The sequence below is a fragment of the Rhinichthys klamathensis genome, unplaced genomic scaffold, assembly GCF_029890125.1.
Source record: "Rhinichthys klamathensis goyatoka isolate OS25496 unplaced genomic scaffold, OSU_Roscu_1.1 h1tg000042l_1, whole genome shotgun sequence".
Classification (NCBI taxonomy): Eukaryota; Metazoa; Chordata; class Actinopteri; order Cypriniformes; family Leuciscidae; genus Rhinichthys; species Rhinichthys klamathensis.
The window spans coordinates 4482854-4723154 of NW_026606589.1; the positions used below are offsets into that span (position 1 = coordinate 4482854).

Consider the following 240301-nt stretch of genomic DNA (forward strand, 5'->3'; position numbering starts at 1 on the left):
CAATCTTGCCATTTATAGTTCAGATTCTTAAATATGCTCGACCACATGCGTACTTTTAGTCCCTGGACAGAGCCTGTAGCATCAATATTTCCATGGAATATTTCGGGGGCATAAACCCTTTCAAGCCTCTAAATGGGTTAATCTCACAAAATCTGTCAAGAACATATTCTGGCATAAAGAAAATGAAGCATAATTTAAGACCATTGCTGTTGTTGTTTTGGCATTACATTCATGGGGATTGATTAATTGCAACACCAAAGTGTCTGGTGCATTGCCTGGTCAATGCTTTTCATTTAAAACAACAACAAAAAAACTAATTTGCTTATGGTAACGGGAATTGGCGAAAAGGAAAAAAGAGAGAAAAATATAAAAAGGCGCAGGGTAATAAAAAAAAAAAAAAAATACCAACAAAAAAATTATTAGTAATGAGAATTGAGGGTAAAAGCAAAGAATAAAACAAATGGGACAAATGCAAAAAAAAAAAATATTTATATATTTATGCAAATTCTAATTTTGACCTGGATATGTTCTTGACCGTTTTCAAGAGGTGCACCCAAAATGTTCTTATCGAAAGATGCAAGAATAACTTGTTAAAGTCCTTTGCGAGGCTAAAATCAGCATCTCTCTAAATGAATGTGTGTCAACAATCACTGTCATCACTAACAGAGAGAAGGCAGTGGTTGAGGCACACAGGGAATGCTAAGATGACAGACTGGTTAAATGAGAGGAAGAAAGAGATTAAATGTTTAAAAAGGGAGAAAAGCAGTTGCAGTGCCACTTCCTTCAAATTTGTTGATGGACAGCATATGTACATCATTTTATAAAAGTGTGGCTTCCTCTCTGCCACCACGAGCTGCTGTCAAACTCACTGCCCTCCACGCGAAAGCGCTAGTCTTTGTAAAGGCAAATTGGTCTGGGCTGTTCAAGTTCCTTCATGACTGTTTGTTTTTCCTTTCTTGAAAAAGAACCGAGGACTGATGTAATCACTTAAGGTTGCGCGGTGACAGTCTCAGACGTGGCCGACGGGGATTCTGAGAAATCACAGCAGGGTTGACTAGCAGGCGAAGTTTAACCGCTGAGAGGATCTTCACGATAGTGGATAGCATAGCGCAACTTCTCCAGCATGACGTCAAGGGAAGAGTACTGGGGCAGCTTGACCATGAACATGCAGGTCTCCACACGAATGTAACGCAAATCCGGTGAGCCTACGACAGATTGAAAAGCAAACAGTTAAAAAACTTCATTACATGACTTTTCATACATAGGGAAATACTGTGATGTTAATCAGTGTGAGGACCACTGGCTTGAGCAAACACTTCCTTTGCTAACACTGCACATCCTTCAAAAACAGTTGCTCAAAAGTAAGTTTTGTGTAGGGTTTGAAGCATTTCATATTCCTGTGACCATTTCTTTATTTAAATAGTCGAGACCATTAGCGTTTTAAGGGAAGATGTTGTTTTAGAGCAGCTTCTTTATTGCCAGTTTGTCATTTCAAAGCCGGTTTCAAAAAGTATACTTTTTGCAATGGTCGATACACTTTTTAGTTATACAAATAGTCAACCATCTACATAACTTTTTTTTTTTTTAAATCTTAACCCCTTCGCTGTCACCCCCCTTTTTGAGAATGAGGGTTAAAATGCACTATTCAAACTTAAATGGTTGTAATTCAAGAATGCTTTGGAATATAGACCAAAGTTTGGTCTTGTTTTAAAGGAAACACTCAGCAGATTATTGCTGAAGTGAAAACACTTAAAAAAATGAAAGTATGAAAAAGTTATGGAAGTTTAAATTGACATTTTTCGTCAAATATACTGTACTATATATTTTTTATTTTATAAAACATATATAGTACAAAATATTTTTTACTATAAAATTACTATAAAATCAAAGCTATATATCTAACCAAGTAGTGTTCCAAATTTGAAGTTGATATCACAAAAATTGAAGTTCCCATGAGATTTTGTTTTGGCGTAGTACCAAAAATAGCCACCGGGTGACTTACATTCCATTGAATTTAGTTGTATACATTCTGCCTTAACAAATTAAAACATTTTTGTCCAAATATCAATTCTGTCCAAAAATTTGGAACCTTGAGACTTAGACCTTTCTGACAATATGTGTTTTGTCAAGATTAGAAAAGGTTTTGATCATAAATTACGAAATATAATAAAGCCAAAAAGGGGAGGAGCCTTATAAAATAATTTAGAGTACCGTTTCTATGGTAACGCAACGTTCAATTTCAAAATGTTTTTTACAGGATGAAGTCTGAGTTTGTAAGCTTTCAAATGGTACCCAATTTATGAAAACTACTAAAATATGTGATGTAATAAAAAAGGCGATAAAAAAGATATTATTATATTTTAGAGGATAATATATATATTATACTTTTTAGAGGATAATATTATAATTTGTTATAATATTATAATATTTTATAATATTATAATATTATAATATGTTTTATTATGAACTTTTAGCATGAAAACCAAAGTTTCAATTATTAAAGGTGTGTGCGTCAACTTTTTGTGACAAAGGTCAGAACTCCTGTTATGACGCAGATTTTTTTGAGGTGCACTCTTGTCACAAAATCATCGGTTACTCTTCCTACATAATTTGTAGCAAAAAACAGCAGTCAAATATCTATTTAGGAGTCTTAGACCTTTCCAAACATATATAGTTTGTCATAATTAGATTAGGATTTAATGGTAATATGGCGAAGTAAAGTTAGGCGTCCCGTATGTTAAAACAGTTAAAACAGTAAACAATGTTTTGTTTTAAGTGAACCTCTTTTACACTTTAAATGAAAATACTAACTATTATGCTATTGTGGTGGCAATTTTAATGATATTCATTGATCTTTAGTTAAATATAGATGATTCAAAGAATGTCACATGTGTGTCTCTCACTTGTAGTGAGAGAGGATTCTGTTCATGTACCTGGGGAGGCAGAAGAGGGAGACACTCCAGAGAACAGACGAACAAGGACCTCTGACCTAGATGTCAGAAGGCCACTTAGTGCAGGGGAGCTTAGTGGGCCAACTAGTGACGTCTATGGAAAACTACTGGGAGGAAGGCTCTGGGGGGAAGAAGGCCTTGAAACTAAGATAAAAGCTAGTTCAGTCTGTCTGGGGGGGGGGGGTGTCACTCTTCTGCACAGGGTAACAACTGTGTATTAGACTGCTCCTATTCTTGCAAGAATAAATACTTCTATTTTATATAATTTGACTCTGAGTGTCTCTTACGCAGTGATGTTTGTTTGAGATGAATTTTTGCCACAACAGTTTTGGTGTCAGAAGTGATATTTCTTGGACGTGCCTCCTGGACCTGAGATCGGACGGTGTTTGGCCACCTGGACTAAGTAAGTTCCAGCTCTACCTCGTAAACTTGAGAGAGAGGGGCCGACCGATATCAGGGCCGGGAGAATCGACCACTGGAATCTAAAGAACCCGGTGGCAACAGAAGCATCTCTGGTAAGAGACAGTTCAATTTATTTTCTTTTGGGTAAGTTAATTAAATTCAGTTTAATTGGGGAGAAGAGTGAAATTGAACCATATTGGCTGAAGGCTGTTTCTGTGGTACGTAATCTGAGATTAATTGAGATCTATATAGATCAAGAAATTTCAAACAGATACGAGGGAAAAATCTGAGATTAATTGAGGTCTGTAACAGAACAAGAAATTTCAAGCAGATAAATAATCTGGGATTAAGTGAGAACTGTAACAGATCAAGAGATTTCAAACAGATAGGTACCCTGAAAATTAGCTGTTCCACGACGGAGCAAATTGTTTTTAGGTACTAAGGCTAATTAGGGGGAACCAGAATTTTTTGGTAAACCATAATTAGGAGGGCACTAATAGTGCAACCCGACCGATTTGGGTTAAAAGAAAAGAGTCGGATTTGTTAGGGACGCCTAAACAGATTAAAGAAAACGCGCGTTGAAGAGAAATCCACAGGGAACAGAAAACAGCCAGTATGGGAAAATCTCAGAGTAAGCATGCCAAATTTGATACACCGGTTTTCTGTAGAACTAGGAAAGTATGGGGGAAAATGTATGTTTTAGATATTGAAAAAACTGAGAAAATACCATGATTTCCCCAGGGAGGGAACACTGAGCACAAATAGACTAAGAGTGTGCGAGAATCAGTGGAACAGGGCAGCGGGACAAAAGGTTGTTGTGGCTGCGTTCAACATGTGTGTAAAAAATGTGAACAGATAATGGATTGTTCAGTTGAAGATAAAATGTCGAACTGCCAGGAGAAATAATGTTTTTTACTTCTTCATCCAGTAAATGGATGCATGACATTAGATGTCTATAGAACTTAAATTTATATGACAAGGATTAAAGTAGCAAGAAGCAATAAGGCTGTCTGTGTGAAATAGAGGGAACTGTAAGTGAGACTTGGTGGAAGAGGGAAGTGAAAAAACAAAAAGGTTGGTGTGTGAGATATGTGTGTGTGGGGATTGTTCAAACAATCATGTACTGGTTAGATAATGAAGGAACTGGCATGTTTGAGAAAAGAAAGGAGAGGATAATGAAGGAACTGGCATGTAGAGAAAAGAAAGGAGAAATATAGTAGAAAACTATATGTGATGAAAATAGACATGGTCTGACAGAATTTATGGAAGTCAAATTAACTGTTTAAATGATATGAAAAGTTTTAGAATAAAATAAGGCATTGTATGATTGACAGGGATTAACATGATATGAAGAATGTTTTAAGCAGAATGGGGAACAATTCTAGATTCTGATAAAATAATGATTGAAATGATGATATATCTGCTTTATTTTATTAATGTTAAGAAAATAAGGGTATTGAAGCAAGTAGCTATAATGGTTGTCTGTGTAATTTACGGACTGAGTAATATAATCTGTTTTGGAGAAACAGTAGAGATAAGACTGAGACAATAATGATTTTTATTAAGTTGAATCTGCAGACTAACCATGTGATGGAAGAAAAAGGCTTCAAACCAGTTGTAATGAAAATAATGATGTTTAAATTGTTACACTTTATGAAGAGTAACGGAACAGTCCGGGAAAATAAATAAATAGTGAGACAGAAGAGAGCAAATGCTGTAAACAGCTCTGCTCTGAAGATCTCACTTTGAAGAGATTTGCAGATGATGTTTTGTAAAAGATAAGCTGGGATAACAGCAACAGTACTTGTAATTAGTGTTGTTGATGATAATACCAAATTAGTAAGGTAAAGACAGAAAACAAATTCGAATATTTTGAGCATTTTCTGTGCTGCTCATGAAATTATGTTCTGCCAATAATAATGATGAAGAGTATGATTTGGCTATTGTGATTGAATCCGCCATTGGTGGATGGTCAAAGGAATACAGAGAACTGCTTATCAGTGGGTCTGTTTACATTCCTGAAAGAGACACACACTGCTTCAAGGGTGTGAAGTTAGTTGAAGCCCTTTGGAAGCTCACAGTGATCAAACTGCAAGGTGTCTGATGCTGTAGTTGAGGCTGACACACGAACCAACCAGATGACAGAGATTGTCTTGACTGTGGTCAGTAGGACCATTTAACACGTGACACATTTCTGATAATAATGTGAGTTGCAAAATATGTAAAGGTAATATAGAGAGACTAATCTCACAGATGATTTACCATAACTGCAAAAGTATCACAAGCAGAGAGTGCTTGCCTCGTCAAAGTTAGTGTGAATCCTGATTGGAGACTGATAAACTCCTAGAAGAGAAAACTTTGAGGTCAGATATTAAAGGAGCTGTATGTAAGATTGTGGCCAAAACTGGTACTGCAATCACTTTCAAATTACTGTAGAGCGGGTTATCCCCTCCCCCTCCCCCCTGACTCGAGGTTGCCAGATAGGCTGCAGGATCCAGCAGGAACATAGGCTGCTACAAGGAGCTTTCAACTAGAGCAGAGCTGGCAACCCGGATGCCGAAACACTACTGACTTCGTGATTGGTAGATAGGTGGAGGGTGGGGTTTCTGGCCAAAACACAAGATGACAACATCAACATCAGTTGAGGGCTGCAACTTTACTTTTTAAATGACAATATCGTGGCCGTACTACTGTTGTCAGTGATATAAGTATTTGAAATGAACATGATTTCTTAATGTCTAGAGACACATCAGGGCCATTTTATGATTAATTGAAATACATTTCTTACATACAGCTCCTTTAAGTTATGGTAATTGAGAACTTGACAACTAAAATTGAGATTGAGAAATGTGAAACGTTATTGAGAACTAGAATAATTACCATTATGTAAGAACAAATAAGCAGAAGCAGTAGGCTACTGAATTAACAGTTGCTAAATGTAAAATGTGTTGAAAGGCATCTGATTAAACAAACAGCTTGAAAAGTTGACCATGAAAGAACTAGAAGCTGATGTTTTGCTTTCAAAAGATAAGTTTGTTATGGGCTGTATTGAAACAGTTCGCTTATCTAAAATCTGATGTGTGCTGTGCCTGAAACAGCCAGTGCGACAGAGACTCAATCTGAGTGGAAATTTGTAATGTCTAAATTCCCTGAGATGGGCAAAAGACAAATATAAATAATATGTTTATTTGAAACCGTATGTAATTTCTGGCAAAGATGCCTTAAGCTGGGATAGAGTTAAAAGATGATAGATAAATGTATATGAGAGAGCAGTGTACCATCCAATAGAGTCTCAGAGTCTCTCTCATTCAATGAGTCAGCTAAAAGCTGGTATCTGTGATAATAAGTAAAGCACAGTGTTTCAGTTGAAGATCATAGACACAGAGATGTTTTAAAAATAAAACTGAATGACTTTAAAGAAGTATTTAAAATAATAATACAGATAGAGATGACATTTTGATTAGCTTATTTTAGGACCAGTAACTTCTTTGTCTCATTTAGTCTCCACCATTCAGGACCGATGGGTCCGGCTACAGATGAAGTACACTGAATGTACGGTTGTGATCTAAAGTCACTGAGTATAATCCAAGTAGCTAGGTTGCTGCTTTTAAGATAGTTAATGGATTTAAGTGATTAAATACTGTTGTTATTGACCTGTCTCCCTGTGTGAACACTATTAGGCAATCCAAATGGCCCTGGTGACTCTTGAACGTGCCTTTCCTAAGCTCCAGAAAACAGCTGAGTTCTGTTGAAGAGAACTGATTGTGTGATTGGAAAGAGCGGTCACCAGTGGGCACGAGTGACCATCTCGATGATGGGTAAGACCTTCTTTGGCCAGACAGGGGGCAACCCAAGCCAGAGTGGATCACGTAAAGTCACTGGCATCTCAAGATGGAGGTGTTTATGTGAGAAAGGTATGAGAGTGGAGCGGATGACTGTGAGGCCAGCAGCATCCTTTATCGTTAGGGCGGATGAGCTGTGAGGAGTTACAGGCAGTCTGACCCAGAAACGTGAGTGTTCCTCTATACCAATCACAAGAAACCGCATTAGTTGTATGGCTTGTTTTTTTTTATTGTGACAAGCGTCTGCAAATATGCCAGGGGAAAACACCCTGATGGAGATTATAGATAAAGGGCTAACAGGAGTGGGCTTTCAAGAGCCAGCTGAGGCCATGAAGTGATTCCCATTAGTTGTTGTGGAGACAGTAGCAAAACTTTTTATGTACTGGTTGCCTTATGGGCAAGGAAAATCATAGTGTTGATTTTGAACTAATATGTTATAACATAGTTTTAACTCTTGAAGGTCGTTAGACATGGTGGTGGCTAAAGATGAAGACAGCTTTTGATTTAAGGAAAGTCTGGATGACAAAGGTGAATGGTCAAAGGTTATTGTAATGAATACAAATTTTGTCTAAGTTACAGCCTTAGGAGGCTGGTGGGAAAATTATTTGTTTATAGTGAGAGAGACTGCCTGAGTTGGAGGAAGGGATGGTAACTGTGTCTGTCTTTCTGTTATCGGCCTGCCTGAGCAAGCTGAAGAAAAATAATGATAGGGAACCAAAACAACCCAGCTGAACTTGTCTAAAAATCAAATGAATAATGAACAAGACGTGCTTTGAAAGTGGTTAAGATACCATGTAAAATTAGGTAGAAGCTACAGGAAAATGGAAAGGTTAAAATCTTATTTAAAATTTAAATCTTTAAGCAATAATATAAAGAAAAGTGAACATTGAGAATGAGCAGTTAACATATGTGTGTCTAGTATGAGTGTGTGTGATGGTGACAGCATTTTATGTCTTGTATGTATTAGTTTGGGGCACTAATATTCCGCCTGAATGGTGTGTATATTGCGCCATTAACCTCTGGAATGAGTTTATCATTACAGATGGGTTAAGGCAAATGACAAATTTTAAAGAAGCTGATAATTCTGATGAAAAGACAATACAGAACATGGGACAAGCTTTAAGTTGATTGGCCATCAAGCTCTGTCTGGTAGTAATAATTTTGTCATACATAATGTAGATTTGAAGATCAGTTTAAGTAAATTGGAATTGTGTAGTTGTAGATCACCATCTGGCATGGGCTGAGATAAATGAAAATGTTGCAGATTTGAGGGAAACAACAAAGTGACATATTGGCTAAGTCAACATGAAATGATCAAGAGAGCCTCTCACATTTATGATTATTGTGAACAAAGGGGGAGAAATGATTGACTGACATTGACCAAGTCTGTACAGCACGACCTGACCTGATAGGGAAAATTGATGACTTTGGAAATGTTTGTAGATGACTGACTTGAGAGACCAAACAACAGGCCTGAAAAGCAAGATACGCTGTGAGACTGAGGGCCGTTGCCTTTCAAATACTGCGAGAAGAAGATGAGATTGTGGCTTTAAGTGAAGAATGTAATATTTTTGTTTCAGAGGCAGAGGAATTTGTCTGAAGGACAACGTTTGGGTTAGTGTTGATGGAAAACTTTATAAAAAACACTATGTTAAATGTTATGTTAAATTGATGCTCGAGGTGTGTCGTGCATCAAGAGGGAGATGGTATAACAATTGCCAAATATGGTTTATTAAGGGGTTCACATTTGCTGAATAAATGTTGGGAGAACACTAGGGGTAATTTGATAAAAGCCCTGAAAGAAGCCATTTTTTCTGCCTAACAAAATTGATGTCTGTGAGTGTGCACACACCAATAACAAAGATTGTTTCAACAGGAAACGCCAGGGCATCGAAGGCCACGGGAGAACAGTAGACAAAAGAAACTACGTACTTTACTATCTGACAATAACCTCGAAATTTGTTTCTCTTTACAGAGAGCATGCAGGATTGGGAGACAGGGCAAAATGTGCCAATAAAATAATGGTTATGGATGAATTTGGCTAACTATCCTGGCCTGGGTTATTATTGTGGCAGAAAGGTGCTACACCTGCGCAGCGCATAACTTAAAATTTTCCTTTTACAGAATGTCAGGATGGATTGGATCAAACAGAACTAATTCTGTTCCAAATGTATAAATATTGTGTGGACATGAGCAAAGTGGGTTGAGTGTTTTTCAGGGTAAAAGGACCCCGAGTGCTATCAAGTGATAATATGTTTCAGGTTATTGATTCCACAGGTCACACCAAAGGGGACGAGCTGCTAGACAAGCGGTCACTAACAAAATACTTAAGGTCTCCATTCACAGGTGACAGTTCACTCCAGTGGGGGGTGCGGTCGTGATATAAGGGAAAACCTTATAAGGATCAGAAAATGGTTGGAGAGTGTGACACCTGGGTCCAAGCCTCTCACCTACACCAACAGGCCACAACCATCCCATAGTCCATGGGGCGAACGAGATGATCAACACGCCTGGAGGAGGATGTGAACCAACTAATGGTTTAAGAATGTGGTTTTGTGATTATTTTGAGGATTTTATTTGATTAAATCAAAATAGGGCTTAGTATTGATATACAGTAGATCAAAAGATTTGATTGGTTACTTATTCATTAGGAAATATTTAAGGAAAATGTTTTTGGGAAGAGAAGATCTATTAATTAATGTAAATTATAGGGATAATTGTTGAAGCTTATTAAGTAGAACCACAGCATGTTTGAATTAAAAGTTAAAGGTAAAAGAACACGGAACGTCCGTGGGGCGAACGAGATGATCAACACAACTGATGGTTTAAGTTTAACAGAAGAATCTGTTTTTGTGATGATTTTGTTTGATTGAATCAAACTAGGTATTGATTTGATTGTAAATGTAGAAAATATATTGATTGTGTCTGTAATGGAAATATTAGAGTTAATATTGAACAACTGCATTGGTTAGAAGAATGGATAAAATTATAAGACTTCTCTGGTTAGATTTTGTTAAATATGGCATTAAATAGAGCTTACTAAATTGAATTAGAAGTGAACACAATATGGTTAGGAAAACCGAGGTGAAATATGGAGATGGGCGTAGATTAATGGAAAAGGCTTAATGATAGGAGTTAGGATTGTTATTCTAATAATTTTGTTATTCATGGGTGAATATGATTACAGTGACAGGTGAAACATGCTGTCTGTTCAATTGGTGAAAATGACAGTCTATCCCAAGGATGAACAAAATTATGTGACGATACAGGTAGCGGGAGCTACAGTGAGATATGTGTTAAATGTATGTTCTGTTTGTTTTTCTTCTATTTGTTTATTTTCTGAGAAAGATTAAGGGCAAAAGATTTAAAGAGGGTTAAAAGCAGCAGTCATCCGTGTTACGAGATGGCGTACAAGGACAGGGGTTGAAACTGAGGGATTTTTTATTATACTTTTATCTGTTTGTTTCCTTACTATGTTATAACTACCTTTTTCCTTACTGGTGTGACTGAGGGTCTGTTTACAGGAGCGCAGGAACAGGGATTTCTCGCTTAGCCCGGCACCGTAAACATGTTTACTTGCTTGCTAAAATATTACGGGGCCTTTCCCCCACAAAAACAGCCTTATGCTTCTTCATTCTAAACTTTTCTTCACAGGTTCAAGGAGAGTGATCATTTATGCAAAAATCAGAGATGAAGAGAATAAGTGTGATGATATGACTTAAAATTTGTTTTATTGTTTATTATTGTGATTATGGGTAATCAGAATGATAAAAAGTGAGGAGTTGTGGTGGCAATTTTAATGATATTCATTGATCTTTAGTTAAATATAGATGATTCAAAGAATGTCACATGTGTGTCTCTCACTTGTAGTGAGAGAGGATTCTGTTTATGTACCTGGGGAGGCAGAAGAGGGAGACACTCCAGAGAACAGACGAACAAGGACCTCTGACCTAGATGTCAGAAGGCCACTTAGTGCAGGGGAGCTTAGTGGGCCAACTAGTGACGTCTATGGAAAACCAGTCCTTCCAGAGAAACGCGGAGTTTTTTTGTGATTGTTGCGGGCAAAAATCCTTGATTACGCGGCCCGTTTTCTTTAAAAATGCGATGGAATATGCGGGATATTTATGCAATTTTTTGCGATGAAATTGCGGGAACTTGCAAAAATTGCGGGAACTTGCAAAAATTGCGGGAACTTGCAAAAACTGAGGTTTGATGAAAAAGAGAAAAAAAAAAGTGATTCCCCCAACACCCTGTTCTCACTAGGCTACTACCTTAATGTAAAGAGTCCTTTCTTATTACTTCCTATGATAAGCAAGCATACTACATCACAGAAAGTGCTGGAAATATTTAATTTCTCATCTTGTTTTATTTCAGACTGTAACGAGTGGAAATAAGGTGTGGCCCCTTTAAGAGCTGCGCGCTCCCTGTCTAACTGTCTGCAGTATTATATTGTGTGTGCCATGCGCCTCGAACACCCATTGCGTGCGGGTAATTTCTGTTTGATGCTACTTTTATCTTATTTTGTTTATTAAGTAACGATGTGGACGGTAGAACGTGTGACAGACAGTTACGAGTTCGATTTGGGAATAAAGTGCGAGTTGTGAGATGCCAATCGCCTCCGTGAGTCTGTCTGGCCTCTGCAATAACTTCAGCTGTGAGCTATCCCTATTTTTCTTCCCGACACAACGCGTTACAAGACCTTAATAAACACATCAAACTTACAAAACATTGCTGAGTCAAACAAGTTCTGTAGCTTTACTAGAGGAATATGCTACAACTTCAGTAAAAATGAATAAATGAAATATTTTAAAATAAAGTGTGCTCCTGTTTAACAGCTTTTCAATGATGTTCACGTCGCGTAATTACGTCACTTCATAACGTTCCCATGGCAACAGGGGGAAGTGGCTGCTCTTGTGTGAAGCAAACGCAACATTTTCCAACTTTCTGCTAAGATATATGTGACTTTTTTGCGACGAAAATGGGGGGATTATGAAATCATGCAAGCCCCGCATATTTTGCGCGGAAATCAGCAATTTATGCGGCGAAATTGCGGAGTATTTGAAAAAATGCGACCCCCGCAAAAATATGCGGACTTTGGCTGATTTTGCATTGAATTCAGCGATCGCATAATCGCGTTTTTCTGGAGGGACTGGAAAACTACTGGGAGGAAGGCTCTGGGGGGAAGAAGGCCTTGAAACTAAGATAAAAGCTAGTTCAGTCTGTCTGGGGGGGTGTCACTCTTCTGCACAGGGTAACAACTGTGTATTAGACTGCTCCTATTCTTGCAAGAATAAATACTTCTATTTTATATAATTTGACTCTGAGTGTCTCTTACGCAGTGATGTTTGTTTGAGATGAATTTTTGCCACAACACTATTTTAATGGTTCCTAATTAGTTTTGGATGTCTCCTACAATAAGTTTACGAGCATCCAAGGTCAAAAACACTTTAATTTTCCCACAATATACATTGAACATCACCTCATTTCTCGGAGTCTGAAAACAGTTAATTCGAAGATTCAGTCTCTCTAAACCCATCCTATTGATAGATTGGTGAATTCAGGGTGATTGGGACACTTTTTTGCCATTGAGATAATTTGGAAAAAGTGCCCGAATTAACCTGAATTCACCCTAATGCTACAATCTTTTCATTCATTTTCACATTTCAATTTAATCCCAACAGTCATCGTTTTCGTTTAATTATGTTTTTAACCATTTTGTTTAATCTCGTTTATTTTTTTGCACCCGTATCTTGAATTTGGGGGGCATTTTGAAGGCAAGCCTTTTTCCCAAAGCCCGTTCATTTCTGACCCTGATCTGATACATGTCTCTGAACAATTAAACTCAGGGATTAAAGTTGTACGAGTCATTTCTTGCCCCCGTATCTTGGATTTTGGAGGAAACTTTTGTTCATTGTGATACCATTTGTGCCCCAAGCCTTTGTTAATTTCTCACACATGACCTCTCTGCAATCCAATTGATGGACATCCGTCACAGCGATGGAAAACTTGAATCCATTTTTAGGACACTTACCCACGGCCCCATCTGGAGGGGCGATCTTCATGGGATAGGGGGGCACGTGAGCGGTGTCCGGACCGCCATCTTTACAGGGGCAGGTGAAGGGTATACGCTCCTGGTTGCAAGCAAACTTGATGAACTTGCTGAGCTCCTCCTGCGTGAACATCTCGAGTGCGGACCAGAAGAACTCAATGTGCTGGTCAGTCTCCATCAGTCCTACCTGGTACATAGTGTGAGCCTAGATGAACGTGATGAGGAGAATGGGTTTGGTGAGTAAGGTAGTCACAGGTGTTTGTATAAATTACACACAGTTGTTTGTAGTATACAAACTGGAATTCTGCAGTCAAATATTTCTGTGTAATGAGTGTAAGTGACCATCCCAAATGATTTTCTATATAGCTGGGTTAGTTTGGTCTCTGCACTCTCTCTCTCTTCAAACACCATTTATGCCCAAATCAATATTTCATGTCTAATGTTTATTTGGTGAGCCACCGTGTAATTTGTGGGATAATGTAATGTCAATTGGTCACAAAATAAACCCCTTCAGGGTGACACAGGACTAGGTTAATTTCATGGTAACTACCACTGAATTGTCAAAAAAGGAAACTGATCATAGTAAAAATGCTGTAAAGGCTTTTTACGTTTTTTATTTTAAGTGCGACTGTCATTTGATCGAATGTTGAACTAGTTGGCAATGTGAAAACGGTTTAAAAGATATGTTAAGGGTGTGAGATGAATGTCTCCACATAAGCTACTCCTTCTGAAAGAAAAATACACTTTAGCATACTAGCGAAATAGTACTTATTACGGAAATAATATACGTAAAAAGAAAATAATTAAGTGTAAATTGAATGTAATGTTTTCGGACACTTAAATGAAAATGTGTTATAGTTTAAATTTGTATTAAATGCAATTAGCTGAACTTTAGAGTGCTTTTTGACGCACTTATCTAAAACTTAAGTACATCTTAAAATGTAATTTCATAATTACTTTTATTGTCTTTGAAATATAGTTAAAATATACTGCCGAATGTAAAGACAATAATTTATGGTAAACTAAAATAAAGCAATAAGCCCCACGAAGCCGTGATTTACAGTGAATTTAGAACAGCTAAGGGGCGTTGTTAGGCACGACGCGGAGCGGAGAATGCTTTTTCTAGCTTTTTTTTAGAAGAGCTACACTGTTCTAAATTCACTGTGCTTATAGCAACAAAAAAATATAACTTTATAACACATTTATTCCTCCGCCAAGCAATGTAGTTCCAAAGAGGTTGCCAAGCAACACATGCAGCAATAAAGAATCACAAACGGCTAATGTAATACTAATGTAATGCGGTCAGGTGTGTGTTTGTTGAGTATTTTACAACGGCTTTGAACGTGGCTCAACCAATCAGAATCAAGGACCGGAACTATCTGTTTTATAATATACTCTTTTCCATTTTCTATTGACATTTCAATATAAATGCCATTTCTATTAAAACTTGTTTCAAGTATTTAAATATATTAGTGCTGTCAAACGATTAAAATATTTAATCGCGATTAATCGCATTAACGTCATAGTTAACTTGCAATTAATCGCACATTTTTATCTATTCTAAATGTCTCTTGATTTCTTTTTGTCCCATTTTTTCTCATTTTAATGCTCATCAACATGGAAAAGTGGATCGGCTTGCTTTCTGCAAATGTTTTTTTTTATTGAAAACAACATTGGCATATACAGTGTTCAATTTCACACTAACATTCTCACTTGGAGCAAATAATCTCCCAATGTAACACTGTCCATCAATAAAAGGGTGAAATAAATACTGACGAGGTACTGATATTGACCAGGGGGCGGAGAATTCGCATCAGCTGTGTGTGTGTGTGCTTGGCCATCATCAAGTGGTATTTCAGACTGGACGTGCTGCGATGATGATAGCTCAGTTCACAAAGACAAAACACACAGATCACTTTGGTCTTGTCAATGGAACCATTTGGCAAATTTTTAAAAGTAAACTTTCCATTCAGAATCTTATTGGCATCCATTTCGGCATCTCGCGCTCGTCATCCACTCAAAACTTAACGTTAACCAACTATTTGGCCGGCTCGCAAGCCCAAACAAGTGTGTGCGGCGTGCCTGTTGCTTTGTTTCCAGTCTAGCTAGATCCGCTTGCGCTTTGGTCGACGAAGCAACAAAACATGCTCGCGCCATTTAAATGAATGGGTTTCATAGCGCAGCGCCGCGCATGCCGCGTCCGGTTGCAAAAGCATGTGAAAAAAACTACAACGTTTGCTAGGCCAAAAAGACCGGTAATCTCGCGATAAAAAAATGAACGTTGTTAAAATGGGTTTGCGTTAACGCCGTTAATAACGCGTTGAACTGACAGCCCTACAATATATATCTGTAATGACATATTTGTAATGAAGTTGGAATTTAGTAAATTTACAAAAATATTAAATAATAATAAATGTAATTTCTAATAACACACTACAGTTAAAACTAGAATCAAGTCCTCAAGTCCCTGTTTTTGGTTTGATTTCATGGAAAGGTTTTCATGTCTTATTTTTGAAATTTGTTCATGTCATGCGTTTCCCTGTTCCCCTCATGTGATCTTGTCTTTTGGTTCCTTAGTATACTGTATGTGTCATGTTCTAAATGGTTTATTTTCTTATCAGTTTTCTTTTCATTGGTTCATGTTCTTTACATCCAACTTGCCATTGGTTGTTGTTGTCACATTTATATTCATGTTTATTTTATATTCAAAGTCCTCTTTAGTTCAAGTCATCGTCTTGTTTTGTTCACTTTGGATTATGCAAATAAACTGCATTCATCTCAACTCGCCTACAGTGGACTAATGTTACACTTTACATGTGCTTTGGAGTGTTAGTCAACACATCAAATTAAGTGTACTTAAAGCATCCCAAAAGATTATTACAACAATGGTTTAAATCTACTTTTACTTTAAACATTTAATTTGACAATATGCACGTTTTAAAAGTCTATTCAAGAGTCAAGAAAGTGTAATCTCCTTAAGTGGCCTTTTAATTCGTTAATATTATATTATCGGTGAGAACAGCTTTCTAAAAATGAAATTGTAGTGAATGTGCACTTGTAGTGTACATCAAATCTTAATTACCGTAAGCACCGTATCGTATTCTCAAGTCTAAGATAAAGGCAAGAGGGTTAAATAAAAGACAGAAGCAGAGGAGATTGTTCTGATTCACCTTGAGGAACTCCAGGTTGATGTCGGGCAGGCCGCAGGTGCGCAGCTCCACCTCTGCAGGGCTCAGTAAGGTCAGCAGCTGCAGGGGTATGATGGAGCCCAGACCAGCGCGCACAGCCGACATGCACTCCACATTCTGCAGCTCTCGCAGGCGTAACTCCCGCACCGCTCGCACGTACACCTCTTTATTCTCCCAGCTGAACAAACACACATATCGTATATGAATCACATATTTTGCTCAATCTTTCCATCACATTCAAGAAGCATTTAACGTTTCTTGATTAGGCAACCCCTACAATAAAACATCCAGTTGTTGGGTCTAATACAATATAAATTTAAGCTTCATGAACAGTATTATATAAATCGGTCAACGGCTCCTACCTGACAGCGATGTCACGACCACCATGGCACAGCTCTACCTCCTCTCCAGTCATAGTGATGTAGGTGAATGTGCAGCAGGGGCGGCTTGGTGAATCAGGACTCTCACCCAAGTGGCTCTGCGACGATACATCAGCACATAGCGCTTCCAGCTCCGCTTCATCGGCCAACTGTGAGGACGAGAGAACAAGGAGAGGGTTCAGCGTTAAAGCGGAAGATGAAAAAGAAGTACTCATTACAGAAATAATCTTTGAAAGAATAAAGTACGGTAAAAACGAAATGTAACGTTTTCAGACAATTAACTGCATGTTAAGTGCAATTAAATGAAAATGTATTATATTATAATTGTTTCTCATAGGGACATAAGGTACTTTCAACATTTATAGGGGCTAGTCTGTGGTTTTTATTGCCGTCCGAATTCAGAATGTCAGTGTTTTTCTCCCACCAACCGCGTAAAAATCCCCCGGCTGAATTTCCTACTGTTTTTTGACAAACGCCTAGGTCGTGTGGGAAATTAATAGACGCCCAAATCCACATCTCTGAGTTTACAAGCGGAGATCAATTCAAATTCAAAACAGTACAATAAGTGTTGCGCTTTACTGTATTTTGCATGCATTCTAAATATATACACTTTTATTACTGAAAAGTATTTACAAGAACAATATTTCATCACCGCTCCACCTCAGCGAAAGAACAGGGGGAAAAAAGCAAGTAAACATTTGAAATGGGCCAATACAGCAATACAATTTTAAAATGTATTACATAGTTTGTATTTTTTTTAATGTATATAATTCTAAGCAGCTTTATCTTTACCTCGTGTAAATAAGAGGCTGCATTAACTTATTTCCGCTTATTTCCATATTGTTAAAAATGAAAAATTACATCCATCATTTTGAGATAAAATGCAAGATAGAAAACCATCTCATCTATAGCACATCTATCTTCCTGTATTTAAACAGGCGATTTAAATAATAAATAGGATACTATCTTGCTATTATTAAATCAAATATGAATCTATTCTTATTATTATTATGATGATATAACATTTTATTTACAGCAGACATTCATGCGACCACGTGAACAGCGCATTCCCGGGTTCGTAGGATACACGCTCCTCCACCGTGAATAAATCGCCATCTGAATGCAAGAGTTTTGCCATGCAAATTTATTTTTACAGACAACCACGTAGGAAAACAATTATCGTCTAAATAGGGCTATAGTTTACATTTATATTTAATGCAAACAGTTGAACTTTAGAGCGGGGTGTTAATTGTATTTAAATTTAAACTAATTTTAGTCTAAATGCATATTAAATGCAATTAGCGGAAAATGAAGTGTACTTTTATTTAATTAAAATATTATCTGCATGTAGTTTTTTTAAACATACTTTTAATATTTGAAGTGCACTAAAAGGAACATTCAATACAATTAAGCTCACTTATTTTTTGAAAGGGTATAGCTATGGATAAATGCAGAAACCATGATATTGGAATAGTAAAACCAATTACATAATTGTGGTCAATATCCATGTCACATCACACTCGCTCCAGAGATGAAAAAATTAAGAAATTAAAGGCTATTCATTGTATAATATGAATTATAATTTACATTCTCAAACTTCTTAATGTGGCTGTATGTGAGCAGGTCCGCTTCTCGAAAGTCAGATTCTGGGTCCAGTGGCTCACCGACCAGACCCTTCCAGAAGGAGCCGAGCAGATCCAAAGGCAGAGGAACATCTGCCCGGATAGCAATACCAAGCAGTTGGCCAAAGAAGTTCAGTAGCTGCTCTTCAGCATAAGTGATGGGGCACGGTGTCAGAATGTACTTCCCCTGAAACACACCCACAACAAAAGTCAAGCTGTGTTCACATGTACCACAGGATGTAGCACAAAAGAACAACAAATCAAACATGCATGCAAACCTTATTGCGATTTACTGCAGCACTAGGGCAAGGGAGGAGCAGTGAGAGCGCTGAACTTTGCAGCTCCTTACAGACTTGCCACAAGAAATGCCTGAATGATCCACCTGAGCAAATATGACATGCAAGAAGCATATAAACTTTTGTTTTCGTAAATGGAAATAAAGCTGAAATAGAATAAAATATAAATATTAGATGAAAAACTGAAACGAATTAAGCTTGAGTTGAAGTTATCAAATTACTAAAATTAAACTGAAATGAAATAAAATATAAATATTAGATAAAAAGCAAACAAAAAAATTGAAAAGTTGCCTTTGCAACTAACTGATTTGAAATAAGTTAAAGTACTAAAATGATGATTATAAACTAAAACAATAATTGAAATAAAGCTGAAATAAAATGATATTAGATCAAACTTAAACTTGAATGAAAATTTTAAAAATTTACCTTTTGCAACTAACTGAAATAAAATAAGTTAAATTACTAAAACTACAACTGAATTAAAATAAAGACAGAAATATTTAAAAAATAAAAGCAATAAATGACAAATCACAATCTTATGAAAATAAAAAGGTAATTTAAGATATTAACAAATACTATAATAGTATATAAATAATACTGAAATAAAATAAGTTTAAGTACTAAAATTATGATTGTAAACTAAAAACAATAATGGAAATAAAGCTGAAAAAAATGATCAACTTAAATGAAAATTTTTAAAGTTGCCTTTTCAACTAACTGAAATAAAATAAAAAACTTCATAATAAATTAATAAACACTATAACAGTATATACACAATAAAATAAGACTCTCCGACACTAGTTATGCCCATGTAAGAAAAAAACAAAACAAAAAAACAGCAAAACTGTACAACACACAAGGAACGTTTGTTATTGTTGGGACAGTGATTCGGATGTAGTGTTTAGTGCATGAAAGCAGTCTGTAACACTGACTGGTGCCATGGACCTCCTCCCCGGTGAAGCGGATGTTGAAAGCATAGGTGGGGTCTCCCCCACTGGCTATCCGGACACACAGCTGAGACGACGGGACACATGACAGCTGGCGTGCAGCCTGGCAGAAGTATGTGTTCTCTGCTGCACGCATCTCTCCTGTAATACACAGGTGTAAGTGTGAAGAACTGATAGCACAAACCAGCTTCAGTGTGAGTGATGCTTCGTTCAGTTTACCTCCCACTATCTCCAGTGGATCGAGTGTGATCTCAGGGGCAGCGTGGTCCGCAGTCCGCTGTACTGTTGCATTCAGCACCCGGTTCATAACAGTCACTTTGGTGTCGTATAAAATCAGGCCTACAAATGAAATAGTGGAAAAAAAGAAGCCTTGTGAAAAAGAAGTGCACTCAATCGTCTTCAAATCTTAAAAGTAAGCAAGTCTAGTTCCAGCGGAAGAGTGACCTCTGCCAGTGATTATAGTTTATTATAAAGTTATAATTATGGATATTTTTCTAAGGAATATGTATCGATTTGCTTCAGAAGGCCTTTATTAACCCTCTGGAGTCGTATGTGTTAAGTTTAAGACATGTTAAGTTTAAGACATTAAAAAAAAATTTGTTCATGCACATTATACCTCTGTGCTGAATATTGTTTAATATTTCACATGACGCTTTACCGGGAATAAAAATGGGACTCATATTATGAAGTTCCCGGAAGTGCGGTTGTTGTGGTTGTTCGAGCACGAACGGTGTGGTGTAACGTTTTGGTGTTGACGAATAAACGGATGATCGATTCTGAAGTGTATCTTTTTGTATAACATTGGTAGCAGAGGATGGTTAGCAACTACAGAGTACCACCAACATTTGATGAAGGAAAACCATATGAAAGTTGGAAGAATGAAGTCGCAATTTGGACCAGGGTTACGGAGCTCGAAAAAAAGAAACAGGCACTTGCTGTGGCTTTGGCGCTGTCGGGAAGAGCGAGAGAAACGGCAATGGAAATACCGGTAGATGATTTGAATAAGGACACTGGCATGGACACTTTACTTGTGAAACTCGATGATTTGTTTCTCAAAGAAGAAAAGGACCAAGTTTATGAGGCGTACTCGAGTTTTGACCGGATTATGAAAGATAGCGCTGTTTCCATGACAGACTATATAATTGATTTTGAACAGCGGTACTCGCGGATGCGTAAATATAAGATGGAGCTTCCCGATGCAGTGTTAGCATTCAAACTGCTCGACACCGCGTGCTTAGAAGTGAAAGACCGACAGTTAGCTCTGACAGCATGTACAGATTTGAATTTTGCTTCAATGAAGTCAGCACTGAAGAGGATTTTCGGAGGAAAGTCTGCTTCTACAGTGGGGATTAATCAGGAAACAGCATATGTAACGGAACAAAGACGACAAAGGAGCAAGCCATGGTCGCAAAATGTTCAGCAAAAGACACCACTGCCTGGTACTAACCCTCTGGACAGGTATGGACGCAGATCAAAATGTGCTGTTTGTCAAAGCACGTTCCACTGGGCCAAAGACTGTCCACACAGAGGTGAGCAAGTCAAACTGACTGAAGATTGTAAAACAGATGATATAGAGGAGTGCAACATTACTCTGTATACAAAAGAGTCGCCCACTGAAGCAGAAATATTTATGACAGAGTGTTTCGGCTCAGCAATAATAGACACTGCATGCACACGGACTGTGTGTGGACAGGAATGGATAAATAGCTACATCGCTGAACTAAGCCAAAACGAGATAAAAGACCTGAGGAAGACAGAAACACACAGTCACAGACCCTTTAAGTTTGGTGATGGAAAAGTGGTCTATTCCAACAGAAAGTTGAAAATTCCTGCAAAGATTTGACAAACTAAGTGTCATATTGAAACTGAAGTTGTGCCAGCGAAGATTCCACTACTCTTGAGCAAGGCATCCATGAAAAGAGCAGGGACAGTGCTGGATATGGAGAATGACAGTGCGGTGATGTTCAGTCAACCTGTAAAACTTGACTTTACAAGCTCTGGTCATTACTGCGTAAACATTATGGACAATGAAAAGAGAAACATTCAAGGTGATGACTGTGTCTTGGTAGCTGTTGAAGATGTCTCGCTAACGGAACAAAAGAATGAGGATGTACAAAGTCAGTGTGATGAGGAAATACTGACAATCTCAGAAAAAATTAGCTCAGCAGAAAAACACAAAATCCTGATGAAGCTTCACAGACAATTTGGTCATGCTTCTGCTGATAGACTGCAGAGACTTCTTACCAGCTCAGGCAATAAAGATGCAGAATGTAGTGTCATTCTGGAAAAAATTGTGAGTGAATGTGAAACGTGTCAAAGATACAGTAAGACCAAACCAAAGCCTGCTGTTGGCCTACCACTGGCAACTCAGTACAATGAAACTGTTGCAGTAGATCTGCATGAACTTGAACCAGGTGTGTGGTATCTCCACATCATTGACCAGTTCACAAGGTTTAGTGCAGGCAGCATACTGACCACGAAAAGGTCTTCTGAAATAGTGAAACACTTTGTCCATGTCTGGATAAGTGTACATGGTCCACCTCAGAAACTGTTTAGTGACAATGGGGGAGAATTTAACAATGATGAGGTTAGAGACATGGCAGAAAACTTCAACATAGAAATAAAGACAACAGCAGCATACAGCCCGTGGAGCAATGGACTTATAGAGCGACACAACCAAACACTTACAGAGATCATAATGAAAGTGAAGACGAGTAACGGCTGTGACTGGGACACTGCATTGGACTGGGCTCTTATGGCAAAGAACACCATGCAAAATGTCCATGGCTACAGTTCTCATCAGTTGGTGTTTGGACAGAATCCCAACCTGCCCTCTGTTTTAACCGACAAGCCCCCAGCTTTAGAGGGCACCACGAAAAGTGAGTGGGTGGCAAAACACATCTCTGCTTTACATGCATCAAGAAAGGCGTTCACTGAAGCAGAATGCTCAGAAAGAATACGGAGAGCACTGCGTAAACAACTACGTAACACAGATGAAAAATATAAAATGGGTGACAAAGTGTACTACAAGAGAGTTGATTGTCCAAAGTGGAAAGGACCAGGAGTTGTCATTGGCCAGGATGGTGCAGTGGTGTTTGTCAGACATGGAGGAACCTGCATTAGGGTACACTACCTCAGACTAAGAAAAGTAAACACAGACAGCAGAGATCAACATGTCGATAAGGATGATGCTGAAATTGACACAAACAATGTGCATAGACAGGAGATGACAGGAGATGCTGTCAACAACACAGAGGGAACAGAAACTGTAAGCGAAATGCAGCAGAGTTCGGTGCAAATTGAGCACACAGGGGCATCCACTATGGAGCAGAATGTAGCAGCACAACACACAAGTGACGACATGGGGACACAAAGTGATACAGAGCAGGGAACTGATGTCCGTCTAAAAACAGGGCAAGTTCTAAAATACAGAGACAGAGACAGTGGGTCTTTGCACACAGCAAAAGTATTAGGACGTGCAGGCAAAGCTACTGGCAAATATAAAAACTGGTACAATCTTCTGCTCATAGAACCCACAAATGTTGCAGGCAGTAAAGATTCAGTTGACATATCATGTTTAGAGTGTCTTCAAATAGAACCTGCTGTTACTGATGTTAGTGTCACTAATGTTAGTGAGGACGTATTGGTAACAAAAGATCTATCCTTTGACCAAGCCAAACAAGATGAGATGAAGAGTTGGAGAGATAACAGTGTGTTTGAGGAAGTTCAGGATGAGGGACAAAAGTGCATCTCAACCAGATGGGTGTGCACTCTCAAGGAAACACTAACTGGACTAGTACCGAAAGCACGATTGGTGGCCAGAGGTTTTGAGGAGTTAAATGTGTTAGAGCTACAAAAGGATTCACCCACATGTGCTTCAGAGTCTCTTCGACTGCTGGTGGCAGTTATTTGTCAAAGACAGTGGACACTTCATTCCATGGATATAAAATCTGCATTTCTGCAGGGAATAGAACTGTCACGTGACATCTACATCAGGCCTCCCCCTGAGGCTAACTGTGAGGGAGCATTATGGAAGCTCAAAAAGTGTGTATATGGTTTGGCAGATGCTTCATTGTACTGGTACAATAGAGTGAAAGACATAGTACTGAAAGCAGGAGGAAAAATGTCCAAGGTTGATCCAGCTGTTTTTTATTGGCTAGATCAGGACTGCACTGTAACTGGGGTGCTTGCCTGTCATGTGGATGACTTCATATGGGGGGGCACGCAAAGTTTCTCCACAACTGTGATACCACACCTTCGATCTGTTTTTCAAGTTGGACGTGAGGAACATGATCACTTCTGTTATGTGGGAATAGATTTTGTGACTGTTGACGGAAAAGTACAAATTCACCAGGAAAACTACATTCAACACATGCAGCCCATACATTTGGATCCTTCACGAGCTGTGGAACAAGACTCATCTCTCTGTGAGGAGGAAAAGGATCAGCTCAGGTCCAAAATAGGCCAAATTCTCTGGGTGGCAAGGCAGAGCAGGCCAGATGTCATATTTGATGCTAGCAATTTGACATCAAACATAAAAAATGCAACTGTGCAGACAATCCATGAAGCAAACCGGATAGTGTGCAAACTTAAGTCCAAGAAGGTCATTCTAAACTTCCAACACTTGGGGGGAGACAGTGCTCTTAAGATAATTGTGTTCAGTGATGCTTCGTTTGGAAATCTTTCAGATGGAGGTACCCAAGGAGGGCACCTGATTCTTCTAATGGGAGAAAATGGAAAATTCTCACCTCTTTCATGGCAATCAAAGAGAGTCAAAAGGATTGTGCGGAGCACACTTGCTGGTGAAACATTGGCGATGTCTGATGGAATTGACAATTCTATCTTTCTGTCCACACTGTTCTCAGAACTAACTACTGGTGATGCTGAACATGCTCCACCAATAATCTGTGTCACAGACAATCATTCGCTTGCTGATGCACTTAAGTCCACAAAGTCAGTCTCTGAGAAAAGACTCCGCCTGGAGATAAGTAGTATCAAAGAACTTGTCCAAACACAGAGAGTTGAGCGAGTACTGTGGTACAACACAAAAGAACAACTTGCGGACTGCCTTACCAAGAAGGGGGCATCAGCTTGTCAGTTACTCAAAGCACTGAGTGAAGGACAATGGAAACTGAATTAAAACAGTCTGTCTTTGAGTTGTACTCGAGAGCTTGTTAAAATATACTAGGTTGTATTTTTGTTCAAGGAGGTTGTTGTTCAGTAGGCCTATGTCCTGTTAGTATACTGAATTGAAAGATTATTATTATTAAATTTTTTTTTTTTTTGAAGAGTGGGAGTTTGTTAAGTTTAAGACATGTTAAGTTTAAGACATTAAAAAAAAATGTGTTCATGCACATTATACCTCTGTGCTGAATATTGTTTAATATTTCACATGACGCTTTACCGGGAATAAAAATGGGACTCATATTATGAAGTTCCCGGAAGTGCGGTTGTTGTGGTTGTTCGAGCACGAACGGTGTGGTGTAACGTTTTGGTGTTGACGAATAAACGGATGATCGATTCTGAAGTGTATCTTTTTGTATAACAGTATGGATTACTTTTATGATGGATGGATGCAGATTATGTCTTTTTCAAGCTTCAAAATCAGGCTCTATTCACTCCCATTATAAAGCTTGAAAGAGCCAGGATATTTTTTTTTAAATATAACTCTGATTAAAGGCAGACGAACGAATGAGACGAATAAAGGCAATATCATCATCATTGTGTTTGGTTGAAAGAAGAAAGTCACACACACCTAAGGATGGCTTGAGGGTGAGTAAATTATGGGACAACTTTTGACTTTATTTTTGGGTGAACCAACCCTTTAAGTGAAAACCTTACATTGATTTCACACTTAAGTATATTATTTCTGCAATAAGTACTCTTTTTTTTTAAAAGCGTGCAATTTCAGTACTGTGTTGGTAACATAGCACAGCGATAATCATATGGTAATACCATGTATGACTGCACGATATATCGTTTTGGCATTGACATTGCGAAGTGCGCATCTACGATAGCCACATCGCAGGATGTGCTTAACCATCATAGAGTAAAAGTTCAAAGAGTGAGAGATTAAATCATTCAAGCGCAAGACATTGCTTAAAAGAACTCAATTCAGATCTTGCGCGCTGTTTTGCACAGTGCAGACAGCATGCAAACACCGAATTCAATTCTCTTTCTCATCTTTTTGTGCTTGAAGACGTACACGCAAAATGATGTCAAAAGGCAATAGGCCTCATAAACAAACACAGTCACTTGTGTCTTAAGTAGGTAGGAAAGAAAGAAAGAAAGAAAGAAAGAAAGAAAGAAAGAAAGAAAGAAAGAAAGAAAGAAAGAAAGAAAGAAAGAAAGAAAGAAAGAAAGAAAGAAAGAAAGAAAGAAAGAAAAAGGAATCATAATGGTATCGTTATATTGGATCTGCGCATTGTCTTAAAGTGACAGTAGCCTAATAAATCTAATGGCGTCTATGTCATTATGTTAATCAAACAACAAGAGACAAAAAAAAAGAAAAACAAATTCACATTTGTAGCTTTAACAAAGATTAATGCAGTGTTAATTCACATTTGATTATTTAACTTCAGTCCCTGAATACTGTTAGTCTTAAAAACAAAGCACAGTTTATTTCCTTTCTATCTTTGTTCTATAGTATTTATCGATGCATCTTGTAATTTGTTTATTTTTTATGCAGATTCACACCCCTTCAAAGTCACCCCAATCATTCTAGAATGATTAATTCGTTCCAAATAGAGCTATTCAAGTCATCTGGTGAATTTTCATATATATTTTTTCATATTACAATATATCGTAATGTTAGTTTTTTCAATATCGTGTTGCCCTAATAACATGGTAATTTGATAATATACTATGGTACTTAACACTTGACATTTATAAACATGGTTCTCCAAAGGACAAAGAATACTATGGTACTAGAGCATGAAAAATGCCACACAAGGATTTCGAATGAATATTTTTGAATGATGAAAACAAATTGGTGAACCGATTTATTGAGATTTATAGAAATGAATGGAACACTTTTGCTACTGAGGTGTAAGAAAACACACGAGTTATAAGCGGGCATGAGGCTTCTCTACTGAAGTAGTCTTTGGGAAACTTAAAGGCCAAATGAAAAGCACATGAAAATCATTACATGTATATTCACAACGGTGCTTCATTTCATACTGCCAAGAAAATAATATTCATCATAAATATCCAAAATATTGAAAATAATCAATATAGTGTATCCCTCAGCCTGTTCAAAAACACATTACTTTTTGGTAGTTTTCTATTTAAAGAAACAATCCTGTACAAAAAGGCCTGTGTGGATGTTTATGTGATGACTGACCTTTGGCCTCACACAGAAGGGTTGCTATGCTGTTTTGATAGGTTTGCGTCAGCCTTAACTCCACTAATGGCAGGAAGAAGCTCTCCAATGTGCTGTTGAGTGACTGCAGTAAAGCAAACCGCAATCGCAAACTCTCGACTGGAACACCTGTGTGATCAGAATTACATTCAATGTATATCCGGGCTAAAAACTTGGGGACTGTATAATCTGCAATTGCATGAAAACATCTCATAATCCAAACCTAACAGCATAACATAAATGGAGATGGACTTGCCTAACAAGCATGCGACTTGGGGATCAACGACATCCTTGGCGTCGATGTAAACTTCATGTGGATGTAGCCGGGCAGGTGTGATGGCCAGATGTCGGCAGAGACGGTTCACAAACTGGACCAATGCAAAGTCCATCTCGAAGGTCCATTTTCTACTGGCTTTTTGAGCATGACGGGAGTCGATGCATGTGCATCTAAAACAAGACGTTTTTTTTACTTTATAATGACACCACTAAGAACTTCAGAGAGTTACATTCATTGTTCTAGTCATTTTAAAAGACTATTCCAAAACTCCATCCGTTTATTCAGAAACTAGAACAAGTGAGACCTGCAGAAACATGTATGTATGTATGTAGTAGTATGGAAGCAGTTTTGAGGCGGGATTCCCAAAACAAAAATTTAGCTGTTTGTGAATGTAAAAGATCTGCAAACTTTCTAATATCAAAGTCCAAGACGAATGTCCTTGTCTCCCAAAAGAAAGAACCGATTCTGAACTGCTTGAAAGAGTCGTCAGTAGTTATAGTCTTACTTCCAGCATGAACCTACTTAGGTTTGTAACAAATTTGGACAATGCCAGCCTATGGTCTACATTGGCTGCCCGTGAACAAGGTCTACTTTGATTCACAGACAGCATTGTTACTGTTCGTATCACTGTCTATACAATAGACAGTGCTGAGGAAGCTCCAGAGCTGAAATTCAGATATGGTAATGGGCTTATCTTAAGAAATGACTTAACTTCTTTCTTAAGAAGATTATTGTGAATCTGGCCCATTTTCTATAAAAGAGAAGGTACAAACCTTTCAAAGTGCAGGTCATAACCGCATGCCAGGATTGCACGCCAAACACTGCGAATATCCTGCTTGGCTCTGTCTAGAGTAAACTTGTGGAAACCTTCCAGGGTCAAAAACTTCTCTTCTGGCACTACTGGGATAGAGGAAAGGGGAAATTTTAAGATACAAGAGAGATAATCATAGAGCTTATATTAAAGTTTACATTTATATTAAATGAAAATAGCTGATTTTTTTTTACCAACTTAAGTAGGACTTAAGTACATCTTTATATGATATTTTATAATTACCTCTGTTGTCTTTGAAATATGGTTAAAGTGAACTGCTGAATGTACTGGCAAACATTTATGGTAAATTAAAAAATACTTTAATGTTATTTCTATTGAAACTTGTATTACATATATATTTTTAATTACCAATGGTATAATGATGAAGTCGTAATTTAGCATATTTAAAATATATTAAGTTAAATAATATTGAATAACACGCAAAAGGAAAATTAAAATCAAGTACAGTACATGTGCTTTACATGTTCGTGATTATGTTAGTCAACACTTCAAAATAAGTGTACTTCTTTAAAGCATGACAAAAAATGATTAAAACAATGATTTAAAAGTGCACTTAAGTGTCTCTCTTTAAATACACTTAAGTGGCCTTTGATTTCATTAATATTATATTATCTACAAGTACAGTTTATTAAAAATATACTTTTAAGATTTGAAGCACACTACAAGTGCACAATCAATACAATTAAGTTCAGTTCGTTTTCCTAAGGTAACATGCATTTACTAGATGTATGTTCATTTGTACAGAAACAACCAAGAATGTTATAGTAGTAACCTTCAAGCTTTTTGGCAGGAGACTTTTCAGGGTCTTTTTCATCAGGCTTGGTCTTCTCTGGAGATTTTGGCTTGAGGACTGTTTTTTTCTCACTTAGCACAGTTCTGGAGAAACAACATTTACCATGTTGTGAGAACCATTAAGAAGTTTAATCATAACTTTATTATGCATTTTATGGTAAGGGATGCTTGCATTAGACAAAACATTTAACATTTTAAACAGTTTAAATAACTCCCCAATACTGTTTAGCTTTTAGTGGTTTACCAAGTTAGCCGAAACTGACTGGATGAGCCTAATGTTAGTACTCACCTAACACTGTTAAGCATGGACTTCTCTTTGGTCGGGGGTTTGGTGATGGGTCTTTTTGTGCTGACCACTTTGCCTTGGTGCTGCTCTTTGCCTGCCTTGCTGTGCTTGTTCTTGTTGGGCTTTACTGTGCCATATTTACGGAGAATCTGCAGACACAATTACCAAGGTTTTAATCATTTCTACTGTGGCCCAAGTCAAGAATTTGTCTGTTCAACTGTTTCCTAAAACGAATGTAATAGTATAACACAAAGGTGTGGATTACAAGTGCATGTAACATACTTTTTAATTATCAATAAATATGTTGTATGTGTTCATGCATCTTAAAATTAAAATTAAGAAAGTTAACAGTACCTATTTATGTAATACTATATGTGTAGATTAGATCTAGGTAAGTCAATTGGCTTTATGCACAGCTGCACTACTTCCTGAACTTCAGCCAGCTCCTTTGTTTCCTGTCTGCCATTATTGGACAAACTGATTAATCCAGGTGCCTGGCCTCAGTAACAATAATCAGGCACACCTGGATTAATCAGTTTGTCCAATAATGGCAGACAGGAAACAAAGGAGCAGGCTGAAGTTCAGGAAGTAGTGAAGCTGTGCATAAAGCCTATTTTCAGAAATCGTAATGACATTAATCAATTATTCAAATTGAGCAAAATGCATGTGGAAAGACTAACCATATGCATTTAGCGGACTTTATAATTATAATAAAAAATACTAAATATGTTCATGATAAATTAATAATTTAATATTATTAAATGAATGACTATTCTGAGGACATCACCTGTGTGAGCTGGTCATCAAGCACCTTCTTGGGAGGCCGTACGTGTGTAAAAAACACATGTAGCAGGTTGCCTGGTGTCTGAGAGTTGATCTGCTCTTTGCTGAGATAAATGTCCGATACTTTCACAGGTTTTGTTGGAATGGGGCTCAGAACCTGCTCTGCATATACGCAGCTCTTAAAGATGTCTGTTAGCACATCACGTGCCCCAGGAACCAGTTTATCTCCTACAAGCACAAAAACTAATAAAACATCTAACAAACTTGATACAGTTAAAGTAAAACCATTGCTTCATTGCAAAAAGAATCACAGAATGAGTCTAAAATAACACACAATTCTAAGATTAAGAAAGCAACCAACCTCTGATAGATTTATCAAGGAAGTACTCTTCAAGGGCAGAACTCCCTTGAGTGTCAAATAAACTCTGATTTACACTTGAGGCAGTGAGGATCTCCTCATTGGTCAGCTCCATTAGCTCCTCCTCCCTTTCAAGATTGGAAAGGCCAATGAGATCACTGCTGTTGAAAAGACTGGCCCGAATCTTCTCCACCTGGGCCCGTGCCCTTACCTGTATAGCAAAAACAGTAACATTATTGGATATCTAATTTCTTTTTAGAAAGGCTATAAGCAAGATTTAGCATAACATGGGAAATGAAGCATATCTCTGTCTTAAAAGTGGCCTCAGAATAGTAAGTGCACTAGAGTTGTCAAAAGTACCGACTTTGGAACTGAAATGTAAAAAATGTGACGATACCAACATTTGCCTCTAGCATTTTAAGCGCTGTTAAACGGATTCTCAAACACCTCTGATTGGCCATTGTGTTGACGCGCTCAACATATCATTGGCCATTGTGTTGACGCGCTCAACATATCATTGGCCATTGTGTTGACGCGCTCAACATATATGTCTCTGATTGGCCATTGTGTTGACGCGCTCAACATATATGTCTCTGATTGGCCATTGTGTTGACGCGCTCAACATATATGTCTCTGATTGGCCATTGTGTTGATTTTTAAATGTCAGTACCGACTTGGTACCGAAGTCACAGCCTTGGTACCGAAGTCGGTACTTTTTGACAACTCTAAAGTCACACAGTACACTGTGCAAATGGAACAGCCCATGAAATGAATTTGAAACATGAACTAATTTAACCCTAACTATGAACAATAGTAATAATGATGCTTGCAAGCAACACCCATGTTATCGTTGCTGGTGTTTTATAAGATCAAATGTCCCACCCACCTCTATGACAGCATAGCCTTTGATCCGTCGTGTCACACTGGCATGGATGTCTGGCGAGGCAACAGTGTACATGGAGCTCCCATCTGAGACTGACGTTGCACCACTATCCAGCTGCTCCCCAAGGCTGCCGAGACTACCTTGACTCCCTGTGCTACAAAGAGACACATCCAGACTCTCCTGACTGGACACCGTGTGGGGATCCAGGGGTGCTTGTGGCAGGGAAGGTGCTGTTTGAGAGGTCACCAACTCTTGGTTTACCAGCAGCTCCCCAGCAGCCCTGGAGGCTCCCTGTAAAGACGCCTGGCTCGCTGAAGCTGAGGCACTCAATGCTGGCGTTGTACTGTTGCTATTTGGGCTTCCTGCAGTGAAATCTCTCTTTGCATCTTGGGGAATACATGCTAGAGTTTCAGCTTTGGCTTTTTTAGGGTCTTCCTCCTGAACTGGAATAAAGATCTCGTCCTTGAAGAGACCACCGTGCGCATTGCAAGCCCTTCGGATTGCATTGCGAACCACGGATTCCTCCAAGTGAGTTGGGATTCCTGAGAGCACGAGCAATCGGCTGTGAGCAGTGGAGCCGACCAAGGCTTGGCAAGCATCTGCAACGGCATCTCCAGTGACGCCCAGACCTTGTGGGTCTTTGTTAGCAAGGTGGCGTAAAATCAAGAGTAATGTCAACCCACGGTGAAACCACAACATGTCTTCTGGCTTCCCTCCGGCCATGTTTAGTAAAGCATTATCACATTCTGACGGTCTTGCACCACTTCCGGAACCATGTTTCCCTGAGATGGCAGTTGCTGAAGCAACAGTGACTGCTGCCCGTTCTCGCTTTAGCTTCACTTTTTTGCGCTTCGAAAGCAAACTCGGACTTTGTGGCGTCTGGCCTGGGGAGGATGACGAAGAGGACGAGGAATCACTACAGTTGGCGGTGTTCGTAGACAAAGGGGCGCCTACTACCGACGTCCCTGCACCCGTACTGAGTGGCAGAGTCACTTCAGCGACTGCCAGGCACACCTCCATCAGAGCATGGAAGTACGTCGAGAAGCGGCTCCGCTCGGCAGAGAGCGCGATTGCTCCACCACTACCCGTTGCGGAAGTGCAGGAACCGCCGCTAACTAAACCCCAACTTTGGGTCTCATGGTCGTAAAGCTTTCGTAGTTCCGTTTGAAGAACCATAAGAACTGTTAGACAGGGGTTGAGAAGCAGTGTAATGTGGCTGGACAGGCCCGAAGGGGTCTTGCGCCGCTCAAAGGCATGGATCTTGCGGAGAAGCTCTGCAAGCAGGTGGAAGATCAGCTCCTTGATGCACGGAGCAAGATCAGTGGTCCACAAAAGGCCACCTAAACAAAGATAAAGCAAGTGTGACAAGGAATTGCATCAGCAGTTTTTTTTTTTTTTTTACATAAATAAACTGTATAGCTAGGACCCATTTCTCAATACTTAAGTCACTTTTTCAAAACTCTTCACACAGTTCTCCTAACCAGCTTTCAGGTTGGCACAGCAGTACATTTTACATTCAAAGTGTCTGTAATAGTATGTTTTCTGGGATCCTCGGAGCAAAATGAACATTTCTCACCCAGCAACTCCACAACCTGCATAAGCACAGAAGTGGGCACAGTGTCTAGCTCATCCTCAGAGCGGTCAATCGTTTCTCCTACGGTGTAGGTTAGCAGCTGTTCAGCAAAGGCCATAGCCAAGGGAAACTCAAGAGGCAACGAGTGCAATACCAGCACTGCACCAGGAGGGGGAGATACACCTGCTGACAGGACCAAAATATAAATTAAAGTCTGCATTAAAATGAAAATTCCCCCCTATTTTCTAAAAGTGTTTCTGATTGATCTCATCCCACGGTCACAATAGACGTCGATAGATTAGACTTCTACTTCACACTCTGAGGAGTGTAGAATAATAACTAGTGTGAAGAATGACTTTTTAAAAAATATTGAATATTTTGAAATTTTGAACATACTGTATTAAATCTATACCACTTTACTGCAACCCTGCAGATTTAAAGTTTGCGTTCTTTTAATTTAGCTAAGAGGTCACGCAAGTCAGAGTTCACCAAACTTGAACTTTGGAATGCAGCGAAATTTGCATGAGCTTGGATTTGCATGCATAATGACGTCAAAGGAATTTAAAGTGTAGTGTAACCGCTCCTTTATTGTGAACAATTAATTTGTGTATGTTTCAGTTAAAAAAAAAAAATGTTGAGCTAGTAAAATATCAAAATGTCATAACTCTTCAGTGAAACGTACAAACTTCTCTCTGGTGATGCAAACCAATTGCAAAGATCATATAAATACAGAATATATAATTGATTATAATGTGTTTTCCAGGTATGTGGTATATAGCATCCCTTGTGAAAAATGAAATACTTTGCATGCTTTTCAAAAAGAGTACTTATTACGGAAATTATATACTTCAAAAGAATATACTTAAGTGTGCACTGAATGTTTTTTTTTTTTTTTTTGACAGTTAACTGCAGGTTAACTGCAATAAAATGAAAATGTATTTTAGTTCAAATTTATATTCAACTATAGACTGAATTTTGACCCACTTAAGTAGGACTAAAGTACTTCTTTATATGTCATTTCAGAATTACTTCTATTGTCTTTGAAATATGGTTAAAATATACTGCTAAATTTACTTTAAAGTATATTTTAGTTTACCATAAAATCTTAATGCCATTTCTATTGAAACTTTTATGATATGCATTTAAATATATTTGTAATTACCCATTTGTAATGATGAAGTTGCAATTTACTAAAAATATATTCATGTTAAATGTAATATTGAACGATAATACAGTTAAAATTATAATAAAGTACTTTACATGTGCTTTAGTATGTTAGTCAACACATCAAAATAAGTGTACTTCTTTAAAGGATGATTTAAAATTGACTTTAATGTTAAACTTTTAAAATGAAATGCCCTTTATAAAAGTGTACTTAGGTTAAGAGTTAAGATACACTACAAGTGCACTTTAATACACTTAAGTATACATTTTTTTCACAAGGAATACCCTAGATGCTGATTTAAGTGGCCTCTTTGCTTACTTTTGTACATTAGCAAAGACATTTTTATGTTTATTGAACGTACTGAGTACAACCTTATGAGTAGCTGAAATCTGAAAATGTACAGTATGTAGAATGTAACACGTTTATGACATGCCTAGTTTGACATGCACTTTGTCAGTGGGGATGATGATGTTGGGATACTGGTTGGCTGTGGGTGGAGGGGTGAGTCCTGTGTTAGACGGGGAGGCGTCTAGCGGGTAGCACACTGCTTCCATCAGATTCAGCTGGCCGTTTCGTCGCACCTTGTGACCAAGTCCGTACACCATTACACGAGTCCAAGGGGCTTTGTATAGAGAGGAACTAAGACACAAATACACACATGAGCATATAGAATATTTAACAGAAAACTGAGATTTTACTTGATCTTTTGAAAATAAGTAGTTTTAGACTTTTACTATGCAAAGCTCCCTGCTTAGTGCAACAAGACTAATGGAAGTAACTTAGAGTTTAGTAGGTAATTCAGAAATAATATTATAACTAGCTAATATTATGAATCAATATGAACTCACTCTTTGCGGCAGCTGACTTGGCTCTCTTTGCAAGAGACGAGCACAAAGGCAGCACCGGGGAAGTTCACATCCATGCTGACCTTGGACTCAGTGATGGGAAACTCTTCCAGTGTAAACTGTTCAGGTGCACTCTGAATTTTCAGCAAACATTAAAGAATGTTACTAAAATTGTAACAACCAATAATAATTTAACATGTTTGACTACACTTTATTTTACAGAATGTGTACTTAGAGTGTACTTACCCAAGAAAGTACTGGGTAATATAAGGTAACTACATGGATTATAGATAGTTTGGTAACGCTTCCTTTTACAGTACAGTACTTACGTGTACTTAAAGTGTACTTACCTAGAAAGTACTGGCTAATATAAGGTAAGTACATGGGTTAGGAGTAGGTTTAGGGGTAGGTTCAGGGTTAGTACCTAGTTATTACCCAGTTATTGCAATTAATATAATAAGTAGTACATAGTATGTACATGGGGAATAGGAATGTATAATAAAGTGCAATGTTTCTTAACACACATAAGTACACTTCTAAGTCCACTTTGTAATAATGTCAAATTAAAAGGTTAACACTTTATTTTAAGGTGTCCTTGTTACAGTGTTAGGGTTAGTTGCATGTAATTATGCTTAATTTACTGTTATTTCTACAGTAAGTACATATGTAAAATAAGGACACTGTAAAATAAAGTGTTACCATTAAAAGTTTAACGTAAAAAGTACATTTATTCCTATAGCGCTTTATCGTTTCAAAGTAGATTCACAGTAATAAAAAGGAAAATAACCAAATGTTGTAAAATTCATAAATTATGAAAATTTTAATTGTATTATTTTTGTCTATACATTTTTTTGTATTTTTTATTTCAGTTTTGGTGTGAGTTATTTTAGTGCATTAAGGTAAACTAAATGTTATTTTGGTTCAGATAACGTTTTTTTTTTTCACGTAACAAAAATGTATTTAATGATTTTAGTTTTAACTGTAATAACCCTGGTTCAAAAACGGTGTCGATGTTGAAAAGTTAGTGTCATTATCTTATATATATATATATATTTTTTTTTTTATTGAAAACAATCAACCCACATATTCACATAACAGAGCCAACAACACGACAGCACAACATGTATACAGACATACATTTTCTTTTCTTTATACGATGAAAAAGCACAAAGTAAAAAAAAAATATATATATATATAAATGATAAAGAGAAGGAATAACATCAGTAGATCATAGGCAAAACCTGACGACAGCATCAATTCGTCCAGTTACAGTTATAATTGTTTTTGGAGATATGTTATAAAAGGACACCACATGACAGTGACCTTAGGATTATCTTATATATTTAAGTACATTTTAAATCATTATATTTTAAAAATGGTCAATAACTAATATTAATTTGAATATTGGATACATTTAAATATCACAGATCATAATGGTGGATGTGCAGTGAATAATGTAATTAGCTGCCTGATTCAAAATGCATTCAGTAATGTTCTAAATATCTAAATTATAGATGTCTTTCTGATCACAAAAAAGAAAATAGTATTAAGAGTAAAATATAGTCATTTTCCCTTTAGAAAAGTAAAAGTTCTATTTTTGTTGCAGAATGTTGTTGTTCTCTTATTTATCTCTACTTTCTGCCTATCACTTTTATCGTATACAAATCATGGTTTTCAGAATACTACACTGCTATACTGATATAATGGGCACAAATAAGTTGAGGCACTAATACCTGAAGGAAACAGCAGATCTGTTTAGTGAGTTCGAGAAGGCTGTCTTCGCCCTGGTGCAGAGCTCTGCTGATGGCCACCGTCAGCCATTCACTGATGGTCTGTGCGTTTCCCTGATAGAAGAGCTCAGTCGGAGAACAGCTCTTGCCCTGGAGCTCGTGGAGAACAGACTGAGCCAGCAGAATAGAGTTAGAACTGATTCTGCCATCTACAGAAGCCAAAGGGAAATGAACAAATACACAAGAGTTTAATGAAAAATGTTTTCCTATATATTAGGTAACACTTTACAATAAGGTTGCATTAGTTAACATGAGCTAACAATGAAAAATACTTCTAAAGCATTTATTAATCTTAGTCATGTTAATTATAAATAATGGTAATTTCAATATTTACGAATACATTATTAAAATCAAAACTTGTATTTATTAATATTATTTAATAGACCTGAGGTGACATGAACTAGCAATGAACAGTTGTATTTTTATTCACTTTTGTTTAAAAAGATTATTATATACAGACCAAATGTATTGTTCATTGTTAGTTAAATATACGGGACATTATTGTAAAGTGTTCCCATGTATTAAAATATAAAATTGGAATTTGGACTAAACAAGTAACATAAGTTGTCAAGTGTTAGGGAAAGTTACTTTTAAAAGTAATGTGTTACAATATTGCCTAGAAAAGATAAATATATTACTTAGTTACTTTTTATGAAAAGTAATGCGTTACGTTACTTTTGCATTACTTTTTCCTCACCTGGCTGAGACTTGATCTCTTCCAGGCCTTGCAGGTGTTTTTTTTTTTTTTTTTTTACTGAGAATTTATTTTTTGCAAGTGTTTAACGCAATAATACATTCAACAACATAGCCTATATAACATACACCTTCATTTTCTTTTAAAAACAAATTTACATTATTATTATGTATATTCTGAGCACTTAGAATATTTCCTGACCCCAAGAGCTATGAATGCCATACAAAAGATTGCTTAGCCGATAACCGCAATATTGTAGTACTGACAAATCAACCGCAGAGGAATGCAAAGAAAACGCAGCAACCGCGATATTCACGTGTTTTCTTTTTTCATAAGGCTATACCCTTCTTGTTTTGAACTTCGTGCAAGTGTGTTGAATGTTAAATGAGTTAATAATGATAAACAGACTGTTTATCATGGTGATTTGTACAGAGGCTTCGTGGATTTTGACCTTAAGCTTAAACAGACAGTGAATGAGAGAGATCGACTGAGCGTGTGCGATTACCTGCGTCTGTCTTTGAGGTCAAGTCATATATTCGTGAAAAGGTTGCCGTGTCCAAGGAAAGCGAAATATTTGTCGTATCATCCTTTTAATGTTTAAGGGTATTTACCATGAATGGCGTCAGCGGCAGCGCTGGTCAATGTATTGAATCAATGCCATTGGTCTATATTAAGTGAAGCATCAGCTTCAGCATTACCAAAGTCCTTTTAGGCAAGTCATGCCACTCGGCTGCCATCTTGGCAACGCCTCCGGGCAGCTATTTCGGACTAACAAGACCAGGCTCCTATCTAAATGAATGGGCAGAGAGTCAGAACTGCAGTTTCACTGGTCACCGGGACATAAAAACTGCATGTATAGAAACAGCAGTAAATTATGATAAAAATCGCTGAAAAAGTTTGATGACTTTGCCCCAAAATAAGGTTTAAAAGGCCTTTTTCCCCACAGGTTATACTTTTACTACGCATGCGCAAGGGTTCTCTCCCTCGGTCGTGCGCGCGCTACACAGTTTGAAGCACAGTAACTGTTATGTGCGAGCTCTTGCTCGCTCGCTCTAGATTCCGGGAGATTTGAACTAACTTGCGGGCATCAGGGAGCCGCTATCAATCTGCGGGAGACTTCTGATGTCTGATATTACACAAGTAACACATACACTGCATATCAAATCTGCCGCCTTTTCAAACAGTAACGTATTTTGCGCTGTCGCAAACCTCAACTGTGCGCATGCGTCAGTGGAACCAGACGATAGGCTTAAATGTTTCCCGGCTTGACTGTTAAAAGCAGACGATTGGCTTTCCAGCGGGAGGGCGGGACATGTGCATACAACCGCCATCTTTGGCGTTACGGGTTTTCCCTATATAGTTGTATTAAGGATTGATGAAGTGGCATGTCTCTATATAAATAGTCTCTGGCGTTACCCATGCGACGCATTGCTGGTCAGCTGAGCCTTGAAAAGTGGAGCTCAAAGTTAAAAATAATTAACACCTTGTTTCATTACATCTATCTTTTAATGACTCAGCGTTTTTGAACGTGTTCGTTGAATGAACGGTTTAATGACTCACTCAAAGACAGTCCATTGCCGTAACAATGTAACTGCGCGGTGAGTGACAGCCTTTCAATGCTCAGACATTGGTTACATTTTTGTGCATGCTGACCACATCGTAACACTTATTTATATAGCAACAAATAAATATAAAAAAAATCCAAATAAATAAATGGCGCTAATACAGCATATTATCGCGGGTATTGAGCCACTCTTAATTACCGCAAGGGAAATTCCTTCACCGCGCCAGCCCTATTACCTACTGTACAACAGTTTTTATTGAAAGCTGAAAGTAATGTTTTTAAGTAATCCGTGCTTTTTTACTTTTTGTCTGTTCTCGCAACTACGTTATGGAGAAGAGAGTGAATTGTAATTCAGTAGTGTATAAAAACTGAAAAGTAATGTGCTTTTTTTTATAGATATAACTTAAAGGGATAGTTTACCCAAAAATTCTGTCAGTAATTACTCACCCTCATGTCGTTCCAAACCCGTAAGACTTTCGAATAACACGAATTAAGATATTTTAGATGAAATCTGAGAGCTGTCTCACTCCTTCATAGGCTACTAGGTAATTGCATCTGCCAGCCCAGAAAAGTTAGTAAAGACAAAACTATCCCTTTAAAATAATGCATTACTGTACTCATTAAATAAAAAAGTAATCTGATTACATAAGGCACATTACTTGTAATGCGTTACCCCTGACACTGTAAGTAGTTACTTATGCAAGTTCAAATCTAAACCTGTGTTCCTCAAAATATTTGTATGACATCACCTGGCAGAGGTGGAGCCAGCAGCTGATTGGACAAGAGCTGCAGGTGCTCAAGTGTGATGTCTCGTACAGCGGGAATGTGGAAGAGACGTGTGAACGTGTGAGGGCTCTTGGGAGCAAAGATGTTGAGCAATGCCATGCGGCAGTACAGACGCGCGAGAGCACTTTCACAACGCAGCAGCTCCCTGAAACACACAAGCACAGAGTACTGAACAGTAAGCTTTAGCGTTGCCTTTAAAAGGTGAACTCTTTTAGTAAAACTCCGACATTTTTTAATCTACAATAGGAAAACTGTCTTGAAAAAATGCATTACCGATGAATTTGGATGTTGCTGCTGTCCAGAGACACCAAGCCATTTGCTGCAGCCCTGCGGGACCCTGCTGGCGGCCTCTCTAGCATCTCAATTGGGTACCAGTACCGGACTAACACACCCTCGCTACGGAGATATGTCTCCACCTGGACCAGTTCATTGGCCTGAAAACACACAAACGAAAACATTTCAGCGAAGTTTGAGATTTGTTGCATTTTGAAACAAGTGCATTTAGAATGAATATCAAAATCCTGTCAAAGCCTGTCAAAAATGGGCTATTTTAATTTTACGAACAAAATAATGCAATGCGGGACAAATATTTACATTTATATGTTTAAAATGTGAAGTATTTCACATTATTATCCCTCAATCATGAGAGTATTATGCTGCTTTATGCTGATTTCATTAGGGAATTATTTTTTTCTTGGATCCGGATGATTCTCCTTACGTCATAAAATTTATCAAAGTCAAAATGGGCAAAGTAATAAATATAAATAAAATATGTAAAAAATTAAGTAGAATACATCAAGGTGCATAGAGTCAATTGTCATGAACATGCAACAATTATTTAAATAAGGCTTAATTTTCTTTATGCAAAAAAAAAAAAAAAAAAAAAATTCCACATGAAATGTGGCTTTTTTTGTGCTTTTTTGCTGATTTTGATCCCTTTAAACAGTGATTTCAAACTGAAATTTGACTAACGTGGATACTCACAGAGTCTACATCGAGCACGACACCATGCAAGCCAAAAGTCTTCAACATGCCCCGGATGGCAAACTTTGGTAAGGCTGTTCCACCTGTGCTGCTACAGGTGTTGTTTCCCTCTGGGCAGCGGATGCCCACTGTTAAACCTGTGGGGAAAATGGTTACATGTTTAACCTGTTATTGTAATAATAAAATAGTACTCATCGGTGCAGTCTCATAAATGCAATTCTGACTGGTGCAATTATAAAATTCAGTATATATGCATGTGTATATAGAACCAATGTGTGATCTCCACAATAGACCAAACAAAAGTAAGTGCATGGATCCTAGGACAAATATTCATGTTAACGTGCGCTTTCACACAGACCTTTGCGGACTTTGTCAATGGTGAACTTATTAGCTTCATCTTTGATGTCCTCGATGGTTGGAAGGTAGAGGTCACGAGGAATACCTCCATTCTCTTCATACAGGAACTCAACAGTCTGACGTGCAATGTCCACCATTCCTGCCAGGAATAACCGCATTATTTATACTAAACTCATGGAGAAAAACTGGTGAAAAAGAAGTGCACATAATTGTATTGAATATGCAATTGCAGTGTACTTTAAATTTTAAAAGCATAAATAAATATCTAGTTCAGTCATAAAGAGGGCGCAGGCTGATAGGTCCTTTACATGCACCTCCAAGCAATCACATCATCACCGCATGGCACAAGCTGATTGGTCTCTGTTGATCCTGCAGCCAATGAGATTGCTTGCTCAAGGTTGCAAGCAATCTCATTGGCTGCTACAGTGATTAAACTTCTGAGGTGACGAGTTTTTTGCACACAAAAATAAGACTTTATTCAACAACTTATTCAACTTTATTCTCTTCCGTGTCAGTCTCTGACGCTGTTGTCATTTTTATTTTATTTTATAATTTTTTTGCACACAAAAAGTATTCACGTCGCTTCATAACATTAAGGCTGAACCACTGTAGGCACATGGACTATTTTAACGATGCCTTTACTACCTTTCTGGGCCTTGAAAGTGGTAATAATGTTGCAGTCTATAGGGGGGTCAAAAAGCTCTCAGATTTCAACAAAAATATCTTAATTTGTATTTCGAAGATGAAGGAAGTTATTAAAGGTTTGAAATGACATGAGGGTGAGTAATTAATTACAGGATTTTCATTTTTGGGTAAACTAACCCTTTAAACTATAAAACATCTTCATTCAATTGCAATTAATATGCTATTAGTGTCCAAAAACATAAAATTTCTGTAATAAGTACTATTTTTAAAAAGTATGCTAAAGTTACTTCTTTTTCACGAGGAAATGTCTACCCAGCTGGAGGCTGAGAGGGACTCATTGTAAATAGCCATTGTAAATAAATAAAAGAGACATTCACCGAGCTGAAGTGCTCCTTTGATCTGATCCAGACCAGACTTCCTCTCTGCTTCATTCCTGAAACGACGCCGAATGGTTGGAAAAACTTTGGTTTCCCACGCTTTCACTAGCAAGGCGTAGTGATCCTCCTTTACAAAGAGACGGCGAGAGAAAAACATACAAGATTTCTTTGAAAAGGCACTTTGCTTACACTATATTAGGGGTGTAACTTTCAAATTGCTTTAGAGAAAATGAAGGGCCTAGTTATGAGCTCTCCATACCCTAGGAATGTCTTCATCATCTTCATCATCACTCTCATCATCAGCAATTAGTGGCGGGTGGGCGTTTGGCCCTGAGACGACCAGATTCTCATAGCTCAGTTCTACCTTGTAGTGACAAGAGGCATCACTATTGTATTCTGTAAATAAAATCAGACCACAAGAACCAAAGTTTAACCCACATGAAGCTGATATTCGTTACTGATTCAGTCAGATAGCAAGTTTTACTTAGAAGAGGGAGAGACAACATTCAAAAGCAATCTAACCTCATGTACAGTACATACAACTTTTCGAGCTGAAAGTATTAATATTAGTTAATGTTTAAGTCGACACTCACGTTGCTGTGCTGTGACGACCGCAGCAATGCGACACGGAGGACCATGAGAACCAGAATCAGACGCCACACTAGTGCCGGCATCATTGTCGCTGTCAGAGGCCATGGCAAAAGGCAGAGCCTCAAAGTTGGCACTGATCTCCTCTGAGAGGTCCATGCAAAGGTCAGCAGCGTTTCGGTGAGCCTGTCCCTCTGCGTACGCAAACAACCGGCAGCCAAAGTTTGCGTGGATCTTTGTATTCTGAAATTACACAATGAGGAATCATCATTAAAAAATGAAATTATTTATAAAACAGGGCTAAAGGACAAATAAGGAAACCAGTTTAGAATAAAAAGACATTTATAACTAACAACTACATAAGCAAGATAAGTCTCCTCAAAGAAGTTTTCGGATGCTTAAACCATACGTAAATATGTATTTCACTGAATATAACAAAACCAAGGAAAATAATTATGATTCATGACAATTATAATCACTTTTAGCTTAACGAATGTTTATGAATGTTTGTAACGAATGTTTATGTTATGCTGTCGTCCCCTCCTTGAACTATCACCTTATCGTGGTGGAGGGGTTTGAGTACCCGAATGATCCTAGGAGCAATGTTGTCCGGGGGCTATATGCCCCTGGTAGGGTCTCCCAAGGCAAACGGGTCCCAGGTGACGGGTCAGACTAAGAGAGGTTCAGAACCCCATTATGAAAAAAAATCAAGGACCGAAACGTCATCCGGCATGGCGCAGCTGGGGCCCCACCCTGGAGCCAGGCCCGGGGTTGGGGCTTGCATGCGAACGGCTGGTGGCCGGGCCTCCCCCCATGGGGCCCGGCTGGGCTCAGCCCGAACAAGTGACGTGGGGCCGCCCTCCCGTGGGCTCACCACCTAAAGGAGGGATCGTAAGGCCCCGGTGCATAGTGGATCGGGCGGCAGTCGAAGGCGAGGGCCCTGACCTCTGGACATGGAAACTGGCTTTAGGGATGTGGATAGTAGGGCTGGGCGATATATCGATATAAAAAATATATCGATATATTTTTAAATTTGATATGGAAATAGACCATATCGTATATATCGATATAGTTCAAATATGCGCTGTGATCCTTGCTCCAAGCAAGCTGCTGACCCTGAGCTCTCTGCACTGCTCCCCGCGCGTGAAAGCCATCGACAACCCGAAACGGTGTTTCCGCTACATTCATTCTGCCGTGGTGGTCCGCCACACCAAAAATCATCCCGCCACGGCTGCAGCTTCTCAGTGAAGTCCGATATTGTGCACACTATTGTGTTATTGTTAAGCCCCACTAAAGGCATAAAAAATATTGTAAAGCACCATAAAGTTTTCGTGCACTATATTCCAAGACTTCTAAAGTCATTTGATTGCATAATGTGAGGTAAAAATGAATATTTAAGTCGTTAAGTTAAAGTTAATGGAAACTCATCTCTCCTCAGTTATTCTCCATTCAGCATTCAAACAGCGCGTCGCGTTCGTAACACGACGACACTCTCTTCAAGATAAATGTTCCCACTATTAAACTTTATTTGTAGATAAAGGTCTATAGTTTGCATAAAATGACTATCTTGCTGGAGTTTACAGCGCTTTCTAAATCATATTCGGTAACGCTTCCTTTTACAGTACTTACGTGTACTTACAGTGTACTTACCTAGAAAGTACTGGCTAATATAAGGTAAGTACGTGGGTTAGGGGTAGGTTTAGGGGTAGGTTCAGGGTTAGTGCCTAGTTATTACCCAGTAACAACAACGTATTGAGTTTAAGGCGCTGTTGTTTGTTTATAAGGGATTGCATGGACTAGGTCCTTCATACATCTCGGATCTCCTTTCAACTCATCATAATGCTGTTAGAAATCTCAGGTCATCCAGTAGTCTACAGTTGACTGTTCCGAGGACTCGTTTAAAATTAAAAGGAGATCGGGCCTTTTCAGTGGCCGCCCCACAGCTTTGGAACAATCTGCCATTACACATAAAGTCTGCACCTACATACACTGATTTTAAATCATTGCTTAAAACTCATTTATTTATTGCTGCTTACGGTCATAAGCGGCTGTAGTGGTATTGCATTGTTTTGTGCTTTGTGTATTGTTTATTTGTTGTTCTATGTCTTATGGATACCTGTTTATACATTGTACAGCACTTTGGCCAACAGCTGTTGTTTTTAAATGTGCTTTATAAATAAACATGACTGACTGACTGAGTAATTGTAATTACTATAATAAGTACATAGTATGTACATGGGTAACAGGACTGTAAAAGGAAGCGTTACCTCATATTCCTTTCTCCGGGGTGTCTGTTAGATTTAGCACTGGAGTAGAGAGCACTATTAATAGTTCTTCATGCGCACTGTAACTGAAATTTAAAACTGTTAAAAGAAAAGGCTCAATAAACTGTTGATTAGATATAATACACTAAGCATCAAATATCTCTTCGCTTTGTGCTTAAACTTTTAAATGTGACGCGCTGCACGCTGTGACTTCACGTTGCTTCAAGTGCATCATTTTGCGCACGGGATACGCATAATCGCTTTGCCGCTCTAAATTGGAGGCTTTCATATTATAATACTTAGGCAAGGTTTAAACACCTGGGGCAAGGGGGCGTGGCCCATGGGAATATCACTGCCACCACAGCTGGAAAAAATCCTAGAGGAAACACTGCGAAAAAGCTCCAGCCCCGAAACAAAGCTCACTGCAAACTTCATTTTCCCGCAGCCACCTTATGGAGCTTTGATTTTTAAAAAAAGCTACTCCTGTTGTTATACAGTATTTACGTTTACATTTTATTGTTATTTGAACAGCTGAGCATTTAATTATGAACCAGGTGAAGAAACCTGTTTCTTATTTATTCATTTGATTTTGCACCTGTTCATTGAAATAGCCAGTTTCAATAAAACTAGGCTACTTGTAACGTCATATTTGGCTTTGACTGAACATTTGCTCTCACTTTGCGGAAAAAATATCGAGATATATATCGTATATCGATATTCAGCCTAAATATATCGGGATATGACTTTTGGTCAGTGGCGGTTCTAGCCCATTTCAACTGGGGGGGCCAAGCTGGGGCCAGTTGTACTGTTAGAGGGGCCAGTTACATTTAGACCTTATTGTTGTCATATCATTTTCTGCACTGCTGCAGGCATTAACAGGCAAAATACCGTAATCATTCAACAATGTATTTGCATTTCCATTATATTTTTACATTTGCATTACATATTCCGTATTAGTCACAGTAACTGTAATAGACATGATGTCCTTCTTTCTCTTCATTTTGAGAACTATAGAGCAAAAGCAATGGGGACCAAGAAGCTTATTAATTCATTTACTGAAAATAACTGACTTGATATGTCTAACCGTTTACAGGGTTCCTGCACACTTTTTAAAGTCAAATGTAAGGCTTTTTAAGACCTAAAGAAATCAAAATTAATACCGTACATTAGGGGTGTGCAATATTGACAAAAATATATTTCAATATTTTCAACATTTTGTTAATAATTAGATAATATTTTACTGATTGTGTTTTTGTGCTGGTGCCATGGCTGGTTTAGGTCTGTTGTTGACAGCTGACTCACGAAGATATTAATATTTTTCATATTCTATGCAGTGGTCAGTTCACAGCAGTGACAGAAATACATTTTTTTAATTAAGGGGCAATATTTGCCACCTTAAATTGATTTCCAGGGGCATTTTCACCTATATATGGACATTTTTTCTAAACTTATTTAGAGTTATGCATCACCTTTTATGTCAAATACTAACATTCAAATTATACAGTAATTATACTTATTTATACAATAATACTTAATTATGCAATAATTATACAGTACCACTGTTACCAGTCAAATTAATTAATTCAATCAAAATCCATCTTTGCAGTGCAGAGGTGACACAGAAGTGGCATTAATATATATTTACACTCCATTTACAATTGCATAAATAAAGCTATGAGATTTTTTTTAAATCAATATTTAAATATGAAATTATTTCTAATTTTAACGTTTTAATTAAAGGATACTTTAAATATGAAACTAAAACCGCCAGTAGGCGGCGGCAAGTCCCTGTAAGAGGGATTCATTCATTCAAACGATTTGTTCAAACAGCTGATTCATTCGGGAAAGAACAAGTGATTCGTTCAAAACGCGGATTTCAGTCAATAAATCATCGCTGTGTTGCATTGAGACTCTGCTACGGTTTCATTATGAAATTCTAGTCGGCGAAATAAAGGGAAAACAAACAATATTGACAATATTGTGTCTGAAAAGTAACTCCCAATGTTAACTTATTGTTAATTTAACTGTTGTATAACATAAATATTACAGTTGCAATTGTGCACGGGAAAACGGCACTCTTGCTGATGTGATATTCTAATATAAGAACATAATATGATATAAATATAAGACAAAAACTAATTTGGGGACATAGCCTATATGACCTGCACACAGCAGTGAAAGGACGATAGACAAATGCTATGTCAGCTCACAGTGCCTCGTAGGCTACATAGTTAAAACAATGATTACAATATCAATACACATCGCACACCCCATACGCACATAAAGAATGAACTTACAACTGAACTGACATTTACCAGCTTTCTCCTTCTCTCCTCTCTCGCGTGCAGGAGACAGGCGTTATTCTGCCGCGATTCCCGCGAATGTGATGCGAATTGTCACGTGAAAATGCAAATCCACAAAGATAGAAAAATAAAAAATAATACGCATACAACGATAGCAAAAAACAGTTTTGTAAAAATTATTTCAAACTCCACATTTAGGGGGGCCACAAGGGGGGCCAAGCTTTTTGTCACAGGGGCACGGGCCCCCCTGGCCCCCCCTCTAGAACCGCCACTGCTTTTGGTCCATATCGCCCAGCCCTAGTGGATAGTCACCTCGCTGGCGGGGAAGGAGCCTAAGCTTGTGCGGGAGTTTGAGAGGTAACGACTAGAGAAAGTCGGGCTCACCTCCACGCACAGCTTGGGCTCTGGAACCACACTCCTTGAGAGAGGCTGGACTCTCTACCACTCTGGATTTGCCCATGGTTTGCTTATAGCCCCCCAGCTCAGCCGCCATGTGTTGGAGTTCACCCCGTTAAACGAGAGGGTCGCTTCCTTGCGCCTTCGGGTCGGGGATAGGTCTCTCACTGTCGTGTGTGCCTACGGGCCGAACAGCAGTCCAGAGTACCCGACCCTCTTGGAGTCTCTGGGAGGGGTGCTGGAAAGTGCTCCGTGGTCGGCGACAGGAGGGGCGTGATTGGGAGGAACGCCCCCCGATCTGAACCCGAGTGGTGTTCTGTTATTGGCCACAACGAACACAATGTTCAAGCATAAGGGTGTCCATCAGTGCACGTGGCACCAGGACACCCTAGACCGGAGATCGGTGATCGACTTTGTGGTCGTTTCATCTGACCTCCGGCTGTATGTCTTGGACACGCGGGTGAAGAGAGGGGCGGAGCTGTCAACTGATCACCACCTGGTGGTGAGTTGGATCCGATGGCGGGGGAGGAAGCTGGACAGACTCGGCAGGCCCAAACGTGCTGTGAGGGTCTGTTGGGAACGTTTGGCCGAGTCCCTTGTCAGAGATCTTCAACTCCCACCTCTGGCGGAGCTCACTGCATGAAAAGTGGGATTTTCATCAGTAAGCGTCACTTTAGATTGTCGTGGAAGTTCAGGTTTACGACAGTACACGGCAATTTACAGGCAACACTGAAAACTGCCGTGAATTGTCGGAAATTGACGTGGGCCTTGCTTGGCAGTTGTCCCCCCATGACCCCCCTCCTCCTAATTCTAGGGGAGGCTTTAACATGTAAATGAAAAAGCTGTGAGCTATACAAATGCAAATGAGGGTAGCAAGGGGAGTTTTACACCAGGTGACATTTTTCTAAAATGTACGGTATTAACTTCATTCTAAGAAAATCTCTGGTGTAAATAGATCAGGCTCAGTATAGCCTAATTATAGACACTTAAATTTTAGCTTGAAATTGATATATTTAATGAAAGTATTAGGGCTGTAATCGACCAAATAATATCTTGGTCGACTGGTAGACTAAAAATGAATTTAGGAAAAAACAAAACGTTAAGTGAATTAGCTGCGCACCTTGTTGTCCGCCTAAATGAATTATAAATAAACACACGAGTCTGACGGCTCGGACAGCGTTGCATCACGTGCACCTGCGCAATATCATAGCCTATGATTTCCGAAAATAGTACTGTTGTCAACTAGTGATATCATCACAAGAACTGTTGAGGAATATGGAACATAATAGACAATTTTTTTGTCATATGTGTATTATAATAACTGACAGATATTATCAGTGCAAGCCGCTCTGTGCAGCTGAACACAGGAGCTCAGCTTCGCGGCTGAGACACGAATAGACTATTAACTTTTTTTAAATGCTGCCACACTGCCGATTTCTTTGTTGACATGGTAGAAGAGGACTGGCTATGAATTAAACGCTCTACAATTAAATAAATAATAATCAGCAAACCTTCTAGTAGCCTACTTTCTTCAGTTTGTCTCGGGCTAATCCAAAAGAAGGGAAAACAAGAGGGTGTTCTGAAGACAGACTGTTACCTGTGAAACAGGGGTGCTCTGAAAACACCCCCATTTCAATTAGTCCTTTCCACCTGATGACATGGACGCAGCTGAAACTGTTTAATGCTATCAGTGGACTGTCTCGTCAGCTTAACATACTCAGTTTGCTGACGATGTAAATGAGCAGTTTACTTTAGTAAATTGTAGGTTGCTTTGGAATCGAAAAACTCAGTGGAAGAAAGACTCTAGGAAGAGAAGACGGGTGCACAATCCTAAGATTGCGGTAAGACTGCTATCTAAACTAAGATTTTTTAAGTAGCACAAGCTAAAAGTAGGCTTGCAAAAGAACAAGTGTAAGTTGCTTTATAAAAGTGTATTTTTTGGTCTTGTAATTTACAGGAAACAGTAACGTTACGCCGTCTTCACAATTCTGAGAAAAATTGTAGGCGCTACGAACCGGAGCAATGGTAAGATTAAAAATACTTTAATTCTCCTGTATAAGGAAATAGATCCTTTAATAGATATGTTACCGATCTTAACCGTACATTTTGTTTTCTCAGACTAACCTCACCTCATAACGAGGCCGTGACCTCATTTGCTCGGAGCTATGTCTGCAAGTCCAGATACATGCTGATAATGACGACATTGTGTGTAAGTAACTTTTACTATTTTCTCCTTTATTGTGTAATTTTACAGTGACTTATGTTGTTTATTCATATCACTCTCATTTAATTGTTTTCCAGCTGCCTGTAAAACATATTACGAGACAGTGCGCAGGAGCTTCAGGTACAAGCAGCCAGATCTTGCATCGCAGGCGGAAGCTGTGAAGAGTTCAGCTCGGAGTCGAGCGAGAATTAAGAGGGAAGAGGGTAAGATTTATTTGATACGATCTGTTTTTGGACAATTTGACTATTTTTCAGGTGAATTAATAGATGTGTTGTGGTCATACGCAGTGCTGTACTGATTGTCTTTGGTTGTGTTTACAGCTGTTAGAAGCGAGACAGTGTGCTAGCTGAGGATGAGGTGAGCCTTTGGAAGCGCGCTACCACATGATGTCTGATGAGGAAGAGGGCATCGTTGGCGGGGTGTGGATTGTGTGACCTCCGTCCTTTCTCAGCCAGGAGCTCACAGAGCTCTGTGCCACGCTGAAGTCGAGATTAGAGGCGATTCCAAAGTACAAGGATACGCACCACAGACGTCTGCTAAATGGACCAAATTTTGCAGCCACGTAGCTTCCAATTTGTTGTGTGGGTGGATCTCCTACGCTATGTACATATAGTTGTTTGTTTGTGTTAATAAAGCTCTTTCTTTGAATGAACAGCATGTCTCTGGCAAAATAATTTTTTCTTGATGGTAATAATAGATGATAATTGTATATGAATATAATACAACATAATAGATATGAATATATATATATATATGAATACATAATTTAATAGCATATCATATGAATATATATATATATATATATATATATTTGAATATATACATAATTTAGTATGTAAATGTATTATTATTACAATTTTGGGGTTTACATTTATAATGAGGCAGGGTGACCAATAGCAACAGATCTGCCAACCAATCACGAGTGATTTTTCTTGTTTAAATGTAGTGGTTTCAACCAATACTGAGTGAGGTAATTCAAGCCATTCTCTGGCAAGGCGCGCGCGGGCGCTGCTATTCATATGCTAATTAGACCCATTAGCACCTCCGCTAGCTCTCCACATACGTCATATGGTACGTTTCCGTCAGTATGTGGCACAGGCGAACGCGACGTTCGCAGGCTGTAAATTGTCATTAACTGACGAAAATTAGGGAGATTTCCGACCGTTTACGGGGACGAAAATCCCACTTTTCATGCAGTGGCTTCGACCGGATCCCGAGGGAGTCTGGAGATATTGAGTCTGAGTGGACCATGTTCTCCACCTCCATTGTCGACGCGGCCGCTCGGAGCTGAGGCCGTAAGGTCTCCGGTGCCTGTCGAGGCAGCAATCCCCGAACCCGGTGGTGGACACCGGAAGTAAGGGATGCCGTCAAGCTGAAGGAGGAGTCCTATCAGGCCTGGCTGACTCCTGAGGCAGCTGACGGGTACCGGCAGGCCAAGCGGACTGCAGCCCGGGTAGTTGTGGAGGCAAAAAAATCGGGCCTGGGAGGAGTTCGGTGAGGCCATGGAGAAGGACTATCGGTTGGCCTCGAAGAGATTCTGGCAAACCATCCGGCGCCTCAGGAGAGGGAAGACTATAGTATTAATAAAAATAATCAAAATTAATAAAATAATAAATTATTTTAAATTAATTATGAATAAAATAACACCATTTCCTTTTTCATTAGCATATTATTAGTATGCTTTCTGCAAAACATCTTTGCTTCCCCTCACAAATGTATCCAGTAAACCTATAAATGGGCTTAAAGGGTCACTCCACCCATTTCAACATTAATCTTTATTGAAAGTGGGTCATATATGTAGTCGAAATGTAAAAGAAATTTTTAATTTGGTGCCCTCTTGACCGAGAAAAGACAGAAAATAACTTTAGGGCGCATTTGTATGCAAGACAACAACTCCCACAATGCACCACATTGCACAGCTCCGCAAGCCACTCCCACTAATCCAGAACAGCGCAAACATCAGAGAAATCACTCTTCCGTCTACAAGGCTAGCTGCCAAAAGAGTTTGAAATTCATTTCACACAAAGTGTCTAGTTAGTTGGCTGTGGCGAGCAGGACGAGGGCGAGGGACGTGAGAGGACGACGTGAGTGATAATGAATGACACTTGTGAGACGCAGCGGTCTCATATCTCTCACGGAGGAGCGGAAGCACAAAAGGGACAGGCCTGGTTTTATGTTTTGTTTCTGTTGTGTGTGGCCAGCTGGCTTATACTTTTGTTTTGTATTTGTTTATTTTACTATTAAAATGTTTACATGTTCGCCGGTTCCCGCCTCCTTCTTCCCACAACAACGAACCCCGTTACATTGGCAAACTCATTAGCGAATTACTCCTCGTTTGTATTTCTTTCTATATGGTGAATTATTGCATTATTGCACGTAGCGCACAGCGAGAGCACAGGCACCAGCAGTCCGCCCAGCTCGAGCCAGCCCGGGCTCCTTGTCCGCGACAGGCAGCCGCCTCCTGTTCCTCCATCAGCCTCAGCTGCTCTTCACTATATTGCGGCTCGTAAAGATAGCCACGAACATCGGATTCGAGCAGCAGAATTTCAAAATCCTCTTCTTCCATATCATGTTTAGTTTCTTCCGTCATTGTCGTAACTTCCTATCTCCACAGCGCTTGTTAGCTTATAAACAAGATGGCTGATATTGATTTCAGTATCTGCAAGTGAAGTCCCACCCACTGATCTGTGATAGCTCTGTTAGCGCATTAGGTCCAACCCCCTATGGGCGGGTTTGAAAGGGTGGGAACTAGTGCTTGTAGTCTTTACAGAAATCCCCCCTCTTACACTTCCTCCTACAATGACTTAAAATGACGATTTTTGCGTCATTGTAGGAGGAAGTGAAAAAGGTAAATAGCGGATTTCTCTCGTCTCAGGGGAAAATGAGAGAGTGTTGCACGACCATTCAATAGTATGACTGGGTTTCTAACAATGGAAAGCTTAATGCAAATGGGTGTCCCTTTAAAGCATTATGAATCATGTTGAACTTTATGTGCACCATTGGTATGCTTTTTATTTATCATTTGTTTGCAAACCTTCTTCTGAATGTGGACTACGGGCCACATCCCTCCAGCCACGTCCTCCAGATAAGGGGCGAGACGTTGACCACAGTAAGTGAAGTAAACCCTCCCTTTTGGAGGCTGACCTGGTGGAGGTGGAGTGCCTTCCAAACGCTCCCAACCTATACCTGCAACATCACCTGTATCAAAACATACAAGACAAATCATCACTGGGGAGGCTTGAGAAATTTTCATCGAACCAAAAAAATGTCATTAAACTTTGTGAGTGATGACAAATGGTGGCATTTATAATGTTTTAAAATGGTTGCCTACCAGCGTTGGGGAGTAACTAAACATAGCAACCCTACTAACTTTACATACACTACAGAAAAACAGAGAACCAGCATAGCTTTTTCAGTAACAAGGTAATTTTACAAACAAGCATTGGTCTGTTAACAAAACACTACATTGTTGGTTTTTACAGTACAATTGATTTTTATCTTACTCAGTATTTTTCCTAATTTAAGCATAAAACCATGAAAACAATGTTATTGAGTATGTGATATTTTATTGTGCACACAACTTTACAGATGAGGAGTCAATAATCAGCCGATAATAATCATTATGCTCCTACATTAACACTCAATTTCAGATCTGTATGGAAGTAAAATAATGGCAAATGTTTTTAAAACAAAAAAGGCTGTTGAATTGCACTACTTGAAAAAAAAATGCATTGCATTAACCATGCTTGCATTTTAATACATTGTATTTTTAGGGCTTGCATTTTTATGGGCTGAAATTCAGCATGGTTGAATATTTCAATTCAAAACATTTTAAACACATTTTCATTATTAAAAATGCAATAATCCATATTCACCTTTCATATTTCACTTCCAAAATATTCAAACTGTTTAAAACTACAACCTATAATATTCAACAGGCAATTTTCGGTCCATTTTATTTCGCTTTGCAAATTCGCTCCCACAAATTCAGTGGTTCAAATTCGACAGTAAATTCAACGTTGACATCCTGGAACTGCAGGAAAAGCAGTAGATTACCGAGCATAATCTCAGTCTGCTGTTAGTCGACCTCACCAGCAGGGGGTGCAAGCGTGTGTTATTGAAGACCAGAGCAACAGTTAGAGCAAGCCATTCATTCATAAAAACGCTAGTTACGCATGTAACTGTGGTTCTGTGAATTCTGGATGACCGCCAGAGGCAGTGTAAACACTATGGATTATCGCAGCGCCAGCTAGATAGGTCGAGAGAATATACCAACAAAGTCACGTGGCGTGACGTATGCTGAGCCCTGGAGGGTAAAGCTACAGTAGCTCAGCACTCTACCTCGGTACGCCTTTCTCGCGCATTCCGAGTGACAGAGAACTCTGGCGGTCATCCAGAATTCACAGAACCACAGTTACATGCGTAACTAGCGTTCTGTTTCATTCTTACTGACCGCCAGAGGCAGTGTAAACACTATGGATGACACATACCAACATAGTCATGAGGAATGCCACCCACCTGATGAAATTAAGGCTGTTCCAGAAGAACCGCAGAACTAACGGCATGATGAGCAGCAACGTTGACCTTATAAAACCGGGCAAACGTGCATGGAGAAGCCCAGGTAGCAGCAGTGCAGATATCCACCAGGGAAACTCCTCTAAAAACAGCCCATGAAGATGAAATGGCCCTAGTGGAATGGCAAGTTAGTCTCCAGGGCAGTGGTCTCCCTGCCGCCTTGTAAGCCAGCGTAATGGTCTCCACTATCCAGTTCGACAACCTCTGTTTCGACACTGGAGCACCTTTCTTCACACCACCATGGCAGACAAATAACTGGTCTGACCGTCTAAATTGAACAGTAGAGTTCACATAACACTTCAAGGCCCGAACAGGACACAAGAGTTGGGCACTTGAATCGGACCCTGAAGAAGTCTGAAAGGAGGCCAGTTCAATATGCTGATTTATGAACTGAGGAAGAAGGACCTTCGGAAGAAAAGAAGGATTGGGTCGTAGAACCACCCCGGAGCCATCCGGTAACCAACGCAAGCACAGTTCACTAACAGACAACGCGTGCAACTCACTGACTCGTTTCGCAGTAGCAATAGCTAACAAAAAAGAAGTCTTCAAGGACAACCATTTAATGTCAACATTTTGCAAGGGCTCAAACTGGGGTGAGCACAGGAATGCAAGTACGAGTGACAAATCCCACACAGGAAAATGAGGATTCCGAGCAGGGTTCAGACGGCGTGCGCCCTTCAGAAAACTGCAGACAAGACGGTGAGAGCCAAGAGAAGAGCCACCAACTGGAACATGATATGCAGAAATTGCAGCAACGTACACTTTCAACGTGGAAGCTGCTTTTCCTTCCTCCAGTAAACGTTGAAGAAAACTTAAGACACGCGGAATGTCGCATGTTGCAGGATCGAGCCCCCGTTCCTTACACCATGCAGAAAAAAGCTTCCAACGGGAAGCATAAATCTGTCGTGTGGAAGAAGCCCTAGCATTAGAGATTGTGTGAATAACAGCAGGGTCACAATGCTCCAGGGAAGGATTTAACCCAATGGCCAGACCCAAAGCTGCAGACGAGCCGGGTCCGGGTGCCAGACACTGGCCTCCAACTGGGAGAGGAGGTCCTTCCTGGGGGGAAGCTTCCATGGATTGCCTGTCAGAAGTCTCAGCAACAAAGGAAACCACGGTCTGGCTGGCCATCGTGGTGCCACGAGTAACACTCTGTGCTTGCACAGGGAGATCCTGTGCAACGTCTCCCATAACAGAGGGGTAGGTGGAAACGCATAAAGCAGGCAGTTCGGCCATTCGTGAGACAGCGCATCCTGGCCCAGGGGGCTCGACACTTCTGTCCTTGCGAACCATAAGCGACAGTGGGTGGTCATCTCTGAAGCAAAAAGATCCACCTCTGCTCTTCCAAATCGTAGCCAGATCTCCTGCACTACATCTGGATGAAGCCTCCATTCTCCTGGATGTACTTGATCCCTGGAAAGAGCATCTGCTGTCTGGTTGCACACTCCTGGAATATGAGCTGCCCTCAGTGAAGCGAGTCGTGGCTGACACCATGTCAGGATCTCGTGAGTCAACCATAGAGACCTGCGGGATCTCGTGCCGCCCTGGTGGTTCAGATGGAACACTGTTGAGGTATTGTCTGACCGAACAAGAACATGGCGGCCTGCCAGAACCGGCATGAAGTACTTTAGAGCCAAGAACACTGCCCTGAGTTCTAGCAGGTTGATATGTTCCGCGGCCTGGATCGGAGTCCAGCGCCCGGAAATACCCCTCCGATTCCACGTTGCCCCCCATCCTGTGAGGGAAGCGTCTGTCGTGACCAACTCCCGACGAGAGGGAACAACACCCAGGGGCACTCCTGCCTTCAGAAACTCTAACTGTCTCCACCGCCTCAACGCACATATGCAACGGTGAGAAATTATAACCAGTTGATGACGATGTCTGGTGGGATCTAGCCGCAAACTGTTGTTCCATAACTGGAGTGGTCTGAGATGGAGTAAACCCAGGGGGATCACAACTGTAGCCGCTGTTAACATCCCTATCAGTCGTAGGACCACCTCGTACTGCAAAGACACACCCGGACGAAAGCGAGCCAAAAGTTGTAGAATGTTTGTCACACGTTCCTGAGATAGGGAGGCAGACATTAGGCAGGAATTCAGGGTCATTCCTATGAACGTAGTGGTCTGTGATGGAATCAAACGGCTCTTTTTCTTGTTCACAGAAAACCCCAGCTTCTGCACATGTCTCAAGAGCAGTCTGGAGTCTTGTACGGCCTGCTGCTCTGTGGGGGCACAGAGAAGCCAGTCGTCCAAATAAGGAAGAATACGGATACCTCTCATCCAAAGAGGAGACAGAGCTGCGCTCACACACCTTGTGAAGACGCGAGGAGCAAGGGAAAGGCCGAAGGGTAGCACTTTGAACTGGTATGCTTGATTCAGGAAACTGAAACGTAGAAACTTTCTGTGATGTACAGCAATTGGGACGTGAAAGTATGCATCTTTCAGATCGACACTTACAAACCAATCGTCTGCTGTCACAGACCGGAGAACATCGGCTGTGCGCAGCATTCGGAAGGGAAGGACCTTCAGGAACAAATTCAGAAGCCTTAAATCGAGAATTGGGCGGAAACCACCGTCCTTCTTTGGAACAAGAAAATAAGTTGAATAGAACCCGTCTCTCTGAACGAGGGGATGGACCTTTTCTATGGCTCCCTTCTCTAACAGTGAACAGATTTCCAGAGAGAGAGCCACTGCGCGAACCGCGTCTCTGACAATCGTAGGAACAATTCTTGAAAATCTGGGAGGCCGGCGCCGAAACTGTAGAGTATATCCCCTGCTCAGAGTCGCCAACACCCAGGGGTCTGCTGTGTTGGATCTCCAGTACTCCAGTTGCTCTACAGAAAAATGATCGACCGCCGGCCTGACTGTCTCAGGCTTTACGTGTGCGATTTTTAGTGGTCGCGGGGGGACGCTGACGGGGCCCTCCCGGAAACTGTCGATGAGGTGGGCGAAAAACTCTCGCATCTTCAGGAACACGAGGTCTTTGAGGGGGCTGTGACTGAGGTGTAGCGTGCCGGCGGAAACGCTGCTCCGATGCGGCATAGTGATGTCGGGTCTGAACCGCTGGCATCCTAAAGGTAGGGTTGCGCTGCACCTGTGTCAGCTGACGAGTGGCTTCAGACAGCTTTACCCGCTTTTCCAACAGTTCCGGAACATTTGGACCAAAGATATGCCCGGGAACAAAAGGAAGATCTCTCAAGGTTTTCTTACAGTCCTCCGGCAGTCGTGCTTGGGCAAGCCACACTTGGCGGCGGGCTGCCAGAAGCGTGGCTGTAAGACTACCCAGCTCGCGGGTCACATGGCCTGTCGCCAACAGAGCAGTTTGCAGAAATTGTGAAATAGAGGGATCTGCATTTGCAGGTTCCAGCGTACTGGTGGCAGCAAGAAGTAACTGGCAGATCGTGTTTTCTGCTCGAGTAATGTAGGCAACAGACTCGTATGCCTTTTTTAGCAAGGAATCCGTACGACCGCATTGAGCACTGGGGCATCGCACATTCCCTCGTAGAGCCTCATCAGGAGAGACCACCAAAGCTGCCACAGGCTGCTCTATTTCCGGAGCACGACCCACCCCGATAGAATCTGCTTCAGCCATAGATGCTAGCGTTCGAGCAATCTTTGAGCGCCGCTTAGGTGGACCAGAACCAGTGAGAGCATTTGAGAATTCAGCCACAAAATCCTTACATGGTGGCATGGCAAAAGAAGTTGCAGCTGTGGTCTGTCTGAAAAACACATTAGTTTGTGCAGATTGGACAGGTGACTCATCAAGTCCTAGACGAGCAGCTGCCATTCGAAGCACAGCCAAAGTGTCATCGGAGGAGGACTGGGCTTGTCCAGACGACTGAACTGACCCCCCACTAGAGCCCTCTGCTGCTGGGTAACCAGTGAAAACAGCCTGAGGTGATGGTTGTGTAGCAACATCCATAGGATCCCCATGATCGTGAAAAAAGGAATCTGAAGCACTTGTAGAAAGCACATCAAACTCTGAACGATGAGAAAAACAAGGGGAATCAAGAGACTCTTCCCCAGCTCCCTGGTTTTGAACATTCTCATCCTCCTGTGTCATCCTCACAGGTGTAGCAGATGTGACCGGCTGAAGTGAGTGAAGCAGGCGTTTCAGCTCTGCCATCTCTGAAGAAAGCACCGACACCGTCATAGAAAGTGAACCTTTCTCAACATGTGAATGTTCATCATCTCGCGATTTGGCCTTCTTAGCTGGGAGGGGAGCACCAGCTGCCGCCGACGCCCTGCGCTTCCGAGTGCGCGAAGGGGCTACATCTAACTGCCCTAGTTTCACTGTAGAATTAGGGTCTAACTCGGCAAGACGGAGCCGTCGTTCCGACATAGGCAAAAGGCTGCAGTGCATGCACGGGTCCGTGAGAGCCTCTCGCAGATGTTGAACACCCAAACACGACGGGCAGATGTCATGACCGTCGTCAGGGAGAAGATTATTAGGGCACAGCTTACAAGTCAGTGGAAAACCAGTGGCTATCGAGCTGTGAGCCATAGTTACTCGCTAATAACACCCTCGGATAGTACCGTAAGGTTAAGTTAAGCGGGATGAAAAAATAATAAAAATAAAATAAAACGATTACCTCGGGTGAACCGACAGGTAATACCAACAAAAATTTTATGAAAAAAGATAAGTGTCTAAAATGGCCGGCGGATTGAACCGAGGGACAAAAAGTGTTACATGGATACGAGGAAAAAACACTCTAAGTAACGTTAGATAACTTATGTCAACGGGAGACCGTTAACTCATAGCGCGGCAAACACAAGCCACCGGATTGCACCGAGAGGCACAGAGTGTTACCGACGAAGCAATATGAAAAAACAAAACTCACCAAGTGCCGTTAATTTAAATCCAAATCCTTGAAAAAATCCAAATCCTTGAAAGAGCGTAGACACGCGCTGTCACAGCTTGTGAGGACGAATCTCGCTGCTCTTGTAAGCTGCACTTGACAGCGCGTCACTCAACCAATACAACCTATCTCAACTAGGCGAGAAAGCGAAAGAGGTAGAGTGCTGAGCTACTGTAGCTTTACCCTCCAGGGCTCAGCATACGTCACGCCACGTGACTTTGTTGGTATATTCTCTCGACCTATCTAGCTGGCGCTGCGATAATCCATAGTGTTTACACTGCCTCTGGCGGTCAGTAAGAATGAAACAGAACTCATTTACAGCAATGTAAGTGTATTTGTGATTATTATGAAGGCTGTTTTATGTTAAATTCAGTGTCTTCACAGTTACTTTTCCTGTGTAGCCTACATGCATGTTTCTCTATCGTGAACGAAATTATAATGTTATTCCCCAATGCGGATATACAGATCCAATGTTACATTTGAGGTTGACATATATTTCTCTTGGTTGTTTAGTTGCCTTAACTTTATATTGCGGAGATGTGCTGCACGCAGTAGGCTACTAGGGTTTCCCTCAATACTTCAGGATTCCCCTGCTGGACATATAAAACGCTTAACCTAGCTTAACCCCCTGGGGTCGGCTATCGCGCCGGCGCGATAGGCAGACTTTTTTTCTTATCAGTGCAAAAGAGACTCAAAATACTCTGTTGATTTTAATCTTACATGTAAGTGTTATACATCAGTCGATCCTGTTTAGTGTATATTATTTTTCTGTATACTCACAATAAAAACAAAGTGTTGTGCTTTTTGTCAAATGAAGAAAAATAAACATGATGCGAGTTTTGCCTTCTCTCTGTCAGTGCAGTCCATTCTGAAACGCGTCCGAAAAATTAACTCTAACTCTGCAAATACTTGTCACACAGGCACGAGAGATTTTTCTTTATGAAGCTTGAATTCTCTTCTTTTCAATGAAGTAATTTATATAAAAAACAAATATTCTCAGTTTATGTAATCTGTATGAAAAGAGAGTGCTGTCAGAATTTTTTTCCCCAGCTCATTACACTTCATTACGCGTTAATCTGACACGCCCACGGAGGACGCGCGCTATTCAAACGCAAATGTAGAGGAAAGCCATGACAACGCCCACATCAGCCGTTCCACCGCGGCGGTAAAATGTGGGGTGTATTTGCTACCTTTTACCGCTAAGAGGCGCTACAATCATAGACTCTGAAAAGTGTTCGTTTATTCTCTCTAATGCGTAATCTGCTGCTCATTCAGAGCGATTGAAAGCTGGTAGCAGATGAATTCAACAAGTGAAACGTAGTTAAAATAATTCATTACCACAATACTGAAATTAGGCTGAAATACTGAAATGAAATTGAATAAATAATGAAAACATAAAACATTGCAATAAAAACATTTAGGCTACATCAATGAAGCTTTACAAAAGCATAAGACTTTAACTCTAACAGCGTACAAACGGTGGCTCAGTGATCAACGCATCAACACGAGCTTCAGGGAGCTTCAATCGACCCGAGATCGAATCTCAATGTGGCATACATGTTGTTAACCGATGTTGGCCAACAGCGTTTATATTTTACCTTCTTGATGCTTAAATAGCTAACTGTTTATAACTGTTTACTTATTTAAAGTCAAGAGTTTTGTTTAATTATCATTACAACATAAATTTGCTACATTCCAGTAGAACCGCAGCCGCTGCACAAAGGACACAAACTGATGAAGGAAGATTGTCAGCCGATTGCATCAGAAAATGAAAATGAAGAAGCTCGTCTTTAGTCTGCTAAATTATTGTGTAATGTAAAAGAACACTAAAATTACTTAAGTTTGAAACCAAGTTCGAACATTTCAAGGTTTAAATAAAGTGTTTTTTTTTATTTAAAACAGGGTTGCATCGGGTTTAGAGTTTATTTCTTTTGCGATGCAAAATAAGAAACACTAGGCTAATATTATTCTTGCGACATTTTAAATTTGTATTGCCAAATAAATGACATTAAACAATTAAAACAGTAGGCCTACAAAACGAAAATTGTCCAAAGCAACATAATTAAATTAAAACATGCGTTTTTCTTTGCCTCTCTCGCGCTGAATCTCTTTTTAACAAGTTTATTTAGTCTCCCTCGCTCTCCATATGAAAGAGGAACATTAACACCTAGGCCTATTGTCCTGCGCGCACAGCACTGAACTGTCCCCCAACCCCCCACAGGCTATCGGAGTCTGAGGCTGATTTAACACAAAGAGAAGTCGTAATTCACACTTAAATCGCTATTCTAGACAGTGTTGATAATGAAGGAATTAAATGATTTAAGTTACATGTAGCCTAGTGAATTTTCTGTCATAAAAGTTTATTACTAAATATTTCATTATTTCAATAATTGATGAAATAAAACTGGTTTGGGCCAGCTTTTTCCAAGCAAAACTAAATATAATCTGAAAAAACGCATGTTCATTTGTTGTCATGAACAAAATGTTCAACTTAATATTAAATTCTACAGGGATCTTTGGATCCTTTCAACCAGGCATGCAATTTGTGAATTAAGTTTTTATTATTTTTTTTATTATTCAAATAAATATCGAACCACGGTGCTTCGTGGTAATGCTGCTAAATTAAATAACATGTAGGCCTATAGAATAATTATGAACTTAAATGAAACAATATCGCAACATTTCGACAAATACATTATTTGATCTGTTTTTACATTTTAATTCAGGGCGATTTAGCCTGCTACATTTCATTAGAGCGAGATTTTCACCCTTGTCATTTTCTCATTGGGAAGCGCTTACATAGGCTACATGTTTGAGTAGATCCTCTGTACCTCTCGTTTTCATATGGATTACATAATCAGATAACATTTATTAGCCTGAATATTTAGACATTTAAAGGCATTAGACAGAGCCGATTTCTTATAGTGACTGAGCTGAAGTGGCTTTCGGTTCATTTTTGTGACGCGCAGTTCCCGGAGACAGAGACGACAGATAAACTTTTGTCGTTAGCAAAAGTTCGAATAAAACCCGATTTTAGAAAAATGCATAGGGCCACTCGGCGTGGTCTGCCAAAACACTTAATTATAAACTTCAATATTTCATTCAAAATAATCTCAAAACGCTTTGTGAAATTTTGAAAAGCCGTGCATGCATTAAGGCCACTTGAACTATGGACAACTGAAACGCTGGTTTTGATTTTATTGTTTATCGTTGTTTAAACGTGCTTGTTCTGTTGCATATCTCTATTTTATATTTGATATGGTCTATTGGTGAAGTAGCCTATAGCATTGATTACTGTGGAGGGAGGGGTGTGGGGATTCAAATAATTCAGCAGAAGCAGGGATGTTTAGACCAGAAGGAAATCCCCGTCCCCCTGGCAAATCACACTTTACTTAAAACCATGTTTTTAAAAACTCTAGGTTGTAGGGAATCAAAAAAATAATAATAATAGGCCTAATAAAATATATATATATATATATTGGCTATATATATAAAATTACTTTTTTTACAGAACTGCTTTTGAAATTACTAATACAGAGTGATATAAAAGACCAAACTCGCAGGCAAGCAGTTGGACTCAGAATATGAATTTAACGTGCAAAGTTCATGCTGAGCGTTTCACAGTGATATACTGGCATAAAGTCGGCTTGACATTAGACAGTCGCACATTTAGGGACCGTCTCTGAAATTACATACGACATTGGTACACACACGCGTTTCTAACTTCAATATCATTTGAAGAGAACAACTTAGTCATAAAACCAACTGTGAAGTGTTCGTGAAATGCACACCTTTTAGATTTTTGATAGTTATTCAAATAAATTGAAGTTTGCTATTGAAGTTAGAAACATGTATACCAATGTGCGAATGTCCCATAAATGTGCGAATGTCCAATGTCAAGCCAATTTTACATTTACATTTAGCAGATGCTTTTATCCAAAGCGACTTACAGTTAAACTAACAATAGGACAACAATATGCAAGTGCTATGACCTTTCCCAGTTTAATCTAATTCAGTACATGTAGGCATACTTACATAAATATATAGAATAGAAGAGAAAGTGTTAGTATTAATTGATCAAGTGTTGATTTTATGCCAGTATATCACTGGGAAACGCTCAGCATGAAACTTTGCGCGTTACGTTCATATTCTGAGTCTGCTTGCCTGTAGCTACAGCCTACATCCCCAATAAGGTGCGAGTTTGGTCTTTAAAATGTATATCACTGTATTAGTCCATTAAGTGTTTTGTCCCGATGGAAGGGGAATCTATTCGAGTATGATGAGGTATTGAGGGGAAACTGATTATAATCCTGTTCATGGTAGAGAAAGCTGAATATGTAGGCTACACAGGGAAAGTAACAATGAAGTTATTGAATGAAACAAACACAGCTTTTGTGTCTTTATCATCTTTTCCGCATATAAACTGACACAGATAATCATCACAAAAACTTAATGGATGCTCATTTGCTGTAAATGAGTTTTTATGAATGAATGGCTTGCTCTAACTGTTGCTCTGGTCTTCAACAACACACGTTTGCACCTCCTGCTGGTGAGGTCGACTAACAGCAGATGAAGGGGATGCTCTGTAATCGACTGCTTTTCCTGCAGTTCCTGGATGTCAACGTTGAATTTACTGTCGAATTTGAACCACTGAATTTGTGGAAGCGAATTTGCAAAGAGAAAAAAAAGGACCGAAAATTGCCTGTTGAATATTATAGGTTGCAATTTAAAACAGTTTGAATATTTTGGAAGTGAAATATGAAAGTTGAATATGGATTATTGCATTTTTAATAATGAAAAGTGTTTGAAATGTTTTGAATTGAAATATTCACTGCTTAAATTATTCAATCATGTTGAATTTCAGCCCAAAAAAATACAATGCATTAAAATGGAAGCAGGGTTAAAGCAATGCCTATTTTTTTCCAAGTAATTCAACAGGCTTTTTGGTTTCAAAAACATTTGGCATTATTTTACTTCCATAGATCTTTAAACACAAACTGTAGTTTGAAGTTCGACTGGGGTCAATAATAATCACCCAAGTTCAGAAAAACAAAATGGTAATGGGAAAATACAATTGAAATAAAGAGTAATTAGGGAGCGCAATAGGAGCAAAAAGAAAGCATTAGTTATAGAAGTTAGGGAATAGCATGGCCAACTCACATTCGTGGGAAAAAAACTGATTGTGAAATGTCATATATTATAATTAAATTGACAAATACATTCTTGTTTTACATTTTAAACCATTGTGTTTTAATGATCTTTTGTTGTGCTTTAAATAAGTGCACTTATTATGACATGTTAACTAACATACTATAGCACATGTGAAGTACTTGATTATACAGTAATTTTATGTAACGTGTCATTTGCATATAACATATTACATTAATATATTTTACTTCATATATTTTAAAATGTACTAAAATCGCAACTTCATCATTCCAGATGAATACATGACAATCAATTCCTACAAGTTTCAACAGAGTATAAACGGAGTTAAAGTATATTTTAAAGGTGCAGTGTGTAAATTTTAGCGGCATCTAGAGGTGAGGTTGTGAATTGCAACCAATAGAAGTTACGGTGGCCGACGGGCTCATTTTTGAGTTCAATAATTAACTGAGGTTGTAGCAGTTTCCAAAGTAGCTTCCCCAACACTGTTGCCCATAAAGGCAGTCGGCTTGAACAACATAATGTGCTTGTGGTTAATGTCTGAATGCTCAAATTAATAAAGGCCGCTTGGAACAAGGTCCTGTCTCACCAGGAAGTAGAGCCACGTCTAGTCTCACACTCTTCCACTGCAGCAAACTGGAGCCATTATAGTGTACTGCCCTCCCATTACTGAGCGGGAGAGAAACAACAACAAGGACGACATGTAAAAAGAAAGGGGTTAGAATGGAAAGCAGAGAGGAACCGAAAGAACAGGTTGATAGTCAGTTCAAGTGAAAGATTATTGAATGAAAGGATAAAAAGACTGGGACAGTACTTGTGGAATAGACAGGTGCCGACAGGATTCGTCCATGCACCGTCTCTCTTCTCGGCCTCCGGGGAAAAACCAAACGACACTATAGGACCGCTATCATCCTCCGAATCTCCAAAAGAAACAATCTCTATCTCCCAGTAAAAAGATGGAGCCTGGAACCCAAAAAAAGAGAGAGAAAATAAGAAAGATACAGAAAGAAAGAAGAAAGTCATTTTTTGAAAGAAGTCATTTATGCTCACCAACACTGCATTTAAAAAAAAAATCAAAAATACAGTAAAAACAGTAAAATAATAGTATAATTTAATTAAAATATCTCCATATTTCTCTATTGTAATACATGTTAAAATGTAATTTATTCCTGTGATGCAAAGCTGCATTTTCAGCATCATTACTCCAGTCTTCAGTGTCACATGATCTTTCAGAAATCATTCTAATATGCCGATTTGCTGCTCAAGAAACATTTCTTACTATAACAATGTTGAAAACAGTTAATATTTTTGTGGAAACAGTGTCATTTTTCCCCCCAGGATGAATAGAAAGTTAAAAAAACAGCATTTATTAGAAATAGAAATATTTTGTAACAGTATCAATGCCTTTACTGTCACTTTTGATCAATTTAATGTGTCTTTGTGGAATCAAAGTATATATATTAGGGCTGTCAAAAATAGCGCGTTAATGGCGTTAATTAGTTGTTCGTTGTTAATTACGTAAAAAATTAACGCATTTCACGCATGCGCAGTGTGATAAATTATTCAGGTCAGGAAAGTGGTTGGGAGCTAGCGGCGAGATGGAGCAAGGTGAGCAAAGTGGGCCTATTGACGGATTCAAATATAAAAAGAATGATGATGGTACAGTTAACAAGTACAAGGTTATTTGCAAGATTTGTAACAAGGAGTTTCAATTTCACCGGAGCTGTTCAAGCTTGAGGTACCATGTCAACGCCAAACATGCGTTTGCTGGGCCGTCAGGTTCAGCAAGTGGCTTGCGCCAGACCACGCTGAATGTTCGCAGGCCATTAACAAAATCATCCTCAGATAATTTGACCAACACAATAGCAAAATGGATTGCAAAGGATTGTAGACCCATTAGCATTGTAGAAGACAAAGGTTTCCTTGATGTTTTGCAAGTGGCGTCTCAAGACTCATTCTATAAGCCACCGTCAAGAGCCACAGTTATGACGAAAATCCACGAGCTCTATGAAAAAGAAAAAGAAAAAAGGAAAGAGGTCTTGGCTCAAGTGAATCATATCGCCCTGACAGGAGACCATTGGACATCAGTGAGTAACAACAATTACCTCGGAGTAACTGCACATTTCATCAGTGACACGTGGGAACTGAAGTCTTTTGCGCTGACTATATTAAAAACTGAGGAGCGTCATTTTGCGGAGGCTTGTAAAGAACAGTTCCTGTCTGTTGCACGTAAGTGGGACATCGAGGGCAAGACTACAACCATTGGGACTGACAGTGCACGCAACATGGTTGCCGCAATTCGACTTACACGCTATGAACACATGAACTGTGTCCACATGGTGCAGAGAAGTGTCACAGTGAGTCTTGCTGACAGCGGCTTTGTAAATGCTTTGGCCAAGGCTCGCAAAGTTGTCGGTCATTTTAAGCACAGCCCAGCAAATGCTGCTGAGATTCAAGCACAACAAGTCAGTCTGGGGAAGAAGGAAGAGCCATTGATCCAGGATGTTCCGACACGTTGGAATTCGACGCTGGAAATGGTCAAGCGCGTGAGCAGAAATAAAGAGGCTGTCATCGCAGCCCTGGACAATCAGGAGCACAAACTCGTTTTGCCGATCGCAGCAGAGTGGGATAAACTGCAGAGGCTGGAGACACTTCTAGAGCCATGCAGGTAAATCAGTCTGTAACTTATCAAATAACATTGCTTTGATTATTTTCTGGAATGAATTAAACCAAGTCAAATATCAATAACATGTATGTAAAAAATAATAACGATGATAATAATAATAACAATAATTATAATAATAATAATAATATATTGATAACCACTGTTCTAATAATACACTGTCTCTGTGTGCATGTGTGTGTTTGTGTGCGTAGGTATGTAACTGAGCTCCTGGGTGGAGAGGCCTATGTCTCCTGTTCTGTGGTACTACCTTCTCTCTGCCACTTGCGTCTCAAGATGGAAGCCTGTGATGAGGACCCTGCATATGTGGTGAGATTCAAGACCAAGTTCAAGGAGGACCTAGCATCCCGTCAAGAACAGCTCAACAATGCATGGCTCCAGATTGCTACAGTTTTGGATCCTTGTTTCAAAGACTTGAAATGCCTGCCCAAGACAGACAGGGAAGAGGTGTGGACCACACTTGAAGGAAAAAGTCACCCAGAAAGTCTTCACAGACACATGATGATGGGCCACCCAGGAAGAAAATCAGCCTTCTGCAAATGGGCTCAGATTCAGAATCAGAAGATGAAGAGGTCCAACCTGCCATACAGAGGTACAGAGCAGAGCCCACCATTAAATTGGAGGACTGCCCCTTGACGTGGTGGGCATCTCATTCAGGAGCCCATGAGAAGCTGGCCTCACTAGCTCACAAATATCTAGCCACTCCTGCAACCACTGTTCCCTGTGAACGACTTTTCTCAGTTGCAGGTCACATTGTGAACAAGAAAAGGTCAGCTTTACTTTCAGAAAATGTGAACAAGTTAGTTGATGAAAAATGATGAAGCTCAGTAGATTTGAAAGGTGATGTTCAAACAAAAAGACCAGTTTCAGTGCAACATGTTATAGTAGTTAGCAACTGGATTTTTGAGCAACTGGATTAAAGAATGGAGGAAAAGGTAAAAGATTGTTCTTTGGTTTGATTTAAAAGTTTTATTGAAAATGTTTTTTTCCACATAAAAACGCAACAGATGACTCAAATTGTGCAAAAATGTGGTAGGCCACTGTTATGATTTGACTACATTTATTGCTTTCTGTTCAATTGAATACTGTAAATTGTACATCCTGGTTAAGAGGAATGCCAAAGAGGAAGCGATTGGACATTACAAAGACAAATATTATGGTGTGTAGTATGTTTCAGTTTGATTTAAACCACCATTAATTAATAAACAGACATAATATCAAAATTATGTATCTGTGTCCTGTTATTTATCTTTTGGTATGCATTTCAGAAAAAAAATGGTTAGGATTCAGGTGTAATTGCAGGTGTAAAATAGTGATTAAATAAAAATATAATAGTAAAATAGTGAAAATAGTGATACAGGTGTAAAATAGTGATTAATCATGATTAATCCACTGAAAATTCGGATTAATTTGATTAAAAATTTTAATCATTTGACAGCCCTAATATATATGTATTTTTTTTTTAGTGCATGTGCCAGTAACAGACTGTAGTTACCTGAACAGGCACAGGTGAAGTGGCATAGATGAAAGTTCCTCTGGGAAGGCCTCCACCCGCGCTTGGATCTGCCAGAAAGGTCACAGAGGTCAAGTGTGAAGAAAACATGCAGGCCCGAACCGGAGGGAAGACGCGTGACGGACACCATGTGATTTCTTTAGGCTGTGGAGAGAGAGAGAAAGTGTTGTGTTTGCTAAGCAAGTTATTCACAAATCATCAAAAACGGTCATATTATCGGTTCATCCAATCAGAAGGCTTTGCGGAGCTTTATGTCTGCCAATCGTTTAGTGTTTACAGGGCAGCCCATATATGCAAGCAGGAAGCTGAGAGAATGGTAGTAGATAAATGATAATATCACACTTTAATCAATCAATTTTTAAAAGAAAAAACCCAAAGGCTTCTCTTGATCATGTTAAAATGAGGCTCAACTCACCTGTCTTTGATCAGTTTGTACTGGAGGTGGTGGAGGACGAGCACAGTCTCGATAAAGCATCCTAACCCTCTCACACTGCACCTCTACCATCACTAAACGCTCTCCTACAAACACACACAGAATTACATTTCATAACTGAATACTGTCACCTTCGACTTGTTCATTAGGGTGTTAGAAAGGTTGTTTATTTTTTGAAGGCAGCTGTCTGACTCTGAGATGCCAAATGGGAACATGGTTTGTGTAACATTAGCAACACATTATAAGCTGTTTGATAACATAGTCAAGCAAAAGGCTAATCATATTAATTACCGTTATGTGTCCGATGTTGTAAAGAGCGATACCATTGTGCAGCGTTTTTACTACAGTAACTTGAGTCAAGTTGATAGAGTGGATCTCTGAGCTGGTGTGAGTGAGTGGAGGCGGGGCTAATTTACATATTCATGTATCCGCATGTAAAATGAAGCAAGGGTGTATAATTAAATTCAAGCTATTTTAAAGGGACTATACGTAACTTTTTAGGTAATTTATAATCTAAAATCAATATTTTTATTCATAAATATGTCCCCAATGGTGTACAAATACCTCTGCCAATTATCGGATTTATCCTCGTAAACGAAGAATTTATTATATTTATATACATGGGATGGGTAAGTCCACGGAGGCTTCCATGGAGTTCCGCCATCTTGAAAAACTATAATAGCAGAGAGGGACAAAAAGTACCCCAACGCGTTTCCACAACGCGTTTTCGTTCAGAGCCAGCGTGACGTAACTGAAAGCAGCAGAAACGGAGGAGCAGAATGCTATTAGAAGACATCCTGTCATAGCTTTTTGGTACATAACGGCTACCGTAGATGCAACACGCATTTGAAAACGCGAGGCGCTGGAGAGCACAATTCGTTTGAATGCAAAATACAAAATTTCACCGCTAGATGGGAGTAATTCTTACTTAATGTCCCTTTAAGGCATGAAGAATTTTTTTTCACGGGAAAAAAAAAACATTTAAATATGTCATTTTGGTGATGAAAGGTGAGTTTTAAGGGATTCAATCATTGGCAACAGGGGGAGTTTAAAAATCGCAATAATGTATCATGCCTAAGCGATCATGAAAATATCATATCATATTCCCACCCCTACTGAACAGTGTTATTTTATTATCATTTATATACTATTATAGTATTTATTAATAATTTAAATACATTTTTATATTTTTATCTTTAATTTAATTTTTGAATAATTTTAGTTTAAATATACACACAAACATACACGTTCTTTGGTTCAAGCTTTTAAGTATTTATATATATACATACATATATATATATATACACTCACCTAAAGGATTATTAGGAATACTGTGTTTGACCCCCTTTCGCCTTCAGAACTGCCTTAATTCTACGTGGCATTGATTCAACAAGGTGCTGAAAGCATTCTTTAGAAATGTTGGCCCATATTGATAGGATAGCATCTTGCAGTTGATGGAGATTTGTGGGATGCACATCCAGGGCACGAAGCTCCCGTTCCACCACATCCCAAAGATGCTCTATTGGGTTGAGATCTGGTGACTGTGGGGGCCATTTTAGTACAGTGAACTCATTGTCATGTTCAAGAAACCAATTTGAAATGATTCGAGCTTTGTGACGTGCATTATCCTGCTGGAAGTAGCCATCAGAGGATGGGTACATGGTGGCCATAAAGGGATGGACATGGTCAGAAACAATGCTCAGGAAGGCCGTGGCATTTAAACGATGCCCAATTGGCACTAAGGGGCCTAAAGTGTGCCAAGAAAACATCCCCCACACCATTACACCACCACCACCACCAGCCTGCACAGTGGTAACCAGGCATCATGGATCCATGTTCTCATTCTGTTTACGCCAAATTCTGACTCTATCATCTGAATATCTCAACAGAAATCGAGACTCATCAGACCAGGCAACATTTTTCCATTCTTCAACTGTCCAATTTTGGTGAGCTCTTGCAAATTGTACCCTCTTTTTCCTATTTTTAGTGGAGATGAGTGGTACCCAGTGGGCTCTTCTGCTGTTGTAGCCCATCCGCCTCAAGGTTGTGTGTGTTGTGGCTTCACAAATGCTTTGCTGCATACCTCGGTTGTAACGAGTGGTTATTTCAGTCAAAGTTGCTCTTCTATCAGCTTGAATCAGTCGGCCCATTCTCCTCTGACCTCGAGCATCAACAAGGCATTTTCGCCCACAGGACTGCCGCATACTGGATGTTTTTTCCTTTTCACACCATTCTTTGTAAACCCTAGAAATGGTTGTGCGTGAAAATCCCAGTAACTGAGCAGATTGTGAAATACTCAGACCGGCCCGTCTGGCACCAACAACCATGCCACGCTCAAAAAGGTGCTTAAATCACCTTTCTTTCCCATTCTGACATTCAGTTTGGAGTTCAGGAGATTGTCTTGACCAGGACCACACCCCTAAATGCATTGAAGCAACTGCCATGTGATTGGTTGATTAGATAATTGCATTAATGAGAAATTGAACAGGTGTTTCTAATAATCCTTTAGGTGAGTGTATATATATATATATATATATATATATATATATATAGGGGCTGTCACTGTTTCCCGGCTGAATAAAGCAAACCAGCGCCTCGCTAGAAAAGTTTTGATGGACGAGGATTGCCATCAAGGTACAGTAAAGCATGCATGAGTCCACTACTGTATATTGCGTAAACAAACTGTGGGTGCGCGCTCTCGTGCACTGATCGCACAATGCATTTATGCACAGACACATTTCATTAAATGTATGTTTCCACAAACATTCAGGATAATGTTTTGATTTGTCATGTGTATGTTGCTGTATTTAGTAATTCTGAATGGATCCGTGTTCTGTAGGAGGTATTTACAGTCAGGTCAAGGCAGATGGTTTATTTTTTATTTTTTTTGTGGTATCTCCATGTGGTCCTGGTTGGTATTGCAACTTGACTTGTCTAAACGGTAACAAGCTTTTTGCTGTTGCACTGTACACATACTTTGAATTCGGAAAAAATAAATCTGTAATGTTTTTTTTTCATGGGTTCTTTGGTGTGCATACATTTATGAATTATAAAGACTCCTTATATAATTTGGTTATTTGGTGTCCTTTTGGAGTCTCCAAGTGTCCTTTTTTAAAAAGACACCTACATTTTCCTTGAAAAAAACTTGCAAAAAATACAGTTTTGTGAGAATCATCCTTCAATCCGATGGTTTACTTTTCTGGATATAGCCAATGATGAGAAAATGTAAATGTTAAACAAGATTGCTTAATTTCATGATAAGTGTGGGATTAATCACTATTAATCACACAAAAAGGGTGCGATTAATCACGACAAAAAATGTTCAGCTTGCATAATAAAATATATAGAAATATATATTTTATTTACACTTTTTGGGTGTAGAGGAAGTGTAGCTCTATTGTTGCCAGCACTCACCAGGACTGCACTCCTGAGCTATCAGGTTAAGCACCTCCACTGCTGCCGGACACTGCTGAATAAACTCTTCACAAAATGAGCTGTCCTCAAGCAGCTGCGCCATCACCAAACACGCTCTGACAGAGTCAAAGACACGCACAATAAATATCCCATATGGGTTCATAGCACTACTGTACAATGACACATTCGTCCACATTCTTGTTTTGACTGTGCTATGTCACAATATAAGATGCATTGAGGTTCTGACCTAGTTCTGATCTCGGCCAGAAGACGCACCACAGCCATCACAGGACTGGCTCCGTCTCCAGACGCAGGGAGGGACGTGTGGATGGACAGACTGCCCTCCTGTGGCAGTAACATGGACTGCACTGCTTGAACAACCTTCTCTGTGATGGACAGCTTATGCAGCGGCAGAGCCTTACAACAAACACGAAGAGCTCCAAGATTAAGACATGACATCAGAAATGAGCAAGCTTAATAAGTCCTGAGGCAAAGCCAAGACATGGCAAGGCATATTTAATCATATCTCAACATGGTATTTCAAAGCATCTGTTTTTCTGGCTTTACAGTTGTCAGCTGCTTGGTAAGTAAACATTGAGTTGTTACTCTATATATACAAACTGGGGGATATTTTTTAACTACGGTAGATGCTTAAAATCACTGTGGAAAAGTTCTAAGATGATGATAAGTTCCACATCAACATCATTAAATACAGTGACTATTAAAAATGTTTTTGTTAACTGACATAAAATTAAACATAAATAAATATAACATGAAGAACTTAAAAAAATTCAAGTACTAAAATGAAAAAATAAATAAATAGCAACCTAAAAAAAACTAATAAAAAAGATATTACAAAAGTACTAAAACAAACTCAAATTTAAATGAAAATATAAAAATTAATAAATGCTACAGTAGTATATAAAAAAATTATACTAAAGCACTGGTCTAAACAAAATGTTTCTCACAGCAGCAATGACACAGTGATCGATCACTGTGTTAAAAGTTAAGTGATCAGAGACAGAAGACAACCAGTCCCAATTAAGATAACCCACAACATTTACACTTAATTGTAATTAACATGCAATGTCCAAAAACATTACATTCAGTTCACAATTACGTATATTATTTTCAAGTATATTATTTATGATATTATGAGAAGAAATCTTTTGAAAGTCTGCTAAATGTTTAAAAGGAAATAACAATGAGTAAAAAAAAAAGGCCATCTATGTCATTCAGTTGAACAGAATGGTAGATAATAGTAATGGGCTGTGAATGATACTGTAAGCTGAAAAAATGTCATTGTTCAACGCAAAAAATAAGAGCATAGCTAACTATATGACATCAAAATTACAATTGTGCAGTTTCACAGTTATTTGAGAGGTGCTTACCTCAGAGCGGGGGGTGCAGAGGCGGGATATGGGCACAGTGAGGATATCAGACGCCTTGCTTGTGCGGCGGTAATCGCAGGAAGGAAACTTGACAGTGGCGATGCCCTCTTGTTCATTAATGGATATAACCACACCAACACTATCCGATACACCTTTACCCACCACCTGACACAGAGAACAGACATGGACAGAGGCAAATACTTCAGCTTGCAACGTAAGCCATTGAAATTATTCATCTGCTAAATTGTGTGTGTACCTGTTCGAGGTAGCATGACACTTGGCACGCTTTTTTAATGTCTCCCCTCAAAGCTTACGCCACTCCTACATCTGACGTCACACATCGTCAAATGTTACTCTTTTGGCGCAAGTCGACTTGCGTACGGCCGTCTGCCAGAAGCTAATCATTTTAGTCGATAAAGTTTTAAATATGGATATTTTTCTTACACGAACGCATCGCTTCACTTCAGAAGGCCTTTATTAACCCACGTAGAGCTGTTTCGAGCACTTTTATCACGGATGGATGCGATTTGATGGGCTTCAGTATGAGTAAATCATGGGCTAATTTTCATTTTTGACTGAACTATCCCTTTAAAGATGTCTATCTTTAAATATCTACGCATAGCATTGAAATTGGACATGTATATTGTGTTCACTTTGATACATTTGCTTCTATTTTAGAACACTTGATTATCTTATCAAAATAACATGTATTACAGTGAAAAGAAAAAAGAACAGAAATCGGATCCATTTCTGATTTGTTTGTTTCTGTCGGCTGCATGACGATACAGTTTGCTTTCTCGTGTTTAAATATGCAACTTTGTTGCAAAACGATATAATTTGATATAAACTAATTCAAATAGATGGTAAAAATCCCGACATTAAATATTTGGGTCGGACTTGCGTGTGTGTTTGTCGCATTGCTTTAACCGCTACTAATGTTAGCGTCCTCTCAGCCTCGGCAGCAAACATACTGCTGTTCTCCACCAACGCTAGCCTGGTTAAAACCAGACCATTCTCAGTCAGTTGTAACTGAGTTGGTCTGGCAAAGCGTCATAGACAAATCATTTCCAGAGGGGCGTCACCAACGGACGTCGCGGATAGACCTAAAACCAATCAGAGCGATGAAGGAGATGACGTATGCAGAGCGGCGGAGAATCTCCGAGTGTTGTTCTTTGCTCGGTTTTTAACAAAAAGGAAACGTTCAAAACGCTTAAAACAGACGCGATAGCTGATTCGAATGAGTGATGTTCGACGGCGGCATCCATCTTTGTAATGTAGGCTACAAAATCTGCTTCAAAATCCCAGCGCTGTCGTCATCATGTAAAGGCCGCCCCAATGTTTCTGATTGGTGCCGCAATTTCGGCGGATTGGAAATGGACTTGAATGAGCTCTTTGCCAGACTAACTTTCAGAGCAAATCTAAATTTGCCGGAAGTTGTCTGGGTTTTCCCAGGCTACACCAACGCAGAATCTAGTCAACAAATTCATTACTTTATAATGATATGTAAACATGTATGTTAGTTCAAACAATCGGTTATCGGTGCCGATTACAGCAAAACCGATCAATCGGTCGACCTCTTCTTGGTATGATATAAAACATGTTGAGTTATATAGTGGAGTTAATTTGCTTTACAGTAAACTTTAATAACATTTTAACGTAAAATGCTTTCACTTCAGCAATAATCTGAAAGCATTCATGAATTACAACTATTTAAATTTGGATAATGCATTTTCAGGTCTGTGTTCAAAATAGGGGGAGGGGGGGGGGGGGGGGGGGTGACAGTTAACAGGTTAGATTAATAGGTCACCTGGACTTCAGAACCAATCTTGATGGTCTCCTTGAATCCGCCTAGAGCACAGAGAGCCGCCACAGCCTGTCGGCCAATCGCCTGCAGCTTGGCTAACTTCCTGCCACTGCTGTTACCGCTTTCCAGAATACTCTCAGCATATTTGCCTAACTGAGGGATGTACATCAAGGCCCTGGACAACACCTGAGGAGAGGATGGAAGATTTCAACACTGTAGTGTGTTTCATTGAGCACTGAAACTCAAGTATAATTTGAATAGGCCAGTGGTGATTGTACCCTTGTTAGAGCAGGTTAGGGCAAGAATCAAGAAGGGCAGCTCACCTTTTCTGCTGTGCTGGTCCATATTTGAGCAGTGTTGGATTCAGGTGCAGTCAGAAGACTGTGGAGCAGAGCGATGACCTCAGCAGCCATGCTGTTAGCCACGTGACCGCTGATGAAGGGCCGCACTGGATCTGATCTGTGTTTCGGAAAATTCTGATATTAGAAAAGAACTACAGCGATGGTCAAAAAAAAATGTTTGGAATAATTAAGCTGTTTTATTGTATTTGAAAGAAGTATCTTCTGCTCACCAAAAGACTCAAAAATAATGCAAAATAATTGTTTTCTATTGTAAAATATAATTTATTTTGAATATGTCTTTGCTGGATAAAAGCAATCATTTATTTATTTAAATCTTACTAACCCCAAAATTTTGGATGGTAGTGTATTACACAGCAAAATCAACACTGATAATAATAAAACATTTTTATTAGCAAATCCACAGTAGCAAATCCACATATTAGAATGATTTCTGAAGGATCATGTGACACTGAAGACTGGAGTAATGATGCTGAAAATTCAGCTTGGCAACACAGGAATTTGAAACTTTTAAAAAAGAGATTCAAATAGAAAACAGTTCTTTTAAATTGTAATAATTTCACAATATTACTGTCTGAACTATTTTTGAACAAATAAGTGCAGCTGTTTCTCAAAATGTTTTTAAAAACAACAACATAATTTCACACTTTTGAATGGTAGTGTTGTTTAGGTAGCAACGTTTTATTAAACAACATCAAATGTCTATTAATGTTCAGTAAAATGACTGTAACCCCTGAACACAAAGCTGCCCTTATAAACACTCAGGGCTCCAGACTAACTTTTCCACTGGTTGCACTGGTGCTACCAACTTTCTCAGTTGGTCGCACCAGCATATGATTTGGTCGCACCTTTTTTTTTTCTTTTTTTTTTGCTACATGCCATGGGATTAATCAATGCATGCTGATGAATAGTGGTTTTAATGGACCAAGGCTAGCAAAGCCTTTCTGGGTTGCAGCAGAAATACCTGTAATATATTAATTATCATTGCCAAATTTCAGGATTTTGCACAGTAATTTTAATCTGTAATTTTAAGCATTTTACATTTGAATTATATACAATCTATCTATTTACATTTGAATCATATTCTATCTATCTATCTGTCTATTATCATCTTTTTATCTTTTAAAAATCATTAAACATTCAAATGTATGCATTACATTTTAAAAGATTAGAGTATTATAATAAACTGATACAGATTTTTCGTTATCAAAGTTTATAGTTGTAACAAAAAGCAGAAATCTCACACTCCTTACCTTCTGCATTTTATAATAATTTCCTTTTCCTCTGTCGAGCGATCATGAGAGTAATCGCTCAACAGAGAAAAATATAACCGCTGAAAAGACGTAGGAGGAGGGGGCTCTGTGTTTCGTGAGACCATTTTTTATCATTTTTATATGCCTTAATTCGTGAATTCGTAATTGGCGCGTTTCACCATCAGTGTGCAATGCGCGTGACGTCTACGTTCGTCAATAAATAAACTGCACGTGTCTTGCGGAAGAACATTGTAGACGGAACTTCTCTCCGTTAATGTCTATGGCGAGTCACGCAGGCACTGGGCTACTCCGCAGCCGAGACGACCCCGGGATAAAATAGTCCGAATATAAACACTTATTATTGGCGTACCGTAGGGATTCAGAATAAGTCAAAAACACGGTTTGGAAAATGGATTCATGATGTAGCCTACTCGTTCATTTTGAACATAAGTTACGGACTGCAGCTGCTGATACAACGGCGTTCTGTTGCTCAAGCGTCCACTCGCACAAATGCGACCACATAACATTTGAACTCGCACATTCTCAAAAAATGGTCGCATATGCGACCAATTTGGTCGCAGTCTGGAACCCTGTAAACACTACTTTATTTTGGCATCCTACTCAGGAAGGATGAATAGAAAATTCCTTCAAAACTTTCCTGAAGACACTCAGTTCCCTTTCAGATATACATTCAAAAGGTAGCGAAGTATATTTTTCTTACCGAGCCAATTCAGCGTTCCTCTCTCGGCAGACAGTAGACTGGGCAGTTTTCTTCTTGTCACCTGTATTGGATACCCCAGAGTTCTCCTGGCCAGTGTTCTCTATTGGTGGCCCCACACTAACAATAAGCCCAGACTGAGCCCACTTATTGGCTTTCCGCAAAGCAGAGGATGCCTCTTCAGTGATCACCTCACAGCAGCCACTCTGCAAAAAGGTGAACAGATTTTACACATTCAGCACGAATGATTTTTGCTCTCCAAAAGAGTGAACGGTCACTAAACCAGAGCTGACCTTTGTCATATCTCGATCCATCTTCACCACCTTCTCCATGTTCGCTCCAGTGCCGAGACGGAAAGGACGACCCTCTGAGCTGCTGCAAGGTGCAAATACTGACATCAATCATAACTTTTATAAAAAGGGTTTCTTTTCTTTCTTTTTTTTTTCAGAATCAAAGAATACAATGAGGATGATGTGTTTTGTAGTGCGGCCGCCCAGTGTTATTACCTGAGTAAAGGCTGAAGCACCTCATGTGATGACTGGTCTTCTCTCTTATGGATGAAAATGGACAGCTTGCCATCCACTGCTTCCCCCTCCTCACTAGCGTCTTTATCAGTCTTAGCACTGCTCTTGGGACAGGCCCGTGTCAGACTAGTGTCAGGCTCAGAAGCGCTTGGGGAGAGCAAAGTCTGGCAACCTAAGCGAGGAGATCAAATAAAATTAAACTTGCTGATAAAGCAGGAAAGAAAGAAACGGATTAGAAAAATGATCATTTTATAATTACTTATTATATTATAATGAAATCTGAAGGATCATGTGACACCGAAGACTGGAGTAATGATGCTGAAAATGCAGCTTTGCATCGCACTAAATGACATTTTAAAATGCATTCAAATAGAAAACAAGTTGTTTTAAATCGTAATTATATTTTACAATATATCTCTCGCTCTAAATATATATATATATATATATATATATGTTGTAAATTAATTTAAAAAAAAATAGATTAATCACATTTTTTCCGTGATTAATGGCGATTAATCTCAATTAAAAACACTTACGTTTTTTATACATTTTATAATGTAATAATTTCACCGTTAATCTCCAAATTAATGTAGAGACAACATAAAGACTGTATATTTTAAATACTTGTTTAATGGCATCTTTTTATGAATGAAGGCCAGTATCACTGATACTAATACAGTTTTTATTACAGTTTTTATTTCTGTTTTAATTATTATTTGTTTTGATTGTTTTAATTATTATTTGTTTTGATTATTTTAATTTCTTCTATGTAAAGCACTTTGAATTACCATTGTGTATGAAATGTGCTATATAAATAAACTTGCCTTGCCTTGCAGCCGTCAAGAAAATGTCCCCCCTCTCTGATTTTAAACAATAATTATAGCCATTCAACATTAAAATGTAATTGAAAGTTTTATATATATATATATATTTTTTTTTTTTACATTTATTACGCTTCAAAAAACATAACTTTTAATGTAAGTAAACTTCAAACAATCTGCATAAATGCACTGCATAAATTATAAATTAAATAGACTAATCCTTATTAAAGCTACAAAAAGTTGTTTTGTCATGAGCAGTGCGTACTTTTCTCTGTTCCCTTTGTTCTTTGATGAACTTTACTGACAGGCAGCATTATTATTGGCTGCTGTCACTTTAAGACCTGCAGCTGCTGACAGAGACGCGGATCTCACACACACCTCATTCTCTCACAACTCTGCACGTTCATTTAAGACTAACTAATTTAAGACTGCTCTTATGAGGATACTCGACAAAATGGACATTTTGGCATAATTGGGTGTTACTGTTCATTCAAGCGCGAAACAGACCCCGATTCTGGCACGCTGTCTGTGCGCACGATACTGGAGCGCTTCTTTCTGTGTGCCCTGTTTGTGTGTCTGTGTTAGGACATTCACAGGCAGCGCGTTCTCTTTTGTCTTGTCACGCTTGAATGGTTTAAAAGCATTTGCATGAAGAAGAGCGTGATCATATAATGTAACGCTAGCCAAATGATGACAGAAAAAACGGATGCTGCATTAATTGTGTTAAATATTAACATGTGTTAATACATTAACATTGACAGTCCGAATATATATATATATATATATATATATATATATATATATATATATATATTAGTGCTGTCAAACGATTAAAATATTTAAATCGCGATTAATCGCATTAGTTTATCTGTTCTAAATGTCTCTTGATTTCTTTTTGTCCCATTATTTTTTCTAATTTTCACTTGGAGCAAATAATCTCTCACACAATGAAACACTGTCCATCAATAAAAGGGTGAAAGAAATCCTGACGAGGTACTGATATTGACGAGGGGGCGGAGAATTCGCATCAGCTGTGTGTGTGTGTGTGTGTGTGTGTGTGTGTGTGTGTGCTTGGCCATCAAGTGGTATTTCAGACTGGACGTGCTGCGATGATGATAGCTCAGTTCACAACGACAAAACACATCACTTTGGTCTTGTCAATGGAACCATTTGGCAACTTTTTAAAAGTAAACTTTCAATTCAGAATCTTATTGGCATCCATTTCGGCGTCTCGCGCTCGTCATCCACTCAAAACGTAACGTTAACCAACTATTTGGCCGGCTCGCAACAAGTGTTTCCGGTCTAGCTAGATCCGGTGCTTTCAGACAGGACGCGGAATGCGTGGCGCTACGCCAGTTTTCTAAACTTTTTGGATGCCAAAACGTTTCTATTGGCCGCGCTGGTAATCGTCACAGCGGCAAAAGTTGAACTATTTTGAATTTTGACCGCGGTGTGCACGCCGTTAATCTCGCGATAAAAAAATTAATCGCGCTAAAATGGATTTGCGTTAACGCCGTTAATAACGCGTTTAACTGACAGCCCTATATATATATATATTTTTTATGTATGCCAAAAAAACATTCTCTCATACCTGGCACCACATAGTCTGCCAGCTTGGCCAGCAGCAGTGATGCGATGCGGAAGGCAGGATCATTGGCGTCTTGCTGCTCTGCATCCAGTGCATTTGTTGAGTAGCTCCAGGAAGGAAGTGCTACATTCCCACAGTCCTCCACGCTCATAAGTGGAAGCGCAGCACGGCATAACTGAAGGATAATCAGCACCAGTTTGGGCGAGGGCCGCTGGTCCAGGAGCAGTGACAGAAGCTTGGACACACAGGCAGGCTGGCTCAGGATGGTCTTGCCTATGTGGCTCCTTGGAAGAGGAGAAAGGGCCATACAACAGTTAAAATTAGTTCAAATCAACTAAATCCATTTACACTTTTACATATCCACCATAATGTGTAACTAGTTGAAAGTAAGGCACGGTTTAAATGAAGGACTTGAAATACTAAAAATGTTTCTTTCTTTTTTTTTTGTTCATTAGCTTTACACAAAATGAAACGCGTTTTGTCTCGTGTAGTATGAATCATGAATGAGCAGACTCGATCATTTAAAAATATTTACAAACTGAATTGACATCTGACTCGTCTAAGCTTTTATTTATGTCACACTCAAACTGAACAGATACCAGTTACCATGTTCATGTGTACTTAACCCTCTATGGACCACAATTTAGAAAATTAAACTTAAATCACAATTAGTGACTGGTAGGGATGCTCCAAAGTTTCTGTTACTGAAAATTTTCGGTTAAAACAGCAATTGTCATATTAAAGCACACGTATTATAATAACTAGTGTATTATGCAATATTACACTTAAAGGTAATATACAAATAAGTGAAGTTAAATGAGAGAAAACCGGGAATTACCTGGACAGATCGTTGAGCAAACTGAGCACATCCTGCAGGGCATCATTCCCTGCCGCTTGGTTACCGCAGCAGTCTGTCGCCCGAGCCAGGTGATTGGTTAATAAGCTAGACACCTGTCGTGCCAGTCCAGAATGCACTGCGTCTGTGGAGCCTCCTATTAGACAACAGTGTTAGCATCTGTTTAATCAAACAGGTTTGTAGTGGTACTTTTTGAACGTTCCTCACCTTCGACTTTTTCCCACTCAATGCAGCGGTTGGCCAGCACCTGAAAAGCAGCCCAGGCCATCGTGGCTACTTTCTGTTTTTTGGTTTGTTTCTCATTCGAGCTGCAGTCCCTCTGACTGCTCAGGCTACACAGCCTGTCCATAAGCTGAACCAAACCACTGCGAACGAGGCACTGCTCCTCACTCCTGTGGACACCATCAGACGGCACTTTAGATGAAAGTTTCTTATTTTAGATAACACTTTCACTGAATTTAACTCTGGACTCAGAGGTGCCAATTCATGTGTGAAAATGATTCTTCATGCTCCCTCCCAACCAGTCTTTCACAATTTGAGCCTGATGAATCTTGACATTGTAATCCTGGAATATGACCATGATGTGTCTTCCTACATGGTTGTTTAAGAAATGAAAAGCTACACACTCCATCAGATAGGGTTAGAAGAACTATTACCAAACATATAACATGCTGGAAACATAATAATCAATGCAATAATGATCCAGTCATAGACTCTTAAGTATTTGCCTATTTAAATCCAAAAAGCAACTTTTTTTTTGGTTGGGCAGTGTATATTAGTTAACATGAACTTACAATGAAAGATACTTCTTAATTTCCACATTTATTAATACATTATTAAAATAAAATAAAAATTGTATCAGTTAATATTATGTAATGGATATTAACTAACATGAATTAACAAGGAACTTGTATTTTTATTAACTAATGTTAACAAAGATTAATAAATACTGTAACACATGTATTGCTCATTGTTATTTAATGCATTAACTAACATTAACTAATGGAACCTTATTGTAAAGTGTTACTAAGTTATTTTATGTCTTGTGTTGACATATTTCCTACTGTACAGTGTTAAAAATAATTGTGGTTGATTGGAATAAAGCTGAAATAAAATAAAACACAAATAAATATTAGATGGAAAAATTTGAAATGTAGCCTTGCCAACAAACTGAAATAAAATAAGTTTCAGCTGAAGTACTAAAATTATTCAAACAAAAACGGAAATAAATAAATAAATAAATAATAAAATAACAATAAATAAATTAGCTAGATAGAAATACTGGAAAGAAAAACTAATAAAAATGACAAAAGGAATAAAACTGAAAACTGAAAATATAAAAATAAAAGTTAATTCAAAATATGAATATTGTAAATACTATATAAATAATACTAAAATAACACTGCTACTGTAACAGTAGTTTTTTAAATTTAACAAATCAAAATTTGCACCATTTTACTTTTTTAATACACTTTCTTACCGTCGCTGTGCATGACTAATTGGTGCACATAATTGTTTAAAGTTGATGTAATTTACTGTTGTTTGGTATGCAGTCAGTTTAATAGGAACTTGTACTACTGGGAGTTTAGGGTGAGGGCAAAAGATTTCCACACGCAGATTTTGTATCAGGTTCAAGCTGGTCAAACCACTACACTACTGACAATAGACCTTTTATGCCCTCAAAATTTCACTACCGTGACTAAGAAAAAAAATATACCTCTGAAACAACCTTTCCTTTGCGGTCACCTAGGTGAAATTACATGGTCTGCAAGCCACAAAAAACATTTGATGTCACGAGGCTGAAGATGCTTGCCTGGTGTAAGGGATGGTGCACAGCAGGCCGATACTGTTGGCACAGGCTATGGGGTAACGGGCACAGAGAGACACCACTGATGTCATGGTCTCTCCAAAGGCCTCCTGGACCTGCTCCATCATGCCTCCGCAGGTCAGTTCCTCGACTCTACACACACGCACATTCATATGGACAACTTAAGCTTCATGGTAGAGATGCAATCCATCTAGCAATATTAAATCCAAGGCTGCATTTATTTGATCATTAATACAGTAAAACAGTAATATTGAGACATATTATTGCCATTTAAAATAACTTTTATTTTTTTAAATGCAATTCTGTGATGCAAAGCTGAATTTTCAGCATCGTTACTCCAGTTTTCAGTGTCACAAGATCCTTCAGAAACCATTCCAACATGGTGATTTGCTGCTCAGTTGCAATACATTTTTATTGTGCTCAATTATTAATAATGGTTCTTCTTATCATCAATGATAGAAATCTGTGATTCATAAAAAGTTCAAAACATATTTTTTTAAAACTGAAAAATATAAATGTCTTTACTGTTAGTCGTGATTAATAAACATTCTTACCCCAATTTGTTTAATGGCAGTGTATCTCAGTTTCCACAAAAATATGAAAATATGAATGTTTTCAACATTGATAATAATAAGAAATGTTTCTTGAGCAGCAAATCAGCATATTAGAATGATTTCTGAAGGATCATGTGACACTGAAGACTGCAGTAATGATGCTGAAAATGCAGCTTTGCATCACAGGAATACATTACATTTTAAAATATATTACAATAGAAAAAGTTCTTTTAAATTGTATTTTTTCACAAAAAATTGTTTTTGCAATATTTTTGTGGAAACTGTGATGCAATTATTTCAGGATGTTCTTTTTGTTTTTTTTGGATGTTCAAAATAACAGCATTTATTTAACTAAAAATCTTTTAAAACAGTATTTACAATTGAATGCATCCTTGCTGAATTAAAGTACTTATTTCTTAGAAAATTCTTACTGACCCCAAAGTTTGAACAGTAGTTTGGCTGCAACCTGAGGTTAAACCAGTTTAAAATGTACCTTGGTCCACCCTGCAGCACCATGGTAACTGGGCCGACCAGATGTGTGACCCCTCCCACCCGAACAGCAGCGGTGAGCAGCTCTCTCATGTGAACCAGAGCCTGCTTCCTCGTGCGACCTCTCCTCCAGCGGGTCTGAGCTGCTGACAGGAAGCTGGTGCTGGACACCTGCAGGCATGAGACTCCATTTAGAAACATTGCAAGTGAGAGTACTGAATGGCTACAGCTGATGTTTGACAAGTGTCCTGCTGCATGTGTCTGATCTTACAGTTTGATCAGGTGTTGTTCCTATGAAGGCAAACAGCTGTCCCAGGAGCACGCTGTACGTGGGCTTGTCCTTGCTGTCTTCAATGACCAATGACTGTAGTAGAGTAAAAGAGCTGCTCCGGTGATTGGATGGGTTGATGCGCCTCCTAGACAGACAATTAGTTACTACAATTTGTAAAACTTTTACCATAAAATAAACTTTAACTATATATATATATATATATATATATATATATATATATATATATATATACACACACACACACACATATACATATATTAGGGGTGTAACGGTTTTCTGCAAAAAAAGTCGAATAGTATCGTTCTCCACCCACAGTTCATCTCAAATTTGATGAACAAAATGTGAAGAAAACGCTCATTCTTTGTAAACTTTTTATTAAATGCAGGTGTTGATAGCGCACAAGCGCAAGCAAGACCTGAACAGCACATGTTGCTGACTATGTTTAAACTAAACTCATTTAAGCCTTGCCAATTTAAACATTCAAGAGCAAGACACAAAAGTGAACTCTCACGTGCTGTGAGAAGATGTTTGTGTGTGCACTCATCCAAAGCGCGCACACGTCTCAGACAGCGCACAAATATTGAGTCGTCTTTCAAGTCTAGCGCTTCAATGGTGAAATTCACAAAAAAATTGTGTCAACATGCCCGTCTTAATGAGTATCCTAGCAGACATAGTCTGTCATGACTTAAATGAACTTGTACAGTTGAGAAAGATGTAACCGTATCAGTATTTTGGATCTGTGCATTATGTCTTAAAGTGACAGCAGCCTAATATTCCTGCTGCTGTCTGTGTTTTTAATGTTCAAACAACAAAAGACATGGAAATCACTCACTATTCTTGATCAAATAGCTTTTGTAACTTTAATAAGGATTAATCTTTAATTTATACAGTCAAATATGCAATGTTATTTTACAATGTATTACTTTATTCAATTCCTGTACCTGAAAACTAATGATAGACCTACTTAAAAAAAACTGAAAAGCACTGTTTATTTTATTTGTATCTTTGCTCTCTTGTATTTATTTGTGCGGTTGCTGGTAGTTAGATAATTTGTTCCTTTTTTCTTTATTTTTATTTGACAGTTGTCCTTTTTTCCCTGAACATAGCACATACCAAACCGTAAAGAAACCGTGAACCTAAAACCGTGATACAAACCGAGCAATTTGAACCATTACACCCCTAATATATATATACACATTTTTTTTTTTTTTACCAAGAAAACATCACCCAATTATTGATTTGATGAACACACCTTCATCTGAACAAAAGAGCCATGCTTTAAAAAATTGAGAATTCAAATTTTGAATGACTTTTAAAGGACAAATTAAGCTGGCATAGGAGAAAGTATTTTAACTAGGGATGCACCAAATCCAGGATTCGGATTCGGCCGAATATTGGGCTTTTTAACGGGGTTCGGTTTCTGCCGAACCTCAGAATTGTTTTCCACCAAACCGAACCCTAGGCTTGCACTACGCGCGCTATGTCGAAGTCACCGATCAGTGAATGACATCAAAGTACCGCGTGAACGAATAGAGAGCAGACGGCTCCTTATGCTTTTGAATTGCTCTCGCGGTACTTTGATGTCATAAACTGATCTGTCTGTGCAGCGCCGGTTCAAGTCGAACAAGCCTGTAGTGTAACGCGTTGAGTCAGGAAGAAAAATAGGGATAGCTCACAGCTAAAGTTATCGCAGAGGCCAGACAGACTCACGGAGGCGATTGGCATCTCACAACTAGCACTTTATTCCACAATCGAACTTGTGTAACTGTCTGTCACACGTTCTACCGTCCACAGGACCACAGCGTTACTTAACAAAATAAGATAAAAATGAGCATCAAACAGAAAAAACCCCGCATACATGGGCATGTGTTCGAGGCGCACGGCACATACAATACGGACTGCAGACAGTTCAGCAGGGAGCGCGGAGTTCTTAAAGGGGCCACACCTTATTTCCACTCGTTACAGTAGGTGGACCGTTCGAATGCATTAGGCTGTGAGAAAGTGAAAATAGAACTCGTGAGCAGAAAAAGTGTTGTTTGGCAGTACTTTCAGTCAAAAGAAGGCAATTCAAGTGGAGCTACATGTTCAATTTGCAATGCCGATTTGTCTAATGGTGGCAAGGAGTCAAGGACTCTAAACAATAGGCTACACAATATCGCCGCTGTTCAAATGCATAATGTTGCTTATTCTTTTTTTTTTTTTTTTTTTACAGTTATAAAAGTAAAGTAGTGTTTATTATTTACAGTAATAAAATAAAATGAAAAATCCACTTTGTTTACTTCATTAATGTGTTTACTGTGTTAATGGACTGAGGATGAGAGTAGGATTCGGTATTCGGTTTCGGATTCGGCAGAATCTTAACCAGTGGATTCGGTATTCGGCCGAACCCCACAAATCTGGATTCGGTGCATCCCTAATTTTAAAATAAAAAATGAATGCATGAATAAATATTTGGAAATAAATGAATAAATAAACAATTGCATGCAGATAAAAAAATAAAATAAAGGCATTAATAAATAAATGACCTTAGCTTTAATAATAAACAACTGTAATGTAGTTTTTTATTCTGAATGTAGGCTGTCTGTGGTTGCCAAATATTCAAACATTTATATAAAAATTCAACTAATATGTGCTTACAGGAGTGCACATATTGGCAATTTTACAAATCAGAGTTCTGTTTTATAACTGTTATTTGATGCTTCTGCTGTCACATAGGTACCTTTGTGCTCCATGTGTAAACTCCACATCACTGTTGGCAATCATTTCCAAATCTGAGGGAGCGGACATACTGCGCAGGAACACAGGCTGCTTCACTATAGGAACCATCGATTTAGCGTCCGATACCGACTTACAGGCTGTAAGAAGGACAAGTTAAAAGGGCTGTTTAGCGCATTTGTAAGCTTATGCGAGTGTGTGCATGTGTAAATGTGTGCACAAATAACCTGGTGAGCATGTTGGTGTTGTAGACAGACTCTTGCATTGTGGTGCTATTGTAACATGTAGCAGCAGTTCAGAGCGGTTTATCAAGCTCTTCACAAGCGCTTTGGTTTTAGCCAGTGGAACGGAGCTTCTTTGCTGCTGCACGGCATTAACCTCATGGAAAAACTTCTCTCTGTCCAAAACAAAACACAGGCAATAGTTTCATAAATACACTATTGTTCAAAAGTTTGGGGTTGGCAAGTTGGTTTAATTTGTTATTTACAAATGCATTTTTTCGATTTTAAAATGTAATTTAATCCTGTGATTTTCACCATCGTTAATCTACTCTTTAGTGTCACATGATCCTTCAGAAATCACTCTAATTTGCTGCTCAAGAAACATTTCTTATTATTATCAATGTTAAAAACAGTTGTGCTGCTTCATATTTTTGTGGGAACAGGATTCTATGATGAATGGGTGTAACCGACAGCTTTGAGAACAATTTAGATTCACTACAGGGAGTCAGACTTAGTTTCAGGTCATACCTCAAAGCCATCACTGCATTTTCTGGATCTGTGCAGTCCAGAGGAACCTCCTTGAGTGAACACAGAAGTTCCAGCTCCTTCATTTTGTTCTGTGAGCCACAAGACACACCAAATTAATTAATTTTCGACTTAATCCTGGCTACAATATAAGCGCAAACAAACCACTGCATAGTTTGTCAATGCCTACACTTCCTGCAGCTGTTCCAGTACAAGTGTTTCTTTAAAGAAACTAGCGATTCAGGAAGATTACACTTAATAATCATTGGTGATGATCAGATAAAATAAAAACAAAATGCAGTGGAACAAAGAACTTTAAGGACACACTACAACCAGAAGCTTTCTTATTTGTCATGCAAAGAATACCTTTTATTTCAGAAATGTTCTTCTTCTATCAAGGTTGCCCTTGTAATGGTGAATTTTGAGCTAATTATGCCAATTTAACATTTGTCGAAATATCATGGTATTATCTGAAGTACCCTGGTGTACCAAGTAAATACAGCAGTGGGTAAAAGAGATGTCCAACCTAGGAAAATTTGCTTCTCCTCACTTTATATTAAATATTTATTACATATTTTGTATGCATGTTGTGATGTTGTGCCTGGAGTGCAAAACTAACGTAAGAGGAAAAGAAAATGACATTGAAAGTTCAGTTCCCTTCAGAGATACATTTATATAAACCCCCACCCACAATGCAATATTTATATTTTTCTTCTAATATTTCGTGCATCGCGAAGAGTGAGGTTTCTGCGCCTGGTACAGTATTTTCTCTGCTGGTGCATCTCTGTTCTCTTCTTTGTGTGCCAGAGCTACTTGTCCTGTCTCTGTCTGGCCTGTTTTAACATTCTGTTCACAGACTTGACATTTTGGGGAAATATTGCAATGCAGTTTGCGTGCAAGTCTGGAATAGAGGTTGGACGAAATAAAACAAAAAATGGTTGCCGATCGTGTGTTTGGAGCAAAAACCGCCCTGTTCCGATTTATAGACCCCTTTTCAGTTAGTAAACATGGTGACGTTTTTTGTGGGCGGAGCTTAGGTGGAGGCAGAACGATCCCTCTGGCCGCTTCCCTAACGCTAGTTAGCAAGTTTTGTTAGCTTGTTTTTTAACAACAACTGGAGAAAATCAGATTTTATCTTAATGTGTAAGGTCACTCACTGTCCAGGACCGCGATTGTTATTTGCAAAAGTTCATTTTAACGGACGGAACCAGATTGGCTGACCCGTACTGTACACGCTCACTCAATGGATGGATGATCTGACAGGATTAACGTAAACGCTACCTCCTGTTGAGTGGCCTGACTTCTACACCTAACGTTACCTGATAGAGAAACCGAGCGTTAAAAGAAACTGAGGGCATATAAATCTTTAGATGCCTATAACTATGTGCTGAATGGTCACATACAAGACTTGTGTGTACGATCCGCAGTTCTGGCTAGCCAGCGCCAAGAAGACGACAATGTAAAGAGTGACTTTACGGTGCAATTTTAATGATGTGAATATTTTCTAGAAATAAAAATTCCAGATACAGCATATTCATTTTTCATCGATTCTTGCACCCAACAACACAACAAGATGACATTTAATAATAATAATAATAATAATAATAATAATAATTTAAGCTCCTTATTATGTAGCCGAATCTGTGCTGGTTTGTATTGGCCGCCTCAAGGTTTCCCTTTGTTTTGCCTCCAGCTAGCGCCGTGACGTAGGCTCGAAATTGGTCTATGGCCGGACGACCGGTGCATCTCTAGACCACACTTTCACTTTTATGTAAGGTAAGGTACAAATTGTGCTCATAACATAACAATCATATTTATCATGCACAACTAGGGGTCGACCGATATGTGATTTTCAGGGCCGATGCCGATACCGATTATTACAGGTCAAATAGACGGATAACCGATATTTTGAACTGATATATATATATATATATATATATATATATATATATATTATAACTATGTCTGGTGTAAAACTGTAAATTAATGTCAAAATTAAGAATAACAAAGGGTTTTGACAAATACTTTCTTTAAATTATTTTAAACATATCTTTGAATCTGAGAACTGTTATTAATAATAATAATAATAATAATAATAACAACTTGTAAAAAGTGCAGGGAGCACCCAGCAGCATTCTGTAAACATTTTGTAAAACTTAAAGACTCTATTTTAAATTTTTAAATAAAATTTTAGTAATCAAAAAGCATTTCTAATGAATTAAAATCAAACTTATTCAATTTATTTACAGTTTAACAAAAATTCAATTTTTAGGGCCTTGTGAAAAACCGAACTTTTATTTTGACGGGTTGCCGTGGAGATCTTTGAGTTTCTGTGTGTTTATGATATGTCGATAACTTTTCTCAGTTGAAGCATTAAAAAGCTCATGAAGTGACTAAGCGGCTCTGGAGATAATGTTTATGCAATCATGTCCTCATATAATGATGCGGCTGAGGCTGAAAACAGCACAAGCGTCACGTGTGCTCCAGTGTGTGTGTGTGGTAACTGAAATCACGCGTCTGTGCCATTCATTTAACGTTAGAGACACGTAGGATTCATATTTAAATAGTCTTTTTGCGGTTTGATTTGTACTGACCTGCTTTTTATAAATTCATCAAAAAGTTGACAAACTCCGTGATATTCCGCTTTATACAGTAAATTCCGTTTTTATGACTGGATTCCGCGACTCTGTCTGTTCTGCATTTCGGAAATCACAGGGACCTATATTATATTGAGGTATTTTGCAACTTCAGTGTAGTAATCTAGCTATTGCTTCTTTAGCAAAGTTTGCTGCTGCTTTAACTTTGAGAGACAACTGAAGCGTGATCAGTGAAGCAGCTCTAGTCAGCGAGTGCTCTCTCGGTGTGAGAGTGCAACACTTTCAGTGCCTCAGCTTTCCGCGCTGATTGGCCGGACTCGTGACTCCCAACAAATCAGATGTGCGGGGACATTAGTCTAGTCTACAGAGTGGTGAGTTCCGACAAAGGTGGCTGCGTCAGAGCCAAATATAGCGCATTTCAAAATAAAATTATTTTATCGGCAAATCGGTTTTGAAAATGGCCGATACCCATAAAAATGCTTAATATTGGCGCCGATAATCGGTCGACCCCTATGCACAACCCTATTTCAGACAAATAGAGAAATTATTAAATTACATATAAAATAAGTACTAAAGAAGTGCAAGTGATTAAAAAAAAAACAAAAAAACATTGTAAAGTAAAACATTTAGTTCACACTACATCTCACATTACTTGCCTCAAAGAAGTGATAGTCGTGGAAGAAGGGCGAGTTGTTCTCAAGTTTTCCCTGTTGAGCTTCGTCTACTTCATTCTGCCACTTCTGCTCCAATTCAGCTACACTCTGAAACAAACACAGACACAAAATATAGTGTTACTCTTCAACAGCATCACACAATATGTTTATGAAAAGCCCTACATCTGTGGCTACTTGTCACACATACTTGTAACTGTCTCTCCATTGCATTGATCTTCTTGAATGTCTCGGCCATGATTTTGCAGAGCAGATTGTGTTCCTCTCTGTGCACTTCTCTGTACTGGAAGTTCACCAGCGACTGCAGCGCATCTACCAGGCCCAAGTGCTTTATTACACACGACACGATCACTTCCTCCATCACATCAGGACGGATCACCTCTCTGAGAACAGAATAAACAGAAGATTAATTAACTATTATTCTATATTTCTGATGCAAGAAGTCATAATGTTGTGGTTTGCTGCCAAAAAGGTCAAACCTTTATGGAAGTGTGAATAAAAAAAAATATCAAACTAAAATAAAATACTACTTATTTGAAACCAAAAATGCAAATAAATCATGACACAAATAGGTTTATAAGGTTCGATTTGTTAACTAACTAACTATATTAGTTTAGGTTAATTAATATAGTTAGTTAGAGTTAACAAATCGAACCTTATAAACCTATTTGTCATGATTTATTTGCATTTTTATTTGCAGTGTTTAACTAATGTTATGAGATGTAACTTTAAAAAAAAAAAAAAATAGTAAGTGTTGAAAATAACATTACTTAGAATTAAGAAGTGCTGAACAATAATTGTACAGCACTTCTTAATTCTAAGTAATGTTATTTTCAACACTTACTATTTTTTTTTATTAAAAGTTACATCTCATAACATTAGTTAAACACTGTGAATTAACATGCACAAACAATGAACGATTGTATTTTTTAGCTAACATTAATCAATGCTGTAAAAAAATATATTGGTCCCTGTTAGTTCATTTTAGCTTAAAGCATTAACTAATCTTAGCAAATGGAACAAATGTACCAACGTATTTAAAGTGATTGAATATATATATATATATATATATATATATACATACACATACTTTGTAGTTGATCATATGGAAGCAACAAATTAAGTATATATTTTTTCATTGTATAAGTACATGTTTAAACAAAATAAATTAAACCTTTAAATATGTCCATGTATTAGTGAATTTGTAAAGTGTTTTGTTTATATTTTTATGCATTTCTGATTAAGGTTAAATGTTCTTCTAGCGTAATTGCATTCCACTGATAGGTAGACTCCCTATCATGTGCTTACTTGATGCTGGGGCGAAACTGAGGCCGGGCTCTTCCAGACAGCTCCCTCAGGCGGCCCATAATGCCCTGAGGTAAGTGGATGCGGGGCAGCTCACAGCAAGCCCCAGGCGGGGCGAGGACGTCTGAAGGATAGGTGAACTCTCTCTCTTCATCAATGGTTAAAGGCAGGGGAGACGGAGACGGCGTGAGAGCAGGAGATATCGCACCATTAGCCTCCACTTGCCACTGACACCTTAAAAATATAAGAACCAAATACACTATGATCAATAAGTTATGACAACATGTTTTACATTGCTTTAACTTATCAAAATATTTTTTTTGTGTGTGTTTCTTAGTTTTTTTTTGCAATCCTATTCTTTTCTTTTTTTTTATTCTTTTTTTGTTAAACATTGGGAACAATACAATAGCCAGGTTTACATTACCTCATGGTCCAAAATAACTTTTTTTATATAAGTTATACAAGATTCAACTCATTTAAAAAAAAAAAAATCAGTTGAATGTAATTTAAGTTGAAATGACTTAACCATCCAAATTGATTGTACTTAAAATAAGGCAGCAACTTTTTTTGTGTATAAGAAGGCCTTTTAAAAAAGAAATTAATACTTTTATTCAGCAATGACAGATTCATTTGATCAAAAGTGACAGTAAAGACATTGATAATTAATGTTACAGAAGATTAATGTTTCAAATAAATGCTGTTCTTTTGAACTTTCTATTCATCAAAGAATCCTGAAAAAAAAATTGACATTTTTTTAAATGCATTCAAATAGGAAAATTTGTTATTTTACACTGTGCTTTTTGTTTAATTTCCTATGTAAATAAAGATTGCTGAAGTGCATCTCTGCGTTTGGGTCCTCACTTCCTGGACCAAACCTGACATAATCAGCACACCTCTGCAGTAGTTTGGAGCAGAGAAGGTCATGGCAGGCCTCCTCCTCTCGTGTGATATCAGGGCCATTATAGAGGATGCGTAGCATAGCGCAGGCCAGCACTGATAAACCCAGAGCTAGATCAGCCAGGAAGGGCAGCCCACCGGACACATCCTCTGACGACTCCTGAAATTAACATAATTAGAAGTACAGCCAAGAAAGCTAATTAAAGTTTTGCCATTTCAGTGTCTTTATTTTAAAACTTCCTTTAGACTTCAGGTTAGTATTAGGCAAGGCAAGGCAAGTTTATTTTTTATAGCACATTTCATACACAATGGTAACTCAAAGTGCTTTACAAAGGAGAAAATAAAATAATCAAAACAAATAAGAATAATTAAAACAGTTTAGAATAAAAAAATAAAATAAAGTACAGTAAAAACAGTCGGACAAACAGTGGCACAGTGCTCATTCAGTAAATGCATAGCTAAACAGATGTGTTTTAAATCTGGATTTGAATGTAACTACTGTAGGAGCACATCTGATCTCCTCTGGAAGCTGGTTCCAGCTGCGGCTGGCATAATAGCTAAAGGCAGACTCTCCTTGCTTAGAGTGAACCCTTGGTATTTCTAGCTGATGTGATCCTAATGATCTGAGTGATCTGTTTGGTTTATATTCAGTGAGCATATCTGCAATATATTGAGGTCCTAGGCCATTGAATGATTTATATACCAGTAATAATACTTTAAAATCAATCCTAAATGTAACTGGGAGCCAGTGTAAAGACCTGAGGACTGGTGTGATATGTTCATATTTTCTGGTCCTACTCAGAATCCTGGCAGCAGCGTTCTGTATGAGCTGCAACTGTCTTATGGTCTTTTTAGGAAGGCCAGTGAGGAGACCATTACAATAATCCACCCTGCTGGTGATGAAAGCATGAACAAGTTTCTCTAAGTCTTGACTGGAAACAAAGCATCTAATTCTTGCAATATTTTTCAAATGATAGTATGCTGATTTAGTTATTGCTTTGACATGACTACTGAAACTAAGGTCTGACTCTAGAGACACACCAAGATTCCTGACTTGATTTTTAGTTGTTAGACCCCTAGCGTCAAGGTATGCATTCACCTTGAGAACTTCATCTTTGTTTCCAAACGCAATGACTTCAGTTTTGTCTGTTTAACTGAAGAAAGTTTTGGCACATCCAACCGTTTACTTCATCAATGCATTGGCACAGGGAGTCAATGGGGCTGTAGTCGTTAGGCAATAGGGCTAAGTAGAGCTGTGTGTCGTCTGCATAGCTGTGGTAAGAGATTCGGTTCTTTCTCATTATTTGGCTCATTGGGAGCATATACAGGTTGAATAGGAGTGGCGCAAGAATTGAGCCTTGAGGGACTCCGCATGTCATGGACGTCCACTCAGACCTATGGTCTCCTAGACTCACATAATAACCTCTCCCTTCTAAGTATGACCTGAACCATTTTAGGACTATCCCAGAAAGCCCCATCCAGTTTTCCAGCCTGTCAAGAAGTATGTTGTGATCGACAGTGTCAAATGCAGCACTGAGGTCTAGTAGTACCAGTACTGATAATTTGCCTGTATCAGTATTTAAGCGAATATCATTTATTATCTTTATGAGAGCTGTCTCTGTGCTGTGATGTGATCGGAAACCAGATTGAAAATTGTCAAAGTATCCATTCAAGCTTAAGAATTTGTTCAGCTGATTGAAGACAACTTTTTCAATGATCTTGCCTATGAAAGGAAGATTTGAGATCGGTCTATAGTTGCTCAAGATGGTCTTATCCAGATTGCTCTTTTTCAGGAGGGGCTTGACAACTGCAGTTTTCAGGGAGTTTGGAAAACTCTGGAAAAAAGTTGGAAAAAAGTGAGGCATTTACCACTTCTATGAGATCTGCTTCTAAGCTGTTTAACACACTTTTGAAAAAAGAAGTGGGAAGTGCGTCAAGGGCGCAGGTTGATGTTTTAAGGTGCTGTACGGTTTCTTCCAAAATTTTGCCATCAATTTCTTCGAAAACAGACATAGTAACTACTTTCTCAGGTAGTGGTCCGATCTGTTTGACCCCAGTGCAACTCAAGGATGAGCTGATCACCTTTCTGATTTTATTGATTTTCTCAGAGAAGAAAGAAGCAAACTCACTGCACTTGCTGTCTGAGAGCATTTCATTGGGAATCTGGCTTGGGGGGTTTGTCAGTCTCTCTACAGTAGCAAAAAGAGTGCGTGTCTTGTTTAAGTTGCTGTTTATAATATTCGAGAAGAAAGTCTGTCTAGCTTTGCCTAGTTCCATATTAAAAGCATGGATGCTGTCTTTGTAGATATTAGTTGGTGTCTGCAATGCTTTTGCTCAACAGTGTGTCTTTAATGTCGTATGTCTTTATTGTCCACCAAGGTGGAAAATTGTCTTTGGCTCGACAACAGGACATAAATTAACTATACAGGCAATGGTACAAAAACAAAACAAAAACAGACAGATTCACATTACATAGATATAAAAATACAGTTCATGCCACTGTCATTTGGTTTACTTTTGTTGAGTATTTAATTTCAGTTAGTTTTTCTTACACATTTCAACACAGTCCTTTCGGTTTTTATTTTGTAAATTTTGTAAACGGAACAAAATATTTAGAGCAATGTCAATTATACTTTTAAATTATACGTTTGCTGCTTTTTAAATACATGTTTGTGCATTTTTTTTATTGATATTGACCCGTGTCTGAAATAATGTATAAAGTAAATAGTTTTAATCTACGTTTTAGTACACAACTATAACCCTGCAACCAAGACATTTGTAGAAAAACACGTTTGATAAGCAAAGTCAATGAACGTCTAATGAGTATTAAAAATTTTCTCTGTGAATTTTATGATTGGGATCTATTTAAAGGCTTATGTAAAGTCTTAAGTTAGTACCTGTGCTCGGACAGTGCATGAGAAACCCCACATGGCTTTATCTGGGGTATTGTGCTCACGTCCACTTCTCATCTCAAAAGAGAATGTCACAGTATCTCCTTCCACCTGAAAAAACATACGGTTAAAAGTGTATTAAAGGCGTATACAGATATTTAATATCTGTAGATTGTTTGCGAATGTTGAATGTGTACTCTGGCGTCTTATATTTTAAGCACACCATTTTATCTGTCTATTGGACCTTTAGAAAAAATTTGTTAAAAAATGTTTTATGTATGTACCACATTTGATACGTCGTGCTTTTATAGTCATATAAATAAATTGTTTTTCTGAAAAAGAAAAAAACCCTTTTCATTGCATTTACCATTGTTGAAGCATTTCTATTGATTCAAATCTTAAAAATGTTAAAAAATCTTAAATAAAAGTGTGGTTTTTTTTGTTCTTTAAATATAAAAGCAATGCTCACCGTTACTTTATCAAAATCGGCTAAGATATTTTAGCAAACAGATCTGTGTATAGAGAGGCTTGAATTTTAAATTGACAACATTGAAATTCTATTTTCTTCATCAAGAGCACAGATGAATTAGATTATATACCAGTTTTACCATGTATCAAGGACATTTAAAAATATATATATGTTATTACAAGTTAACACATTATTTTATGTTATTATCTTTATTCGTGAACATTGTAAGTGTGCCATCTGATGTTATGGAGAGTGCTTTTCCTCACCTTGACAAGATCTTTGGGCCATCCAGTTCCCAAGACACTACGGCTCCCATAACCCATGGTGTTGCCTCCATACTCACTCACTTTTCGACTATTTGTGTTGGGCCCGGCATAAATCACCAGCTGAATAACGAGAGTTAATGAGCATGCATAGTCACTTTCATTTCACTATTGAATGAGAACAGAAGTTTCACAGAATCGAAAGTTCAAACCTTGTCATAGTCATATTGGGAGGAGCAGCGAGGGTCAAAACGGAGGTAGAGACAGCGCGCACCAGGGATGTGCACTGTATCTTTAAATTTGTAGTTGTCCCGCACTGGATGAACAGTTTCCACTGTTTTCCCAGCGGCCCATGGGGCAGGGATCTTCAGGCCGGTCAAAAAACCTGGCTCCTCTCTCTCTTCCAGAATCTGGAAACTGAATTAAATACAACAGAATTTTGTGTTTGAGTAATCTAAAGGTTTTTGTCCAATAGTTTCAAGGATAGATAGAAAAAAACGCATTTTTACCCATCACTTAATGAGGGTGGATTGGGGCCTTGATTTAGCGAGGAATCCTCCGAAAATAATGGTGAATGTGTCTTCAGCAGCAAAGCAGTCTGTTGGATAGACAGATTCAGAGCAGTCGATGTTAACAATACCAACGGTTTATGATTTATTATTTTGATCTACAAATGTACTTAACACACACGTTAATGGAAAATCTGCCATTTTTCATTTTTATTTTAATTTAAAAAAAATCTCAATGTACACTACCGTTTGGGGTCAGTACGGTTTTTTATGTGAAAGAAATTAATACTTTTATTCAAAAAGGATGCATTTAATTGATCAAGAGTGAGTCAAGACATTAATAATGTTACAACAATTTCAAACAATGCTGTTTTTTTTACTTTCTATTCATCAAATAATCCTGAATATTTCCACAAAAATATGAAGCAGCTGTTTTCAACATTGATAATAATAAGAAATGTTTCTTGAGCAGCAAATCAGCATATTAGAATGATTTCTGAAAAATCATGTGAAAGTAAAGACTGGAGTAATGATGCTGAAAATTAATCTTTGCAGCACATGAACAAATTACATTTTAATATATATATATATATATATATATATATATATATATATAAGAAATAGAAAACGATTTCACAATACTGTATTTTGCTCAATAAATGCAGCCTTGGTGGTAGAGTAAAACATTGACATTTGTGTGCATCGATTAGAGCTGGTTAATATATTTAATTATTTAATTTTGATTATTAGCTTTTTATTTGACCATAACATTTCTTAAAGCCTGTATGAGAATGCTAAAATATTTTGTCCGATACTAGCAATAGAGAGTTTAGATTTCTATGCTATTTGAGAGCAAATACATAAATATTGAGATGCTATGTATATCAAATATTGTCCAAATGATGAAAAATGATTGCGATACATGTTTTTAGCTAAATCACCTTGCTCTTCCATCCAACAATCACATATACACACCTGACTAGTATAGAGGACCAGTTGGACTAGCTGTGGCATGAGAGCATCAGCTAGTGTGAGGGTTTGTAGGTTCGGGTGCATCAGTGAGGTCAACAGAACCGGCAGCAAGTGACCCAACATTGTGGCCTTCGTTACCTGTTCCAGTCCTCTCAGTCTTCACATTAAAAAAATTAGAAAAGAAAGTGTTTAATTACATGTACAACATACAAATAAAGTTATAAAATAAAAAACAAAAATATATAATATTGTAATGCACCTGGTCTCTCGATCACTGATGTTGCTGTTGATAAGGGAGCTGGTGACTTGCTGAAGGGTCTCCAGAACCTCATCACACCCAACCAGGATCTTCGAAGCAAGTGATAAGATGCTCGTCTGCAACTCCTGAGGGGAACACGCACATTCAACACACACATTTCTTTGAGAACATCTAAAGCTGGTACAGAGCCCTTGTGAAAAAGAAGTACACTTTAGCATACTTTTACGTATTACAGAAATAATATACTTAAAAAGAATATACGTTCACATAGAACACGGTTTTCCATTCCAATGCGCTATGTTTCCATTGTTTTTCTATGTAATCACGCGCTAGACGGACTTGCATCTTTTGCAGCATCTTGAGCATGACACGACGTTCTAAAAATGCGTTGTCAAGTTAAAATCAGTTCAACTTTTAAAAAACGCGTCAACATTTTTTCCCCATTCGACTGCCCACATCTTGCATTTTTCAAAGCAAAAACGCGTTCTGTGTGAACATGCCCTTAGGTGTTAACTGAATGTAATTAAAATGCATTCATACAATTTAATTATTCCTCTTTCGCCACAAATCGCTGCATATGGCCGTCTACCGGACGGCTCTAAAAGTTTTAAATATGGATATTTTTCTTACAAAAACCCATCGCTTCTCTCCAGAAGGCCTTTATTAACACCCTGGAGCCATATGGATTATTTTTTATGATGAATTCTTTTGGGCTTCAAAATCTCGTCCCCCATTCACTACCATTATAAAGCTTGGAAGAGCTAGGGTATATTTAAAAATAACTCCAATTGTGTTCGTCTGAATGCAGATAGTTATATACACCTTGGATGGCTTGAGGGTGAGTAAATCATGGTATAATTTACATTTTTGGGTAAACCGCCCCTTTAAGAAACTTAGGGCCAGATTTAATAAACACGGCAAATTAGCGCGAGCGCAATTCCATGAAAGCACTGATGGAAGTGGAAAGTTCAGCGCGTTATCTACTGACGACGTGGAAAATAAAAATGTTTAAGAAATTAAAAGCTACACACACCATCAATTAGGGTTAGAAAAACTGTTGCCAAACATATAACATACTAGAAACATAATAATCACTGCAATAATGATGTTTCTAGCATAGCATGTTATATGTTTGGCAACAGTTCTTCTTATATATACATATATATACACTTCAAGCTACAGAACAGAGCACAGTATATTTAACTGTTTTAATTCCTGTTTGTTTCATCTTTCATGAATGCAGGAGCTGTCGTCATCAGTCCACACAAACCATAGGGTTTTTAAAGGGGATGTTTACCTGTACCTTCATTGTTTCCCCTTGTAGGGAGCTGTCACTATCATCAATGTCATCAGGGTGGAGCAGGATGGTGTTGCTGAGCAAATGGTTCTGCACAGCCATTAAGTAACGCAAGCTTGGTGACACTACCTGTTGATGTGGAAGTGCTGTGGGTTAATTAGTGATTCAATAAATTGTATGAAATTATCCAGACAACTATTTCACATTATGATTGAATGTATACATTTAGATGCACCATTTAAACAGGGTCCAAAATATCACTCAGCAAACCAAACATGTAAAATTGGCTTTGCAAGAAAATGATCCTGTTACAGGCAAGATGGCTTTTTTAAGAACTTCAATGTAAACACACAACATAATAGTAAGAACAACATTGTTGGTGCAGTGTGATATGGCCTTAAAACATCACGTTCTTGTAAAAACCACCAATGCGAACAATCACCAGATTACATTACGTCACTTCTCAGACATTCCATGACCTGACAAATTCTGATTCAACATGTTCAATCGGCAAAAACAAGTGCCGACCAATGCCAACAGAGACTGACAGAGGGAATACACTGATCCAACAAAACACAACAGTGTCTGTTGCCATTGGTCGGCGTCTGTCAGTTCAGTGTGAATTGGACAGAAGGAAAAATGTTAAATCATGTGTTTGTTATGGTAAAATGCTTTGAAATTGGTCATGTTTCATAGCAAGAAAAACAAAACTATCATTCTAAAGTTATCCCAAGAAAATTAATGAAAACAATTGATCTCATCTATTTCATTAATTCATTTAGTTTGATTTCCCTTGTAAAAAAGAAGTGCAAGTTCAAGTACTTTCATGACTGTTTCTTAACACACTTAAAGGCACACTATGCAGGAATTCCGTTTTTGTCAAACAGCGACCCCTAGAGTCGCTGTGGAGTACTTGTATTTAACGTTACTGTCGTAAATACCACTCACGCAGAGCGTCTCTGCCATAGACTGGTCTGTGCACTCACGGCCTGATACCCCTTTGAAGCTGTTATATTAAGGTACAAATCTTGCATAGTGTGCATTTTTGCATTAAATAAGATCTAGCACTAAAATGTGTTTTTGAACTCAAGCTGAGCGTTCGTGTCCGCTGCTATCAGTGTCATGGATACATAGTGTCTCTTGTGGCAGCGCACGGGCAGTCTTCACTCGGACGCGCTCTTCAATCTATCGCCGTTGCGGAGACTCTCTATTCATTCCGGTGAAATCACAAAATAAAATGCACAAAAACGTGTCCCTGCTTGATATAGACTGTAACCACTGATGAACATATTCAGTTTTGATGAGAGAGAAAAAACTTAGAACCTGTAACTCTGACACGCTTGGCAAAAGATCTACCACTAGACCATTAAAGAACTCAAACAAAACTTGCGGATCGATGCATTTATTTACGGGTTGAGAGGCTCATTCTCTTTTCCTTTTCATAGTCTCTTTCGACCGCGTTTTCTTTGCTTTTTCCATCGTCGAGTATCACGTCTGAAATGCACGCAAGTGTCTTCGTGCTTCATGTTGTGGTTGATGTGTGTGACGTCGTTGCCGTAAAGCATGTCGCGATTCTTGCGAGATTTGTCGGGGGCGCTCCTCTCAAACTTGCATTGCTGGTTTTCCCAGCAGCGTCCCCCCCCCCCCCAAGCTTTACTACCAGGATGATTCGCCCTACTATGAGTTTGTTTACCACCGAAATGACTTTGAAGCTGTTATATTAAGGTACAATTCTTGCATAGTGTGGCTTTAAATAGACTTTTAAAATGTGCACTTTGTAATAATGACAAATTAAAAGTTTTACTGTAAAGTACATTTTAAATCATTATGTTTTATAACTTGTAATGCTTTAAAAAAAAAGTCAAATTATTTTGATGTGTTGACTTACATACTAAAGCACATAGTACTTGATAATAATTTAAATACTAGTAAAAAACAATACTAGTAATTAAGAAATTACTTACAAAGATAAATAAAATAAAAATCACTCTAAAATTCAGCTAATTGCATTTACTACAATTGCAATTAAATGTATGAAAACATTACATTCAGTTTGCACTTAATTATAAAGTATATTTCTCTAATAATTGTTTTTTTTAAAGTATGCTAAAGTGTACTTCTTTTTCACAAGGGATATGAAAACAAATGGCTTGTAGAGCTAAGATTAATTCAGTTAAAAACTACATTCAGACCAACCAGTCACAACGAAGTGTTTCTTTACAAAGAACTTTTTTAAATGCATTTATGTGGAAGTCACATACAGGTACAGTGGAGAGAAGCTTCTGAAGGTCTTCCTTGGAAACGGTTTGACATTTGGTGATGAGGAGACATGACTCTTGCACTACAGTCTTCAAGATACACTGCAACAGTTCATCTTTCAGTCTGCAGGGGAAGAGGAGAGAAAGTGTAAATGACAGATATAAACAGATATAAACCAAAAATCATCTACAGATATTTACAATATCTATCATCAAGGTAAATAACATTGCTTTATAGGAACATATACATTTAATAATAATAATAATTGTAATACATTTTTGTTGAGATAAGGGAGAAACTTGAATGTTGCGATCACAAAAGAATTATGTTGATTTTTAGTGTTATGCATGACTAGTAGAGTATACAGTATTGAACAGATCTAAAGAGCCGTGAAACTTGTTACCTGTAGTGGTCATCCTCCTCACTACCAAAGCGGTTCTTCTGTAACTGGTTAGCAAGGTTGTTTAATATAACATCACGTAATTGAGACAAACCACTGTTCTTCTCCCCTGCAGAGAGAAAAAAAAAAAGTGTTATTACTGGCACTGTTGCTTATCAATATGAAATTGTGCAATTACAGTGAACCAGTAATAACTCAGCTTATAGTTAAACTTGATTTCTGCACGATGTGTATTTATTTGTAATTCTTACCCTCAGTGAAAACAAATTTTAGCAGGTTGTTCAACTCAGATTCGCTCTGGTACAAGGTGTTTAAACCTGAGCTAATAAGAATAAAGAAAGAATAGAAAAATAGTTTGTAGTTATTGCAGATATCGAGGCCAGTTGCATAAATTCAACAACATTTTTTTCAGACTAAGATTTTTTTTTTACTAAATCCCTTAAGAAATTTGTTCAACTTCAGAAGAGAAAGGAAGATTTTTTTTAAAGAATATTAAAAAAATATTAAAGTCCCTTAGTTAAAAAATTATTATCCCTTAAATCCCATTTTTGATCATCAAAATGACATATTTAAATGTTCTTTCACCGTGAAAGTAATTTCTTAATGCCTTAAAATAGCTTGAATGTACACCTTTGCTTCATTTAGTATATCTGGATGCATGAATACGCAAATTATTCCCTGTCTCCATATTATAAACACCACATTTAAATTTTTTTTTTTTTTTTTTTAGATTCACCTGATGGCAAGACACACTTCTCTTTGTATTTCCGGTTCTATCTGATCAGGAGGAGCCATAAGTAACTGCCACAGCAACAGTCCAGAACGCTTAACACAGTCCCGGTTCTGCTCAGAATTTGGATTAAAAAACTGGAACACCACCTGGAAAACACAAAAGAGAATATTCCTCCTTCAAGTGGGTGTCAACCTATTCACTGCTGATGAGCACTTAGTTAAGTCACATGTATTACATACAATTTTGGTATGACACTTTTCACAATACACATTATTTCAAAGCAGCTTTGCAGGAAGTTATACTGTAACAAAGTCATACTGTAGTGTTTATAATGTATGTAATTCAAATGTAAATCTTAAACCCCACCAATTATATACACATTACACACCTGAAAGACGACCAGAATGCATCGGATGATGCACGTGTCTCCGTTGACCATGGCCTTCTCCATGACGTCACATATAGAACTAAAGTGGCAAGCCTCCATGGGCTGTTTTCCTATGAAGGTTCCTAGGTGTAAACTACTGCTGGCTGCTAGCAGGTTGAGCTGGTGGATGCACATAGCGCCAACATGATGGAGCAGCTGGTTTATCACTTTGCCGGTGTCTATCATTTCTTCTGTAATAAAGAGTCAAAAACATGATGGGGAAAACGATACAGATCATTTCTGTATATGAGCACATCTAAAAATTTTTTTTTTTTTTTACATTTGCATACTAAGTGTCCTATACACCATGTCCTTGCAAAAATATCTGCACAGGTATAGCAATGAAAAGTGACCCCTTGTAAAAAAAAAGAAGAAAAAAAAAAAGAAGTGTGCTTTATTGTAATAAATGTGTTCTTCAAATCATAAAAGTATAGTTTTTAAAATTGTGCTTGCCTTGCAGATAATATGATAACAAAATAAAGGCCACTCTCCAAAAAAAGAACACATTCATGACTATTTTGTAATAATGTCAAATTCAAAGTTTTACTATAAATCATTGTTTTAATATTTTTTTGTTGTGCTTTAAAGAAGTAAACTTATTTTGATGTATTGACTAACATACTAAAGAGCATGTAAAGTGCTTGATTATAAGTTTAACTGTAGAGTTAATTAATAATGCATTTAAAATTAATATATTTTGTATTTGATTATTTAATGTATTAAATTGCAACGTTATCAGTAAAACTGTGCAATTATAAATATATTTAAGTACACAACATACAAGTTTCAATAGAAATGACAAAAAAGTATATTTTAGTTTACCATAAATGCTTGTCAGTACATTCAGCAGTTCACTTTAACCATATTTCAAAGACAATAGAAGTAATTACAAAATTATATATAAAGATGTACTTAAGTCTAACTTAAGGGGGTCCAAAAGCACTCTAAAGTTCAGCTAATTGCATTTAATATCAATTTAAACCACATTTAATTGCAAATAACATGAAAATGTTGTACTCAGTTGACAAGTATATTCTTTAAAAAGTATATTATTTCTTAAGTACTCTTTTTAAAGGTATGCTAAAGTGCACTTCTTTTACACAAGGGAAACTTTAGCAAAATCAGCTATTGTCACTATAATAGCTAAAGACTGTGCCTGGTTGGGTCATGGTCTAATGAATGCAAGCCTCTAAAATGTTTTGCTGTGCAATATCAAAACCATCCAAAAAATCAACTCGAGTAAACTTTTTGTTGCATATGTTAGAGCTCCAGTTTCAATACCTTTAGGCTGACTGATGACGTGACTGACGCCAAGTCGTTGGCACACATGATGGAAGGCCTGGTTTCCAGGGTTACACCATTGGTCCATGTAGTCACTGGAGCACGTCCAGATTAAGTTGTTAAGTGCATCATAGCAGGCCCCTAGAACAGTCATTATACAATCATATGTGACACAGTGTTTTTTCTTAATAGTTTGAATTAGCTTTTATTTTTATATTTTAGCTTTTATATATATTTTCACATTAAACGTAGTTTCAATTTTAATAGTTGTGTTATGTGTTTTATGTAATTTTTACTAAGTTCTTTTATATTTAGATTCATTTTAATTTTAGTTTTAGTACTTCAACTTTTAGTATTCTGCCAAGGCAACATTTCAAATTTTTTGTTTAAATTTAAGGTATTCATTTAATATTATTTTATTTCAGCTTTATTTCAATTAACAAAAAATATTTGTAATAGTTTTAGTTAAAAATAACAACATTGATATGATGTGCTCCATCAGAATTAGTCACAAAAAACACATGCTCAAAACTTAGACTTTTCTGTTGATTTTGATAAAAGAAATTCTACTTTCAAATGATGTCAATGTTGCAGTGAATATATATATATATTTTTAAATATTGTTTTGTTTGTCAGTGTTGTTTTTTTCTCTTAAATGTGGTGTAAAATTGAAACAAAACAACAACAACAACAACAACACATGACTGAACATCAGAAGGTATGTTGAAAGATACAGTACAACCTATTGAAATGCACCTCTCTCATGTAATCACCCAACCAGTGTTTCAACCGCAGAAATAGGTCAAAATAACAGCTTGTGACCATGACGTTACATTTATCTCAGGAAAGTCATTTAATGCCCACAGCCTGTTAGTTAGCTACAAAAAAGAACTTTAGAGAAGAGCATATCACTAAAATTGTAAATATATTGTTAAATATCTTTTTATTTTATTTAACCTGTTATTGGTGTCTTAATTATTTAATGCATGTTTGAACAAATCTGTTAATTCTGTTTTAAATAAGCTGAAAATTGTATAGAAGTTTTTAAACATCTACTATTTAAAGAGGTACTTTATCGCTGGCAAAATGGGCTTTCAATAAAACTTGGCTGGCTATGAAGTAGAAAGGTAAAAATAAATAGGTTCTACCTTACTAGAGAAAACAGAGCAAAAAAGGCTGTTGACTTCCCTTTTGCCAAATAGGTAGGAAAACTTCAACACCCATAATTCACTGGGCATGTTGCCATCCAAGGCCACTCCCACCATTCTGCTATGGATACGCTTGACCAGAGTCAAATCCACCTTGCTTTAGTAGGAAACACTTCTTAGCAGACTTTTAGTCATAATGGTGTGGACTTGTATTGTTCTCAGGTGCAGGAAAGTTTAAGTAAAAGTTTAAAGAGTAAACGTTTAGCAGGAGTGGGTTACTTTCAGTTTCCAGTGAAGGAACTAGCCTGTGGCTAAAGGCTGCTAAGAATCATAAATACAGAGAAAAAGCTGTTCTGCATCATCCGGCGGACTTTTGCTCACAAATAAACTTACATTTCTCAGTCCAGGTTACATGGAGAACGAGTAAACATTGGTAATTTACATGTACTACATTGTAACAATACAAAGCGGGTTGAAAATCTGTGAAGTAGAACAATGGGAGCGCTCCATTGGTCCATTTTCCAAAAGGGAAAGACTGAACATTTTAAATGTGCGTATGTGCTAGGTTTAATTTTATTTAAGGAGTAAGAACATAGTCAACAACAATGTATTGCAATTCCTTAAGCCCAATGCATATTCTGTCTGAGATTTGTTTTGATCTATGCATTGAGTTTAGTGTGAAAGGGCCTTGATGTGTGGAAATGTCTGATTCTTACCCAGTCCTGCAACCTGAGCCCCACGACCCAGAGAACTTCCTGGAGCATCTACGAGGTCTGCACGATTGCTAAACTGACCATCAGCCAGGTTAAACACCAAACTAGATGCCAAGACTAGGAAAAAACACAATGGATTGGCAAAAAAAAAAAAGTTACGACTTTGAGAATGTCAAATAAAAGTACTTTTTCGCTGACACTCTTGGTTGCTTTTTAACAAGAGTTTACTAAATGATTTTCATATTTGTTCCACAGAAGTAAGTAAAGTCATATGGGTTTGGAACAAAATGAGGGTGAAATAGATGATAAAAGATTTTTCATTTTAGGGTGAACTATCCCTTTAATTGTTATATGTTTGATTTACATATGTTAGGTAACAGTGGCATAAATGAGGCGGCAAAAATAGATAACGTTAAATGATAAATCACTATTCGGACACTATCCATGATAGTGATTATGTTAAAATGTTTGATTAGGGTATAAAGATCTTTCCCCTCAGAATAAGAGATGATGACTTACTCTTAAGGGAAGAAAGGCCACTGGCGCCACCAAACAGTGAGCGGGTGGCAGAGCTCCCAGCTACACCTGGAGTGGGTGCCAGCATCACTAGGTACGTTCCACACACGTACATCGGTGTCTTCCTCAGTGTTTTTATAGACAAGCCACAACTTGTGTTGACTACTGGGACAAGAAAAAACAAACAAAACAAGAGACCAAGATCAACACTGCGAGTTATACGATATTGAAGAAATACGAAAGGTATTATCAATTAGTTTATCCAATATATATTTTTCTAGCATTAGTTCTGCTTTTGCGGGGTCCGCTTTCATCAGAATTATCCACACACAGATTAGATTTGGCACAGGTTTTACGCCGGATACCCTTCCGACTCATACACACACTCCGACAGCCAATATGTCAATATGTCCAATCCATCTAATCTAAACCAAAGCACCCAGAGGACACCCATGCTGCTGACACGAGGAGAACATGCAAACTCCACACAGAAAGGACTCCTGGCTCATCCGGGGCTGGAACCGGGCACCTTCTTGCTGTGAGGCGACATTTGTTTATCCCAAATTATCAATTAAAGGTACAATATGCAGGATTTTTCGCCACCAGGGGATGCTAACCTTTTACAATAACAAAGGCGTATATTAATGACATATATTCAGCATTAAGCAGAATTATGGATCTTGTCGTCAAGCTGATGGATCTTTTATGGATGAGTGAATACATTGATGTTTTTAACATGAAGCAGGGCGCGACTGCTAGACGTATACCAGCGCCACACGCAATGCGGATATAAACGACATTTCATTCTACCGAACTACACGCAAGTGCTGAATTAATACTCACACAGGTCAGTTTATCAGACGAATTAAACTTGAGGTAACGCAGCGCTGTTTCACTTGCTCTAACAGTTACACTATCACACTAAACGGCATTTGTGGGTGGAATGTTGTTAGTTAGGTTGTTTGTTGGCTGTATGAGACTAAGCTAGATTAACATTAGAGAATAACATACAGATCATATTCTAACTTTTTATCATGTTGCACTACATAACATTGATTAGTTTTATGTACATTTACTCACCTGTCTAATAAAGTAACATGCAACACTCGCGTCTCTAAAATCGCAATTTTCTCACGATTTACAAATAGTTGGAAACATTAGTAATCAACTAAACAAAATATATAACATTGGCCTAGTGGTTTTTGGATATTTTACTGCAAAAATCCTGCATATTGTACCTTTAAACATATATTCTATTATACAGCTATTTGTGAAACAAATTTCAATGACTTTCTGGATTATTTATTTTTTCAAAACTTTTCCAACCCTTTTTAAATTCCATGACTTTTCAAGGTTTTTCATGGCCGTACTAACCATGCCTTTAATACAGCACCAGGTATGCTTTCCAAACATCTTGAAGTTGTCACGACTTATGTATGGATTTCTATTGAAAATTGTATGTCATACATTTAAATATATTTGCAATTAATTATGAAGTTGCAATTTAGTACATATGTAATATATCAACTTTCAATGTAATATTGAACAACACACTAGAATTAAAATTATAATCAAGTACTTTACTGTGCTTTAGTATGTTAGTCAACACATCAAAATTAGTGTACTTCTTTACACTTTTAATCAGTGTTCTTAAGCGTGTTAAAGGGTTACGGTAGTTCACCTAAAAATGAAACTTCTATCATCATTTACTCACCCTCATGTCGCTCCAAACCCGTAAGAGTTTCGTTCATCTTCGGAACATAAATGAAGACATTTTTAATGAAATTTGAGAGATTTCTGTCCCTCCATTGACAATCTACACAACTACCACTTTGACGCTTAAACATTTTCCGCTGATCAATGTTTATACCGTAATTCCTCAAATAAAGGCCGGGGCCTTTATTTACCTGAACTGCAGATGGTAGCCGGCTTTTATTTGAAGCAGGCTTTTATTAGAGGCAGGCCTTTATTTCTAATTTGCGATCCCCGCCCGCCCGCCAGCCAAGTTTCCATGGTGACGCGTCATGCTTGGCACGTGTTCACCACAGCCAAAATAGCGCTGTATGACAGATGTAGCGCTTTTATTTCTAAATATTAACAAACTTGCTTACCATGTCATCAACTATCTTCTATTCTGACTCTCAAATCCGTGTAAGTGAGTTTGTTTTGTCGTTTAAAACCCTTTATAAATGATCTTGATCTGTAACGTGAGATGGGCACCGCAGTTCGGAGATTCCTGTTGTATTTGTTAAGTTACAGCGCGTGAATTCTTCAGTTTCTCCCGAAATACATGAAAGTAAGTGGCCGGTGAACTGGGAGAAGAATAGAGTAAACTTTATAGTTACTTACACACTGTGTATCTGATATGAATAAAACACGTCGCCAAATATATTTGAATGGATTGTTATTGCTGCTTCCATAGACACCATTGTGTATTTTACAAACTATACATTTATTGTTTTGCTATAAATCATATCTATTTAAATGTCTGAAACCTAAAATAAACATGTGGTTAAAAACACTGAATAGTTGTGATATATGACAAGCGCTGAGCGCGTCCGTCTTTGAGTGTACACTCATTTAAAGTGTACCTATTCACACTATTTTTTCCCCGGCCTTAATTTGAGACCGGCCTTTATTTGTCCGCGTTGACCACGCCCCCGGCCACTATCAGAGGCCCGGCGTTTATTTGAATACCGGTCTTTATTTGAGGAATTACGGTATGTGAATAGAAGCCTAAATTCAATCTGCTCATCATATAAAGCGATCAAGTCTCTTCAGAAAATTTGGACTAAAGCGCTCAATTCATATGAATTAGATTTAAGATCTCTTTATGAATGCTTTGAAGCGTCAAAGCGGTAGTTGTGTGGACTGTCAATGGAGGGACAGAAATCTGTCAGATTTCATTAAAAAAAAAATCTTAATTTGTGTTCCGAAGATGAACGAAAGTCTTACGGGTTTGGAACAACATGAGGGTGAGTAAATGGTGACAGAATTTTCACTTTTGGGTGAACTATCCCTTTAAGAAAGAGCCATAAGAGGGTACTCTCGTTTATTGAATTAATATTATATTATCTGCAAGTACAGTTTTGTAATACTATACTTTTAAGACTTGAAATACACTACAAGTGCACACTTAATACAATGAAGTGCACTTCATTGTATCCAAGCCAAAAAAGTTGTCGCTTGGGAACAGCCGAGGCACAAACAACATACAGCAGTATTACCCGACTGCTCCTCTTTGACGGGGTTGGTGATGGCAGAGCCGGTGAGGGCAGCCAGTGTGGAGGAGTGGGAAGCACGGAAGCGAGACATGCGGCTCAGGAGCAGCTCATTCAAACACTTAGATGACTCGCCTTCCTTTCGCGACAGGATTACCCGATCTTGTATAGGGCTGGCCACACACAGACCAGACTCAGTCTGCAAAAAAACAGATAATGGGAGCTCGTGAAGTGAGGGTTCAGGGAAGACTTCTTAGTTGCTTCATTTATAATAATTCCCATGTGAAAAAGAAGTGTACTTAATTGTATTGAAGTAATATAATTATAGTATATAATTAAAATAACTAAGCTTGCAGAAAATAAATATTAAAAACATTAAAGGCCACTTAAGTGTACTTTACACTTTCATGACTATTTTTTAACACACTTAAGTACACTTAAAAGTGCACTTTGTAATAATGTCAAATTAAAAGTTTTACATTAAAGTACATTTTAAATCATTACGCTTTTACAAGCTTTTCACAAGTACTTGATTATAATTTTAACTAATGCATTTTTCTATATTACATTTAAAAGTTCATATATTTGATATGTACTGAAATGCAACTTCTTTACATATATATAATTACAACTATTTTTCATGCATGCAATTTTTAAATACATGACATACAAGTCCTACTTATTTGGGTAAAAAAAAACACTGTAAAGTTTGACTAATTGATTTAAATGTTAATTGCAATTACATGAAAATTAATTATGTACTTAAGTGTCCAAAAACATTAAAAATATATATACTTAAGTGTGAACTGAATGTAAAGTAGGCCTACATTTTTTCCATAAGTGATATTTAAAAGTCTGCTGAGATGTACTTCTTTTTCACAAGGGTTACCAGTCAATGCATGCAATAAAAAAAACTTTTGTAAATGCAACTACAAAACTCCACTGAGAACATAATGAAATAACAAGTCTGATATTACAAAAATCTTCACATAGACAGAGGGTTTTTCCTGCATTAAAAATATTTTGATGGCCACCAAAATTAATCTTTGTCTTGCCATTCATTTAACGTTACCTGCAGTTTTACAGTACTGATACCCACTGACAGCTAGCTGCTTTAAAACGCTCCTGTGTTTGTGTAAGCTCTATGAAGAGAGTCAAAGGTTTCTATTTACAATGTGTTTTTGCAGCATTGAACTTTGTAGCCAATCACAGACATATCTGTTGAGCGTGTGAATGCAACGGCCAATCAGATGTGTTTAAGTTAGTCAGAATCTGCTCAACACCGCTCAAAATGGCAGAGTTTTTCTTCAGCGTGAGCTCTGCATGCTCACGAATCCTTTCATTATAACCAACAAAGTATAAACGCAATGTTAATAAGAGATTCATTGCACAGCTTCATTGATTATAAGGGGAGTTCTCACAAGAGTGCAGCTTTGTGTGCGTGTACCTCGGGCTGTAATTGACAGCTTCATAATGGCAGCGATCTTTGCTTGCTTTCTGTATATAATATATATTTTTCAAGTTTCTGGATTGACAACCATAATTAAATGCATGATTGATTCCGATTGACAGTGATAACCATGCGGGAGATCAGCAGAAAAAAAACAAAAAAAACAGCCGTTACGTTACTACGACGTTCAAGTGCGTGAATAGCGGTTAGCACTCTGCCTTTATAAAGCGGCAACAAACGGCAATTACACTGAATCGTTCTTCTTCAGACCGTTGGAACAAGCCCAACATAAAAGTTGCTCCCCATAGAAAAGCACCTCTTCAGCGGACTGAACCACAAGCTGCTATTGTGAAAGCGCCACTCCGCTGCTGTGCACGTTCCGGTGGTGAGAAGACCAACAAGAAGCTGAGCTTGTGAGGAGCTGTCAAAAGCTGTATGTATTGGCGCTTTTATATAGTGTTCATCCAAAATATCACTTAACTATTTAAATGTTTTTGTTTATTTAAATTAAAAGTCTATTATATATTAGTCTATTATTCTCTCTTACTATTATATAATGCAATGACATGAAGTGAAACTATTCCTGTTTTTCACTGCACGTTTTCAATGTAAAAAATCTGATAACGCTTGCTTTTACAGTACAGTACTTACGTGTACTTACCTTATATTAGCCAGTACTTTTTAGGCAAGTACACTGTAAGTACATGGGTTAGGAGTAGGTTTAGGGGTAGGTTCAGGGTTAGTACCTAGTTATTACCCAGTAATTGTAATTACTATAATAAGTACATAGTATGTACATGGGGTAACAGGACTGTAAAAGGAAGCGTTACCAAAAATCTTTCCATTTATATATATATATATATATATATATATATATATATATATATATATATATATATATATATATATATATAGCCAGATTTTCTTTTTAAAGGTTTAAAGGGGGGCGTGACCAAAACATTAAGGGATGTAGAATATGGTCATGCAGAATAAGGCATTAATAAGTGCGTTATAAGAACCAATAAACAGCCAATCTCCTAGTAATATGCATGCTAATAAGCAACTAGTTAATAGTGAGAATTGGACCCTAAACTAAAGTGTTACCAACTTTTCAAATAAGTCACTTACTGAATTTTAAATATAAAATAGTTCTAAGCACTTTGTTTTATGATCCATCCTGACAGTGATTATTTTTATTTCATTAATAAATAGGATATGTTAATATTATAAAATGTTTCTTTGCATTGGTTTTGGATTTATTGACAGTACTTGGCTCGCAGTTCACATTGTACTGTGTGTGAATGACCGCGTTTGCCCGCCACCAACGAAGACCATTTTTGACACAGGAAAAATCTTGACACATTCTCAAGTTAATACCGTTAGCTGGAAGACATCCATGAAGACAGAGTGGCCTTTTTGTGTTTTCTCATTGATGCTGACAGGTGACCAAACCCAGTAGAGGTAGGTACCATCAGAACACAGACGCAGGGTGGTCAGGCAGCTGCCCACTGGGAAATGATGATGGGGCATTGCTACTACTTGAGAAACCTTCAATAGAGAAAGGAGAATTAGAAGCATCCACAAATAAAGCATTTGAAAGGGTGAAGTTAATAGACCTTATTCGCAAACACCGGAAGTAGCTAACCGCGGCCATATTGTTGACATGACATCGGTCCTGCTGCCCCTAGCCGCGCGCAGATTTGAGTTGAGGGGAGCAGTAGCCTGGCTTCATCTCGTCGGTATCAAGAGAAGATAATGCTATTATTTGATGTGGGTCCACACCAATCAAGCTTAAGTAAAGATCCGTCCTTATTGCCACTTTGCCAGCCGTAACTTATCCGGATATTTATAACGATCTCGTTCATACAGTATCCGTATACAAACAATGTACCTCAACAAGGCAACATAATGAAAGACACTCGTTTCATTCGTGGAGGTGGAAAAACAAGTTCTTTGTGACATGCAAGATTTGTTGTATTAAAATGTAAATGCAAAAGAAAAGGCATGAGAGTCGGTTGTTTTTGTCAATTTTAAGTTTTCATTTAAAATGTTTGCGATTTTAATATAAGTACATGGTTACATATTTGACCACTTGCTTGAGCAACTTAATATATAGAAGTAATGCATGGAATAATCGGCTTACGTTGTTGAAATAGTGAGTAGCAGCTATGTGTTAAAATAAAAATAGTGAGTACCGGTGTTTGTGGTACAGCCGCGGATCAGTTCCGCACTGCAAACGCAGCATATAAAGCACTATAGCGCGTCCTGCTTCTGTACCGTATACTGCACACGCATTGCACACGGATTATGTGTGAAACCTGTGGTAAAATGATGGGAACAGACTTTTCTGTGGGGAGTTGGCTGAACGTTTAGCCTATTTATCCTAGCTAGCCTCTCCTGCGCTGGCTCAACTCGGTCTCCTTCCCTTCACGTTTTCTGACAGTCGGTAACTTATCGCAATCATAAAAACTAACTCCGGGGTTCTTATTGCTGTTGTTAGAACAGCAGTGTATTACACAACACACCATCACGCTGTTTTAAAAAAAATACAGTGATAATACCATGGATAATTCCAACGCTGCCTCGCTTGTCAATTGACAGACTGACAGTTGCCGTGGTTTCTATGTCAACAATATGGCCGCCACAAACATTGATGACGCAGATCGAATAACATCTATATACAAGAACTTATCATAGATTTATTGAAAATATTACACATTTGATATGATTCAATTAGGGAACCAAAACATGTCATATATAAATATAATTATAGATTTTTTAAAAGATAATAATATTGACATGCATTGACATTTTTTGGGAATAATTGACAACTAAATGTTACAAAACGTGGTACACATAGGGGATGTGAGCCGAATTTCCACCATTTGGAACTCCAAAACTGCCTGTCTAAGTCATAACAAGCCTCCAAACAAAAGGCAAAATAATTAGTCAAAATGTTTTGTTGATATATACACCAATGAAATTGTCAGGCATTAGCTATAATAACGAATTGACGTATGTTGTGAAAGTCTAACTTACAGTTGACATTCAGCATTTTCTTTTGCAATAAATGATGAAAAATCAAGAGGAGTCATATTCCAAAATTCATATTGCATCAGTAATATGACAATAATGTCCACAGCTGATACAACTTTCATTTTACAACATACATAGAAATTAGACGCCTACTAACAATTCTGATTAGAAATATCAGAATACATACTCAAAGCACTCATACTTGTAATACTTGTAACCAGGGCCTAAAATGAACACTTGCCAAGTGCCAAATGCGAGTAAAAATCGGTGTTGGCGAGTCTATGAAACGGTGTCAGTCGCCAGTAACAATTTGTTTAATTCTAACAATGCAATGTTGTGACAACATGAACGTGAACAAATGTTAACAACGCTCTGTACAGTTGACGGGTCAGTGCTTGATCACGAAAGTTTCAGCTTTTCCAAAAAATATTCAAGCGCTGGAACACGCGAAAGGGAATTTGTTTGAAAGTGAACAACAAAGGACAAAGAAAAAAACATCACTGCTCTTGAACTTTAAAAAAAGGACATGCAGACTATAATTCATCACATTTATATAGCGCTTTTCTGGACACTCAAAGCGCTTCACATAGAAGGGGGGATCTCCTCAACCACCACCAATGTGCAGCATCCACCTGGATGATGCGACGGCAGCCATATTGCGCCAGAACGCACACCACACAACAGCTTACTGGTGGAGAGGAGACCGAGTGATGAAGCCAATTGGTATATATACAGGTCCTTCTCAAAAAATTAGCATATTGTGATAAAGTTAATTATTTTCCATAATGTAATGATAAAAATTAAACTTTCATATATTTTAGATTCATTGCACACCAACTGAAATATTTCAGGTCTTTTATTGTTTTAATACTGATGTTTTGGCATACAGCTCATGAAAACCCAAAATTCCTGTCTCAAAAAATTAGCATATCATGAAAAGGGTCTCTAAACGAGCTATTAACCTAATCATCTGAATCAACTAATTAACTAATTACTCAAAACCGCAATCATGAGTAAGACTGCCGCCCTGACTGCTGTCCAGAAGGCCATCATTGACACCCTTAAGCAAGAGGGTAAGACAGAAAGAAATTTCTGAACAAATAGGCTGTTCCCAGAGTGCTGTATCAAGGCACCTCAGTGGGAAGTCTGTGGGAAGGAAAAAGTGTGGCAAAAAACGCTGCACAACGAGAAGAGGTGACCGGACCCTGAGGAAGATTGTGGAGAAGGGCCGATTCCAGACCTTGGGGGACCTGCGGAAGCAGTGGACTGAGTCTGGAGTAGAAACATCCAGAGCCACCGTGCACAGGCGTGTGCAGGAAATGGGCTACAGGTGCCGCATTCCCCAGGTCAAGCCACTTTTGAACCAGAAACAGTGGCAGAAGCGCCTGACCTGGGCTACAGAGAAGCAGCACTGGACTGTTGCTCAGTTTTGCATGTCATTCGGAAATCAAGGTGCCAGAGTCTGGAGGAAGACTGGGGAGAAGGAAATGCCAAAATGCCTGAAGTCCAGTGTCAAGTACCCACAGTCAGTGATGGTCTGGGGTGCCATGTCAGCTGCTGGTGTTGGTGCACTGTGTTTTATCAAGGGCAGGGTCAATGCAGCTAGCTATCAGGAGATTTTGGAGCACTTCATGCTTCCATCTGCTGAAAAGCTTTATGGAGATGAAGATTTCATTTTTCAGCACGACCTGGCACCTGCTCACAGTGCCAAAACCACTGGTAAATGGTTTACTGACCATGGTATTACTGTGCTCAATTGGCCTGCCAACTCTCCTGACCTGAACCCCATAGAGAATCTGTGGGATATTGTGAAGAGAAAGTTGAGAGACGCAAGACCCAACACTCTGGATGAGCTTAAGGCCGCTATCGAAGCATCCTGGGCCTCCATAACACCTCAGCAGTGCCACAGGCCGATTGCCTCCATGCCACGCCGCATTGAAGCAGTCATTTCTGCAAAAGGATTCCCGACCAAGTATTGACTATTGAGTGCATAACTGAACAATTATTTGAAGGTTGACTTTTTTTTTTGTATTAAAAACACTTCTTTTATTGGTCGGATGAAATATGCTAATTTTTTGAGACAGGAATTTTGGGTTTTCATGAGCTGTATGCCAAAATCATCAGTATTAAAGGAGTAGTTCACTTTTGAAAAAACTTTTGCTGATAATTTACTCACCCCCATGTCATCCAAGACGCCTATGTCTTTCTTTCCTCAGTCGAAAAGAAATTACGGTTTTTGATGAAAACATTCCAGGATTTTTCTCCATATAATGGACTTAAATGGGAACCGTACGGTCCAAGGTCCAAAATACAGTTAATAACAGTTTCAGATGCAGCTTAAAATGTCTTTAAACGACACCAGACGATGAATAAGGGTCTTATCATGCGAAACGATCGCTCATTTTAAAAATAAATAACAACGTTTAAGTTTTATAAGCTCACATGCTCGCCTTTCTCTGTTCTGTGTGACTCTCCTGTTCGAACTCGTTCATCAAAATGAACAAATCTTTTTTCGAGTCATTTGATTCATTTAACGACCGAAATGAACGAATTGACTCGGAAAAAGATTTGTTCATTTTGATGAACGAGTTCGAACAGGAGAGTTACACAGAACAGAGAAAGGAGAGCATGTGAGTGGGATTTTTTGTGACCACAGAGAGTCAGGACCTCGGTTTAATGTCTCATCCGAAGGACGGTGCTCAATTCACAGTATAGTGTCCCCATTACTATACTGGGGCGTTAGGACCCACACAGACCACAGGGTGAGCACCCCCTGCTGGCCTCACTAACACCTCTACTTGTCTAGGCTATTCAATTTATATTAGTTAAGCTAGTAGTTTTAGCTGTGGTATCAAATCGAAATAGAGGAATGTGAATTTTCACTGGCATCTAAACTTTTGCACCATAACTACCTGCTTTTTGTGTCATGGCTGGTAAAATTATATTTTTTGGCTGGTAAATTTCAGCCATTGGCAGGTGTGACAAAACAAAAAAAAAATGTTTTAGGCCCTGCTTGTAATACTTCCGATGTAAATTTGAAAGTGCAATGTGAAGGATGATCATTTGCGATGGAGAGGTCGTACCTGCAGTGTGAAGGGGTCGATGACCTGGCACAGCTGATGAGGTTTTGTGTCAAAAGAGGCAGGACGGTGGAGCAAAAAGCCACTACTGTGCGCCACCCACCCTGCTTCCATTTCCTCATTCCGACAATAAACAAAACCCCTGTGAGGAAGGCCAAAAAAAAGTTTTAGCTTTTAAAGTCTTGAATGTAACTCTACACCCTTGTTTCAATTAGTAAACACGGAGCCATGAATATGCAAATATGCCTCCACTCAATCACACCAGCTCAGGGGTCTCATTTATAAAACTGTGCGTAAGATCCTTACTAAAAGTGTACATGCGCCTGAAAGCAAAAAATGGCGTGTAACGGCAAAAAATATTCAGACTTATAAAACCATGTGTACGCCATAACCTGTGCAAATTCCCTTCATAAATCCCAGTCAGCGTAAGATTGTGCGCACATGCGTCTCCACCCCAAAATAACCATTATGGAGCTTACAACGCCTAGTTTTACAATGCATATCCTCATCTGCATATCATTTGCATATGCATATTCATCCACATGATACCATGTTTAACGGTACAAGACATCAGGAAAATATGAGATACGGATGTGCCATCACATTAAATTGCTAAAAATCATTTAGTAGCCTATCCTTGCCTTGTTTTTGGCTAAATAAATCAAATAGTATAAAATACATTTCAGAGAAAGTTTTTCTCAATCATTAATTGCGAGAAAATATTTTCTCAGAAAATCTGCTATTATCATGCGCTAAGCAATCCTTGCTGTAGTTAAAACATTAAAACACAGCATGCCACAGGAAAAGTGTTCAAAAGCATTGCATCCACAATAAATATTTCTATTTATTAGAATATAATTTTTTTTGTAACTTCTCAGTAATGATTTCATGTAATTTAAGTGCTTAACTCCATTAATAAGAATGACATATTTAATCTAAATGTGTATATCAGATGTAAAACAGTTTAAATCATTCTTTATTTATTTAAACTGTTATTGTGGACATGCACTATATTTGTGATTAGGACTGAAACATGAATTAGGACTGAAGATTTACTGTTTTTCCTTCATCTGCCGTTATGGCGCTTTTCCACTGCAATGGTACAGCTCGGTATATATGCTACGGCAGTGCAGTCAGCTTCACTAAACGGCCCTTTAAGAGGGGATGGATGTTTGCTTCAAGTGATAGGCTAGAGTGAAATTATATTTGTATTATCTTGCTGTATGTGTAATTTTCTGTCTAAAAGTTACCAAAAAGCCATTTAACTCCAGCTCACCATCGGTGTCGCCAAACTGCTCCGTCTCCAAAACGTTCGTACGTCTGGGTCAGAGTTTGCGTGCAGGTGCACAATTTGTTTTTGAGAAATCTCAACTTATACGTCGGAAGTGGCGTACGGCTCTTTCAGGGCCTGTTATGTGCGTACGCAATGGTTATAAATGATGCGCCAGAATACCTGATCAATATTACACACCACATAGACATATCAACAACATTAAAAACTTGATTTTCACCACAGCTGAAATATATGCTTTTAAATGGACACGTACCATTCGGCGAAACCCTCACCCTGACGTGCAACTCTCCAAAAATGTAACAACGTTTCAATTCTAAGCGAACCGCAAGCGCCGTGATTGGTCTGCTAGAACCCGGGTTACGGCGTAGGTCCGACGCAGAAGTATAAATCAGCCTTAAGTCTAGCGTGACCGCGGCTTTAGACACCATTAAGCTTCTAATTACTTAACTTATACAACTTATAATATATCAAATTAAACAAGAGAATCTGTTGTTTCAGATGATACACAAGTTGCCATTCATCATGAATTAATCTGATCGCAAATCAAATTAGAATTCAGATACATTAGAATAGTTTTTATCCTCTAAAAATCCTAATAAACTATATCTTTACACAGAAACTAACAACTTCCACTGTGAGTTCAGAAGGATGGTGTTCATGTATGATAGTGATTTTAACCCTGCAAATAAAAGAAGTGGTTAAACTGGCGTTACAATTAAAAACATCCCCAGTTTCCGCCATTATGTAAAAAATTCTTTATGCAAAATGGGATTTCTTATTTTTTACATTTTGGTTGACGTGTCCAAGACGTTTCTTCATGAGACTGAGGAAGTGCAAGTAGTTGACATTTATGAGAGGAATGAAACAAAGGTCATTGACACAGCAACATTTCAAAAGTCCAACAAATGTAGTTGCTCACAGAGCAGAAATGAGAAAGACAGCAGGACAAAGCAAGAGCTGTAGAAAGAGCACAATAGTAGCCTGGAGGTTACTGGTACAAACAGAAAAGCAGGCTAGGTTGTTAAGTGCTAGTTATGTAGTTTTAGAGTTACCTCAGCGTCCCATGCTGCCCTGAGCCCAGCTTGCTTAAGCCCTTTCCAAAAGAGTTTGTTGTGTAGAGATAGAAACCATCTGTAGCCAGGCTGCGTCCCAGGTCTGTGTCTGAGAGAAAAAGATGTTTTAGGGCCTGATGAAATTCGTTTGAATTTTTCACAAATTCAATTCGATAGTTTCCTAAATTCTGTGTTTTCCATTTAAATATTTACGGATTCCATTTTAATACTTTGATCGAATTTTAATAATTACAAAGGATGTCTAATCAGTTTAATTAATAAAACTTTAACAATTTCATAATTTTCAAATGCCCTATGAAAAAAGGTGGTAATCAAATCGATATAACTTTACATTTTGATTTAAACTTAAAATTTTAATTTAAACAATTCCTTGAATTTTTGGTCAAACAAAGTGCTGCACAAATTGAGATTTACTTTTGAAAGTAAAATGTAGAAAAAAAAACATTGTGTGATATTCTTTGAAAAAAGTTATGTTTTAATAAAGTGTATTTTTATTATTATTATTGATTAGAGAAGCAAATTCTACTATATATTTTTGCCATATTTATTTTTTAAGTTAAACAACGGGTTGTAGTGAAGACTATAGAGTATCTGTGTTTATCTGACGATAGTTCTCAAATGGAATGGTAAAATGCTAAGGTGACACATGAAGATCATGTGTTCATGTCCTCATATAGTGAGACAGCAGACGCTGAAGACACCATGAGAGTCACACGTGCTTGATTTTGTGTAGTAGGCCAAACTGGGACAAGCGGACTTCAGATTTCAATAGCAGACTTTAATATTCACAGACAGTAATGTCACCATTTGATTAAGGGTGCTTTCACACTGGTAATTTAGTTTGAAATGTGGCACAGTTCGCATGAAAATTAAAAAATTTTCACAAAGCAACACGGACAACATAGCGAGTGTAATCAGGGTAGCAAATGGATGGCAATCCGTGGTCTCCTCTTTTTTACAAAGAATCCGTTTGCAAGCAGCAGAAATCCACCTTCATGCAAAACACACACAGTAAACCCAAGTGTTGTTTACTCTGCTGCGCATAATAGCACCAAATTAATAAAAAAATATATATATATTGACCTGTTTTCTATCATGCGGCATGCCCGTTCGTGATGATGTAAGATGCGCAAATTCACCTGGGTTTGAGAGAATCAGGTTGAGTGTGAAACCAGACCAGCGCTGCGGGGAGCGCTGGGAACAATCGCGCTCGGACTGCAGCAAACGTGCCCAGTGTAAAAGCACCCGAAGTATACAACTCTACTTTTGATTTATTCATCCAAACAATTCCGAGACGTTCCGCGTTATATAGTAAAATCAATTTTTGGCAATGGATTTCTGTGATTCCATTTGCATTTTCAACACCAAAGAAATCATAGGTCACTATGAAGAGGCAAAAGACAGCAACGCTGAGTTGCAAAAGAGCAGGGATTAGCGTGTTGTACTGATATACTGCATGTAGCATTTTGAAACTGAAAAGAAATCTCTTAAATGTTGTGTTTTGTGTCATTTTGTTCAAAGTGTTGAGGTTGACAGACCAATAAAAAAAATATTATATTAATTCCCAAGCAGAATTGTATGCTTTCAACTTTGCTGTTACAACAATCTTTCTTTATGCATGTAGAAACATTTGCCAGCCATCATAGACACACCTTTACTCTCTGGACCAGTGACGCTGCTCTCTGGAGTGGGCAACATGTCCTCGAAGCCCCACGACACACTGTGTTTCCCCCCTAGCAAACAGGAGGGTGAGCCTGGACCTCCCTCAAGAAGCAGCAGTCTGCAATTGAGTGAATTAAAGTTTAAAACTCTTTTAATCCTATACGGGTTACATTTGTGAAAAGTCTCAGAGAGTTATCCTAATATGCTGAATTGATGCATTAATTGGTGAATAATAATTCCCACCGCAGTTGAATATGTAATTTGAGAGTAGGGATGCACAATATATCGCCAACATAATGGTATCGGCCGATATGTGTTCATTTTTAATGTTATCGGCCTAATAAGAAAATTTGAAATTTATATTAAAGCCAATAAATAATGGATTATTTCCTTCAGCTGAGACACTTCAGATGCACGCTGTTTGCCATGAGGGTTTTGAATTGCTTGAAATATGATTGGAATCCCTTCAAAAAAGGATAATACGGTTAACATGCAACATGTGCAGTAGGGATGTCAACGATTAATCGATGATCGATTAATTGTCGATAACACGTTTAATCGATAAACCTTATCGATCATCGATTAAGCAGGTTCATGCGCGTGCGTGCTGCTCAACCGCGAAACATGTAAGCGAGCGCGCCGGAGTTATGTTTGGGACTATTTTACACCTTCATCATGACTATAAGTTTGCGTGTGCATTCGCTGCCTTTTGTTTTGTGCAAATGTAAGTTGTAATAGTTTATTTTGTGTGTGCCTATCTATATCTGATTTATCTCATATTGGATGCATTTGGTTAAGAATTGACGCAGCGTGATCTTTAGCGCGCGCAGCTCAAATGGCAATGCACGACTAATAACGACTATTGGGACTGTCATATTATATAACATTATAAAGAGAACAATATTGTAATAAAACATTGTGAATTCTTTGGGTTTAGTTGCCGTGTCGCGTTGTTCCAGGAAGAGCGCGTCCACAACATGAGTCATTCTGAATGGCACGTAACTTAGTTCAAGTTCACTTGTGCATTCACGTCATTTTGTGCAGATATAATTTGTAATATTATGTTTATTTTGTATATATCTGATTAATCTCATAGGATGCGTTTCTTTGAGTTAAATAACGTGCTAGCAAAGTGCTCAACGGTTAAGTTATTCATTCAGCGCGCGCCGCTCAAGCAGAATGCACGACTAATAACGAGGATTAAGGGACTGTCATATTACATAACATGAGAACACTATTTTATTAAATCGGTGTGAATTCATTGGGTTTAGTTGCCGTTTTAAGTGCGTTGTTCCAGGAAGAGCACGCGTCCACAAGTCACACATTCTGACAAGCGCATCTGAGGCGGCGCTGGTGACACGTTGTATTAGTCGTTATATTTGATTATTAAATATTTAATTTAATTCAGGGCCTGAATTTCGTTTTGGAAAATGGGGGGGAAATCGGGGGGGATTTTTTTTTTGAGGAGGAGAAGGGCGGGGGGCATTTTTTCCAAACAAAAATTACATTTATCTTGCCTAAATGTTTGCGCTCATTGCATTTTTACAATGGGGTAATATTGTTGTTAAGAGTTTACACAACACAAGGAAGCTTGATTTAAATTGTTTAATTAAATTGAAAAAAGTAGCACAAATAAATACAATAGAATAAAGATACAAATAAAGACAAATAAAGAGAAAAGTTTTTCAATGAGTCTAACTTCATATAGGCCTACAGAAACTGAATAAAGTAATCAAATGGAAAATAACACTGGGTAGTATTTTAGTCCTGAATAAATTAAATATATATAGGCTATTAATCCTGATTCCTTTAACTTAAAGCTATATTTTGTTGTTTTGACAACTAAATTAATGAGCTAGTGCACGGATCCTGTGTTCATTATACTGGCATGCGTTTTATGCTTATTAAAAGACAAAACCGACTATGTTTAGAGTATACTCACGAAGACCGAAATTGACACAATTTTGCGTGTTAAAGCAATATAATCCGCGAAAAATAACTTTTGTTACTGGCCAGCTGTTTTTGAGGCGGATTCTCTATGAATGTGCGCATAGAAAATAATCTCAGAGAGCGTGCGAGCACTGATTAGTTTAAAATCGCTTGAATATTTAAACTGGTAAGACTTAAAAAGACGTGCAAATGGTAAACTTCAGTCACGATGCACTGCTGGCCCGATTGTGCAAGTGAATATTCCGTCATGTCCCGACTCCTAAACGCGAGTGTGTATTATCGCCGCAGCGCTTGATGCTTGCCTTGCACAACACATTTTGAGAGAAGAGATAGAAGACGCGGCACCGCTGAACACTCACGCTGTTTGTGAAATTGCGTCTGGAAGATAGTTGTTTATGATTTGATTTTATAATCTGTGTGGATTACGATTGCGGGAATTTCCTGCATTATAAATGGGAGACCTGTGGGAATTATTAGAATTATGCGCAATACCGCGCCGAAATTCGAGCCCTGTAATTTAATTATCAATCACATCGAAACATTTTACAATCCTACTAGCCCTTTATTTAGATTAAAACCATTCTCATTAATTTGGTGAGGAACATAGCGGTTTGAGCAGCATTTGCAGACGCTGTCATGCTGTTGGCCATATGCACTGCAGCAGACGCATATTGCAGTATTAAGGCTAACGATTAATCGATTAATTGATCGTTAATTTAAACGACGATCGATCATGGGAATTTGTGAAAATTGACATCCCTAATGTGCAGTGCAAGTCTGTCATATAGGCTACATAAAATTATACTGAAAACATTATAACTGTGTGCTTGGGACATGGCTTTTAACGGTGAGATGTTTGTTTTCGTAATCAGGATCTCAAAAATCATATACAAATTTTAATTTAGATTTATCGGCCAATATTTTGGTCATCGGCTTTCAAATATAAAGAATTATCGGTAATCGGTATCGGCCAAAATGTTCATATCGGTGCGTCCCTATTTGATAGTTAACAGAAGTAGTTTAATGCTGTGTGTATCAGGGCTTGAATTTCAGCATGGGATACGGGTATTGGGCATCATTTTAATTTTGCGCTTATAATGCAGTAAATTCCCGCAAACATTTATTCACTTTAGCATGTAGGTTGTATAATAAATGAATCCACACAGATTATAAGATCAAATCAGTCATTTAATTTTTTTTTTTTTTTTTACACAATTGTCTTCAAATATTAATTGTATGACACATCTCACCTATAGAGAACATCAGCCACTGGAAGTTGACCCAAGTCTGTCTGTTTCTGCAGCAGGTGGACAGTATGAATGAACGTTTTGAGGGAGCCCCTGCAAGCAGACACAATAGAAATTGTTTTGAGTTTCTTTTGTTCATTTTTTTTTTTTTTTGACAGACAGACAGACAGAGATGTATGTACTGATGAAATCAAGAGAGACTCTACCCTAGACATATCAGATGAAAAGTGGTCGAAGGAGATGCACTAAGACACTTTAGTACGAATTGTAAAGAGCAATGTGTCTCAGCTTACAACTCGTGACTGATTCGGAGACAGGGCCAGAGAACCATACTTAGCAATTGGGGCAATTGTGCTGAGAGACAAAAAAATGTAACTAACGTAAATCACCATAATGTGCCCAGTTGATTAATCACAGTACATAAAGACAATTGTTTTTTATTACAAGTGTTCAGACATATTCAAAAGTTTCAATGTGCAAATGATGCATGTGCATATATTTCCAGAACAGAAATGAGAACACTGGATATAGTTTAATTTTGTTCACATACTAGAGTTTAAGATTTTTACAGAGGGTATTTTTGATATCTCTTTTTATCACTCCATAAATCAGAAAATATCATCAACAGCCACAAAAAAAAAAAGAGTCACCATGTCACCAACAAACCCCACTGATAAAACCTTTAGAACATAGATAGGAATAGAACTGTAATGTTTGGTGTATGATAAGTGCTGCTGAAGTGGAGATTTCTGATGCATTGCATGAGAAAAAAAAAGAAAAAGAAAATCAATCTCAGCCTTTAAAGATATGTATTGTAACTGAAATCCACAGACGCAAAAAGAAGGAGTGTAACAAACACTTAAATGTTTTATTTCCATTAGTCTGAAATAACATATGTCATGGAAGCAAAATAGCCCAAAAGGTGCATGAAAAAAACAACATTGATTGTGCCTATCTATAGTGTCTTGCCTTAGCTTTAAAAGGATAGTTCGACCAAAAATTAAAATTCTGTCATCATTTGCTCACCTCATGTCGTTCCAAACATGTATGATTTTTTTTGTTATGTGGAACATAAAAGATTTTTGTTTAATTATCATTTAAATGATAACCAAACAGTTGTGGGGCACCATTGACTTCCAATGTATTTTTTTCCCATCCTACGGAAGTCAATGTTGCCCCACAACCGTTTGGTTACCATAATTCTTCAAAATATCTTCTTTTGAGTTCGGTATTAGTAAATGATGACAGAATTTTCATATTTGGGTGAACTAACCCTTTAATCCACTCCATCTTTTGACCAGACTTCCAGCAAAGACTCTTCGTCAATTACATTTACCTTATCAAACTACTAAAAAAGGTACAGCCATTGTGCTGCGCTCACCTTGCACACGACAGAGCCACTAGTGCAGCAGCTGCGTTCTGTCTCTGCTGTTGGGTAAGTAGCAGCCTCGCCTGTGCCAGACCTTCTGGCTCATTCCTCTCCTCCAGCCAGGAGCAAAGCAACCTCTCCAGGCCATTTAGGCAGTCCGCAGGCTCCTTGCCTAGGCTCAGCGGCTGGCAGTCACGCAGACACGCGAGCAAGACTTCGGCGGTGACACCACAGAGTGCAGGGTCGTGCCGTGTTTGTGACTGCAGTAGCGGAAAGACCAACAGGAGGCCGACCCGTGAGGTAAACGGTGCCTGATCAGAGCCGGTGGGCATTTGAGGGTGGTGAGGATGGTGGTGATGTTGAGATTGCAAGAAGCCCTGTCGCTTAAGCAGGGCCAGCGCCTCCTCGTCGGCCCCTCCGCCGGTCCCCGGGATGACTCCTTCATGCTCCTGCTGCTCCTCTAGGGCCAGCTGTCGCTGTGCTCCCCACAGACCGCGCAATGCATTGAGACGGTACTCCAAAAGTCTTGCGTAAGCGTTGCTCTGGTTTCCACAGACTGCTCGCAGGCGCTCGGCCAGCTCCACTGGGTTCTTCGTCTCAAACGTCAAGATCTGCAAGGACAAAGAATTTGATAGTTGTTGAAGCTTATTTTGGCCAAAGATAAATGAAAATGAGTTACTTGCTTCACTGCTGTATAATTGGACCCCAGGTACACAATGGACCCCAAATACTGTATCTTACTTTTTTGTGCATTTTTTTGGGAAAAACTTAAAGGGTTAGTTCACCCAAAAATTCTGTCATCACTTACTCACCCTAGTTGTTCCAAACCTGTATGAATGTATTTCTTCTGCTGAGCATAAAAGAAGATATTTTGAAGAAAATGGTTTACCAAACAGTTGATGGGCCCCATTTATTATTCTTTTGTGTTCAGCAGAAGAAAGCTATTCATGCAGGTTTGGAACAAAATGAGGGTGAGTAAATGATGACAGAAATTTAGCCCATTTAAAATCTATATTCTGAAACATCTCCATAAGACAGTCTGCTCATTTTTAGGTTGTGGATAGCCTTCCATGGCATACTGAAAATCTTTCTGGCAACTATATAATTATTCAATATAAATGCGCAATTAATCCAGATATTACACTAAATCCTAAAGTAAATTTGCTCAGTGTGTTTGACAGGTATAAGTAGTAAAATGTGACGCTTAGTGGTTCCATCATTTAGTAAAGACACTAGCTTAAGTTTCAAAAACCTTTAGAACACAACATGTTCTTCATTTCAAGATGGACATCACTGAAAGTAATGAGTCAAATGCTGTTACTGGATAAACATCTGACATCTTTCAATGATGTGCACCACAAAACTGAGCTGCATAATTAATAGTGATCACGATTTATGCTTCTCCCAATTTATTAAAGGGGATGTCTAATACTATTTCATGCATTCTGACTTATTTTCACAGTTAAAGCTGCTGTAGGTAACTTTTGAAAAAAATATTTTTTACATATTTGTTAAAACTGTCATTATGTCCTGACAGTAGAATATGAGACAGATAATCTGTGAAAAAAAAATCAAGCTTTTCTGGCTCCTCCCAGTGGTCCTATTGCCATTTGCAGAAATACACGCTCCCGGTCAGAAACAACCAATCAGAGCCAGGAGGAATGTCTTAGCAGGGTCAATCACGCTCGTGTACCGCTGATCACACCCCTCTCTTGCACATCGCGAGCCGTCGTTCAAACTCAAGATTGCCGGCGTGCTGGCTGCAGCTGTGCTTATGATGGAGAAACAACCTAAACTGCCAATTCTCGAGTGACAACTGCTCATAAAACAAAGAGGTAAAAGGAAAAAGACCGATGACGATAAACAAGCGAAAAAGAAAGAATTACACAGAGCCCATTGACTCGGTGTCAAAACTCTAGCCGCATAACATGTAGATAAAATGTCACGCACTCTGCTAAGCAACAATTGACACCTGCTAATTCACTGGCTTGTCATGTTGCTGAAATAATGTACTAGCACACCTTATCTAGCATTATATATCGCTAGAATAATTACTTACATACTGTAACGTTAGTTACCGTTATATTAACGTTATCTTACTAGCTATTTATAACTTATAGAAAGAGTGCAACGTTATAAAGTTACACGTAGGCTATTGCAAAATACATAATGATTTGAGGACCAAGTTTGAAGTCAAAGTATGGGCAGGCCATAGTCAATGTAAAGCATATTGTTGACGTTTAGTCCCTATTAGTGAATGTGCTTTTTAAACTTTTTATCCGCTGTTATCGGTGGCCCTGTTTACTAGCCTGCGCGTTCATGACGGGCTCCGCTGTGGAGGACGAGCTGTGGAGGGAGGGAGGGAGGGAGGGAGGGAGGGAGGGCTGTAGCGCAGCAGAGAGCAAGGGGGTGGGACCTGTAAGTTGTGCTTGTTCAAATTTTCAGGCTAAGTCAACGTTTTCTCAAAACTCCCTACTGCAGCTTTAAAGATTTGGATTCTTATGCTCAACATGGCCAAAGTTTCAAAAAATGTGTTGGACGTATGATGGAGTATGCCAAATACACTCCTTCAGGATTAGTATAAGTTTCTGAAAGTTTTTGACGTCATAAAAGGGCAGAATTCTATGTATGGGCACTTCTCCTGGAAGAGCACGTGCACACATCAACCAGAGCGAGAGCAAGAGCAACGCCCATCAACGTGTAACAAGTTCGGGTTACGGAGGTCGTCGGCAGCCCTGTCATTTTGTCTTTAGACCATGAGATCATCAATGTCACCACAGTGTGTTTCTGGTTGTGAGGGAAAGATAACCTTGTTCAGCTTCCCAAAGAACCAACCGTTAGGGGAACAGTGGATGCAGTTTGTTTTTCTGGGGCAGCAATGGAGTTGTGCAAGTGTGTTTGTTTCTATCAGGCATTTCGGTGCCAAATGTTTTATAAACAAGCCCCAGTTCCACGCTGGATTTGCAGATCGTTTGTAACTGAAAGATGGAGCGGTCCCAGTGATAAAATATCCCGGTCATGAGTCGGAATTGCAGGCGGTAAATAACATCAAATGTCTGTGTTTTGTTGGCAATCAGCATGTAAGTGCATAATGTAAATAACACGGACGTATAGTGAATAAAAAGTTATCCAGGGATTATGCGATGATGTATTGTGCGTGCCTCTTTAGCTCCGCCCACAGCACGCCTCCAGGAGCTCGGCTGTTTTCGAAAAGAATCGGTACAGCGTATCTGTCTTTTAAAAATCTGATAAAACTAAAGACTCTTTGGAGATATAAAGGATGCAATCCTACTCTATAGGTACTCAAGATTAACATGAGATTGGCAGAAACTGTGTGTGTTATGTGCCCTTTAAAAACATTTGATACATTGTGAAGACATTTTTCAGTAACACGTTTTCTTTGTGTGTGTTCTGACATCTTGAAAAAGTTAATGCTGCATATAGGGAAATTGCACATTATATCACCCATTCTAATCTTGTAATTTGCATTGTTTTCATACATCAAACTTCAAACTCATCAATGCCCCTTTTGGCCGTATGCTGATTAGATTCGCTATAGCTACCTGTGTGTTGCCCTACCCGTAGAATTTTACTTGTAGAATCAACTAACAGACAGACATTTTGAAAATGTTTGAAATTGGCATTCAACAAGCTGGATGTGATCAAAATAAAGGCATACAACAGATTGGAAGTGCACAATGGCAATTGTATGGCAAACACTGAAACAGCAAGATGGCAACAAACAAGCAGATGGATCTAAAGGAATTCTGGAGATGTTTCTCAGATGGCCACGGCCTGTATTGGAGTGCTTTGTAGTCTTCCTATTCAGTGCCACAAAAGGCAAACAAACACAAAAAAATTAAGCTGGGTAAAAAGCAAGAAAATCCCCCTTCTAAATTACAAATGTTTATAAGTTGCCGAGTTATAATGGTGGAAGGGCATTTGGCCCATTGCAGAAACACTGATCTATATAATGTCATATAGGCCTAATATATCATCTATAAATAGTGAGCAGAAAGACACAGTTTGTTTCACATTGTGATACCATAAATAAGTTCTAAAAAAATTATATATTTTTCGTTATTTTGAATTCAGATGTGTTTATTGGTGTATATCACTTAATTAGAAGGACAACAATTAAATTACACTGTCTGTTACATGGGGACTACTGAACAGCAATCTACAAGTTTTATTATTTTAATGTGCAAAGTATTGAAAGTCAATTAAATTGTGAAAACTATCCTCTACTGTACTTTCATTTACAACAGTATAAGGTCCAGTTCACACAGAATGCTTTTTGCTGTTAAAAACGTAATGACACAGGTTAGCAGAATGAAAAAAAGCGATCGGTCTACAGGTGCGGTTTACAAAAGTGTAACGTCTTTTAACTTGAGTGCCCAATTTTTAGAGATGCTGCAAAGGATGCAAGAGACAATGGTCAAACATACCCGACAAAAAGCGTGTTTACAAAAGTAGCGCAGTGCGCAACTTGAACACTTGGGCCAAATACAACAAATACGTTATTAGTAGACAAGTTGTCAAGTGCAATGACAGCAAGTGTGGTATTGGGACGGACCCTGACAGTAGGTGCATCCCAGTTTGCGTTCTATTCTACGTTGGTGCTAGCCGCCATAAAATCAAAGACGACTGACACGGAAGAGATACATTTCATCCCTTCGTAACATTAAAGGGATAGTTCACCCCAAAATGAAAATTCTGTCAGTAATTACTCACCCTCATGTTGTTCCAACCCTGTAAGACTTTCGTTCATCTTCGGAACACAAATTAAGATATTTTTGATTAAATCTGAGAGCTGGATCACTCCTCCATAGGCTTCTTAAGGGATCGAAACTGGCCGGCCCAAAAGTTATTAAAGACATCGTTAAAATAGTCCAAGTGACTACAGTGGCTCAATCTTAAGTTTATCAAGCAACGAGAATACTTTTTGTGCGCAAAAAACAAACAAAAATAACAACTTTATTCAACTATTCATTTCCTTCTCTGTTGGCCTCGAGATTTCACGTAATGAAACTGCGCAATGCTTCAAGGTTGTACGTCACACGCATCACACACATGCCCAGCGTCGGCCAATAGTGAGCCTGCGTGTGACGTACAACCTTGAAGCATTGCGCAGTTTCATTACGTGAAATCTCGAGGCCAACAGAGAAGGAAATGAATAGTTGAATAAAGTCATTATTTTTGTTTGTTTTTTGCGCACAAAAAGTATTCTCGTTGCTTGATAAACTTTTCATTTTGGGATGAACTAACCCTTTAAGGTTGAACCACTGTAGTTACATAGACTATTTTAACTAGGAATGCACAAAATATCCATTATCGGCCACCATATCGGTATCGGACGATATAATTTAATTTTTAATGTTATCAGACCGATAAGAAAATTTGACCGATATATTAAAGCAGATAAATAATGGATTATTTCCTTCGGCTGAGACACTTCAGATGCGTGCTGTTTCCCATGATGGTTATGAATTGCTTGAAATATGATAGTAATCACTTCAAAAAAATGAAAATACAGTTTAGTGCAACATGCAAAGTCTGTCATATTGGTTACATACAATTATAATGAGAACATTATAATTGTGTGCTTCGGACATGGCTTTTAATGGTGAGACTTTTGTTTTTTGTGATCAAGCTCTCAAATTATAAAAAAACAAAATATTTAGATTTATCGGCCAATATATTGGTTATCGGCTTTCGAATATAAAGAATTATTGATATCAGCCAAAATTTACATTTTGGTGCATCCCTAATTTTAACAATGTCTTTACTACCTTTCTGTGCCTTGAAAGTGGTAATAACATTGCAGTCTATGGGGGGCCAGGAAGCTCACGGATTTCATGATCAAATATTCATTTGTGTTCCGGAAATGAACGAAGGTCTTACAGGTTTTGAACGACATGAGGGCGAGCAATTAATGACACAAATTTCATTTTTGAGTGAACGAACCCTTTAAAGACCAGTCGTTATAAATCAGAATAAAACTGCAATGACGTCAAATTCTGTAACTTATTTTTACAACCATTTTCTCCGAGTTGAGAAAATGTGTGTAAAAATGTATAAATAATACAATTAAGATAAATAAATAACAATTTCATTACAATAAAAAGGTTAATAAATGAGTAAATAAATGAATAAACAATACATCTAAAAATACAGAAAAACGTAATAATGTAACTTTCCGAATTATATTTTAAACATATTTTTATCATTTTAATTTTTCAAAGTATAAATTGGGTCTTTTTCCGGTAAACTGTATAGCTGCCTTATAAATTATTATTATGGGTTCCTTACATGAGGATGATCATATTTGGGGGTCCGAGGCATCTAAAAGATTTAAAACCCCTGCGGTACAGTGCATAGTGTGAGTATAAGTGCATAGTGTACAGTGCGTCATTTGAGACACTACTAGTGACTCAAATTACAATCGCACCTCCGATATATGATACATATATGATACACATATGATATGATACACAAAATATGATACAGACGCAGAGGTTTCCTTTAATATAATAATCTTTGCCCACACAAATCCCCAATAAGCAAACCATTCTGGCATCTTTCGTTTCAGACTACTATTTAGGACACACTAATTCTAATCTGGGATACTACTTAGGGTATGCGAATTGCAAACAACGCCCTTTAGCCGTGACTATACGACAATAATCGCATTTTAACACGGCTATTCGTATTTTTATGTTATTACTTTAATACATTACTTATGGATGAAATGACATTGGTTAGGACAACATTTGTGTTACTATAACAGTGAGCAACATTACATGTTTGGGGGAAACCCCTGTCGTAGAGCTAGATGTTACTATTATAACTATAGGTTGTATTTAACAAGTATTTTTGACGTCCTGTGTTAGAATTGTAACCGATTGTAACATGAATCCTACGGACAGGTCAATAGCTGCCTGCCACACGCCAGTGAGAGATTCAACTCCTCCTACTAGCCTGTCGAAGCTATGCTAACGCGTCAAACATCAGAGACAAGCAAGAACTGTGTAACTGTCATTATATACGGCACAGAAATGTGAAATAACAACCTCAAGGCAGGGTTAATAAGCTTCATTAACATCAACGTAAACCGTTTGGCCGCTAACATCTATGTTTAGCAATAATATATGATTCTTCACTCATAACGGGCTTGACAACAGCCCGCGCATGTTTACACGAACTAACATCAACAGAATGACACGATAAATAATTGAACACGTGTTAAAACAATTACGTGCTTCATTTACTTGAAGAAATACAACAACAACCTCTTATTATTAGCATGCTGCTACCTGACAAGCCTGTTTTGGCCGAACATTATCCAACCGAGTTAGTTAACTTTAGTGTTAAGCTAATCAAGTTCACATCTAACAATATAGAGGTTCCTCTGAAATAAACAAATATGATAAATGCACACCTCCTGCTCGGATTCCCCTTGTTCAGACACTCCGATTTCACTGGGCAGCTCTGCCAGGTCCGTGACCCGAATTAGTCCATCGTGAAGGAAAATAGTCTCTTCCTTCACTGACAGCCACTGGGAAGAATCCACAGCACCTGATCCCATCTCTTTCTCCTCCGAGGCAAAATGCAAAGTGGTCAAACATCAAATTGAACGTACGACGGGATCAGATTCAGCTTGAGCCGGCGACAGATATCCTGCATCATCACTGAGCGCGCGGCGCGACCACGGTGTACGACGCCCATGCGAGGCCTCGCTTGAACGCTGCAGATCGATTCGCCAGCTCGGCTCCAGTGTTATCGGGACTGTGGGCGTGACACAGGCACAAATTTCGCTGGGTTTCCAAACTTGAGACAATTGCGCAGTTCCTGAATTGACATTCGCGTATAACTAACTCGAGACTGAGCGCTGACTCTAAAGGAATTAACGGCGCTTCAGTCGCATTTATAAACCTTCTCCAGCTGTCAGTCAGACACCATACTAAACCAGTTCGGTTTGAGTAGCCTATAAGATACACATTGGATTTCATAAAGTGCCTTCAATTATGTATAATTGATTTAATTTTTTTTTTTTTTATAAAATCCAACGATTTGTTTGGATGGGTGCTCCCCTCTTTTAAAGTCACCATGGAATCAAAATGACCAATCTTTTTTTATGGAATATTGTGTAACAGGGAATTGTATAGGAATTAAAATTGTTTATTCTATATAGGGGCTCTTAATTTTTTTTAAGGCGACCTTTATTTCAGAACGTACGCCTATTTTAGAATTTAAGAACTATTTCCTTGGTGACGCCTCATGCAGCCACATGAGAGGTATGTATATCGTGTTTATTTTGTTTTTCCTTTTTTATTCAAAATATTCACAAACTTGTAAAAAAAAAAATATATATATATATATATATATATATATATATATATATATATATATATATATATATATATATATATATAGCCTACTATGTGTGTGCCTGATGTGGCTGCCTGATCGAAATTAGGAGTATGTGGTCTCTGACTCTGCAAAACAAAAGTGGGCGTTTTTAAATTTGTGGGTGTTTTCAAATTGGTTGGTGTTTATAAATCATTCAGTGAAAATGATGCCCTTCACCAGACCCCACCCCTAAACCCTACCCTCACTGTGAGTGGGCAAATCAGGTAAGACGGTCGAAAACGCCCCTCTGTTTATGGCCTCGCCCACTGATCTGGTAACTGCTATACTGTCCTGCAGAGGTGCATACATGGAAATGGGGGCTTTCCCTTTAAATGTTGTGATGTCACAAACCAACATAATTTCCCCTCCTCTTGAGATATATCCAGCTGCAGACCCGCAGCACCACCAGTTTCAGAACCCCAGTGCCAGAACCCCAGCGCCAGAACCGGAAGTGAGGGAGGGGCGGAATTATTTACAATGACACAAGCATGGTTGCAAGTATTTAAAAATATTTAAAATTGTCGCACCTTTTAAATAATATTTAGGGTATGTTTTTATTACACAGTGAGTCACTGCTCGTTGTATGAACTATAACTGGTATGTGAGTGACAAATAAAGAGCAAGACAGCGCTCGTGTTGTTTGAAGACGTGAGAGTGCGCGCGCGCGGCCAGGGCTCTCTCTCTCTCTCTGCTCGTTAAGCGCCCTGTCATGCGCAGCAGTCATTCTGTTCTACATCACTCACCGATCAAAATAGGCTTTGGCGGGACAAAAATTTGCTTTGGCGGCCGCCAAAAAGCGGACGATCTGACGGGTTTTAGAAGATTTAATACAACCTGAAACTAAAATACAGACCCGACCTCTATTTGAGACCGGACTTATATTTACCCAGACCTGCAGCCACACCAGGCGTGTAAAGAGACAATCGTCTATTTGGGACTCGGCTATTATTTGAAGTATGGTACATTTTTATGGTTTCTTTTAAAACAATGCCGGATTTTCTCTCTCTTTTTAGATTTTTAACATTATTTTACATAAAGAAAAAATGCATGCTGCACATGTTCTTGTGAAATAAAGTATATTTTATATAAAATGACCATAAGTTTCAAGCATTATTTTTCACCATCATGATCAGGAAGTAACTCTCATAATACAATGAAACGGATAACTATATAGAATTATATTACACAAAATCAATGTTTTAAAATGCTTATTGTACTATACCTTAATGTATCATTATAATACGCATAAAGTATGACGTTTCGTGTGTAATAATGCCGTTTCGTGTCTAAGCAAATTACGCTCCAAAACGTTAGGTGGCGTTACTCGGTTTAGAACGTAAGCTCCGCCCCTCACTTCCGGTCCTGGCGCTGGTGTTAGAACGTAAGCTCCGCCCCTTACTTCCGGTTCTGGCGCTGGGGTTCTGAAACTGGTGGTGCTGCGGGTCTGCAGCTGGATACTATTGGCTCCTCTTCCCTTTTGCATTGTAACTGAATGGGACAGGGAGGTTTCTTTTGACGTCCTGATAATCCTATTTAAAGGTGCAGTGTGTAGATTTTAGCGGCATCTAGCGGTTCGGTTGCAAGTTGCACTAATGGCTCAGCCCACTGCTCACCCCTCCCTTTCAAAGAAGCTACGGTTGCTAAAATGGGACAAACATATCGTCGTCTGAGACAGCAGAGAATAACCAGAGTAAGCCAAGTTTCTGTACCACAGTCCATTATAAACCACATGGATAAAGTTTACAAAGCCATAGTCAGGTGAGTATCAAGGGTCTTAATATATAATATAATAATAGTAATCAGCTGATTGTCTCACGAACGTAACCAGCACATTTCTCCCCACATAGCAAACCCATAATGCAGCGAGGGAGAAGAACCACATGAAACTATCCAACTACATATTTTTTCTAACAGGGTAGGAAAAGTTTAGCTGGCTAATATGAGCTGTTATGCTGTAGGGCTGTGGCTGAGCTGGTTAAAGCTTTGTTTATACTCGACGTGTCCGCATGAGCGCAAAGGTGCGCGCGGCAAAAATGACGTGATTGTAACAGCGCGCGCGCCTCCGCATCCCCTAGACAACATTTACTACACACAAATGAATAAATAATAATGAATAAAAATATTGTTTTTTTTCTCTGGTTTTGAAAACTCTTCGCGATCGACTTAAAATGTTTCCAAGATCGACTTGTCGACCGCGATTGACGGGTTGGTGACTCCTGTAACGTTACTGTTTTACGGTCAATAGTACTAATCAGCTGATTGTCAAAGCCATAACACAGCGAGAAGAACTAAGTTACATGAAACAATCCATCTACATATTTTACACCACTGACAAGGGAAAAGTCACTACTCACGGTGTCTATGGCTAGCTTCTAGCTTTCTGCGGCTTCTCTTTCAAGGTATGAACGAAACGCGCTCTGTAACGCTGTTTGTTCGCTGTCAGCTACGGTAGAAACATGACGTCACAATATGTCGACCTTCATAGAAGGGGGTGCCCGCAGTTATGTAGAGATAAATGTCTCATTCTAAGGTAATAAAAACATTACGGTTCATTGAGTAAGGTCTTTATACACCACTGAACAGGTAGTTATGGATCTTATATTGCATTTCTGTCAATAGATCCTCAGAAATATTACACATTGCACCTTTATGGGCAATTCACTCAGAGAGGCTGCTTATTTGTGTTATCAGGTATGTTTTCTGTTTTATTCTTGTTTAATGTGATTCCCATTACTTAATTTGTTTCATGCTCCTTTTTTCTCCTTTTCTGCATGGGAGAGAAAACAAGGGCGATTCACTCTAAAGAGGCTTCTTATTTGTGTTTTGTGTCAGGGAATAAAAGATCCAGCAAAACTGCCACCTGCTGTCCCGTGTCTAGTTCCACAAAGCTACACAATGCAATAAAGTGTTTTACAACTGGTGTCGCTGGCGTACATCACGCTTGGCGTCGCAAGCCACCGTTTACAATTGCAGTATTTATTATAAATTATTTATTCATGCACATAATTCTTTTTTGCATACAGTGCGCATGAAGCCCAGAGTATAGCCTCTACTACAGTACATAGATTTTTTGCATGTACTATGTGCATGAATTCCTTCTTCAAATTTTACACATACACTAGGCATGTGTAGGCTACAGTTTGCATCACGCCCAAAGTAAACTTAGTTATTTACGCGTACACTAGGATATGCGTACAGTGATCGAAGCACATTTTTATATTTTTTACATGTACAAAAGAGTATGCATAGAGTGCACATGATGCGAAGATAATACACTTTTGGTTTTTATGTGTACACTAGGGTTTGCATACAGTGCGCGCGAGTCCCAAAGTATACTTTGGGTATGCATACATGGCATACAAAGCGCAATGTATACTTGAATTTGTACGCATATACCAGGGTACCTGTACAATGCACACACAGCGCTCATGAAGCTCAAAGTATACTTTTGTGTTTACAAGTACAGTAGGGTATGCGTAGAGTGCATGAAGCCCAAAGTATACTTTTGCTTTTTATGCGTAAGCCTGCGCATACAGTTTGCGTGTGCACCAGGGTATGTGTTTGGTGCGCGAGATGAGTCCAGGGGTCGGGAAACTTTTTTGGCCGAAGAGACATTTTTTTTCATTTTTGGTTAATACAGTTTTCCAAAATAACCACAGCAAAAAAAGAATGAATTATTATAAAAAATACTTTTTTTCAATAATAGTAACTTTATTAGGTCCATAGACAACTAAAAACAAACAAATATGCAACACACGATAAATAAGTTGCAATATGGAACAGTGTTTTATTACAATCGCTTTTTCAAAACTCTTTACACAGTAATCACAACAGCAGGATATGTGGGCTAAACTGTGGATCATTTATCACTGCTTTGGCACAAAATACATTCGATGACTATATTTTCCAAATTACATGAATACATTTCTCACAAAACACTGACCGTTCCACGATGGCGTGTGCGCCCGACGTGTCTGGAGCGGTCAAATGTGCTATTCTACATATAGCCTACTGTACATCTCTATGGTTAGCATGGCCTGCTGATAGATGCTATAAATCATAGATATAAGTAGAAGACACATTCGACGGCTCCAGACATGTCGGTGCACCCGCCATCTTGGAACGGTCAGTGTGTCATCACTCACAGTAAGAATTAATAATGCCACAACATTGCGCAGATTCTGGTTGTGAAACCGCCGAGATTTCAATTCCCAAAGAAATGGTATAACCTTTCACAAGTAGGCCTTTGGTTTGTGTTTATATACTCAATATTACGTTTTAACTATGGTACTTTCTTTTAATGTTTTTACTTTTACTATGGTCAATTTTAATGTTGTGTTAGCTGATGCCTTTGTCTAGTTGTATTGTGTTAGTTTACCAAAATCACCTGCTGAAGTCTATTACAGATATAGATATTCATACATGTGTAACTACGGTTGCAGATGCTCAGTTAACTTGCTATTAAATGTTCACGGACCGGCTTTGACCATTCCAAAATGGTGTACGACTTATGTATAGCGGCCTATGGAAACGGACACTAATGAGGCGTCTATATATATATATATATGGTTGTAACTACACCATATGGCTGCAAAGTGCAGTAAGCAATTTCTGAGAAACGCTGTTGATGTTTGAAATCAGTTGACACAAACAAACACTCTCCTCCCTTCATTGCTCCACCCCCAAAATGCACGAACATGCATTGCGAGAGTGGATATCTCTTTATCATAGCTGAAGCGAAGCAAAATAATGCTTCACGGAAAATTAAGAGATGACGAACAAACAAAGAGGAAGAAAAAAATTTACATACAGTACAAGAGTATGTACACTCACCTAAAGGATTATTAGGAACACCATACTAATACTGTGTTTGACCCCCTTTCGCCTTCAGAACTGCCTTAATTCTACGTGGCATTGATTCAACAAGGTGCTGAAAGCATTCTTTAGAAATGTTGGCCCATATTGATAGGATGGCATCTTGCAGTTGATGGAGATTTGTGGGATGCACATCCAGGGCACAAAGCTCCCGTTCCACCACATCCCAAAGATGCTCTATTGGGTTGAGATCTGGTGACTGTGGGGGCCATTTTAGTACAGTGAACTCATTGTCATGTTCAAGAAACCAATTTGAAATGATTCGAGCTTTGTGACATGGTGCATTATCCTGCTGGAAGTAGCCATCAGAGGATGGGTACATGGTGGCCATAAAGGGATGGACATGGTCAGAAACAATGCTCAGGTAGGCCGTGGCATTTAAACGATGCCCAATTGGCACTAAGGGGCCTAAAGTGTGCCAAGAAAACATCCCCACACCATTACACCACCACCACCAGCCTGCACAGTGGTAACGAGGCATGATGGATCCATGTTCTCATTCTGTTCACGCCAAATTCTGACTCTACCATCTGAATGTCTCAACAGAAATCGAGACTCATCAGACCAGGCAACATTTTTCCAGTCTTCAACTGTCCAATTTTGGTGAGCTCTTGCAAATTGTAGCCTCTTTTTCCTATTTGTAGTGCAGATAAGTGGTACCCGGTGGGGTCTTCTGCTGTTGTAGCCCATCCGCCTCAAGGTTGTGTGTGTTGTGGCTTCACAAATGCTTTGCTGCATACCTCGGTTGTAACAAATGGTTATTTCAGTCAAAGTTGCTCTTCTATCAGCTTGAATCAGTCGGCCCATTCTCCTCTGACCTCTAGCATCAACAAGGCATTTTCGCCCACAGGACTGCCGCATACTGGATGGTTTTCCCTTTTCACACCATTCTTTGTAAACCCTAGAAATGGTTGTGCGTGAAAATCCCGTAACTGAGCAGATTGTGAAATACTCAGACCGGCCCGTCTGGCACCAACAACCATGCCACGCTCAAAATTGCTTAAATCACCTTTCTTTCCCATTCTGACATTCAGTTTGGAGTTCAGGAGATTGTCTTGACCAGGACCACACCCCTAAATGTGATTGGTTGATTAGATAATTGCATTAATGAGAAATTGAACAGGTGTTCCTAATAATCCTTTAGGTGAGTGTACAAGCAAGAGTTCATTGTTAGTCGCCAGCAGCACATCAGCTCCAGACAAACAATGACACTCAAAACTGTCCTGTTACTATAGCTAACATTACAACAACAGTATGTTGGTTCTGTGAAACACAGCAAAACCAATGTTACTCAAGTATGGAGCAGAAACAACACAACCTCAGCATCCGTTTTTAGGCCCATTAGGTCTCAAATCCCCGATTAGATTATATAAATAAAATAAAAACTGTTTACAGAATGCTCTGTCTTTGAGAGGCAGAATATTCCTCACCTATAGACCTTTTTCTAATGGAAGCGAGGCTGTGAGGGATAAACACATCTCTTCAGTGGATTGTACTGTTATTTAATGTGTTTTTGGAATGATCTGCTGACGAAACACTGCAAAAATATCTTTCCAAGAAACTTCAGTTGGCAAAAAAACTTCAGACAACATGAGCTGTGGAAAATTATAAGTGATAGGAGCTTTTTTTTTTTTTTTTTTTTACAGCGGTTGCCATTGAAAACATGGTAAGTCAATCCCTCACAGCCTCTCTTTTGTCATGGCGCTGCTCTGAATAAGGTCTAAGGCCTCTCAATAATTATTTATGCTGCTCAATCTGTTCATTATTTATTTATTTATTTATTCATGTCCTGGTACTTTAAAAACAAAACAATTCATGGATACTATATACTAATACTATATCTCACTATATAAAAAAAACATGTTTTGATGATAATACATATGTAAGGGAGTTATGTGTTGTTGCCCACCTTAAAAAAGTTTTACTGACCAATTCTACCTCTAATATCATCTTTCTCAGACAAGCTAGAGGATCTGTGCATTTAGATCGTTTTAAACTCGGTTTATTGAAAATTATCAAGATGCTGTCACTGAGACATCTTTGTCTGCAGGGGACATCTTTGTACCACTTAGCCCTAAAGGGTACATATTAGTACCTAGATGGTGCACACGAGTACCTAAATACCAAATGTTCAGTGGGTTAAATTAAAATGTCACCCCTCATTTCCAATATGGAGTAAATGTATAACATCTGTAAGGTAAAAGTTAAAATAATGTTACATACTCACATTCCTAATATTTCTTCAAAGTGACGATTCTCTTAATTCACTTGACTGCGAAACGTGTTGAGTCTGATTTGTAATCTTTACCGTTTAAATCATATTTTGGAATACCATATTTTAGAATATTTTGATGGTTTTAAAGCTATAATACATTTTGTAAGCTGCTTAATAATGCTTCATTCGGAAAAGTCTACGGAGTCAGATAAAATATTTCCAATTAAAAAATATTTACGTACAGTACGTCAGGTGAGCATATATGTTGAGTAAAGTGTAAAGATATAATAAGTGGAAGTTTGAGGCCTTATGATAATGTTCATTTGCTTATCCAATTAACTTTGAAAGTCTTTGTTCAATGATAAATGAATATTTTACTGAATAAATACTCTGTTTTGATTAGAGCTCATTTTGTAGCTCTCTGAGAAATGTTTCGGTTGTAAGAGAGACACCCTGGATTGCGATTTCAGACAAATACATTTTTGTTTTGTTTTTTAACTATACTTGACTATAATTTTATTAGTGAATTTCCACCACAATAGCAGTAAAGAAATGAAGCTTATATCACTGAATCCAATACTGTGGTGTTATCATCTGCTGTCCGTGAGAATATCCACCTGGCAAACACTTCAAATGAACAAAATGTTTAGCCTGCTCTATGAGTAATGCCAAGCATACCACAGTAAATTGCAGCAACACTTATTTCTTGACACTTCAGGCGAGGATTATGCTTATAGTATTCCAGTTTAGGCCAAGTTTCTGTCAGACAGTGTATCAAAAGTATCAAATTCTATAGCAGAAGAAAATTGCTTCACGGGTGTTAAATGATACCTTGACTGGAACTTTTTGGAGAAGTGAGTGCAAAATGAGATGTTTCCCTGTGTTAATAGTTAATACAAATTATATTTGCTTCAACCACATATACAACAAGGGTCTGTAATAATTTCATTAAAAACACAAAAGACTACTGAAAACATATTTAATGCTATTTTCAAGGAAATGTTTTTTTTTTTAACTGATTTTGAACAGATTTCCCTCATTATATACTTGACTCTTTTATGAAAATTTAAGAGTTTAGGATTTCATTTAGGAATATGTAAACAAAACCACTGCTAGAGAAAACAAGCATTTATGAAATTGGAATTCAGACAAATCCTTTTTGTTCTTTAAATATAAAATCTTTGGACTATATACACAACGCAGTTATGTAACTCCTACCTTTTAACGCACAAAAAATCCTGTAAAACTACTTTATAGAGAATTTAAGTAGAATTAATCATTAAATATAGTGATCTAACACATCAGTATGGACAGTACATGCAATTGTAATGCACATCATTTTATGTTCCACCTTAACTCTAGATTAATTACATGTATTTTGTTGGCACCTGCTGGTTGAATCCCCAAACTGCCAATGCAAATGACTTTTTATAGACTTTGTGGCAACAATGGATGTGGTTCTCAGACATGATGCACAATGAACTTTTTTTTTCTCATAACAAAATTAAAAATAAATTAAATGTAAAAAAAAAAAAAAAAATTGTTTTGTTTTATTTACAAGGACCTTCCATATCTGTTAATATACATGCACGGTCTAAATGCATCTGCCCACACATTACATGAATATATTCCCACATTTGTTTTTACAGTTTTTCTCATTATTACCACCACCTCCAAACAACCCATAGTGAGTTTTAATATGCAAAATAAAAAACATCTTCTTTCAGGAAAACTATCACATAACATTCCTCCTTCTATTCATGTTAATTGTAAGTCATTTCAATAATCTATTTTCAGTTATTTTTTCAAGTTAATTTGATTATGCTTTTAGCTACTAATTAGTATTTTCAGCTGTAAATTGCTGTGTGTTATTTATTGTTAATATCTTAAACTCTGAGAGAACATTTGCTGAGTCCCTTGTAGAATGCTTAATTTAACTGTGGTGACAGTACATCACATGCCAAGTTTGTGTATTCTTTGAATTTGCAACACAATTACAGAGCTACAGTACATTACATTCATATTTTCTATGTAATTGCACCATTTACCTAAAACTGAAAGCCTTTTATTGTAGCAACTGATAGATTATTGGAATATTGGTCATATTACTATGCCAATATATATTCTGGGCATAACTTAAACACCTAATATAAAAATATTGTATGTCAGTGACACCCAAATCTGGTCTGTGGTTCAAATCTAGCCCACCGCAATCTGGACTTCTTCTTGTTTTAGGAATGTTTAAATTATCCAGATACAATAAAACTTACATTTAACTGTAACATTATATTTAATTGGTAAAAATACAGCTGCTGTACCACAATTTATTGAGTCAGATTTATTAATCACAGAACATGCAAACAGGTGTACAGTATGTGCATATACTGAAGTTTTTGGGAATATTATATTAAAAACAAATGAAATGTTGACTATCATTGCACAGTAGTCTTTTTTTACATTGTCTAAAATTGGCCCCTGAAGTAATAAAAAAATAACTCTGCACAGTTTTCAAAAGATTTTTTCAATCTTTTCATGCCTTATTTAATTATCTTTTTTCACCTCACAATAGGGCTTTTCACACTTGAAATAGTTACGGATTCCCGGGTTCTCTTTCAAGGGAACTTTGATGCTGCATCATTGACCTTATGGCAGAGGTTCTCAAAGTGTGGGGAGCGCCCCCCGGGGGTTGTATATGGATACTGGGGGGGTCAGCAGAAAAAAAAAATTTAAAAACAGCCATTGCAACGCCGTTCAAGTGAGTAAATAAATTTGTCACCGTTTGAACAAGCCCAACACGGAATTTGCTTGCCATAGAAAATAACCTCTTCAGCGGACCGAATCACAAGCTGCTATGAACGCGCCATTCCGCTGCTGTGCACGTTCCGGTGAGAAGACGAACAAGAAGCTGAGCTCGTAGGGAGCTGTCGAAAGCGGTTATATATTGGCGCTTGCTTTTATATATTGTTCATCCAAAGCATCACCGAAAAATTATAATGTTTTTGTTTATTTAAATGTTATTTAAAAGTTAAGTTCTGGTCTATTATTCTCTCTTACAGTTATATGATTAAATGACAAAGTGAAACTATTGCAGGTGTTTTTCATTGCACGGTTTTCAATGTAAAAAATGTACATTCCGGAAAATTTCCGTTTTTATCATTTTTTGTGAAATTATTTGGTAGTCAGAGGTGTGTGAGAGTGGTTGGGGCGAGATTCGTTGAAGGGGGGAGGGGCGGACCACTGCGTCTGAGTTTGAGAACCACTGCATTATGGGAACATCTTCAGTGTGTGCCAGTGTCTGAATCACGTGTACACATGCGCCAATACCATTGGCCATGGGCAAAGTCAGGTGACGCTATGTAGTATGTGACTACGTCTATAAAATGGCACCTGAACACGGCGTCACTAGCTTCTTTGTCTTCAGAAGCCGGTTGTCTGTATTGTTTGTCAAAGATGTCTGTCTCTGTGTGTTGTAGAGCAGGAGTTTTGATTAAAAAAATAAATAAGGTCAGGAGATGTGATCCGTCATGCACCGCTATGTTTCGGGGGATGACGGGCACAAATTCTGTATTGTATGTATGGAAATGGAGCACGCAATGTCAGCTCTCAAGGGAGCGGACTATCCTCACTGCAAGAGATTTACAGTTGAGCATCTCCCGCCTTGCTCTCTTTAAGGATGAAGGGAGCTTGGCTTCTACGCACCGAGGTTTGGGTGCCGCCATGTTAGTTTGTGCCGCAGTTCAGATAATCGGATCTGTTGGATTTACAACACATGAATTCATCCACTTCTCCCGAAATAGATTAAAGTAAGTGGCCGGTGAACTGGGAAAAGAATAGAGTAAACTTTAAAGTTACTTTCACAATGTGTATCTGATATGAATAAAACGTGTCGTCTAATTATAATGGAAAGGATTATTATTGCCGCTTCCATAGACATCAGTGTGTATTTTACAAACTCTAAATTTTAGTACTTATGTGAATTTAAATGTCTGAAACCTAAAATAAACATTATGTGGTTGAAAATACTGAATAGTTCCCTTTCGAGGGAACTTCCGCTGCGTCGAAAATCGACACTATGGGGAACGCCTTCAGCGTGACGCGTCTGAAGCCTGTATGGAACTAGTCCAATCTTGACTGGTGCTGCGTGATGACGTCACTCGTGACGCCGCATGTGACGGTGAACCGGAAACTATAAAAGGGCACCGTCAGCATAACAGCGCCAGCTTTCTGATCTTCAGCAAGCGTTCTATGTGACTGTGTGTCTTATTTGGTGTTGTTTGTGATTCAAAGAAGCACTTCAGACAGTGTGCGTCCCCTTGTCCAGGCTTTTTGAGCGAGGGTGACACACACTCGCTCTGTGTTGTTTGTTTGGGAATGGAGCATGCACAGGCAGCACTCGAGGGTGCTGTCTGTGCAAACTGTGATCTCATGCCCATGAGAACGCTCCGTTCCCGCCTGTGCCTGTTTAGTGAGAAAACAGGACAGGCACGCGCTCCCCAGGGATCGGGTCCCGCGTCTGCCGAGGCAGCGCGGCGCCAGCATTCTTGGGGATCGCAAAGGGATCTGGTTGGGGATGTTGAGACGGCTGAGGCCCTTTCTCAACATTCATCAACCAGTTCCCATGGTCCCGCTCACGGTTCGGGAGCCCGTCCTGCGGCTTCTCCCGCCCGTGATGAGGACCAGATGCTCGAATTGTCTGCCTCTGAGGAGGTGGATGATTTGAGCATCGATGCAGGGGAAAGTGGGGATCTGCCACCTTACTCTCCTGCATCTGAGGAGCTGCTGGAGGTTGTGACTAGGGCTGTGGCCAAATTAAATATCAGTTGGCCACCAGAAATGCAGGAAGCGACAGTAAAAAGCAAACTCGATGAGCATTTCCTGCAAACCCAGTCACAACCTTCACGCCGGAGTCTTCCATTTTTCCACGATCTCCACACCGAGGTGTCGAGATCGTGGGATAAGCCCTTCTCCTCTCGACTTTCCAGCCCCAATATAAATATATATTCCACCATAATGGGGTCAAGAGAGATGGGCTATGGGACCATGCCTCGGGTTGAAGAGACGTTTGCCTCTCATCTCTCGCCCGAAGCTGCATCGTCCCTGAGGGCTCCGGCGCTTCCCTCCAAGCCCTGCCGTACAACATCGGCCTTGGTTGGGAAGGCATATATGGCGGCAGGTCGGGCTGGTGCATGCCTGCACACAATGGGGCTCCTGCAGGCATACCAGGCCGACCTGTTAAAAAAGGTGGACGATAGCGGGGAGGTCGCCCGCGACGACATCCAAGAGATGCGTCGTGCGGTTGACTTGTCTCTCCGTGCTACTAAGGAGACGGCCCGTGCAATCGGCTGTTCTATGGCAGCCTTGGTAGCAACGGAGAGGCATTTGTGGCTGAATTTGTCGGGCGTCGGGGACAGGGACAGGGGCTTCCTCCTCGATGCCCCGATTTTGTCTTCTGGCCTTTTCGGCGACGCAGTCGATACTGTCGTCAAGAGGTTTCAGGAGACGAAACGACAATCAGCCGCATTAAAGCAGCTAATCCCCCGCCGTCGTCCCAAGTCTCGTGGGTCTGCTGCCAGGGGGCAGTCCCACGAGGCGGCCGCCAGCTCCTCACATATGCAACAACAGAGAGAGAGTGTTGCTTCTCGTGCTCCCCCGAAGAAGGTCTGGAGCCAGAGGCAACCCTCTCAACCGAAGTCTTCCTTGCCGAAAGCGGATCTGAGGACCGTTATTCAGGCAAGGAAGGCTTCGGCGAAGAGGTCCTGACGTGTTGCGCAGGCCTCTGAGGGCGTTCCCCCCCACGATCGAGTGTCAACAATTCGCTCCTTCGCGGAGCCCTCAGGAAATCGATGTTTGCTTCCCGCCGCCAAAGGCGCTTCGGGACGCATCGGTTTCCAGCGAACGCAGATCGCCGTGTCCACCCGTAATATTGGTGGCCCGGTCGAGTTCGCTTCCTCTCAAGAGGCCTGCAGAAAAATTATTTTGGTTAAAACCTGCCAGTCATCTGCTTCAGGTCACCGAGGTTTTAAATATAACACCAGAGGTCAGTCTCGAGAGACTGATCCCCCTAGTAGAATATTTAGACTCCTGGAAGGATCTTCAAAATATATCTCAGTGGGTCCTGCACATAATAGAGAAGGGCTACAGAATCCAGTTCGAATATCGCCCGCCAAGATTCAGCGGGGTCGTGCACACACTGGTCAGCTCCGAGCAGGGTCAGGTTTTGGAACAGGAGGTCCAGTCCCTCTTAGCAAAGGGGACCTCCCTCTTGTCTCGAGTTCGCTCCTGGCCGGGTAAAGGCCATTCTCCACCCTAGACCTGGCTATGTGCCTAAAGTGCCGTCAAATGTGGCATGGTCTATAATCCTTCAGGCGTTTCATCCTCCACCGCATGTGTCGGATGAGCAAGCTAAGCAACATTTATTGTGCCCGGTCCGAGCCCTGGAGGTTTATACTCAGAGGACCTTGGGCTGGAGGAAGTCAGACCAACTTCTTGTGTGTTTTGGGTCAATTAAAAAGGGTTCTCCTGTTTCTAAACAGACTATCAGTAGATGGATAGTAGAGGCTATATCTTCAGCTTACGAGGCGCGCAGTTTGCCTTCGCCTCTTCTGGTGAAAGCCCACTCGACTAGAGGAGTGGCTTCCTCTAAGGCTCTACTGTCAGGAGTTTCTCTTCGAGAGGTCTGTGATGCCGCAGGCTGGGCCTCCCCTCACACCTTCATAAAACATTACAGTTTGGATCTGCCCTCTACACCGGGATCACAAGTTCTCTCGTCTTGAGTATGCCAGATTTCATACCAGGGCGTTTCTCTCGGAGTGGCGCAGTGGGCATTCGTTCCCCATAGTGTCGATTTTCGATGCAGCGGAAGTTCCCTCGAAAGGGAACGTCTCGGGTTACGACTGTAACCCTCACTCCTTCGCGCTCCTGAGAACGACTTGCTTCGACCAATTGAAAGCTGGCGCTGTTATGCTGACGGTGCCCTTTTATAGTTTCCGGTTCACCGTCACATGCGGCATCACGAGTGACGTCATCACGCAGCACCAATCAAGATTGGACTAGTTCCATACAGGCTTCAGACGCGTCACGCTTAAGGCGTTCCCCATAGTGTCGATTTTCGACACAGCGCTTACAGTCGTAACCCGAGACGTTATGATATATGACAAGCGCTGAGCTCGTCCGTCTCTGGCTCAGCGCCACCCAACGCGCGAAAGCACATTTGAATTTAGCAGTTGATCACGTGATGCACTGACCGTTCTAATCACACCGGTGTGATCGTACACTCCAGGGACCAGCCAAGACTGATCACACCGGTGTGATTGTATGTGCGAAAGGGTTAAATCGTGGGGTTCACAGATGGAGCTCTGGACAAGCCTGAGGCGGGATTTCTTCTGGTCTGGACAAGAACCTGCCTTCCGTGGGGTCTAGCTTTGAGGAGTTAAATGTTGAGGGAGGCTTTTAATTTGGGTACAGCTGGCGGGCAGCCCTCGTATTCTAAATCGAATGAGGAGCTGGTCAAGGTTTTTACCGGAGCAGTGGCCAAACTAAACATCGAATGACCCGGTCAGAGGAGGGAAGTGCTTCATAGTAAACTGGATGAGTGATTTCTTAAGAGTAGTCAGGCCCAGCCACCAAAACGAAACCTCGTCTTCTTTCCCAACCTCCATAATTAAGTCACAAGGTCATGGAAATCCCCGTATTCCGCCTGTGTTTACAACCCCTCAACGTCAGATTACGCGGCTATCTTGGGGTTGAGTGAGCATAGGTATAAGTCGATCCCACGGGTTAAGGAGATGCTTGTGGGCTATCTCTCTCCCGCCTTAGCATTTTCATTAAAAAAGCTGGTCTTGCCTTCTAGGCCATGTGGCATCACATCTGCTTTGGTTGGCAAGGCCTATGAAGCAGCGGATCAGGCTGGTGGTTCCCTGCACACCATGGTGGTGTTACAGGCCTAACAGGCTGACCTGCTGAAGGAGCTGGATACCAAGGGGCTTGGGCCAACAAAGTCCCACAATATCAGCCTTTCTATGACAGCAACGGTAGCTACGGAGAGGCACCTGTTGCTAAATTTGTCAGGGATCAAGGAGAGAGAGAAAACGTTTCTGGTGGATGCCCCTGTCACGCGAAGAAGCAATCTGAAGCATTCCAGCATCCCTTGTCGGGTCCAGCAGCCTACAGCCTCAACCTCCCATCCCGAGCCAAGCTCTAGGAGGAGGAACAGAAGGCCAGTGTGGTGGCTTGTGTCCCCCCTTGCAAGGACCGGGGACCCGGGTGCAGCACATAGTCCTAGCCATCTGGGACAAAAGCAAATTTCAGGACTGTCATTGCTGCACGTGTGGCTAAAAAGAAGTTCTGATGCTAGGGCCATCAAAGCGAGCCCCTTTTGAGGGAGAGGGTTTGGTGAAACAAGATCATGCCTCCTCTCTATGCATTCCTGGAACTGTTCTGCCAACCCTGCCACTCTCAATTCATATATCTCTTAGTCAGTTCAGTTGTCTCCAGCCAGCAACCTGTTTCAGGGCACAGAGTTTCAGGCTCCCCACAGCCCGAACCCCCGTCCTCCCAAGGACACATATTTTCATATAGAGATATTGCCTGGAATGCACAGGAATGCACAGGAATTTCCTGAGGTCTGCATTCGAGGGCGAAGTTTTCAAATATTTGGTTCTTCCCTTTGGCCTAGCCTTGTCTCCTTAAACCACAAGACAAGTGTGTTGTCCAGGTAGAGGACCACATGTCTCTGCATAGTTTGGGATTTGACTACGATGCGGACACAGATGTCTTCCACTTGGGTAGAGTCTATTCTCGCCATGGTGGGCAGCTTGAGGCTAGGTCAGGAGATTTCCATCTGTCAATGCCAGACACTTCTGGTGAGGGTCCGTCATGATGGGGTATGCTTGCTACTAGTAACCCCATTCTGGCCGGCCCGAGTATGGTTCGTGAACTTAGCGTCTCTCCTGGAAGTCTCTTCTGGAAGGCTCTCCTTGGGAGATTCCGACCAGGTGGGACCTTCTGTCCCAGGTTAGTGGGACAATGTTTCACCCCTGACCAGAGATTTGGATCTGGGTCCGGCCCCTGAGGGGTACCAGCTCAAAGATTCTGGTCTCTCGACTGAAGTTGTTGATACCATTCTTAACGCTAGGGCTCCCTCTATTAGGAGACTTTATTAAATGGCATCTCTTTTCATAATGGTGTGAACAACTTCATCTTAAACCAGTTTACTGCCTGGTTAGTTCAGTACTGGAGTTTCTGCAAGAGCATCTCTCAGCAGGACTGACCCCTGCTGCCCTGAAGGTGTGTGTGGCCGCTATTTCGGCTTGCCACATTCACATTAATGTGACATCTTTGGGGAAGCATGTCATGGTGTTCCAATTTCTGTGTGGTGTCAGATGGCACAGGCCTATCTGCAGACTGCGGGTTCCTTCATGGGATCCCTCTATTGTATTAGAAGGGTTGTCGGATGCTCACTTTGAACCTTTGGTCAGCCACAGAAAAACTTCTGACTCTTAGGCCGGAGACACACTGGCTGCGTGGCGTGAGCGTCTCAGCTGCGTGGCGTGTCCGTTTTTATTTCGGCTCCCATGTTAACAGGTTAGAGCTTGCACACTGCCTGCATGAGCCGCGCGGAAAACGCGTGCATTCTAGAAATAGAACCGACGCCTATTTTTCACGCGACACGCAAGCGTGTTGGAAGCGTTTGCAGGCAAAATAGTATAGGAAAAGATGTTTATATGTCATTTTGTACACGAATACATATTAATAAATTACATTTTGATGTTTGAAAATCTAGGTTTTGACATAAATTCAGATATAAATGTCTTTTTTTTTAATCCCATTATTTTTGCCTATATAATTTCATGTCATTTTATTTTTTAAACAGTCGAGTCCTGGTGTCCACTACAGAGGTCATAGCATATGAATAAAATATAGCCTATATATATTTTAATTTGTTTCTAATGATCTTAACAATGTGATTACATGAAAAAAAATAAAAAAAATTCTTTGAAAAAAACTTTCTGGGCCTCAGGAGGATATAAAGTTAGGATAGGCTACAATAACATCGTAGTGTGTCTTCTGAGTGACGGTCCAACATCAGGTAGGCTAAATATAGGCTCTTTAAAGCTACACAAAGTTTGTAAATGTTATTGAAATAAACAGACAGCCGCATGTTTCCCTATTTTTCGGATTTTGGAAGATGCGTGATAAAAGTTGAAATTGTTGTCGTAAAGGCAAGAGCAACAGTAATCCAAATGTAGACTGGTCTGTCGGCGCCCTCCCTCTATGTCACATATAGCGAATATGTATTCGTGTACGCCACGCAGCGCCGCGTCAGACACGCTTCTGGTGTGCAAAGACACAGAAAACGCGACGCAGCCGCCACGCAGCTGACACGCAACAGAAACGCCACGCTCACGCCACGCAGCCAGTGTGTCTCCGGCCTTCAGGTAACTCTGCTAATAGCTATAACTTCTCTTAAAAGGGTAGGAGATTTGCAGGCCCTGTCAGTTGCCTCCTGTCTTGATTTTGCCACTGGACTGGTCAAGGTGATATTGCACCATGGCCGTACTACGTTCCAAAGATGCCTTCATCACCATTTCATCCTGTTGTTCTTCGAGCCTTCTCCCCTCCACCGTTTGACTCTTTGGAGCAGGAGAGGTTGAATAGATTATGTCCAGTCCGGGCCCTTAGGATTTACAGTACGTCCATCGCTCATGCCAGTAGCCTAAAGCCAATCAACTCTTTGTCTGTTCAGATGCGGTTTCTCTCACCTACAAGATGGACTGTATCGCTTCGCTTCTAGGTGTCATTTTACTCAGAGTGTGGCTGCCTCAAACGTGTTGGCAAAAGACACGCCTTTGCAAGATGTTTGTGCTGAGGCAGGCTGGTCCTCTCTGCAGACATTAGATTTTTCTGTGTTGATGTGAATTCAACCCCAGGGTCTCAAGTCCTTTCGGCTTCTTCGGACGAATAAATCTGGTGACGCCGTGTTCAGGCACCATTTTATAGACGTAGTCACGTTCTATGTAGTGTCACCTGACTTTGTCCGTGGCCAATGGTAATGGCGCATGTGTACACATGATTCAGACACCGGACCTTCCCATAGCGCCAACACTATGACGCAGTGTCTCGTTCACATCTCCTGTTTACATAAAGCACTGCGCATCATCAAATTTTATGTTGGCGACTGTACTATCGAGTTTATACTAAATGGAGCCTTCAGACTATAAAGGTAAGAATGGAACTTCTCCAATTGTCGTGTTTTCTGTCACCATTTGACATTTTTCACTTCAAACAGGGAAACACAGCCTGATGTTTAGATTCCTCATTAGTGTCTGTTTCTATTATACTTAAGCCATCTGCCATATTGGAACGGTCAAATCCGGTCCATGACCACTCAAAAGCAAGTTGACTGTGCATCTACAACCTAGTTATTCACATGTATGAACATCTATATATAGTGATTTTCAAAGCATTTAATTTATCATTAATGTGATAATTCTGCATATGGATATTGCATATTGAGTTATACATAAAAACACAAACCTGCACATTCTCACCTCTGTAAGGTTATCCCATTTCATCTGGAATTTATAGCTCGGTGGTTTTACAGCCATAGGCTGCACAATGCTATGAAATTTTCATTGAAAATTCATTGATTTGTTAGTGCGAGTGATGACAGCGTCATGTTAACCTTTCCAAGATGTGTCTGGAGTGGCCAAATGTGGATCAGGGTTTCATAACTCCAGGTAAAAAGTGGTGCTAACCCCGATTCTAAATTACAAGTGTGAAACGTACCTTAACCCAGGGTTAAAAGCAGGGTTTAGAATGACAATAACCCAGGGTAAAGCGCAGTGTGAAAAGCCCTTCTCATGTCACACATAATTTAATCTAATACCTGATTAAAGATCTCTTATCTTTTGAAAAATAAGACCCTTTGCATTTCTGATGATTGAAAGTGAGCATCATTGCTTTTGGGTTTGAACTAGCTTTCTCTTCTGGCTCTTTCCGGATTTCTGGGTTTTGTTTTTACCTCTTTTTCTCTTTTTTCTCTTTTTTTGAAGTGTCCTTGCTCCTGATTTAGTTGCAGATCTTTGTTTGGACTGATTGACCATCGTCTTTTGAACCAAGAGTAATTTCCTTTCAGATGAGGTTGAAGGTGAGTGAGTGACACTTGCTTTTGATGTCCTCTGGATGCTTTGAAGAATAGTTCCCATTTTGAACTTTTGAGTTATCATTTGCTTCTCTTTAGATGCCTTCCTTTGGGGAGCGAGGGTAAATGTCAACAATGAGTTTGGCTGCACAGTTTTTCTTCCTTTTCGATGTCCAGCTGTTTGTAGATTCTTCCGTTTTTCAAATGGGTTCTCCAACTTTTGACTCAGCTGAAATGTTCCCCCTTTTGCATAGTCAACTGGAGCGCAGTTTCTTTGATCTTTTGTCAGTCTAATTCGTTTAGATTTAGAGGTTCTTTGTTTGCCACTATGTGACAATTTGATTGGCACTTCATTGCATGGAAGGTCAACGGTACCACTTTTCTCATTACTTAGATTGGTGGAATTGTATGGTGTTGAATCTTTCAATACTGCCACAGGTGCAAGCTGGACCATTGTGCACCTGCAGTGAGAGATTAAAAATCGGTTACACCAGCATAATGTTACTCTGGGCTAGAGTACAATACTAAACAAACTGCTGTCAACATTTTTGTCAAAAGTGATTCACTACAAAAAGGCTGAGGAAACAAGACCTGGATTTTCAACCAGGGTTTCAAGCTGCGCTGTCAATTAGTGCAAGCATAATAGAAAAAATAACTGCTTTCACACATTAAACTTGGTGAATTACTCTAATAAAATTGTTTAAGAGAGGTATTATTCTGATCTCAGATCAGAACATTCTCAGATCTGTATTATTTAGGGAGTTCATAACTGCTTGGGAAAAGTAACCTCTGCATGGTACTTTGAGAGTAACTTTCTTCGCAGGACTCAACATGACTTGCTTGAGGTGAGCCATAGCCTTGAGTTGTTTTATTTTGTGCACTGCAACTTGAGACTTGACTCGGCGACTTATTTTCTTATGACTTCAATGTGGGTAACTTACTCCCACCTCTGGCACAATGCTATTACAGAGAAACTCATCCTAGAATTTAAAACCATGATTATAAAGGAATGTCCAAACAAATATAAGTATATATCGGAGACAATCTAGGACAATGAGTCCAGTAAACTTTGTTAATTGTTCTCATTTAACACAGAAACTGGAATTACAGGCTGAAAATCTATTAAAGACTATGAATGAACATACTATAATGATGCCATAAAAATTATTCTATGGAAGTAATTTGGTTATGTCAATATAGACAGCTGTGTGCATTATATAATTATATATACAATTACAGTGTTTTTATCCATTCTGCATTTTTGCTTGCAAACAGAAGCATGAAGCAACATTTTTGGAATACATTATTTCATTTCTTTCACTCACATTCCAAACCAGTTGTACTGTGTGCATTGCCTCCTTTGAATCATCTCAAAGCAGCGGAGTTTTAGGACGTTGAAAAAACTGTAGCCCACCATGTTGGAGATGGTGTCATTACCATTGAGAAGGCATTGTTTAAATCTAACAGAGACAGGAAGATACAAGACAGAAATAAATATTTTTGCATGAATATTTGCATGAAATCTCTCTTTTGTGTCTCAATGTCAGCTAACCCTTCCATTAAACATATGCTCAATGTATTTACATTTAAGCATTTAGGATTTTTCTTTTATTTAAAGCAACTTTCAGAGCATACATTTTATCAGTATGTGTGTTCCCTGTGAATTGAACCAATGACTAAACCGGTAAACTAATGCACTCTAAAAAAAACATTTAAATAAATGCATGGTTCAAATTCATTAATTGAACTAAAATGTAATTTGATTGTATTGATTTAAGTTGCAAAAATAATTTAGATGAGTTATGTTGACAAATTGTTGATTACTACATCAATTTAATATTGTTTTTTTTTATTTAAACTGCAAAAAATGCAATTCAACTTAATGCAACTTAAAGGAATTGTCTGTGGATTTTAAGTTTCCAGCATGCTTTGCAAATGATAAGTAGAATAAATATTGAAATGTAGTGTTATTTTGTGTTGTGACCTGTTAGGTTAAGTTGTGCTATACTAGCAGTTAAAATAAACCACATTAAATTATTAATAGTTCCCGTACCACCACTCAATTATGTTGAAATGAATTGGAACAACTTTTATAAAACTTAAAATGTGTGTTGTAGGTGGTTGGTTTGAAGTTGTCATACCTCAAAAAGATGCCTGTGTTAATTTTCTGAGACAAAAATTTTTTTTTGAGTGTTGCACACCTTTCTACATAAATTACAGGCTGTCCCGCTGAAGATATATATTCTTTATCTATTAAAACATGCAGTGTCCTAAAAAACTCATACGAGCCATATATGGATAACATACATGAGGTGAACAAACAGAAAGGATGAGTTATGACTCTAAAGAGTCTCCCCTGAGGATCTGAAAATGCCTCTCATCTGTGGAATGTGAAAGACCCCAGAGCTTATGTGCTCACCTGTGGTCACAGTCGCAGTGGGAGACTGTGAAGAGGGTGGGATTGAAGACACCAAAGTTCACAGAGAAAGAGCGTATGATGTGCTCACAGTGATCATGTTCTCGGCAGCATCTATCCGCATGCACAAACATACCTGATAAGAGAAGAAAAATGTAGTCTAAATAATCAAATAACAAATATAGATTATTTACAATATTGTAAAATAATAGAGGGAATGTATTAACGTCACTTTCCCGCCGGAACACGACCCCCTCAGCCGGACTGAGTGGCAAAAGAGCTGCTGCGTGGCTGGAGTTAATAGGGGAAACTGCGAAAACGCGGGTAAAACAAACTATTATCAGTTTAAACTAAAAGTTGGACTCGATATAGTGTTCCTTACAACTTATCAAAGATCCAGTGATCCATGTATATTGACATGCAGCCAGGAATCGTGTTTCCTGACAGCCTGATTTCGATGCCGGGGAAATAAATTAAGAAAATTTGCCTGTAAACGTTTTATATAAATACAATATAGATAGGTCTAAATCCGAGTGATCACTTACATTAATGTTATACTGTATATCATCATATCGTCCAGCCCTAAAACTTATATAGTTTTTTGTCAGTTTTTATTTAAAAACATCCAATTATGCAGAATATAGTCTGTTCTGTAGCTTTTTGCAGTCTGTATACAGTACCTCAGATTTCTGGTCAAATCTAGTAGTACAGTCAATCGCAAAGCTCTTTCCCGTTTTAGATGTGTTTTGTGTGTTTTTCACGGCATTCACGCTGAAAACAAATGCTGCCGCTCAGTCTTTTTGCCACTTAGTGGGCGTGACCGCATTCACTCCGGTCGACGGTGACGTCATGCGCATACCCTCTAGTTTAAAACCCTCATGTGGTGTTCGGGTCAATTTGACCCGGAGAAGATTTTCTTATTCCCGAAAATACTAGTTAATGTTATCGCTTTGGACTGAAACTTAGTGACTTTGTTCCCAAACGGTATAACTAAATCTCAGTGTTTTTTTGAAAATTTTCTTATTTTTTTTGTGGGAGTATTGTTACCTTGTTACACTTGTGGTGTTCCCGGTCAAAAATGACCGGCCTAAAAAAAATAGCTTATAAGTCACTCATTATACCATATTTTCACCCAATCTTTGATTCAATCTTTTTGTCAACTTGTTCTCTTTCAATTAGGACTGGTTTTATATTTCTGTTTGCATCTGATTAATCGTGGGCCTCATTTGTCTGAGAGTAGGCATCTCATTTTTTGAGTAAAAAACAAATAATTTATGAGTAAATTTGGAAATATGAAACAAATATATGAAAAAAATGGCTACGGTTGATCACACTAGTCTACTCTAATGTTTCACCAGGAATTTTGTTTTGAAACTTTTGTTTTGTAAAAAAATATGGCACATAGTCACACTTGTGGTGTTCCCGGTCAAAAATGACCGGCCTATAAAAAATAGCTTATAAATCATTCATTATACCATATTTTCACCCAATCTTGGATTCAATCTTTTTGTCAACTTGTTCTCTTTCAATTAGGACTGGTTTTATATTTCTGTTTGCATCTGATTAATCGTGGGCCTCATTTATCTGAGAGTGGGCATCTAATTTTTTGAGTAAAAAACAAATAATTTATGAGTAAATTTGGAAATATGAAAAAAAAATATGAAAAAAATGGCTACTGTTAATCACACTTGTCTACTCTAATGTTTCACCAGGAATTTTGTTTTAAAACTTTTGTTTTGTAAAAAATATGGCACATAGTCACACTTGTGGTGTTCCCGGTCAAAAATGACCGGCCTATAAAAAATAGCTTATAAATCACTCATAATACCATATTTTCACCCAATCTTGGATTCAATCTTTTTGTCAACTTGTTCTCTTTCAATTAGGACTGGTTTTATATTTCTGTTTGCATCTGATTAATCGTGGGCCTCATTTATCTGAGAGTAGGCATGGTCAAAAATGGTCACAATGGTCGACCATTGAAAGTGAATGGGAGAGACTGAAACTAACAGAACAATTTAGTTTTCAGGAGCATGTTCATTATTTTCATGTACACATATGAGCATGTGTGCTTGCAAACATTGAGCCCTTGGACCTGTGCATGTATCGATACATTTATACACACGCTACCCAGACACACACACGTTAAAACACACAAACTTTTTTGAGTATTACACACATTCTTTTCCACAGAGAGAAATTTGATCCTACCCTAACCTGCATCTAATATACATTTATCCATCTGACATTACCACACACACACACACACACACACACACACACACACACACACACACACACACACACACACACACACACACACAAAAACTGGCCGTGACTGCAGTGACCCGGCTTCAAAAGAATCTTTCTTTCATGGTCTTGTTTCATCACAGCTTCCAGACAAAATATTATGACATTTTGTTTTGGAACTGTGAGGTTCTCACACAGAACTAAACAATATTTACAAATATACATCATGTGATAGCACAGGCATATATAAAATGCCTCACAGCACCTTGCTTGTCATTCATTTGTGGCAGCACCATAGACAGTAAAAGAAATGGACAGAGCGATCTCATTGGAACTCAGTTGAGACAGTTGAAGCCCACTTTTAGCGATTTTTGAGCACTTCCGTTCCTGACGCGCAGACTCAGACCGACTCAAACTAAGCTTGATGACGTGAGCAACCTGTCTGACAGACGTTAATCTTCTAGTAGCTGTGCGTGAAAACTGCCAACGTTAATCTTGCAGAGACGGGGAACTTGAGCAAAGAGTTATTTGGCGTGAGTGAGCAGGAGTAAGAATTCCGTTGCTTTTATGGACTCATTATCTATGGGCTTCTCCCTTGACGGGACGTCCCCCCGATTGCCTGCGAGCTTCTCCTCCTGTCTGTACGGTAACTTCTGTACAGCGCGACAGAGAGTCGAGTGGTTATGACGCAATCGTTAGCCTATTTTTACTAAATCTGTTTCTACGGAGCCATAGTGTAACATAGAAGGTAATGGAGCCCTTTATACATTGTCGTGTTTCTTTAGAAATAAATAATGGACAAATGGAGTCTTTAAACGCCTCAGATGTAAAGTTATTCGCTGTCAAAGTGACGCAAAAATGAATGGGAGTCAATGGAAATGCTAACGCAAGTGAAGTTCTGCTACAACATGGCGGCACCCGGCGGGCTTCAACTTCCGGTCGATGGATTACCCCCTTGGGCAGCACAATGGCAAAACAGCTCTGCACATGATGTTATTCATCAGATTTTTGACTCAGAAACTAGTGAGGAGGAGGACATGCAGGATGCATCTTGCAGTGAAGATGTTTCTGAAGAGGAAGGCCTTCAGAAGAAAACCTGCCTTGCCTCATAGGTGGGGATGAAGGCCAGGACAAAGTTCCATCTTTTGACCAGAATAAAACGGTAACCTCAGCTGGGCCCTCATCACTGGAAGACTGCTCCTCTGCCGATTCAGTGGTGCCTTCCTCTTCAGAAACATCTTCACTGCAAGATGCATCCTGAATTTCCTCCTCCTCACTAGTTTCTGAGTCAAAAATCTGATCACGGCCTGTGTGTGTGTGTGTGTGTGTGTGTGTGTGTGGTAATGTCAGATGGATAAATGTATATTAGATGCAGGTTAGGGTAGGATCAAATTTCTCTCTGTGGAAAAGAATGTGTGTAATATTTAAAAAAGTTTGTGTGTTTTAACATGTGTGTGTCTGGGTAGCGTGTGTATAAATGTATCGATACATGCACAGGTCCAAGGGCTCGATGTTTGCAAGCACACATGCTCATATGTGTACATGAAAATAATGAACATGCTCCTGAAAACTAAATTGTTCTGTTATTTTCAGTCTCTCCCATTCACTTTCAATGGTCGGCCATTGTGACCATTTTTGACCATGCCTACTCTCAGATGAATGAGGCCCACGATTAATCAGATGCAAACAGAAATATAAAACCAGTCCTAATTGAAAGAGAACAAGTTGCCAAAAAGATTGAATCCAAGATTGGGTGAAAATATGGTATAATTAGTGACTTATAAGCTATTTTTTATAGGCCGGTCATTTTTGACCGGGAACACCACAAGTGTGACTATGTGCCATATTTTTTACAAAACAAAAGTTTCAAAACAAAATTCCTGGTGAAACATTAGAGTAGACAAGTGTGATCAACAGTAGCCATTTTTTTCATTTTTTTTTTTTTCATATTTCCAAATTTACTCATAAATTATTTGTTTTTTACTCAAAAAATGAGATGCCTACTCTCAGACAAATGAGGCCCACGATTAATCAGATGCAAACAGAAATATAAAACCAGTCCTAATTGAAAGAGAACAAGTTGACAAAAAGATTGAATCAAAGATTGGGTGAAAATATGGTATAATTAGTGACTTATAAGCTATTTTTTATAGGCCGGTCATTTTTGACCGGGAACACCACAAGTGTGACTATGTGCCATATTTTTTACAAAACAAAAGTTTCAAAACAAAATTCCTGGTGAAAATGTTAAGTTGACTAGTGTGATCAACAATACCAATTTTCTTCAGATTTTATTTAATATTTCCAAAATTATTCAAAAATTTTAAAAAAATTACTCAAAAAATGAAATGCCTACTCTCAAATAAATGAGGCCTATGATTATTCAGATGCAAATCAAAATATAAAACCAGTCCTAATTGAAAGAGAACATGTTGACAAAAAGATTGAATCCAAGATTGGGTGAAAATATGGTATAATGAGTGATTTATAAGGTTTTTTTTATGGCCCGGTCATTTTTGACCGGGAACACCACAGGTGTTATAGGGTTTTGAACACCACATGAGGGTTAAATAAATAATGGACACAAATGAAAAACATGAATTCGTTTATTTGATGTCATTCATTTATTTATTGTTGCCAAATGGACAGATCTTTTTATAGTTTCCTCGTTAGCTAACGTTAGCCTAGCTAGCTTGCCAAGCTATTTTCATAAATAATCTGTAAGATCGTTGTACCTTCATCTGTGACTGGAGGCCACTGTCTAACATCATCAACCCAACAAGTCATTCTGCCTGGCTGTAGCTGTCATCGAGGGTGCGTTATCACGGAGGTTTGTTTACATACTGGTAACAGCTCAGTAATGGCGTCGCCACAAGATGGCAGCCTACACAGAACGCTCGTCGGATTCGTGTATACTGTCCTCATTATTATGTAGATTATCTGTAATAGAATACAACTTGTAACGCAGGGCACATTTCTGTTTTGCGTTGTGTTGCACAGTAACTCTTCCGTTCTTGACTGTCATGTATAACTCTATGACACCCTCTGTAATTATATTGATTTACTGACACACAACATAGTATTAACTGTAATAACCAGGTTATGTTTCAGGGACCTCCCATGTCTTTTCGAGGACATGCCATACATTCACAGATAGTCAGCCACAACCACCTATGACCCTGGCATGAAAACTGCACTTTGATTTATCGCTCTCAGGAAAACTGCTTAATATGTAGCAAATAACGAAAATAGAGGGGTTTTTTTCACGCCGATAACATTCATATAAAAAAAAAGAAAAAAAGAAAAGACTCGACAGCCCATCGGTTAGTCTTCAACACGTTTGTTCTTAAACATTCATTTTGGATTGATCTATTTTTACACTGAAAAAAAAAAATATGCTGCAACAGGTATGATTTAGTTTACGGCATTTCTCATTCATTTCTATAGTATCAGCAAACAGTGAATGGGTGTTTCTCAAACGGAAGCTACATCCTACGAAGGCTGCATATCTCGGCTGCCACGTCATCAAACGTCGCTGAAGGCCATCTCAATTTGAAGGATCCTTGGAAGGCAGCCTTCGTTTCACTTCCTTCATTCGGCCTGTTTTGAAGGATGCGTTGGATGTATCCTTCGTGGCCTTAAATCACCCACAATCCTTTGCACACATTTAAATGAACGAAAATAAATGGACGGGAAAACGAGTCGGTACTGAGCTTGTCTGAGTCTATTATGAAATGAAACATGAAAGGACGTGAAAGCATAGATGTTATCTTTTGTTTTACTGTAAATTATAAACTAACATTAAACTGACAATAATGTAAGCCACTGGGAGACCGCAGATGGCTGTCATGGCTGCATTAATAGAAAGCCAGTTAATATAAAGATTTGTAAATTATTTTTCCAAAATTAAGTTTTAATAGTATTTTCGTGCAGTGACCGTGGAGGCGGAAACATGTGTGACATAGCCAAGCACACTTACTAGACCGTCTCATTCTAACGTTTAATTGCTGAGGAGGAGTCTAGCCTACAAGCCTTAGAAGGACTGGACTAGGAAGGATGCGGTCTCGTTAGGATACAGCCTTCCGTTTGAGAAACACCCATAGACTGCCGCACAACTCTGAACGAAATGCAATGACGTCAAGGCTGTAATGTGATTGGTTATCAAGGCACACATGATCCAAGTTAGCCGTTGCTTTTTCTCCAATGGTAGAGCCATGGACCCTCGTATCTCCCAATAATAAGACTATTGCTGGGTCCCAGTTCGCATACTTATACTACACCTTAAAGGCAGGGGTCTCAAACTCAACTTAACTGGGGGCCGCTGGAGGTAGAGTCGGGGTTAGGCTGGGCCGCATCAAGTATTCCACAAAAAAATAGTAATCAAGTATTCCAAAAAAGGAGCACAACTGATCCAATCTTCTCAATATTTATTATTAACGTTTCTTCTGAACTGTTCCTCTGAATTTGAACATTCCTTTCTGTACATGATTGGTTCTTCATGAGCTGTCCTTCTGACAGTTGAAGTTCATTTTTACAAACTTTCTTTGTCTATAACACATATTTGTGATATTTATATTTGCTTATGCCCTTTTTATTTTCTTTATACAACACATTAATGATATTGAATGTTTTTTTGTTTTTTTTTGGAAGGCACATTTCCTTTTATTATACTTAGAAAAACAATTATTGCTTTTGAAATACAAATATTTGCAGTCATGTCTGCCCGTCTTATTGAATTCTTTCTACACATGTAGGCTATAGTGTCTCAGGCAAATGACTGACTTTGCACAAATCAAAGCAAACCGTCTTATCAACCTGTTGGACACATATTACAAGCTCAAAATGATTATTCTCACATTGTTTTAGAGCAGGGTCTCTCTCCAACACGTCGCTCGCGAGCTATCGGTAGCTCGTGGCCTGATTGGTGTTAGCTCGACAAGGGGCCGTTCACATATCGCGCTCACATATTTTGCGCGCTCAAGTTCGTTATTTCAAATGTAGGCGCGCGCAAGCGCGCTCATAATTGAAGCGACGCGCTCATTTTTTCCAGGCGCAGTATGTTTGTACTTCGCGGTTGTCATTGACAACTATTGACAACAAACCCACCGTAAGCTGTCACGAAACTATCTATGGTAGCCCATAAGGGATAAAAAAAAAATATATATATTTTTTTTTAAACGCGGCACACGCAACGACGGGCCGCACTAACATTAAACTTTAATGTCAAGTAGGGGGCCACAAAATATCACCCCGCGGGCCGCAAATGGCCCGCGGGCCGCGAGTTTGAGACCACTGCCTTAAAGGTATGTAGACTTTTAGTGAATAAAAAGTAAATACTTTTGAGCATGTAGCAGAAGAGTATGCAAGCTTTGGGACATACTACTTTGTCATATTTAACGGACAGCTCTGTCGCGTAGTTACATGCATCCTGTCACCGTTTAAACTGCCCTGTCAATCAAAACTTCTCACAGTTAAAATCCTCCACATTCAATTTAATTTAATTTCCTACCGTATCGGAGAGAAATGTAGTAGCACGTTGATCTGCCAATCGTGGGTCTTTCATGAGTAGACTCTCCTCGTGTTTTCAATTTAAATATAATGATGCATTTAAAGTTAATGGCCAAACGTATCATTACAAAAGTTTACAATGCTGTTGCAGATGAAACATAATGTGGATAACATTGAATAAATATATTTTCGTCAGGTTAGATACTGATAATTATTCACTCAAACCCCTTTATCTAAACCTCTCTCCTTTAAGGGTTAGTTCACCCAAAAATGAAAATGATGTCATTATTGACTCACCCTCATGCCGTTCCAAGCCCGTAAGACCTCCGTCCATCTTCGGAACACAGTTTAATATATTTTAGATTTAGTTCCGAAGATGAACGGAGGTCTTACGGGCTTGGAACGACATGAGGGTGAGTCATTAATGACATCATTTTCATTTTTGGGTGAACTATCCCTTTAACCGTTGGACTCTCACATCTATCATGTTTGTAGTTCCCTTTCGAAGGGAACTCAACAATACGTCATCGACGTTATGGGGAACGCCTCAGGCGTGACAGGTGTCTGAAATCACTATCAAATCACGTCAATCACATTGACCGGCGACAGCCTGTGAATCATTAGCGTGAATGATTAACGTGCGACCTGGAAGTATATAAGGGCGCCTTGCAAACATGACAAACCATCTCATCGTCTTCAGGGACTGTTTGTTTGAAACGCTATTCAGATATACGGAGGAAAAAAAAAGGTAAGAATGAAACGCACAGCTAAAACTGATTGTTTTCGTAAGTGTGCCGACCCGTGTCCGAGGTTTCTGACACCGGCCGACACACACGAGCTGTGCGTGTTTTGCTTGGGTGAAGAGCACGCACGGGAGGTTCTCGAGGGAACCCTCTGTGCGAACTGCGAGTGTTTTTCCCTTAAAACGCTCCGCTCTCGTCTGGCCCTCTTCTCGAGTGAGGGGGGTTCAGCGTCTGGACCTCATGGTGCGGGTCCCGCTCGTGCCGAGGCCGAGCGGCGACTTACATCATGGGGCTCCCAGATGGAGCTCGTCGATCGCCTCGAGAGGGCTGTAAACCTCTCAGATGATTCGACGACTGACGAGGGTGAACTGCAGGTCGATGGGGAAGACTATTCACCGACTGTACCTGCAGTTGATGCTCTTCAGGACGCGCAGGAGATGGCTGAGGAGATTTATGATCAAATAGATCCTGAACCTCCTCAGCCATCCAGCCCCGTGTATGCAGAGCTGGTGGATGTGATGGGGCGCGCTGCCGATAGGCTGCAGCTGCCTTGGCGGCGCGCTAGAGGAGAGACCGCTCGCGGCAGGCTCGACGATCGTTTTCTCCCCGGCCATACACCACCAGCTCAGGTAAGCCTTCCATTTCTTCCTGATCTCCATATGGAGATCGAGAGGGCATGGAAGAACCCGTACTCTGCCCGTATCCACCGACATCAGCGGGCTAGTTTCGCTGATGTTGAGGGGATCGGAGAGCACGGGTACGTGTCCATGCCGCCCATTGATGAGACGTTCGCGAACTATCTCGTGTCTGGGCGGGCAGCGACACTGAAAGCTCCAACCCTGCCATCCAAACCACTGAAGACAACAGCTCGTTTGAATGGCAGAGCATACACGGCAGCAGGTCAGGCCGGTGCTGCACTACATACCATGGCAGTGTTGCAGGCGTACCAGGCCGACCTGCTGGGGGATCTCGACCAGGGGGCAGGGATGTCCCCTGAGGCGGTGGCTGAGCTGCGCCGCACCACAGACTTGGCTCTCCGGGCTACCAAGCAAACCGCTGCCGCGATCGGACGGTCGATGGCGGCGATGGTGGCCACGGAGAGGCATCTGTGGTTAAATCTAGTCGACATCGGGGAGAAAGAAAAAGCCTTTCTCCTCGATTCGCCGGTTTCGCCTTCCGAACTCTTCGGCACCTCCGTGGAGGCGGTGGTGGGGAAGTTCAGGGAGGCGAAGGCGCGCTCAGCAGCGTTTAAAACCTGCATGCCGCTGAGATCCGCGTCCGTACCCCGGCAAGCGGGTGGGCCTGGCCCTTCACGGTCTAAGGACCGTATGCAGGGTCAACGAGCCAGTGTCGCCTCTCGTGCGCCCCCTCTCTCAAGGAGCAGGTCGCAGAGAAGGCGTGACTCCCGCAACAGGAGAGATCTGAGGGAGGTTATCCAGCGCAAGCGCACACAGCGTCGGTGATGGATAACCTCCCCGGAGGGTCACGACATTTCTGCCCTCTCCTGACCTCCAGGCGTTCATTACATCAGGCCTGGGGATGGGCCTATGATGAGAACTATGTTCTGACGGCCCACCTAGGTTTGGTTTTTGGAAACGCCCCTTTCAGGCTTGTGAAGTGGCGGATCCCAGGTTCTTAAAAGAACTGTCTGAAAAATTGGGTCTTACTTCGCACGCCGCAGGTGAGCTGCCGGTCTTTTGAAGAGTATTTTTTGTGATTAAAAAATAAAATGTTTCTCTCTACAGACCGCGTTCCCTGTATAGAGTTATGGGGTCATGTCAAAGTACTAAGGTAAGAGAACTTTTTTGGATTATTAGGGCCCTGAAGTCCCCTGCTAGGTGGCCAGTACGGTAACTGTGTTAGCCTTCGGGCTGCTAGGCCACCGTAGGGTAGAGTAGTTGGTCTCTCTTTTAGAAATTTTTTCTTAGAGGTTGACTGGCGCTAGTGCTTAAGTTAGATCTTATGTCCGGCCCACGGGGCCGTTTTTGACTTTTCTGAGTGTTTCGCCCCTTGAGCTCTGTTTAGGTTTTCAGTAGGCTGGCGATTTTGCAGCCCTTTGTATGGAATAATACAGATTATATTCTTTAAGTGGCTGTGGCTCCTCCTAGCCCTCAGATAGATCTATGCTTACAGGCTGGCCCTCACCAGGGCCGCCTCTGTAGCTGGCCTAGGCTATCCCTGGGATATTGAGGCGCTCTGCTTTGTTAGCATTTCTTCCTCTGACTCTTCACTTTGTGAATGTATGTTTTACATCCCTGTATACAGCCTCCTCCCATGGGAGTCGTTAGGCCATGGCCCGCCCCCTTCTCTGCATTCTGGGGCGACTAGAGTAATGCAGCTTGGTGCAGAGGTTGGTTTATAAGGTCATGGTGGGCCTCAATCAGGCCTCCGTGGTTTTTCTATCTTTTTCGAGCAGGGTTAGGTCGTCTTTCGCTTCACTGAGAAGACGGTCTGTCTGCCCGACCCTGCCGTGCAGAACTGGCATTTGGATTAGACCGCCAGTATAGGCTTATTTACCTCGCTGAGCTACTGCTCGAGTGCTGGGTTTTTAGGTGGTGGTTTTTAGGAAGCCCCCACTCCCCTAGGTTGGGCACAGATACATTTCTGTCACCCCTAGAGCCGCTGGCAGGCCCGCACCCTGGTAACCTCAGGGTGAGGTGTGAGTATTCCCCTGTGACTCAGGGTAGGTCTGAGCACTTCACTCTCAGTTCTGTATTTTTCTACCTCGCACCACTATGGCTCGGGTCGAGTACGAATTAAGCCTTCACTTCTTCCTTTGTCGAGGTTCGCTCCCCTGAAGCCAGAGCATTGCCCTGAGCTGACGCCCATGCATAGATGGTAGGCCCCTGACTTCTGGGGCCTCCGTTTAGACAGTATAGCGTATGTTGTACTCCCCTTGTTTTTTAGGGTGCTAAGCTACTCTAGCTGAGTACACTGCCGTGGGCAATGTGATTAGGCACCAGGATGCTGTAGGCGCTGTGTAAACAGCTTATCTGCCAACGAAGGCTGCGCCATCAGGTAGTAGGCCTCAGCAGGCCTCCTTGTATGGGCAGCCCCCAATAGGGCGGTGTAGGCCACTTCTCGAGAGAAATGGTTGGCTTTGGTGGTTCGGGCAGTTGACTCACCAGTTTAAGGGCAGTTTAAGGTGGGTAGTAGGCCTTAAACAGGCTTCCTCTGAGGTGAGTCCCAACATTGTGGGACATACTTTATAGCTGCTACAGGTAGCTAGCCGTACTAGGCCTCCTGTAGGTGGGCCCAATAGTTCCATTGGTGTGGTATGGTTCCCAACAGTGTTCCTTTGTAGCAGAATTGACTTGCTGTCAGCTAGTAGGCCCAACCAGGCCTCCCTGATAGGCGAGTCCCCAGCTGGCTGGCCTTAGCAGGCCACCTTGGAACTGTCACCCGGACTCAGCTACCAGTTGCTATCAGGTGGTAGGCCCCTCAGGCCTCCCTGAAGGTGAATTCCCACTTAAGATGGTTATCAGGTAGTAGGCCTCACCAGGCCTCCCTGAAGAGACAAGCCCAAGGACGGGCAACTGGACAGCTAGCCTGGCTTACTATCAGGTAGCAGAAAAAAGCTCCCAGATATTATGGCTGTCAGGTAGTAGGCCTCACTAGGCCTCCCTGAAAACGAGTTCCCACATGCTGTGATTATCAGGTAGCAGGCCTCACCAGGCCTCCCTGAGGGTGAGTTCCCCACGTACTATCGCTATCAGGTAGTAGGCCTCTCTAGGCCTCCCTGTAGGTGACCACATACTGTTGCTATCAGGTAGTAGGCCTTACCAGGCCTCCCTGAAGGTGAGTTCCCACAGACTGTAGCAATCAGGTAGTAGGCCTCACCAGGCCTCCCTGAAGGTGAGCTCCCCACATACTGTGGTTGTAAGGTAGCAGGCCTCACCGGGCCTCCCTGAAGGTGAGCTCCCCACATACTGTGGTTATCAGGTAGTAGGCCTCTCTAGGCCTCCCTGTGGGTGACCACATACTGTTGCTATCAGGTAGTAGGCCTTACCAGGCCTCCCTGAAGGTGAGTTCCCACAGACTGTAGTAATCAGGTAGTAGGCCTCACCAGGCCTCCCTGAAGGTGAGCTCCCCACATACTGTGGTTGTAAGGTAGCAGGCCTCACCAGGCCTCCCTGAAGGTGAGCTCCCCACATACTGTGGTTGTAAGGTAGCAGGCCTCACCAGGCCTCCCTGAAGGTGAGCTCCCCACATACTGTGGTTATCAGGTAGTAGGCCTCTCCGGGCCTCCCTGAAGGTGGAGCACCCCACATACTGGGGTTATCAGGTAGTAGGCCTCTCCGGGCCTCCCTGTAATATTTCTCTAATGGTGCTGGGTTTATGAAGCTAGTGGCCTCTTGCTATCAGTTTCAGCTAGCCTTAATAGGCAGCTGCTGAGGGCGAGCTTGCGCCCTGGCTCGCTAAAGTGTTTATTCTCTGCTATTTGTTCCCTCCTGGAACCTTTCCTGCCTACAGCCTGGTTTGCCTACCAGGCAGACCTTGTGCTCCCCTCACTGAGGGTCTCTATGAGCATGCGGCTTCCTGAGTCTGGTCAGACGGTCGTAGGCCTCTCGTGAGGCCTCCCGGTTAGATCAGCCATTAGGCCTTCACAGGCCTCCTCAGTGTTTGCAAACACTGGGTTGATCCATGGATCGAGTAGAGAAACTCCCCTCGCTAGCAAGGGTCATAAAGCACTATGCTGAGTCATACTCTCCGGGATATCCCGTCTCTGAGATCCGGGCCGAGTGGTTCACTGCCAGCGTCGCAGTCCCTCGGGTTGGATGCCTTACTTAAGGCATTTTTCCAGAGGCTCTGTCTTCGGACAGACAGGAAGTGGCCAGACTAAGTGTCTATGTATCTGACGCCAGGTCAGGCCGTCCTGGTGGCATATCGGGGTGAGTACGTTCCCCTGAATAGTGACTGGCTGGGGTTCCTTCGGATTCCCTAGCCACATTCCCTAGAAGGGGCCCCTTCTAATTGAAGTTGTGGTCCTAGGCCTTTGAGCAGGCCCAGGTAGGCTTTCATTTAACTATGTTTATGGAGGTTTCCTGTGAGGCTTATAGCTTAGGCTATGACTGTAGGGAATGCTGTCACTGACAGCCTAGTGTGACCTGACGATGAGTGGTTCTAGCATTTCATTTGAATTTGCTGGTTCGGACAGTTGTCACTGCCTGAGGGCATGCACTCCCCTCAGCATGGCGGAGTGGGTATTTCGTTCCCCATAACGTCGATGACGTATTGTTGAGTTCCCTTCGAAAGGGAACGTCTCAGGTTACGACTGTAACCTTTGTTCCCTGAGAACAGGGAACGAGACAATACGTCTCCCTGCCATGCCTCGGGGCTTGCCTGCCGTACAGTCCCTTCAGACGATAAGGTGATTTGTCATGTTTGCAAGGCGCCCTTATATACTTCCAGGTCGCACGTTAATCATTCACGCTAATGATTCACGGGCTGTCGCCGGTCAATGTGATTGACGTGATTTGATAGTGATTTCAGACACCTGTCACGCCTGAGGCGTTCCCCATAACGTCGATGACGTATTGTTGAGTTCCCTGTTCTCAGGGAACAAAGGTTACAGTCGTAACCTGAGACGTTTTTTTTTAACCCTTTTTATTCGTGTTTGTAGTTCTAATCGAATCCTTGTCCAACTCGCAATGGGTTGTGGGCAATATTAGCCTTTAGAGTGTGCATCGATGTGCACTTCGAATTCTAACCAGAAAAAGTAGACCATCCGGGTATCTTTGGAATACTCATTTCAACATACAATGATTTGGGATGCACTAATTCTATTTTCGAATACTATTTAGGATGGATAGTATTAGAATTGGGACACACCGTATCTCTGGTTTCTAGTAATCCTGAAGACCTTGATTAGCTGGTCCAGGTGTGTTTAATTAGGGTTGGATCTGAACTCTGAAGAACAGTAGTGTCCCTCCAGGAACTGAGTTTGACACCCCTGCTCTAAGGCCTTTGTACCATGAATACATCTTTGCATAGTGTTACAGAATATTTGATACACTCAACAGCTCCAGCAGCATTATCATAAATCATTGATCAAAGATTTTGTGATTAAAAGACTGATGGATGCTAAATTTTGTACCGGTAATATGAACAACAAAATTAGTTCATTACACGGTGACGGTGTCAATTTAACACTGTTTGACAGGTCAGAAAACAGATGTGTATTGATGGCATAAATATCATACACTCCCATCTCATTTTTGAGTTCACAGGAGAAGTGGTATGTGACTGTGAGAAACATTGTAGATTTTATGACCAAAAAAAAGAAAAAGAAAGGAAAGAAATTAACTTTGTTTTAATCAAGACATTGATACAATTATTTTCATAACCTAAAGTATCCATTTCTCTAGTTTAATTTGATGCTTTGCATTCATGCTAACTTCAAACCCACATGTTAAAACAGTTATATCACATTTTATGGCTGTTTGGGCTAGGGATAGGGCAAGTTCATGAAAAATTCCTGTTATCAATCAAATCCTCTGTTGAGGCAAAGTCACATGAGTTTTTTGTTGCGCATCAAGGAATATATGTTGTAAATGTGTTTCCGATGTAGTTTTCATTGTAGGATAAAAATGATCTGCCTCAATTTAGCTCATAGGTTTGTTGTGCACATTTTTAGAATTTATGCGCATCTTGGCGTTTCCGTCCAGGGTTTTTTTGTGTGATATTTCAGTTTACATAAAAATAGATGGATGGAAAGCTAGTTACTGAACACTTATGTGACAGGAATACAGTACACGCACACACACACAGCAATAGTTGTGCTAAATTAAATCCTAAAAGAAATTGTTCACTTTATTCAAAACTAAGTATTGTTCTTCAATAAATGTATACCATAAATTGGATAATATGGATCTTATTACCAGTTTTTGTTACATCTACCCCAGTGAATAAAGGTTATTATTGGCACACAAGTGTTACAACTCAACCCAGTAGTTTAGGTTGTAACAACAGAACTCTTTGTATTTGATATTAACTCACATAATCTGTAATTGTGCACATGTCTAAGTGAGTTTTATTTGTTGTAGACGAATGTGGCTACCGCCTATTAAAGTTTGAGAGACAAAATTTTTATAAGTGAACTGAAAAACGCTTTTATTATAGGCCTATAGCCTAACAAAAAGAGAACCCTTTTTCCCTTTTTTCTTAGTGTGACGAATATTTTAATAATTCACTATAACCTTTTGTGCAATGGAAAGGTTACATGGACGTCAAATGTTCTTTATGGAACTTTTGTGTGCCAATAATAACCTTTATTTTTAAGAGTGAAGGCATAGGAAATTATGGATGCAGACCTACCCAACTGTTCATAGTCATTGGCGCTTGTGCCTCGTCCACACCAAAGTGTTCCCGGTAAAACCCATGCGCGTTTATAGCGACTTTTTGCTCCTGAATCCATCGTCTGGCCTTGGTTGACGTCTTCTTTGAGCAAAGTGAAATTGAAATATGACGAGTTCACTTCACACAGCCTGGCATCTTCCAATAGCGCACTTATGTTGAAGCGGAATGGTAACTTTTCGGCGTTGTCATAAGCGCGCTCTTCACGGCAGAGTGATAAATAACGCGTAACCAGGGTCCCGTCGCTACTCCTGAAGCAATCTTCAACGCGTGTCTCTGATGTCCACTTGCTCCAGTAAAAGAGCGGAGGTGCTAACGCGTCCAGTGAGTGAGTGAGAAAACTAACCTGATTACTCCCGTGTTCAGATTTGACGAGGAGGCAAAATGGTGCAAGTTGCTGTGGTGTTACAGCACTGCAACAGCAAACCACTGCTAAAAACTTAACAGCAAGTAATAGACTTCCGATACGCGCATCTTGGAGATACAATGCCATTATTGCTTAGATTTAGCCTAGCTCTACTTTGTTTAGGGCTAGAAACGGTCATAAATAGCACGTAGCTAGTTTTTCAATCGGTTTAATTGACGTTGATACCAGGAAAAATATGCTAAATTAAAATCAGTAAACGCAGATAATCATCATCAGTCTGTTTCTGTCCACAATGAGGACGCCGCATGAAGAAGAATTTGCTATGTGAATGATCTGTCAAATGAAATGAATTTGCCGGTTCTTGACTGTCTGTTCACCGATGTCGAACTGAAATTTGAGTTATCTACAGGTTTAAACTTGTAACTAATGTGGAGCTGAAACGACACTAGTCACATGACTCGAAAATCAACAGAACTCCGTTTACCGAGGATTTGCTGTCCAATGACCCGAGTTCAATCCAAGCAATAGTATAGTACAATTGCAAGATTCCTTATTGAGACATTGTTACATTGCGATGCTGCAGAAATCTGATCTTTTGATACAAATCGGATTTTTGTTCTGTCACTTAAAGTCACAATAAAATCAAAATGGTCAATACAATTTGTAATGGAATACTAAATAAACTTTAACTTGAGTAAATATTTGAATAAAACTTAAACTTGTTTTATTAATCTAGTTGACTATAGGCAACATTTCTAATTTTCATTTAATTTAACGCGAGGAACTAAAATAGGCCTACCTACTAAAACTGAAATAAAAATGAGTAAAACTATAGACATAGGCTATCTAAAAATAATAATAAAAATGACAAATATAAAACAAAAATACTAAAACTTAACTAAAATTAAAACAAAAACAGAAAATATGAAAACAAACTTCTCAATGATGAGTGGGGAGGAGGCAGAGAGAGAGAATCCAGATGCAAGTTTATTAGACAAACACAAAGGCGGAATAATCCAAGAACAAGATCCACAAAGAGAAGGCAGGAGAGAATTGACAGGAGCACACATACAGGAGCCACGAACGACAATCAACATCCGAGGCCCGTTTCAGAAAGGAGATTAAGTGAAATCTCTGAGTATGTTAACCCTGAAATGAGGGAAACTCTGGGTTTTCGGTTTTAGAATGGGAGAGGTATAAAGCAGGTAGAAAGCAGGGTAAATCAAGCCGTTTTTGAAAGAGAGGCAGTGCTGGGTAGATATATTACAAATTGTAGCCAGTTACTGATTCCAAATATGACAAAAATTCTAGTTAGTAACGTAGTCCATTACATTACATTTTTGGTCCACACATTTATGGTAACATAATCAGACTACTTCTTTTAGATTACCTTTATCATTGATTTAAATAGGATATTCTTGTATCATATTGATAAATATATTCCATTCTTTGTTATCAACAACATGAAGTGCATTAAATGTTACATTACATCAGGGTTTCCCAAACCAGGGTTTGGGGTTGCTGAGGGTTCATGAAAAGCCATTATTTTCATCATAAAAATGAAAAATCTAAAAAAATTTACCTTTTAAAATCTAAAAAGATTTTAAAAGGTATTTTATTTGTTTATCTGCTTGTAGTAGAGATAATCAATGAATTATGAATAATTTACTGCCAGAATCTAAATAAATGCATTTAACTTAAAACGAGTAAAATGATCTGCCAGTGGGGTAAGAAAAATAATCTTAATTCAAAAGGAAGCAAGATGATTTTTCTTACCGCATTGGCAGATAATTTGCTAAATGAGAAAAATGCACTATAAAATGCACTAATAAAAAGTTATTATTTTTCCCCAAGAAACAAGACTAAATAATTGATGTCATATTTCTTATGTTGAAAATGCATCTTGATTTAAGAAATTAAGAATTAAGCTTTTTTTGCAGTGCAGTACATTCTTTGCACATATTTTCATCACACATATGGATGAATTATTAATTCACATGTGGATGAATTATTAATTCACGCAATTAATTATGTTTTTATACTTAATTTTTAGCTGCTGCCTTTTTCTTTTTTTCTTTTTTTGCCCGTGAGATACCATGAAAATGAATATTAGTTAAATAACTTACATTTCTCTCAGTTTTCACCTCTGATATAATAACACCGAGTACGAATTAAACTTACATATTGACTCTGAAGTATGGGGACGTCTTTTTGTCGGGTGCTGTTGCCATGGTGAATCGTAATTTCGAGCTCAATTGATCATGGTATTTCATAGTCGTGGTGCACGAGCTTAACTCAGAGTCAGTCTACTCAGAGTTCAAACTCAAACTCAATTCAGAGTTTCCCATCTCAGGGTAAGTCAACTCAGTTCAAGTTTTAACTTGGGGGCTTTTCACACTGGCAGTTTAGTTCGGAACGGCGAACGGGGCACGGTTCGCATGAAAAATCGCTAATGTGAACGCTGTCATGGGACCCGGGTGCGCACTGGGGTACCGAACCCGAGACTAACTGGAGGAGGTGGTCTGAGCTCGGTTACTCCCGAACCGTGCCGCGGTTCGCGTGAATGTGAAAGCAGCACGGACTCGGGTGTGCACTTGTTCAGGAAGTAAAGTGACCTGCGCATGCATATTAGCTTATTGTGATGTATTCAGTTAAATAAAACACTTGTAAGTAGGGATGCACCGATCCACATTTTTTCACTTCCGATCCGATCCCGATACCTGAATTTGGATATCGGCCGATACCGATACTTTTCCGATAGCAGAGCTGTGTTTGCTTTAATATTATTATTTAATATTATTATTGTTGATTTTATATGATGCTGAAATAAACTCCTCTCTACAGGCAAGTATGATATGTACGTATGTATGCATGTATGTCAATATATATATATATATATATATACACTCACCGGCCACTTTATTAGGTACACCTGTCCAACTGCTCGTTAACACTTAATTTCTAAGCAGCCAATCACATGGCGGCAACTCAGTGCATTTAGGCATGTAGACATGGTCAAGACAATCTCCTGCAGTTCAAACCAAGCATCAGTATGGGGAAGAAAGTTGATTTGAGTGACTTTGAACGTGGCATGATTGTTGGTGCCAGAAGGGCTGGTCTGAGTATTTCAGAAACTGCTAATCTACTGGGATTTTCACGCACAACCATCTCTAGGGTTTACAGAGAATGGTCCGAAAAAGAAAAAACATCCAGTGAGCGGCAGTTCTGTGGGCGGAAATGCCTTGTTGATGCCAGAGGTCAGAGGAGAATGGCCAGACTGGTTCGAGCTGATAGAAGGGCAACAGTGACTGAAATAACCACTCGTTACAACCGAGGTATGCAGCAAAGCATTTGTGAAGCCACAACACGCACAACCTTGAGGCGGATGGGCTACAACAGCAGAAGACTCCACCGGGTACCACTCATCTCCACTACAAATAGGAAAAAGAGGCTACAATTTGCAAGAGCTCACCAAAATTGAACAGTTGAAGACTGGAAAAATGTTGCCTGGTCTGATGAGTCTCGATTTCTGTTGAGACATTCAGATGTTAGAGTCAGAATTTGGCGTAAACAGAATGAGAACATGGAACCATCATGCCTTGTTACCACTGTGCAGGCTGGTGGTGGTGGTGTAATGGTGTGGGGGATGTTTTCCTGGCACACTTTAGGCCCCTTAGTGCCAATTGGGCATCGTTTAAATGCCACGGCCTACCTGAGCATTGTTTCTGACCATGTCCATCCCTTTATGGCCACCATGTACCCATCCTCTGATGGCTACTTCCACCATGTCACAAAGCTCTAATCATTTCAAATTGGTTTCTTGAACATGACAATGAGTTCACTGTACTAAAATGGCCTCCACAGTCACCAGATCTCAACCCAATAGAGCATCTTTGGGATGTGGTGGAACGGGAGATTCGCATCATGGATGTGCAGCCGACAAATCTGCGGCAACTGTGTGATGCCATCATGTCAATATGGACCAAACTCCCTGAGGAATGCTTCCAGCACCTTGTTGAATCTATGCCACGAAGAATTGAGGCAGTTCTGAAGGCAAAAGGGGGTCCAACCCGTTACTAGCATGGGGTACCTAATAAAGTGGCCGGTGAGTGTATATATATATATATATATATTAAACAATAGATAAACAAAAGATAGAAAATTAAACAAAGATACACATTATACAGGCCTACACAGTGCTTTAATTTCAGGAAGGTCTGGAATTTTTCAGGTATGGTCTAAAAAGAATTATAATAAAGTAATCAAAAGTAAAACAGCACTGCAAAGTTTATCATAGATAGATTTATGCTTATTAAAGCTAAAGTTATTCATTCAAGAGCTGCGAGTGATTTTCTCTTTGCCTTTTGTTGTTTGATTCTCAGTAATGGAGCAATCGTCAGCATGTTTATTAGACTGCTTCCCCTTTAAGAACGAGTGCAGATCTAATAGTCTACTGATGCACCATATTTTCTCCCAACTATTTCCATAACTACGTCCATTTTAGACATAAACTGTTTAAGTGAATCTCCAAGCCGGTCATTTTGACATTTTTGTGTAGGCTACATTTGATCATTTAGACGCGCATATGTGTCTCATTGAGCCGTGCCTCCGTTCAGGAAATCCATTCCACAGTTTGCAGCCAGCTAGCAGACTAGCCGGCGGGCCGCGGGAATCACTTTTGGAGTCGTTTCAGCAGACAACGTTAAAGCGCAGACATGGCTCATGGATATCGGATATCTCCGCAGGTTGGATCGGGAAAATCCGATACGTGAATTACGCTGGTATCGGTCCCGATACCGATACTGGATCGGATCGGCCCCATCCCTACTTGTAAGGGATGATAGTGTTGATGATTTACCTTGGATACGAGCGAGAGTGAGCCTGCATTGTATTCGTGCATTGCGCGTGGAATCTGGGCAACAAATTTGGAAATCCACTGTCTCCTCAAAAGAGTCCGTTTGCAAGCAGCAGAAGGCCACCTTATGTGACACACGCTCAGTAAACCTGTATTGTTCACTCAACTGCGCATATCAGCGTGTTTGCCCGGGAACAAACGCGCTCGGGCTCGGACCGCAGCAAACGAGCCCAGTGTAAAAGCCCCCTCAGAGTTGGTTGAACCTCCTTATTGAAACGGACCCCTGAAGCACAGACCTTATATACACAGACATAAACAAGTTAATGACACACAGGTGGATGTAATCACACAACAAGTCCAGGCAAAGGTTTATGGGAAATGTAGTTTGTGATGGAATGGCAAGGGAGTAGTGAGGAGTGCCCTCTGGTGGAGATCAAGGGCACTCCAGCTGGTGGATGTGTGACATAGCCCCCCACATAAGGAGTAGATTCCAGACACTCCTCAAACAATAACATATATCCAAGAGGGAGGTGGAGTGGAGGCGGATCCGGGGTCGGGATGGAGATCCAGGTCCATGGAGTGGAAGCACGACTGGAGACTGAGGTAGTGCAGGAGCAGGCAGAGTAAGTGGCCAGTAAAGTAAGTAAAACTTTATTTATATAGCACTTTTCACAGACAAGAAGGGTCACAAAGTGCTTCACAGTAAAAACAAAAATAATAAAACATATAATAACCACAACACACATAACAACAAAACCATATGGCTAGTTAAACGCTTGTCTAAAAAGATGTGTCTTAAGGTGTTTACTAAAAGTTTCTACAGAGTCCAGGGCTCTCAAGGCTAATGGAAGAGAGTTCCAGAGCCTTGGAGCCACCACACAGAAAGCACGATCACCTCTTGTTTTAAGACGTGTTCTAGGAACGGTAAAAAGGTCTTGGCCTGAAGACCTCAAAGAGCGACCAGGAGTGTGTATATGCAATAGGTCCTGGATGTAAGAGGGAGCTTGACCATGGAAGGCTCTGTAAGTAATGGTTAAAATTTTAAACTGCACTCTAAAACTAATTGGGAGCCAATGAAGAGCCTTAAGCACAGGTGTGATATGTGATCTCCTGTTGGTCTTTGACAAAAGTCTTGCAGCAGCATTCTGTACAACTTGCAGTTTGTCCATGGAGGATTTGTTTAAGCAAGTGTACAGTACATTGCAATAATCCAGGCGAGAGGAAATAAAAGCAGGCCAGGCCAGGGTGGAGCAGGCTGGATTGAAGACCACCACAGCAGATCAGACAGGACTAAAGACCCCCACGGCGGAGTAGAAGACCACCTTAGCAAGACTGTGGACCACAACGTGGCTGGAGACCACCAAGGCGTAGCTGACAACCCCCAAGTGGGAGCACGTGGTGCTGATGACAACCACAGCGGCTCCGAAGACCCCCAGGGCAGATCTGGTGGAACTGAAGACCAAAGCTGATCAGGCAAAACGTCTCAGGTTACGACTGTAACCGTAGTTCCCTGAGAAAGGGAACGAGACGCCTTGGGAACGCCCCCAGCGTGAATGCGTCTGAGCATCAATGTCAACTAGTCCAATGGAAAGAATGAGCGTCACGGGCGGGTGACGTCATGACCAGGAAGGGATAAAGGCTCACCCGGTGAAACGCGGCATTAGCTTCAAAAAGTCGAAGCAAGCCGATCACAGGGAAGCAGGAAGTATGGCAGGGTGACGCATCGTCTCGTTCCCTTTCTCAGGGAACTACGGTTACAGTCGTAACCTGAGACGTTCCCTTTCGAGGGAACTCTCGATGCGTCACTTGACGCCTTGGGAACGAGAATACCCAAAACGCCAGAATTCCAAGTACCTGAGTGTTAGTCTGTTGGAACTAAGCACTAAGCACCTGAGAACCTGGGGCAGCATCCAGGTCCAAACTGTAAAACCTGACGAACGTGAGCGGTGAGGACCAGCCTGCCGCATCACATACGTCTTGAAGAGAAACTCCAAATAATAAGGCTTTAGAGGCCGCCATACCCCTCGTAGAGTGAGCTCTGACCACCAAAGGACACGGCTGGTCAGAGTACTCGTATGCAAGTGAAATAGCCTCAACTATCCACTTACTAACCATCTGTTTAGAAGCAGGAAGACCCTTCTTAGGTGATCCAAAGCAAATAAATAACTGGTCGGACTTCCTCATTGAAGATGTCCGATGAACATAAGTATCCAGTGCTCGCACTGGACACAAGAGGTTCAGCCTTTCCTGGTCCGCAGATGTAAAAGGAGGACAGAAACCTGCAGCACAATAGGCCTCGGAATAATGGTAGGCACCTTTGGAACATATCCATGTTTCGGGTAAGAATGCCTTGGCCATCCCCGGTGCACTCAAGGCAGGAGGGGACCGAAAGGGCCTGAAGGTCTGACTCTAATAGGGACGAAATAGCTAGCAGAAAATAGTCTTAAAAGAAAGGAACTTCTCTGAGACCAAATCTAAGGGCTCGAAGGGAGCCCCAGATAGGCCTTCTAGAACTATTGCAAGGTCCCAAGCCAGCACCCTAGTGCAAGTTGCAGGCCTCAGCCTCAAAGTGCCACGAAGGAAACGAGTGATCAGGGGGTCTCGACCCAAAAATGTACTACCCACCAGGGCGTGGAAAGCCGCAATGGCCGCCACGTATACCTTAAGCGCGGAAGGACATAGACCTGATACAAAGCGTTCTTGCAGAAACTCGAATACTGTGTTTACTGAACAGTTAACCGGATCCCACTGACGCTGGTAACACCAAGAAGTGAAAAACTCTCGAAATAGTGAATATAGTTTCCTCGTAGCGGGAGCTCTGGAGCTTAGAATGGTCTCAACAACCTCGGTTGAGAGACCCCTCTCTATGAGTTGGGTCCCCTCAGAGGCCAAACCCACAGTTTCCAAATCCCCTGCCGGGGGTGCAATATTGCATCCCCTGCCTGAGACGGAAGGTCTCTCCTGATCGGGACCTCCAAGGGAGGTCCGTCGAGGAGAAAAATTAGGTCCGCAAACCAAATTCAGCTCGGCCAGGGTGGTGCTACTAAATAGGCTTATTCCATCCTGGCGGAATCACTCCAGAACTCCTGGGAGCAGAGCAACAGGGGGAAATGCGTACAGACGTAGCCTCAGCCACGTCTGCACCATAGCAACCAGCCCCGTGGGGACTGGTTGAGTGAGGGATAACCAGAGTGGACAGTGCGTCGAACTTTTGCTGAGACGAGAACAAATCCACTTCTGCCTGGCCATAAAACTCCCATATTTGCTCCACCGCCTCGGGGTGGAGTCCCCTGGCCTCAGCCCCTGCCTCGACAGGGTGTCTGCTCCAATATTCTGCCCCCCCTGGAATATACACTGCCCTCAGACAGCGTAATTTCCTGAGGGACCAAAATAATAGGCCACCAACGTGTTGTCTGTGGGTCAAGAACCAGAGTTTCCTCCAAATAACCAAGGCGCGGGGATACTGCCGCGTGATCTTGATCGTACGGAGTGGGTTTCCCCTCAGGGAGAACCCTCTGGTCCTGAGCCACCACTGTAAAGGTCTCACGTACAGCAGGTCAAAGGGTATCACATTGAACGCTGCTGCCCTGAGGCCTAACAGTCACTGTTTCAGAACAACACATGATGGCCCCTCAGGTCTGGGAGGAGATGTCTCAACGCATTGAAGACGACCATCATCTCTAGGCAATTCATGTGCCAAGCGAGATGATGACTCCTCCCAAGCCCTGAGCTGAGCGGACTTCCAATACCGCTCCCCAGCCGGTGAGGGAAGCATCTGTCGAGATAGCAACTCGATGGCAAAGAGCTCCCAACACCGAACCCTGGGTTAAGAACCAGTGTTTCCTCCATATAACCAAGGCACGAAGGCACGGCCGCGTGATCTTGATCATACGAAGTGGGTTTCCCCTCGGGGAGAACCCTCTGGTCCTGCGCCACCACTGCAAAGGTCTCATGTACAGCAGGCCAAAAGGTATCCCGTTGGACGCTACTGCCACAAGACCCAACAGTCTCTCGAACTGTTTTACAGTGCGTGACTGGCCTAGCTTTAGCTCTATGGTGGCTGTCAGGATAGCAGCTACACGAACGGGCGATAAAGTGGCCCGCATCGTCACTGAATCCCATACCACACCAAGGAAAGTGGTTCTCTGTACTGGAGAAAGAACACTCTTCTTGGCATTGAGCCTCAACCCCAACATCTGCATATGAGCGAGAACGACACCTCGGTGCCGAACCGCTAACTGTTCTGATTCCGCTAGAATCAGCCAGTCATCTATGCAATTCAGAATGCGTATACACTGCAGCCTGGCGGGGCCAGAGCTGTGTCTATACACTTCGTGAACGTGCGGGGTGATAGAGCTAGACCGAAAGGAAGTGCCTGATACTGGTGTTCTTTGCCCCAAAGAAAACCTCAGGAACCTCCTGTGCTGAGGGAGGATGGAGATATGGAAGTATACGTCTTTTAGATCTATCGTGACAAACCAGTCCTCGGATCTGATTTGAGTCACGATCTGTTTGAGTGTCAGCATCTTGGACTTGAGTTCCAGCACCAAACACTCCAACAGACGAAGATCTAGTATGTGACGCTGCTCTCCATCCTTTTTTGGAACAATGAGATAACGACTGTAAAGACCCGACGCAATGTCGGGTGAGTACACCTGCTCTATAGCTTTCTTTGCTAACAGGGCCTTTACCCCTTGCTCCATTACCAGAGAGATTACCATTACCCATAGAGATATATCTGGCAGTAGCTTCCGCGCTGCCAGAAAACCTACCAAGGGAACCAGCCCCTCGAGGCTGGCCTCTGGTGTAATAAAGACAGCCAGTTCGGGGACCTGAAACATACTGGCAGGAACCACCCGAACTGACTGTTTTCGAACCCCCCTCAGAGGGCGCGAGTCTGACGCAATGTCGAGTTGACGCTGCGCCAGAAGCTCGCTGGAGAACGCTGCGAAAGGGCAAGAGATGGAAAGGGCACCGTATAATGAGGTGTACACCATTCCACCCCGGTTGGGGCTGCCCTCACCGGTCTGACGCCGTGGCGCCAGACCTTTTCTTTTGAGCCGCAGCCTTCTCAGCATGAAGAACGGTCCTCGGATCCGGCTTCTGCTTTGAAGGCTTTGGCTGCTGTGTTGTGTATGAGAAACTAGCCGGCTGGAGCTGCTCACGCCCAGCAGCCCCAGTGGGTTGGACATAGCGAGGGAGAGATTATCTTGTATCTTTCTCCATGATTCCCATCAAATTGAGCCAGAGGTGTCTCTCAGTGACCACATTTCTTTGGCTGCCATCCCTGAGAGATAAATCTGAGGCCCGACGGAGTTCTCAAACCCCATCGGGCCAAACTCCCTCACTTCTGTCCAAATACCACAGCAGGTCAGCCTGATATGCTTGCAGCACTGCTATAGTGTGCAAGCAGGCTCGTGCTAGACCCACTGCCATATATGCTTTTCCCACTAGATTAAAAAATAGTTTTCTTTAATGGTTTAGTGAGAGAAGCCGACGCCTTCAGGGACGATACTGAACCGGGAGACATAGCTCGCAAGTGTCTGTTCTACCCGGGGTATTGCCCCATAGCCATACTCTCTTAACCCCCAAATATCTGAATATACATGAATGTGGGGCTAAAAAATGAGTAAGGCTTTTTCCATGATCTAGACAGCTCGCTGTGCAGATCGGGAAAAATGGAAGGCCCCGTGATGGAGGTGGAAAAATAGAGGGAAGGAAACTCGTTCAATTTATTTTAAGGACGAGTGCCCCCTTATTTCTGCTGGCCATTAAATATTTAATTCATCTACAGCCTCAGTAAACACCTCCACCAGCTTATTATTATATATATATTTTTTATATACATTCTTTATATATATACACTTTATTTTATATATAATATATAAACTATCATATATATATATATATATATAGGCTATATATAATTCTCATACGCTGGGGAAGAGATGGCAAATCCACTTCCCCCATGATTGTGTACACTTTCAATGCCCAGCACATCTACCTCCTCGGAGGTAGAGCACTGAAGCATTGATTTTTTCTCCCCGGGCGGAAGAGACCGCAGCGCGGGCTTCCGAGACCGGAGAGAGAGCACTGGATCCCTCGTGGAAAGGGAGGAGATAAGATCCGCGGACCCGTCTCCAACCCCGTAACGAGATCCTATTCGCGATCCACAGGAATGCATTCTCCGCGCTGCCTCGGCAGACGCGTGTCCTGCACCCCGAGGATCGCGAGCCTGGCCACTTTCCTCGAAAAGTGACAGGCGGGAGTGGAGCATGCGAAGCGAAAGCTTCTCAAAATGTTGCAATCAGCCCCCTCGGAGGCTGATACCGCATGCTCCACTCCCAAACAAACTACACAAAGCTCGTGTGTGTCCCCACCCGTTAAATAACGCGGGCAGGAAGAAGCACAGAGTTTGTAAAGTTGTTTCGCCATAACTCTTCCCAATAATATCGAACAGACAACAATAAATAGACAGAGACAGAGTAACACAGATCGCTTGCTGAGACACAGAAGCTAATGCCGCGTTTCACCGGGTGAGCCTTTATCCCTTCCTGGTCATGACGTCACCCGCCCGTGACGCTCATTCTTTCCATTGGACTAGTTGACATTGATGCTCAGACGCATTCACGCTGGGGGCGTTCCCAAGGCGTCAAGTGACGCATCGAGAGTTCCCTCGAAAGGGAACTGAAACACAGAGCACAGAGAGATTAGGATTGGCCTCAGGGCCATGACAAAACAGGCAGGGAGCTCAAGGGCGTCATTGCTGATCACAAAGGAACTGGCAGGGTGTTCCAGGTTGGTCTCTGAGGTAATTTCTGGGCAGACAGGAAGTTCATAAACGACCTCTGTGGTCATGTCGGGGAAGACAGTCAGTTTAGTAACAACCTCTATGGTCGTGACAGGCAGACTGAAATCTCAGGGATGACCTCCGTGGGCATATCAAGGCAGACAGGAAACTCAGGGACGACCTTCATGGTCGCATCAAGGCAGACAGGAAGTTCACGTGCTGGAACCAACACAGGACTAGGCTCTGGGGCAGAAACAGACTCTGCAGCGGACTGGACTCATGGTCTGAAGCAGGCTCTGGAGCAGACTTATGGGTTGGAGCGGGTTCAAGGGCTGAAGACCAGTATGTGGCACAAACACACACAATGGCTGCCGCCATTACAGAGAGTAGAGAACAGGGGAAACACCTCTGGGACAGACAGCGCAGATACCGGAGGGCTAGAGAGCGCTGAGTCTGGTGGGTTAGATGGTGCTGGTCTAGGGATGCATCAGGAATGCATAGAAATCACCTTGGTAGCCTCAAATACAATGTTCATGACGGCCGGAAAACACTGACACCGTCCAGATGGCTCCAGACTCTGGCATGGCAGCCATGACGCCCGGGGACTATGGCGTGTCTGGTGTGATAAATTCATCCTCTGCGACTCCCACAGTGAATGCAAAGCCGCTCAGCTGTTTTGCCAAGTCAATATGAAATTCTAAAGTCCAATGAGGGTCATGCAGTGGTATGACTGAACTGGAAATCATTAGATATAACGTGTCCAGCATGGGAAGATGCGCCAGTTCAATAAAGTTTCGGACATAGTCCTCGGTCACACACACCCGGAGACACATTATTTGGGCTGCTGGATTCATGGATGGTCGGTTGTTTCTGTAACGTGTGAGCAGGCATGAGACAGAGCGAGAATCCAAATGCAAGCACAAAAGTTTATTAAAAAAACAAACCCAATCAAAACAAAAGTTTAATCTATTTAGGTAACCCAATCCAAGAATAAGAGTGTAATCAACATAAGGGAATCAGGAACATAATCCACACAGCGAAGGCACATACAGGAACAACAACCAACCAACAATACTTGAAGCACAGACCTTATATACACATACATAAACAAGGTAATGACACACAGGTGGATGTAATCACACAATGAGTCCAGGCAAAGGTTTATGGGAAATGTAGTTTGTGATGGAATGGTAAGACTAGTGAGGAGTGCCTTATGTTGGAGATCAATGGCACTCTAGCTGGTGGATGTGACAGATACCAAATTAACAATGCTTAGTGATGCGTATTAAGTCACCATGCAATCAAAATGGACAATTCTTCTTTTTTCAATATTTAATATTTATTTCTTGTTTTAGACTTTAGGCATGCCGGCCATGGCGGCTGCAGACTCTGGTGTAGCGTCCATGACTCTGGCGTGTTATTTATTTATAATAAATTGTTTATTATAAATGATTTATCCATGCACATATTTTTTTAATTAATGTGTTCTTGTAATCTTTAATAAAAAATAATTCCCCCTCCCTCTTGCAGTTACTTCTCTTCTCTTCTCTTCTCTTCTCTTCTCTTCTCTGATGATGTGTATATTTGCAGCGAGGGCGGGACAACCTGTCACTCACATGAGATCCACCAATAGCAAACCACAACCATCCAATCAATTCCCCGTGTATCAAGTCCTGCCCTACATTTTTTTCTTGTTCGAGAAGCCGTTTCTCCTGGATATACGTCACAATAGGGAAAAAAAGACTATTGCAACTTCCGTTTCATGCTGACCTTATGGTCACGAGGCGACAGCTTTTATATTAGGTTCTTGATAAGGAGAAGGACATGAAGGTATTGCTCTCAGTTATGCCCCCTGGTGTTCTGAAGCCAAAGAAATAGAAGCGTGTAGGTGAGAATACAGACACTTTTGTACTTTTTCAAACACGCTGCAGTTACACGCTGACAGCGATTTATTGCAAGTTTGCATTCAGCCCATCATGTTTGCAAATATTAGGTGAGGTAATTAGATTCTTTTTTTTGTTTGTTTTTGAGTCAGGATAGTTGTATTGTTGAATTTTATGGGCTTTGTTGTTTAAATCGGAACATTATATTTGGCTTTATTTCAAGAGTGGGAAACCTTGCTCGTGGTTGCATATAACGGGTTAGGAATTCTCCTTATCACAGAAAAACTTGGCACTATTCAATATTAACACATACTGTATATTGGTTTTGAAAATATCCTACATTTTGGTCACTGCAGCTAACAGTGATTGCATTGTGTCATGCCAAGCTAAATTATTAACATTTAGTGAAGCAATGTGAAGGCCAAGTATGGTAACCTATCTTGGATTTTGTCCTTTGCATTTAACCCAAGTAGCCCATCCCATCCGGAGTAGTGTGAACACACACTGCAATTTGTGGACTCACATACCTTGCTTAAGGGCACCTCATTCAGGTCTTGCCGGTTTTGAGAATCAAACCCACAACCTTCCGGTTACTAGTCTGACTCTCTAACCATTAGACCATGATCATTTATGGGACAACGCTTCCCTGCCATTGATGGCTTTTTCCGGCCCTTTTACGCATCTTCTGAAAGAGTACAGAATCTCCAGAATCAAAACACAGGTGAAGAAGAAGCAGAAACAAGCCATGGCATGTGTAAGCATGCATATGTAAAATAACACGGTCATCAACATTAAACGGCATATAAATCAAAACTGCCTAATGTTACAGAATAAAATGTCGGTCCAGGACGAGCTATAGGACTGTGCAAGCCTTAGAGGCAGGGGCGTAGCACAAGATCCCGGGCCCTATGCATAGGCAGTCCTGATGGCCCCCATGTTCCAAATAAAATATATTCCAGACTTTTCAAGGGCCCTCTCTCCCCTTGGGGCCCTGGTAATCAGTACTGGTTTTACCCCCAGTCCGACGCCCCTGCTTAGAGGTGTTGATGGACTCTTAACTATTCAATTGATGTTTTGCTCATCTTTCTGAATCCCATCCAGGCATAGTCTTTGAGAAAAACATTGATTTTCTCAGCTTTTTGCTCAAAATGTTGTTGTTTATAATGAAACTTACCCACATTCAAGTGTTGATAAAAAAGGAATGCATGAAGCTAGAATAAGATGAGTTTTGTTTAAAAGCAGAGGTTCTGTTCTTTCTTTCGATATATTGCATATTCAGAACAAAATATTCTGGGGGCCAAGGAACTTTCATGAAAATGATCAAAAATGCTGGCACTGACTGGCAACTTCTCTCAAAAACACGGACGGGGAAAGAGTTAAAATCACATTGGTAGTAGCAAACTCTGAACCAAAATGCATGTATAGTCCCAACGCATTCTCATCCCAAAGCGTCATATACTGACGCTTTTGCCAAAGCGTCTACATCCGACGCACATGGCACCCTTTAGCGTCAATATAACACGCTTCGGTTATGGGTAGGTTTAGGTCTGGGGTAGTGTTAGGGTTAGACCACTAGGAGGCGCCATATATCTGCGTCTCATATTGACGCTAAAGGGTGCCATGTGCGTTGGATATAGACGCTTTGGCAAAAGCGTCAGTATATAACGCCTTGGGATGAGAACGGGCTGATAGTCCACAAACCCTCCCAGAGGAAAAATGTATTGCTTAGAGTTTGCTTTTCCTAAGCTCAGGAGACTTAGTGGTGATTCTAAGCTCTCGTTTAATCATCAACAGTGTCTCAGATGTTTCTCCTAAAATTCCTTAAAAGAAATAAAAGAAATGAGACATAAGAAAGTTACGAGAGACAATTGAGAATGTGGTGAGAAACATGCAAGATTCTCTATATTGTTTTGCTGTATTCTCTTTCAAAACATTTGTAGGGCTTGTCCACACACAAGGCTATGGCTCTGACAGAGATTATTGTTTGTAAACTCAGGATACTAAGTGGTCATTCTTTTATAGGTAGTGTTGGGGAAAGTTACTTTTAAAAGTAATGCATTACAATATTGCGTTACTCCCTAAAAAAAGTAACTAATTGCATTACTTAGTTACTTTTTATGAAAAATAATGTGTTACTTTACTTTTGCGTTACTTTTTCTCACCTGTGCTGGGCTTGCTTGTTATTGTTTTTTAGCAACAACAAAAAAGTTCTCTCTTTTTTGTCAAATGTAAAGGTCTTTTGACACCAAAAATGAAACAAATAAGCCTCAGGCTGAAGGAAATGTATTTACGCCTGTATAGTAGATTTTGCATCCACCAGCTGGACTGCCTTTGATCTCCACTAGAGGGCACTCCTCCCGACTCCCTTGCTTTCCCTTCATGAACTTCATTTCCCATGACCCTGCCCAGACTCATTATGGTTCATTACTTTCAGCTGTCTCTCATTACCTGGTTAACTCTGCCTATTTAAGCCCTGTTTATTCAGTCATTCTCTGTGAAGTCTTGTATAGTGTCACAATGCTTCTCTGGGTGTTATCCTGATTCCTTGTCTCCTGGTTTTGATCTTCTGCTTGTCTCCTGGTTTTGATCTTCTGCTTGTCTCCTGGTTTTGATCTTCTGCTTGTCTCCTGGTTTTGATCTTCTGCTTGTCTCCTGGTTTTGATCTTCTGCTTGTCTCCTGGTTTTGATCTTATGCTTGTCTCCCGGTTTTGATCTTATGCTTGTCTCCCGGTTTTGATCTTATGCTTGTCTCCCGGTTTTGATCTTATGCTTGTCTCCCGGTTTTGATCTTATGCTTGTCTCCCGGTTTTGATCTTATGCTTGTCTCCCGGTTTTGATCTTATGCTTGTCTCCCCGAATTTCCCTGTTTGCCTGTGTCTTGGACCTTGCTGTATGTTTGGACTGTTTGCCTGTTGTTTTGACCTTATGCCTGATTACCCTCAATAAAGCTGCGTTTGGAACTTCAACCCTCTGTTTCAGAGCAGTTTCGTGATGGAAGACCTCGCGACAATGGACCCAGCAGTCTGTTTAATCCAGCTCTGTCAGGGCAACTGTTCCCTTGAGGACCATACCAGAGACTTTTTGGACATTGTGTATCTCACAGACTTCGCAATCATTGACTTTTACTGCCATGGATTCAACCATTACCACGGAGGCCACAGAGCACAGCCCGCCACGTTTTCCAGAATGTCCAGTTTTAATGGTGCTCCCAACATCAGAGCCTGTTCACAACATGGCCGCCTCACACTAGAGCCTGTTCACAACATGGCCACCATGTCAGTGTTTCCGCCCGTCTGTCAGGGCAACTGTTCCCTTGAGGACCATACCAGAGACTTTTTGGACATTGTGTATCTCACAGACTTCGCACTCATTGACTTTTACTGCCATGGATTCAACCATTACCACGGAGGCCACGGAGCACAGCCCGCCATGTTTTCCAGAATGTCCAGTTTTAATGGTGCTCCCAACATCAGAGCCTGTTCACAATATGGCCGCCTCACACTAGAGCCTGTTCACAACATGGCCGCCATGTCAGTGTTTCCGCCCGTCATGAACGTTGCATCTGAAGCTACTAAGGCGGTCCCTAGGTGTTTGGACTAACTTCCAGTTTGGCTGACACAACGCTGATGTCGGTGTGAGCAGCTGGCATTTCTGTGGTGGTTGCAAGTCAGGGGGTCACAGAGGTTCTCTGTGCTTTAGGAGAAATACTGTACTGAAACTATCCTTTCAATTGCATTATGCATCTGAATATCAAGGGTTACATTTATCTTCAATTCCATGTCAAGTCACCTTTATTTATATAGTGCTTTATACAATACAGATTGTTTCAAAGTAGCTTTACTGTGATTTATAAACTACACAATGATCCAGTTCATTTCGGCTGTACAGCAGCTCTAAAAAGTGTACTGTCATTGTTCAGCTGAAGTCAGTACAGTGTTGATTCAGTTCCATAAAGATCATCAATTATTAAATTGGTTCGTTTAATCTATAAAGCAGCTCTGCACTGTATTTACAGCACTTTTTCTATGCACACTACAAAGGGTTTAAAGTCTATGAGAATACTTTATTATTTAATAAATGTTACACCAGTGTACGGGTGCTTCATGGCAGTTGCATAGGCCTACCTTTTCTGTCTTTGTTCACAAAAGTTTTTCTCTTTTAAATCTCATTTGGCTTACATTTACAGTTTGTTTTTCAATTGCTAACACACATTGTTCAGTACTGATGCCACATTTCCAAAACTCTTCATACTGCAGTACCAGTGGCCAAACAGTTAACCTCACCCCCAAAACTCACTCAGACCAACAAAACACTTCATATGTCTCAAAATAAGCTTGTTCCACCATTACACTGGCAACAATTCTCATTCAGAAAAAATACATGTCATTCATTACACACTGACCAAAAAAACACTAACAACAGGGAGCATTACATAAATGATGAACGGGGCCTTCACTCGCTAACTTCCCTCTGTCTCGTTCACTCGGATGTACGCCATTGCTTATGTTGCATGAGTGCCCACTACTGGCGGAAACTTTGCAATGGGCTGAATTGGAACATACTAAGCCCTTGATCACTTAGAATCCACTTTGGGGTTGATTTATTACTTATTTTTTTCCCTTACGAAATTGTTTAATGCAGCATTCTATATGTATATAGGTGTGTTTGAGTTGTTTACATTTAATTTTATATATATATATATATTAGTGCTGGGCAACGATTAATTTTTTTAATCGTGATTAATCGCATGATTTTCTTGCGATTAATCGCGATTAATCGCATTGTTACGCGCAAACTTTAATAATGAATTCTAAAGTAGTGTATTACTCACTTTTGATTTAAATGTACTGCTATATACACAAAAGTGTAATAACATGTGGTTTGCAAAAACTTTAAACAAATAAGGTGCTTTATACCAGCAGTATTCCCTTTACACAGCAATAAAATATTTATTGTAAATCTCAACTTAAACATTAATGTAATCAAATAAAACTTTAAAACAAAGCTATTTGCCCCTGCCAGGGCATTACCTTTTATCTAGCTTGTTAAAACGAGTCCAGTTTTCTTGGTTTTTTCCTTAACAGGTATCAACAGGTGTCTTTTAGCAGCAGAAACAGTCTATGTAGTCAGAGGTCATGAGATATAAGTCGACCAACGTTACTTCTCTGATAGTAGCTTAGGTTTGGTCATGCCATGGTTTCCCACATACACTAAGATTGCATTAAACAGAGGTAAAGCCCAATTTATACTTCTGCGTCTAACTTACGTCGTACCCTGACGTGCACCTCTCCAAAAATGTAACAACGCGTCAATTCTACGCGTACCGCAAGCGCTGTGATTGCTAGAACCGCTCCACGGGTTTCACATGCTCCCTCTGCATGTGTAATTGTGCGTTAACGCGGACAACGACGCAGAAGTAAAACCAACCAACGCGTAGTGTATAGCGTAAGTCCGACACAGAAGTATAAATCAGCCTTTTAGAGTGAGGTGAATTGGTCGAGCACAAGGTGCAGCGACAAGCGGGTGGGTTCTGTGAAACTGTTGCGGTCATGCTATGCTGTTGCGGTCATGCTATGCATGCTATGGTCATGCTATCCTCACGCGCTCGTCTCACGCACGCGCCCGCGCCCGCCCGTTGCCGAAGTTGAATTGTCTAAAAGGACTTTGATTGTCTATAACTTTTTGTACACGACGCGCAGTAGGCTACAAATCATTGGAAGAGAGACTGATCCTCGGCTCGCTGTTTGTGAGTTTCCAATATTTAAATAGTTATCAGGACATCAACAGAAGGGAATTCACATTGCAGAGCATCCCCGCTAAACTACACGCAGGCACATCAGGTAAAGTAAGTTATGTATAATTTTAATTTAAGTTAAAAAGACTACAGCTGCGTAGCGCACAGAAGCCGTTGCCATGGTTACTATCCATAGAGCGCCTGTCAATGACAAGCTGTCATTCACTCGTGGAGCGCTGTCTCCCTTTCTGTTCACCTGAGAGAACCTGCCAAAGCCTCTCCACTGCTGGTTTGGGTGGGTTATTTGCTGGCTGACCAACATCCCACCCCTCCTGTGATCCATGGTTTGACTGTAGGCCTATGTCCTATTCAGAGCCAGTGTGCAACGGACTTTCAAAAAAAAAAAAAAACTGCGTTAACGTGCGATAAAAAAATTGTCGCCATTAATTAATAAATGCGTTAACGCGATAATAACGCGTTAACTTGCCCAGCACTAATATATATATATCATAGAGTTGTTTGTGGTGGGGTAAATTATGTAAACGCAATATGTGTTGACGTCACAATCGTGTTGCATTGTGGTATATGGAGCTGCCTGAAGTGTACATATAAAGTAGACTCGCTCCCTCTGTCAAAATCTATGGTCAAAATCGAGAGAGCGAGGGTCTGTCCAATAAACTTCCCTCATCCACTTCACGAAGTGGAACGCACTTCAAAATGGCGGCAGGGATTCCCCGAGGGAAAGTGCGTGTCTAAAAGTGGACTGGAACGCACCCCTATATCTTTGAAGTTTGAATGATTTTTTAAAATAAATATTCATTATAAGATACAAAATAAGATCTTTTCATTTTTACTGACTGTATTACGGCATAAAGAATGAATGAAAAATGCAGCAATTTTTTTTTTTTTTTTTCTACATCTTTACATATAGTAATTTTAATTTACAAGCGAAAAATGAAAAGTTGAAACAACAACAAAATTCTGAAGCAAAAAAAAAAATAATCATAAAAAAACATGTATAGTATAATCACATATGCAATATTGGAGTCCCAGCTATAGGAGGCCTTACTGTGTAGTGTTTGTATGTTATTTCTGTGTTGTCATCCCTGTGATGGACCGGACATATGTTTTGGGTGTTTTCCTGTCTACGACCCGAGACGCTGGGAAAGACTCCAGCCTCCCATAGACCCTATATAGGACAAATGCTTTGGAAAATGGATGGATGGAATAGATGGGATAGATGGATGGCTATAAAGTACCGTGACCCATCTAGTCCTCCCTCTCTCTGCCACTCTTCTTTTCCCTCTAATGTGTCTTCCTTGATCCAGGGTTTCAAACAAAATCATTCTGAAGCCATCCTGATTTCCAAAAGATAACTAAAAAAAAAAACTACTGTAAATAGAGACTAAAAATAGGACACATGGGAAGGATTTCAGCTGAAATTGCAATTAGTTGTGTTTGTGATAATTAGTATTGAATTTTATTGTAATATTCTGATAAGATTGTACATTTCAATATAATTACTGCAAAAATGCACAGTTTATCATCATTCTGATTTGAATGTGCTTTTGAAAGCAGTGTGTTAGCATTTGAAAAATGTGCTGCAATAGTGTTGTGCAGATGGTGAAGTATGAATGACAAAAGTGTTCATGGATTTTGGAAAATGTGGTCATTTAATGCATTTTGTGTGAAAGCAATGGACAAAGATTCACAGTTTGGTCCGCATAGACTTCTGTTCCATGTCACAATGTTTCCCCATCACAATGAAAAAAAAGCATTGTAAAGGACAACATCCATTCCTTGTTTTGCACAGAGCTCTCAGAAGCATCCGTGCAAGGATAAAATACTCAAGAACAGCTTTTCCCACAGGCCTTCAAGCTATAATCAAAAGATCTGGCTGAAGATTCTCCCCATCATTGTGCAAGATGCTGCAAGAAGTGACTACAGTAATTCTGCTCTCTTTAGCTGTCAAGTCAGCAGACATACAGAATTTTTGTGCATTATTTTATTGTAGACATTAAAGCTGCAGTTCGTATCTTTTTTGGGTTAAAAATTATCCAAAATAAATTTTTGAGCAAGTACATATCCAGCCAGTGTTCAAAACTATCTGCTTGCCTTAGCTCGATTCAAAACGGTAAGCTTGTAATAATGTTTTTAATTCCAGTGGTACTGGTGGATTTCTGCTGGAAATTCGAGCATGTCTTTGCATCATTACGTCACATCTGTACACATAAAGAAGGAGTCTCGGCTAGTAGGCTATATTGCGTGTGAGGATGTTGGAGGTGGAGATTTATAGCCTTTTCTCACAGCACTTGATATAATTAAACTTATCAATTTGATGGCGGATCCAGAAAGGTTCAAACGACAATCACCAGTGACAACAGATTCACCCGTTGTAAAATGCAAAAGACTTCGTTCGGACTTCGGAGTGGCTAACTTACAGAAAAAAAGAGACTGCAACCGGACCCATGCGAAAACAAGGATACATATCGGAAGGATGTTGTCACGCAATGCTGACGTTGTTAACATTAACAAGTTGAGAACAAAGTATAATTTGCACGGTTTTGCATGATGATAAGCGATTTTTAGATTTAATCAGCGCGATTTACTGCAATGTCAGAACCAGAACAAAAGGGGATGTTACTTACTTGTTCAGATGACATTTTCCGGTGAAAATTATTATGTTGGTCATACTTCCAAAAAGAATAATCTGTGATTCTGAATGACAGTATCCACACCGCGCGGTGATTGACAGCCACACACTCTCCTCAAACATTGTGTTCATCCGCGCTGTGCGGTGTCGAACGACAACTCACGTAAAGTTGATAATTCCTTGAATGACTGCAATTGCAGATTTCGAACAGAGATGGCGACAAAGAGGAAAAACTGCGGACTGCAGCTTTAAAGTTTGCTCGAGTGAACTTAAGAGTTTTCTGTTAAAACGGTGTCGTGTGGCCCCTAAGTTAAAGGTGGGGTATGTGATTTGGAAAACGACCGGCAGATTTTGAAAATATACAATTCAAATGGTCCTACCTTCTTTCCTCCAACGCCGGCTCTGACTCCACCCATTCGAAGAACATGGACGCGCAATCATGCACGAGCGAAAACTCAGATGCGGGAGAGATTGTAATGACGATTTACTACTAATCATGGAATCGGCTTTACTGACGAGATGCGCATGCGTCACAAACTTTGAGTATGCGCACGACGGGGGTCACGCGCGCTGGGGGGAGGGGGGTGTGGTACAACCGTTTGATTGACGGACTTACTGTCCAATGATTCTGGTGGTCTTGGAAATGATTGGCTGGAGTTTTTCGAGTCCTGCCCGTTCCACAGATGATTAAATTGCTTAATTTTCATTTCAGTGCTTCTAACTCAGTGGCTGTAAGTGGGTTAGGAATAGGATTTCAAGTTATTTTGAAAAAATGTACAAAAAAGAGAATCACATACCCCACCTTTAATAACTATGATCGTTGCGACGGAAGTGAATCAATTAAAACTGACATAGTAGGCCTAGCCTAGTTTATTTATTTTTTCCATAGGCCTACTATGGAAGTCAATGGTGCCTCACAATGGTTTAGTTCCTAAACATTCTTCAAAATATCTTAATGTTCAGCCAAAGAAATAAATTCATACATGGTTTGGAACAACTTGGTAGGTAAATTGTGACAGAATTTTCATTTTTAGGTGAACTCTCCTTTAACGTTTTAAAACTTTCCAGAGAACATTCAGAAATAATGTTCTCATAACTTAATGGGAACGTTAGCCAAACGTTTTATATGGCATATTCTATTTTTGTTAGCTGGGATAGATCTTTCTCTTCTCAACAAATTTGTCAGTGGGGTTTCCACCGCAAGGTATCACGGCGGGCGTTAAAATAAGTAAAGAGAGCTACATGCAAAGCTTAGAAGCGTCTGCCGAAAGGAAAATCAGGAAAAGAGTATGTGGATTTTGATGTGCACAAGCGTTTTGATGCCTCTGGTTTAGACCCGCTCTTCTCTATGCGCAGCCGCTGATTCCTCTCACTACTGACCGCACTAGTCCGCATTGTTTGCAGTCGCCTTCCTTCAAGAGTGGGCGGTTATCATCAGGTAAGAACATTTTCGAAATTATATTTTTCTCACTTAGCTCTATTTCAGACATGTCTATTAATTCAACACATGAAACGAAGACAGCATTTTCTAATCGACAAACATGCACATTCTGTGCATTTGGGTCTCACCTAAATCCTGATGACTTTTTCGCGATTTATTTAATAGCCTACAGAAAAATCCTGCATGATAAAAAAAAAAAAAAAGCTTTTGATTTAACATGGATGAGATGGCAATTGAGCTAAGTCTGTACGAATGTATTCTGCCCACAGTTATCCGTAACCATGGGCTATATAAAATGATATCGACATGATGGCTGAACAATGGTTTGCTGTAAAAATTAGAATTTATGTAAGAAATGAGCTTTCTATCGATGGATGCGTGTCCTGTATGACTGTAAGAACCTACATGCTTTTGTCTTCTATAAGATAAGCGTAAGGTGTGTCATCTCGATGCGGGTTTGCTTGTGTTTAACGTTGTGAGATGCAGGTGCTTTCACTCGAAGCAGCTTTAATGGTAATAAAGACATGATCAGCGAGCGCCTCGACTCCTATTGCGCAGCAAGGCAGCAGTCAATCTTCCTTCGTGCATTTTAAAGAATTAAATTAATACTACTATAGCCTACCATCGTTCCCCCCTCCTCCCCCCTCAATGGGAGTATATGACCAGGCACTTGCTTTCAGGCGTCTCCAAATAAGTGTTTTCTGTATGATTTTCGCTGATATGACCTAGTTAGACTCATCGCATATATTTTGTCATTCTGCTTGTTTGCGGGTGGAGTTTTAAAATGATTTTCTCTAAATCAACCTGCTTCTATTTTATGTTTGAGAATGAAAATTGAAGTAGGCTATTTTCCTTACAGTAAAACTCAATGTGCACAGAAGGCGTGGATTCTTGCAGTCAAATGACTGTACAAAAATATACCGCTGTAGTTTGATGAGATCAGTTGATGAGACTGCTATGTGAGTTGTCTTTAGTAATGTACTTACCTATTCTCAAAATAAACTTTATGTTGTACATTTCCAGGAAAATGATCAGGAAATAGCATGGTAAATGATTTATAAGATGCATGAATGTGGCATAGAGCAGTGATGTGGAAAGACACGAGGAAAGGGTATTAAAAATGTAGGCTATGTGTAGACATATTGATTCATTGATTCATTGCGTTCAGACCGAGTAAAGTTGTTACACTGTTGGCTTTTTAGATTGATTCATTGCGTACAGGGTAGACCGAGTAAAGTTGCAGCATTTTTTGCTTTTAGCTGGAATGCATAATGGTTCTGTCCATATAAGTCTATATAATAATAATAATAATAAAACAAAATTAGATAAATTAGATATTAAACCAACAATATACAATATATTTGCATGAGTGGACTATGCTCTTGAAATTTTCCAAATATAGGGAGAGCATGCTAATGTGAAGAGGTTCACATTTTTTGTGAGAGGTGAAATATGTTACTATTATAACTGTTCTCAGTTTGAAAATAATAATTTTTTTAAGAACAAAAACTGTGTTTGTAGAGTTTTAATGAGATCTAAGATTTACTAATCTTCACTAATCTTCATTAGTGCAGATTACCTTATTAAGCTGCACGTTTTCCATTTTTTCTTTTTCATATCTGAATAGCTCTCTGATAAACTGGGTAATGAATCAAAGATAAATTTCTCCTTATAACACTTTCTTTGAACTCCTTATGTTTTGTCAATATATATATATATATACAGTATGTATATATATATATATATATATATATTACATTTAAAATATGACAAGTCTGGACTGGGCTTATTAGGTAGGCTACATGTAAACACTATATGGCATTTTTAGCATCCATTACAAAACTAATTTTTAATCTTAATTTTTTTTTTTTAAATCTTACCTACTATCATCTATTATTTTAATGTTTTACTGGCCACCTTTCAGCTTTTAACATTTGAAAAGGGACACATTGATTGTTAAAAGCACAGTGATTAATATAATATAAAATTAGCGAAATGGTGTTTGGAATTTCATGTCACCTATACCAACATAACTATATATAAACCTTTATGTATTGCCATTTAAATAAAAGTGGCCACACCTACAACAAACAATTTGGCTAGCCATGACCAAAAGCTATCTATCCTCATAAATTTGTTAATTATTTTGGTACACATTTGAGTTGCAGCCCAAAACGCCTATTCGCCTTTGTTGTAGTGCCCTCTATTGGTCGTGTGGGATGAGTCTTTGTACCTGAATATCCAGTAGCACCATCATCCCACCAAGTTTCAAGCCTCTAGTGCTTCTTAAAATTGTCAATGAGGCTCCGCACCTCTTCACATTTCGTAATTCTCCCACATCTAGCACATCTGATTCAACTTATCAGCAGAAACTTCAAGACCTGAGCTGCATTCCGATTCACAGGGTCCCTGCGCAGTGTTCACTGCTCCCTACTCACTGCGCAGGCGATATCTGCTGAAATTCTCTTCTCTTGACAAAATGTGTTCATTCAAAAACCCTGCAGTGTCATCACACAGATGAAATTTGAGTCTGCATATTAGAGGAGTTTGAGTTAAGATTACATAATTAAAAAGTAAATATAATTCTTCTGTAAATAAAATATTTTAAAATCTGTTTTTAAAGAACATTTTCAATGTTTTAACTAGCTGTGTGTTTTGCATTGGTAATTCGATTTTGGTGTAACACTTTATAATACTGTTTCTTACTTACTGCATAACTAATAAGGAATAACTGAAGAACTAATAGGTAATTCTTTATTAACACTTAAGTCACTACTGTTAACTACTAAGGAAGATGTGTTAACTAATCAGTATGTAATAGAATTTTATGATTGTGTTAAGTATCAGTTAGTTAATCAACAACTAATTAATTCTGTCATACCTCCTGAAGAACTACTATTAATTATGGTTCAAGAAAAATAACAATAAGGTAACTAGTAATGAACAGTCATAGTTACTACAATAATCCGTTTTATTTTAGCAGTGTAGTGGTGATTGAAGTACACAAATCAAGTACTTGAGTAAAAGTACAGATACCACAATAAAATATTATACTCCAGTAAAATTATAATTAGGCCTATTCATTTTCAAAATGACCTTAGTAAAAGTACAAAGGTAATTAATTTTTAAAGTAGGCTACTTGAAAAGTAAAAAGCACTGATTTTTTTTAGTCATTCTTCAGCCCTAAAAGGAAATATAAGTGCAGACATTTACCTATATGATATATTGATCTGCAAATAACTTTTTATTTCATTAGCAAAACTTATCATAATGTACATTACATTCATAGTGTTTTTTTTACAGTAAGTTTGATTTGAGTCAGAAGTATGTGGTAATTCTTTATTAATTATTAATGGGTTCCCTATATTTTCACTTTAGAATACTGTTTCAGGTTCTCAATAATTCCTGAAGAATTATCTAATAATTATTTATTAATTACTAATAAGTTTCCCTCAGTCGTTGCCTCAAATACATGAATTTACTCGATGACATTCTATGCTGAGGAAAACAGACACACACATTACTGTATATAAAATATAAAAACTAATCTGAGGTTAGTTATGGGAAAGCACTTGTGTATGGTTCCATTCTGAAGTTGATTTCTTACGGAACACACTCACAAAACCACACAGGCAAACATTTAACTTTAACATATATGTATTTGTTAAAATTGCTACTTCTATTAATAACATTAGTGAATAAGAAAGGTCACAACTCAATGTAGTTTTGTATGACTGTTCAGTTACTTCTTAGTCATTTTTCTGGAACCTTAATTAGTAGATAATTAATAGTAGTTCTTCAGGAGGTATGACAGAATTCATTAGTTATTGATTAACTAACTGTAACTTAACACAATCATAAAATTCTATTACATACACATCTTAGTTTAGTAAACACATCTTACTTAGTAGTTAACAGTAGTGAAGAAGTATAATGAAGAATGACCTATTAGTTCTTCAATAATTCCCTATTAGTTATGCAGTAAGTATAATACACAGTATTCTAAAGTGTTACTGATTTTGGTGTGTTTGTTTATTCGGTGGTTTTATGTACTTCTTTGTAGTTTTTTGCTTGCCATTTTCGACTCCCTGGTTGAAAAGATACAGTATCTCAACAGGACCTTCCTGGTTACATTAATGCAAATAAATGACCATGCTTTAACACACACACACACACACACACACACACACACACACACACACACACACACACACACACACACACACACACACACACACACACACACACACACACACACACACACACACACACACACACACACACACACACACACACACACACACACACACACACACACACACACACACACACACACACACATGTGCCTTATTTAAATATTTATTATATATTGAATGAGTAGCCTATAATGTGTCATTTTTGAGAGCCCTAAACTGAATAAGTGATTCTCGCGATGTTACTATGAAAATAAATGTGACCGGCATGGTGAATGACGTATGTACTTTATGCAAAAAAACAAAACATCCCAACAGCTTTAAAATATAAATCATTATTATAGGTTTATCACTGTGTGCTTGGGTAAAGTGAAGACAAGATGGATTTTTTGCACTCATTTAAATTGCAAACAATTCCCAATTAAAACTGCTGAGTTGGCAATTTATTTTTGTACAGTACTTTTGGATTATTTAATTATTTTCATCCCTGTTATTTAATTTTGTGTCACAGTTTCCAGTGATTTCACAATGACAGATGCTGTGATGGGCACAAAAGGTGTCCACGTGAAGTCTGGGCCTCTTGGCGCTGAGCTGACTGATGAAGAGAAGGAGATCATCAACAGTGTAATTGTCCGGGCAGAAAAGATGGAAGCAATGGAGCAAGAGAGGATTGGGTAAGAAAGAGTTCATTGATGAACAGCAAAACAGTGCTGTGAATAGTGAATTATACATTAATGTTCAACAAGGCCTTCGGTTGAATATTTTCAATAAGAACAGTTTAGTGTTTATCATGTGTGGACAGCCTGAGAGAAATCTAAAGTGTGATAGATTTATATATGACGTGAGATTACATGCTGCACCTTCCACTAATATTGGCACCTTTGATATGATCAAAACAGGCAGTTGATTCTGTTGGTCTTTCATTCACAAAACATCTAAACTTTAATACACTTAAAGAGATTAAATATGGAGGACTTCCAATGTTTTCTATAGGAATTACTACAGTATATGAAGTATTACTTATTAAGTATAGAGAAGACAAAGGGAGGTGGTACCAATAATTGTGGCATACATATACTGTATATTGCTTTAAATAAAGGTTTGATTATTGTACATACTCAATGATAGATACAGCAAAACATGCAGCCTATTTTTCTTGTATTTACAACATAAATGGAGGGCACTGTATATGTTAACTGACCAATACATACAGTATGTATGCAGTTGACATGTGAATACTGTTATCTATGATAGACGTCTGGTGAATCGTCTGGACACCATGAAAAAAGCAGTTTGTGGGGATGGAGTGTCACGCTGTCTTTTATGTGGCGAGCAGCTGGGTTCAGGAGGTGATAGATCAGTGGTCTGTGAGGACTGTAAAAAGGTGAGAAACTAATCAAAATAATAATCATTTAAATGAAACCTCATATTCAAACCATTTGAATATACTGTTTGTGTACATGCAAAATCCTAAATAACTAACAGCAAGTACAGCAACACATTTTTCTTAAAGTCACCATTAATTCAAATTTGACATTTTTAAAATAGAATATTGCAATATTTATTTTAAATTATCCATCCCTCTTTAATTAAAATAACTTCCCCTCCCATTTGCAATTTCTCTTCTCTTCTCTTCTCTTCTCTTCTCTTCTCTTCTCTTCTCTTCTCTTCTCTTCTCTTCTCTTCTCTTCTCTTCTCTTCTCTTCTCTTCTCTTCTCTTATCTTATCTTATCTTTTCTAATGACGTGTTTACTAACTCGAGGGCGGGACAACCTGTCACTCACATGAGATCGACCAATAGCAAACCACAACCATTCAACTATCCAGTCAATTCCCATTTTTGATGTACAAAATCAAGTCCTGCCGTTCATTCTTTCTTATTCGAGAAGCCGTTTCACTCGGACTTTGTAACAAAAGGGAAGAATTAGTCTTTCGAAATGTCTTTTTCATGCCAACTTTAATGCAATTTGTCTACATACAGGAGGATTCTAAAACATTAAATCAAATTTTGAATAGTTAGTTCTGCAGAAGTTTTATTCTTCTAGTTCTATTCTGTTTGTTATACAGTTTTGAACTGTTTTAATAAACTGCATGTTTCTTCTAGTCTGTTTTTCTAAAACTATGTCCTGTTATTCCCATCAGAACATGTGCACCAAGTGTGGAGTGCAGACTAACACTCGGCCACGGTCTGTATGGCTCTGCAAGATCTGCGGTGAACAAAGAGAGGTGAGGGAAATAACAATATCATAAGGAAGTAATCTAAAGTACAACTGTCTGTAAATGTTGCTTGCATGTTTTTTCATTAAAGGTATGGAAACGATCTGGAGCCTGGTTCTTCAAAGGTCTCCCTAAGCAGTTCTTACCCTCACCTATGCCCGTTTCCAAACCTAAAGATCCCAGTCCTCGGCAGACCCCTGCAACACCTCCAGTTACTAAGAAATCTCAAGCACCGGTCACAGGTGAGGTGGACAAACTGACATATCTGTATCAACAAAATCCTTCTTTGCTAAACTCTTTCTATTCATAATATGAAATATGAATAAATACTTTTAAATATGACACTAAAATCTACCAGACGTTTTCACAAACATAATTACACAAAAACAATCTCTGAACTTTTTCCACGCTTGCTCTGTTGACTGAAGTCATGAAAACCAGCCAGTTGTATTATTCATGAGGTTCAATCAGGTCACTTGCATCGGTGCACCTAAACATTTTTTTACAGTCGCACACAGTAATTTTCAGTCTCAAATGCGACTGAAATAGTCGCAATGTACTAGAGCCCTGAAATGTGACTTGACTTTGAAATGTTACTGTGTGAAATAAGCCTTATCTGCATCAATGCTTCTCAAGTATACTGCTGAATGTGTGTATTTGATGTATTATGCTCCAGAACCAACAACGGATCCATCAATCACCCAAAAACCACCCGTGGCTCCAAAACCTGCTTATCTTAAAAGTCAGAGTTACTCAGAAGCAGATGGAGAGGCTGCAAGCCCCCAGAATACTCCAGTGATGATGAAAAAGACTGCGAATGTCCATGCTGCCAGACCAAACTCATCCAGCACATTCCAGCCAGGTAAGAACAAACGAAGAGTTCAGATGCAAAACCCTCTAAATCCGTCAGACTTATTTTCTTTAAATGAGCATTTTTTATCAGGCTCCTATGTTCACGTCCAGTAGTTTCATTTTAAAGGTACTGTTAAGGTTATTAGTCATTGAATAAAATAACTTTTTTTCAAAAATGTCACTTGAGTCAATTCAGTGATTTTTAACAAATTCGATTTTCTTTTGCGTCAAAAACAGCTAAATCCACTTGTGCTTTTTTCGCAAAAACCTCTAAATCCACCTCTTTGGGACAAGACATAGTAAATAGCTGAAAAATCAATAAAAATGTAACTAGAAACACTGAAAAAGATTAGAGCACATTCATTTCAAAACTAAACAGTAGACACACCTCTTTACAGGGGGGCTGAATGAGATCTGCGATTATTTGCAAATCCCACCCCATTTCTCTGCAGTCACCTTTCTGCCCTGTCTGAATAAAGACAAAAGCCCCCCCGATTCACACAGTACCACATTGGCAAAAAGAATTGGCGATTAAAATAGTTTAATAGTTTTAGTTTGTATAATCAAGTAGAACAGAGCAACATTCTTAAACATCAATATCTGTGCATTTTGTATAAGAAGCTTATAAGACTTAAATAATGTAAAGTAATATTATAATGTATATCTCAAGTATAATAAATCAAATTCCTTCAAAGTTACAGCACTGCACCAAGAACTGTTATGAGTGCATGCTACACTTGCGACCAAGCTATTTTCACTGTAAAGTTACCGATTTTCTTTTGCCTTGTAAATTAACGGGAAGAGTTTTGAGGTAGATAAACGACGTTCTCTTCTGCCTTTTGATGTCAGTAGGACAGGCTCCTCCATTTCATCGTACTCCATCTTAAAAATGTAAAAAATCTGAATCCAAAAACAAAACAATCTCCTCAGCCGTCTCAAAAAATCCGTCTCCTCAGCGCACCGCTCTATTGAAACAGCCTGTACTGATTCGCGCGGCTCGCGCCTTCTGATTGGTTCTCGGGATGTAGTGGCTTTTGCTGCCAAAGGGAAGTGGCGTCTAGAGGCTTTTGCCGACAAACTGATATTTCTGAATGGGCTGAGGCTGAGATTTCGAGGATTTGAAGCAAATATATTTGTTGAACGTGTACTGTGTTCAGATAGCTTTCACTCAATGTCATTATCTCATTTTTGACGGAGGTGGCGTTTAGAGGCTTTTGCATCTGAACTCTTCAAACATTGACTTAAAGGTGAAATAAGTAACTTTTTTAGCTTAACCGAACAGCTTTGGAGTCATTGTAATGTTTATATTACTGATTTCGTGTTGAATGGTGGTCGTCTCGCACCCCCCTGGTGCCTGTGAGCCGCAAAACCACCCTTGCAACTTTGGGCCGGCGGGTTGCCGGCCTCAGTGTTAGGAAGTATCGTGTGATATCAGGTCTCGCGAGGTAACAAATTGCTTTACGGCAAAAAACAGATCTGGTAAAATTCTGATAAAATGAGCATCAAACAGAAATACCCGGCGCCGTATACATGTCAGGGCTCTCAAGTGTCACGCATTGAGCGTGACAGTCACTCATTTCGGTCTTTTGTCACGCTCTCCCGCCACACATTGTATTTCTCACGCTGAAAAACTATTTGTAATATATTTAATATGCCGCAGCGCCCAAAACTCTGGCCGCGCCGCTCTCACTGTGGAACCGAAATTAATCAAGACAAGCGCGTTTCCTCTAGTGTTGTTAGTCGAGCTACACAATATCCAATCAGAAAATAGCACTATTGTATCTGGGTAAGATTTAACGCAACAACCAATGACAAAAATGTATCCAATCCCCCCCCCCATCCCCCACCCCCCTCGGCTGGGTGTGCGTCCGTCCGTCCGTCGTCTCCCCCCCCTCCCCGTCGGCTGGGTGTCACTCTTACCTGTCTTCAAAACTTGAGAGCCCTGACATGTGGTGTTCGAGGCGCACATACAATACAGACTGCCGACAGTTAAACAGGGCGCGCACAGCTCTTAAAGGGGCCATAGCTTATTTCCACTCGTTACAGCGTCCATCCTACTGAACACGTACCGGTGTACAGGGGGAGGGGATCCGCCCGTGAGTGCGAGCCATCTCTGCGTGAGTGCTATTCACGACAGTACAAGTGCTCCACAGCGACTCTAGGGGTCGCTGTTTGACAAAAACGGAATTCCTACTTAGTGCTGCTTTAAACCCCCTTAGCTGTTCTAAATTCACTGTAAATCATGGCTTCACTCTGCTTATTGCTGTTATAAAATGGTTATTCCACATACCTGGAAAGGTTTCATAAAATAAACACATACACAAAAATGTAATGCTATTGATAAAAAATATTCTTCTTCCGCCAAGCAATGTAGTTCTTCTGATGTGGAATGGTTGCCAAGCAACACACAGACGCTGCAACAGACAGATGCAGTGGCGCAGTAATACTGATGTAATGCGGTCGGTCACATGTGTATGCTTGTAGAGACATTTACAACGCCTTCGAGTGCAGCTCAAACAATCATAATCAAGGACATACTTAAGTGTGTTAAGATACAGTCATGAAAGTGTTCTCTCTTTAAGTTAATTAAATGGCCTTTTATTTCATTACATTTTCATTACAAAAAAATATACTTTTGGGATTTGAAGTTCAATACAATGCACATTCAATACAGTTAAACACACTTCTTTTTCACAAGGGCAGCAACATGTTAAACAACAAATAGTCTTTAAACACCTACTCAAGGAGTATTAATATGCTTGAAAGAATCTAAAGAGAATTGTATCCCTACCAGTTGCTCAGGAGGCAGAGAGAGGAGCCTACCAAACCATTAGCAATGCATCTAATGTTCAGGAAAGAGCTCATCCTGCAGAGAGGGAGGAGCAAAAGTCTGCTGTCACCCCTCGACCCGGCCAGCATCAGGCGGCTCCATCAATGGACGACGAGGAAGAGGCCAACAGCTATGACTCAGATGAAGCAAGTAAGCAGATTTTCACCGACTTCTTGTTCTTCCTTGTCTCTGTCTGGAAGAAACATATTTTAAAAATGATGACACATCAAATCATTGTGAGACTGTTGCTGTCTATTTTCTCATTTTTGGTGGAAAGAGGCATTTGTGGGATTTTGTCATAGGAAGTTAATAAGAATCACCTGTTGGATTTATTATATCCTCACATTAATCACTAAGTGTGTGTAGCACCAAAAATAATTAAGCAGAGTTTATAACTAATGCAGAATGTGTCGATCTGTGTCTAACTTTAATTTTAAGTTGTGTTGTTGGCATGAAATTCAGTGGAAGTCAATTGAGAAAATGTTGCAGCACTTTTATGTGCTTGAAATGATTTTTACACCATTAGATGTCGCTGTTGCATTAAACTTTAAATATTTAATTATGTGCGTGTGTGTGTGTGTTCAACCTGAATACACACAGACTCACAGGGACTCGTGTCACCATGGGTACCTAATATGAGGTCCCCATAAGGAAACAAGCTTATGAATCATACAGAATGAGACTTTTTGAAAATGTAAAAGTGCAGAAGGTTTTGTGTGATGGGTAGGTTTAGGGGTAGGGTTAGTGTAAGGGGAGAGAATATACAGTTTGTACAGTATAAAAACCATTACGTCTATGGAGGGTCCCCACAAAGATAGCAAACCAGACGTGTGTGTGTGTGTACAGGTTTGGCTATACTTGTGAAAGGCCAAATGTCCTCACACAACCGACTAGTGAGGACATGTTACTGATCCGATTCCTCACTAGTTAAAAATGCTCATAAATCAGCCAAAACATGTTTTATTTAAATCTAGTGTTTTGCACGTGTTTCTGTGATGGGTATATGTTTAGGAGTAGGGGTTGGATTTGGAGATAACCTCATATCATTAACCTGATATCAAATCAATGGAGGTCTATGCAATGTCCTTACTAATATGGTGAAACAAATGCATGTATGTGTGTGTGTGTGTGCATGTTTCAAATGAAATGCAACAAGAAAAAGGCAACACATACACTAAAATGTAGACCTGTGAGCTTTTCCTCATGCATTCAAACCTAATGAAATGCTTGGGCCTAATGCAATATATTTTGTTTGTTTCAGCAACTCTGGGAGCACTGGAGTTCACTTTACTATATGACCAAGGGAACAGCAGCCTCCATTGCAACATTATTAAAGCAAAGGTATCTTCAATATTTTCACATATTAAAATTAAAAGTCAAATTATTGCACACAAACAAAAATAACTATAAAATTCATGTGGGTTAATTATGTTGATAATGTAATATTATTGTGATTATGTAGTTATCATCATGCAGCATTAATTCCGGACCTTGAATCGAATTGCCTGAGCAGTATTGTGCTGATATATAGTCTTGTACTGGGGCTTTTCACTGTTTGCTTCTTATTTATGAGTCTACTTCATAGACCAGAATGACAATCATGGTCAGAATTTGAAATGTTATATCAGTAATATTGCACTGTGCTTGATTTTTTATTTGTTTTTAAGCAGTTTTAATATTTTTTTTGTAGGGTTTAAAGCCAATGGATTCAAATGGACTGGCAGATCCATATATTAAGCTTCATCTACTGCCAGGTGCAAGTAAGGTGAGATAGAGGGCTTTTTAATGTGCACTTTACCTTTGCAATTGGTATTATCAAATATTAATAATTTTGAACCATGTCTGTATTGTTTATTAAAGTAATAGAAGAGTACTTATATTACTAAAGTTATAGAATTTGTCTGGTATTCATTATTCAAATTATATTTAAAACATTCTTATACTATAGAGCCCAGTCTCACCAAGCAGGTTTAAGAAGCTACCTGGTTAAGTTTGATTGTAGTTTGACCAGTCGTTTCTTTGGTAAATTTGTATTATTATTGCTGGTCTATTATTGTGTTCATTTTTCAAGTTAAATGTTGAGAACAACATGCTAGTCTACAAACCTATAATGGCTTAACCATGAGCAATTATATTTTAACAATAATATTAAACTTAATATTTAAATTATTATAAATATAGAGATTAATAAAAATAAGGGTAACACATTATTCCAAGTCCACTTTGAACATTCTATTAACTATAAGTATCTTTGCAACCACATGTCAATACCAGTCATTAGAGTATTAGTAGACTGTCTGTGTAACATAAAGATTTAAAGATTTATTTTGATGCTCAACAGACATTCTACTCACTATAAGTAACTTTAAAAGTACTGTACATGTTAACTTCTACTAACCCTAACCCTAATCTAACAGTCTACTAATACTCTAATGAGAGTTATTTGACATGCAGGTGCAAATGAATCAGTTAGTTGACGTGTGGTTGCAAAGTTCCTATAGTTAGTATAATTGTCACAATCTACGTCACCAGACCAGTCATTTCACACTGCATTTCCCCTTCTGGCTCACACCTGACCTGCACACACTTCACATCATCTACACCTGCCACCATTCACCCTCATCAGCTCCACTCCAAGCCTGCGTCACACACTCATCAGTGTTTGGTCTTGTAGTTCAACACTGAACTTTTATCTGTATACCTACCTGTGCATCGAACTGTCCCATAATTTGTCTTCCGCGTGTCATCGTCTGCCAGTCTTCAGTAGTGGTGGGCAGATCGAGGCTTCGTGAAACACTGAAACAGTTGAAGCAAATGTGCCGTATTTTGTCGAGGCTTCGAAACAATCCGACACCTGTCTCCATGGTGAACCCTAGTGGTCAGAACAGTGTAAATGCAACAAAAACCCAGGCCAAACATGCATAAAAACCCCTTTTACAAATCTATTACAAATGTTTTATTGAAAGTAAAATATTTCAAATACAATTATCTAATCATCTAATAAGATTATCAAGTGTATATATGTTCTTTTATCAATTGTCAGGGTTTGTTTTGTTAGTTCTATGAATGGCTCAGCTAAACAGGCCAACACGACTATTAACTACCATTATTCATTTTAATTATACTAATGTCTAATTAAGTAGTCTACAAATGTATAAAACTGATCAGAGATCAGGTAAAACCCACAGACACTTGTTCAATGGTTCTCAGTGAATCCTCGTGATTCATGGGTTGACAGAGATCACCGCCCCCAGCGGTGAACCATTGATATTCCGAAGTGTTCCGAAACGTTTCAAAACAGTTATGACGTTATGGTTTACTGAAATCACGTGACTCTGGCAGTTTGATACACACTCCGAACCATTGATTCAGAACAAACGATTTGTAAAGGCTTCGAAGCTTCTTGAAGCAGTGTTTTGGAATTGACACCACTAGTCTTCAGTCCTCCAGCCAATTCTCTTCACTGCCAGGCAAAAGTTAAGACGTACCATTCATATACCAGTATCACCATCATGATCTGAAATCCAGACACTCACCTGCTAAATTCCTTTGTGTCATTCAATAAAAACTGTTCATATTTTACCTGTGTTTGCATTTATACATCTTCTGTTCTGTGACAATGTCATAAGTGGACTATTGAAATAAAGTGTAACCTAAATAGGCTTTATAGCTGTTATTGGCTATAAAATTATTGGCAGTGATATCAATTTTGTTTTGCAAAGTTTGCGGCTTCAGTTGTTGTGGTGTTGATTCACATTGTTTCTAGATTATGGTGCAGAGTGATGAGATTCATTTGAAATAATTGCAAAAAGCTTCATTGGCCATTGTTTTTTGGCCCTGGCACAAAATGACCAGCTAACATAATTTTACTAATCATATCATCAGCATATAGGAAAGTGTGAACAAGTGCTAGTTAGCTGAAATCACTCGATAATTCTGATTGAATTATAAGAGCAGACTGATTGCTATAAAAGGAAGAATGAAGTGATTGCAGTTATGTTCTTCTGTTAGCAATGGTGGTTACCTCCTAAGAAAGACAGTCAGCCATCATCGCTTTTCATCAAAATGGCCTCACATGCAAGGAAATTGCTGCAAAGAATATTGCACCTGTAAAAGAACCATTTACCGGATCATTAAAAGATTAGTTCACTTTTAAAAAAAACTTTTGCTGATAATTTACTCACCCCCATGTCATCCAAGATGTCCATGTCTTTCTTTCTTCAGTCGAAAAGAAATTAAGGTTTTTGATGAAAACATTCCAGGATTTTTCTCCATATAGTGGACTTCAATGGGCCCAAACGGGTCAAGGTCCAAATGACAGTTTCAGTGCAGCTTCAAGGGGCTTTAAACGATACCAGACGACGAATAAGGGTCATATCTAGCGATGACTCTGTTCTGTGAGACCTTTTCAACGTAATTGCGTATTACGTGACGTCACGAACGTGCATCACAGAACAGAGCAAGGTGAGCATTTGTGCTTATAAAACTTAAACTTTTTTATTTATTTTTTAAACGACCGATCGTTTCGCTAGATAAGACCCTTATTCATCGTCTGGTATTGTTTAAAGCCCTTTGAAGCTGCACTGAAACTGTCATTTGGACCTTGAACCGTTTGGGGCCCATTGAAGTCCATTATATGAAGACAAATCCTGGAATGTTTTCATCAAAAACCTTAATTACATCTTGGATGACATGGGGGTGACTAAATTAAAAAAGTTTTTTTTAAAAGTGAACTAATCCTTTAAGAACTCCAATGAGAGAATTTCAACTGCAGTGAAGAAGGCTTCAGGATGTCCCAGAGTGTCCAGCAAGGACCAGGACTGTCCCCTCCTTAGGATTCAATTTAATTAAATTAAATTCAGTCCACCTTTATTTGTCCCCGAGGGGCGATTAGTATTGCTGCAGTAGCAAGGAAATCAACATACAGTACAAGACAACAAAGACAACAACATCAACATAGATTAATATAAATACAGGGTCAGACAAATGAAAATAAAAACTACAACATTTTAAGTTTAAGTTCGAGTATGCCTTATGTGCAGACTTTTCCTATTATGTGCAGACTTTACCTATTTACCTATTCTCAGCTTCAGAATTGTCACTAGCAGCGCAGAGCTTGCTCAGTATTGGCAGCAGATGGTTTCGAGTGCTTCTGCATGCACAGTGAGGCTAAGACTTTTGGACAATGGCCAGGTTTCAAGAAGGGCAGCAAAGAATCCACTTTTCTCCAGGAAAAACATCAAGGATGGACTAAAATCCTGCAGGGAGTACAAGGATTGGACAACAGAAGACTGGTGCAATGTTCTTTTCTCTGATGAAGCTACCTTCTAACTGTTTGGTACATCTTCAAAATCAATTGTCCAGAGAAGAAAAGGTGAACGCTACGTGTCATGCCAACAGTGAAGCATCCTGAGACCATCCATGTGTGGGGTTGCTTTTTATCCAAGGGAGTGGGCTCTCACAACTCTTGAGCACAACTGCAACTTCTCCCATTGATCCAGGAGCAATTTGGTGATGATCCCCACTGTAAAAAATATTTTAGCAATTTAGTTATTTCAACTTATTTTTTTGTGTAGAGATAACTAGATTGTCCAGACAACAAGAAATTTTAAGTTTTCTTGTCCTCAACTTATCGAAATACGTTAGTTAAACTAAAAAAAAAAACCATGCAAAAAGATAACACAAAATAATGAGTTAAGTTTTTTTACAGTGTGCATTTTCCAACATGATGGAGCAAGGAAAGTGTGATAATGACATTGACATCTTGGATCTGTGGCCAGGCAATTCCCCCAATCTTAATCTCATAGAGAACCCGTTGCCAATCCTCAAAAGGCATGTGGACAAGCAGAAGTCCACAAATTGGGATCAACCCTGAGCACTAAGGCAAGAATGGATCGGCATCAGTCAGGATTTGGCCCAGAAGCTGATATCCAGCATGCCAGAGCGAATTGAAGAGGTTATGTAGAAGGAGGGTCAACACTCCATTGACTCTTTGCAAATATTGAATGTTTTTAACAAAAAAACCATTAAAACTTATGAAATGCTTATTATTGTTTTCAAGTATACCAAATAATAATCTACAAATTCTGAAGCTGCAAACATTGCGAAACATTTTTGTCACTGCCAATACTTTTGGCCATGGCTATATAATTAATCTACAAAGTGTTTTTTAAGCATTTCAAATTACTGAGTTTATGTTTTCTCTTAAGCTCGTTGTGGATGTACTGTATACGAATTATAAAATAAACTCACTTCCATTGATACTAGCATAAATCTCTTGATCTTCAGCAGAGAAAGGACTCTTCATGTTTCACATGATTGACTTTTCGCTGTTAACTACATTCATGTGCACACTACAGAGTAACTTTATTGCATGTACAGTGGCGTTTTGAGATAACTGATCCCGTTCGGTTTTGTCAACTCAGAACCACTAGCTTCATGAGAAAGGACTCAAATATGCAAGTTATACTTAATACTGGTCAAGCAATGATGGTTAAACAGAGCATCTTTGTTGTCAATGCAGTCAACTAAATTACGTACCAAGACCCTACGCAACACTCGCAACCCTAACTGGAATGAGACGCTGGTGTACCACGGGCTGACAGATGACGATATGCAGCGCAAGACCCTCAGGTTTAAGTCACACACAGTGCTCTTGTACAGTTGCCATAATTCTGCCATGTTGGCCACATTCAAAATAAATTGACATTTTCTAACTGTGTGGAAGATGTGGGAAGATTTAGCTCAAATAGTAGAGCATAGCGCTAGCAACACCAAGGTCATGGGTTTGATTCCCAGGGAAAGTAAGAACTGATAAAATGTGAAACTTAAATGCAATGCACATCACTTGGTCATATAGTAAATTAATTTGACATGGTAAAAGTTTTTTTTACTCTAGCTTTAATTCATTTTGATTTCAGTTTTCATTTTAGTAATTTTGGTTCTTCACCAGTTGCCACTGTAATATTACAAATTTTTTGTTTATATTTTATTTTATTTCAACTTTATTTAAATTGCTAAAAACAATTTTTTAATAGAAGTTTTAGTTTTAGTTAACAACAACAACAACACCAGTTAATTAGCGAATCATAGACCACAAAAGTATTTTGTTCTTGTGTTTTGAAAGTGATATTTTTTTTAATGTATTGGACATTCAGTAATCATGGATACGTTTAACTATTAAAGGGTTTTTACTTATGTCTATGCAGAATATCTGTCTGTGATGAAGACAAGTTTGGCCACAATGAGTTTATCGGAGAAACCAGAGTTGCACTGAAAAAACTCAAGTTCAATCAGAAGAAAAACTTTAATGTGTGTCTAGAGAGGGTTGTCCAAGTGAGTGCTTCATACTCATATACCCGTAACAAACATGCTTATTAATGACAACCATTGATGAATTAGCTGAATATATTACTTTTAAATATGTAATGTTTTTTTTTTTTTGCATAGACAAAAAGAACATCAACTGCAGGTGGTGCACGAGGAATCACCCTCTATGAGGATGAGGTAAATATTTATACTCATATGTATAGAGGTATATTACATAATTGAAAACACCTAACAATGTATTTACTTTAAGATTAAGGTCACATTCAGCTTGCAGTTATACTATTATTATACAGGCTACACTTTAGCATACTTTTAAAAGAGGAACTTATCACACAAATAATATACTTTAAAACAATATACTTGAGTGCAAACTGAATATAATGTTTTTGGACACTCAATTGCAAGTTAGTTGCAATTATAAATGAAAATATATTATAGTTTAAAATTATATTAAATGCAATTCGCTGAAATTTAGAGTGCTTTTTTGATTAAATTAAGTAGGACTTAAGTACATCTTTATGTAATTACATAATTAGCAGTATTATCTTTGAAATATAGTTAAAGTGAACTGCTGATTATACTGACAACCATTTATGGTAAACTAAAATACAACTTAATATCATTTCTATTGAAACTTGTATGTCATATATTTGTAATTATGAATTTTATATTTAGTATATTTAAAATATATTAACTTTAAATGTAATATCAAATAGCATTCTAGAGTTAAAATTATAATCAAGTACTTGACATGTGCTTTAGTATGTTAGTCAACAAATAAAAATAAGTGCACTTTAGAGCATGACAAAATATTATTAAAAAATTATTTTAAATGACCTTTACAGGAAAACTTTTAATTTGACGTTGGTAAATGTACTCTTAGAAGTGGCCTTTTAATTCATTAATATTATATCATGCAAGTAAAGCTTTTTAAAAACATGCTTTTGAAATTTACACTACAAGTATGCATTCACTACAATTAAGTGCAGTTCTTTTTGTCAAGGGTATCATTAACAGATGTTTGCAGATATGACCAGATGACACAGAAGCCCATTCGTAGTCTTTTTACACTGATTTTCATTTACTGATTCCATTATTATGTGCATCCTGTGCAAATGCCAGCAGTAGCAGAATGAATTAACATCCATGCTATTTGTAGGATGAGGTGTTTCTACAATAACTACATTTGCAATGAACACTCCTGTGCTATCATTATCATCCACACTACTATTTTTGTACCTGTGTAGACTGGGAAGGATGGCACTGAGATGGAAGAGAGAGGACGTATCCTGATTTCCCTAATGTACAACACCCAGCTGAGTCGTCTCATTATAGGTGTTGTACGCTGTGTTCACTTAGCAGCAATGGATGCAAATGGCTACTCTGATCCCTTTGTCAAAATGTAAGTCTCTCTCTGCTCAATGTTTTTATATGATACAGTATTTATTATATGCTTAGGAAACACTTATATAAGTTAAGGCATTAAACAACATTAAAATATACCATTCATATTAAATCTGTTCTAAAAATGAAACCAAATTCTTTGAATTCTGTGAATATTTCTATGAATAGATGTCTGAAACCTGACATGGGGAAGAAAGCAAAGAACAAGACGCAGACCAAGAAGAAGACACTCAACCCAGAGTTTAATGAGGTATGTTGTCCACTTGTAATGCATTTATGCACATATTTCTTTATTAATTAATATAATAGTTGTTTATTTCTAGGTGTCTATCAGAGTACAGTGATCCAGAGATATGCAGACACAAATACAAAAGTTTGACCAGGTTATTCATACCCAACTACTAATTATTTAAGTTCAGGAGCAGGAGCCTGTTCACTGTACCTCGCTTAATACATCTGAGATTAGGACATATGCCAAGATTTTCTAATTGTGATAATTCATCTGTGGCTTATTTGGGTATTTAAATGCATTTGTTGTTTTGATTAAATCTCTGCCGTTCTTGTTAAAATCCCACATGTTCAATAAATGCAACAATTTTAAAAATAAAAACAATCAAAAAACAAAATAAAACATTAACCGACATCAGTGAACTGTGAACATTACATTTTTTTGTTTAATTATTGAAATATTAACTTAAAATCAGGGATGTTAAATTAAATATTTTATGTTAAAGAAGTTCTTTAAAATTGGGAAGTGTCTGGACTTTTTTAATACTTTTCTATCTTTATGTGGAAGGCTTTGTTTGGAAAATGCTAATTATATTATTTTGTTTTCTTTCCTTCAGAATGAACTAAATGCAATGTGACAGGAAAAACATAAAAAATTATCAAAAATTTATCTATTGCGATTAACCGATTGATTAAATATTTTAATCGAGCTACTGACAGCACTAGTAATTATATATTATCATGTTTAACATTGTAACATTGCTCGTTCATTAAATAAAGGCAGGAGAAATATTAACTTCATTATTTAAATATTAACATAAAATCTCAGGGTGTCACAAACGGTTGCACAAATGTAAGGGAAAGGATCTGTTTGCAGCAGTGTAAATATATTTATTAAACAAAACTCAAAATACTCAAAAACAGGAGAAGAACAACGACTGAAATTTCACAATGAGAACTGAGAAATAACACAAATAATCCCAAGTCTTAAATACACAGAACAAACCAATCAGCAAAATGAATGTAAAAACAATGAGTAACCAACTGAAAACACTAGAAACTGAGCTAACCTAGTGAAAATATAGATCTCCTGTAACACAGGCATACTTAAAGTAAATATTTTATGTCAATAATTTATTATTTATTTATTATTTTTCTAATTTTGGCTATATTAAAGGGGTCATATAATGCCATTTTTGTACAAGCTAATATGATTCTTTAGGGTCTAAATTAAGGGTCTCATTAGTATTGTAGGAAAACAGTTATTTTACCTGGTCAAAAACAGCTCTGTGTTCAGCACGCCGTTTCAGTGCATATGACTTTAAATGATAATGAGCTTTGCTCACCCCGCCCCTCTGTTCTGTGCTACACCGTAACTCAATAACACAATAACCATAACGCGTTGTTCAGTATAAACGTGGGATTATGAATTATATTGAGAACGTCATACATAGAAAACATGCCGTAATGTACCCTGAGTGTAAACCTTAGACGCATTCATTGTGAAGCGTGCAGCTGGCGATTTGCAAAGATTAATATATTAATATAAAGTTTAATAAAACGTTACACTCACTTCCGTTCTTCTGGAGATTCAGCGGGAACACGAATATCTGGTACCGATGCTTTTTTCATGAGCAGCTTCTTAGCAAATCCAGCTTTATACTGATCCTCGTTTATAAAGCAGTCTGGTGTGTGAAATGATTCGCGCAAACATTAGAGCATTGACGTTGCTCGTGGGGAATATTCCCTTCGAAAACAAACTCAGCCACTGCGTCTTCAGCGGTTTTAGGAACATTAAAATGACTGCTGTGTTCGTTATTACACCCAAGAACAGAACACCACAATCGCTTAGACGCCATTCTGCTCATAGACAGTGCTCCAGCATATCAACAATGACCGCGCCGGTCCGCGCCGCGCAGACTATGATTGACAGCTCCCTCATGAGCGAGGGCGGGTCTGTGTTGAAACGGTGCTGTCATTCAACAATCGCGGGAGGGGCGTGCTGTTACGGCTCGATTTGAGGCAGGGGAAAACATATAAGGAGATTAAAACAAAACCACTGGATTGATTTTTATCATTATATGATGGTTGTGTACAGACACTGCCAACACACATTTCAGTACAATCAACTTGTAAAAGTGCATGTACCATTATATGACCCCTTTAATGCTTTTCTATCTTTAAATGAAAGGCTATGTGTGCAAAATGTTAATTACATATTGTTTTGTTCCCTTTCAAAAGCTACTCTCAATGCTGTGCTGATTTAAGCGCTATGGGAAAACATCTTTGTTTGACTGGTTGTAAACACATATGGGTAACATGCCAAGAATTTGGCTTAAATAACCTCTGATAATGACATCATCGGAATGCGCACGTCAGAGGCTACAAATAGACGGGAGACAGGTGGGCTTTCAGGTTCCTTTGTCTTTAGAACCGCATTGTGTGCCGTGTGTGCTGCTACTTCTGAAACTGTCCCTTTTTCTTGAAGTTAGTTTTGTCAGGCAGGAATAAAGTCTCTCTCACTTTCGTTCTCTTTCTCTGCAACGGAGAGAAAAAGAGTTGAAAAAAAAGAGAATCGTGTTGCGAGAATCCACAAAGAGATGCGTGGGCCCATGCGTGGGCCTATCTCGGAGGATGATCCACATGACTCTTTGATTGTCTAGGGGAGAAGCACACTATATCAGAGTGTCAGCATTGCGAGTCATTTTCCATCAAAGTGCTCTGTTCCAGACTTGCCTTCTTTAGGGAGATGCCTTGATGAGAAGATCATGGGGCTCGCATGCCGATCTGGCTGAAAAACAGGAGACCAGATCGTGAGGTCCTCGAGCCTGCTTCTGGAGCGCACTCCGGCGCTTCTTCAGACCGGGCTGAGGACGTTAGTTCTCTTGGGAAAATGGATTCCGAAGTGCACTGCCTCTGAGCGCTCCTCTCATGATGACAGATCATATGATGAGCTACTCGAGCTAGTCACTTGCGTTGTGGACAGTCTTCAGTTAGATTGGCCACAGGAACACCCAGACAATCGAAGTTAGACAACAGATTTCTGTCGGGTGGCCGAGGGGAGGCACCAGAGAGACGGCCCCTCCCCTTCAAGATCTCCATGACGAACTATCAAAGTCATGGAGTAAACCCTATTCTTCCTGTGTCTTTGTGCCCCCGACATCAGTTTATTCGATTCGGTGTGAAGGCACGGGTTATACGATGATGCCGCAGTTTGAAGAGACGCTCATGGGATATCTCTCCCCTGGCAGTACATTATCACTTAAAAAGCCTGCACTTCCCTCCAGACCATGCAGAGTTACAACCACGTTGGTGGGGAAAGCTTTCCAGGTGGCAGGTCAGGCAGGTGCTGCCCTGGACACCATTGCGGTGTTGCAGGCGTACCAGGCTGTCCTGAACTGAGCACGAGCAGGGGAAACGTTAGTGAGGATGTGTTCGCTGAGCTGCACCTATCGACACTGTCTCTGTGCACAACCAAGCAAATGACACGTACCATCGGCCGTTCCATGGGTGCTATGGTCACCACAGAAAGACATCTGTGGATCAACCTCACTGGCATCAAGGAGAAGAAGGAAATTAGGATAAGGAGTTGCCTATTCGGCAACGCCGTTGTCAGTAGGTTCCAGGAGGCAAAAAGACATTAGGCGTTTGTTAAGTTCCTCCCCCGCCGTGCTCAATGGTCAGGATTGTCGCCACCAAGCCCCAACCGAGTCCAGCTTCTCAAAAGAGAGAAGCTCAGAAACAGAGCGTGGCAAGTCGTGCTCCCCCTCGGAAATATTGGGGACCGGCGCACCAAGATGGACCTGACATTGCTGATCTCAGCTAAGAAGTAGTAGTCTTGAGGCTTTTGCGCCCAGGACCAAGGGGGTGTGTAACCAGGGGGTACATTGGGTGAGGGATGCCATCATCCTAGCCTATGAGGCGCAAGGTCAAGCTTTGCCTCTGGGCGTTAGGGCTCGTTCTACCTGGGAGGTTGCATCCTCCAGGGCTTTAGCAAGAGGCACCCCCTTGCAGCAATTATGTGATACGCCAGGCTGGTCCTCTCCGCACACATTTATTCGATTCTATAGTTTATAGATTCTTGTTACTCCGGGCTCACACATCCTTGAGTCGACATCCCAAACTCAAGTCTGAGGCCTTTCTCTGGTTTGTGTGCACACACTACACCACCTTGAGGGATTGGTATTCTTGTTTGGTATTCTTGTTCCTATAACGCTTAATCAGTGCAGTATTTAGAGTAACTTTTGAAAGGGAATTTCTCGGGTTACTTAACCCTGCTCCCTGAAAAAGTGGAAACAAGATGCTGTGCTGCACTGCCACACTGAGGGTGTGTTCAGGACGTTCTTCAGACAAAGTGACCTGAAAGCGGACCTATTTCACATCTATTTATCACCTCTGATGTGTGCATTCTGATATACATCATCATCAAAGGTTATTTAAGGCAAATTCTTGGTGTGTTTGCCACACGTACCGGCATGATTACTTCGACTTCCAACCAGATGGAAATGGATAAATACTCTAAATGTTCCGATCCAATTTGACTTGTAATCATACACTGTTCCTTCGTTTGCCAGAGAACTGGCCCTCCGACTGAGTCTGGTTTCTCCCAAGGTTTTTTTCTCCATTCTGTCTCCTGATGTAGTTTTGGTTGCTTGCCACTGTTGCCTTGGCTTTTGGCTTGCTTAGTTGGGGACATTTAATATTCAACAATATTATTGATCTGCCTTACTTAAGGTGGAAGTTGACGCAATTTTCTTCTAGAAACAAACTTTGTTGTATTATTTTCATGTTATCACTGTGAAGCTGCTTTGATACAAAATGTATTGTACAAAGCGCTATATAAATAAAGGTGACTTGACATGACTTGACACGTGTTCACAACTGTTCAAACAAAGATGTTTTCCCATTGCACTTAAATCAGCGCAGCATCTCTTTCCCGCTTTGTCAGGGAACAGGGTTACAGTCAAGTAACCCTAGATGTTTTTTAAAGTATATATAGACACATTTCTGCACTTCATAACAAAATCTGTGATTAATTGTGATTAACTTTGAAAAATCGTGTAAATAATTATGATTAAATATTTTAATCTACTGACTGAACTAGTAATTATACATGTTCAAATTAAACATGGTGACACTATTTGAAATTGTTCTTTCATTTAAAAAAGTTAATATTTAAATATTTTATTCCAATGGGCATACATTTCTGCATGTGCGAAATCTGTGATTTATGTCTAAAAAATTGTGCGATTAATCATGATTAAATATTTTAATCTACTGACATATTGCATATGACATTTGCAGTGGTGGAGGAAGTACTGAATCTCAGTACTTAAGTAAAAGTACAAATAACCAGAGACATATTTACTTTAGTAAAAGTAGAAGTACCACAATGACAACCCTACTTAAGTAAAAAGTAAAAAGTACCTGATTTTAAATGTACTTTAAGTATTAAAAGTAAAAGTACTTGCATAACAATTTATTCTCTTAATGTCTATATTCTAATGATTAATAAAACAGTTAATTCTAACTCATTCAACCTAATACTTTTGTCACCATTTCTGGACAAGCATGCAATTAGGCAATATAGCCTACACATCAAGCTTACTATATACCCTTACTATATACGGTATATATATATATATATATATATATATAAACACATATTATGTTAAAACGCCGTATATGACGGCGTTTGCTGTAAACGCGATTCATTTATGGCGTAATTCTGAACCTCTTGGCTTGGCATACATACTAATCCTAACCAAACGTATAATACACACGCACCCCACATGACTACTAAACCTACCAATGCGTTTCCTATGCATGTAAAAACTAATTTTCGCGTATAAATTGCACGATAAACACACTGCGTGCTATAGAGACGCATTTAGTGTGACCGGGTTGATATATGTATATGGCAACCAAACTTCACTGGGACAGAAACGTGCAATGAACGGACGGTCAGGATTACGTTTTGGCAGGGGAAAAACTGATCAGAAAATTTAACGAAAATGTAACAGAACTTTGTAGAAATGTAGTGGAGTAGAAAGTATAATAATTGCTGCGAAATGTAACGAAGTAAAAGTAAAAAGTATGCACTATTTATTCTACTTAAGTAAAGTACAGATACGTGAAAAATGTACTTAAGTAAAGTAACGAAGTATTTGTACTTCGTTACATTCCACCACTGGACATTTGTAATCTCTTTCCAGTAGTTGTGTTTAAATAATCTGGTCCAACATTGTAACAATGTGAAGCCTTGTTAGTGTTCTGTTGCAATTCTGAGAGTTCTTCTTTGTGCTTGCTATTTTCCCAATGCTTTGATATTTTTACCATGTTTCTACGATTCCTCTTGTTTGCAATGTGAACTGTTCTTTTGCAGGAATTCAGCTATGAAATTAAGCATGCAGAGCTGGCTAAAAAGACTCTTGATATCTCAGTATGGGACTACGACATTGGCAAATCCAATGATTATATAGGTATTTACTTTTATTTTGTAATATATATTATTATATGTCATTGTATTCACTTTTTCTTAATCTATGTTTACACCTGGTAATAACATCTGTCTTGGCTGATCTGGTCAGGTTTGGAGATATGGAGATAACAATAGAAAGTGATATTTGTTTTAAATGACCCTAAAAGTTTGATTAAACCATCAAAGTATAAATATTTTAAATATGAGGGAAGATCAAATCACTTAACCTGGTTAAGATATTTATCTGACAAAATTATTTGGCAAAAAAGTAAATCTACACCTACAGGTTTTATTTTACTATGCAAAAAAATGCTGGACTAAACATATTAATTTATTTGCATAAATCTATTTGTATGTGTTCATAATTTCTTTGTATGACAGCCTGGCCAAAAAATATTTCTGCACAATTTGGCATGTTTCATTTCATTATCACAAATAAAACAATTAACTCCAAGCACAACTATCCCTGAAAACCTCTTGGTTACTGACGTAACCCTCGTTCCCTGATGGAGGGAACGGAGACATTATGTTGACTGACAAATGGGGTCTCACTTGGAAGCCCCAATTACCTCTGCTATTGGCATGTGGAATTTGCATGCCGAGCCACAGCCTCCGTACATACAGGTATATAAGATGGCGGCATACATCCAGGTTTATGCTGTGGAGCCGCTGTGTTCACATTCAGTGGGTGGTTCAGGGTTGTGGCAGGGGGGACATAACATCCCAGATTCCTCCACCATTGAACGAGGGTCACATCAGTAACCAAGACGTACCTCATCTGTCAGTCACTACAACATTATGTTGCCTGACAAATGAGAAACATAACCACTGAACTATGTTACGAGTGTTGGAAGCACAGATGTTGGCAAGTCGTAGCGTGCACTTTTGGAAACTGCTCCCATAAAGTCATAACCTACCCAGCTCCCCATGTAAGCCCAAGTGATAGCCATCCATGCCAACGGGGCTTACCATGGAGACAGTCGTAGCTGCTGTCCTTGTGTGTTTGTTTCACGGGAAGAGTGCTTCGGTTCTTTATTCCCCCTTTTTTCATCCATTACCATTGTGTTAACGCTGGGAGGCCACATCCTACCTGTAGGGAGGAGCATGTGGAAAAACACATATTGACTGACCCGTGGGGCAGTGCTACATATGGAAAGATCTCTGCAGTAGGTCTTGCCTAGGCCAGGATGCCTCAGGTCTAGAGACCAGGAACCAGGTGGGCCAATAAGACGCAACCATAAATATCTGCTGCTCGTCCTCCCTGACCTTGCACAGTGTCTGTGCAAGATTGCTCTCTGGGGGAAACGCGTATTTGTGTAGGACCCTGGGCCAGCTGTGTGCCAATATGTCCATGCTGAGGGGGGCCTTGGTCAGGGAGTAAAAGTGCTGGCAGTGGGAGGAGTCCTGGAAGGCAAACAGGTCTACCTGTGCATCCCTGAATTGACTCCAGATCAGTTGGACCTCCTGGGGATGGAGTCTCCATTTTCCCGGGAATGTGAGCTGTCATGAGAGCTCATTGGCCGCACGATTGAGCTCGCTTAGAATGTAAATGGTGCAGAGTGACCTAAGCCACTGCTTACTCCAGAGGAGGAGATGGCGGGGGAGTTGTGACATGCAACGTAAGCATACAATGCCTTGGCCGAAATTGGAACAGGGTGAGCAGCACTGCGAACAGCTCTAGGCAGTTATTGTGCCACTGCAGTCAAGGTCTCGTCCAGGAGCCCGATGCTGTGTGCCTGTTGCATACAGCGCCCCTACCCATTCTGGAGGCATCTGTTGTAACAACAACGTGCCTGGACACTTTTTCTAAGGGCACTCTGGAATACAGAAAATCAAGGTCAGACCAAGGGCTGAAAGTTTGGGAACAGATCGGTGTGATGTTCACGTGGAGTGTGCAGCAGTGCCATGCCCATCTTGGGACTTGGCTGTGTAGCCAGTGCTGTAGTGCTCTCATATGCATCAATCCAATCGTCGTGGCTGCGGCTGCAGATGCCATATATTCCCCAGGAGCCTCTGAAATTATTTAAATTGAACCGCTGTTTTCCCCCTGAACGTATTCAGGCAGTTCAGCACTGATAGTGTGTGCTCGTTTGTGAGACCGAGTCCAACTCCATACCGAGAAAAGAGATGCTCTGCTCGAGGGAGAGCTTGCTCTTTTCCCAGTTGACTCGAAGCCCCAGATGGCTGAGCCAATCATCCAACCTCGAGCGCTCAGGACAAGGTGGAGGGTTCCAATTGTGTCCAATGCTCGCGGGGCCCGGGCAAGCATGACCATCAACTCTGCATCCGACTCGGCATGAGCGACCACGGCCAAAGGGGGAAGCTCAGCCTTATCTTCCTCTGCAGAGGACAATTATCCCATACTCCGATCCAGCTATCGACATCTGATTCTCACCTGGACCGCCGAATGACACGCTGGGTCCCCTGTGAGAAGGACTCACGCCATCACTCGCCAGCTCAATGGCACACAACACTGCAGAGAAACGGGAGTTCCGTGGGGACTGGCATGGGTAAAACGCTCCCACTGTAACCCTCAGGTCTCCCAGAATGTTAACCATACTCGTGCCTCTGCTTTGAGCAGAGGCAGCAAGCTGGGTAACATCAGAGGAGACTCTAGCCTTCACAAGGAAAGAGAGTCGCGACCGCAGTGTCAACATGGTCATGCCCTTGTAGTATCCTTCCCAGCATGTTCTCGACCCAGACATGTGAGACTGCGATCGTGGCCATCAGATGAAGAAGGAAACGACCGCATCCAGAAACACATGGACGGAAAGGCATCTTTGAAAAGTCGCTCGCCTGCCGTGCTTGCTCTTTTAGGAAAATCTGCTCTTTTGTGCTAAAGCGCACAGGGGGATTTCACTGCACTTTACTGTGCACTGCTCTCTTTGTGAATGGCGAAACCCACTGAATGTGCCCTCTTCCACCAGCGAGAGAGATCTTTTCCATTGCACACTCTTATCATTGCTTTGTGACTGGAAAGAGTAACCACTGTCTGCAACCACTCAGCTCCGAAGCAAAATCTGAATGAGTGGATGTGGGCCGGCATCTTATATACCTGTTTATTTGGGGGAGGCCAACTTCATTGGCCGTTTTTCGAAAACTCAGAGGTGATTGGGCCTCCCAAGGGAGACCCCATTTGTCAGTTGACAAAACGTTGTAGTGACTGACAGATGGGGAACTCTTTAACAAATTTGTAATAATATTTGAAAGTGAAGATGTCAATTTTGAAAATAAAAATAACAATTAAAAAACCAATAGGATTTTTCAATTTATAGGATTTTAATTTTTTAGAGAAAATAAGCTTTGTGACTAACAAAATATTCTTACACATTGTGTTCATCATGGTTATCTTCACAAAATAACACAACTTATGAATTTTGCAATTCAGAAGAATACAATCGGAAGAAGTAAAAAGCGTGACATAGGTTATAAACAAAATACACCACGGTCGTACGACTTCAATGTCTCCACCATTAAGCTTCTGATAACTTTTCCAATCTTTATTAAAAAATAAAAAAAATTCCCTGAAAGTTTCCCCAACCTCTTTAGTACCATTTAGACACTTGTTAGCAACCGCCTTTTTCAATACCAGTAAATCTTTTCAAAAAATCACAAGAGGGTAATATTGATGTATTTTATGTCATAGAACATGAAAATACCTTGAGCTTGTGTTAACCACAGACCTTATTTCAAGCATTTAACCAAAAAAAACCCCATTGAATTCAGGGTGATGGAACCGAACCGGTTTTGGGTTTGGTCTACGTCATCTTGATCCCATTTGCACATATATTTAGCAATGTCTACTTGTGAACGGATCAACCAGAAAATATGTTGATACTAGGTGTTAACAGTTGTCATTATGTTTCAAATTGACCATTCACCACTGACTTTCATTTCATTCCTCTATTGAAAATAAACATTGCATTGGTATGTTTTAATACTACTAATATTTCCTGATCAGGGGGCTGCCAGCTTGGAATCACTGCCAAAGGTGAGCGTTTGAAGCACTGGTATGAATGCCTAAAGAACAAAGACAAGAAGATTGAGCGTTGGCATACTCTTCATAACGAGAATCACATCTCAAGTGATTAGGCTCTTTAAGTTTTGTGCATGCCTTTGACAGTTTCACTTCCTTAAGTTGTACTTGGCCCATTTGCCAACTCCATTACCCTCCACTAATGCATATTTTGGGTTGTACCGATCTTGCTCTTGTCCGGCTGACACACAATATGCTTTCAAAGAACAAAATGTGATGTCTGGAGCTCTACTGTTCACTGTGACTTACATACAAATGACCATCGGTTAGCATTGAAAAGTAAAAGAACTGCACTGTTATGTCATGTCATGTTCTCTTATCTGGCCAAAGTAGCATTGTGTTTTTTTTTTAAGTTAAAGTTTAAGAACAACTGTAAAAACTCAAAATATTTACCTTGTTGTGGGAATGCGTTAATATCATGTCTCTTAGTCTTAGCAACCTGTTATTAAAAATAATTATAAAGTCTTTCTCCTTAAAAAAAGAGGCAGATACAGAATACATAAGCCCTATTTTAACCAGTTTTACCCAGTCTATGAATGTTTACAGGCCATTTAGAATGTCAGATTCACACTTTAACAAAAATAACACTTTATTGACTTATTTAACACCTTCAACATCAAATTTAAATAATTATTTCAAACAAATAGGGAAACAGCATGTAGGGATGTTTACACAGCACAGATAAGACTAAATCCAAAGAATGTTTAAGAATTTTAAACCATTACAAATCATTGTATGTGATCTGTTTGACAAGGATACATTTAATATGACTTAGGTTAGATAATCTTCCAATGAATGCAATTTTGTAACACATTGCTTGGTGTGCCTGGTTTATAACAACACTTCTATGTAAGCACACTATTCCACTAAACCATTTCAAACATGCGTCTTATTTGTGGTCTTTAATGCGCTGAAAATACAAATGCCCTTGTGTGAAGACAACAACTTCCATGGACAAATTAAATTATTTCATAAAAGAATAGACTAGTCTAATGGCTGTGAAGCAAGCCAATATTACTTTAATTAGTCACCTGCAGCCTGTTTGTCTTGTGACTGTAGTCCAATCACAGGATTGCATCAGGAAAGCACATTTACAATGGAATGACCTCAACATTTCCATTCTTTGCTATTATAACCAGCTCTAATACATGAGAGTGTCTGTGATCATTGTGAATGCAATTCGTTTTCTTTGTATAATTTACACCCTGTAGATGAAATTACTGTTTACCAACAAACGCTTCACAGCGACACTTCCGGGGTGTTCAGGAACCCAGAAACAGAGCTTAAAATTCTAAATTGAAGAGCTAAAACATGTTTCCAAAAGATTTTTGGAGCTTTGAAGTTTTTCCATCAAGATTGCTGGATCAAAGCAAACTCTGGTTTACACAGAGTTTACAATATACACAAATTGTGAGAATTCACTGATCATGGACAAAACCTCTGCTCTAGTATGACCAATTGCCCCACTGCTGCTGTTGGTAGATTTGCATTTCACCAAGGCATCACACAAACAGCTGATTTTACATTTTAAACCATATTTGTGGTGATAGTATGTTTTGTAGAATACATTTGGTCCTAAATCACCAAAAGACCATCAGTGATCTAACAGGACCTGGTCTCGGCACTACTGTGGCACGCATTGGCTTTTTATGAAAAGATATGAGAATGAAAACCTTTCAAAGCTGAAAAATGCGAAAATTTTGTTGTTGATTTTTGTTATGCTCGAAGTAACTGTACAATCAAAAACAGTGTTTATTAATCCTAATCAATATCAAATATGATTATTTATGTGATCAAATATATGTATTTAAACAAAAAAAGGGGTGGGTGATATGACCAAAATCTTATATCACGAGTAATTTTATTTCACGATAACGATATATATCACAATGTAATTATTTTTGCTTTAAATGAGGTTTTTATATCATCAAAATTTAAAATAATTTCATAGAAATTTAATTATTCTTGTCACCAATTTCAATCACAAAAAACGAACACTAGCCTATGTAAAAAATATACATTTATTCTTGTTAAAGTGAGACAAAAGTGATTTAAGAGCATTGAGAGATTTTCTCTTTTTTTTTACATTAATCACACAGATGACAGCAGGTTTATTAGGCTGCTGTCACTTTAAGACCGAATGCACTGATCCAATATACTGTTACACATGAGTTTTTTTCTCAACTGTTTACATTCACTTAAGACATAAATGACTGTGTTTATGAGGATACTGGCAAAGACTGGGATTTTGACATAAGTGTGTGTATTTAATCGGCAAAAAGAACTCAGTGCCTGCGCTCTATGAGCAGCGGCTTCATGTTTACACAACAACGATGTATTAAAAACAGAAAAAAAAAATCTTTGTACAGATGACAATGTTGTCAAAACTATCTCCACTCACATGGATCAGCGAAAATGACTAAAAACGCTGTATTATGCATGCCAGGCCAGTAGTTGGCGATGTAAATCTATAGACTGAACACGTAATACGCATGTGCATGCCATCACCATTTTCACAGATTCATGTTTTTGTAGTTTAGACGGAGACGATAACAGTATCATTTTCAAAAACGTGCACTTTGAAACCCGTTTTCAAAAGTTTGCTTTTTTCAGCCCCCCAAAACACTGTTGTCGTGTAAATGAAAGGCCATTTTTAATTGAAAATGGTGTCATGTAAACGGCCCCTTAGACAGCACTCAAAAACCATCAGACAGCGTGTGCATATAGCGAAATGAGTTATCTTTCGCTGCTTATTGTGTTTTAACTGTTTAAAATCAATTGTTTTTAAACCGGAATGCTTAAAAACGCATGCAAACGATAAGCTTTTATGATGGCGCAGCACAGCAACATCATATGAGTGCGTACCGCGATAGTCCAAAAATTGTGTCAACCAGTATGTCACCCACCCATAATGTCCACAACTTAAGCTCCAGAATGTTTTCAAATTTTCAAATGTGTATTTAAGCAATAAAGACGCATTGCTTATCTGATTTTACTTACATGTCATGCCTTAGGCTTTAGAACATCCTGTTATACGTCCAACAAATTAAATGATGAATAAAGATAAAGCTATTTTTTTGGGGAGAGAATACAGGAAAGGGACTGGGACATGATTTGAGCCAGACTCAAACCTGGGTCCCCATGAGCACGCCAGTTGTTTATATATGGGCCGCACCACCATCTGTGCCAGCTCCAACTGTATAATGCCAAAACAGATCATTAGAACCGCAGCACTGCTCATGTCTATCACTATAAGATGCTTGTGTGAAGAACCCAGAAGTGTGGTTGCCTGTTGTTTGACATCACAGAAAATTTGAAAGGGTAATGTCATGTGGAATCAAGGTTTCCTTGATATTTGATATATGAGAGGTCACTGTACTATAAAAACACTCAAAGTCAGCAAAATCAGTACTTTGTGAAATTAGGATATTTAAGTATAACAGTGGTCGTTGATATTGAAGTCTCAAAGGGCAAGCGTCCACAAAGTGGAGTGATTTGGTTGTATAGTGAAAAATGCTCACTTATTAATACATTTAGAGCAAGTATAATAAGTGAACCTCAATGAATATCATATTAAAAATAAAAATAAAAACGACCAACACAATCTCACGGCAACTATTTTACATTTTGTCGAATTGGTCAAAAATGTGTACGATCTCATTCGTATGTTTACACATGATCTCATTCATACATATACAAATTCATATGAAATTGCCACCTTGTAAAATAGTTGTTTTCCTGTGAGATCGAGTTGAACACGAACTCTAACCTTTTGTAGTCCAGATGGGTCAATTTGGTTTTCAAAATGAATTTGATCTTGCTGTATTTTTCATGACGTCTTATTCACATACAGAGCTATCTATGATTGTATCAATGCCATTTTCAAAAAACAAACAAAATAGAGCACACCAGTCTAATACTTACAACCATATTTGCCAGTTTAGTTTGTGAATGATTATTGTATAAATTTTGTCTTTCATTCATGATGCAATTGTATATATATATATATATAGTGCATGTACTTGCACAGCAGGGAAGTGTTTTGCATGTAAAGATTTTACTTGGAGTTCAAAACACAGAGGCCAATAAAAGTCAGAATAAACTGCAGTCATTTGTTTACTTCATTTATGTGCACTTCTTTCATGTCTATACCTATATGAATGAATGAATGAATGAATACAGAAAATTATTTGTATAATTTTTTTTTTGTTATATCAGTCCCGTTTGGAGTCACTGTGGTAAGAATAAGTTTGTGAGGCCTTTGAAAATATCTGTTTTGAGTGCAGAAAATGCGGTTTAATCTCAGTTTAACGCACACATATAGACACAATCTGACTAATAACAAAAATAATTTTACTTTTCATATTTTTTTATTAAAAAAAAGAAAATCCTTGCAGGATGGAGACCGTGAGAAAACATGAATTTAATAACAGCCAAGGCTCCACCAAACGTTTTCTGTAGCTGCTTTTAAGACTTTTAACCAATTTTGGACCATTAAACCTCACCACAAATCTGTTTCAGTTTATCAGTAATTCTTGGTATGTCAAAGCATCTGAATTGGCTTAAAGCCAAAACTCAGGAAAACATACTATTGAGAAAACCAGAACATTTGGTTTTGTTTCTATGCAATTCATTTATAGGAGTCAAATATTTGCTAAAGAAAAGGCTGCATAAATATTGACATACTGACGTCTAATTGCGTTGGTAAATATTTCAGGGCTGCCAATTCATTGTCAGTTTTACAATAATATGAGTCCACCCATTTCTGGAACATTCACATCAAACATGGCTCGCTTTTCAATGAATTTTCCAAAGAAAATGTAGAGAATTCATTTTAATTCCAAATTTACATAAATTGTGTTCTGCTGTATGTGTTTATGTATTTAAATGTCACTAATCACAATCAAATATACAATTTTAAAAATGAATTTATAAAATATGTATGGATATTTAACCATATTGTCAATCTTTTTATCTTTGCATTTTGGCTTATTGGTTTATTTATCAGGTCATACAAATATAAAATACAATATATAATGACATTGTTTCTCTAAACACAATGTTTCTATAAAAATGAACAATCAGCAGATTATTGTCTAAACTAGTAAGTGGGGGGAGACTGTGTGTATTTTAGCAACTGTGTGTATTTTACACACAGAGACTGCATTTTAGTAACTCCATCAAATAAATTCATCCCTTATGGGCCACAAAAATATTTCAGAAGCAGTTTTCTGTAGAGACTTTTTATTATTGTTTGGTGGTTATTTTCAATGCACAAAATTAAACACCATCCTCAAATCAACAAGATAGTGGCACTATAGTATTATTTATATTTTATTAATTGAAGTTATTGCCCTTAAAAATTGCTTGTAAATGTGATGCATTTAATGTTTTTTCATTTATTTTCTAAACAATCGAACTGTCAACCCAGTCTATTTCTGCATTTATCCAGGCAATATCCTCAGTGTGTGAGAAAGATGCTAATAAAATTACTCTGGAGGGTATTTCATTTGGCTTTTTATGTGAAAAAAACAAAACAAATTCCAATAAAAAAGGGAGGGCGGGAGCTGAAATTCAGCTGGGGAAGCCTTCTGAGTGCATGTATCTCACGTCTCAAAACCAGAAGAGGATGGCCAGTGGTAGACCTTTTGTAGAGTGTGCTGAGCTTTGTGTGTGTGTATATTTTGTGCACAAGTCGCACACATTTAAATTACTCTGGTAGATCTCTGCATCTTTGACAATGTATCCATTTTCTTGTTTATGCTTTAACTCTATAAAGCATACTGTAAATTTGATAGACAAATTTAAGGCCTTTAAATGATCAACATGATCAAAACTTTGCTTGAAAAACCTGTTGCACACAATCCACTACATACCTTCTGTCGTCTGATTGATAGTTTATACTTTTTAGCGAGTAAAATACCTTTCAGTATAATTGTAAAAACGTCCACAGTCAGCTTGTGATTCACGTGTCTTTTTGCTGTGAAATCTTTACTGGGTTAACACATAAGTATAACTTTTATATTGTTAGTAATATTTCAAGATGAACACTTTACAACTTTACATTACTCGAGGTTTAATTGATTATAGTCTACATCCTATTTGAAAAACCATGTTAAAATATGAGTATCAAATATGATCCATCAGGCTTTTGGGGAAGTTGAATCATTGTATTATATGTTTTGAAACAACAGAGTTTTGTTCATAAAACTAACCATTTCAATATACTGTTATAAAGATCTCGCTGATTTACATTACAAGTTATCAGAACTTCATCTTACTTTTGGCCATATAAATATCAGCATCTGCACTAAATTGCATATTTTTGCTCAATTTGGGCCTCTAAATAAAACTGAAGAAAGTTTGACAGCAATTACAGCCTCAAGTTTTTTTTAGTTTGATGGAACAAGCTTTATGCACCTGGGGCCTGTACCATGATGGTAGTTGAACAAACTCAGGGTTACAGGATTAGTTTCGAGAAACCAAACCAATCCAACCAGGCTTTGTTGGTACCATGATGCTGATCATCAACTTTCTATCAACTCAGGCTTTGATCCTGAGTTTAATCGTTTAGGTGTAACATCAGCAGCGAACAGCCAATCACATGCTGTGAAAGAGTGAAACTGTGATTCATTTCTCGCGAGAGAAGCAGCGCGATTCATTTCTCTCTTCTGCAGAATATTACTAGATTGAAAAATATGACGAATTGAAACTAATTTACTCAGCAAGAAGAAAATAGCTGTCTATGAAAGAGGACAACTAAAAGAAAAAGTCTTTCTGTATCAGTGAGTTGTGAAGTTAGTTTAGACAGTTGATAAAGGTATAGAATGAATTGAACATTTAAGCTCACATGTAGTCATTTTATAGCTTAATCTATTGATTCTAAAGCGTATTTACATTACCTTTATATAATTATGCATTGTGCATAATAATAATTGATAAACAAAAATTGTACATGTGTGATAGATTAAGGGTATAATAATTACATAAATAATATCAAAATCATACAAAATTACTATTCTATATAAGCATTACTAAAAGCCAGACGATTTTGTATTTAAAAAGCATTTGCTATGAGTAACCTTTACAGTTTTTACCAACTGCGTACACACGTTTTCAAAACTAAGTCTCCTTTTTTCAAAACTCTACACACAATTCTCAAAACTGCACACACAAAATGCAAAATGCCTCACATCTCCTTCAAAATGCAACACTGCGTTCAAAATGCCATAAACACATGTCAGAATGAAGCATTTGCATCAAATGGCAAACACTTCTTTCATAATAACACATTTTTGGATATACCATGTAAACACTTCTGTTCTAAATCTAAAGCTCTTTGGTCTTTCATAGGCTTATATCTACATTTCAATACAATGTTCTACAGTGAAAGTAATCTGCTGAGAGTGGTAACAAGTACACCGGAAACGCCAATGCAATGTAGAAACAGAAAATATTGATTAGGCCAAACATTACTGTTGTATACATTAGCATACAAACAGAACTTTTACGTAAACATTTACGTAAACCAAAAGTATATTCTTTACAGTAAAATACAGTAAATTCTGTGTGGGTCCCAGTCCAGGAATTGGCAGGGGGGGGGGGGGGGGGTGCAGTTCCCAGTGCTAAGCTTCATCTCTTCTCCGAGCTGGGTCTGGCCACAATACTTCGTCCACATCACAAGATACGTTTTCTCTTGCCAAACAACTTTGTCCCCACTATGTCCCCACATGCGTCCTCCATTGCCTGGAGAAGCGGCATGCGGGCATAGGGTTGGCGATCATACACTTTCCAGCGCCAGGCTGAGAAGAATTCCTCTATGGGATTTAGAAAAGGTGAATATGGGGGTAGGTACAAAACTACAAATTGTGGATGGGTGGAAAACCAGTTTTGGACCAGAACAGCCCGGTGAAAACTAACATTGTCCCACACAACCACAAATCTAGCAGGCACCTGATCTGGATCAGGGACAAGCATTGTATGAATTGCATCCAGAAAAGTGAGTATATGTGTGACCTGGTCAATAAGTGTAGCATTTTGATTGGTTGTGTTTGGAAAAGGAAAGCAAGTCACTTCCTGATAGATCTTTGTGTTTTAGGTAGAGAATTGTGTGTAGTGTTTTGAAAAAAGTGTTTTATGCAATTGAAAACTGAGTCACAGGCTGAGAAATAGCTTATGGTTTTGAAGATTTGGCATGTAGTTTTGCACTTTGAGTGAGAGGTTTCAAAAATCGTGTGACATGAAAAGATTTTGTGTGTAAGCAGTTGGTAAAAACTGTAATTTGGAGTAGAAACAGGTGGAGTGACTGTATCGCATCAGACGTGTAACTTTGCTCACAGCTGATTGGTCCAAGTTCGGTTTGCAACCTCTTACCTGGAACATACAGTAACCTACCCTGGACCAGGTTAGCCGTGGACCGCAAGTTACTGTGGCGATGAACACTGCTAAAAGCCAAACCACTTTCATGGTGCCTAAAACCCAGGATTGGCGCAAACTAAACTGAAACATATCTGGCTAGCCACCTAAACCGGCTTCATGGTACAGGCCCCTGGACTCTCTGGGCCAGATTTTCATTATCTCTTTATTTTGCTGCATTCAGCTTTCCTTCTACCCTGACCATTCCCCAGTCAACACCTCCACCTATTCTTTCGTCATATTTATGCTGCCATCTTACTTCGTTAATTGCTAAATATTTTTCCCTGGCTTGTGAAATCCTTACACGCTTGCTGCAACATTGTGTGTGCCTGCTTGATCAGCTTTGTCTAAACATAGCATTTTATAATGACAGGTGACATTGTACAATTTTAATTGAATTATTTTTGGGAGTCTCTCACTTTGTCTAATCTCCTGGTCATAATTTTGTTCTGTAAAAAATATTTTACCCACAGCTTGAAGAAGAAGGACTAACGTTAATTAAAAAGAGAATACACAGCTGACAAAACCACCACCTCCATATCTTGTATCTTGCATGTCATTGTTAATGTGACAGAATGTCTAAAATTGAGACAGAACTACACGATGTGGACCAATTATCTGTGCTGATCATTGGACAGTGCAACACATGGCAACAACAGAGGTCCGTCATGACTCTGTTTAGATCAGCAGATCTATTTATAGACAAATCAGTTTATTCAAACTATGTATAACATATACATGCTTGTGAGCTATGATTATTTTGCAGGTTTGTTTTATTTCCAAACTTTCACTTTATTATGGCAGGCAGCTTTGATTGGGTGAATCAGTGTCACTCTCAAATTGATGTGCTTAAATTTTAATCTGGTCATAATACAAATCTAATTTTGTTTCTTCTAGGCTTAAAATATATCAGTCAAGTCACATGGATTAATTTCACACTTCCTTCATGCTTTGTGAACTCTCATAAAGCTTGTATTTCATAAAAAAAACAGCTGAAACATTCTCCAACATATCTTCTCCTGTGTTTGGCAGAAGAAAGAAAGCCATACAGGTTTGAAACCACATGAGTGTGAATAAATGAATATAGAATTTTTATTTTTAACATCCATTATGCAAGGGCACATTATAGGGGTAAATGTAAATTTTAGTCATTTACAAACTTCTAATGCTATTCTCATTGATCTTTGCTGTTGATAAGAAACACAATAGAAAATAGAAGCAAAAGTGTTTAGGAGTATTATTGGCAATCTATCCTTTTTTATTAATATAATGCAGAGATTTGCAAGAATGTCACCTCAAAATGAGGTAAACGTGTCAAGTTAAAACACCTAAACATTTTAAAAGAGCTTAAATATCAAGAACGCCTGATTCTTTTCAAGAGTCAAAACTTTCAAGTTTCAAATTCTAAAATTTTTACCTTAACATAAAAGTCATAATTTTGGTTATATCACATTGTACTTCAACTACAATAAAATCCTTTTTTCACAGTTGTAAATTATTATTGTTATTTGGGTATGTTTTAGAAGACAAAACGGATTTCTTCTACAAAACTTCACATTTAATTCAATTTGTTGCTGGCCATTTTTTTTTCTTTTTTTTCAGTGTACACTTTTGACATCTGCTAATTCCCCTCAGGAGATTAATAAAATACCCCAAAACCAATCACATGGGTAAAAAATTTTTATTGCTTATTTATTCAGCTTTCAGATGATGTATGGTTTGTTAGGATATGACAATATTTGGCCGAGATACAACTATTTAAAAAATCTGGAATCTGAGGGTGCAACAAAATCGAAACTGAGAAAATCGACTTTAAAAGTTTATGCTTGCGATAGTGCTGCAATCACTCACAAAAATAAAAGTTTTATATATTTATGGTAGGAAATTTACAAAATATCTTCATGGAACATGATCTTTATGATATGATTTTTGGCATAAATTTTTTTTTGATAATTTTGACCCACACAATGTATTGTTGGCTATTGCCACAAATATACCCATGCTACTTGTGACTGGTTTTGTGATCCAGGGTCACAATTATGTTAATTTTTGATATAAACAACATAACAAATCTACTTTGTTTGAAACAGTTTGATTTCACTTTTTTTTTTAAATGCAATAAACAAGCACATGAACTTGTAATGTGTTTAAAATGTTATATTATACATTTCATACATTCCTTTATTCTGAGGATTATTGACATTTTGACACATAACCATGTTCAGCCCCTCCTAGACCTTCACACAAAAAGCCGGAGGTATAAAATGGAAAACACAAGCAGTTTCTCAAACATTCTCAAACACCTGTGGAGGGATCCACAAATCCACAGGGTAAGCATGGAGAGATGTACCAGAAAGGTGATATGGATGCTTCAATGGATTGTATTGTACATTGGACTAAGTGCCTCACAGACAGGTAAAAAAAAATTTTTTTTATTTGATAAATATTACATGTTAAGTGAAGTAAATGAAAGTACAGATTCTCTTATATGACCTTGATTGCTTAATCCGTGAGACCTTTTTAAATTCCCTGCCCTGCTTTTCCAGTTTCTTCTATTGTCTTCTTCTATTGTGACACCATAAGCCAGAGATACAATTCATATTTAAGCAATCCTTAAAAAAAGGCATTAGTATTTCTATGAAATAGTTAGAAGGCATTATGGTACATAATCTTAGTTTGACATTGTTGATCAATGATGTCAGCGTGACAGAATTCATCAAATGACCACAATATATGGTCTCAAATTTTTAAAAGGTTATTAATTATATTATTATTCATTAATTATTTACTCTTATATTTTTTCTTTCTTTCTAGATTAATGTGTTTAAAAATAAAATATAAATGCATTTCATATTTACTGGTAGGAATTTCTACACTGTAATTTTTTATTCAAAGTTTCAAATAAAACAAAGAATTTTGGAGTATGTTTTACTAGAAAATGCTTTTTCAGTTTTTCTACTTCGAAATGTCACAGTTGATTCAATGTGTTACTAAATTCTTGGTAATTATTTGTGAAATTTAGTAGCAAAATCTGAGTTATATATTAGGGGTGGAAAAAAAAATCTATTCACATATGAATCGAATTGAATTTCTAAATTCAAAACGTCTGTTAAACGGATAGTTCACCCAAAAATTTCAATTCTGTCATTAATTACTCACCATCATGTAATTCAAAACCCATAAGGCTTTTGTTCATCTTCAGAACATAAATGAAGATCTTTTTGATGAAATCTGAGAGCTTTCTGACGCTTTATTGACAGCTACGCAACTACCACTTTGACGCTTTAAAAAGGTGGTTTAGTCCACATTTTCTGAAGAGACACGATTGAATTTAGGCTTTTATTCACATATAAACATTCATCAACTCGCACATTAGTTGTGGTAAACGGAAACTCAAGGATGTTCGCTTGACGTGTGAGAACCAATGATGTTCATTCTTGGGTTACGCAGCATGTTTGAGCTTCTGCAAGAACCAATGAGGTTCATTCTCATGTTACGCAGCACGTTTGAGGTTTGCAAGAGGTTTGTTATAGGATGTCAAGCAGATTCTGTTGAACTTCTGTTTATGTTGGTTGATCAATGTTTATATGTGAATAAAAGCCTAAATTAAATCTGTTCAACATGGCGATTGAATCTCTTTGGAAAATTTGGACTTAACCGCTCAATTAATATGGATTAGTTTTACGATCTCTTTATTAACTTTTTGATGTGTCAAAATGGAGTGACAGTAAGCTCTCAGATTTCATCAAATAATTGTTTTATATATATATATATATATATATATATATATATATATTTGTGTTCCAAAGATGAGTGGACGTCTTACGGGTTTGGAAATGGGTTGTCAAAAGTACCGACTTCGGTACCAAGTCGGTACTGAAATGTAAAAAATGTGACGATACCAGCATTTCCCTCTAGCGCTGTTGAATGGATTCTTAAACACCTCTGATTGGCCATGGTGTTCACGTGCTCAACATATATGTCTCTGATTGGCCGTTGTGTTCACGTGCTCAATGTATTTGTCTGTAATTGGCTACAATCAATAATCAACGCCTCAAAAACATGTTGTCTTCTTAACCGAGCACTTACACAGATACACACGGGAGCGTTTGAAAGCAGGCGTCTATTAGCGGATCTGTCTATCAGTGGATATATTATGGATCTGTTGATAGATGCTCGGTGAAGACATGTTTTTGAAGCGTTGATTATTGATTGTAGCCAATCACATACATATACGTTGAGGGCTTGAACACAGTGGACAATCAGAGACATATAGGCCTATGTTGAGAGCGTGACTAATTATGACAGAATTTTCATTTTTGGGTGAACTATCCCTTTAATAATGTGATGTTGATGGAAGGAACAAAGAACTGTGCAGCACCTGGGGCCGGTTGCACCACCACCTAGCTTTGACATAAATGGGGACTAAGTTACAACTTATGCACAGTGCACTACAAAATATTTTTGCATTGCACCATTAAACTTAGTTGAAGCGTAGCTACGTATAAACTAAATGTTGGAATAAAATAGCAGACAGACTTAACTGCATCAATAAGCTCTTGTTTTACCAAACAGACTTAAGAACAAATGATGCACCCGAATAAAGTACAGCGTTAGTTACAAACTAGCTAGTAGTTACTAAGCCTTTACTTTACATTCCAATTTAAGAAAGAAGTTATGAACGGCCGGTGCACCCCTTTCCTTGGACAGAGAGGGCACAGATAACAGAGAGGCCTTAAGGCGAGACACTACAGGTGAATAGGGTAAAATTTTGAAATAATAGATATCACTATGAAACTTTCTCAGTTGATTACTTACACAAGTATGTAAAAAAGATGTATTACAAGTTTTTGAAATTTGTATGTTTAATTATGCAAATTAGGCATTGTCTCATTAAATATGCATAATTTTGCATATATTTTCGGTAGATAGATCTGAACATATGATAAAGCCATGTGCAAAATTATTTTTTCATTTTGTTTAAACACAAGATGAAAAAATAATTCAGGATATATGCTTTCATTACCTAGGAAATCAAAATATACTGTCCATAGCTTTAAAAAATCAATTCTCGCCATATTTTTTTAAATTAAAATGTCACATAAATCAGGCCAGGAATGATTTATAAACAAATCCCTCTGAAAATATTCTGCTATATATATATATATATATATATATATAAATATATATACTGCTAAGGGTATAACTGGAAAGTTTGGTGTACATAGGCTACACAGGCTGAGATGTTTCTACTGGAGAATGACAAAAAACTCATTTTGAGAAAACAGCATTTAAAGATTTGTA

At 39.2% G+C, this 240301-nt stretch overlaps 3 protein-coding genes across 11 annotated transcripts; 1 reads left to right on the forward strand and 2 right to left on the reverse strand.

Moving 5' to 3' along the window:
* Positions 1-467: 467 nt before the first annotated feature.
* Positions 468-135250, reverse strand: LOC130082297 (probable E3 ubiquitin-protein ligase HECTD4). Of its 9 annotated transcripts, none has more exons than XM_056247147.1 (76): positions 134814-135250; positions 127385-127983; positions 126007-126096; positions 122797-122924; positions 121124-121232; positions 118781-118919; positions 114039-114209; positions 111218-111410; positions 107994-108155; positions 107478-107591; positions 105614-105754; positions 104294-104523; positions 103909-104051; positions 103424-103494; positions 103176-103281; positions 102775-102895; positions 100514-100642; positions 99217-99341; positions 98961-99114; positions 97986-98074; positions 97689-97893; positions 97480-97599; positions 96751-96855; positions 93850-94013; positions 92960-93190; positions 91842-92034; positions 91637-91741; positions 88387-88475; positions 87865-88034; positions 87642-87777; positions 84902-85046; positions 84635-84801; positions 83573-83719; positions 81967-82151; positions 81742-81895; positions 80907-81187; positions 78477-78666; positions 78264-78345; positions 77974-78176; positions 75964-76099; positions 75644-75826; positions 73837-74001; positions 72693-72862; positions 72446-72561; positions 69014-69117; positions 68581-68742; positions 65217-65365; positions 64992-65071; positions 52838-53001; positions 42622-42859; positions 42288-42424; positions 42029-42155; positions 41008-41145; positions 40650-40786; positions 39939-40099; positions 39629-39810; positions 36565-36770; positions 34835-34965; positions 34420-34625; positions 32825-33007; positions 31252-32588; positions 30369-30576; positions 30012-30235; positions 29228-29373; positions 28919-29022; positions 28088-28211; positions 27294-27484; positions 27020-27166; positions 19897-20016; positions 19663-19818; positions 18713-18816; positions 18400-18621; positions 16795-16961; positions 16415-16610; positions 13227-13449; positions 468-1205 (listed from the first exon to the last, which is right to left on the reverse strand). In XM_056247147.1, exons 1-76 carry the CDS (start codon positions 134958-134960, stop codon positions 1069-1071), a joined length of 13314 nt encoding a protein of 4437 aa, XP_056103122.1. In that variant the 5' UTR covers positions 134961-135250; the 3' UTR covers positions 468-1068. The 9 variants fall into 9 exon arrangements, with proteins under 9 accessions (XP_056103122.1, XP_056103127.1, XP_056103125.1 ...); XM_056247152.1 differs by having other exon boundaries at positions 32825-33004; positions 100520-100642; positions 107994-108152; positions 134814-135249; XM_056247150.1 differs by having other exon boundaries at positions 28088-28214; positions 100520-100642; positions 107994-108152; positions 134814-135249.
* A 19336-nt stretch (positions 135251-154586) lies between these two features.
* Positions 154587-174031, reverse strand: LOC130082299 (group 3 secretory phospholipase A2). Its single transcript, XM_056247153.1, has 4 exons — positions 173251-174031; positions 157436-157568; positions 156342-156476; positions 154587-155477 (listed from the first exon to the last, which is right to left on the reverse strand). Exons 1-4 carry the CDS (start codon positions 173780-173782, stop codon positions 154829-154831), a joined length of 1449 nt encoding a protein of 482 aa, XP_056103128.1. The 5' UTR covers positions 173783-174031; the 3' UTR covers positions 154587-154828.
* A 22875-nt stretch (positions 174032-196906) lies between these two features.
* On the forward strand, positions 196907-226881 carry rph3ab (rabphilin 3A homolog (mouse), b). The gene is made up of 16 exons (XM_056247154.1): positions 196907-197009; positions 201717-201879; positions 202460-202589; positions 203348-203431; positions 203514-203664; positions 204099-204284; positions 207069-207254; positions 208366-208445; positions 208795-208869; positions 213628-213737; positions 214313-214439; positions 214554-214610; positions 215681-215835; positions 216006-216087; positions 222451-222547; positions 226508-226881. Exons 2-16 carry the CDS (start codon positions 201734-201736, stop codon positions 226636-226638), a joined length of 1797 nt encoding a protein of 598 aa, XP_056103129.1. The 5' UTR covers positions 196907-197009; positions 201717-201733; the 3' UTR covers positions 226639-226881.
* Positions 226882-240301: the final 13420 nt, after the last annotated feature.

Excerpts from the sequence above, each read along its gene's own strand:
- LOC130082297 (XM_056247144.1), bottom strand. The coding sequence starts at position 134,960 with ATGGGATCAGGTGCTGTGGATTCTTCCCAGTGGCTGTCAGTGAAGGAA. Across the intron at positions 111,411-114,038 it reads TGGATGTCTTCCAGCTAACG|ACTGAGTCTGGTCTGTGTGT; the intron begins GTATTAACTTGA and ends GTTTTTTTGCAG. Across the intron at positions 84,802-84,901 it reads GAACAACACCTGATCAAACT|GTGTCCAGCACCAGCTTCCT; the intron begins GTAAGATCAGAC and ends TCATGCCTGCAG.
- LOC130082299 (XM_056247153.1), bottom strand. The coding sequence starts at position 173,782 with ATGGCATTGTATCTCCAAGATGCGCGTATCGGAAGTCTATTACTTGCT. Across the intron at positions 156,477-157,435 it reads CACTGCGACTGTGACCACAG|ATTTAAACAATGCCTTCTCA; the intron begins GTGAGCACATAA and ends TGTCTCTGTTAG. Across the intron at positions 155,478-156,341 it reads CAGTACAACTGGTTTGGAAT|GTGCACAATGGTCCAGCTTG; the intron begins GTGAGTGAAAGA and ends CTCTCACTGCAG.
- rph3ab (XM_056247154.1), top strand. The coding sequence starts at position 201,734 with ATGACAGATGCTGTGATGGGCACAAAAGGTGTCCACGTGAAGTCTGGG. Across the intron at positions 201,880-202,459 it reads ATGGAGCAAGAGAGGATTGG|ACGTCTGGTGAATCGTCTGG; the intron begins GTAAGAAAGAGT and ends TATCTATGATAG. Across the intron at positions 213,738-214,312 it reads ATGCAGCGCAAGACCCTCAG|AATATCTGTCTGTGATGAAG; the intron begins GTTTAAGTCACA and ends ATGTCTATGCAG.